Source organism: Giraffa tippelskirchi, chromosome 5 (genome assembly GCF_054371585.1).
Source record: "Giraffa tippelskirchi isolate mGirTip1 chromosome 5, T2T-mGirTip1v1.2.pri, whole genome shotgun sequence".
Classification (NCBI taxonomy): domain Eukaryota; kingdom Metazoa; phylum Chordata; class Mammalia; order Artiodactyla; family Giraffidae; genus Giraffa; species Giraffa tippelskirchi.
Window position 1 is genome coordinate 60,118,875 of NC_137279.1, and position 288,358 is coordinate 60,407,232.

The following is a 288,358-nucleotide window of genomic DNA, read 5'->3' on the forward strand; positions in this document are numbered from 1 at the left end:
CCTCTATGTATCTCTTATGCTCCTGGGACCCACAGGAAAGCGAGGCTAGGAGATACATGATGACAAGTTCAAATGCACAAAGATAGTTCAAGCTTCTGCTTGTGTTTCATCCACTAATTTTTCATCAGCCAGAGCAAGTCACGTAGCTACATCCGAACTCAAGAGGCAGGACCGCACAGTCTACCTCTAATGGAAGAAGTGGTACATAGTAAAGAGTATGGATACAAGGATTGATTACTGTGGCCCAGAGTTCAATCTGTCATAGAGATGCCAGCAGAGGAATCACGTGACTAACTTTTAACAGAGTCTAACCAGGTGACATTAGTGGTAAAGAACCTGCCTGCAAGAAGACCTAAGAGACGCAGGTTCGATCCTTGGGTCAGGAAGATCCCCTGGAGGAGGGCATGTCAACTCACTCCAGTATTCTTGCCTGGAAAATCTCCATGGACAGAGGAGACTGGTGGGCTACAGTCCATAGGGTCACAAAGAGTTGAACTTGACTGAAGTGACTTAGCACACACGCCTCAGCTATTAAATGTAGACTGAAGGGAAGAAAGAAGACTTGAAGGAAGATAATCCAAAAGTGATGATGGAGGATCAAATTGGGGTGATAGTGTGGATGGCAGGGAACGATTGCATTCAGGTTATAATTTGAAATTAAAGCATGTCATCTGTCAAAGAAAAATGGCACTGGACAAATTAAACAGGCAAAGGACACGTTATTCAAGACTATTGCAGTAGTGGAGAGAGATTGAACTCAGTTTTTCTGAAAAAGATGAAAGGGTACAAGAATTTTTAAGCACTGGAATAAGCTAGTGGAAAAGTCTCTGGGAAGGGAAGTTGATCAGTGTGATTAGGCCATTGTGTTTGGTTTTATGTTTGTTTTTTGTGTTTTTGGATGCACCATACAGCTTGTGGGATATTAGTTCCCCGACCAGGGATGGAGCCCGGGGGCCCCAGCATTGAGAGCACCCTGCCCTAACCACTGGACTGCCAGGGAATTTCCAGGCCATCTGTGTTTATTAATTGTCACTTCCTGAAGTTACACTTCTATCTCCCAGAGACTGCAAGATAAGGCACTCTCTTATTCCATGATTATATCTCGAAGGACAGCTCCCAGCTCCCTGAGAAAGGTAGACATGACTTGCAAAAGTTGGCAACAAATTCCCACTGACTATTTTGTATGTGGTAGTGTATATGTTTCAATAATACTCTCTCAACTGGGGTTCTGTAAAAACCTAAAGGGGTGGGATGGGATGGAAAGTGGGAGGAAGTTCACCGGGGAGTAGACGTATGTATACCTATGGCTAATTCGTGTTGATGTATGACAGAAACGAACGCGATATTGTAATTATCTTTCAGTTAAAAATAGATAAAGTATATATTTAAAAAAAAAACTAGCAAGAGGCTGAGAAAAAACTTATCTACATTTCAGAGGGACAGAGAAATACTTTCTAATTACAAGTTTTCTAAAGTTAATGCTGTGAAGGGTCGTAAAGTCTAGAAGAAATCTGTCTGAAGTTCAGTCAAGGTGAGTGATCGATTATGGCCATCTTGGTCACAGTCAACAGCATGGACTCTGACTCCTCTGCCTCCTAACTGGTGCCCTCAGAGCAGCTGAAGTGACGTGAAGTCGTGTTCGACTCTTTGCAGCCCCATGGACTGTAGCCTACCAGGCTCCTCCGTTCATGGGATTTTCCAGGCAAGAGTACTGGAGTGGGTTGCCATTGCCTTCTCCATGGCATCTTCCTGACCCAGGGATCGAACCCAGGTCTTCCGTATTGCAGGCAGATGCTTTACTGTCTGAGACACCAGGGAAGCCACTTAACATCATTGTGCCTTAGTTTTCTTATCTGTTAAGTGGGGATGATAAAGCAAAAGACCTTGGAAGATTATGCATGGATTAAAGTAGTGAATATATATATACAGAATTCACAACACTTTCTGGCATATAGTAGTGTTAACTACAATTATTATGGTCAAGGTAACAGATTCTCTTAAGGAGTCAGAGATCAGGTTTGAGACAAAGCAAGAATGCAAGGATAACATCAAAGGTTGGGGTCTGAAAGTGAAAGTGAAAGTTGCTCAGTTGTGTCCGACTCCTTCCAACCCCATAGACTATACAGTCCATGGAATTCTCCAGGCCAGAATACTGGAGTGGGTGGCCTTTCCCTTCTCCAGGGGATCTTCCCAACCCAGAGATGGAAACCAGGTCTCCCGCTTTGCAGGCAGATTCTTTACCAGCTGAGCCATGAGGAAAGCCCAAGAATACTGGCGTGGGCAGCCTATCCCTTCTCCAGCAGATCTTCCTGACCCAGGAATCCAACTGGGGTCTCCTGCATTGCAGGTGGATTCTTTGCCAAGTGAACTATCACGGAAACCCCAGTGGGTCTGAACTACTACAAAAATGGAGTTGTCATTCACTGAGACAGAAAAGGCAGTAGGTACAGATTTTGTAGTGTAAGAAGTGGTTGTGTGTGTGTGTTAGTCGCTCAGCTGTGTCCGAGTCTTTGCAACCCACAAACTGTAGCCTGCCAGGCTTCTCTGTCTGTGAAATTCTCCAGGCAAGAATACTGGGGTGGATTGCCATTCCCTTCTCCAGAGGATCTTTCTGACCCAGGGATTGAACCCTGGTCTCCTGCATCACAGGCAGAATTTTTACCACTTGAGCTACAGTAAGTCCAGTGAAATAGTTTAGGTTTATGAGTCATCAGAGGATGGGTTGAGTTAGGTAATGTAATTTCCCTTTCTTAATAATATATATATATATATATATATATATATATACACACACATAATGGACTGTATTTTAAAAGTTCTGAGTGTAATGTTAAGAGACTTGTTTCAATTTTTTTCCTCTATGCCCCAAATTAGACATTGGTAGTTGTAGGGAAAGATATATTAGACAAAGATATTAATTATTGTAAACCTTAATTTAAAAGGTAACAATTAGAAAAAATGAGGTTGTCAACCATAATATGTACTTATTTGTTCTGTTAAAGAATCTCCCTTAATTCAGAAAGCAAAGTATTTACTCAAGTAACTGTTCTACCTATAAAAACTATGCCTTGTTTTGCACAGTAGTCCCATTTCCCAGAACAATCCATGTCACACAGAGTGTGCTCAATAAATATTTATGGAATGAATGAAACTGCAGGCTGACACTTTGTGTTTAGAATGGTTGTATACACATGAATATTGCTTGGTAGTACTGTGAATTATTTGATTTGCAACATTTGCAGTTCTGGTAACCTGCAATTTACCAACTGATAGGTCAATATATTAAAATTCTCAACTTGAGGCTTGCATTAGCATTTTAAGAAAAGAATATGTCCAGCAGGGTAGTTTTTATCCAAACCTTTAATAGGATTATAATATAGTAATTGTACTTTTAATGAACATGTTGAAAACATTTACAAAGCAATAATTGAGATTTTACTTCATTTAGATCAAACAGTTTACATAATGTACCAGCTTGGTTTATCTTTTGGCTAAGGATTAAATACTACACATAATTTTGCTTAAGACTTTCTTTCTAGTACAGTCATTCCACAGTGCATGCATGCTAAGTCTCTTCAGTCATGTGTGACTCTTTGCAACCCATTGTAGAACAATGATATTTTGTTCTACAAACATCTGCACATTGTTTTCCAAGGACCTATCAAGAAAACGTCTTCAAGTATTGTATTCTGATTGAGTTCTGTGGACTTGATTACCAAGATCCATTTTAGGTCATGATGTCTGATAGAATTCTATTTATTAGCTTGTATTCAAGTGTAAATTTGAGTTGAAGTCTGAACCTAGGTGGCTAAGAAAAAAAAATTAGGATGTGTAGCCCGCCAGGCTCCTCTGTCCATGGGATTCTCCAGGCGAGAATACTGGAGTGGGCTGCTATTTCCTTCTCCAGGGGATCTTCCTGAGCCAGAGATCAAACCCACTTCTCTTTCATCTCCTGCATTAGAAAGCAAGTTCTTTACCACTAGTACCGCATGGGAAACCCCTGTTCCACAGTGTCTGTTGGGAATTGGTTCCAGGACCTGCCGTAGATACCAAAATCCACAGGTGCTCACATCCTGTGACTGTGGGCATTGGTATCCTGGGTTCCACAACATGGATTCAACCGACCGGGGGTCATAAACAGTATAGGATCTGAGTCTGGTTAAATCTGCTGATGCTAAGCCCACAGATATGGTGAGCTGACTGTACTAAAGCTGGTTGTCAGCCTTGTTTTTTATTAATATTTCTCCCATCCAACCTCCCTCCCTCCCCTCTTTTCCCCTCTCTCTATTCTCTTCTCCCTCCCTTCCTTCCTTCTTCCCTTCCCTCCTCAACAGAATCTTCCTTTTTCCAAGAGAAAATTTTTGATCTCTGAAACAAGAACCAAATGCACAGATTGGAAATAAAGTGTTTTTTTTTTTTTTTCCTACGTGTTCTAAAAGTTTTGCTGTGAATAATATTATTATCCTGATTCATAAATTCTTAGAATAAGCATAAATATTTTCTCAAAGAAAGAAAAGGATATTCATAGGAACCCATTGCAGATGTGTTAGTATCTGAAATATTGAGTAACTGGATTATGGTGGAATTTTTTTTAATCATTTGGAGCTTTGACTGACACTCATGGCATCCTCTATTTAAAAAAAGAAATGATTTAGAGGAGAGAAACAGGAACATATACAAACAAAACGGAAGCAGTAAAAACAATTACAATTCATTTAGCATTTGCTTCCCTCAGAGATTAAGTATTGCATTTAAAGTCCCTTAAAATACCTATATACTTTATATCATGATTGAGAAAAGAGAGTGATTATTAAAGAAACAAAAGTCAGATATAATATTTCCCTTATAATACCAGTATAACATACTTTTGTGCCCAGTATTTTCTTTCTGATATCAATATCAGGTCTGTTTTGTGCTCATTCCTGATTGTTATTCAGTGATAATATATATTCAGTGTTAAGTCCTATAGTCCTTCAGCCTCTTGTTAAGTGGTTAATGATTTGTGAACAAACATTTAAAAGCTAATTAAGGAAGCCTAAAATCCTTGTGAGAAGTTATTCCCTAGTTTGATCCAATATCTGTAAATTGACTTTGGGTAACATCTAGGATGGATGATATTTTGTTCTACAAACATCTGCACATTGTTTTCCAAGGGCCTATCAAGAAAACATCTTCAACTATTGTATTCTGACTGGGTTCTATGGGCTTGATTACCAAGATCCATTTTAGGTCATGATGTCTAGTAGAATTCTATTTATTAGTTTGTATTCAAGTATAAATTTGAGTTGAAGTCTGAACCTAGGTGGCTAAGAAAAAAAACTATGATGTGTTATATATTTTTGTCCTTTATGTGGTAATAAAATTATTACTAAACTTTATATATTTATATTTAAGAGGTTTGGTAATAAAATATGGGTGACAAGCAGAAAAATTCCTTTTGTAATTCCTTAAATTTGTGAAAGATATAGTAATATTAGAAAAAAAAAACTTGTTTATGTAGAATTTTTTGAGAAGCGAACACAAAATTATACCATATGTACATAGTAATTTTTATTCCCTCCCCTATTATGTTCCATTAATTACTTGTTTGTCTACCAAACTGTATGCTTTAGTAGAACATTGGGAAAGAATTAATGTTCCCCAATTTGCAGTTTCTTTATTTCAATTTTCTGCATAATCTCTGTGACATCTCATTGCAACCCAGGCATGGGTTAAAATATTTCAATGTTTTATTTCTATTATTTCATAGATACATTTCATCACTCCTTCCTTACCTATTATTTATTGCATATTCTCTGATATGAATGCAATTTCAGAATTTACATTAGACTTTATTTACTGTAGTCTTCAGTGAACTGTTGAATCTGGTGAGTTGGTTGAGAATTCTCATGAATTACCAAGTTGTTGCAATTATAACACACAGCGCATCAACACCTGTAAGTTGATAAACTTGTCATATGAAGCTCTCCATTTTCACCTGTCTTCTGATTTATTCCATGAGAATATTTGGTGGGAGTCAGGTGGTATAAGATTGATAACTCAATAATATTTAATTTAATTATCCTTTTTAAAGTTAAAGTTGCTTTAAAAAGTACAGATTTTCTAACCCTTTTATTGATAAAATAATATTTGAAAAATGAGAAATGATCTATCTCTATGTATAACTGTAGATGTTAACCAAACAAATGCATTAAGATACCTTTCTGAGTACAGACTTGCACTGCTAACACTGTAGATGTGTTTTAGAGAGCAAAGAAAGATGAATATGTCTTGCCATGCAAATTCAGTTGTTTGTGTCTAGTGTAGTGTGAGTTAAGACAGAAGTAACACTGAGTTCCATGGGTCTTAGGCAACAGGAAGACCTTGAGCAGATATTATGTTATCATTAAAACTGAGCTAGCTACAGAGAACAAGCATTTCCTTCAAGAGGAAGATAAAATGGAAGTTTAGTGCCCTGATTTGTTTTTAGCCCAGAAGGAGTATTGGTACACACATAATCAAAATCTTATATGTGTAATCTTATTTCACATATTTCAATAGCACTGATGCTAAAAAGCAAGGTGGATTATATTAAAATGTAGAAGTCTGTTATGTTTTTATCAGTTTTCTTTTTTTAATTCAACCTATTCTTTCTTTAATATATTGGCCGAGGGGGTGGGATTGCATTAATTAGCATACCTTTTATGTAACTTTTGATATTTGTTTATGATGTGTTTCTTAATAATATTTGATTAATATGTGAGAGATCTGAAAATAGATTCCTCTTAATACTGAAATTCCTAGAGGAGGGATACAAATCAACCAACTAACCAATAAACCAGAATATTTTTAAAACATTAAAGATACTTTTAAAAATTTCTGATTTTTGCTTGGTGTATGGGAACCAGTTAAGCTCAGTAAAGCTTGGTAAAGAATCCGCCTGCCAATGCAGGAGATGCAGGTTTGATCCTTGGGTCGAGAAGATCCCCTGGAGAAGGATATGGCTACCCGCTCCAGTATTCTTACCTGGAGAATTCCATGGACAGAGGAGCCTGGCAGGCTGCAGTCCATGGGATCACAAGAGTCGGATACGACTTGGTGAGTGCTGCTGCTGCTAAGTCGCTTCAGTCGTGTCCGACTCTGTGCGACCCCATGGACAGCAGCTCACCAGGCTCCGCCGTCCCTAGGATTCTCCAGGCAAGAATACTGGAGTGGGTTGCCATTTCCTTCTCCAGTGCATGAAAGGGAAAAGTGAAAGTGAAGCTGCTCAGTCGTGTCCGACTCGTAGCGACCCCATGGACTGTAGACTACCAGGCTCTTCCATCCATGGGATTTTCTAGGCATGAGTACTGGAGTGGGGTGCCATTGCCTTCTCCGGACTTAGTGAGTAAACAACAACAAAAATGTTTGTATAATACATGGTTTAAACTTCAAATAATTTATGCTCAAACAATTTATAGCACAAATCCTTTGGCCACTATCTTGGCTGACTCTTGGCTTTTTTCAGAATGTCCAGATATAGTGCTTTTCATAGAACTCTCAGTTTAACTGGGTTATGAACATAAGCATCACTGATTTGCATTGTATGCAGAATAGACCTTTCATGTTAATGGTAATTTAACACATGATGCTTGTTACCACCACCACGTTTATATTTCTTCATATTTAACTAAGATTTCAGAGGAGGAAAATATAAATAAAATAATATCAGGTGTGTAGGCAAGCATCTTAAAAATACATAGTAGAACAATTATTCTAAAACATTTGTTGTTTAGTCACTCAGCCATGTCTGAGTCTTTACGACCCCATGGACTGTAGCCCACCAGGCTCCTCTGTGCATGAGATTACCCAGGCAAGAATACTGGAGTGGGTTACCATTTCCTTCTCCAGAGGATCTTCCCAACCCAGGAATCGAATCTGCATCTCCTGCATTGGCAGGTGGATTCTTTACCACTGAGCCACCAGGGAAGCCCAATCGAACTACTTCTAGGTAAATAGAATGGATACTTTTATTCTCATTAGACACAAGAAATGAACAAAAGCAATTTTTTAAAAAAATTACATTTTAGAGGAAATTAAAGGTATTATTCTGAACAGAAATTTATTTCAAATTGTTTTGAAAATACTATAATGAAAAGAAAAGGATCATTTACAACATCCAGATGGGTAAAGTTTTTTTCTTTGAAGATGGACAATAGTAATAGTAATGTGACTTTGAGGAATTGGCTGTAAATCCTGGAGATTCAGTTTCTAGTGTTGGCAGCTTGAATGCAATGCGCTATGAAACTGTGAGTATTTTGTATATTAATATAAAGATAAAGGGAAGAGTAAGATGTAAACCATTCAAATGAGTAAACTAACTGAACAGAATCTTAGGCTCATTATATTTTTTTATTTCAAAAACAAAGTAAAAATATACAAAAATTGTTAACATCAGCAGCTGAAAGCTACCCCAAATTAGTAAATCAATACAAAAACTTCTAAATTGTGTTTTATATTCCAGTATTAATTTTAAAATTTTGGTAGTTAACTACTAAAAGTGTACATGCAAATATATATGCATACTATGTGTTCATGTTGGCTTTGCTTCAAAGCTAGATTTTATTAAAGAATCATTGTTATTTTTGGATCATTTATTTTCATACCTATTTTTCCTAAAGGATGCTATTTTTATTCAAATACTTTCCAGCTTATAAAGATATTCTTGCTAAATTGAGTTCATTTTAAGTTGTGTAAGTCTTGAATAAAGGCAGTTTATCCATTTATATATATACACATCCATATGTCTATATATATGTTTCATAAAATACATTTTGAAGTCAGATGTAGAGGAGATCATCTTGAAAACCAAACTGAAAAGGATACAGAGAGGAGTATAATAGCTTTACTTAAAGCTGTTTAATTTTCATTCTGATATGGAAGGTCTAGTTTTGGCAGATTAAGTCTTTGAAATACCTGTAAGTGTGATATAAATGAGTGCATATATAGATATGATTGTAATTACATGTCTTATTTTCTAACTTTCAGTTTAGTTTTCCATATTCAAGGTTAATTTGAACATGTAAAACAGTATACCATCTTTTATTCTTGGAATCAATATTTTCGAGTAAAATAGCGGCTGTTTAAAATTTAGGTCATTCCCTTGGTGTGGTGGTTTAGTTGATAACCATCAGGAAATTAATGCAGATTTCTATGGCAAAGAAATAAATTACTAGAAGTCCCATGACTCCATTCTTAAGAAATCTTACCCCAGATCTCCAAATCTTTCCTTACAGTGTAGATTCTTTGCTGTGGAATTATAGGATGAACAGAGCTGTAAGAATCCTGACTTACCTAACTTTAGGGGATAAAGTCAATGAAGTAATATAAAGTATCAACAATTCTATCTCAAAAGATACATTTCCTTAAGATTATTGGCCTCTGCTGGAGGCAGTATTGAAGATAAGACTTTCTACCTATAGCTCTTGAAATGCCAACTACTTTTCATCAACTGCTTCCAGAATGAGCATTCCTTTCACATCAGTGTGCCATCTGACCAAAGTTTAAAAGGCCAAGGTGACAACCACATTGTATTCCTACTGACAATGCTTCTATTGATTAGATGGTTTGGGAATAGCATTGAACAATAAGACGTTTCTTCATTGTCAAGCCCTAATTTGATTTACACAGTAACCATTTCGACGACTAGAATCGGTTTTAAATTTCTTCAGTTTCCAGAAGTCAAACTCTCCTTGCTTTAGCAACAAATATCCCAATCAGCTGAATTTTTCTCAAGCACAAGATTTTGCTTATGTTATTTATTAACTGTTATAATTTTAAATAATGATGTCAGTCTGGGTATTTTAAGTACAGAATTAACCCTGAATTTCCTAGCAACTAGGAATGTACTCGGAGAAGGCAATGGCAACCCACTCCAGTACTCTTGCCTGGAAAATCCCATGGACGGAGAAAACTGGTGGGCTGCAGTCCATGGGGTCGCGAAGAGTCAGAAGCGACTGAGAGACTTCACGTTACCTTTTCACTTTCATGCATTGGAGAAGGAAATGGCAACCCACTCCAGTGTTCTTGCCTGGAGAATCCCAGGGACGGCGGAGCCTGGTGGGCTGCCGTCTATGGGATCACACAGAGTCAGACACGACTGAAGCGACTTAGCAGCAGCAGCAGCAGCAGCAGCAGGAATGTACTAATTTGAAGGTCATTTCAGAGTAGGTTATTTGTGTGATACTAAATCAGATATTGGAGGGCCCAGCTGGACCATTAGTAAAAAGAGCTAAACTTTAGTTTCCTACTCAGAGCTTATATAAACATGCTGCTGATGCTAAGTCAGTTCAGTCATGTTCTCTTTGCAACCCTAGGGCCTGTGGCCTGCCAAGCTCCTCTGTCCATGGGATTCTCCAGGCAAGAATACTGGAATAGGTTGCCATTTCCTTCTCCAGAGGATCTTTCTGACCAGGGATCAAACTCACATCTCGGTTCTTTACCATTAGCATCACCTGGGAAGCCCAATGAAAGTGTTAGTTGCTCAGTCATATCCCACAGTTTGTGACCCTATGGACTGTAGCCCTCCAGACTAATCTGTCTGTGGAATTCTCCAGGCAAGAACACTGGAGTGGGTAGCCATTCCCCTCTCCAAGGGATCTCTCCATAGAACAAATATAAGAACAAGCCCCACCCAATGATCTGGTACTGTTTAAGAAAACACTCATTCTTATTCCTAGGTCTTGGGTGGGATGTTCCACTGAAATGGTTCCCTGTACCCCAAAGACATTGGATACGAACAACGGTGCTGGCAAGACTCTCCTCCCTTGATTCAGAGAAATTTCACCAGGAATCAACCATGTGTAAGCATCTTGTTGATTGAAAATATTGGGCTAGTTATATCAGGTTGTCTTTTTGTTATTTTTTTTCCATCAGTCAATTATATTAGTTTTATGCTTTGTGCTTTATATCATAAAAGAATTTCACACTAAAGCAGATAGAACAAATGGCAATTGTCATTGAATTTGATTCCCCATTTAGTAATTTCTCTAGAAAACCTGGCTTGTTATTTTATCAGAAATAAAATCCACTATTGATTTTATAAAACTAGTCATATTTAGAAATTCAAAGTTTATTATAATTTAGTGATTATTACTCTGGATATGAACTATATGATATTTTATTGTAATGTTTATAGTCGCGAGCATCTTTGTGGTAGGCAGTCACTGAGAAAGGTTTCTTTGATACTTGAAGAGAATTTAAATTCACCTGGAAAACCATACTAACTTCTTTGAAACTGAGTATTGTAGGCAGAATGTGCTGTGCTGCGCTCAGTCATGAAACACAGAGAGTCGTGCGTGACTCTTTGCAACCCTATGAACTGTAGCCCACCAGGCTCCTCTGTCCATGGGATTCTCCAGGCAAGAATACTGGAGTGGGTTGCCATTTCCTCCTCCAGGGATACTTGGCGACCCATAGATTGAACCTCCATCTCCTGTATTAGCAGGCAGGTTCTTGACCGCTGAGCCACCAGGGAATCCTGATAGGCAGAATAACAACCCCCTAAAAGTCCACACCTGTGAATGTATTTCCTTTATATGTCTAAAGCAAGTTTGCAGGTATGATTAAAGGTAAGGACCTTCAGATGAGAGAAGTAGCCCAGATCATCCATGTGGAGCCAATCTGATCACGTGACTCCTTAAAAGTAGAGCAACTTTCCCAGCTTTGGTTGGAGAGAAAGAGGTGAAAATGGAGAAGGTTCAAGGGGGTGCAGTGTTGCTGTTTTTGAAGTTGGAAGGAGGGACCAGAAACCCATGAGGGTGGGTGGCTTCGGAAGGATGCCAGAAGCAGGGAAACAGGTTTTCACTTAGAGCCTGCCTAGAAAGGTAACCTGCTCCCACGACACTTTGCTTTTAGCCCTGTGGTATTTTCCTTCTCCCTTCTTTTCTCCTTCTATCATTACCTCTACTAGTCCTTTAGGCAGAAACAGTTTAGAAATACAAAATCAATGCTGCCCATGTGCAGAACCCACCGCACAAAAGCAGCACAAGTAGTCACAGTGCAGACGTGTTTCAGTGCCTGAGCTGTGTTTAGACATGTTCTTAGCTGCCACTGTCAGTTCTGTTAGTGCCTGGATGGGAGGTGATGGCTGATGATTCACTTTGCCTCCAGGTGCAGAAAGACTGTTCTAAGTGTCTAGGAATTTTTTGCCAAATTTTCTTGCCAACTTAACACTAATTCACTTAAGTCACGTAAATTGTTTCATTTTATTTCAATGATAAGACAGGAAAAATCATTTGGCATTTGTTAAGTGAGCTGGCGTGGGTTGTGAAAGAACTCATGAAAGTATTAACAAGGGAAGAAAAGAATCTTTATCTCCTTTCCAACACAGGAAAGGGGCCGGACGCATAGAATGGCTTTGGCCCTGAAGGTTGGGGGCTTGAGTCTTTTGTTGAGTTTAAAGGTCAAGGTGCAGGTAAAGGGTGTGTGTTTATATCTATTCTGATTCACAGTTGTATCTGGTCTGGCTGTGCTTCTGTGAAAAGTGTTCATTGCTCGGTCATGTCTCACTCTTTGCAACCCCATGGACTAAGCCTGCCGGGCTCCTCTGTCCATGGGTTTCTCCAGGCAAGAATACTGGAGTGGGTTGCCGTTCCCCTGTCAAGGGGATCTTCCCAACCTTTTTCAGACATTCTGTAATTGTTTTGTCTTCAGTAATTTTCCAGTCCTTGGGTTTCTGAAACAGACTTGACTGTGGCCCTTAACAGGCACTACTCTGTTTTGAATAATGCTATGTGGCTTTACAACTTTCGTTTGCAATCAGTTTCACTGAATAGAAAAATACATCTATTTTTATATGACTGGTGTCATAGAATTCAAGCCTGTAACTAAGGACCTCTGTAGGGATACCCTATTTTAGAAATGAATGTTAGACTTCTGGTATATGATTCTGCTAGATGATTATGAAACTATGCTCTCTTTAGAAAATACCCTTTATCTTCTAGTTCTGAAATGACTATCTATGGAGATAAATTTAAAATATCACCATTTTAGATTTCAGCTACAGATCAAATGTTTGGTCTACTAGTAATTATGCAAATGATGAAAATAAATGCATGTCAAAAATTATGTCTGACTTCTTTTTAAGTCTGTTGTAAATGTCATTACCAAAGCAGTAAGAACTCTACTATGGAAAACAAAACTAACTTAAAAGTATCATGAGCTCTTAAATTTGTGAACATGCACACACACACACAGACACATACACACAAGGTTTGGAGGAAACTGTTTCAAATTTTTCTACAAACTAAACGTGTTGACAAGACTGTTCAGTGTGTTAAATGACTGTCAACTGTAATTAGTATATATTAAGCCATTAGATAGGTGTTACATCAGGTAGTGGATTGTGCTAAAGAAATTTATGACAGTTTCTATTGTGAGCAGAGATGAATATTGAGCACAGAAAGTTCAACCTTTGCTAAAACATTACCTTAATTTTTGCTTTCACTTTTCCCAGAATGTGTGTGTTTTATCTGGAAAGTGATGCCTGCTTTTCATTTTAGTGGCATGCTTCATTGATGGAATGCCTTGTGATTGAGCATTTATCAACTGTACTGATACTGCAGCACTTTAGGTAATGCATAGAAGGAGGCGACTTGCTTCCAAAATCCACTGCTTCCTTATTTAGATTCTTAACATGGTGCTTTTGTTTCCAAATGCAAAACATATTGTTTAGTGAATGGTTTTTTTTTTTCTTTGTTAATAATGTCATTCCGATGTAGCATTTAAGAATAGTAAGTTGTGCTTAATATTTTAACTAATGGCTAAATGCATAAAATTCAAAAAGTTGTCCTTTACATTACTCTAGCTTTTAAAATTTTTTTGTTGTTTTATTGTCATAGCTTTTTACTTAACCAGGAAAACATTTCTATGCTTTTATTCTTGGTTTTCGCATTTTAAGGCACTGTTTTTAAAAGTAATTATATTATTGCTACTATTTCTAATAATAGTAATCATAGTTCACACGTAACATGGTACTTTTTATGACCCCAAAGTTGTCCTAAGCACTTCCATATTTAACTCAGCTTTCATAAGAATTCTTTGAGATCATTACTATTCTTATCCCCATTTAATAAATTATATTAAGGTAAGAAAAAGAAAACTTGCCCTGCTACTGGGGGATAGAGCTTGGATTTGAACCCCAGGATTCTGGCTCCTGGGGCCATGCTTTTAACCCTTACAATGAACCCATTAACAAAATTCATTTGGACAAGATGGACAGAATGTTACTAATTGAAAAAGCCATCATAATATTTTTCTTTCATGTTATTTTGAAAAAAGAAGGCAATGGCACCCCGCTCCAGTACTCTTGCCTGGAAAATCCCATGGACGGAGGAGCCTGGTAGGCTACAGTCCATGGGGTCGCTAAGTCGGACACGACTGAGCGACTTCACTTTCACTTTTCCCTTTCATGCACTGGAGAAGGAAATGGCAACCCACTCCAGTATTCTTGCCTGGAGAATCCCAGGAATGGCAGAGCCTGGTGGGCTGCCGTCTATGGGGTCGCACAGAGTCGGACACGACTGAAGCGACTTAGCAGTAGCAGCAGCAGCATTTTGAAAAAAATCCTTAATAAATAGTTAATGCATTTTGCATAAAATTGTGTGAAAATATTTTTTAAAGTCTAAACAGAATCACCCAGTCTCCTTTTATTTCTTAGATATTTTTATAGTCTTCTAGTACTGTTTATTCTGTGGGTGCTGCTTCATCATGTAGACTCCATGTTGTTTTGTGAGGAAGGTTATATTTTCTGAAATGTTAAATGATCTTAAAGTATATTGACATTTATATCAAATTTCCAGTGAAGTGAAATTCACTTCTCCTATGAAATCCCAATGTGGGATAGGAGTCACATCAATTAATGCATTAGCACTCTGGGATCAACATCACCTAGGTGAGATAATTCATTCCTGCTGCTGCTGCTGCTAAGTTGCTTCAGTCCGACTCTGTGCAACCCCATAGACGGCAGCCCATCAGCCTCCCCGTCCCTGGGATTCTCCAGGCAAGAATACTGGAGTGGGTTGCCAGTTCCTTCTCCAGAGGGTTTATATTCACTGTGCATGCATGAGTGCTCATTCAGTCATGTCTGACTCCTTGCGGCCTCATGGACTGTAACCCATCAGGCTCCTCTGTCCGTGGGATTCTCCAGGCAAGAATACTGGAGTGGGTTGCCAGTTCCTTCTCCAGGGGATCTTCCGGACCCAGGGATCAAACCTGTGTCTCCTGCATTGGCAGGTAGATTCTTTACCACGGAGTCACCTAGGAAACCCCTATTTTCACTGTAAGGAAACTTTTAAATGGGTAGAAATGAATTGTGAAAACTGTCATAACGTGGAGAGGCTTAACTCCTTAACTCCGTTTTCAGCTTAAGAAATTCTGCGGTGGGTGCGTGTATACAAGTGTCTCTTGGAGCATGTTGGGGTATCAGTGGCTAAGACCTGGTGGCTCAGACAGTAAAGAATCTGCCTGCAACATAGGAGACCCAGGTTTGATAAGATATCAACTGAGAAGCAAGAAGAAAACTAGGACCACATCGTGACCTCAGCGGGGCATGAGGCAGCTACTGAGGCCAAAGAGCAGAACTGCACGAGCTCTTTCCTCCAAACATAGCCAGGCAGTTCTGATATTCATGAGCTTAAGTATGGTTCAGATTTTTAGCAAGGCTGAGAGGGACAACCTGGAGGGAGAAGCCCAGTGACATATGATCTGAGTAAAGATAACAAATACCTTCACATCTAACAGGTGATAATTTTAGACTTGTGTCTATAGTACAGACCTGTGACTTGGAAGGTGTTAAAAGGAACATACAAAAACCTGAGAATGATGTTAGTGATTCAGTTAAACTTCCTACTGTTCAGGATGAGAATATGGACTGAAATATCCTCAAGGATGATTAATAGAAATTAGCAGTGGGCTGAGCAGACAGGGACCCTGATGAAGATAAGGACAGGGAGGCATGTGTCCTGTTCACATATCTATTTATTCTGATGACCGAAATACCAAATCTTTACTCACAACATCATCATCCTACTAATAAGTTCCAGTCACCCCTAATATTGGACTAAGGAGAACAGAATTGTACACTCAAAGGAAGTGGTTCAGAAATCACATCTAAAGCAACAACATTTAGACTATTAATAAATGTCACAGGATTATGCATCTACTCAAGTCCTGGTTAAAAGATTAATTTAATACTTTGGTTAGGAAAAAAAGTATGGCTCAAATATTTGATGGTTAATTTAATTATAATTATTAATTTATTATAATGTTATATATCTAAAATATATATTAAAATATTTATTATAATTATTAATTTTAAAATAGATTAAACATTTGAATTAAGATTAGATATAAATTAAGAGAAATGCTATGACATTGTTTTGAATATAATATATTTTTCCCCTAAAATAGATTCCAGAGTATTGATTCATTTTTCGTGGGGCTCATCTTGCTGAAGACCACAGAGAAAAGGTCAGTTTTCTGCAAAATTACTTTCATTATGTTGTCCCTGAAGGTACAAGACAAGTTAATTTAAAATTGCAATTATATCTTCACACCAAATATATCTGAATTAAAAATAACAAGGAGGATTTTTTTTAGTTAACATTTTAAGCAAGTGAAATTAACATAAATTTCATTAAGACTGTCTTTTTATTTTAAGTAAATATCCAACAGGAATTTGGTTATATGAAGTGAAAATATAATACTTTAGACATAGCTGCAAATTTAAATAACTGATCTTAATGAAAAATTAAAAAGTCAGTGAGAATGCTTTCTAAGCTTTATTGTGTATAACTGACATATAATTTTTAAATTGCACATGTTTAAAGTATACTTTAAACATGTGCAATTTATAGTATTTATTTAAAGTATATGCCGCAGAATTGATGCTTTTGAACTGTGGTGTTGGAGAAGACTCTTGAGAGTCCCTTGGATTGCAAGGAGACCCAATCAATCCATCCTAAAGGAGATCAGTCCTGGGTGTTCATTGGAAGGACTGATGTTGAAGCTGAAACTCCAATACTTTGGCCACCTCATGCGAAGAGTTGACTCATTGGGAAAGACCCTAATGCTGGGTAGGATTGGGGGCAGGAGGAGAAGGGGACGACAGAGGATGAGATGGTTGGATGGCATCACTGACTCAATGGACATGGGTTTGGGTAAACTCCGGGAGTTGGTGATGGACAGGGAGGCCTGGCGTGCTGCAGTTCATGGGGTTGCAAAGAGTCGGACATGACTGAGCGACTGAACTGAACTGAAAGTATACTTTTTGATGAGTCTGGATATATATATACACACCTATGGTACCATCACCATGATCAAGGTGCCTACATATATTCATCGCTTTCAAAAATTTCCTTGTCCTTCTATGGTTTTTGTTGTTGTTTGGTTTTGTTTTTGTGACAAGAACACTTAACACCATCTCTACACTAATAACATATTTTAAAGTGCACAATAGTATGTTATTAGCTATAGATAATATGTTGTAAAGCAGATTTCTAGAACTTATTTCTTTTGCATAACTGAATCTTTGTACCCACTGAGCAACAGTTTCCCATTTATTGCAAATTAATTTCATAAAAATATAATATCTATTTTTAAATAGGCAGACAACTACACTTACAGTTGAAACAATGATCTTGTTGATTACATAGTAGAACTCTATCTCGTTTTAATTTATCATTTGCCGTTAAATAGTTCTTCTATAACATCATGTTCTAGGAAATTTTCTCCATAGTAGATTTAGACGAAAAAGAGGAAAAATGTTTGTTGGATTCTATTATGTGCTGAAAGTGAAAGCCTGTCTCTAAGTCATGTCCGACTCTTTTGTGACCCCATGGACTCTAGCTCTCTGGTCTCCTTTGTCCATGGGATTTCCTAGGCAAGAATAATGGAGAGTGTTGCCATTTTCTTTTCCAGGGATCTTCTCTACCCAGGGACTAAACCCACATATCCTGCTTGGCAGTCTGATTCTTTACCACTGAGTCACCAGGGAAGCTCCCTATTATGTGCTAATGTCTTACATATATTGTCTCACTTTCATAATGGAAAGGGAAGCTCAGAGATTGAACAGTTTACCCAAATCACAAATATAATAAAGGGCTTTCTAGAGAAGATTTTTATTTAAGTCTGTCACACTCCACATGTGTGCTCTGAGTCCCCATCTGAGACAATTTCTCCTGGGTCACTCCTACTGGCAGTGGTCACCACGGCCACCTATGTGCTCGTCTCCTGCTATCTGTCCAGGTTTCTGAGCCCATCATAGAGAAGCTCTAGCCAGGCTGCCTGCCAGGCAGCACAGCTACTGAAGCTTGAAAGTACACAGGAATCTCTCAAGTCAACAGCACAATTGTGCACCATTCCATGCAGCAGCTCACAATCTGAGATCATTGTGAAATCTTTTCTCTGTTTCATTTCCAAGCGCATCCAGAGAGTTACAAAGACATGCAAGATTATCAGATACTAACCTACACACCCCCTCACCAGCCAACCAGTTTAGGAAACAAAATGATCTCCAGTCCCTGGAGAAAATTCCTGATCACAATTACATTCCTAAATTGTAGTATTTACATTTTCCAATAACCATAGCAGAGATGCAGTAGTGGTTAAGGGAAGAAGGGAGGGAGAAACTAAGATCCTCTAGGGATCAACTTCATCAAATGTTAGTAAGGTCAGATATTGAGTAATCACTATAGGAAAATATGATTATCAATAAGCAGAAACCTCCTACAAACCAATTACATTTGATCCCCCTTATGGAAAATTAATCATACATGGGGGCCTAGTGGTGATAAACAAATAGCATATATTGTCACTTTATCAGAGAGTGGCATTGATATACTACTGTCTACTTAAAAAGCCTGGATGGATATTCAGTGGTAGTTGCCATTGTCACTAGATAACATTTCTTTACCACTCACTGTTCTAAACCTTGTAATTGCCCTTTTTTATAATCTCTCTTACTTAGCATAATGTTTTGAGGTTTATTGGTATTGTTGCATGTATCATTCGTTCATTCCTTTTTATTCTTGAGAATTCTGTCATATGGACATATCACATTTTGTTTGTCCATTTACAAGTTGGAGCACATTTGGATTGTTTCCAGTTTTGAACTATTTCAAGTTACATTGCTCTGAATATTTAAGTACAAATCTTTGTACAAGTGTGTTTTTCTAACCCATCAAGGGGTGAAATTCTTAGATCATCTTATAACTTTTTAAGAAACTGAAAGACGTCTTTTTCCAAATTAGCTGTACCTTTTTGCATTCTTACCAGCAGTGTAAAAAGATTTTCAGTTTCCTTACATCCTCATGAATATCTTAGGGCTGTAAGTCATTTTTTTTTTTTTTGCATTATAATAGTTATGTGAAAGTATCACACCGTGGTTTGAGCTGTCGATTCCATTATGAATAATAGTCTTGAGGTTCTCTTCACTACATATTTATCATTTGTATATCTTATTAGGTGAAGTGTCTGTTCAGATATTTTTGTCCATTTTTTTTATTAGATTGTGGTCCAATGGTGATGGTTGAGTTGTAGAGTTTATTATACATTCTGAACAGAAGTCTTTTATCAGAAATATGCTTTGCAAATACTTTGCTTTTCTGTGGACTTTTTGTTTTCTTAATGATGTCTTCGGAATAGCAAGATGTGTGTATATATATATATATATATATATATATATATATATATATATATATATATTTATGGTCTAATTTACCTTTTTTTTTCCTTTTAGTGCACTTAAATGTAGGTCTGTGATGCATTGCAAGCTTGTGTGTGTGTGTGTGTGTGTGTGTGTCTGTGTGTGTGTGTGTGTGTGTGTGTCTGTGTGTGTGTCTGTGTGTGTGTGTGGTGTAAGGTAAAGGAGTAAAGCTTGTTTCTTTTCCCCACCATGTGGATTTCCAATTGCTCTAGAGCCATTTTTTTGAAAGTATATTCTTTCTCCATTGAATTACTTTGGTGCTTTTGTTGAAAATCAATTTTATATATGTGGGTTTGTTACTAGATTCTTTATTCTGTTTCATTTATTGACTGTCTCCCCTTATATTAATACAATACTGTATACCTTTCAAGTAAATTGTGATATCAGCTAGTGTCTTCAGTGTCTTTCTTTTTAAAAATTGTTTGTATATTCTAGATTCTTTACATTTCCAGTTAGCATATATGTGTGTGTATGTGTGTGTGTGTTTAGTTGCTAAGTTGTGTCCAATTCTTTGCAACCTTTTGGACTATAGCCTGCCAGGCTCCTCTATCCATAGGATTTCCCAGGCAAGATTACTGGAGTGGGTTGCCATTTCCTTCTCCATGAGATCTTCTGACCCAGGGATCAAACTCACATCTCCTGCATTGCAGGCGAATTCTTTACCAACTGAGCCATCAGGGATATATATATATATTCTTTACCAACTGATGGCTCAGTTGGTAAAGAATTCGCCTGCAATATATATAATATTTATATAATTATATAATTATATATATAATTATATATTCACCTGCAATATATATATAATATATATAATTATATATATATAATTCACCTGCATATATATATATATATATATATATGTATGTATGTATGTAAAACACAAAAACCTTCATATGGATATTTATAGCAGCTTTATTCATAATTGCCAAAATTTGCAAGAAATCAAAATATTCTTTAGTAGATGAATAAGTAAACTGTGGAACATTCAGACAGTAAAATGTTATTCAGTACTAAAAAAGAAATGAGCTACCATGAAAAGACATGTAGAAAACTTAAATACATATCACTTTTGAGTTCTTATGGAGGTTTTATTACATAGGTATGTTTAAGTCACTTATTAACATAACAAAAGACAATTTTTGTCACTGATCATTTAGGAAATTCAAAGGATTTTAAAAGTTCTGTGTCAGAAACTGGGACAGAGATGAAATATGTACTTCTTAATATAAATCATAATATCACATTACTTTATGAAGGTCAAAGTCAAATTAAATCAGCTCTAAATGTAAGGTTTGTGTCTCTCCTGAAGCATCATGCTCAACTCAGATGATCTCAGACTTTACAGAGACTCAAAGTGTTTTCTGAGACTCATGATTGTAGCTCAAGGATGTACTAGATACATATTACAAAGACTGGTAGCCTTGGGAACATGTGATCTTCCATGAGACCTAGATATTCAAGAAGACTTATCTGTTAAACTCATAACCATAAAAATACAGTTACATGACAGAAATATAGATCTCTGCAAATTTCCTTATGACCTGAGTTAATATAGTCTCCAACACTTTAGGGCTTCGCTGATGGCTCAGTTGTAAAGAATGTGCCTGACAATGCAGCAGACCCAGGTTCAATCCCTGGGTTGCTCCTGGAGAAGGAAATGGCACAGAGTAGGACATGACCTTAGTGACTAAACAACAACAACAGAAAGCTCCAACACATTAAGCCTCTTGATCGAGACTCTGCCAGATACCTTAGACTCATTATCTTGCTCCCTAAATGTCCATCTTCTAATTTTCCATTTTCAGTGCACCAATTTTTTTTTATGTTTTAGTATTTAGTTTTATAACCATTAAAATTGAAGAATAGTTAATTTACAATGTTGTCTTAGTTTCAGATATACAGCAGAGTGACTGTTTTTTATATATATATATGTATATATATATATATATATATTCTTTTTCAGATTCTTTTTCATCATGGCTATTATAAGATATTGACTACAGTTTTCTGTGCTATACAGTAGAGCCTTGCTGCTTATCTGTGTTATATATAGCAGTGTGTATATGTTAATCTCAAACTCCTAATTTATCCCCCCTTTCCCCTTTGTTAGCCATAAATTTGTTTTTTGTGTGAGTTTTTTTTTTGTTTGTTTTGTAAATGAGTTTATTTATACAGGGTTTTAGATTCCACATATACATGATATCATATGATATTTGTCTTTGTCTGAGTTACTTAATGTGATAATTTCTAGGTCCATCCATATTGCTAGAGATGACATTATTTCATTCTTTTCTATGGCTGAGTAACATTTCATTGTGTGTGTGTGTGTATGTGAGATCTTTATCCATCCATCTGTTGATGGACATTTGGGTTTCTTCCATTTCTTGCTATTGTAAATAGTGCTACTTTGAACACTGGGGCACATGTATGTATTCAAATTAGAGTTTTCTCCACATATATGCCCAGGAATGGATTACAGGATTGTATGGGTAACTCTATTTTTAGTTTTTTAAGGAACCTCTATACTGTTCTCCATAGTGGCTGTACCAATTTACATTCCCACCAACAGTGTAGGACGGTTCCCTTTTCTCCACACCCTCTCCAGCGTTTATTATTTTAGATTTTTCAATGATGATCATTCTGCTGGTGTCAAGTGATGGCTCAATGTAGTTTGATTTGCATTTCTCTAATAATTAGTGATATTGAGTATCTTTTCATGTACCTTGATCATCTGTATGTCTTTTTTGGATAAATGTTTATTTAGATCTGCTCATTTTTTGATTGGGTTGTTTGTTTTTTTGATAATAAGTTGTATGAGCTGTTTATATATTTTGGAAATTAACTCACTTCCTCATTGCATTATCTACAGTACTTTCTCCCTGTCTGCACATTGTCTTTTCATTTTGTTTATGGTTTCCTTTGCTTTGTGAAAGCTTTTAAGTTTACTTAGGTCCCATTTGTTTATTATTTTTTTTATTTCCATTTCTCTAGAAGACAGATTAAAAAAACATTGCTGTGATTTATATCAAAGAGTGTTCTTCCTGTGCTTTCCTCTAGAAGTTTTTTAGTATCTAGTTTTACAATTAGATCTTTAATTCATTGTGGTATATAATGTTGAAGATTGTTCTAATTTCATTCTTTTACATGACTGTCCAGTATTTTCAGGGCCACTTATTGAAGAGACTGTTTTTTGTCCAGGGTGTATTCTTGCCTCCTTTATTGTTGATTAATTGACCATAAGTGTCTGTGTTAGCTTCTGGGCTTTCTATTGTGTTCTGTTGATCTATATTCTGTTTTTATGACAGTACCATACTGTTTTGATTACTGTGGTTTTGAAGTATAGTCTGAAGTCACAGTGCCTGATTCCTCCAGCTCCATTCTTTTTAAGATTTTTTTTGACTTTTGGTATATTTTGTGTTTCCATGCAATCTTTTTACATTTTTTGTTCTAGTTCTGTGAAAAATGCCATTAATTATTTGATAGGCATAAAATTGAATCTGTATATTATCTTGGATAATATGGTCATTTAATCAATATCAATTTTTCCAATCCAAGAACACAGTACATCTTTCCATCAGTTCATGTCATCGTCAGTTTCTTTCATTGGTGTCATAGTTTTCAGAGTACAGATCTTTTGCCTCCTTAGGTAAGTTTACTCTTGGGCATTTTATTCTTTTTGATGTTATGGTAAATAGGGTTGGTTCCTCAATTTCTCTTTCTGATACTTTGTAGTTAGTGTATAGAAATGCAACAGATTTCTGTATATTTATTCTGTATCCAACAACTTTACTGAATCATTGATGAGCTTTAGTAGTTTTCTGGTGGCATCTTTAGGATTTTCTGTGTATAGCATCATGTCATCTGTGAACAGTAACAGTTTCACTTATGTTCCAGCTTAAATTCTTTTATTTCTTTTTCTTCTCCAATTGTGGTGGCTGGGACTTCCAAAACTACATTGAATAGAAATGCTGAAAATGGACATCCCTGTCCTATTCCCAATCTTAGAGGAAATGCTTTCATCTTTTTACCATTGAGTAGGACATTAGATGTGTGTTTGTTATATGTGGCCTTTATTATGTTGAGGTAGGTCCCCTCTATGTCTACTTCCTGGAGAGTTTTTATCATAAATGAGTGTTAAAGTTTGTTAAAAGCTTTTTCTGCATCTATTGAGATGATTGTATAGTTTTTACTTTTCAATTTTTTAATATGGTGTATCACATTGATTACTTTGCAAATGTTGAAAAATCCTTGCACCTTCCTCCCCAGGATAAACCAACTGGATCATGATATATTATTCTTTTTCATGTATTGTTGCAATCGGTTTGCTTGTATTTTGGTGAAGATTTTTACCTCAGTGTTCATCAGTGATTTTGCAGTGTACCAAATCTTAACACTATTCTGAACTGACACTACTAAGCTTACAAACTTCAGAACATTTTATTCTACCCCCTCCACTTTTCCAGAAGGAAGTCATGCCTTAGTAAGTCTCATAGCATGGAAGAGCCAGGCAGAAATCAAGCACTCTGTAGAGGTAGATAGCCATGTCCCTCTCAAAATAGAAAAATGGTCTCTAAGAGAATTATACTAATTTATTCCTTTCTCTGTGGAGGAACAGTTGAGCAGAGGAAGGCTAAGAATGTTTTGCTAATGAAACTTTATGTAGAAGTAGTCATTAGGATTGGGAAAGCAGCAATCTTTTCTAACAGAATTCATGGTCACACAGATTCCCACAAATAATTGCATTCTCACTTCTCTTTGTGAAATATTGCCAATATTCAGTTCTGGGTAAATCCCACTGTCAACATTTTTGGTTCGCATCTTCAGCCTGGAAAAATTTGCTAGGAATAAAGATGTCATGAATACATTAATCCATTACCTATATCTGTTTGCTGTGATAATGCTGAAATATGTCAGAATTGTGATTGTTGTTAATTGTGGAGCATGCTCAAAGGAGTTCTTTCTTCTCTTGACTGATCTCTTCTATAGTGCTGGTACTCATCTTATCTTCCAGTGTTAGTTTACTCCATCAGTCATTGGAAGTGTGTTCTATGTCCTCAGGTATCCAGTCATTGACACGCTAACCTCAGATGGCTCTTTATTTCCTCTAAGGCTTTTCACTCGGACCCTTTTCTTCCTCTCTCCGAGAAAAATTTCCTCCTCTTTGCAAAGTCAATGCCTCCATATACATTTGCCTACAGAAAATAACCATTCTTATGTGCTAAATTTGTATCTCTCTATGCCATTGTATATTTTTGACATAAATGGTGATTTATTACATAACCTCATTTTTTCTTAATCTTTCCCTGTCAGTAGTGCTTGCTGTTGCTGCTGCTGTTTCTGTCTAAATATCCTAAAAAATCTTTAGAAGACAAAACACTGGGATGTGCCCTAGAGATTTTTCTTTTCCTTTTTTTAATGTGAACATCTTATATATTATGTTAACTTTAAATATGCTTAAAACCTTGTCATAAATGAAGAATAATGTATGAATTCTTAATTCACAAAAAGCTTTGGCTGTTAATCACTTGAGATGTAAAAGTACCCACAGGTTATATTTCTTTTTTTGCTTTCTGTGTCACTGCGGCCCTGTTGTTCCCAGCCTTGTTAAAAAAGCTCAGTGCTTTTGATAATCAGTTTCGACCATCTCTCCCTACTGCAGTGGTTCATTAAAAACATGCTTCTGGCAACCTGTAAGCCAAAGGACTATGCAAAGTTTTTATTGTTCTTCAACGAGAGAGATGGAAAGTGATTCCAGCACAGAGGAAAGCAGAGCTAAGTTGTAGGGAGAGGATGAGAGTGGGAGCTAGGGCATAGCTGGAGGGAACATGTCGGTTCCTGGCTAATGTCATCAGATGGGCCTGAAGTCAGATCCCTTTATCTTTCCAGGTATATGAATTAATAAATTCACTGTATTTGTCAAGACAAGTCTGAGTTGGTTTTCTGACACTTGGAAGTACAGTGCGCTGAAAAACAGAAAAATTGGTAGAGAGAGAAAATTGTGGTAACTGAAAAGCCCCCCAAATGTGGAATCAGTTCAGTCAAGGCAGAATTGATGTCAGGAGTAGTATCTTTCCCTCACATCAGAAAGTTAATGATCTCTCTTATAACGAGCAAAGCAACTGTTTATACTGATGCCTGTTGTATCTCTGGAACTAGATACTTGGTTGAATAACGTTAGAAATTAGGAAACTTGTTAGTGCTTGCTGCCTGTGGGGAAAGTATTGGAGGAAAAGAGATCCAACCTTTGGTCTTGATTTACCTGAGTAAAGGAAGAGTGTGGTTACAATTTTGATGGACAGCAGTCCATGATGACTGAAAACTGGATAATCACACATAATAATGTAACAGAGTGGGGCAGTCCACAGCCCTTAGCACGTGGCCCTTAAGGGGCCCCATTACCATACAACCTATTAATAGACTAATGGTTCATTGAGATAGTTTGTTATTTCCAAAAAACGGTAGAGGGGTATAACTTGTTCTGACTAGTTACTTCTTTTATAAGGTGCTGAAATACATATTGGAAGAGAGCGGTTCTCTTGTGTTTTGAGATTGTGATCACAATGAGTTGTAAAAGTCTGCAGACAGAGGAACTTCCTCTGCCACTGTTAATCAGTGAGTTAATACTACTATAGACAGAGGGGAACATAAGCAAAAAGTATCACAGCATAAATGTCTGTGGTACTTTTTGGGTAATCATCTCTACCCACAAATCCTTCTCAGAAATTCCTGCCTGGAGTCTCTTCTGAGTGGTCAGTCGACTCCTTTAGTCAACAAATGATTTAACCTATAATGGCTATATAGTAATATAGGACATAAATAACATGGCTTGAGAATTTGAGCTGAGCCCATTGACAGCTTCTGCTTTGTAGTCAGGTCCAAGAGATGTAGCAGAAATCCAGATAGTAGGAGATCCTTGATCTGAAGGATTTGGTGGTTGTTGACATGTGACAAGTGTAATAGAGGCAAAGGTAATCTTTCGTCAAGATTTATCTTTTACAAAATTGTCATAAGATGACTCATGCTGCCAGAACAAGATGCCTACCAAGGTGTTAATGAAGTAGTTAGCACCCTTTTAAATTCTGGTGCCCTTGTATAGTGCATGGTCTTTACAACTGAACATTCTGAAATTGGTTATGAAATGTGAAGCCACATGGACATGAAAATTGGAAATCAGCCTTGGCTGAAGCATAATGTGTTTGGGGAACACTAAGTAGTTCAGTGCAATTTTTATTGTTGTTCAGTTGTCAAGTCATGTCTGTCTCTTTGCAACCCTATGGACTGCAGCACACCAGGCTTCCCTATCCCTCACCATCTCCTGGAGTTTGTCCAAGTTCATGTGCATTGAACCAGTGATGCCATCCAACCATCTCATCCTTTGTCACCCTCCTCTCCTTCTGCCTTCAATCATTCCTAGCATCAGAGTCTTTTCTAATGAGTCAGCTGTTTACATCAGGTGGCCAAAGTACTGGAGCTTCAGCTTCAACATCAGTCTTTCCAGTGATTATTCAGGGTTGATTTCCTTTAAGATTGACTGGTTTGAGCTCCTTGTTGTCCAAGGGAGTCTCAAGAGTCTTCTCCAACACTACAGTTGAAAAGCATCAATGTCTTCAGTGTTCTACCTTCTCTGTGGTCCAGCTCTCACATCCATACATGGGTACTGGAAAGACAATAGCTTTGAATATATAGAACTTTATCAGCAAAGTGATATCTTTGCTTCTTAAAACACTGTCTAGGTTTGTCATAGAGTTAAACTATATGGAAAGGCTTATCACACCCTCTTTTCCAGATAACAGAGATCACAGTATTAAAGACCTTGTGGCTGTCATAAGAAGTTTAGACTTTACACTGTAAGCAATGGCTAACCAGTAAATATTTTAAAATGAGAAGTCAGGCTGTGATTCACAGACCTGGGTATTGAGGACAGTATTGAAACACCCACTGGTTTTGGTGGCATTGTTAATATCGCAAGTAGTATTTCCTAACATCTATCTTTTCCAGGGCTTTAATTCTTGGCTCTGAATCATAACAGTGTTTTTTAGAGGGCTTTTTGGATAAATATACGTTGGTTTCAGATCATGTAATCTAAAGTGCTTAAAATAAACTTTAAGTTTATTTTGAAAGATTATAAAATTTATAAAAAGACACATATGAACATAGTTACATATGCTTAGAAAAATAAGAGAAAATTATATATGAATGTTAGTGATATGAGCTATCGTAATAGACAACTTGGAAAGAAAAGGAAAAAAAACAGTTATATTGGAGTTGTCAAGCCTGAGATCTGATTCAATGTCAGACTTTACTAAATGATGTCAAAATTATAGGCATCCAAAGTGCATGTATGAAATAGAGGTCTACGAAGTCAAGGGTAGCTTACCAGGCAATATATTCTCACATTAGATGTGTCTTTTTGGCCCAGGGTAGTGGAAGTCATAGGTGCAGTTTGTGGCATTCTTCTAACTGTAGAGAGACTTTCAGCTCTACCAATTTGTAGCCCAGAGTTGTATAGCTTAGGTGACACTGAGAACATCCAGTTGACAAGGCAAATATGGCATCTGCTTTGACCCCTTCATTGTTCCCATCCTCCACAGGAAGAAAATGGATCTGACCCTATTGCTTAAACTCTTTTCTCCCAAAAATATCTTAGAAACATCTGAATTATTGATTAAATAAAGCAAGTCTTATGATCAGGAAATTTCTGGTCATAGAATTCACAGATAGACCAGCCTGATGTAAGCCTGGGAAATACGATGACGCCTTTGGGTAACTGTGAAGTGGGAAGTTTTTCCATCCTGAGAGAACTGATAGAAGGAATATAAGGAAGTCAGTTCTTCACTTACTCTTTAGCATATTGACTGCAGCTTGATTGACTGTGCTTTAGATATTAGACAATTTTAGAATCATTATATAAATCAGTATGTCTCTCATATTTAAAAATGTTTTCTTTTCAATTGATGATTGCTTGTCTTCTTTGTGAGAAAAAAATTAAATGTCTACATTCTGGGCAAACATACGGTATGATTTAAAACTGCTAGCAAATAACTTACATAATTGGACAACCCATTATCTTGATTATTATTATTACTTACCACAGATATAGCATTTGACTAAAATGGTATTCACTCAAAGTAACTGACAAGCATTAATTACTTAATGTGTTCATGTTCTTTATGGATAAGTTAAATATAGTTGAATATATATATGAGTCTACACAGACACACACACTTCCAGGATTAGTGGAAGTTCCAGGGACAAGAGAAAATATTTGTTGTTGGCTGAATGTGCATATAGTGATGTCTATAAAATGCCTCCAAGATAATATCAGTTTTCTTTCAGAAATAATACTCTCAGTAATAACACTTATAGTCATAGTTACACACATTTTAGCATAAAAATTATTTTAGTTTGCAATTAAACGTTCATGATCATTTCTTTCAGCTTTATTGAAGTATAATTCACAAAAATTGTATTATATGTAAGTTGTACAATGTGATTTTTTGAAAATAATTATTTAGAGAAGATTTAGGTTCACAGCAAAACTGAAGGAGAGGTTCAGAGGTTTCCCATATAACCCTCCCCTGACACATGCCTAGCCTTCTGCATAACCAACATTCCCTCACCAGAGTGGTACATTTACAATTGATAAACTACATTGATATGTCATTATCACACAAAATTCATAGCTGTTGTTACAGATCATTCTTGGTGCTGTACTTTCTATGGATTTGGGCAAGTGTGTCGTAACATGTATCCGTCATTATGCTATCACACAGGGTATTTTTACTGCCCTAAAGATCCTCTGTGCTTTGCTATCCAGCCCCCACCCATCTCCACCTCTAGGCAATCACTGATTTTTTTCCTCTCTTCATAGTTTGCCTTTTCCAGCATGTCATAGAGTAGAAATCATACAGTATGTAGCCTTTTCCAATTGGCTTCTTTCACTTTGTAATATGCATTTAAAGTACTGCCATGTCTTCTCATGGCTTGTAGCACATTTCTTTTTAGTAGTGAGTAATGTTGCATTGTCTGGATGTACCTGTGTAATAATCCATTAAGACCTTGATGCTGGGAAAGATTGAAGGCAGGAGGAGAAGGGGACATCAGAGGATTAAATGGTTGGATGGCATCACCTACTCAATGGGCACAAATATGAGCAAGCTCCAGGAGTTGGTGATTGACAGGGGAGCCTGGCGTGCTGGAGTCCATGGGTTTGCAAAGAGTTGGACACAACTGAGCAACTGAACCGAACTGAACTAGAAGGCATCTTCATTGCTTCCAAGTTTTGGCAGTCATGAATAAAGCTATTGTAAATACTTGTGTGCAGATTTTCGTGATGGACATACATTTTCAGTTTCTTTGGTTAAATACCAAGAAGTGGGATGGTTGGATCATATGGCAAGAGTATAGTTCATTTTGTAAGAAGCCGCAAAATTGTCTTCCAAACTGGATGTACCATTTTGCATTCTCACCAGAAATGAATGAGAGTTCCTGTTACTCTACACCCTCACTAGCATTTGGTATTATCAAGTGTTCTAAATTTTGGCCATTTAAATAAGTATGCAGGGTTGTTTTAGCTTGCACTTCCTTGATGAAATAAAAATGTGGAGCATTGATTCATATGCTTATATGCCGTCTGTATATCTTCCTTGCTGAGGTGTCTGTTAAGGTCATTCTCCATTTTTGAGTTGAGTTGTACATTTCTCATTGTTGAATTTAAGAGTTCTTTGTGTATTTTGGTTGCTAGTCCTTTATCAGTGTTTTTCAAATATTTTCTCTCAATCTATTACTTGTCTTCTCATTCTCTTGACTTTTGTAATAATTTTAATCAATTTCTTCTTGTAGAAAATAACACAGTATCCCTTATTTTGTCTTTCATGAAAGATACCCTAGGATATCCTAGTATAGGTATCCTTGGATTTAGTACAAATGAATTGAAAAATAGGAAAAAGACATATACCCTCTTCCCCTGTCTGAATGTACATTCGTAATAGACTAGAAGTTAGATGTTATCAATTAGTCTTCTTCCTTCAATGGACTGGAATATTCTCCAGAATTTTGTACCTAACAAAGGTACAAACTGAGTTATTACAGTCTATAGTCAAATAATATGTCAGGCATATTTACCTTTCACATGTCAGAGTTCGCAAATAGGCCTGAATTTTCTTAATAGTTGACTTTCCTTGTGTTTGTCATATTCTCTCTAACTCAGATGGAGTTTGATTTTCTAGGTCACTGAAGGATCCTCTAGGGTACGTAGAGTGAAAATTAAGATGGTTTGTGATTAATCATTCCTTAGAATGATTAGGTTTTGGTTACTCATTCATTCGAATCTTTAGAGAGAATTGAGATCAAAGACCCTCTTTAACTTCAAACAAATAACATTAACATCATACATCTTAGCCACTTTTGACTGAATATGCCACGTAGGGCATTCTGTGCCACATATATATTTATGATATTTGTGCTGAATTAATTTTATCTTTCAACTGATCAACATTATAGTTTATAAAAAATAATGGAAAATATGGAGCTTTTCCTCCTGAATCTCATCTGTTACACAAACCAAAGCTAGGTAGGCAGTAAACAGCATAGCCTACCAGAATGGTGGGAAGCAAGATTATGGAAGAGGAAGTAAATCAGGGTGGAATGGCCAGTCCTTGGAGAGAGGCTTCCATAATATGGAGAGGTAGGTTTAAGCAGGAATTAAGCTGTTCATAATCTATTCACCCTTGAATTTTTTGAGTCACTTTGCTTTAGAGTGTATCTCGTTTAATTATAATTTGAAAAACAGCAAAGTTTATGCTTTTCTCTGAAAATCTTGTGAGAGATATGGATACTATACCCAGAAAACCTACATATACACAGAATTTTAGGGGTGTACATATAATGTCCATCCAAAGACATTTTGAGTGGTCCATGAAACATGTAAAAATCCCTCATTTTATAAAATGTAAGGAAAAAAGTTTACTGTTTCATCTATTAGTGATAACTAGACTAAAAAATGTAGAGTGAAATCAGTTGTTCTTTTATGGCTTGGCTTATATTATACCTCTCAGTCTTACAGAGTTTTAAAGACCTAGTACTGTGATTCATGTGTATTGTTCTAAAGTTTTTAAGTTACATGCTACTATTTAAGTATCAGCTTATCCAAAATCCTATTAATTTTGAATTAGAAATCATCCTGACTGCTTAAAATCCTTTAACTATTTCTACCAACATAGCCATCTTCATATCTCATTTTTTAATTTTATCACATTCTGAAAGTATTATTAGAATTTTTTTTTTAATTTTTTTTTGAAATACATGATTGAGGGCTTTCAATATCTCAAACTGTAATCTACTGATGTGAGTCTACAAAGACAAAAATAGCAACCCTTTTCTGGCCATATATCTGTAGGTTTGTACTTTTTACTTTAATTTATAAAGTCTTGGGTTGGCCTTCTTTGTCTCTTACATGTTTGAATTTCTTGAATTCCTTATTTAAAAGAGCTACTTCATAAATGGCTGCTAGTTCTGTCTCTGAGCTATGTGATTACAAAAAGACATATCTACTGAAAAATCTGAATGAAAGTGTAAGATTTTTAAGATAACCAGTTAATGTGTGGAGGTATGAGAATGTTAAAAAGGAGCTGTTCCAGTTAGCCCTGCTCTACAATAAGCCACCCCAAAATAACTGTCTTAAAACGCCTATGCATTAGCTCTCATGGTTCGGTGGCTTGAGTGCTTTATTAGATGATTCTCACTTGGAGTCTCTCCAGGAGCAGCAGGCGGATGAAGGGTGGGATGAGGCTCATCTGAAGATACACTAGGGTGACCATTGAGGTCCCCTGTGGGCTAGTTGCCCAGCAGAGTTCCCCACTCAGCACCTTCTCATCCAGTGCCTTTTCCTATGGTGAGGGAGTTCTCACAATATGTGTAGTTGAAATCCTTACATTGACTCCCTGAGCTCAAAAGAGGAAGGTGGAAGCTTGCAGGAGTCTTAGAAAGGCTAGGTCCAGAACTATAATGGTGTCATTTTGCTGTAGATAATGCAAGTTAATAAGGCCAACATGGATTCCAAGGGAAGTGAATAAGACTCCATTCTTTGTGGGAGGAATAGCAAAAAAAAAAAAAAAAAATTTTCATCTTTCACAGTATCCATTGAGATAATTCCCAGAGATGAGCAGGGTTAACAGCTATGAGAACAGGGATGGCTAATGCTATATTTTAAATGGCTAACACTGTTGTAATATAATAACAGTGTTACCTGCATATCCCCCAATTTTCATTACTTTGACACACACACATATAAAGTTGTGGATAATTAGAGGTGAGAGTGTTACATGGGAGCATAGCTTGTTCCATATTCACCACTCTGTTAATAAAAAAAGAACATCATCCTATCTAAAGGATTATGTCTAGGACATTCAGATAAGGAGAAGCAAGTAAATGAACAGTGGTATGTGATTGAGTCAGAAATCCATCTAAATCTTTGAGAGGTCCTGAAGATGCCAGGTTGATCTTATTCATACCAATAGTTCCCAGATTTTCTGCCTCTCTTCTATGCTCCCTAACAGCAATTAATTTCTAACAGAATGATGTTTACTACACACATATTGGAAAATGCTTCATGCCGAAATATAACAGATTGTGTTGAGTTCATAGAAAGGAAAATATCTCTTTACATGTTTCAAGATAGATTTAATGAAGAAGCTAGGAATCTAGAATCATTAATGAAATTTGTTTCAGAATAGAGGGGAAGAAATTTTGTTAGAAGGTATATTAAAGGTCATCCAGGTCAAGAGGTTTTGCAATATTTTTGATGAACCCTGGGTTTTATGGGAAGTGTTTCAGAGAGGAACAGGAAGGATCAGTACCTCCTCTCTTGGAGGAGTTAAATATTAAATTTCACTTGAAATAGCAATGCTGACTAAATGATGAAGAAGAACAAGGAGAGGAAGAGAGAGTTCATTCTAAGAGAGGCAGAAGCAGAAAGAGAGCAGAGATTCTCTGACTTTTAGAGCAGGCTGTTTGCAATCTTCTACATCATTCCTGAGGAGGGGAAATTCTGAGACCGATAGAAGTTAGATTTGTTTTTCAGATTGTGAACAATCTTAAACTCAAGAAAGGACTGTGTCATTACTCTTTAGATTTTGAGAATTCCACAAGTATTTATTAGCAGAAAATAAGAGTGCATGTTTAGGAAGATGGGCAGAGTGCTAGGCAAAAGTGAGGAGAAAATACTGCAACAGTGAAGGAAAGCATTTGAAAAAAGTTGACTAGCTGTTTATTTAAATAATTCTGGCAAGAGGTGGTGAATTATAAGGGATCTGTTTATTCCATGCAAGTGGAAAAGTAAGCAGGAAAAGCAATACGTCATCTTATTGAATTTCTTAAGAAACCTTAATTTGGATGACTTTGAGTCTTAATTCTGTATCCACGGTCTAACAAATTAAATCAGATTGTAGCAGTTTGGTTCAGTTACTGGTAGAGATATAAGGCTTATACATATATAACTAAGATTAGAGAATTTACCTTTCTTTCATTAAAAACAATTGGTGTTAAGATAAATATCTGTATCTCCTTAAATAATTTTGAGATGAAACCAGCCAGTGTTAAAGGATAGTTTCCTGAAAGAGGAAATTAATGATGGCTTAGTATCTTCAGTTGTGTAGACAAAAAAACATCACTGCAAGACACTGTCTGAAACACACCACTTAAATCATCAGTGCCAGTTTTTGTAATTAAGCTAATTATTTAATCCTGACTAGGACAGACATATATCTTATTTGCTATCATTTTCCCAGTGTCTGTCACCAGTAGACACTGAATGAATATACTATCTGTCACCAGTAGATACTCAAAGTGATCTGTAGAATGAAAACATGCTCATTCAGGAAGCTACTTAATATCATGTGGTTAAACATTTTTCATAATACACTATTACATTTTGAAAGTTTATATAAAATTTGCTCATCACTAATAATTTCTGTGAATAAATATGATTGGATAACATAAAAATATAGCATTTTATCTAGAATTGAACATGTAAATGAAAATTCTTCAAAGAAAATATATATGTAATATCATAATATGCAAGGTCATCCCTCCTTTTCTGAATTCCTTTCAGGCTAAATTAGTCCTTCCAATCAGGCAACAGGTGAGGCAGTTTTTGCCACACTTGAATTTTCTTCACAACTCTAATGAGGGAATAACACATAATTAGGAAGCCTCGGAGAAAATTTGCAAAGCCACATCTATTTTTCTTTCATATTTTTCATTTATTCTTCCTCCTCTTAGCTGAAAAAATATTTTGATACTGAATTTATGAGTTGAGTGCTTAAAATAAAATAATAATTTATTGTAAAATAGGACTGTCAGTCTCCCCAAATAATTTCTCAAAATTGAGTGGAATTTGAATTTTTGGAATAAATACACATTTTCTAATATTAGACTATTACAATCAGTGCAGTTGTTTGTGGTAAGAAGAACGTGTATCAGGGACTAAGATAATTTCTTGTAATTTGGGCTGCGTAGGCTACCGATTGCAAAGAGTCTGTCAGAAATTCTGATTAGCAGTTGTAGATGTGTTTGATTAATAAGCGATAAAGTCATCATAAGTTGATAAATGCAGTTGGTTTCATAGAAAATTCTCTTCTAAAGCCATGACTCATGGTGAGGGCAGGAGTCTGTCTCTTATGGGGCAAAAATATTGGGGCCCCATGAACTCAATTTGGTTATATGAATTAACAGCTCTTTGATAGAGAGCTCTCTGCAGTAATTAATTTCCTTTTCCTTCAAGGTCTTAAAATATCCAGCTTGATCTTTGTTCACCTGATTAACCAGTTAATTAAATTTTTATGTTAAGTCTTCTGACCTAGTTAGCTTGCCAGGAACACCTATTAATGGGGAGTAACAGGTGAGATTCCTCCCGACCCCTCCTTCAAATTCCTGCTCGTCATCTAGTGCAAGGAGCCACGGCTTCCACTGCAACTCCACCATTGTGGAGACAAGGGAAAAAGCAAATACGAGGCTCAGAGATCTTTCGAGTCTATAAGGTTCTTCAGTAGAAATTGAGACATTGAAAGGAGAAGGAAAATGTTAATAAAATTGCAGAGACTTTCAAGGGCAGAAGCACTTAAATGTTTATTAAATAAACAAAATGAAGTAATAAAGATATAAATGGCTTGTAGGCTGTGCCAACTATTAATGCATAGGTATCTTCCTCTGTCCCCAAACTCTTGTCTTTACACTTGTCTTACAATTGCAATACTTTTTGTAAGTCACAGATTTTAAGATATTAACAGGCATTTGGTTTTTTACTTTATTTCTTTCATTGTTTTATTGGGGTATAATTGCTTTACAGTGTTGTGTTAGTTTCTGCTGTACAATGAAGTGAATCAGCTATATGTATACATATATCTCTCCCTCTTGAGTGAAATGTAATATTTAACATATATCCCTCCCTTTTGAGCCTCCCCATCCCCATCCCTCTTGTCTAGGGCACCACAGTCCTTATTTTTTAGAGCTGTGTGACCTGTGTGGTTTAGGAAGCTAAACCTGGTAGTGGCTGGAGGACAGTGTTATTGAGAGCACATGTGTCACTCGGTTGACTGAAAAAAAGGGGTCAAAGAAGAGGCAGGAAACAGAAATAAAGGGAGTTTTGAAATGTTTATTCGAGTGAGGCCAATTTTTAGGAATCAGCACTGAATTTCTCCTCCATCTTGCATTCTCTGTCTCTACTCTCTTTTTCTTCTCACCTCCCTCCTCTTTCTCCTTCCTAAACTTTGAGATTTTTATTTTCCAGACCCAAACTCAGGCAAGAATCATTTATTCTACCCTTAAAATATGCTCAAGTTAAATATAGTCCAAGGACTTCAGACCATGGGAAACAGTTGCTTAGTAACAAACTTTGTTATTTTATAAGACTCACAACAACACAATTCCCCGGTTGGGAGTCTGCTGGTATTTCACAGGTCAGTGGCCTACCTCTCTGCTTTCTGTTTCCTCCTCATTAAAATAAAAATCAAGATGTTCTAGTAAATTCCTTTCACTGATTACCCTGTTGTTGGTTGTATTCTCAAATACCTGGGAAGAAAATTAATTAACTTCTGCAGAGTTCTAAAACTGTGCATATCCTTGGAAACTAATGTTGTATTTAGCTTCAGGCATGATGGATTGATTCAGTGCTCTGTTATACTTGTGGTTTCGGAGAAATGATTTATAAGAAGAAAAACAGGCATCATTTTGTTTATGATTTATGAGCTTTGATCTTTAATCCTGAATTTTTATATCATTAGTCCTGAGAAAAGGATATTATAAGACAGGTGCAATGAAATTTCAAATATTTTCATACGTATAAATCAGGTTATTATCCATACCCCGGTCATAGGTTTTATGATAGAGCACATAATCATGATAGAGAACACAATCTTTAACCCCAGTATAATTTCTCAAATACACATATTTGCCAAATTGCATAACCATATGTATATTCTCATAGGTATAGATATATAGGTATGTGTGTGAGAAATCATTTTAAATATAGGTGAAGATTGCAACTGAGAAAAATAGCTTATTCAAAGGAATTTAATGATGAAATACAAATAACCCATGTAGAAAATAAACTCGTTTTTAATATGTGAGGTCACCTACATTTTATAAAATGGAAAGATTTTCAAGGATTTATTGACCTAAGTTCAGGAGAATTGCCTTTCTCCTTGCCAGGCCCCAGTAAATGAATAGGTTAGTTTTTATAAACGAGTGAGCAAGAGGCCCAGAACTCTATAGAGACATCAGTCAGAAACATTTTTCAAAGTTCCCTTTTTTCTGATTCAACATAATATTGAAAAATGATTATATATTACCCAGCCTATTTTTTCAGTATTCTCTGAGTGTTCTTTCTCCTTGAAGAGTTTCAGAGGTTCAAGCTAAGCTTGAAGCTCCATGTTGGGAGGCACAATGTGGCTTGTCTCCCTGGAAACCACCTGTTCACTGCCGCCTTTCCCAAGGTGCCTGGCCTTCCCCTCTACAGGCCGGATAGTGGAGAGTTGTCAGAGGTTCAGCAGAGAAGCAGTACCAGCATGAGATACAAATTAAAAGATTCATTGTGAGGAATTGCTTTGAGCATTTGTAGGGCTTGGCTAAGCAAATTCAAAATCCATAGACAAGGATAGAATTCTTGGGCATGAATGGAAACTATTATTCACAGGTGAAATTTGTTCTTTATCAGGGAAGTCTTGGCAGGGATTCTAGAGGCCTTTCACCTGGTTGAATCAGGTCCACCCAGATTATCTAAGATAATAGCTCTCTCGTGTTTGGCTTTTATACATCATAAACAGGTAAAAGGTGATAATTCTCCCTTACTTAGAGTCAATTGGTTATGAATTTTAATCACATCTTCAAATTACCTTCGTAGCAACACCTGGATTAGTATTTGATTTGATTAGTATTTGAAAACTGTATACTATAGCTTAGCCAAATCCACACAGCCAAAGATCATCATATCATAATGATGATATACTGTTATAGCTTTTCTTTTCTCATTTGGGGCTGCTGCTGCTAAGTTGCATCAGTCGTGTCCGACTCTGTGCGACCCCATAGATGGCAGCCCACCAGGCTCCACCGTCCCTGGGATTCTCCAGGCAAGAATACTGGAGTGGGTTGCCATTTCCTTTTCCATTGCATGAAAGGGAAAAGTGAAAGTGGATTCGCTCAGTCGTGTCCGACTCTTAGCGACCCCATGGACCGTAGCCTACCAGGCTCCTCTCTCCATGGGATTTTCCAGGCAAGAGTACTGGAGTGGGGTGCCATTGCCTTCTCCCTCATTTGGGGCACCCGAAGGCAAATGCTCTTATAAGTTGATGCAGGATCAAGATACTAAGGACATTCTCATGCTTTGTGGGATTTTTTTTCCCTGTTTATTGCTGTGCATTCCTAGTAACAGTTCTACCAATTTCATTTATTCACAAGTGGAAGAAGCATCACCAGAAATTTTTGGCACTGGCACAAAAGGGTTCCTATTGCAAGTTTTGCTTTTTAAGTTAGTTGGTAATTTTGTCATTATATTGTTTAAGATATAAAATATAGTTTCATGGTTTAGGATATTTTATATAATAATTACTAAAGAGGTGCAATATTCTGGGTAAATATAAGACATCTTTAAATCATTAAAGTCTGTACTTGTTTGGAGGTTATTTTTATTATAACACTTTTACATGGATATGATAGAGGCTAAATTAACTAATGTTTTTACCCAATATGCTATACAATTAAGCCATAATTTTTAGTTTTGAGTATAAGAATATATTCTACCTACAAATAAAATAAATATTGTTGTTGGGATAGTCAATTAAAGAAAGACAAACTTTTGGGAAAGAAATCGGTACAACAATCATATTGTAGGAGGAAACATTCATCACAGGCTTGAGTCTTTTCATGTCTTAAAATGGTTATATCATGTCATTTGAAACAAAAGTCTGTTTGAATTGTTTCTAGTCAAGATATGAAACTAAATTAGGAAGAACTCATCATTTCAGTCAGAGCAAAAGAAGAGGCAAAATAACAGATTTCTTCAAAAACTGAGGTTTTCTTAAGAATTGAAAAACGTATTTATTCTGTTTTTGCCCCTCTCTCCAATCCCTCTTATTCGTTGTATGGCAGCTGCGTTAATTAGCAATTTTGTTTGTGAATGTCTTGGAAGTACCTGAAGTAAACTCTAAAGCAGTTTGTTTGTTTGTTTTTCTAAGACCACAGTTTGTCCATACCCAAGCTAAATAATTAAAAATTTTTTATTAGTTTTCTCTCTGAAATTAATTGGGTCTTGTGTGTCTTTGCTTTCCTGTATTATTTTATAGCAGAGTGGGAGCATGAACATACCTAATAGCTGTTTTGTAAATATTTGTTGATTGATGACAGAGGCTGGTTAGAAGAGTTTTAATGAATCATTAGAACATTAAATTAATAAATCATGACAACAATATTAATGTTGGCTTAGCTATTTCTAGACTCTGCTTTCATACACACAAATAGTCTATTGGTGGCTTCAAATTCATTGCTTTACGTATTTAATTAAATATAATCTAAATTATAGACAAAACTTCCTCAATAAAAACTTAAAATTGATATCTTTGTATGTCTTCCTACTCATCAAAATATTACTTACATTCAGGAAAAAATAGAATGTTGCCTTAGTGCTCTCACTCATGATATGTGCACATTGAATCTAACTAATTTTTTACCTCATGAGCATAACCAAGGCAAACAATTCATCATAATACAGGGAGGTGTCTAAAGACTTGTTTTCCTTTGAAGGGAACTGATTATTTCCTAACTGACTAGCAATTTTGCTTCTCCAGCATTCCCCAGTCATATCTGAACTTACTTTCCCTGCTTATGATGTCTAAAAGACAAATATGAGACAAAGTTTTTCTTAGAAACCATTTTTTAGTACTTTTATTGCATTGAAACTTTCATTCCTTTTAAAGATATATTTGTTCCATCTTTGATGTAACCAAACATATGGCCAGTAATGGTTTGTTATTGCTAATCACAAATTGCTGAAGGTGGTGTTTGAAGATTCTGGAGTTGGACTTCAGGAGGTTTTTGGTGCTTTGCGAGAATGGAGATATATACACCGCTGAGGAATCACAGACCTGCCTTATTTTCCCTGTGAGTGCTTTCTCCTCTGAGCACAGGCAACTGCACACGAGGCACTTGGGCAGGTCTACAGAGTAAGAATCAAAACCATCACCTCCTGATTAATCATATTTCATGTGTTGCCTTACTGTGGAGTTAAGAAAGAAGTGGTCCTTTGGGAACGGCAGGCTTGTGAAACAGGCAGATGTTCAGCAAGTAATTGTAAAAAGATGGAACTAGAGAGCAACAAAGCAGCATTAGGCTTAGAAGAAAGGAAAATGAGAAGCTGAGCGCCTAGGACTGAAACATAAGAAGCTACAGTGTTTTGAGGAAGAGGAATCTGCAAAGGATACAGAGAAAAGAGCAATGAAAATTCAAGAGGAGATGGGAAAACTGTGAGTAATGGAAAGAAAACAAAAAAGAGGAAAGATTCTGTTTTGATGAGGACAATGTGGACAACTGAGCTAAATAGTACTGAAAGATGGAGGAAAATGAACACTGGGCCACCATATTTCCTAAACCATTGCTCCTCCATCCCTCTCAACACTGTGGGCTACTATGGGCTAAACTTGGAGACTTGGTGCTCTCAAATTCATGTCACTCCATTTGTGTCTGATGAGTCAGCAGTGGTCAGTGGTCAGAGGTGCACCAGTAGGGTGGTTTGACTTGAGCCCACATTGAAGCTGACTGAGAAGCCAATAGCAGAGTGTCCTCACAGGGGCATGCTATGGGTCATTCTGCTTTCTATCCTAAGTGCCTCCTTCCATGATGCCAGGGCCCCACCTGCTGCTAAGTGAACATTCAAGGCTCTGCAATCAGCGGAGTACCCCCCGACCCCAACCCCCTCCCCCTAACACCCACTGGGAGAGTCCCTGACCTCAGGGATACAGGAGCTGGTTGAATGTTCTAACACACCCTTCTTCAGACGCACAGTTCTGAAAGGTGTTCCCTTTATTTCTAAGATGTACCTCATGTTGCACATTTTCCCTTCTTGTTCTCTCACTGAGGCTTCCTGAAATCACTTTTCACATCAAATTTCTGTATTTGTTTCAGGCACAGCCTCCGAGTTCAGTTCAGTTCAGTCACTCAGTCGTGTCCGACTCTTTGTGACCCCATGAATTGCAGCACACCAGGCCTCTCTGTCCATCACCAATTCCCGGAGTCTACCCAAACCCATGTCCATCGAGTCGGTTATGCCATCCAACCATCTCATCCTCTGTCTTCCCCTTCTCCTCCCGCCCCCAATCCTACCCAGCATTAGGGTCTTTTCCAATGAGTCAACTCTTCGCATGAGGTGGCCAAAGTATTGGAGTTTCAGCTGCAACATCAGACTTTCCAATGAACATCCAGGATTGATCTCTTTTAGGATGGATTGATTGGATCTCCTTGCAATCCAAGGGACTCTCAAGAGTCTTCTCCAACACCACAGTTCAAAAGCATCAATTCTGCGGCACTCAGCTTTCTTCACAGTCCAACTCTCACATCCATACATGACCACTGGAAAAACCATAGCCTTGACTAGATGGACTTTTGTTGGCAAAGTAATGTCTCTGCTTTTAAATATGCTATCTAGGTTGGCCATAACCTTCCTTCCAAGGAGTAAGCGTCTTTTAATTTCATGGCTGCAATCACCATCAGCAGTGATTTTGGAGCCCAAAAAAATAAAGTCTGACACTGTTTCCACTGTTTCCCCATCTATTTGCCATGAAGTGATGGGACCAGATGCCATGATCTTAGTTTTCTGAATGTTGAGCTTTAAGCCAACTTTTTCACTCTCCTCTTTCACCTTCATCAAGAGGCTCTTTAGTTCTTCTTCACTTTCTGCCATAAGGGTGGTGTCATCTGCATATCTGAGGTTATTGATATTTCTCCCGGCAATCTTGATTCCAGCTTGTGTTTCTTCCAGCCCAGCGTTTCTCATGATGTACTCTGCATATAAGTTAAATAAGCAGGGTGACAATATACAGCCTTGACATACTCCTTTTCCTATTTGGAACCAGTCTGTTGTTCCATGTCCAGTTCTAACTGTTGTTTCCTGACCTGCATACAGGTTTCTCAAGAGGCAGGTCAGATGGTCTGGTATTCCCATCTCTTTCAGAATTTTCCACAGTTTATTGTGATCCACACAGTCAAAGGCTTTGGCATAGTCAATAAAGCAGAAATAGATGTTTTTCTGGAACTCTAGCTTTTTTGATGATTCAGCGGATATTGGCAATTTGATCTCTGGTTCCTCTGCCTTTTCTAAAACCAGCTTGAACATCTGGAAGTTCACAGTTCACGTATTGCTGAAGCCTGGCTTGGAGAATTTTGAGCATTACTTTACTAGCATGTGAGATGAGTGCAATTGTGCGGTAGTTTGAGCGTTCTTTGGCATAATGAACATTGACTAGCAGCTGAAAGGGGATTTAGAATTTCAGGGATGGGTTTTGTTCATTTATTTGATTAAGATGGGAGAACCATAAATAAAGAAACTTAACCAGAAAGATCCAGGAGTGAAAGAGGCAGTGAGTACAAATGAGAAAAAGTATAGTTGATGGAGTGAATTGCCACAGGAAGTTGAAAGTGATCGAATTTCCTGTACTGAGTGACCACTTTGACTGAGAAGAGGGACACACACACATATTCACACACAAAGAAAGAAATGAATGTGGTTAAATGTTGTGTAGATTTTATGATGGGGGATGTATGGAATTCTCCGGATGGCTTCTGTATTTTCCGTGAAGTCCGTTCATTCAAAAAGAAAAGATATATGCTTACAGAAGGCCCATTATAAGCAGAAACTCTGCAAAGCACTTGATCCAGAGAGCAAGAGAGTTACCACTCTGTAAGGAAAACACACAGTCCTCAGGGAAGATATTTTTTAATAGTAAATTTTAAAATGCATTTTGATTTACTTAAAAATTTTATTTACAATTTAAAGAAGAGAGAACCTTGACAGAAATTTGGTTACTGTCTCTTTGAATTCCATTTAGTAAATGTGCAAAACAAAGTGGAATTTAAATATTGTTTTGAGGAGTTAACATAATGGAAGCTATGTATCATTATTCAAGAATATTAGAAAAATACAGAAATGAAGAATTTAGGAAAATTCTACCTGTGATTTCATTGAGACAGTAATTATTTAAATTTCTACTCATGATCCACCAGTTTTCATACATACATTTAAAAATACAGTTATAATTGTATTACACACATACATATGTGGTTTATTTTATTCACTTCACATTGTAACATAACTATTTTTCTATGTCATTTCACAGTCTTTACAAAAAGTTTTACTTACTCGGAATATAAATACACTATATTACTTGACAAGCTGCAGTCCATGGGATCGCAAAGAGTCAGACACAACCTAACGACAGTAAAATGACATAGTTAACTGTTTTCCTCTTCATACAATGTAGAGTTTCACTGTGTATGTGGGTGTGCTCAGTCGCTTCAATCATGTCCGACTCTGCAACCCTATTGACTGTAGCCTTCCAGGTTCCTCTGTCCATCAGATTCTCAGGCAGGAATACTGGAGTGGGTTGCCATTTCCTTCTCCAGGGGATCTTTGTGATACAGGGATCGAACCCGGGTCTACTGCATCACAGGCAGACTATTTACTGCTGAGCCACTGGGGAAGCCCAGAGTTTTGCTGTACTGTTTTAATATTATTTGAATGTAGTTTTTGAGTAGGTACTATATTCACATGGCTCAAAATATTCCAAATAATCCAAAATATTCATAAGGGTAAACTTTAAAAACACTGTCTCCCTCAGATACCAGTAGAGACCTATATAGTATGTAGATTAGTCTCTGAATAGGTGAGTTGGCAACTTCTCTCCCTCTCATTCAGCATAACACAGGCTGGCATTCCTGCATCAGGGCTCTAGAAAGACTGTCTTCAGGAGCCATTAGGGTGAACGTGATCGACAAATGTATTGTGTCCTAAGTTCCTGTGTTCCTGCTACCATTCTTATTGCCCTAGGTAACACTATTAAGGGTAACCTTGAGGAAACCTTGGTTTCAAGCCTTAACTAGTCTCATGCCTCTTCCCATGGGCATTTCAATGGCTGTTGTTGCTGCCTAGCTAGGGCTGTATCTGGATGGATAGCTGGAATGGGGCTTCCCTGGCGGCTCAGTGTTTAAAAAAAAAATCCACTTGCCTGGATCAGAAAGAAATGGCAACCAACTCCAGTGTTCTTACCTGGGAAATCCCATGGACAGAGGAGCCTGTAGGGCCACAGTTCCTGGAGTCACAAAGAGTTGGACATGACTTAGTGACTAAACAACAACAGCACAGTTGGAATGGTCATCTAACACCACCTAATATGGCCCATCTTTGACCCAAAGTGGATGTTATTAGTAATTATAAAAGGACAACAGGTACATATTGCTTGAGCCAACTGGCACCTATGGTCATCTTATTATAGCAGGGGCTTTCTGGTAGTAGATTTATTTCCTTGATTGCTTTCAGCCTACTTTCTTAAAAACCTCAGAAAAAGCCCATCTGAATGAAAAGAACATACTAAGATAGTGTAGCATGCCAAGTCCACCCAAATCATTCTTTGATGCTGACAAAGATGCTTGTCAGCATCTTTGATGGATGCTTGGGTGGGCGCAAATTAATGTTTGCTCCCCTTTTGCCAGAGTCTTGATTATGATGCTATGGTGTTGTTGGCTGCCAATAGTTCTAAAACTCCTTTTCCCTTATTTATTTATTCATTTTTATTGGAATATAGTTTCTTTACAATGTTTTAGTTTCTACTGCACAGCAAAAAGGATTAGTTTACATATATACATATATCCCCTCTGTTTGGATTTCCTTCCCATTTAAGATACCACTGTGCATTGAGTAGAGTTCCCTGTGCTATACAGCATGTTCTCATCAGTTGTTTACTTTGCACCTATTATCAATAGTGTATACATGTCAATCTCAATCTCCCAATTCCTCCTACCCCACCTTTTGCCAATCCCAGTCTTCCAATTCCTCCTATCCCACCCCACCCCTTTTCCTCTCAGTATCCATAAATTTGTTCTCTATGTCTGTTTCTCTATTTCTTCTTTGTAAATAAGATAATCTATGCAATTTTTCTAGACTCCACATATATGTGTTAATATACAGTATTTGTTTTCCTCTTTCCGACTTACTTGTCTGTATGACACTCTCTAGGTTTATCTACATCTCTACAAATGACCCAGTTTTCCCTTTTATGGCTGGATAATATTCCATTGTATGCCATTGTATGTATATGCCACATCTTCTTTATTCATCCCTCTGTTGATGGCCATTTAGGTTGCTCTCATGTAAAGGGGCGGAGAAGGCAATGGCACCCCACTCCAGTACTCTTGCCTGGAAAATCCCATGGACGGAGGACTTTCCGTCCATGGGGTCGCTAAGAGTCGGACACAACTGAGTGACCTCACTTTAACTTTTCACTTTCATGCGGTGGAGAAGGAAATGGCAACCCACTCCAGTGTTCTTGCCTGGAGAATCCCAGGGACAGGGGAGCCTGGTGGGCTTCAGTCTATGGGGTCGCACAGAGTCGGACACGACTGAAGCGACTTAGCAGTAGCAGCATGTAAAGGGGAATCAAAAGAAAGCTGGAGTAGCAATACTCATATCAGACAAGATAAACTTTGAAGTAAAGACAATTGCAAGAGACAAGGAAGGACACTACTTAATGATCAAGGGATCAGTCCAAGAAGAAGATATAACAATTGTAAATATCTGTACACTCAACATAGGAGCACCTATTTCCTTCAATGCTAAGAAGTCCACCAAGATTGTACAAACTGAAGCTGAAGAGGAAAAGTAAAGTTCATGGTGGGCAGAAGTGGCTGCCAAGGGCCTAAAGTTACAACTTGTAGGTTTTCTATTACATGTCAAAAAAAGTTAACATTTAAGGAAAGGTGTGGTGACAGATTTTTGGCTGTATTTTCACTGTATATTTTGTTGTCTAGTATTATTTGCAGATCACAGATAAAGGAAACATTTTATAACATTTGGTTTATAACATTTTTATATTAAGCGTAACAAATAAATTATCAAAATGAATTTAAAACAACTGCAAACATACTGAGACTAGTATATTTGTTTTCACTTAAGTATTTTTATCATGATTGTATATATGTGCATAAGTCACAAAAGAGACTAGAAAAAATGTTTTTATATCTCTGCCTGACTTGATCTAGATGTTAAGCAAGAATTTGCTTGAAAGACATTGATGAACTAAATTCTGATGTTTTAAGTGTCTGAGAAATTAAATTAGAAACTGAAAGCCAGACTTGTCTTACGATTTACAAAGATGCATAAGCATTGTGCTTTTTACTGTGGAATTATTTCACATTGCTCTCTTGAGCTCTCAGCATTAGGCCATCTACCACAACTAAATGTTACAATCAATTCATAGATGAACTCCTAAAGAAAACGAATGTTCCCGAATTCCATAAAGATTGACGATGCCTGGGAAAGGATGGCATATATTTTGTGACAGAGTAAGATTTCTTATCTGTCCTGGGAACTATTGACTGCAGACACATTGCTATTCAAGCAGTGGTAGTTAATGATTTAATCTTTATTAATATGAAAAAAGATTCCATTCATTTAATATGCAGGTTATTTGTGATGCTAAATGCAATGTAATTGATGTAATTTAAAAGTTACAGGGATAATGTCATGATTAATTCATCTGTAAACAATCTGGCATCTTTCATTTTACTGAGGCAGGCAAAAATTTTTAACTAGCTGAAATGTGGGTAAGAACATTTATGACAATAATTATCATTTAAAAATATAATGCAGTATGAAAGATGAATGTCCTACAGGGCATTTTGCATTTGCTGTAAGGTCTTAAGAGCTGTAATTCGGCATGATTCATTGTCTCTGTATGAAAGAAACACGAGGACAGCATAACTAGCTTTGTGTCTTTGGGCTGAATGAGGTTTTAGAATTTCATGAGAGAAGTTACTGAGCATATTTCAAGGATCAGTTTTTTGAGAGTTTTGCTACCACTATGCAACTATTCATTCATTGTATCATTTATTCATCCATTCAATAAATATCATGAAGTGCCTTTTAAAGGACGAATGCTTGGAAGGGACTGAGGATATGTATACATAGATTGTTTCTGCCATCAAAGACATCTCAAGTAAGAAGATAAAATACAGTTAATATACCATAGCGTACATAAAATGTAAGCTATGGTGACCTAGGCTTGGGGGAACAGGCTGGAGGCACTGACATGTGTTTTACTTAAATTTAAATTTACCTAAAACTGCATCTTACTTAAAGGATGAAAGTTAATCCTAAGAAAGCTTTTGCAGGCAGAGAAGATGACATGCAAAAGCATAAGTTTTAAAAACAAAACCAAACAAATTGTGTTATTTACAAAATTAAGAAGAGTTATTAAAGCATCATAGGCAAGGCAAGGAATGTTGTGAAGCTGGATTGAGGGGTGCGGGTTGAAAGGTGCTAGAATGTGGAAGACAACATGGACTCTACTCCAGAAGCCAGACCTCTCTCTCTGGATTGTGGAGAGTCGTGGGAACACAATTATTTTGAGTAGATAAGCTTGGAGATTTGAAAGGAGTCAGACTAGAGGCACAGAGCAAATGGTTAGGATTCTGTTGATGGCATCTTGGGAAGAGATAGGCTGTGGTTGAAACTTGAGAGTGAATGGGACAATTCAGCATACATTTGCTGTGTCAGAAACATAGAGAACAAATTGCGAGTTAAGTTTTATTAGGGGTCAAAATGAGGACTGAAGCCCGGGAGTTAGCATTTCAGAAAGATCTGAAAAATTGTTCCAAAGAGATGGGGGGAAGGTCAATATATATGTGGTGAAGGGGGGGTACATGCAATCAAGCACCTGTTTTGTTTTGTTTTGTTTTGTTTTTGCAGAAGGTTTATGCTAGGCTTCCCTGGTGGCTCAGAGGGAAAAGCATCTACCTGCAATGCGGGAGTCCCGGGTTCAATCCCTGGGTCGGGAAGATCCCCTGGAGAAGGAAATGGCAACCCACTCCAGTATTCTTGTCTGGAGAATCCCATGGACAGAGGAGCCTGGTAGGCTAAAGTCCATGGAGTCGCAAAGAGTCAGACATGACTGAGCAACTTCACTTCACTTCACTATGCTAGTCATGAGGAGGAGATGTCACCATGAAGGACTTCTGTGTTTTTCTAGATATGCAGAGATACAAGAATTGGGCTCATAAAATCAGCTCCTGAAAATAACTATCTGAATACCTGTCCTTCCAGTTTTTCTTAGAGCACAGACTGCCTCATTTCTGCTTTCCACCCTGAACTCCTTTCAGAGAGTGTTGAAGGTCAACCACTGTAGCAACACATGATTTAATCCTTATAGAGGTAGATGGTGAGTGCCCATGGCACGTGCCAATTTGTACTTAACAGTGAGTAGAGGAGTGGATGGAGCTGGCAATTGAGGAAATGGAGGTAGCATGTTGATAGTTGTGTCTTGGAGAGAATGTAGCCTGAATACTGAGTGCCCTGAGTCCTCAGCTTGCCATTGACCATGACCAAAGTTGCAATTGGGTATGTATACAAAAGATAAAAAGTAGTTCAATGGTTGCTTATTATTATTGGATAAAGCTTTTAACCCAAACTCCAATATATTCTTCTAAAGAAATAGCTGAGTTCATAAGGCAAGATCTTCAAACATAGGTCTGCTTGTGAAACCAGTTGCATCGGTGAATGGGGGAGGGGGATTAACTTCAGGCCCTTCACTTGTGAAGAGAGAATAGAAGTGGAGTAGAGTATATATGTCAGTCCTAATCTCCCAGTTTGTCCCACCCTCTCCTTCCCCACCCCACCCCTCCACATGTCTGTTCTCTCTGTGTGTCTATCCCTGCCTTGCAAATAGGTTCATCTGTAGCATTTTTCTAGATTCCACATATAGTTAATAAACAATTTTTGTTTTCTCTTTCTGACTTACTTCACTCTGCATGAGAGACTCTAGGTCCATCCACATCTCTGCAAATGACCCAATTTTATTCCTTTTTATGGCTGAGTAATATACCTTTGTATATATGTAATACATCTTTATCCATTCCTCTGTTGATGAACATTTAGATTGCTTCCATGTTCTGACTATTGTAAAAAGTGCTGCAGTGAACGTTGGGGTACATGTATCTTTTTACATTATTGACAAATATAACTATTATGTGTAAAACAGGCAGCTAGCAGAAACCTGCTATATAGCATAGGGAGCTTAGCTCAGTGCTCTGTGATGACCTAGAGGAGTGGGATGGCAGGGTCCAAAAGGGAGGGGGTTTATGTATACATAGTCAATTCACTTCACTGTACAACAGAAACTAATACAACATCATAAATGAATTATACTCCAATTAAAGAAAATGAAGTAGAGTCATATATCCACAGAATAGGTTCAAGCAGGTGGACTTTTGCAAGGGTGGGGGAGTTAGAGGATGTTTGTTTTACATAACAAACATAATAGTTTATAAGGTCTTGACAAATGTTAACTGTTTAAATGCTTTTTCAAATTCCATGAGATAAAAATTTTTATAGATGAATGAAGAGAGTTACAGCAAGATTAAGTAAATTTCCCAGGGTCACACTGCTGTGAGTAGAAGAGCCAGGATTTGAACTTAGGCAGTCTGGCTGCAGAGACCTTGCTCTTCCATGCTCTTAATATGCTATATTATATAATTTGAGGGATTTACCATAAGACCATAGTGTAGTGGTTGAACATTATCATTTGGGACCTCTTGGATTCAAGCCTGCTTAATAATAACTAATGAGGTCCTTCCATTTAGAACTTTAGAAATACAACACTAGTTTAGTTTTGAAAAACTCACATCGTCTAATGAATTTTACACCACTTTATATATAATGTTAAAAATAATATACAGGTGCAATTATACTATTTCATTGGTATCCTTAGCCTTGAACTTCTAAAATGGATCACCTTCAAGAATGAGAAATCCAGGAGTAGAAGAGAATGCATATGTTTCAGTATGAGCCTAAGGAAAAATGGGATAATGAGATGGGGGTTCAACTGGAGAGTAGTAAAAAGCAAGTTAATCATCTGTGAAGCCTGTCAGAGTCTGAACAGCAACCACTGGCAGTGGACCAACTAATCTGGCCTTATGATTTGACTTTCACAAGCAACAGTCAGTAGAAAGGAAGCTCTGTGTGTGTATCTGTGTGTCTGTGTATCTGGGGTTGGAGAAATAAATGATCTTGTTTTTTCAGGGTTACTGAAGGGAATTTCAGTAAGGCAGATGGAAAAGTGAGCTGTTGGAATTTTAGGAATACATATTTACATAGTTTTGTACAGTTCAGTAATAATCCAGATAAATTGCCTGGGCCAGATGGTTGGTTTATCCAGCCATGCTGTGTGCCTTTTTGTATGCAAATGAAATGTCTACACGTCAATAGAGCTTTGGGAAGAGTCCAAAAGGAAGCAGCTAATTCAGCCTAAAAGGTGATAAATTTAGGACCCAGGGAGGAAATTATTGGAGGTTGACAACATTGTTTCCTAAAACATCCTAGTCATTTAATTTTAATAAATGAATGTGAACTTACTGATCATCTAACTGTTCTCTAATAGATGTATTATGGCATAGTCATTTGCATAAGTATGTGGCAGAAAAGGCCAATAAAACTATAGTCTTTCTTCAATTCTTGGTTTATTCAAAACATTTCAATTTTCCCAAAACTAATCATTGAGAAGAAATTAAGAAGCCCCTAAGTGGTTAAGAAATTGCTCTCTCACACTAGCTTCAAGAAAATGCCTGTTGGATCTAAGTTAGGGAGAAAAGTATAGCTGATCAGAATGGGAATGAAAGTGAAAGTCACTCAGTCATGTCCAACTCTTTGCAACCCAATGGACTATACACTCCATGGAATTCTCCAGGCCAGAATACTGGAGTGGATAGCCTTTCCCTTCTCCAGGGGATCTTCCCAACCCAGGGATCCAACCCAGGTCTCCCACATTGTGGGTGGATTCTTTACCAGCTGAGACACAAGGGAAGCCCAAGAACAGTGGAGTGGGTAGCCTATCCCTTCTCCAGGGGATCTTCCTGACCCAGGAATGGAACCTGGGTCTCCTGCGTTGCAGGTGGATTCTTTACCAACTGAGCTATGGGAATGAGGCCTGAAATCATGATGAAACTCATGCCATCTACTTCACCTAAAGGCCCTGCCACCCTCAATAACTGTGTCTTTATCAAGTTATTCTCTCTCATTGAAGAGGTGAGTGGGTGGGTGTGGGGGATGTGACTCTCATAGTTTGGCCAGCACATACCTTAAAAAGACCTGAAGATCAAACACTGCCATTGATAATTTAGGACCAAGGAAGTGTATTACTGAGTCATCTAGGATTAGGAATAAAGCAAAATGTGGAAGAGAAAAATGATAAAATAGCACAAATTATGAGTAATCGAAGAATTTCTCCTGGAAAAGTGAGGAGTCTAGAGCAGGAATTCCATGAATGAAAGACCAGTTTGAGATTTAGATTGACAGAAATTAGTTATTTTGCTGGAATGGTTTGAGTTATTTAATCATTTTGGCAAGCTTTTCTCTCCCCTGACCCTTCTCTTAATTGACTCTGAACGTCCACCACAGAAGTAAGCACATACATAACCTACTGCTGCTGCTGCTAAATCACTTCAGTCCTGTCCGACTCTGTGCGACCCCATGGACTGTAGCCTGCCAGAATCCTCTGTCCATGGGATTTTCCAGGCAAGAATACTGGAGTAGGTTGTTATTTCCTTCTCCAGGAGATCTTCCCAACCCAGGGACTGAACCCAGGTCTCCCACATCGTAGGCAAACACTTAACCATCTGAGCCACCAGGGAAGTCTCAATACATAACCTGCTGCTACTGCTGCTAATCGCTTTAGTCATGTCCGACTCTGTGCGACCCCATAGATGGCAGCCCACCAGGCTCCCCCGTCCCCAGGATTCTCCAGGCAAGAACACTGGAGTGGGTTTCCATTTCCTTCTCCAATGCATGAAAGTGAAAAGTGAAAGTGAATTCGCTCAGTCGTGTCCGAATCTTCACAACCCCATGCACTGTAGCCTACCGGCTCCTCCGTCCATGGGATTTTCCAGGCAAGAGTACTGGAGTGGGTTGCCATTGCCTTCTCCAATACATAACCTAAGTCTAGCCAATTACATCACTCCATCTGCCTGGCAACAGTGATTGGTCCAAGGAGTAGGCATGTGACCCAAGCGGGGCCAATGAGGTTTTTTTTTTTTGGTATTGTTACCTGGACATTGATACCTGGAAAGGCTTCCCAGGTGGCACTAGTGGTAAATCATCTGCCTGCCAACATAGGAGACATAAGGGGATGGGGTTCAATTCCTGGGTGGGGAAGATCCCCTGGAGGATGAAATGGCAGTCCACAGAGGAGCCTGCAAACAGTGAGACGTGACTGAAGCAACTTAGCATGCAGGAAGAAAGTATTTTTCCCCTGCAGGTTACTAAACCTAGCTGCTATTGGTAGGTAATCTTCATTGGTCACTATGGACTTAGCCTACTGGCACTAGGAGAGAAAGAGCTGTCTCTCAAATGGAAACAAACAAACAAAGACAAGCAGAAATGAGAAACAAATGGAGAAAGGATCTCTATTTCTATGTCTAGCCTGTCCTGACTTAGTTATTGACATCTTTCAGGTCCCACTTTTAAGTTCTATTCCCATTCTACACAAAATTAGCCACCTAGAAATAACCACTCCTCCTTTTCCCCCCTGAGTTATCCAAGAATGTGCTTTTTGAAAGAAAAGCATCAATAAGTAAGTGGTTTTAAAAAAATCAAATCATAGAAGGCTGTGGGCAAAAACAGAGATTTTAAAATTAAAAACTTGAAAACGTGTCAGTACTGAGAGATGGCAAGATCTAACATAAGAAATGACTGATAAAATCTTGAGTCAGATTCTACTCAGATAAAAGTGTTAGTCACTCAGTCGTGTCCAACTCATTGGGACCCCATGGGCTGCAGCCCGCCAGGCTCCTCCATCCATGGAATTTTTCAGGTAAGAATGTGGAGTGGGTAGCCCACTCCCTGTTCCAGGGAATCTTCCCAACCCAGGGATTGAACCTGGCTCTCCTGCATTGCACGCAGATTCTTTACTATCTGAGCAACCAGGGAACCTTAGACAGAGATAAAATGCTAGATGTTTATTTTCCAGGCCAGTGTGCTTGCTGCTGCTGCTGCTGCTAAGTTGCTTCAGTCGTGTCTGACTCTGTGCGACCCCACAGACGGCAGCCCACCAGGCCCCGCCATCCTCGGGATTCTCCAGGCAAGAACACTGGAGTGGGTTGCCATTTCCTTCTCCAATGTGCTTACTCAAGTGCAACAGTGGTATATGTCTGACACAGGGTCACTTGGTATTCAATTAGTAGCTTTACATGCACCACATGAAAGCAGGAGCCATTTGCTTTATTCCAGTTATATAAACCACAGATAAGAATGCATGTGAGCATGCTAAGTCTCTTCAGTCAAGTCTGACTCTTTGTGACCCTCTGGACTGTAGCCTGCCAGGCTCCTCTGTCCATGGGATTCTCCAGGCAAGAATACTGGAATGGGTTGCCATGCCCTCCTCTAGGGGATCTTCCCCACCCAGAGATCGAACCCGCATCTCTTATGTCTCCTACATTTGCAGGTGGGCTCTTTACCACTGGCGCCACCCGAGAAGCCCTACAGATTAGAATAGGCCTTGGCAAATAGCAGTTGCTATATGAATGTTTTTTAGTAACTGTATGGTCATAAAATATTCTATGAGATTACATATTCAGTCATAACTCCAAAGCTAAAATATCCTCTTTCACTGGGCTTTGGGAAAACTTTAGTGAATATTTATCAGAAAGAAAAAGATCAGGAAGAAAAGAAAGAGGTAACCAAATTAAAATCTTAGAGATACCAAAAATGAGTGATAATAGAGAATTCAGGTAGTGAGAAGCTCTGCTAATTGGTTTCCAAACAAGGTGAAAATATCATGGTAGAAATTTCCTATATCTCAAAAGGTAACACAGTAGCATTAAACTTCTCTACATTACAAATGCCATCTGCCTTTCGATGATACTATACTTGAAAGAATATGTTCTATATACTACGTTTGTTAGATAAGCCACATGTGCTCTGTTTCAAATCACAGAGTAATAAAAGTGATTTAGTTCTTTGATAGATTTGCATAATTCCCTAACTGGGCTACCATTGATTCCCCTTAAGAAATACATATACAGAACCTCTCTACAAAAAATAGAGTTTCTAAATTTCAACTTCCTGTGTGGCTTGTGTTATTACTTTAAAGGAAAATAATCTCTAGCTGTTTTGTTTTTTTTTGTTGTTCCCAGGAGTTTTTCCAATTCCTTTATATATCTACCCTAGAATGTTCAATTTCCTCAGGCTCCTTAAAAATCATTCACGCTTTTCTACTCATTTTCACTTGTTAATATTGACCCAGTTTTCTCTTTATCTCATATTTTACCTTTTTACCTTTATTTCTCTTCTTCCCTTCTCAATTGCCCCCTGCAAATGGTATTTTCAGGTTATCATGTATCTGTTTTTTCCACCCAATAGCTTTTCTTGAGAAGTTCAAGATGAAGATAATTAAGAAGTGGCGGTCATGATTTTTTCCATGGACACAAAATTTCTAACAAAGTTTGATTCTTCTTATATGAAATAATTGATCTGTCATACTTTTGCTAGCATTTCAGTTAGAGCAGAGGTTATCGTTGTAATCCCTGACATGTACCAATTTTCAGTTTAAATTCATGCATTCATTCATTTTCTCAGTATACCCCAGGGATTGTGCATCTTTTTTTTTAATATTATGCTGTCCCAAATTTTTTTCTAGTGAACTAGGACATCCATCTCTCTAGCAGTCTGCTCAGGAGATTAGGATTGTTATAAAAGAAATATAAAGAGAAAGAATTACTATCCTAAGTAGAATTTTGCAGTAAGTAAATTCTAAATATTTTACTAAAGGATTTCAAGAGTCAAAGCCAGAAATCTCAGATGAAGCTGTTTCTTCTTTAGAGATTTTATCCCTCCCATCAATAAGGGTTGGGCCTTGGAATAGATTTACTGTTTGAAGAAATAAGAAGGATGGATTAGAGGAAAAGAAAGTCTGAGACTCACTTTATAAAGCTTGGGAGTTTTGAAAAGTGTGATAAAGGAGATAGGAGAGGCAAAAGATCAGACAAATGGGTCCTGTGTCTTCTCTCTGAGTCAAATAAGTTAGAGAGGCAATTTAGACAAGGCAGAGATGAGGGCCCTTGACTGAAATGGTGTTCGGGATGCTGGGAGGAGGGGTGTGTCACAGCAGGCTGCCTTGGGACAGCTTGAAGGTGGCGTGAATGGGCAAGAACAGTAACCCAGTGTGGTTACAGAGGTGTCTGACATTTAGCATCCTCAGTCACTCTTCCTTTCTGTGTAGTCTTATGATCTAAGGAGGGACTTAGATGGTGACTGAGTGAAGAGTGGGCAGGTCTGGACTGCCCAGCCCAGAGGCTCCATGGAGGATGTTACAGAGATGCAGAGAGGTCTGTTGTGAAAGTGAGGTCACGATGAAGTCAACTTAGTCATTAGTCACCACTAGACCCTGACCGAAGAATTGATGCTTTTGAACTGTGGTGTTGGAGAGGACCCTTGAGAGTCCCTTGGACTACAGGGAGATCCAACCAGTCCATCCTAAAGGAGATCAGTCCTGGGTGTTCATTGGAAGGACTGATATTGAAGCTGAAACTCCAATACTTTGGCCACCTGATGTGAAGGGCTGACTGATTTGAAAAGACTCTGATGCTGGGGAAGATTGAGGACAGGAAGAGAAGGGGATGACAGAGGATGAGATGGTTGGATGGCATCACCGACTCAATGGAGATGAGTTTGAGCAAACTCAGGGAGTTGGTGATGGACAGGGAGGCCTGGGGTGCTGTAGTCCATGGGGTCACAAAGAGTCAGACACGACTGAGTGACCGAACTGAACTGAACTGAGACCCTGACCAAGTCAGAGGAGGCCACCCTGTGAATTCAGCTCTCATCCAAGTTAAGCCACCTCCTGACACAATGGGGGTGCTCAAGAGGACACGAGTGTTGAATGAAGACTGAAGAAGTGTAGGGATGCTGTGTGGATTTCTGAATTATTCCAATCTATGGGCATAAAGGCATGCTAACTCAAGGTACTATGTATATGAGAAAGAAGATCAAAGAAACCTGGAAGTCTAACCACTTAAGGAATATATAAAAGACCTAATTGTGTAAACTAAATTTTAAACCAATACAAGTCAATTTCACATTTTTTCCCCAATATAGAGTTTAATTTGGGAGAGTGGGTAGAAGATTCTGGAAGACAATTTGATCAGTCAGACAAAAAGAGCTCAGTTTTTTTTTTTTTTTTTAACCTATCTAAGTAGTTGTGTGAGAAACTCTGCTAAAAGTGTTATTTGTATTACAATGGACAAGTCATTATAAAATTGCTAGTATTGGGTTGGCCCAGAAGTTTGTTTGGGTTTTTCTGGCAGATGGAATGAAAAACTCAAATGACCTTTTTGACCAACTCAGTATTTTTTTTTTAATTATCAAATATTATAATTGTACAATACTGAGACTGGTGATAGAAGCAAAATCCAATGCTGTAAAGAACAATATTGCATAGGAACCTGAAATGTTAGGTCCATGAATCAAGGCAAATTGGAAGTGGTCAAACAGGAGATGGCAAGAGTGAACATCGACATTCTAGGAATCAGCGAACTAAGATGGACTGGAATTGGTGAATTTAACTCAGATGACCTTTATATCTACTACTGTGGGCAAGAATCCCTTAGAAGAAATGGAGTAGCCATCATAGTCAGCAAAAGAGTCAAAAATACAGCACTTGGATGCAATCTCAAAAACGACACAATGATCTCTGTTCGTTTCCAAGGCAGACCATTCAATGTCACAGTAATCCAAGTCTATGCCCTGACCAGGAATGCCGAAGAGGCTGAAGTTGAACAGTTCTATGAAGACCTACAAGACCTTTTAGAACTAACACCCAAAAAAGATGTCCTTTTCATTATAGGGGACTGGAATGCAAAAGTAGGAAGTCAGGAGACACCTGGCGTAACAGGCAAATTTGGCCTTGGAGTAAAGAATGAAGCAGGGAAAAGGCTAATAGAGTTCTGCCAAGAGAATGCACTGGTCATAGCAAACACCCTCTTCCAAAAACACAAGAGAAGACTCTACACGTGGACATCACCAGATGGTCAACACCGAAATCAGATTGATTATATTCTTTGCAGCCAAAGATGGAGAAGCTCTATACAGTCACCAAAAACAAAACCGGGAGCAGACTGTGGCTCAGATCATGAACACCTTATTGCCAAATTCAGACGTAAATTGAAGAAAGTAGGGAAAACCACTAGTCCATTCAGGTATGACCTAGATCAAATCCCTTATGAGTATACAGTAGAAGTGACAAATAGATTTAAGGGACTAGATCTGATAGACAGAGTGCCTGATGAACTATGGACAGAGGTTCGTGACATTGTACAGGAGACAGGGATCAAGAACATCCCCATGGAAAAGAAATGCAAAAAAGCAAAATGGCTGTCTGAGGAGGCCTTACAGATAGCTGGGAAGAGAAGAGAAGCGAAAAGCAAAGGAGAAAGGGAAAGATATTCCCATCTGAATGCAGAGTTCCAAAGAATAGCAAGGAGAGATAAGAAAGCCTTCCTCAGCGATCAATGCAAAGAAATAGAGGAAAACAACAGATTGGGAAAGACTAGCGATCTCTTCAAGAAAATTAGATATACCAAGGGAACATTTAATGCAAAGGTGGGCTCAGTAAAGGACAGAAATGATATAGACCTAACAGAAACAGAAGATATTAAGAAGAGGTGTCAAGAATACACAGAAAAACTGTACAAAAAAGATCTTCACGACCCAGATAATCACGATGGTGTGATCACTCACCTAGAGCCAGACATCCTGGAATGTGAAGTTAAGTAGGCCTTAGAAAGCATCACTACGAACAAAGCTAGTGGAGGTGATGGAATTCCAGTTGAGCTGTTTCAAATCCTAAAAGATGATGCTGTGAAAGTGCTGCACTCGATATGCCAGCAAATTTGGAAAACTCAGCAGTGGCCGCAGGACTGGAAAAGGTCAGTTTTCATTGCAATCCCAAAGAAAGGCAATGCCAAAGAATGCTCAAACTACTGCACAATTGCACTCATCTCACATGCTAATAAAGTAATGTTCAAGGTTCTCCAAGCCAGGCTTCAGCAACACGTGAACTGTGAACTTCCAGATGTTCAAGCTGGTGTTAGAAAAGGCAGAGGAACCAGAGATCAAATTGCCAATATCCACTGGTTCGTCGAAAAAGCAAGAGAGTTCCAGAAAAACATCTATTTCTGCTTTATTGACTATGCCAAAGCCTTTGACTGTGTAGATCAAAATAAACTGTGGAAAATTCTGAAAGAGATGGGAATACCAGACCATCTGACCTGTCTGTTGAGAAACCTGTGTGCAGGTCAGGAAGCAACAGTTGGAACTGTACATGGAACAACAGACTAGTTCCAAATAGGAAAATGAGTACGTCAAGGCTGTATATTGTCACCCTGGTTATTTAACTTATATGCAGAGTACATCATGAGAAACGCTGGGCTGGAAGAAACACAAGCTGGAATCAAGATTGCCAGGAGAAATATCAATAACCTCAGATATGCAGATGACACCACCCTTATTGCAGAAAGTGAAGAACTAAAGAGCCTCTGATGAAAGTGAAAGAGGAGAGTGAAAAAGGTGGCTTAAAGCTCAACATTCAGAAAACTAAGTTCATGGCATCTGGTCCCATCACTTCATGGGAAATAGATGGGGAAACAGTTGAAACAGTGTCAGACTTTATTTTTTTGGGCTCCAGCATCACTGCTGATGGTGATTGCAGCCATGAAATTAAAAGACGCTTACTCCTTGGAAGGAAGGTTATGGCCAACCTAGATAGCATATTTAAAAGCAGAGACATTACTTTGCCAACAAAAGTCCATCTAGTCAAGGCTATGGTTTTTCCAGTGGTCATATATGGATATGAGAGTTGGACTGTGAAGAAAGCTGAGTGCCGCAGAATTGATGCTTTTGAACTGTGGTGTTCGAGAAGACTCTTGAGAGTCTCTTGGACTGCAAGGAGATCCAATCAATCCATCCTAAAGGAGATCAGTATTGGGTTTCCATTGGAAGGACTGATGTTGAAGTTGAAACTCCAATACTTTGGCCACCTCATGCGAAGAGTTGACTCATTGGAAAAGACCCTCATGCTGAGAAGGATTGGGGGCAGTAGGAGAAGGGGACGACAGAGGATGAGATGGTTGGATGGCATCACTGACTCAATGGACATCATTTGGGTGGACTCAGGGAGTTGGTGATGGACAGGGAGGCCTGGTGTGCTGCAATTCATGGGTCACAAAGAGTCAGACACAACTGAGCGACTGAACTGAACTGAACTGAGAAGTATAGAACAAAATGCAATTATTTTAGGAAAATTGCTCTGCAATATTGTGGAGCAACTCAATTCATATTTTTATTTGGAAAAATAAATAAGTTAGACAATCCTTAATGTGTTTTCCAATTGTGAGAGTCTATATGTTGTAGACATCACTTTGCTAGCAGAGGTCCTTATAGTGAAGGCTATGGTCTTTCCAGTAGTCATGTGAATCTTGAGAATGCCTTGGACAGCAAGGAGATCAAACCTATCAACCTTAAAGGAAATCAACCCTGAATACTCATTGGAAGGACTGATGCTGAAGCTCCAGTACTTTGGACACCTGATGCAAACAGCTGACTCATTGGAAAAGACCCTGATCCTGGGAATGATTGAAGGCAGAAGGAGAAGAGGGCAACAGAGGGTGAGATGTTTGGATGGCATCACTGATACAGTGGAGGATGGCATTACTGATGCAATGGACATGAACTTAGGCAAACTCTGGAGGATGGCAAGGGACAGGGAAGCCTGCCATGCTTCAGTTCATGGGCTCACAAAGAGTCAGACACGACTTGGTGACTAAACAACAGCAGCAGTGTGTTATATGTAGTCTGTCCTTTTTATATAGAGGGCAGCAGTGTCCCATTGTTTGCTTTTTTTTTTTATGTGATAGAATTAAACTGATGTATTAAGCGTGCCTCTTTCAGCCACACTTGTGATCAGTCTCATCAATTTTGAAGACAGCTAACGAAATCAAGCAGTGTTAGGTTACAGCTGTAAAGTAGAACAGAGATATCTACCCTTTAGAGAGTGAAACTCACTTTGTGATGAGAAAGATGCTCCAGCCAATGTAAACAAATATTTTTCAGAGGCAGAGGGCCGATCTCCTCATTTCCTTATTATGCTAGCGATGCCCAGCACAGCTACAGCTGGGCCACAGAAAACTCTTTTCCTGAAATGTATCATTTCCCTATTGAAATTCATAACTTTCTAAGTGCTATTTCCACTTTTTTTAATTAAAAATTTTTCTTCCTGACCAAGCTCCCTTCTTGCCTAGCACTTGAAAAGTTGGTAAATTCTTAATTTTCTTTATGACTCTACCACAAAACCTGCATTCTTTGTGACACCTGCTGACTCTGTGGGCCCAGCTGTCTGCCCAGCTAAGACTTTGGTTTTCCTGACTTCTGGGATCTGGCTCTACTTCAGCATGCATGCATTCCACAGTGTTAAGGGTCCATCTACTGGGCTTCCCAGGTGGCACTAGGGGTAAAGAATCCACCTGCCAATGCAGGAGACATAAAAGTCACTGGTTGGATCCCTGAGTCAGGAAGATCCCCTGGAGAAGGGCATGGCAACCCACTCCAGTATTCTTGCCTGGAGAATACATGGACAGAGGAGCCTGGCAGGCTACAGTCCATTGGGTCACACAGACTCAGACATGACGGAAGTAACATCACCCAGCATGCACTCTTTGGGACAGTGGGGGACTTAAGCCATATTGCATACTAACATATTATCACTGGTTAATATCTGACCTCCAACTCTGACTACAGACACAGGTACTCTACATGAGCTCCTTGGAGATCAGAAATGGTACCTTAGGGAGCCTTATGCCTGCTATGGTTCCTGGCCTCTTAACTTGCAGAGTGAATGTTTCACAGATAAAATGGATAACTCTGATTCAACACCCACCTTCTCTTCCCATGTCTTGTTCTGTTTGATTCTCTACATCCATGGCCCTTTTGTGTTTTATTTACCCAAGCATCCCTTTAATACCAGTTGTTCACTTTCAAACCAGTCCTCTCCTTTGGTTAAAAACAGAGTTTTGGACAGTTTGCAGCTATGGCTGGTAATACAGCTTCCCCAGTAGCTCAGACAATAAAGCATCTGCCTGCAATGTGGGAGACCTGGGTTCGACCCCTGGGTTGGGAAGATCCCCTGGAGAAAAAAATGGCAACCCACTCCAGTACTCTTGCCTGGAAAATCCCATGGATGGAGGAGCCTGGTCAGTTACAGTCCATGTGGTCGCAAAGAGTCAGACACGACTGAGCGATTTCACTTGCACCTGTGTCATCAGTTTATATAAGTGCCAGATGACTTGTGTGGGTACTCAGTCACTTAAGTCGTGTTTGATTCTTTGTGACCTCATGGACTGTAGCCTGCCAGGCTCCTCTGTCCATGGGATTCTCCAGCTAAGACTACTCGACTGGGTAGCCATTCCCGGGAATCCTCCCCACCCAGGGACAGAACTCTCATCTTCTACCTCTCCTGCATTGCAGACAGATTATTTACTGCTGAGCCACTGGGTAAGCCCACCAGATAATGTGAGGAAGTTACATTTTAAATTACTTTTTGACCAGGCTTTATTTTTTTGGCCCTAAGATAGTTTTTCACAGGTGAATCTTACTTTCTTACTCAAAATAGAAAAGCTTAATTATTACATCATATTCACAATTATAATATGCTGTCATTTTAAATTTAATTAGAAAAAGAAGGCAAGATACACAAAACTTGAGTGTAGAGAGCTTTCCTTTCATAACTGAACAAGGGATAGAACATAAGTCAGTTTTATTCCTCACCTGGGAAAACTGATATAACTTCCCCTATATCCACTCTTGTTATATGCAGTAGAATAAATAATAAGAAAGTGACTCTATTTGTAAAGGAGAATGGTTCAGAAAACCTTGAGTAGAAATTTCAGATAACATGGTAGTTACAAACTGAGTGACTTATTTGTCATGGAATCAATAAAGCTATATGTGAGAGGTGATGGCAGAAAACTAGACCAAAAAAAAATGTATAATACAGCGATAAAAATACACCTGGAAATGTTATGAAACAAATTTGAAACCTATTTCATTGCTTGAATGGAGTCTGTGTTCAGAATGATAAGAGAAGGCATTCTGTATTTTCTATCTCAATGATCTTTTGTAATTTAAACCACAAGAATATCATGGGATGCTGCCCAGCGGGGCTTAGACTGTGCACTCTGTGTGTACTAAAACAAGCCCTGGGCTTGGAATTAGTGAAGTAATTGATAAATGTAAAGCTTCAGCATGACACATAATTTAATTTTCAAATGTTGAAACAGAAACTCGGCATCTCAGAGGTGCACTGCTATCTTAGCTGGCATTTCTTCTTGCATCACAGTGCAATTGAGATGTGATTCTTTTCTTTCAAATTAAATAACTTCCCAATGCTTTTTTCTGAAAGATGCTGTTTTCTGACAAAGTCACTTTGTGCATGGCCACTCTAGAAATGAGTATTGTGGTGGGACCTCAGATCCTCTAGACAGTTGATTTACTTCCCAATTTATTTAGGGCAATTGTTTTGTTTTTAACCCCTGGGGTGAAATTTAGATTTCTACATGTGGAGAAGATTCAGCAAGCTTGTAATGAATAAAGGCATTTGAAAATTATAACAAGTCAAAGAAGGACAAAGATTAATACTTCATGTTATAACTTTCCAAACTGACTCTTTAGTTTGTCAAATGTGAATAGGAAAACCTGTTTCTATATCTACATTGACTTTTTATGTTGTTTCAGGAATAAGAAATCTGACAGCATTCCCTACTCTCTATCAGGGAAGAAAATTAAAGGAAATTGCAAGCACTGTAATTAAAAATGCCTAGTCTCAATATACATATGTGTGTACTCGCACACAATTCTCAAGCTACCCTGATCTTCAGAGTGAAATGATTTTTGAGAGTTGGAAAAACAGTCATAGCAGTCAAAATTAGTAGTTTGGAGAGAAAAAAGAACAAACATTACATTAAAAGAGATTGTTTTATTCCTTCTGCAGCATATTAGAAATGTTTTGCTAATTCAGTATATAATAGCACATCTGAATATGTGTGTGTGTTTGTGTGTGTGAGTGTGTATTGTTGTTGCTGTTGCTCAGTGGCTAAGTCATGTCTGACTCTTTGCAACCCCATGTACTGAAGCATGCAAGGCTTCCCTGTCCTTCACCATCTCCAGGTGAAGTTTGCTCAAACTCATGTCCATTAGAGTCAGTGATGCCATCCAACTGTTTCATCTTCTGTCTCTCCTCCTTCTCCCTTCATCTTTCCCATCATCAGAGTCTTTTCCAATGAGTTGGCTCTTTGCATCAGTTGGCCAGAGTTTTGGAACTTCAGCATCAGTCCTTCCAATGAATATTCAGGGTGATTTCCTTTAGGATTGACTGGTTTGATCTCCTTGTTCTCCAAGGGACTCTCAAGAGTTTTCTCCAGCACCATATTTCAAAAGCATCAAATCTTTGGTGCTCAGCCTTCCTTATGGGCCAACTCACACATCCATATGTGACTACTGGAAAACCATAGCTTTGACTATTTGGACCTTTGTCAGCAAAGTAATGTTTCTGCTTTTTAATATGCTGTCTGGGTTTGTCATAGCTTTTCTTCCAAGAAGCAAGAATCTTTTATATAGACATGCATATATAACATACATATAAATGAGGTATGTATGTATCCTTGTAAATGTCTTCATTATGTATTTGATCATTTTCAATGTGGTAATGAAATGTGGTATTATAAGTAATTTTTTCCTATGAAATTATTGACAATTCAGCAGGAAAACAAATGTCTATACTATGAGAAGGGAACATTACATTACAGGTTATCACCATTAAAGATACTTAGCTGAAATAATGACTCTGACAATGAATATGTGAAAGATTAAAGTCAACTATGAGTATGTAGGGTTATTTCAGTAATACTAAGTATAACTCAGTATTAGTACCTATAAGGCAGGTGCAGAGAAAAAAAGAATGAGCCCAGCAGTCAGGCAAAGAAAAGGAAATTTATTAAAGGGAAACAAAAGTGTTACTGGACCCTGAGAAGAACGAACAACCCACCCTTCTGGTAGATCCCTCTTATACCCCATAGATGGGAAACCGGGTCCCCTGAAGGCAGGTGGTTAGCTTATCTTTGGCCTGCAACTGAAGTCTGGCAGTCATGTAGTCTTGAGAGAGTCCTCGAGCTGTCCCACAGTAGGGTGGTCCATAGTCTTGGAAAGGAAGTGCTAGCAGAGAAAACAGGATGTCCCTTGAGCAATGTGGTCAGGCTCATGGGTCACCATGACTTCATCTTTTGTTTGAGAGGTCAGCACTATGAGCCATTTTAACAATAAGCCCCCTTGCAGACCCTATCAATACCTTTATTAATGCAGTTAATCACATCTCTAAGACAAAGATGAAAATTCATAACATCCCTTCCAAATTGGAAAGGGATTTTGTAAATCTCAGTATCTTTTTTGGTTTTTGTTTGTTTGTTTGCTTGATAAATAGAAATAGTAAGACATTACTTGGACAAGCCAATAGTTGGCTCTTTTCCATGTGGGATCTCCTTCTTCCCTATATGCTATTAGTTGTACATCCTAGTGGGTTAGCTCCTGAAAACTTCTCAAACCTGCATACCCCTCCGGTTCCACTGCTAATGCTTAGCTTTGCCTTGTATTATGTGTCACTTAGATATTACAATCACCTTCTAATTCTTCTTTCTGCTATTTTTCTCATTCCTTTTCTATGTTGCTGTCAGAGTGATCTTGCCAAAATGCAAATCTTATTTTATTTCCCTATTAAAAAAATTAATGGTTACTCAGCACCTGCTGAAGAAATTCCTAATTTCTGAACACAAAATACTGGACATGCCACATTTGGGTATCTGGACAACCCCCTAACTTTTGCCTTCTGTCTTTGTCACATTATAGTGGAAGTTACAACTGTACTGAACTAAATTTGGGGGGCATTAGCTCTCAGAATTTGTGATATTTTTCAGATATCATCATTGTGGCTTAGGATGCTTTTCATAGTCTATTCACCCTCAAAGAGACAAGATTTAAGGCAAGCATCAGCTCCTTTGGTGGCTTAGATGGTAAAGAATCCACCTGCAATGTGGGAGACCTGGGTTTGATCCCTGGGTCGAGAAGATCTCCTGGAGAAGGGAATGGCAACCCACTCCAGTATTCTTGGCTGAAGAATTCCAAGGACAGAGAAACCTGGTGAGCTACAGTCCATAGTGTTGAAAAGAGTTGGACATGACTGAGAGACTAACACTTTCACTTTCAACTCCTTTGAGAAATCTGTTCAGACCCCTCAGAAGTGAGAGAATTCTCTGTGATTTCACAGTATGCTCTTTTGGTCAATAATACAGCATTTACATTATATGACGGATAGTGATTTACATCTCCTTGAAAGAGAGATTCTATTTCATTCAGTTTTGTATTCTTAGTACCAACACTGTATCTGGGAAATAATAGACACTGCTAAGTATATGTGGAAAAAATTGACTAATATTACTTCTAGAATCTTATTTATCATAAGGTTCCATGGAATGGGAGCATAGTTAGGAATACAATAATCCACCCTTGGTGTCTACAGGATCCTCATGTGGAACGGAGGTCCAGCTGAATTACCAGTGTGTAAGGGACTTGAACATCCACAGATTTCGGTATCTGCATGAGTCCTAGGACCAGTCCCCCTTGGATAACAAGGGACAATTGTGCTGTTCAGAGCTTCATACTTCATTTAAGTCTTCTTTTTTTTTTCCCCTTTCCTTCCCTTCCTTTCTTTTTCTCTTCTTCAAAATAAATCGATTTGTTGACATGAAACAATGGTAAAAACAGACCAGAAATGCTTCATCCATGCTTCCCATCCCCCAACACATGTTCGCATCCTTTCCCTTTGAGGACTCAGTCCCATGGGTGTGGTGCAGAGGAAACCCCATGGGATGCTGCACAAATAGTGGGTTTATTTCACATCTGAGGAGCAGATGACTTTATGCATCCAAAATCTTTTATAAGCAAGCAGAACTCTCAACTCTTTGCCCTGGTGAGAGACATTATATCTATCTTCCAAGAAAGTGGAAACGTAATCTTCTTGAAATATAGTCGTGAACAAAACAAGTAAGTGTATCTGAACTCAAAATATGCAAGAACACAAACCCATAAATAATGATCTCCCTGTACATAGATCACCCCTCCTATTTTCTATCCTTCATACATTATTAGCTGTGTAAACTTAAGTTACTTCTTTGTGCTACAGTTTTCTCATGTGTCAATAATAAGAATAAGAGTACCTAAACAATAGTGTTATTACAAAGAAGTTGCATTGAGTATTTATAATATATATATGTATTATATTTGTATTTATAATACATATAAAGTTCCTGTAGTCAAACTTTCAAACAGTGCTCTTTAAATAATTAGTATTATTATGGTTATCATTTTCATTGTCATTGGTTCTTAGCTTCTCCCCTTGGTCTACTGTAGTAAAACCTTACAATGATTCTGCCTTCAGGCTCTCACCTTTCCTGTTTACTCTTTTTTCTATTTCCAAAGCATATTTCCTCAGTTATATATCAGTATTACTCATTCCATTATTTTATAAATTTTTAGTTCCAGGCTATGTGCAGAATTTAAGCTTCATTATAGAATATGAGTCCTTTCTAGTATGACTTGATGCTAACTCTAGACTTTTTTCTTCAATCTCTAGTATTTTTTTATTTTGTAAACTGGTTATGCACATTTAGGCCTCCACACCTTTGCTCCCATTGTTCCCTCAGCTTGAAATCCTTTAACTTTTTCATTATCTGTGGAAATCCTTGTAATATTGCAAAGGTCCAAACCAGTCACTGCTGTCTGAAAACTCCCTTCCAGGCATGCACTGAGGCTTATTCATTTTCAGTGTTCCTTTCATTGTAAAATCATTTCTAACTACATGATCCTCATACTTATAATCTATTCCCTTCTTAATAGTCCTCCACTTTCAATTTCTACTCATCTAGTTTGTCTCTACTTGCCAACATATTCTAGTAATTCTCTTTAAGCATATGGATTGATGTAGCAGGCTCACTTTCTCACAGCCTTAGAATATAATTGGTAACTTTCTTTTGGACATTTGATTTGGACTCTTTCAGCAGGGCAAAGGCTAACAGAGTTCTGCCAAGAGAACACACTGTTCATAGGAAACACCCTCTTCCAGCAACACAAGAGACGACTCAACCCATGGACATCACAAGATAGTCAATACCGAAATCAGACTGACTATATTCTTTATAGCCAAAGATGGACAAGCTCTGTATAGTTAGCAAAAACAAGACTGAGAGCTGACTGTGGCTCAGATCATGAACTCCTTATTGTCAAATTCAGACTTAAATTGAAGCAAGTAGGGAAAACCATTAGGCCATTCAGGTATGACCTAAATAAAATCCCTTACAATTATACAGTGGAAGTGACAAATAGACTCAAAGACTTAGATCTGATAGAGTGCCTGAAGAACTATGAACGGAGGTTTGTAACATTGTGCAGGAGGCAGTGATTAAGACCATCCCCAAGAAAAAGAAATGAAAAAGGCAAAAAGGTTGTCTGAGGAGGCCTTACAAATAGCTGAGAAAAGAAGAGAAGTTAAAGGAAAAGTAGAAAAGGAAAGATATACCCATCTGGAAAAGCTGGCTTAAAATTCAGCATTCAAAAAACTGAGATCATGGCATCTAGTCCCATCACTTCATGAAAAATAGATGGGGAAGCAATGGAAAGAGTAAACGGACTTTATTTTCCTGGGTTCCAAAATCACTGCAGATGGTGACTGCAGCCATGAAATTGAAACACACTTGCTTCTTGGAAGAAAAGCTATGACAAACCTAGACAGCATATTAAAAAGCAGAGACATTACTTTGCCAACAAAGGTCCGTCTAGTCAAAGCTATGATTTGTCCAGTAGTCATATATGGATATGAGAGTTGGACCAAAAAGAAAGCTGAGAGCCAAAGAATTGATGCTTTTGAACTGTGGTGTTGGAGAAGATTCTTGAGAGTACCTTGGACTGCAAAGCAATCAAAGCAGTCAATCCTAAAGGAAATCAATCCTGAATATTCATTAGAAGGACTGATGCTGAAGCTGAAACTCCAATACTTTGGCTACCTGATGAGAAGAACTGGCTCCTTGGAAAGCACCCTGATGCTGAGAAAGATTGAAGACAGGAGAAGGGGATGACAGAAGATGAGATGGTTGGATGGCATCACCGACCTGATAGACATGAGCTTGAGCAAGCTCTGGGAGTTGGTGATGGACAGGGAAGCTTGCCGTGCTGCAGTTCATGGGGTCTCAAAGAGTCAAAAATGACTGACTGGCTAAACTGAACTGAACTGATACCCATCTGAATGAAGAGTTCTAAAGAAGAGCAAGGAAAGATAAGAAAGCTTTCCTAAGTGATCAGTGCAAAGAAATAGAGGAAAACAATAGAATGGGAAAGACTAGAGATTTCTTCAAGAAAATTAGAGATACCAAGGGAACATTTCATGCAAAGATGGGTAAAATAAAAGGACAGAAATGGTATGCACCTAACAGAAGCAGACTATTCTGTTAAGAAGAGGTGGAAAGAATACACAGAAGAGCTACACAAACAAGATCTTAATGACCCAGATGACCATGATGGTGTGATCACTCACCTAGAGCCAGACATCCTGGAATGTGAAGTTAAGTAGGCCTTAGAAAGCATCACTACGAACAAAGCTAGTGGAGGTGATGGAATTCCAGTTGAGCTATTTCAAATCCTAAAAGATGATGCTGTGAAAGTGATGCACTCAATATGCCAGCAAATTTGGAAAACTCAGCAGTGGTCACAGGACTGGAAAAGGTCAGTTTTCATTCCAATCCCAAACAAAGGCAATGTCAAAGAATGTCCAAACTACTGCACAATTTCACTCATCTCACACACTAACAAAGTAATGCTCAAAATCCTCCAAGGTGGCTTCAATAGTACATGAACTGAGAACTTCCAGAGGTTCAAGCTGTATTTAGAGAAAGATGAGGGAGATCAAATTTGCCAACATCCATTTATTCGCTGAAAAAGCAAGAGAATTCCAGAAAAACATTGACTTCTGCTTCATTGACTATGTTAAAGCCTTTGACTGTGTGGATCACAACAAACTGTGGAAAATTCTTAAAGGTGGGAATGCCAGACCATCTCACCTGCCTCCTGAGAAACCTGTATGCATGTCAAGAAGCAACAGTTAGAACCAGACATGAATCATTGGACTAGTTCCAAATTGGGAAATGAGTATATAGAGGCTGTATATTATCACCCTGCTTATTTAACTTCTGTGCAGAGTACATCATGAGAAATGGTGTGCTGAATGAAGCTCAAGCTGGAATCATAATTGTTGGGAGAAATACCAATAACTTCAGATATGCAGATGACACCACCCTTATGGCAGAAAGCTAAGACAAACTAAAGAGCCTCTTGATGAAGGTGAAATAGGAGAGTGAGAAAGTTGGCTTAAAACTCAACATTCAAAAAACAAAGATCATGGCATCGGGTCCCATCACTTCATGGCAAATAGATGGGAAAACAATGGAAACAGTGACAGATTTTATTTTCTTGGGCTCCAAAATCACTGCAGACTGTAGCCATGAAATTAAAAGATGCTTGCTCCTTGGAAGAAAAGCTATGACAAACCTAGACAGTGTATTAAAAAGCAGAGACATTACTTTGCCAACAAAGATCCATACAGTCAAAGCTATTTTTTTTCTCAGTAGTCACGTATGGATAGGAGAGTTGAACTGTAAAGAAAACTGAGCACCAAAGGATTGATGCTTGGAAGCTGTGGTGTTGGAGAAGACTCTTGAGAGTCCCTTGTACTTCAAGGAGATCAAACCAGTCAATTCTAAAGGGAAACAATCCTGAATATTCATTGGAAGGACTGAAGCTGAAGCTGAAGCTCCAATATTTGGCCACTAATGCAACAGCCGACTCATTAAAAAAGACCTTGATGCTGGGAAAGATGGGACAACAGAGGACAAGATGGTTGGATGGCATCACTGACTCAATGGATATGAGTTTGAGCAAACTCCAGGAGATGGTGAAGAACAGGGAAGCCTGGAGTGCTGCAGTCCATGGCATTGCAGAGTTGGACATGACTGAGCAAATGAACAACAACAACAAAGCAACAAACTTTGTGTACCTTCTTTTCCCTGAGCATTGCTGATTCTTGCATCTAGGATTATGACCCTACAAGTCTAGAAGGAAATCATCAGTGCATCACAACCCTACCTTCCACTTTTTAAAATCTAACACACATTTTTGAATAAGTAATTTGTCATCTTGATGATCAGATGATAGGATAAACATAAAAAAAATCACTTAGTCAAGGCTACAAATACTAAAACAATGCTTTGATGAGCATAACCTTCTTAATGTAGCTTGTGTCAATTAAGCATGTATAGGAGGAGATTTATTGAATTAAATCCTTTAATATACTATATTTAATTATACTTAATTAAGTAAAAATGTAATAGAATTCACGAGAAAAAAACCAAAGGAAAAATCTGGGTAAAATAAAAAAAAAAATGTATCCTATGTGCAGAACTGCACTTGTAATGGAAGTTAAATTACAGCTAAGATTTATTTTATTTCTGTTTTCAATCGCAGAACCCTATGGTTTTTATGGGATGTGTTTAATCTCAGAGTGCAAGATTTCTTGAAATCCAGTGTTTTATTTTCTTTCCATCTCTTATAAAAATCAAACCTTATCGAATGCATTCATTGAATAGCCTTTGCTATATTGAAACAAAATTTTTAAAAAATTCAAAATCTGTCAACTTAAAAATGCTGTTGTTCATTAATACACAAATCTAAATCCGTAAAGGCAGTGATTGAAAGATTATCCTGTAAATTATCCTGTATATTAAAAAGCAGTTGAAGCAAAATTCATGTAAATCAACAAAATGAAAATAACATAAATGGTAACTAACATTAAGTTAGGGGTTAATAAAAATCAGAGCTAAGATGCATAAGATCAAAGAGAAAATTTGCTCTAGAAAGAAAATAGGTAGAACATGAAAGAGTAAAAGTAGTAAACATGTGAGAATATTGAGAGTCACAGAGTATCTTTCTAAAATTTGCCTTATACATATTTAGTAAAATGAAGAGAAAATATAATACATGCCCTTTGAATACACCAGATGGCATACATACCTGTCCTGTCCTGGGCCTCTGTAGCCAGAGCAGTTGCCCTAGTTTCTTTGATGCTGTAATTGGGCTTCCCCTGGCTACCCTGCCCTTGGATTAGCTATGTTATTTTACTTCTCATGAAGCATGAGATGTCAAACGAGCTTCTAACGGCGCTAGAGGATCTCAGATTACCCTGCTGGTCAATAGCTTGTCTCAAATGCCAGTGAACTCAAGGAGGTTCATTTATTTGAATGAAACAATAGTTAACTATCCAGAGCCATCTCCTTTTCTAACCTCCTCTCTCTCAGATCCCATCAACTATCCCCATCCTTAAGCACAGTTTTTCACAAATGATCAAATGGGCCCACCCAAAGGAGCTGCTTGGAATAACTGGGATCACAGAGGAGATCTACTGAGGACCTGGCTCCCATTTTCTATTCAAGGCAGTATTCACTTTAACGAGTCTGCTCCTACTCCAGGCAAAGTTTTCTTTCTTTCCTCCCCAACGCCTTTCCTGTAATAATTAATTTCTTTTAAAATCCAAATAGCAGGCACTAGAGTTTTCTTAGCCCTGTGAAGCCCAGGCAGGAAATAGGCACAACTGTTCTAGAAAAATGGCATATTCAAATTTTGATGGGAAAGAAAACAGTGCTTCAATTTATAAACAAAATGTTAGACTTTTCCCCTGAGTATTATTACTTTATTGATGTCTATTTGTAATAGCCTTATGTAAAATGTTCAGTAAGATGAACACAGAGTAAGAAAATTTAATATTTCTGCCTTATTGCCATTGGATAGAGATAACTGACTGTATTTCTAAATCAAAATAATCAGATTTCAGAATATCTGTGTAACTTAGCCAGGAAATATTACTCACTTAATGCAGGTCTTTAATGAAAACCCATTATTCCTTTGTTTATTCTTATTTTTAGAACTTGATTATTGACATTTAATTGGGTATTTCTGATATTTTCCTGAGATTAATGCATGCCTATGAGAAACTTTTCCTCTACTTAAGCTCTATTTACTCATTATATTATCTTTTAGAATCATTTTCATACTTGATTTTGAAAACTATCAATTTACTCTTGTTGGAATATTGTTTCTATATGCTACATCAAACTGCTGGTATGATTGAATTACTGTCCATGTAATAAGACTTTTACTAAACTGATGAAAGTAAAATAAACTAATCTTAACTCTATTCATGAATCTTGACCCAAACCATTCTTTATATTCTTTACAATGAAATTTAGACAGATTACTCAATAACTCTGTAGATAGATAGCTAGACAAATAGCCCTTCATGTATTGCTCCAGCATAAACTATCCTATGCCACTAATTAAATACTCAACTTAGAAACAAAAGACATAATGAAGAGGAAGCATCATTCTTGTCATTATGGAAGAAATTTTGACAATATTCTGTGTTTTCATTACTGAAGTTTGATTTAGCAGTTTGGTAAAAATATTGAATTATTTAGAAAATATATCAATATTTCAGATTTCAATGCACCATCATTTTATTGCTTATCTGGATGGCTACATGGTCTCCCCAAGAAAGAAGTCCTCTTTTTAACAGTATGCTTTTCTTTATTGGAAGCCTTGATTTCAAATCATGGGTAGTGGTAAGGCAGAGTTCCTTAAAGTTATAGCCAATGCAGAGCTTTTCTAAACACAAGGTTCTGAGAGGAAATCAAACAAATAAACTTCAAAGTTCTCTTTGCCAGGGAATTATTTCAGGCAACTATTGTTAAGTGTCTACTATGTTAAGGGTTCCTTTGAAGAGAGAAGACATAGCCAATGATGGTATATTAAACATGCCATGTACGAGTTCTGTACTTGACTCTAGGGTACAGAAAGAAGTAAACCAGACAATTTCTACAATCTCATGAAGCCCACAGTGAAGAGGATGAGATGAGTCTTAAAGAATTAAAGTGTTATTTACTGGTTATTGTGGTAAGCATGACATATTGTAAGAAGGTAACATATGGACCCCACTCTAGGCAGCAGATATTTAAGTCTTTACTGATGAATGAACAATTAACCTGAGTTGGAACTGAAGGAAGTAGAACTGACCAGGCAAGGCAGTGACAAAATTAAGCAGTATTAAATTTAAATTGATTTTTATCATATCAATTTTGGGAATTGTAAATTGATACAACCACTATGGAAGACGGTATGGAGATTCCTTAAAAAACTAGGAATAAAACCACCATCTGACCCAGCAGTCCCACTCCTAGGCATATACCCTGAGGAAACCAAAATTGAAAGAGAAACATGTGTCACATTGTTCACTGCAGCACTATGTACAATAGCTAGAACATGGAAGCAACCTAGATGTCCATCAACATATGAATGGATAAAGAAGTTGTGGTATATATATATATGTATATATATATATACATATATATATATACACACATATATATACATATATACATATCAGTTCAGTCACTCAGTCGTGTCCGACTCTTTGTGACCGCATGAACCACAGCACACCAGGCCTCCCTATCCATCACCAACTCCCTGAGTCCACCCAAACCCATGTCCATTGAGTTGATGATGCCATCCAACCATCTCATACCATCTCATTCTCTGTCATCCTCTTCTCCTCCTGCCCACAATCTTTCCCAGCATCAGGGTCTTTTCCAATGAGTCAGCTCTTCGCATCAGGTGGCCAAAGTATTGGAGTTTCAGCTTCAACATCAGTCCTTCCAATGAACACCCAGGACTGATCTCCTTTAGGATGGACTGGTTGGATCTCCTTGCAGTCCAAGGGACTCTCAAGAGTCTTCTCCAACACCACAGTTCAAAAGCATCAATTCTTCGGTGCTCAGCTTTCTTTATAGTCCAACTCTTAACATCCACACATGACCACTGGAAAAACCATAGCCTTGACTAGACGGACTTTTGTTGGCAAAGTAATGTCTCTGCTTTTTAATATGCTGTCTAGGTTGGTCATAACTGTCCTTCCAAGGAGTAAGTGTCTTTTAATTTCATTGCTGCAATCACCATCTGCAGTGATCTCGGAGCCCAGAAAAATAAAGTCAGCCACTGTTTCCACTGTTTCCTCATCTATCTGGCATAAAGTGATGGGACAGGATGCCATGATCTTAGTTTTCTGAATGTTGAGCTTTAAACCAACTGTTTCACTCTCCTCTTTCACTTTCATCAAGAGGCTCCTTAGTTCTTCTTCACTTTCTGCCATAAGGGTGGTGTCATCTGCATATCTGAGGTTATTGATATTTCTCCTGGCAATCTTGAATCTAGCTTGTGCTTCCTCCAGCCCAGCTTTTCTCATGATGTACTCTGCACAAAAGTTAAATAAGCAGGGTGACAGTATATAGCCTTGATGTAGTCCTTTTTCTATTTGGAACCAGTCTGTTATTACATGTCCAGTTTTAACTGTTGCTTCCTGACCTCCATACAGGTTTCTCAAGAGGCAGGTGAGATGGTCTGGTATTCCCATCTCTTTCAGAATTTTCCACAGTTTATTGTGATCCATACAGTCAAAGGCTTTGGCATAGTCAATAAAAAAGAAATAGATGTTTTTCTGGAACTCTCTTGCTTTTTCGATGATCCAGTGGATATTGGCAATTTGATCTCTGGTTCCTCTGCCTTTTCTAAATCCAGCGTGAACATCTGGAAGTTCACTGTTCACGTATTGCGGAAGCCTGGCTTGAAGAATTTTAAGCATTACTTTACTAGTGTGTGAGATGAGTGCAATTGTACGGTAGTTTGAGCTTTCTTTGGCATTGCCTTTCTTTGGGATTGGAATGAAAACTGACCTTTTCCAGTCCTGTGACCACTGCTGAGTTTTCCATATTTGCTGGCGTATTGAGTGCAGCACTTTCACAGCGTCATCTTTCAGGATTTGAAATAGTTCAACTGGAATTCCATCACCATCACTAGCTTTGTTCATAGTGATGCTTCCTAAGGCCCACTTGACTTCCCATTCCAGGATGTCTGACTCTAGGTGAGTGATCACACCATCGTGATTATCTGGGTCGTGAAGATCTCTTTTGTGCAGTTCTTCTGTGTATTCTTGCCACCTCTTCTTAATATTTTCTGCTTCTGTTAGGGCCCTACTATTTCTGTCCTTTATTGTGCCCATATTTGCATGAAATGTTCCCTTGGTATCTCTAATTTTCTAGAAGAAATCTCTAGTCTTTCCCATTCAATTGTTTTCCTCTATTTCTTTGCATTGATTGCTGAGGAAGGCTTTCTTATCTCTTCTTGCTATTCTTTGGAACTCTGCATTCAAACGGGAATATCTTTCCTTTTCTCCTGTGCTTTTCGCTTCCCGTCTTTTCACAGCTATTTGTAAGGGCTCCTCAGACAGCCATTTTGCTTTTTCGCATTTCTTTTTCTTGGTGATGGTCTTGATTCCTGTCTCCTCTACAATGTCACAAACCTCCATCCATAGTTCATCAGGCATTCTGTCTATCAGATCTAGTCCTTTAAATCTATTTCTCACTTATACTGTATAGTCATAAGGGATTTGATTTAGGTGATACCTGAATGGTCTAGTGGTTTTCTCCACTTTCTTCAATTTCAGTCTGAATTTGGCAATAAGGAGTTCACGGCTCAGATCATGAACAGTCAGCTCCCGGTCTTGTTTTTTCTGACTGTGTAGATCTTCTCCATCTTTGGCTGCAAAAAATATAATCAATCTGATTTCAGTGATGACCATCTGGTGATGTCCATTTGTAGAGTCTTCTAATGAGGTGGATGAACCTAGAACCTGTTATACAGAGTGAAGTGAGTCAGAAAGAGGAAGTATAATATAGACTATGTGTATTTTTAAAGAAAGCTTTACTAAGTAGTTACCCCTAATCATTTGAAAATGTAGACTGACATGACTACATATGAACAAAGACAAGATGGCAAATCAATCAAGTGATGAACACTAGAATAATTGGGAAGGGAAGAACTTGAGCTAAAGGATCATTAGTTTTGAAGTAGGTGAAAGAAGAGGAACAGTTTTCTCATTCCACTTGCTCAGTATCCGCCCAGTGTTTGTGTAGGACCTAGTATGTTCCAGCAACTGTGTTGAATGCTGGGATACAAAATAGACTAAGAATCAATTCCCTGCCTTGAGGATCTCTTATTAAAGGAAGGTAAACCGATATATTTCAAAACATGTCAATACAATATGAGTAACCTTGACAGAGATGGGGTCACTGCCCTGAGAAGAGAGTAAATAACTGTGCAAAGAAATAGGAGAATGATTTACAGCGGAGATCATGATAATAGTAACTAATTATTACTCTAAGTGCTAACTCAAAATTAACTCATTTCAACTTCATGTCGACATTTTTGGTAGAAATTGCTAGTAGACTCCATTAGCAAGTGAGAAAACTGAAGCATGATGAAGTAAAGGAACTTTTTTAAGGTTGTATAGTCAGTAAATGGTGAAGACAGTATTCAATTATAGGAAGTCTGACTGCTAAGTCCACATTTTTAACCACTACTCCTGGATAGTTAAAATCATCCTTCTTGCACTGGGAATGAAACAGGAAACTACTGCATGTATAAAAGCAGCTGACATCCACTACACTCTAGTGTGCTGTGAGCATCCTTGGGATAAACAGTTTCCAAGATCTGTTTCTCAGCTTTGTAGACTTGGGAATTCAACATCACTTGTCCATACTAAGGTAATTTAATATAGGGGCTAACTAATGCTGATCAGTCATGCTTAAATAATTGGTCTGGAGCAGCCATTGAAGAACAGAGTTTGAAGACAGGCACAACAGAATTTGCATCTTGACTCCACCTTATACTCACTGCTTGTTCTTGACCAAAATGTTTTCAAGTCTCAAAATGATGCTAACCTACTGGATTCTTGTGATGTGTGTGTGTATATGGTTGAAAACATTTGCTACAGCACCTGACACAAGCATTCATCAGGATGTATTTCTTCTGGATAATGTAGATGGCACACTGCCACTGTTGTCGTCTGTTTTTCCAGTTTCTCTGGGGCAGATACTGTTGTTAGGCTCCATTTCCAGATGGGAAAACTGAAGAATACAGAAGTGAAAACACTTACAACTCTTTCTTGATCAGTGTAACTCCCTTCTGAGTGACTCACTATTTCTCAAAATATGTAAATACATATATCTGGTTGCAGTCTACCAGAATTGGGATCATTTAAGTGACTCTGCTTTGAGCCATCATAGGTTTGTTTGATAGTTCACTGTTCATGGTTACTGACTACATGTGGAGTGGAACAGAAAGAGAGGAGAATGTTACTAGGTTTTTATTTTTTGGAAGGTGGTTCTATGGTGATGTTGGAAAACTAGAAAACATAGTGTGGTGAGTGATTTGGTAAGTTAAATTTTAGATACACTGACTTGTTAATTATAGCTAACCTGATTGTTCCTAGTTTTAGGCATCTGAATATATAAAATACGTAACTGTCTTTTGCAAATATAACTGCAAAAAACATCTTAAAAAGTAATGCAGTTCATAAGAAGACAAAATGAAATGTGTTATACATTCTCTTTCTCTTTCTAAATCTAAAACCTCTAATTCTGTTCCTTCAGTTCGGTTCAGTCACTCAGTCGTGTCCGACTCTGTGACCCCATGGACTGCAGCACGCCAGGACTCCCTGTCCATTGCCAACTCCCAGAGTTTACACAAACTCATGTCCATTTAGTCGGTGATGCCATCCAACTGTCTCATCATCTGTCGTCCTTTTCTTCTCTCACCTTCAATCTTTCCCAGCATCAGGGTCTTTTCAAATGAGTCAGGTCCTCACATCAGGTGGCCAAAGTATTGGAGTTTCAGCTTCAATATCAGTCCTTCCAATGACTATTCAGGACTGATTTCCTTTAGGATGGACTGGTTGGATCTCCTTGCAGTCAAAGGGACTCTTAAGAGTCTTCTCCAATACCACAGTTCAAAAGCATCAATTCTTCAGTGCTCAGCTTTCTTTATAGTCCAACTCTTTTACCAGTATAATTTCTAATTGTAATACCTAACATCTCTGTAAAAATATCATTGTAGACACAAGTACTATTACATTAAGGTAGATTCTGGAGGTAAAATTCTGAGTTCAAATTGTATGCAAATGTTAATTTTTTTCCTCTAATTATGCTTCTATAAGAACATGCCTCATAAATTATATAAAACTGATATCAATATTAATAAACAATTATTAATTCATATCAAGCAGCAGAAAAGTGAAAGTGAAAGTCACATTGGACTCTTTGTGACCCCATGGGCTATACAGTTAGTGGAATTCTCGAGGTCAGAATACTGGAGTGGGTAGCCTTTTCCTTTTCCAGGGGATCTTCCCAAACCAGGCAATGAACCCAGGTTTCCCAGATTGCAGGCATATTCTTTACCAACTGAGCCACAAGTGAAGCCCAAGAATACTGCATGGGTAGCCTATACCTCCTCCAGCAGATCTTCCCGACCCAGGAATCGAACCAGGGTCTCCTGCATTGCAGGCCAATTTTTTTTTTACCAGCTAAGCTATCCAGGAAGCTCTCACGCAGCAGAAGGTGGACTAAATAAGTTACTCTAGTTTTAATTTGATTTCCGTGGGTAACTTGTGAGATGAAACATCTTTTGGGTGTTCATTGACCATTTCCACTGGGTTTGTTTTCTTTATCGCTATTGTTTTGTTTTAGCTGAATTATCCTCTCACATCCTTTGCAATTTATTCTAGTGGTTTCATGTTTGGTTTTATTTTTCATGGTGGTTTGTAGAAGGTTTTTATATTAACATGAAATATGTTCTTATATGTGAAAGTGAAAGTATTAGTCACTTAGTTGTGTCCTAATCTTTACGGCCCCAAGGACTATACCCCACCAGGCTACTCTGTCCATTGAATTCTCTAGGCAGGAATACTGGAGCCATACCCTTTTCTAGGGGACCTTCCCAAACCAAGGATTGAACCCAGGTCTCCTGTATTGCAGGGAAATTCTTTGCTGTCTGAGCCACCAATATTTGTCAATTATATTTTAGCCTTTAGTATCTTCATAATCCAAATTCTGCATTTGCTTATGCACATTTTCCTTTATTCTTTTGAATTTTGTTCCTTTCTTCAAAAGATTTTTCCTACTCACATTTTAGTAAAAGTAAAAGTGTTTTGTTAATTTAATGTGACTTTGCTGACAATCCATATCTAATGTTTTTACATATGGTGGAGATAGGGATTAACCTTGCTTCTCCCTCTCAAATTGATAAACAGTTGATAAACATTATTTAGTAATTATTTCATTACTTTCTCATTGACTTGAAATTTCATATTTCTACTAAGCTTGTTTGATAGCCTGCTCTGTCTTTCTGTATCTTCTCTCTCTTCTCGGTCTGACCCTCTCTTTTGGATTGACTTTTATTGTTATTGCCATGTCTATATCACCGTGTCTAATTCTTAGTAAAGAACTATTGTATATTTTTAAAACTAGCATGGAACAGTCTATTCTCCTTTTTGAAAAAAAAATATGGCCATTCTATTTCTCTTCCAATGTAAAACTTTAGATTAACTTTGTTATATTTTAAAAATTCAGCTAGACTTTGGTGTGGTTTCATTCAATTTATAGCTTAATTTGAGAAGAAACGGCATTGTCACTATATTGAGTATTTCAGTACATAAACACAAAGTACTTTTTTAGTTGCTGAAGATCGTAGGTTCTGGTGATTTTTCAATGGTTGTTCAGCAGTTTTGAATTTGGGGTGCATGAGAGGAGGTGAGCTCAAGTTCCTTTTACTCCGCCATCTTGGCCTTCTCTCCATAAATACAGGTCATTTCTAAAATTGAAAACTAATAGTAACATAAGACTTTCCATGTTTAAGATTGATCTTCAGCATTTCAAGTTTTCTTGTTATTTTTGCTAAGAACTTCTAATTCTTCTTTTGGATTGCAAGAGTCCATAATATCTGTATATTGGTCTTGAATTTGGTAATTTGCTAACTTCTCTTGTTTCCTCTAGGTTTTCAATGGACTCTTTCAATTTTATTCCTTCACACTTAAAATGTGTATTTTTTTTCTTTTTCTTTTGGAATGTTTAGAGTCTGTTAGGGATATTTAAAATTAACAATAATGATATGTACTCTTGTTTTCTTTCCTTTATGTTAATGGAAATATTCTATTACTCCATTAAGTTTGCTAAGTTTAAGGATTGAATTTTATATAGAAAAAGAAATTTCCTTGTATTTATACTTTGATAAGAGTTATCTTTCTTTTCTAAAAAATAAGTAATGATATGTTTCCTTTAAGGTGACTACAACAATCCAAGTGGTCATATTACATACCACTTGTAAATACATATTTATTAGTCAAGTGTGCTGAGCAGCAGACAAATCCATTAGTAAGCCTCATAAAATAAATCAATATTAAAGATGTGAAAGTGAATGTAAGCCTGAAGATAAACTAGATATCATGAAGGAAACAGAAATTCATTCTTCTTTGCTTCCATGACCATTGTGTGTACTACCTTTACAGTACTCACACTGTTTTATTGTAATTGCTTTGTCGTTAGGTTTTCACTTGTACTCTGAAACAGTTGGGATGATTCTTCACTCTATTTTTCCTTGGTATCTAGTACAATAATGGATAGAGTAGCTATTAATAAATGCTTTTTGAATGCATGGAAAGAGAAGAAATAGCCAAAGTTTTCCAGGATAGTCAGGAGAAAATTCTGACAGAATGGTGGTATTATAAAGAACAAGCTGAAAATGAAAAATTGTCTCTTGGATTTAAAAATCAAAATTTTCATGACTTCAGCAAGATCAGTTTCAGTGAAATGATAAATATGGGAGCTAGAAGTGGTGAGATGAGAAATGAATGGGAGGAAATGAAGTTAGATAGAAGAGAGTACTATTTGGAAAAATTTGAGAGATAAGCAAGAAAGAAAATAATAGAATATTTAGCTTTTGAGAGAGGTTGTTTTAATGCAACTCATCTCAACAGTAAGAGTAGACTTGGGGTTATAGAGAAGGATTCTTGAAGGAATTTAAACTTAATGACATCTATCTTCCATTTGAAGTAAAGATAATTGAGTTTCACATAATGTATATGTTCTGATTTTTTTAAAAAGTCTCTAGTTGCACCTGAAATGGATCCATTAGTTTACTTTTCTCAATTTTAGAGAAAAAAATTTTGCCACTTTATTTTAGAGTGGTCAGAGGAATATAGACATAGTATAATAATTAATAAATACCTATATAAACTTGATTTCTTGAGAAAAGAAACCTAGAAAATAATGAAAAATCATTTTCCATTTACTGATGATAGCAGATTTCAGGGCTGGGTCATCCAAAACAATTTGCTACATCTGGAAAAGAACATTCAGTCTCTTTCTGCATAATGTTTGAAGTAAGCTTTTGTACATGATGAAATGTGAGTCTGTACAAAAGTTTTTATTATTCAAAACTGCCTTCCTTGCAGAATGTGTCATCTGGATGTTTACATAAAGATTCAAAATTTGTATTTTATTTTCCTCATTTTGGGTTCAGCATAAACTGATGAAAGAACAACCAGGTCAGCAGTTTTGTCACCAAAGAGCTGCAAAAAAACTGTTTAAATTGTACTTAGCCCCCTCCTTGATTGTATTTGAGAGTTGTAAAGAAGATGCTTTTCACTTAAAAATCTGATGCAATTAGCCAGCTTTGAATTTGCTCGCATCAGCAAATCTTATATTTTTGTGATCTAAATGATTGCTGACACACACTCCCAGCTAAAAATGAAGAGCTTATCTTACTGGATAAAAGGTACATATGATTGCCATTTCAGTTGGAGAGACTAGCTTATAAGTTGCAGCAGCTCCTAGTTAATTATTAAGTTGGTTATATGTCTCTGAGAAAGAGCTAGAAGCTTAAGATAATCAAATCAGAGAGGGAGACTAATGGAACAGTTTCCTTCAATCTTCCAGAAATGTTTTAATTCCCTGAAAATGTGTATCATTGCCTTTGCTACACAGTGTGCCTGTGTAACACATAGTTTCACTCATTCAATTTTTAATCTAACAGGATAAATTTGCTCCCTTTGAGATAATTGTACTCCTACTTCTGGGTGTATCACAGTGGTTGTATAGCTTGTCTGTTCATGCAGAGGGCTGAGAGAAACAGAATCCACCCTGGGGTTGGGTGAATGTGGATATAAACACCCACTGCACATGTTCTTGATCTAGTTGCTTGTTTTTCTGAGCCTCAGTTTCCTCATCAGTACCATAGAAATACCCTGTGATATTGCTGAATTGAATCAAGCATGGAATTTAACTGCACCTGGTGATAAACAGTACTAACAATCCTAGGGTGTTTACTGCATTTCAAAGGGCTTTACTTTTCCAGTTCTTTGTGTGATGGGATCTCATGAGCAACTGAAGAGGTGAAACATGTAGAGGTCTCAGATGGCCTTATCCTCTCAGTGTTATACTTTACTTCTTCATGCTTTGACTGTGTCTCTGAATTATTCTTTAAATTTTTTTTCATGTATATAAATTACATGTTGTTGTTTTAGTCACTAAGTTGTACACCACTCTTTTGTGACCTCGTGGACTGTAGCCCACCATGCTCCTCTGTCCATGGGATTTCCCAGGCAAGAATGCTGGAGCAAGTCGCCATTCCCTTCTCCAAGGGACCTTCCCAACCCAGGGATCGAAGCTGCATCTTCTGCATTGGCAGGTGGATTCTGTACCTCTGAGCCACCAGGGAAGCCCAAATTACATGCTAGGGAAACTGCATAGGGTCTGAGAAGAAACACACTGTCCCTAATTTCATTCTAATGGATTAGTTTAATTATTGATGAATATAAACAGTGGATCATTTCTGATTTACACGCTGAATGCATTCATTCATAAAATATGCTTTATTGTATGCTTGATATGTTACAGTCACTTGGGGAAAAGCAACCAGGAAACAAGGCAGTCATGATCTCTGCTCTCATGTAACTTGCATTCTAATGGGAAGACACATAAGTGTTCTTAAGCAAACAATTACAGACAATTGCAATATATGAGTAGGAGACCAGAAGAAGGTGGAATAGGAAACATTAAAATGACTGTAAAGAAGCAGATAATCCAAAAACAATTAGATAAAACAAACTATTTTTCTCCATAGTGCTTTTAACAGTTAATTTACCTTCCCACCAACAGTGTAGGAGGGTTCCCTTTTCTTCACACCCTCCCCAGCGTTTATTGTTTATAGACTTTTCTGATGATGGGCATTCTGACCAGTATGAGATGATACCTCATTGTGCTTGTGATTTCCATTTCTCTAATATTAATAATTAGCTATATTGAGCTTTTTTTCATTTGCCTGTTGGCCATCTGTATGTCTTCTTTGGAAAGGTGTCTATTTAAGTTTTTGTCCATTTTTTGCTGAGGAGGAGGAAATGTCAACCCAGTCCAGTATCCTTGCCTGGAGAATCCCATGGAAAGAGGAGCCTAGTGGAGTGCAGTCCATGGGATCACAGAGAGTTGGACACAACTGAAGTGACTTAACATGCACACCCATTTTTTGTTGTGGTTTTTTATATATATATATATGTATATTGAATTGTATGGGCTGTTTGTGTAGCTTGGATATTAAACCCTTGTTGGTCTTATTTGCACATATTTTCTCCCATCCTGTAGGTTGTCTTTTAATTTTGTTTTTGGTTTTGTTTGCTGCACAAAAGCTTGCAAGTTTGATTAGACCCCTTTGTTTATTTTTGCTTGTATTTATTTTGCCTTGGGAGACTGATTTAAGAAAATATTGCTACAATAAATGTCAGTGAATGTCTTGCCTATGTTCTAGGAGTTTTATGGTGTTATGCCTTACATTTAGATTTTTTAACAGTTTTGAGTTTGTTTTTGTATATAGTGTGAGGCAATGTTGTAATTTTACTGATTTATATGTAGCTGTCCAATTTTTCCAGAAACTTTTGCTGAAGAGGTTCTGTTCCATTGTATGTTCTTTACTCCTTTGTCAGAGATTAATTGACCATAGTTGTGTGGGCTTATTTCTGGGCTCTGTATTCTGTTCCATTTATTTTGTGTCTGTTTTTGTGCCAGTGCCACTCTATTTTATTTACTGTAGCTTTGTAATATTGTCTGAAGTCTGGGAGGGTTTTGCCTCCTGCTTTGTAATTTTTTCTTAGAATTGCCTTGGCAATTCTAGGTCTTTTGTGGTGCCAGATAAATGTTAGCATTATTTGTTCTAGTTCTGTGAAAAATGTCGTGGGAATTTTGATATGGACAGCATTAAGTATACAGAATGCTTTGGGTAGTATGGTTATTTTAACAATGTTAATTTTTCCAATCCAAAAGTATGGATATCTTTTCATTTCTTTGAATCTTCTTCTTCAATTTCCTTTATTAGTATTTTATATTTTTAGCATATAGATCTTTCACTTTCTTGGTTAAGTTTATTCCTACAGTTTATTTGTTGACATAATTTTAAACAAGATATTTTTTACCTTTTCTTTTTGATATTTCAACGTTAGTGTAAAGGATTGTTAACAGATTTCTGCATATTAATCTTTTATCTTGCTACCTTGCTGAATTCCTTTACTAGTTCAAATATTTTTTGTGTAGAGTCTAGGGTTCCCTCTATATAAGTATAATGTGATTTGCAAACAGTAGCAGTTTTACTTCTTACCTTCTAATTTGCTAGTTTTTTTTTAATTTATTAAATGTAGGGTTTCAACTATATAAAAGATTTGACAGTGACTTCCATCAGTCACTCAAAAAATTCAGTTTAAAAATGTTTGCTGATCAACAAATGGTGCTGAAACAACTAGACAAACCCCCCCCCAAAATCTAGATCAGAAATTATACACTTCACAATATTAAGTCACAATAAGTAACATACCTAAATGTAAAATGCAAAAATATAAAACTCCTAGAACATAGCATAGGAGAAAATCAAGATGACTTTGGGTATGGCGATGACTTTTTATACAAGACACCAAAGACATAATCCATGAAAGAATTATTGATAGGCTAGACTTCATTAAACTTAAAACAGTTCTGTTCTCTGAAAGACAATGTCAAGAGAATGATGACAGGACGCAGACTGAGAAAAAATTTTTTCTAAAGACATAGCTGATAAAGGACTGTCATCTGAAACATACAAATAATGCTTAAAACTCAACAGTACAAAAACAATCTAATGAAAAAAATGGGCCGAAGACGCATTAATAGATGACTCACAAAAATGTACACAGATGGTAAACATGAGAAGATGCTCCACATCATATATTATTAGGGAAATACAAATTAGAACAGTAATTAGATACACATCTATTAGAATGGCCAAAACCCAGAATAGTGACAACGCCAAATGCTGGTGCGGAGCTGGAGCAACAGGAACTTTCATTCATTGCTGGTGATTTTGTAAAATGGTATAGACACTTTAGAAGACAGTATACTTGGGAAATGGAACATCCCCTTAACATATGATCCGGCAACCATACTCCTTGGTATTTCACCAAAAGAGGTGAAAACTTATGTTCACATAAAAACTTGAACACAGATGTTTATAACAGCTTTACTCAATAGTTGCCAGTGCTTGGATGCAACAAAAACGCCCTTTAGTAGGTGAATAGATTAATAAAGCTTGCTACATCCAGCCTAATTACTCTTTAGTGTGAAAAAGAAATGAACTATCAAACCATGAAAAGACATTGAGGAAACTTAAATGCATATTACAAAGTGAAGTTAATTTGAAAAGTTTGCATACCATATGATTCCAAATATATGACATTCTGGAAAATACAAAACTATGGAGCCAGTAAAAAGATCAAGTGTTGCCAGGGGGTTGGCGATGGGGAAGGTGATGAATAGGTGAAGCACATAAAATTTTTAGGGCAGTGAAACTTCTCTGTATGATACTATAATGGTGGATATATGTCATTAGATCTTTATTCCCAACACACAGAATGTTCAACACCAAGAGTAAGCTATAATGTAAACTATGAACCTTGGGCAATTATGATATGTCAATGGAGATTCATTGATTGTCACAAGTGTACCACTCTGGTGGGGGATATTGATAATGGGGGAGGCTAGACATGTGAGGGGTGAGGCAATATGTTAATCTTTATTCTTTCCTCTCAATTTTACTGTGAGCCTAAAACTGCTCTTAAAAATATTATTATTATTTTTTTGTTTGTTTGTTTGTTTGTTTGTTTTTTTCATTTTTTTAAAAAAAATCTTCCTTGAGAATAATTAATAGTATAAAAACCTCCCTCTTTATAGCCAGTTACACTGAAACACATCATTAGGCTTAGCATAACAAATACAGATTGTTGACTTTTTCTCATATGCCGTATGAGGTGCATATGGTCAAAGCTATGGCTTTTCTAGTAGTTATCTATTTCTACTTTATTGACTATGCCAAAGCCTTTGACTGTATGGATCACAATAAACTGTGGAAAATTCTGAAAGAGATGGGAATACCAGACCATCTGACCTGTCTCTTGAGAAACCTGTATGCAGGTCAGGAAGCAACAGTTAAAACTGGACATGGAACAACAGACTGGTTCCAAATAGGAAAAGGAGTACATCAAGGCTGTATATTGTCACCCTGCTTATTTAACTTATATGCAGAGTACATCATGAGAAACGCTGGGCTGGAAGAAACACAAGCTGGAATCAAGATTGCCAGGAGAAATATCAATAACCTCAGATATGCAGATGACATCACCCTTATGGCAGAAAGTGAAGAAGAACTAAAGAACCTCTTGATGAAAGTGAAAGAGGAGAGTGGAAAAGTTGGCTTAAAGCTCAATGTTCAGAAAACTAAGATCATGGCATCTGCTCCCATCACTTCATGGGAAATAGATGGGGAAACAGTGGAAACAGTGTCAGACTTTATTTTTTTGGGCTCCAACATCACTGCTGATGGTGACTGCAGCCATGAAATTAAAAGACACTTACTCCTTGGAAGGAAGGTTATGGCCAACCTAGATAGCATATTTAAAAGCAGAGACATTACTTTGCCAACAAAAGTCCGACTAGTCAAGGCTGTGGTTTTTCCACTGGTCATGTATGGATGTGAGATTTGGACGGTGAAGAAAGCTGAGCACCACAGAATTGATGCTTTTGAACTGTGGTGTTGGAGAAGACTCTTGAGAGTCCCTTGGACTGCAAAGAGATCCAACCAGTCCATCCTAAAGGAGATCAGTCCTGGGTGTTCATTGGAAGGACTGATGTTGAAGCTGAAACTCCAATACTTTGGCCACCTCATGCTCGAAGAGTTGACTCATTGGAAAAGACCCTAATGCTGGGTAGGATTGAGGGCAGGAGGAGAAGGGGACGACAGAGGATGAGATGGTTGGATGGCATCACTGACTCGATGGACATAGGTTTGGGTAGACTCCGGGAGTTGGTGATGGACAGAGAGGCCTGGTGTGCTGCAATTCATGGGGTCGCAAAGAGTCGGACAGGACTGAGCGACTGAACTGAACTGATGTATAGATGTGAGAGTTGGACTGTATAGTCAAAGGTATGTGATGTATGGATGTGAGAGTTGGACCATAAAGAAGGCTGAGCCCTGAAGAATTGATGCTTTTGGACTGTGGTGTTGGAAAAGACTCTTGAGAGTTCCTTGGACTGCAAAGAGATCAAACCAGTCAGTCCTAAAGAAAATTAATCCTGAATATTCATTGGAAGAAATGTTGCTAAAGCTGAAACTCCAATACTTTGGCCACCTGATATGAAGAGCCTAGTTGTTATAAAAGACCTTGATGCTGGGAAAGATTGAAGGCAGGAGGAAAAGGGACAACAGTGGATGAGATGTTTGGTGGCATCACCGACTCAGTGGACATGCATTTGAACAAACTCCGGGAGCTGGTAAAGGACAAGGAAGCCTGGCATGCTGCAGTCCATGGGGTTGCAGAGTCAGACACGACTGAGCAACTCAACAACAGCAACATATGAGGTGCTGGCCACTTCATAGGTTATCTCCTACTCTTTATAACAACCTTGTGAGTTCAGTATCAAGCTCTCCCTTTCACATATGAAGAAACTGAGACTCAGAAAAGTAACATGTGTAAGATGAAGCATCTTATAAATGGAGGAGTTGGGAACCAGTCTCAGACTTGTCTTGCTTTGAAGTCCATGCTCTGCTGACTACCCCACATTTGCCTTCCAGTTTAAGAGAAAGTAATGTTCTGAAGAGAAGAGAAGAGGGCTTGGTCAGAATAGGCAGTAGGTTTAGCTAGCATGGTTTGCCCTACACACTTGGGATTCAAATATACTCAGGTCTCTCTCTTTTTTATCCCTCCAAATAATCACTTAAGCATCCACTTTTTATATTGATAGAGGCCTCATAAGTCTGAGAGCGGCTCCTCTTACATGTGTTATTATGACAGGATTCTAGGACATGGATCTGACTTCCAGATTTCAGTAGAAAGACTACTGAACTCTGATGAATCTATGAAGCTCTGTTCCATACTGCTCCCAGAGCTGCTTTTGAAAAGTTGTCTTACGGAGGCCACAGATAGTATTGGTTCCTTGATATTCCATCTCTTGTTCTGGTCCCTTGGTTCTTTAAGGAAGGATAATTCTGCACTGTTAAGGATTGGAAGAAAGAAGAGACATAAGATGCCTGTATGTGGGGGGAAAAAGATTGTCTCTTTCTTTCAATCTTTCTGAAAGATAAAGAAATTCTTTCTCAGAAGCCTCCCAGTAGACACCTTTACATTTCAGTGGTCAGAACTGCATCCTATACCAAACCTAAATCAATCATTGGAAGTGGAGGTGAGATCTTCAATAATTGGCTGAGGTCAGCCAGAACACCAATGTTGGACCTATAATTGGGGCCAGTCTACCCTTTATGTAGGACTTCCCTGTAGCTCAGATGGTAAAGAATCTGCCTGCAATGCAGGAGACCCAGGTTTGATCCCTGTGTTGACAGGATCCTCTGGGGAAGGGAATGGTAACCCACTCTAGTATTCTTGCCTGGAGAAACCCATGGACAGAGGACCCTGGCAGGCTACAATCCGTGAGATCACAAAGAGTCGGACACAACTGAGCAACTAACACTGCTACTACTCCTACCCTGTATGTGGTCATGCAGAAAATGACAGAACCTGGATGAAATAGGGATTTTCTTAGTAAGAAGAAAGTTGGGGAAATAGTTTGGATAGTGAAATAAAAGTATCTGCTGTCAACATTAGTGGTGATCTGTTTAGGGTGAAGGAAGAAACAAGAGGGCAGCAGAGTGAACTGTATAGGTTTTCTGAAATGTCTTCCAAGTAGAAATTATTCTGCTTCTTATTTTCAATCTGTTTTAATATTTAATTAGCAGAGCGAAAGTCACTCAGTCGTGTCTGACTCTTTGCGACCCCATGGACTATACAGTCCATGGGATTCTCCAGGCCAGAATAATGGAGTGGTTAGCCTTTCCCTTCTCCAAGGGATCTTCCCAACCCAGGGATTGAATCCAGGTCTCCCGACTTGCAGGCAGATTCTTTACCAGCTGAGCCACCAGGGAAGCCCTAATTACCAGCAGCAGCAGCAGCAGCAGTTTGTTTTGGAGAAAGCATATGTCAAGTTTGGAAGTTCTACTCTGCCGCAATATAAGGCGTATTACTTCTATTATTTTTTATCTTTTTTTTATTAAGACATAATAGCTTTTATTATGAGAGTAACTACTTTTATATTATTATAACAAAACCTCTGGAGCAATTGAATATGGATGGCCTAAAGAAATTTCAAAACACAGACTGTCTTGGCTACAAAATTTGGTCTTATCTGTATTTGATATCCTTCTTCCAGTAAGATGCCTCAGAATAACAGAAAAGAAAAACCATTGACTAATCATTTAGTATTAAAAGTGTCACTTGAAAATGAGTAAAATATTTGTGAATAAGTCATTCGTTATTCTGATAAATGATTATAATTCAGTCTCACAGCCTAGAAATTATTTAACTCAGATTTCTTATTTGGACAATTACATTTATTGTTAATTAGTAAAAAAAAAAAAAAAAAAAACCTTAATTTTCTCACTAGTAAGATCAGAAAATCTAGGTTTAAGTATGCATTGCTTATTTTTAAATTTATTCCATCTTTCTACCCTTGTATAACAGACATATGTATCACTGTGTAAGTGCGTCATTAAGACTAACTAGACATTTTTAGGGTAAAGGCTCGTTTAAGTTAAGAATAATATAAATACAAAATATGAAGATTAGCCCCAAAGGCATACTTGAGAATCCTGATTTTATCAGCTCATTTAGTCTTCTTCTTTCTATCCTCCTTCATCACTGGAATTAAATGAACATTAAAATTTAACGTAATATAATGCTCACTTACCATATTTGTGATTTTTGATCTCATAAAATGTGCTTTAAAATATTTTGAATAAGCTAATGATGAAGATGTACGAATGTAAAAGTAAACATTTTTAAATAATGGAAAGATACACAGTAGGCTCCTGTGTGGCTCAGTTTTCAAACTTTTTATGGCCCTTTAGTTTAATTAATATCCAGATTATTGGATGGGACAGAGGAAGCCAGCCACATATATACCTGAAAATAAAGTTGCTGTTATACTTAGTTTATCATTGGCAGTCTCTCCCTCAGACCAGCAGGGTAGCTTTCTCTTGTTTCCTACCACTGTTCAGGTTAACAACTCACTGTGATTTTTCTCAAAGAATTTTATGGTAATTACATTATTCAAGGCCCTACTGTATTATCTAAGGCCTCATATTGATTGATTGATTTGTTTATTCATTGGAACCATTTTGGGCACTATAATTATTACCATTTTCTCGGCCTCAGTACTCTAGAAACAAATGCACAGCATACAAATAATAAGCAGAAATCCAAGTAGGATAGAAGAACATTTATTTTCTAAAAGTGTCTCTGTTTTTGTACTTTTACACGTGCAAGATATAGAAATAGCCCCAGGGCACTGAGGGTTGAAAAGATAAAAGTATATGGCATTACCTGTATAATGTAGTCCTCTGTTAATCATCTTAATTCTTATAAAACATTTTCTGTTGACTTTATTGATGAATTGTGGTAAATGATGTTTTTTTTTAAATCTTAATTTTCATGCCTTATCTTCCTTATATCTCTTTTTAAGTCTTCATTAGAGGATTATGGCCTTCAAATAATCCTACTGGTATGCGACCTTCCATGTGAATCAAAATGGTATATAGTAGAACATTAAACAATTAAAGTCCACTGCTCCTTTCCATCATTGATTTTCTTTGCTCATTATTCTAAAATGTATTAATTTAAAAAGACCACAATTATCTACACGTTCCTAGCCCACAGCTGTTAATATTAGCATTTAGATCCAGGAAACATTCATTGAGTACTTAATCTACACATGCTGCCCAAACTGTAATGAGCGGGTCTCCTGGGGGTTAGAGTGCAGATTCTGATTCAGTTCCTCTGGCATCGAGCTGTTCAGACTGCATTTCTAAACAGTTTCTATGTGATACTGATGTTACTGGCCTTCAGGGCTGCAATTGGAGTAGAAAGGTCTATATGATTCTATTCAAGGCCTTGTATTAGGTGCTTTCATGTTTATGTCATTTTATTAATTTAACAGAATATGTAATAGATGACTGTCATTAAGCACTGCTAACTACTGTTCTGTCTTGGGAATACAGCAGTGAGTGAAAAAGTTAATTTGTTCTCACAGAGCTTTCCTTTAGGAAGGTAAAGGGTAGACAATAAATAAATAAATGTATTATATTCGATGATGGGTAAGTTGTTGCTCAGTCGTATCCAACTCTTTGTGACCCCATGGACTGCAGCACACCAGGCTTCCCTGTCCTTCACTATCTCCCAGAGTTTGCTCAAACATGTCCATTGAGTCAATGATGCCATCCAACAATCTCATCCCCTGTCACCCCCTTCTCCTCCTGCCCTCAGTCTATAGAGATAAATATATCATGGCATGGGGATAAATCACCAAATTAGGAGCTGTGCAGGAGTAGGGTATTGCAATTTTAAGTAGGATGGCCAAAGAAGGCTTTGAAGAAGGCAACATTTAAGAAATTACCTGGTGGGAACACCAGCCATAAAGACAGGTGAAGGAGAATATAGGCAGAAAGACACAAAAGTTTGGCAGACATCTGTTCAGTTCAGTCACTCAGTTGTGTCTGACTCTTTGTGACCCCATGGACTGCAGCACGCCAGGCCTCCCTGTCCATCACCAACTCTCAGAGCTTGCTCAAACTCATGTCCATTGAGTCAGTGATGCCATCCAACTATCTCAGCCTCTGTTGTCCCCTTCTCCTCCTGCCCTCAATCTTTCCCAGCATCAGGGTCTTTTCCAATGAGTCAGTTCTTTGCATCAGGTGGCCAAAATATTGGAGTTTCAGCTTCAGCATCAGTCTTTCCAATGAATATTTAGGTCTGATCTCCTTTAGGATGGACTGATTGGATCTCCTTGCTGTCCAAGGGACTCTCAAGAGTCTTCTCCAACACCACAGTTCAAAAGCATCAATTCTTCAGTGCTCAGCTTTTTTTGTAGTCCAACTCTCACATCCATACATGAGCACTGGAAAAACCATAGCTTTGATTAGACAGACCTTTGTTGGCAAACTAATGTCTCTGCTTTTTAATATGCTGTCAAGGTTGGTCATAACTTTTCTTCCAAGGAGTAAGCATCTTTTAATTTCATGGCTGCAGTCACCATCTGCAGTGATTTTCGAGCCCCCTAAAATAAAGTCTGTCACTGTTTTCTTTGTTTCCCCATCTATTTGCCATGAAGTGATGGGACAGGATGCCATGATCTTAGTTTTGTGAATGTTGAGCTTTAAGCCAACTTTTTCACTCTCCTCTTTCACTTTCATCAAGAGGCTCTTTAGTTCTTCACTTTCTGCCATAAGGGTGGTGTCATCTGCATATCTGGTCATTGATATTTATCCCGGCAACCTTGATTCCAGCTTGTGCTTCCTCCAGCCCAGCGTTTCTCATGATGTACCCTGCATATAAGTTAAATAAACAGGGTGACAATATACAGCCTTGATGTACTCCTTTCCCTATTTGGAACCAGTCTGTTATTCCATGTCCAATTCTAAATATTGCTTCTTGACCTGCATAACCTGCATACAGATTTCTCAGGAGGCAGATCAGGTGGTCTGGCATTCCCATTTCTTTAAGAATTTTCCACAGTTTGTTGTGATCCACACAGTTGAAGGCTTTGGCATAATCAATAAAGCAGAAGTAGATGTTTTTCAGGAACTCTCTTGCTTTTTCTATGATCCAGCGGATGTCAGCAGTTTGATCTCTGGTTCCTCTGCCTTTTCTAAAACCAGTTACAACATCTGGAAGTTCACTGTTCATGTGCTGTTGAAGCCTGGCTTGGATAATTTTCAGCATTACTTTGCTAGCATGTGAGATGAGTGCAATTGTGTGGTAGTTTGAGCATTCTTTGCAACTGCAATTCTTTGGGACTTATTTCAAGCTAAAAAACATTCTTTATATATTCATTATCATATAGGCTATAGCTATATTATAAATTAAATATTTGTTATGTAAAACTCAGTTGCCCAGTAGAATTGTGTTACTTTTGTATTTGAAAAGAAGAAAAATAATTACCCATATATGTCAAAATCTGGTGCTGTTTGACAGAAATTGTCAAAGGTAGGTTTAAAAAACAAACAAACAAAAAATAAACCAGAGCGCATTTGTGGATGCTCAGTCATGTCTGACTCCTTGCAAACCCCTGAATTACAGCCTGCCTGGATCTTTTGTCCATGGGATTTCCCAGAAAACAATACTGAAGTGGGTTGCCATTTCCTTCTCCAGGGGATCTTCCTGAGCCAGGATCATCTCCTGTGTCTCTTTCATTGGCAGGTGGTTTCTTTACCACTGAGCCACCTGGGAAGCCCCGAAACAACGTACTGTGTTGTTATTAGTCCCAGCTTCCTCACATCAGAGTCCCAGGAAGTCTTTCCTACTGCCTGATCCTGGGATGAGTATTAACAACAACACAAGCATGAGACATGTCTTGGGTCTTTTGGCCATAGAATCCCAAGTATGCACATAAATAAAACATGTATAGGATAACTCATGTTTGCCTCCAGTAACATGGAGAATGTGCCCTCCTCATTGTGTTAGAGTCAAGTATGTACCAACTCATTCTTGAAAGTATCTGGACAGTCAAAACACACTGTCCATTCAAGACCTTGGCCTTCTGTTCCACTATCAGAGCCTAGACTTTGGATAACCAGTTTCCAACATGGCTGACTTCCTGATGCCATTTCTGATCTAAGGCACTAAGTTCTGATAAGAGTGGCAGATGACCAGGTTCTCTTCCCATTGATACACCCTCACAGTTGTCTCTACTGCTTTAGCCACCTCCAGGTCCATATTTAATTCTGACATCCCCATGTTCCCTCTCAGTCTATCCAGCCCTGATGGATTCAACTGTGAAGTGATTTGAATTTCTTAACTATCTATTAAAAAGAAAAAGACTCCAGGAGAAAAGGCACTTGCTCAAAGGAACACAGAGGATAAATTTGAATTGTGATCTATTGACTCAAAGTCCAGCATTCTATATACACCACTGCTTAAACCATGTCTAATTCCTAGTGACATTATAAAGTCTAAATCTTCCTTGCCCAGGTATAGACTTGCTAGTTCTGCAGACTTGTGTTCTAATCTCTTCTGCAGTTCCTTATACATGCAATGATATCACTCCGTTGTACTAAGCTCACTGCTTTGGAGGAAATAGACTGAAATAAGGAGGTTAATATAGAATCCACATTTAAAAGTGAAGCAGAAATAATTATAGTCTGAACAGTCGATGTTATTATATGGCAATCCAATAATGTAGTAGTGAAAGTATTAGTCACTCAATCGTGTCTGACTCTGTGCAGCCCCATGGACAGTATCCTGCCAGGCTCCTTTGTCCATGGGATTCTCCAGGCAAGAATACTGGAGTGGGTTGCCATTTCCTTCTCCAGGGGGTCTTCCTGACCTAGGAATCAGACCTGGGTCTCCTGAATTTTAGACTGATTCTTTACAATCTGGGCCACCAGGGAAACCCAATATTGTCCTACTATTATAAATTTTTAAAGATTTGGTTATCAAACATATTCAGCAATGTATTTCATATCCCAGGCACTTTTCTATAAAACTTATTTACCAACACCACTTGATAAATGACTTCAAAAGCATATTTATCAGGATAAATTAGCATATCAAAGACCTACAATCACTCTTAATAATGAAAAGTGTCTTTAAAAGAAAAAACTGAAAACATGTAAAACACTCTAGGAGAAAAATAGGTCAAGGAGCAGCATTCGTGGGGAAGAGAATTTGAGACTATACTAAAAGGGAGTGGTCAATATAAAAATATAATATTGAACATATCAAGGATCTTTGGAAAATTCACAAATTTGATACAGAAAGAATATTAACAGATTTTTACCTACCGGGAATTTTATAGTCTGTTAGAACAAGTCCTTATTTTGTTTTACGTTGAAATTTTTCTCTCTTTGTGTATTTAAGATGCATCTGAGGGGAGAGAAGCAATATTTAATACACTGGCGATCATGTGTAGGATATGGGATTAGTAAAACAAGGCCTCCTCTATTTAACGCTATGGCAGTTAAACACAGTGTCAATAGTCTAGGTAAATAGAAGACAGTCGATTGGCTGTCCTGCCTTTCTCATTACTGGTAAGATAGTGTGTCAACACCCTAATGGCCTTGAAGGATTTGTTTCTTTCTAGAGTTCAAATTACAATTCTAAATAGAGATGAAGCAATTCACTTCCCAGTGAGGAAGGAATTTGAATCAGACAATAAAATAACAGATAACAGAAGTGTGTTCTAAATATAAAGTTTTATTTTACCAGAGTAAATTGTTGACAACATTCAAAGGGCCTTAGGCAATCAGACTTGATTTGGAAAAGTAATGTAAATCATAGGAACAAAGAAATGAACAATAAAAAAAAAAACCCCAATGAAGTATTTCATTCATTTTAAGCAGGATTGGTAAGGGATATTATTTAATTTCAGTATGAGCACATGTATGCATTCTGACTTTTGACACTTTGATGGAGGAGAGTATTAAAAGATTATAGAAACTAAAATTCATTGTGAAAATTTTTTTTTCAACCTGGGTAATGAATATAAAAGCACATTTTTTCTTTCAATTCCCAGTGATAAATTTAAATGATGGATGATCACACAGTGATGTCATCCAAGCCCAATCTGTAAATATCATCTAGAATATGGAGGATTCCCAGTTTTATCTCTTCTTCCTAGGTCTCTTTCTTCCTCTCCTGAAATCCAGACTCAGATATTATGTTGCCTACTTTATTATTATTTTTATATTGCCTACTTTAAAATGTCCATTGAATACCTGATACAAATCTTAAATTTAAAACAGAATTTCTGGTCATCTCTCCCCAAAACCTGTCCCTCTCACAGTCTTCCCCATATCAGCAGATGGCAACTCCATTCCTCCACTGCTGAGTCCTAAGCCTTGGAGTCATCTTGATTTTTCTCTTTGTTTGTATCTACAGAACTTGACCACCTTTCAACATCTCCATTGCTACTACCATGTTCTGAACCCCATCACTTTTCAATTAGAACAGCTCCTAATAGATTCCTCTTGATCTCTTTCCATCTTGCCACTCATCTCCCAACACCTTCTCTTCTTAATACAGTATCCATGGTGACACTTTCATGACCTAACTCAGACCATAACAGTCATCTGCTCAAAACCTCCAATCTCTCTCTAAACATACACATGCAAACAGTAAAGGCAAAGGCTATTCAATGGCATATACAAGGCCCCAGGTGGTCTTCCTTCTTTGTTATTTTCCTGACCTCATCTCCTACTGTCTACTCTTTTGCTTACTCCTCTCAAGCTATCCTGGCTTCTTTACCTTTTTCTTAAAAAGTAAAGAAAGTTCCACCATAGGACATGTGCAATTGATGTTCCCATTTTCGGGGATGCTCTCTCACAGATAACCTCATGACTAGTTCTCCAACTTTCCTTCAACTTTGCTCAGGTATCATCTAATCAATAATATGTATAATGACCACTCTATTTAAAATTCATTTTATGTGCCTGGAGCATCATTAACAAATCAAAAAAGAACAAAAACAAAACAAAACACCAAGGAACAATGACATTTAAAGATTTAGTATATAGATGATGTAATAATAAATAAAATAAATATTGTTAAAATATGATATTATGGGAATAAAAAGAACATTCAGCATTCAGGACAAAGCTTAAAAATATTGTCCATAATAATAACCTGCATTGAACCATAGGTCCTCCAGTTCTGTTCTTGCCCCACCCAAGACTGCTGTTACCCAGCTTCCAGATTTATCATTCCCTTGATTTCTTTTATATAATTATTGTCACATTTATACATGTTATAGTTATTTTAGTTGCATTTAACTTTATACCAAGACAACATAGTACATGTAATTTTGGATGTATCTTATCACATAATGTTATATTGGTAAAATATTATCTGATACTATCGTTTACTTATACTACAGTTTAGTTGTTCAGTAACGTTTAATTTTGTTTATATTCTACAGTTAACATCTATTCTCCTGATGTCTATTCAAGGTAATGAATATTTGAGCTGTTTCACTCTTTTTTTAATTATGAATATTACCATTCTTGTTTCCTTTTATAGATTCTCTCTTATAAAGTTCTAACACTTTGTAATCTATTCTTAATCTGCAAGTTCTAAAATTAGTTTGAAATATGATGCATGGAGCAATGTTAAGGTTGTTCCCAAAGATCTCTCACCCTGTGTATTGGGCACCTGACTTTCAGAAGGCTGCCTGCCTCCAGAGGGCTCATTACAAAAGGGGTCTCCATGCAGCTGGCAGAGAATTTCTCATAATGGTAGCCCTACACCCTCAAACCTTCTTAGAGCCCCAACCTTCACTCCCAGACTCTGCCCCACCACTCACCACATCCTTCTTTGAAGTGTAACTTTCTGAGACTTTGCTTTGGGACTGAAGGTAGCAGAGATAGGAAAGAAATTTTTGCTCCCTCTGGACTGGGTGGGAAGAAGCAGGTTCATAGCAGTGAGGACAGATTCCAGACTTTTCTATCTGGAAATTGGAAGCCATGTATTTCTACTAAAGTTGTATATAGCATGTTCTAACTGTCTTTTAGTTACTAAATACTGTTAGCACTATAAATCAGCTATATTATTTCTTGGAAAAATGAATTCTGGATCCAAAATAACCTATTTACAAGTGCCCTTTTGGAACATAACCTGTTTACAAGTTAGGGACTCTCAGTAATGCATTCCAGAGTTAACTGCAAATAGTTTTTCATTAACTGTTGCTATGGATCATCTGCTTCATTGCTCTTCTTCATTAGCACAGATAATAGAGACCTAACTGAATTACCGCTTTCAAGCATATCCATTTCTTTTGTTCTGTATTACACAAGTTTCCTTGGGTCCTTAGCATCACTTCCAGCTGGATGTTTTAGTTCTGATTTTGAATATAAAACTCATTCTTAATGAGTTGCTGGAGGTCAATAACTAATGACCTCCATAAAATGCCAGTATACAGACAAGCTGAGTAAGTTATGCCTCCTTTATTAAACCAACATTTACTAAGAGTCAACTCAGAGTAAATGCAGTGTCAAGAACAGTAGGATACATAGAACAAGAGCATGTTTTCTGTAGTTTATCAAATATTTATTGAAAACCTGTCACGTATAGGACAACCTCTAAGTATTAGGAATATATACCTACGAAGCAACAGACTTAGTTCCTAATGAGCTTCCATTCAAGAAGGGGAGGATGACAAACATTTTTATTTATTTATTTATTTTTTATTTTTTTTATTTTTTTTAAACATTTTTAGAGTAATGTGTGCAGAGTAGTATATACAACTGACCAAGTGATAATGAGCTCATGTAATGCGGGGAAGGGATTCCTTTTGGCCTTATGATCAGAGATACCATTTTTGAGAAGTGATATTTGAAATGAGGTCTGAATCATGAGATGGAGTCAATCATGGGAAGAGAGGGATAAAAGGGCTCCCAACAGAGAAGATCAAGTGTGACATCCTTGAGTTTGAAACAGGTTTCGTGTGCTCCAGGGACAAAAGGTTCCACCAGGGCCAAAATTATAGGAATTTCATTTAAAAAAAAAAGAAACACTGTAACAGTTGATAAAGTCAATACTGTGCTATTAACAAAGAAATCTGAATGTGAAAATGATGATGTGATGGACAAGATGTAAGCCTTAGATAATAGCAAATGATGTGTGAGTGTAGAGGAACAGACTATGTTGATGGGGAAGTTCATCTCAGACTTAAAGATAGCACATATTTATCCTTAATAACACATAATATTTCTATTCCCAAGATAATAATAACTGACATTTGCTGATACTGCATGACAAGTGCTTTTCAAAGCACGTGAGATGTAGCTTACTTAATCTTTATGTTTCCCTATGAGAAGATCCTGAGAAAGTATATCTTAATATATGAGGGAAGTTTTGCACAGATAGACCATGGAATTTGTCCAAGGTCAGACAGAAAGTTCTGGATGGCTCTGGGGTCCAAATCCACACAGTCTGATTCACTACTGTTGTCAAGAATCTAGAACTTGAGTTGCGATCAGTTGCAAAACTGGCACTATTTTATGTTTGTTTGCATCTTCATGTAATCACTTTTTTGCAATGTGACTTGGACCTTACGTCCATGTAGAAGTGGAGTCTATTTCTCCACCCTAGGAATCTGACTTTGACCATGGGACTGACTTTGGTCAATGGGATGTTACCATACTTGAGCCAGGAAGAGGCTGAAATAGTGCTTACATACATTGGCAATTACCCTCACTTGCTGCACTTGAGCACCCTATGGCCACTGCATGTGAAGAAGGGGAGTTGTCTACTAGCTGATGAGTAGGAGATGCCCACTTAGTTGCATTATCCCCACTGATAGCCATGCCACCACCAGGCATACAAGTGAGACTTTTCTAGTTGACAACAGATGTCAGAGTGGGCCCAGCCAAAACCGTATGGAGCATACTTGCTCCATCTCAGTTGGGCTGAACCCAGATTGCTGAACCATGGAATTGTAAGCAAATAAATAGTTGTCATAGCAAAGCACTAAGACTTGGAATAGTTTGTTGCACAGAAAAAATTAGCTCTTGTACAGACCACAGTAAAATGATGGCTTCAGGGTGTTTGAAGACATTTAACAGACATTCGGTTCTCCTTTGTGTGTGAAGATGCTTTTATTCTGTCTTCAAATAAAAAAAAAAAATAGAGGGAGCTGATCAAAGTGTGCTGTGTTCATGACTATTTGCAAGGCCAATAACAGTCTTAACAAGCTGTTATGTCCCAAAGACCATGACATTTGATAAAGCATACAGTTAGTAGAGTTATACTTCTAGCCAACCTCATCTGCTATGATTTCTGGTATTTAGCTTCAAAGTATAATCAAGTACTTTGCCACCTGATGCGAACAGCCTACTCATTGAAAAAGACCCTGGTACTGGGAAAGATTGAAAGCAAAAGGAGAAGAGGGCGATAGAGGATGAGATGGTTATATAGCATCCCTGACTCAATGGACATGAATTTGAGCAAACTCCAGGAGAGAGTGGAGGACTGAGGAACTTGGTGGGCTACAGTCCATGGGGTGGCAAAGAGTCAGACATTACTTAGTGAGTAAACAACAACAACGATAATCAAATAGCACCACAAGAATACTGATGATAAATAGTACAATTGGTGTCAACATTAAACCTTGGATGATTTTATCAATGCTGTTTTAGAATACTTTGCATGTTAAAATTCATCATGGACATCTTTTGACCAAAGAAAATATGATACTGATGTCTAAGAAAAGATGGTAGCCCATAACAATATGTCAGCCACCTCTGAAAGAAAATAAGAAGTATCTAGGATGTTGTTAGAACATGAAGTAAGCAAGGTCTTTCCAGTAGGGCTAACAGACTCAAGCAGTACATTCCCCAGAAGATTAGCTTATCTGTTCAAACCTACCGACCTGTTTGGCCTGCCAGGTTTATACCAACATTCAACTCACAGATTTAAGAATACAGTGTTAATATTGATGAAAACTGGTATCAATCAATATTCATTAGAATGAAGTTCAAATTTATTACCATGGCACATTATCTGGTTCCAAAATACACCTATGACTGTTGCTATGTGGCTCATTGCTAGGATTCAAAGGAAGGTGAGAGTTACTGTGGTACTGCCTATACAGCAAGAGTCATGAATAGCAATGAGCACAAGTTAGGATAAGTGGGCTTCAAAAGAGACAATTTCATGAATGCGACAGCATGTTGAGGTCAACAAGAAGTCTCTAATGTCACAAAAATCACAAGATCAAAGAAAATGAGAATGACTCATGAAAATGAGTTGGAGTGGAACTGAAAAATAAAATGCTTTAATATTTTTAAGAGAATTCACTTAAGCAAAAGTTGAATACTTAGACTGTAGTCAATTCAGTCACAAAGGCATGACTTGATATTGTTTCAGATTGTGCTATGAATGTATGTACATCATGTCTCCTTCACTAAATATGTTTTTAAGCATGGCTCAATGGCCACAGTAAAATTTTTTCTTAATGGAACTTTTGCTCATCTTCAGAAATAAAAATTCAAAGACAGTATTATTGATAAGAGCCTCTACTTTTCTTGTTCATCTCATTATTAGAATAAGATGACTACATAAATTATTTAACAGATTTCCCATATTTTGTTTTCGAGGAGACAAAATAAGATTTCATACATATGGTTTTAGGCAGCATACCATTGAACTCTGAAACCATCTGCCCTGAAAAATTGCTTTTCATTGTTTTTGTCAGTCTCAAGGTACCCTGAGACCAACATATCCACAAGTAATTCATGGGGTAATGATAACCTCTATCTCTGTAGGCCAAATCTTATAAAACCTGTATCAGACATGGGAAATGATGATGGTCCAGCTAACATTTTCTTTCCATGCTACATTCTAAGGACTCTTTGGAGTCACAAGAGGAAAGGAATATTTTTGTTTGTTCACAACATTTTTTTGGAAAAATTATAGTTGGTTTACAATGATGTGTTGGTTTCGGGTGTACAACAAAAGTAATTCAGTTATATTGGGTTGGCCAAAAAGTTCACTCAAGTTTTTTTCTATAAGATTTTACAGCAAAACAAAATTTTTGTCCAACCCAATACATATTTAATTGTTCACAACATTTTAAATGCAATAATTTAAAAAACTAAAAATACCAAAACAGTTTTACAACAGATTTTCATCAAATTTTTTGACGTGCTTGTCTTTATAACCATCCCTTTTCCACGTTCTAACACTAATTTATTGATAAGGAGGCTGAGGTTACACAGAGAACACTATATTTTTGAATGATAGAGGACAATAACTTGTATTTCCAATCTCTCTAAAATAGATGTAATTTTCAACTCCCAGCTTCATGAAGAGAGAGATCAAGTGTGTAGAAGTTCTGGGCTTGCATCATTTAAAAAGCTTCATTTTTATATGTTTTATATATTAAGGTTTTGTATAACTATTTTCCACTAAAAAAAATAAAGATGACACCTTCATTCTAAGCTGCAATACTGGGTAAACTGACTGTATTACTATTTATTGTTTTTATGAATAATAATTGGGAACATGTTAATATAGATGAGGGCTTCTCAGGTGGCTGAGTGGTAAAGAATCCACCTGCCAATGCAGGAGACAAATGAGATATGGGTTTGATCCCTGGGTAGGGAAGATCCTCTGGAGAAGGAAATGGCAACCCACTCCAGTATTCTTGTCTGGGAAATCCCATGGACGTGGAGCCTGGTGGGCTCCATGTCCATGGGGTTGCAAAGAGTCAGGTACAACTGAGCAACTGAGCACAATATTGCAGGTGAAGTAGAAACATAAGAAAAAAGTGAATAATCAGCATGTTTAAAGTAAATCAGACTGAAATAAATCCCAGTATGGTAGAATTACTCTTAACAGTCCTTGTATTTTACCTGGTGTGTCAAATAAATAATGTATTTGCTTATAGAAGGTGTATATTGACTTCATTGCTTGCCTGGTATTTTAGGGAAAAATTGACACTGATTGCACAATTCAAAAGCCTCTTAAAAGAAACTGAAAATAGAGTAAAAAACCTAAATTTCAGTTTTGATTGCTATTCAAACATAAACATTTTCCATCAATAGCTAATTTTCTAAGTGAGTATATAGCATCTCTGCCTTATTTTGCTACTTTATTCTCACTACAGTAAAATAATTATATATACATGCAATAAAGATTTGAAATATGAGGATCTCATATTTGTGTTACTCTGCAAAATTTCAAGATAGTTAATGACCATTTCCTCTTCAGAGGCCCTCCATTTATTTTCCATTTCTAGCCCTGGTCTTGCCTGCCAAAATTCAATTGACTGGTTAGCATTACATCTCTCTTGACCTCCTACAGCCCAGAGGTCAGCCATCTAGGCACCATGGTCTGGCCACATAAGCAGAATCCCAGCTCTGTAGCTGCTAATGGTGTAATGCTATCAACATCCAGGCAATTCCTCTTTCTTCTCAGCCACCCCTTGTGTACATTATGTTGTGTCAATCAGATGCATATGTTTTCACAAGAGGCCAATCAGACAGAAACCATTTACCATATATGACGATGCCATATGTGACTCTATCCTTTTTGCCATTTCTTTCTTGGAAAATGAATACACCAGAGGCATTTTACCCACACATTTTGTTTCACATGCAAGAATAGCCATTTCTAGGCTATCCACCATCTTAACCATCACCAGAGCTGTGAGATTCTTGATGAGATGCTAACAGATTGTCAACAAAGTTCCAACTGGTCTTATTCTACCACTCAGGAGTCACACTGTTCTTAGCTTCATCTTAATGAGGTGTCAGGTTTCAGCAACCAATCTGCATCCACTTTCAATGTAAAATTCTAAGGAGACGATAAAATAAGGAAGTAAACCCCTCTGATTCTTAGTTTCTGAAATCTAACCCCTGATGATCATTTAGTGTTACTGAATCTTGAGTTGGGGATGTACTTAGCATATTGTCTTTTCTGAGACCTGTATAAATTAGTGCTTGAAGTAAGAAGAGGAAGAATGTTGGTACAATGTGTGTTTATGGCAAGCTGACTGAAGAATGCCTGAATCCTCTGGTGCTAATGCCCAACCTCTCCAAATTTATTAAGGGAGCTATAGCAAATAAGGAATAAGGGGTTGCTGTATTATTTATTAACTGTGATTTTGCTAAGAATCTTTCAATGTTCTGGTAAATACTGGTTGAAGAACATAATTTTGATTCCTTATCTAAGTGGTGATAATATATAATCTTAAATCCTGTTCTTAGAAGCTTGCCATTATTTAGCTGAATGAATAGGCAGGCATTTAAAGTGATAAGCACACCAGGACACACAGAGAGAGAGACTCTGTATAACATAACACACACACACTTTTAATGCACAGAGACCACTTACATAAGTGCCTTAGAATTTGAATATGTGTCCAATGTGTAAAGTACTCTACTGTCTTTTGAAGAAGCGAGAATAAAGGTTGCAGAATTTCAACTGTATTTTCTTAGCATTAAGAGTAGAATAACAGTGGCACATGATCCTATTCATTTTCTTTTTCTTCTAAACCATATAATTGCAAAGGATTTGAAATGACTTATTATCTGTTTACTTTGCTTATCTCTGATCAGTTTTGTTGTTGTTGTTTTCCTCCTGGCTGTGTTGGATCTTTGTTGCTGCATAAACTTTCTTTAGTTGTGGTGAGTGGGGGCTACTCTTAGTGACGGTGAGCAGGCTTCTCATTGCAGTGGCTTCTCTTGCTGCCGAGCATGGGCTCTAGGGCATGTGGGCTTCAATAGCTGCAGCACCTAGGCCCAGTAGTTGTGGTTTTCAGGCTCTAGTTGTGGTGCACTGACTTAGTTGCTCCAAAGCATGTGGGATCTTCCTGGATCAGGAATTAAACCCATTTCTCCTGCATTGGCAGGCAGACCGTTGTCTATTCTTATTTTACCAGCCATCTAGTATTTTTTCAGATTACATTATTACTGCTATTACTAGTTATATACAAGTTACCAAGTTCTGTATTGTGGACTTTAGAAAGTGCAGTTTTCAGTAGCTGCAGAGTAGGCGCCAAGATACGACCCCTATGGCCCTTTTCTGTATTCAAATCAAGTGCATTTCTCTTTCAATCTTCTCTATTGTAATCTTTCTTTGCAACTTCTCTAATATCTATTGAATATTACCAATGTTTTTCTATCATTCTAAATCTATATGGAGTTTAACTTTCTTGTTGGTAATTTTTATCTTGTAGCTCAAATATGAACAAGTAACAAACTCTGTTCTGATTTATGTAAGAAATATCAAGAAATTTTTCTGAGGAGATTGAAACATTGTGCTATATGGCATATTTCCATGTTTATTGACAGCTCAGAAATAAATAATATTTTTATTTTTAATAAAATAAAAGACATTGCTTTTTCTTAATAAGCTATAAAAATCCCTTTTGTCCTTGCCAATAAATAATTAAATCTTTCATCAAGCTTCCTCTCACTTCAGACTACACAGATGAAAACACTGCTCTATAAATCCGAGTTATTGAAGTATCTTAATAGCAAAATCAATGTCTTAGAAAAAAATACATCTATCCAGCATCTCTTTAATAACCACTGAATAGCAAAACCTACAGGGAAATATTTTCCCTATTCTCCACAGGATGTACTGAATCTGAGTATTTTCATTAAATCTAATATGAACTGACAGAAAGTAGAGAAAAGGAGAATGCCACTTGTTTATGTTACTTATTTTTGCCACATATCAGATATCGATAAAGCAATTTTAAGAGATGTATGCATGATATAATACAGTGAAATTGACTTTTCTTCTTCATAGCCACATGTGCATTTTTATATATGCAGCAATATTCTTTTTGAATAGCTACCTGCAGTTAATTTTAAGTTCCCATTGATCTTCGGTGGCCTAGACAAGTTAAAGTGATGATAAAGCAGACAGACTGAATTATCAGCATACCAAATAGGATGTGAAAACTTGGTCATGCACACTTTTTCAGAGATGTATTCATCTCTGATAATGTATAGTGGCAGACACCAAATTTAAAAATATATTGCATGTTTTTCAAGTCAGAACAGATCACAGTGTGAAAAAATATTGTTTGTTTTCCTTCTTCGGTGAGATGGAACTACATAAACATTTAATTAAAATAACAACAATCAAGGAAGCCATGAAAAACAGCTCCAATCATCCTCTATATTTAAGTGTAGCCAATAAGAATGATTAGATCTCAAATAAAATTGTCTAAACGTTAAACTTATGTATACACTACTAAAAACATTTTTCAAGGCTCACCACACTGAGTATACGTGTAGAAGGAAAATATTCTTATGTATAATTCAATGTGAATTCAAGGTAGTAAATTGTACAGAGAATTACTGAAAGAGATTTAGTCAAGGAAGCAGATGGATCAAACTGAGTCATGTTAGACAGGATAAATATTATGGTTCTTCTTCTGCCATAGAAAATAGGAAAATCATAGAGCTCCATTGCTAGTGCTTTTTGAAAATTGGCAGCTACTTTTAGGTAGAAAAGACTTGGAAGTATTTCACTTTTTTCTTTAAAGGTTTTGAAATGGGTTTTTGTCAAGAAATACCTTCTGTGATCATTCTAACTAAATACTAACTAGAATCAATCTTAGGCCTCAATCCCCTATCTTTCCTAGGTGTGGACTGGTTTATAGAGCTCTTATTGACAAACAGTAAAGTGCCAATTTATGACTCTCTACGGCTAAATGGAAATAAAAATAAGAAAAGCCACTGCATGAGGAAAAGCAATTTTAAAGTGAAAGGATAGTCCAAGTGAAAAGAAAGAAAAACACTGAATTGTGGTGAGTCAGCAACATGCTCAAAATGAGAAGAGAAAAAGTAATTTAAGCAAAGAATAGCGAGATTCTCATCACCTGTTTCACAGTTAGAAGGTCAAATAAAGAATTTAAGCATTTCCTTTTTGAAGATTAAAGTGTTTCCCACAATCCTTTTTTATTATTTATATCTTACTATTCCATGGGGTTTTGGCAGTGTTGTTTCTGGTCAGTATCTTCTCTTTCCTTAAGAACTGTCACTCTTCCAAGGATATACTAGAGCCAGATTCTGTAACAGCTCTCCTGTCTTGACTGCAGACATCACACTTAAACTTGGTATTCAGTGAATATCAAGTTGATAGTTTGAAATCAATCATACTGAAAACATTTATACCATTAAAACACTGCACATACTTCAAATGAAGTTTTCTCTTCTCCCAGAAAGCCGATTGTCAATCATTTGTCTAGATACCACTGCCCTATTGAAGGCTAGAGAGGCATAATGCTTAGAAGAAATTCAACTTTTAGATTTTTTTAATCTTTTAATTGAAGTATAGTTGATTTACAATTTTCAAGCTGATTTTAGAAAAGGCAGAGGAACCAGAGATCAAATTGCCAACATCCTCTGGATCATCGAAAAAGCAAGAGAGTTCCAGAAAAACATCTATTTCTGCTTTATTGACTATCCCAAAGCCTTAGACTATGTGGATCACAATAAACTGGAAAATTCTGAAAGAGATGGGAATACCAGACCATCTGACCTGTCTCTTGAGAAACCTGTATGCAGATCAGGAAGTAACAGTTAGAACTAGACATAGAACAACAGTCTGGTTCCAAATAGGAAAAGGAGTACATCAAGGCTGTATATTGTCACCCCGCTTATTAACTTATATGCAGAGTACATCATGAGAAATGCTGGGCTGGATGAAGCACAAGCTGGAATCAAGATTGCCGGGAGAAATATCAATAACCTCAGATATGCAGATGACACCACCCTTATGGCAGAAAGTGAAGAGGAACTAAAAAGCCTCTTGATGAAAGTGAAAGAGGAGAGTGAAAAAGTTGTCCTAAAGCTCAACATTCAGAAAACTAAGATCATGGCATCCGGTCCCATCACTTCATGGGAAATAGATGAGAAAACAGTGTCAGACTTTATTTTTTTGGGCTCCAAAGTCACTGCTGATGGTGACTGCAGCCATGAAATTAAAAGACGCTTACTCCTTGGAAGGAAGGTTATGACCAACCTAGATAGCATATTTAAAAGCAGAGACATTACTTTGCCAACAAAAGTCCATCTAGTAAAGGCTATGGTTTTTCCAGTGGTCATGTATGGATGTGAGAGTTGGACAGTGAAGAACGCTGAGTGCCGAATTGATGCTTTTGAACTGTGGTGTTGGAGAATACTCTTGAGAGTCCCTTGGACTGCAAGGAGATCCAACCAGTCCAGCCTAAAGGAGATCAGTCCTGGGTGTTCATTGGAAGGACTGATGTTGAAGCTGAAACTCCAATACTTTGGCCACCTCATGCAAAGAGTTGACTCATTGGAAAAGACCCTAATGCTGGGTAGGATTAGGGGCAGGAGAAGAAGGGGACAACAGAGGATGAGATGATTGGATGGCATCACCAACTCGATGGGCATGGGTTTGGGTAAACTCGGGGAGCTGGTGATGGACAGGGAGGCCTGGTGTGCTGCGATTCATGGGGCCGCAAAGAGTCGGACACGACTGAGCGACTGAACTGACTGACTGACTGATTTACAATGTTGTGTTTCATGTAACAGGAACGTGATTGTTATACATATCTATATAACTGAATATATATACATATATATATATATAACACTCAATATATATACATATTTATATACACACATATGTTCAGTGTCATTGTCTTTGTAGACCGGAACCTGGGGACTAGATCGATGAGAAGAAGGACACAGGGGACCCAAGTCTCGAGTGAAACAAGGGTACTTTATTTGCAGAAACGCATATTTATGTATCTTCAATAAAATGATTACTCAGCCATTAAAAAGAATGAAATTCCACCAGTTGCAACAAAATGGATAGTCCTTTAAGTAAAAGGTCACTGAAGGGAATCTAAGCAGGTGCTCTTTCCCATGATCTCAGTCCTGAGAACTGTGTGCAGCCCTGCTCCTTCCTGTTTTCCAGGTTCTGATAAGGAAGAGAGAGTCCTTGAGAAACAGCACACAAAGGAGGAAAACAACATATTGAATCCCTTAAAGTTGAACGTCCCCTGACAATTTCCCCTTTTTATTTTTTCACAATTGGGGGTGACTGTAGATACTTTTGTGAAAAGGCCCTGACCAATTGAGTTTGTTTAGTTTGAACAATTTTAGTTGAAAGGCATCAGTATACTACAAATATAATCACTAGGATAATTATCAACGTTATAGCTCCAGATCCAAATACTATGTGTAATGCTTTGAAACCATCCTCGAGGGTCTAGCCCAGATAATTGATCAACTAGCTGTTCAGCTAAGGATTCCAAAGTGTTGGAAGAGGGTAGACTCTTAGAGAAGGTTTCAAACATTTCCTTTTGCAACAATTGTACATTTAAGGAAGAGTTATTATGTATATCTTGCAAATGAAATTTGATTTGTTCCCAATTGTAGGCACTATGGTTGAACCGAACAGGAGTAATGCAAAATTGCGTAGAATTCCAATCGCATTTTAATAATACTTGTTTTTGTAAATCTATTAATTGATCTCTGACCATTGGATGGCTGTTTTTAATTCCTGTATTTTATCCTGAACTTCCTCATCTATCTGAGCCTGGATGGCCCACATAGTATGAGCATCTTTAATCCAATTTTGAATAAAGTTTTGTGTTTGAATTGAAGTTTGTAAAGTGATGTCTGTGACAGCGGCAGTGGTGCAAATGGCTATTAGTCCCAAAATGCCGAGAATTAGCCATCCAATGAATCGCTTGGATCATCGGAGTAATTTAGTGAGTAACTAGGAGGCAAGTCCTGCCATGGGACCCTCTTCCCAGGGTTGTTGGAGATCTACTGGCAACCACAGACTATGTTGAGATTGAAGAATCAAAAGGGATTCATTTTTTAGAGAAATAGAGGAATTAAGACAAGTATACAATTTGCAATCTATACAAGTCACAGAATGTAAAGTCTTATTAAATTGTAAGTTTCCTATGGCTATAACAAAAGGAAGGGGAATACAAGCTTGTATAAAATATGAATGATTATAACAGAAGGAATAGTTACTATGACTATGACTGGTCCCTGTGAAATATCCAGTCCAAGTGCCAAGTTTTTCAGTACTTGCAGCAAGTTTCCAGATGTCCCATTGTTCAGGTCCAATCCGTTTATTGAGGACGATTCGAGGGCGAGGAGGTACCATTCTGCCGTAAAGCCAGCAAAGGAGTCCTTTGCCATGGAAGTGTTCCATTGAACTGTTGGTTCTCTTCCATGTTACTTGAGTAACATAATCACATATAGTACTGTTAATATCATCTGAGCAGTCACATAGCCACGTACCATGGGGTCCCCAATCAACAATGTTGTAATTGGCCACAAACATTAATTTCCCTGATTTAGCTTGACATCTATCCCAATAAACAGGAGTATATTTAAAGTCCTTATAAGTAAACCCCTTACATTCCAATTTTTGTCCTTTTCCTAGAGTTTTGGTAGTATTGACATGGTTCTCATAAAAGAACAGGGCAGTAAACAGTCCAAGCAATGTGTGGAAGTTCTTTTTTGGAGGCAGGACGAAAGCCCATGTTTGTCGACTTAACATTAATACGTAATTCTGCTGAGTCCATGCATAAAAGAAGGATTTCATAGCCTAGAGAAATGTTAATTAGTCTTCCTTCTTCCTCAGGATGAGAGGGCCCCTCCAAGCTCCAAGGAGGAGGCATATGTACTGAGTCATTAGTGAATACGATTGGTCCTATATCTGTCCATTCTACAACCTGCAATAAAGGGGGGTTAGGTTTATAACCCCAATAAGTGTGATTAATCAAGTCAGCCTGAGCAGGGGAAGCAAAAGCAAGCAAAGCAAGTATAGCGACAAAAATATTATCAGGATTCCGAAGCATTACCTGTTGAGAAACTAGATTTTTGCTTGATTAGTAAGAATTTTTATCTGTCCCCAAGTAGGGAGATCATGAGGTCGATGACGCTGAGTGCAGTGTTTCTTGGAAATTTTTTAAGCCACCATGGCTTGTACTGGAACCTCCTCCTCCCAGGGATTTCCCCTTTTCCTCTCTATTTTGAATGCTAGTGGTTCCCTGGGGGTGGATCTTCCAAAGAGGGAGCCAACTGACTTCGTTGGATCCATCTGGAGAAATACAAGCATACTCCTTTCCCTATAATATTAATTTTCCAGATTCCCATTGTTTTGTCAGCCCGTCTTGATACCAAATGGGCAGAGGAAGAGAAATGTCCTTCAGTTCATTGAAATGTTTTTCTGCTTTTGTAAAAATATCTCCTTGCAGTAAGTTTCAAAAAATTAAAACAAATAAAGCTGTATTAACAATAGTTATAGGATTAAAGAATATATTGTATTGGAATCTAGTAAAGTCTGCTCTGGATAAGGAAGATAGAAGTGTTCCTGTGTATTCCCCCTTTTTTAATTTTTTTATTTGTAGTTTCAGTGTGTGATCTGCTCATTCAACTAGGTCCTGTGCTTGTGGATTGTAAGGAATGCCTGTAATATGCTTAATAGAGAATGAATGTAAAAATTGTTTGAATTGCCTAGAAATATAGGCAGGGCCATTGTCTGTTTTTATAGAACTCAGTTCAGTTCAGTCACTCAGTCGTGTCTCACTCTTTGTGACCCCATGAATCACAGCACGCCAGACCTCCCTGTCCATCACAAACTCCCGGAATTTAGCCAAATTCATGTCCATCGATTCGGTGATGCCATCCAGCCATCTCATCCTCTGTCGTCTCCTTCTCCTCCTGTCCTCAATCTTTCCCAGAATCAGGGTCTTTTCCAGTGAGTTAGCTCTAGGCATCAGGTGGCCAAAGTATTGGAGTTTCAGCCTCAACATCAGTCCTTCCAATGAACACCCAGGACTGAGCTCCTTTAGGCTGGACTGGTTGGATCTCCTTGCAGTCCAAGGGACTCTCAAGAGTCTTCTCCAACACCACAGTTCAAAATCATCAGTTCTTCGATGCTCAGCTTTCTTCATAGTCCAACTCTCACATCCATACATGACCACTGGAAAAACCATAGCCTTGACTAGACGGACCTTTGTTGACAAAGTAATGTCTCTGCTTTTTAATATGCTGTCTAGGTTGGTCATAACTTTCCTTCCAAGGAGTAAGTGTCTTTTAATTTCATTGCTGCAGTCACCATCTGCAGTGATTTTGGAGCCCAAAAAAATAAAGTCTCTCACTGTTTCCTCATCTATTTCCCATGAAGTGATGGGACCGGATGCCATGATCTTAGTTTTCTGAATGTTGAGCTTTAGGACAACTTTTTCACTCTCCTCTTTCACTTTCATCAAGAGGCTTTTTAGTTCCTCTTCACTTTCTGCCATAAGGGTGGTGTCATCTGCATATCCGAGGTTATTGATATTTCTCAATATCAATCTTGATATTGATTGATCTTGATCTTGATCAAGATCAAGATTTATTCCAGCTTGTGCTTCATCCAGCCCAGCGTTTCTCATGATGTACTCTGCATATAAGTTAAATAAACAAGATGACAATATACAGCCTTGATGTACTCCTTTTCCTATTTGGAACCATTCTGTTGTTCCATGTCCATTTCTAACTGTTGCTTCCTGACCTGCATACAGGTTTCTCAAGAGGCAGGTCAGATGGTCTGGTATTCCCATCTCTTTCAGAATTTTCTACAGTTTATTGTGATCCACATGTTCAAAGGCTTTGGCTTAGTCAATAAAGCAGAAATAGATGTTTTTCTGGTACTCTCTTGTTTTTTTGATGATACAGCGGATGTTGGCAATTTGATCTCTTGTTCTTCTGCCTTTCTAAAACCAGCTTGAACATCTGGAATTTCACAGTTCATGTATTGCTGAAGCCTGGCTTGGAGAATTTTGAGCATTACTTTACTAGTGTGTGAGATGAGTGCAATTGTGTGGTAGTTTGAGCATTCTTTGGCATTGCCTTTCTTTGGGGTTGGAATGAAAACTGACCTTTTCCAGTCCTGTAGCCACTGCTGAGTTTTCCATATTTGCTGGCATGTCGAGTGCAGCACTTTCACAAGCATCAGCTTTGAGGATTTGAAATAGCTCAACTGGAATTCCATCACCTCCACTAGCTTTGTTCATAGTGATGCTTTCTAAGGCCCACTTGACTTCACATTCCAGGATGTCTGGCTCTAGGTGAGTGATCACACCATCGTGATTATCTGGGTTGTGAAGATCTTTTTTGTACAGTTCTTCTTTATAGGTCTTTCCATTAGTGCAAAGCAAGCTAACAGGTGGATTATAACATGTCATGTGTCTTCACCTCGGAGAGGTGTGTCCTATATAAAAGAAGAGTTTGTATCGATTGAGACATGTGAGAAGGAAGAGGGCGAAAGTTCAGGGCAATGAGTTACATCCATTTGCCATAGTTCATTGGGTTGTAATCCTTGAGGATTAATACTTTGTGCAATAGGTCGAAGATGTAAGGGTCTACAAGTAGGGAATTACTAATGATTTCTTCAGCATGATGTTATGCAATTTTCCAAATTTGGTGTAATGAACCAACATTATTGTGTAATAGAGCATGTTGTTCTTCAGGAGTAGCAAAAGAGACAAGTTTATCAGCTTGTTTATTGCCATGAGCCATAGGGCCAGGAAGACAAGAATGTGCTTGAATATGGCTAATATAAATGGGGGAAGTGCAGTTTCTGACAATATATTGTAGTTCAAGAAAAAGTTATTGGATAATAGATTGATTAGAATTTATGGTAGAAGTTTCTATATTTATTAATACAAAAACTGAATATAAGGACTCAGAAACTATATTAATAGGATAAGAATTTAGGTGAATAACCTGAATGAGAGCATATAATTCATTTTGTTGAGCAGAGTGAAATTTAGTATAAAAGGCTTTATATTCTTTGAGAGACCAGAATGAGGCTTTGGTGTTTTTAGTCCCATCTATATAGAAAACATCAGCTTGAGGTATAGGTTGTGATGTGACAATGCGAGAGATAATAAATTCAGTATTTTTGAAGAAATTCCAAAGTTTGTTAGAAGGATAATGAAATGAAATTTCTCCAAAATATTCCAGAAAGGCTATTTTGAAATCGGTAGAAGTTTGTAATGCATTCTCGAATTGAGATTTATTAATAGGTACTACAATTTTATGAGGATCAGAGCCAATTAGAGTCCTAGCTTTGTTTCTCCCATTTGTAATGATTAGAGTGATCAAATCAAGATAGGGTGTAAGTGACCTTGTCCCTCTAAAATGGGTATAGATCCCTTCTATCGGGTGTTCTTGTTGAGCAAGAAGTCCTGTGGGAGAATGGAGAGAGGGGAGTATAAATAACTCTAGAGGTAAATCAAGTCTACTACGAGTAACAAATTGCTTTTGTAATTTATTTTGCACCAAACAGAGTTCCTCTCATGCCTCTTGTGAAAGTGAACGAGGGCTATTTAAACTGGGATCTCTTTTTAAAGTGTTAAATAAATTAGTCAGTTGATAATTTGCAATGCCCAAAGAAGGTCTAATCCAGTTTATATCACCGAAAAGTTTTTTAAAATCATTCAAGGTTGATAATTTATCAACATGAATCTGTGTCAATTGGGGAGTGATACGTTGTCTATTAACAATAAATCCCAAGTAATTGTAAGATGTAAAGGTTTGAATCTTTTCAGGGGCAATGATTAATCCAGAATCTTTTAAGCATTGTTGAGCTACGTCAAACATCTGCTGAGTTTCTAAAATAGAAGGAGCTGAAAACAACATATCATCCATATAATGAATAACAAGAAAGTTAGGAAATTGTTTTCTCACAAGTTCAAGAGCTTTGGCTACATAATATTGACACATGGTGGGAAAATTCATCATTTCTTGAGGCAATACAGTCCATTGAGACTGTTTGAGAGGCCTTATATGATTAGGATAAGGGAGAGAGAAAGCAATTCTCTCTCAGTCTAGAGTGTGTAAAGGTATAGGAAAAAAGCAGTCCTGCAAATCTATAACAGTAATATGCCAGTTTTGAGGAACAGTGGTGGTGATGTAATTCCTGGTTGCAATGCACCCACAGGTTTCATGGATGCATTAACCTTTCGAAGGTCTGTTAAAAGACACCATTTGGTAGATTTCTTCTTTATCACAAAAATGGGAAAATTCCAAGGGGAACAAGATTTTTTAATATGTTTTAATTTTAATTGTATATTTAGAAGTTTTTTTAGTAGCCTCTAATTTCTCTTTTGTAAGGGGCCACTGCTGTATTTAAATAGGTTTGTCATTTTTTTAAGTTATTTTAATAATTATATTGTTTATTAAATGAGCAGTGGCCCCTAGGAAAAATGTGGGATATATATTTGAGTTTGTCATTGTATAAGTAAATCTCTTCCTATTAAATTAAGTGGTGCATCTATCACATAAGGTTGTAATGTTGCAGGCTGGCCTTCTGGTCACTCACAAGGATATATTTGGACACTTTGATAAACCTCCTGTACTTTGGTTTGAGAAACTCCTGCAATTTGGCAAGAAATTCTCTGTATAGGCCAAGAAGATTTGGGCCATAAATGTTTGGAAATAATGGTAATATCGGATCCAGTATCAAGAAGACCAGAAAATCTTTTGTCATTAATTTTGATATTTATATTTGATCATGCATATTTAGATACTAGTGATGTCCATAAGGATTGCTTTTGATCTGTATTACCAAATCCACCTGTCTGTATATCATTAGAGGAGTTAATAGAAATGTGAGGTAAAAGAAGTAATTGGGCAATTTTGTTCCCCTTTTTAAATTGTCACAGTATCTGAAATGACATCATAATTTGAATTTTTTCCTTATAATTTGAATCAATTATTTCAGGGTGAACAGTAATTTTTTTAGAAGTCAGACTAGATCGACCAAGTATAAAGCCAAAGGTTTGTGGGGGTAGGGGTCCATAAAGTCTGGTAGGTATTCTAGAAGGGACTGCATGAGGAAAAAGAAGAAAATCATTTAGGGCTGGTATATCGATGGTAGCACTGTTGGATGTTGAGGGTTTGAGGGAAAAGATGGAGTTTGTCCCTGGTTTTTGTTGATGGGGATCCGGGGAGTCCCCATCTTTGAGTTTTCCAAAATAGGATTTTCTTCAATATCATATTTAGAGTGACATTTTTTAGCCCAGCGTACCCCCTTACGACAATGAGGGCAGACTCCTGGAGGTTTTTTAATAGTTTTATTTGTGTATGTGTGTGTGTTTTAGGGCAATCCTTTTTTAAATGGCCCTTATCCCTACAAACAAAACATCTTTCATTTCCCTTTTTAAAGGTAGCAGCCATTGCTTCAGCTAACCTTTGCATTTTCTGAGTTTTTGACCCTAAGTTGCGACAAGCCTTTAAATAATCAATAACATTTCCGGGCTCACGAATTGGAGCAATGGCTCTCTGACATTCCTGATTCGCATTTTCATATGTAAGCAGTTCTTCTAATTGCACTCTGGCCTCCTCTCTGACAACACTACGGGAGATAGCAACTCCCAGTCTAGCTAAAAATCAACACAGGCTTCATTAGGTCCTTGTAATATCTTTGTGTAGCTATCTTTAGATTCTCCTTGAGGAGTAATTCGATCCCAAGCATCAAGGGCAACTTCTTTCAATTGCTCACGCAACAAAGGAGGGCATTGTATCTGAGCTTCCACCGAATCAAATTGCCCCATACCGGTTAACATTTTAAAAGTAATTTGGTTTTGGGGAGTGCCAGCTCGAGCATTAGAATTGGCATGATCTCGAGCCACATCATTAAACCACATTATTGAAGCTATTTTCCTGGTTTAAGAAGAGCTTTTATCAAAATTTGCCAATCATAAGGAATAAAATTTACAATAGAAGATGTCATAGTGTTTAGAAGTTTTTTAGTAAAAGGCGAATGAGGGCCATACATATTTACAGCCTTTTTCATTTGTTGCATTTGAGAAAAAGCAATGTCTTTGTATTGAGGTATTAGTTGTCCTTGAGCATTAACATTTTTTAACACAGGAAAGGAAAAAAGATCATCGGCCTCAGAGACTCGAGATTGTAAAGCCAGTAAATCAGAAAGCCTTTGTCATGAAGGAGAATGAGTGGATCGTCTGTTTTCATCAATATGAGTGTATGTTAGGGGCTTATCATTGTCATCAAAAAAAGCATTGTTGGCTTTAGTGTCAAAGACAGCATCAGAAGAATCATCATCAGATTCATCTTGTCCTCGAATTGAGGGGACCTTCAGTTTCGTGCCCGTTACAAGAGAAGGAGGAGTGCTTGGGACAGCCGGAGCAGGCATGGTGGGAAAGTTTTGAAACATTTTATGTTGTTCTAACTGGATGTTTTGTAAAGTCTTATCATTTAATTTATATTTGTATAATGAGCGTTCCGCTTGTTGAAAAATATTAGGGGGGCTAGAATTGCCTTGAAATGGCAAGATCATGGCTTTAATGAGAGCCCACAAGGGCCAGAAATCTATTGGAATATTTTCTCCCTGTCTTGTGGCTTCAACTTTTTTTTTTTTTTCAAACTCGGTTCCAAATTTTTAAATCGGAACTGTCTTCATCAGGGATCCAGGGATTATATTAAACCACTGTTTGGAGACAAGCCTCTATCCATTGATGTGAAACCGAATGTTCTTGAACCTTAAATAAATGATGAAGTAAAGTAAAAAAGTGATGGGGCTTTCCAGCCGTTTGTCCCATAACCCCGCACTTACCACCCTCCGTAGGTCCTAACAGTCACTCCGTCCACTTGCCAAGGGCGTTCACCAGGTCCTTGTTCCGGCGCCAATTGTCACGGTCGTTTTAGACCAGGACCTGGGGACTGGAGTTGACGAGAAGGACACAGGGGACCCAAGTCACCAGTGAAACAAGGGTACTTTATTTGCAGAAATGCGTATTTATATATCTTCAATAAAATGATTACTCAGTCATTAAAAAGAATGAAATTCCACCAGTTGGAATAAAATGGATAGTTCTTTAAGTAAAAGGTCACTGAAAGGAGTCACTGAAGGGAATCGAAGCAGGTGCTCTTTCCCATGATCTCAGTCCTGAGAACTGTGTGCAGCCCTGCTCATTCCTGTTTTCCAGGAACTGATAAGGAACAGAGTCCTTGAGAAACAGCACACAAAGGAAGAAAACAACATATTGGATCCCTTAAAGTTGAACGTCCCCTGACAGTTCAGATTCTTTTCCCTTATAGGTTATTAGAAAATATTGAGTTTAATTCTCTTTGCTATACAATAGGCCTATGATGGTTATCTATTTTATATATATATATATAGTGTGTGTGTGTGTGTACATATATATATACACACACACATATATGTTAATCCCAATCTCCTAATTTATCCCTCCTCCTCTTCTCCTTGGATTACCATAAATTGGTTGCCTATGTCTGGGAGCCTATTTCTATTTTATATATAAATTCATTTGTATCATTTTTTTTAGATTCCACATATGAACCACATCATATATTTGTCTTTCTATCTGACTTACTTCACTTAGTATGTTCATCTCTAGGTCCGTCTATATAGTGCCTTTCTATAGTTGCTTAGATGCTCAGTTGAGTCTGACTCTATGTTACCCCACGGACTGTAGCCTGCCAGGCTCCTCTGTCCATGGTATTCTTCTGGCAAAAATACTGGAGTGGGATGCCATTTCCTCCTCCAGGGTATCTTCCCAACCCAGGGATCAAACCCATATCTCTTACGTCTCCTGTATTGGCAGGCAGATTCTTTACCACTAGCACCATCTGGGAAGTGGGTCCATCTATTTGCTTCAAATGGCATTATGTCATCTTTTTTGTTATGGCTGAGTAATATTTCATTGTATCTATGTACTGCATCTTCTTTATCTATTTATCTGTCCATGGACATTTATGTTGCTTCCATGTCTTGGTTATTATAAATAGTGCTGAAATGAACTTTGGGTTGCATATATCATTTCAAATTATGGTTTTGTCCAGATATATGCCCAGGAGTAGAATTGCAGGATCATATGATAACATTGGGCTTCCCCAGTGGCTCAGCAGTAAAGAATATGCCTGCAATGCAGGAGATGCATGGTCGATCCTTGGATCGGGAAGATCCCCTGCAAGAGGGCATGGCAAACCATTCCATTATTTTTGCCAGCAAAATCTCATGGACAGAGGAGCCTGAAGGGCTAAAGTCCACAAAATCACAAAGAGCTGGACATGACTGAAGCAACTGAGTCTGCACACATAGTAGATCTAACTTTAGTTTTTTAAGGAACCTCCATACGGTTCTCTCTAGTGGTTGTAACAAATTACATTCTCACCAAGAGTATGGGAGCTTTTTTTTTTCCTGCACACCCTCCCCAGAATTTATTATTAGCAGACTTTTTGATGATGGGCATTCTGACTGGTGTGATGTGGTATCTCATTGTAGTTTCCATTTGCAGTTCTCTAATAATTAGTGAGGTTGAGCATCTTTTCATGTGCCTTTGGCCATCTGTATATCTTTTTTGGAGAAATGTCTATTTAGATCTTCTCCTCGTTTTTTGATTGGATTGATTGGGTTGCTTTTTGATATTGAACTGTATATGCTGTTTGTGTATTTTGGAGATTATAATCCTTTGTTCGTTGTGTTTGCAAATAATTTCTCCCATTCTGTAGGTGGCTGTTTATGGTTTTCTTTCTTGCTGTTGTTCAGTTGCTAAGTCATGTCTGACTCTTTGTGACTCCATGGACTACAGTCCTTCAGATTTCCCAGTCCTTCGCTATATCCCAGGGTTTGCTCATACTCATATCCATTGAGTCAGTGATGCCATCCAACCATCTCATCCTCTGTCACCCCCTTCTCCTCCTGTCCTTAATTTTTCCCAACATCAAAGTCTTTTCCAATGGGTTGGCTCTTCACATCAGGTGGCCAAAGTATTGGCACTTCAGCTTCAGCGTCAGTTCTTCCAATGAATATTCCCGGGTTAATTTCCTTTAGAAATGACTGTCTTCATCTCCTTGCTGTCCAAGGAATCTTCTCCAGCACCACAATTTGAAAGCATCAATTCTAAAAGCTTTTAAATTGAATTAGGTCCCATTTGTTTATTTATTTATTTTTTCTAAGTGACAGATCCAAAAAGAAATGCTGTGATTTATATCAAAGGATGTTCTGCCAATGTTTTTATTTAGGATTTTCACAGTATCCAGTTTTACATTTAGGTCTTTAATCCATTTTCAGTTTATTTTTGTGTATGGTGTTGGATTATGTTCTTTTACAGTTAACTGTCTAGTTTTTCCAGCAGCATCATTTATCAGAGAGACTTTCTTTTCTTCATTGTATATTCTTGCCTACTTTGTCATAGATTAAGCAACTAGAGAAAAGATATCAAACAAAACCAAGGTTAGAAGGAAAGAAATCACAAAGATCAAAGCGGAAATAAATGAAGAGATGAATAAAATCATAGAAAAGATCAATTGAACATAAAGCTGTTTCTTTGAATACATAAACAAAACTGATAAACCTTTAGCCAGACTCATCAAGGAGAAAAGGGAAAGGGTCCAAATCAATAAAATAAGAAATGAAAAATAAGTTATTTCTGATACCACATAAATACAAATTATCATAAGAGACTACTACAACCAGCTATATTCCAATAACCTGGACAACATAGAAAAAAATGGACAAATTCCTAGAAAGGTACAATCTCCCAAGACTGAGCCAGGAAGAAATTAAAAATGTGAACAGACCAATTTTAAGATCTGAAATTGAATCTGTGATTTAAAAACTCCCAACAAAAAAAGTCATGGATCAGATGGCTTCACAGGTGAATTCTGTCAAACATTTAGAGAAGACTTAACACCTATCATTCGTGAACTATTCCTAAAAAATTGCAGAGAAAGGAACACTTCCAAACTCAATCTATGAGGTTGCCATCACCATGATACCAAAACCAAAGAAAGATCACCATACACACACACAAAAAATTATAGGTCAATATCACTGATGAACATAGGTGCAAAAATCCTCAACAAGATATTAGCAAACAGAATCCAGCCATATTTTAAAAGGGTCATACACCATGATCAAGTGGGACTTATGCCAAGGATGCAAAGATTTTTCAATATCTGCAAATTAGTATGATAAACCACATCAACAAATTGAATGAAAACCATGTGATCATTTCAATAGACACAGGAAAAGCTTTTCATAAAATTCGATATCCATTTATGATTAAAAATAATCCCCAGAAAATGGGCATAGAGGAGACCATAAAGGCCATCTATGACAAACCCACAGCAAATATACCCAGTGGTAAAATGCTGAAAGCATTTTCTCTAAGATCAGGAACAAGACAAGAATATCCACTCTTGCCACTTTTTTAAAATTTTATTTTTGACTGCACTGGGTCTTGTTGCTATGTGCAAGCTTTCTCTAGGTGCAGTAAGCAGGGCTATTCTTTGTTGCAATTTGTGGACTTGTGGTGGCTTCTTTCCTGCAGAGCACAGCTTCTAGGTATGCAGCTTCAGTAGTTGCAGCACATGTGCTCAGTAGTTGTGGCTTGCGGCCTCTAGAGCTTGGGGTCAGTAGTTTCGGTGCACAGCCCTACTTACTCTAGGGCACGGGGGATCAAACTTATGTACCTTGCATTTTGTACTAAGTTGCTTCAGTCATGTCTGACTCTTTGCGATCCTGTGGACCATAGCCTGCCAGGCTCCTATGTTCATGGGATTTTCCAGGCAAAAATACTGGAGAGGGTTGCTGTTTCCTCCCAAGGATCTTCCCTACCCAGAGATCAAACCTGCCTCTCTTACCTCTCCTGCATTGGCAGCTGGGTTCTTTACCACTAGCACCACCTGGGGAGCCCTGTATCCTGCATTGGCAGGCAGATTTTTAACCACTAAACTATTAGGGAAGCCCATTGCCACTATAATTCAACATAATTTTGGAAGTCTTGGCCTCAACCATCAGAGAAGAAAAAAGAAGAGAAGTAATATAAATTGGAAAAGAAGTAAAACTGTTATTGCAGAGGACATGATATACATAAAAAATCCTTAAGACACGAGCTCATTGATGAATTCAGTAAAGTTGCAAGATTTCTACACAGTAGAAGTTTTCTACACTGTAACAATGAAGGATCAGAAAGAGAAATTAAAGAAGTAACTCATTTCCTTTGCATTAAAAAAATAGAATACCTACAGGGGAAAAAAAAAACTACCTAAGGAAGCAAAAGATTTGTACTCCAAAATTGTTAGATGGTGATGGAAGAAATTGAAGACAGCACAAACAGATGGAAAGATATATTGTGTTCATGGATTAGAAGAATCAATATTGTAAAAATGAATATACTACCCAAGACAATCTACAGATTTAATGCAATTCCTGTGAAAGTGCCAATGCCGTTTTTCAAAGAACCAAAACAAAAAATTTAAAAATTTGTGCATGCATGCTGTGTGCTCAGTTTCTCAGTCATGCCTTATTCTTTGCAACCCCATAGACTATAGCTTGCCAGGCTCCTCTGTCCATGTGATTTTCCAGGCCAGGCAAGAGTACTGGAGTGGGTTGCCATTTCCTTCTCCAGGGGATCTTTTCAACCCAGGGATCAAACTCGCATCTCTTGCATCTCCTGCATTGACAGGTGGAATTTTCTACCACTATGCTTCCTGCATGGAAACATAAACCCAAAATCAAATCAGTCTTGAGGGAAAAAAAAACAGAGGTACATGAATCAGGCTCCCAGACTTCAGACTACACTACAAAGCTACAGTAATCAAAACACTTTGGTGCTGGCACAGAAACAGAAATATAAATCAATGAAAAGGATTGAAAGTCAATATCTTTGAACAAATAAATGATTACTATTTTTGACTACATAAACTTTTACTTATAGTTAAATTAGATGATATTATTTAGACTTTTAATAACTATACATACTGATAATCCTTAAAAAATTATTGACAATAGATGAGATTTTATATGGTGGAAATTATGTGTTTGGAGATAGTGACCTGACCATGCCACCAAGTAACAACTTACTTGTAGAGTATTTTCCCCCTCATTTCTAGAGACACTCAGAAAAAATTTAAATAAAATAGTGTAACTTGGAGTTCAGAATATAATATAATATATGAATATAGAGCATATAATAATGTCATTTTTAGAAAGCTGTCTGAAAATGGAAAGTGGAAATGATAAAATATGCTGATATAGTAGAACTTGAATTATTCATATTCTAATTGCTACAGAAGCAGCAATACAAACAATAGCTTAAAAAGACTAAAACATAAACATAATGTGAAAGATTTTTGCTAGAAAGTTTTTGATATATTGGGTGAGTTGACAGAGGGGCAGAGGATAAATTTCTGTGTCATATATTAATAAGTAATATAAGTAAAAGAACATCAATTTCTAAACTACTGAAATTTTGCACTTACATTCATTGGTTTAGATAACATATTTTAACCCAAAGAACCAAAATCTAGTGATGGGCATTTAAATTCTCTTGGCACTAATGAGGGGGAAGACTACAGTGTTATTTACCTAAATAATGGAGACAGCAAAGATGACAAAATTCTCTTTTCCTTTGCAGTTGCACAGATTCTGAGAACATTTTTGTACTCTGGTCACCTAATGTGTGGGTGGTTTTCCCACAATAAGCAATTTTCTGATTCCCTAGACACCAGCTGACTGTCCTACAATTTAATTCAATTCTGACACTATCTACTGGGAGACTGCATCAGATCCCACAGTTTAAGAGCCCATTCCCGTAAGACTACGGGATCTACTCACATACACACTTCCTAAGCCAATCTCAAGTCCGGGTGCTTCTGAGGATCAGCTATAAACTGGAAATTCCCATAACTCCTTGCTTGAGTTTTATTAATTTGCTTGAACAAATTAAAAACTGAAAACAATTTACTGTATTACGATGTTATTATAAAACGATGTAACTCAGAAACAGCCAGATCCGAGAGGTACATAGAGCAAGGTATGGGGGAGAGGCACAGAGCTTCCATGACTTTGTAGGTGTACTAAAACCCATGCCCAGCACCTCCACATGTTCACCAATCCAAAAGATCCACAAACCTCATTGTCTTAGGTTTTTACGGAAGTTTCATTACCTGTGTGTATGTGTGCGTGTGTATGAGCTTAGTCTCTCAGTCGTGTTTGACTCTCTTGCTACCCCTTTGACTGTAGCCCATCAGGCTCCTCTGTTCATGGGATTTTGTAGGTAAGTATACTAGAGTGGGTTGTCATTTCCTTCTCCAGGGGATCATCCCAACCCAGGTATTGAACCCGCATCTCTTACGTCTCCTGCATGGGCATGTGGCTTCTTTACCAGTGCCTCACCTGAGAAGCCCCTTCATTATATAATCATGATTGATTAAATCATCATCCATGGGTGGGGATTAAACTCAAGCTTCAGCCCCTCTACCTTCCTGGAGTTCTGAGGAGTGGAGCTAAAAGTTCCAACCAACTAATCACCAAGTTGGTGTCCTTGACAACTATTCCCCAATCTTTGGGGCTTTCCAAAAGTCTTCTAATATAAACTCAGGTGTGATTAAAAGGAGCTTATTATGAATAACAAAAGACACCTATTTCACATTTTTTTGGGGGGGGCTCTGGAGCTATTTCAAGAACTGAAAATAAAACTAAATACTCCTGTTGTTCTTTTACAGGAAATTATCAAGGTTTTAGGAGCTATGTGCCAGGAATCATGGAGACCAAATATTTAGTTCTTATTGTAAAGCACCTTATCACAGATAGTATTAAAAACAAAGAAATCCTACTTTAAAAACTTGATTTTAGTGGAGGGAAAGTAATAGATATTATATATTAATAAAATGTTTGTCCAAAGCAAAAACATTTTTTAATCTTTCTCATATGTTTTTAAATTGTCTATGAAAAAAATACAGTGAATGTCATTTATTAAAGGGATTTGTGTAAGATCACAAGCCCTTGATAGGGTATTGGAAGGGTATCTGATATTCTAGATATTACTCTTGATAAATTAATTTAAAAAGGAGGTTTTGAGATTGAGGTGATTCTAATGCTACTAGTGAGCAAATCACAACTTACAAAGCCTATAAACAACTCAAGGTTCAAAAATTAAATCCTAGAAATAATCAATCACAAACAACCAACTGGGCTTTCCCAAATGGGGTAACTTCTTACACTATAACCAATCAAATAATCTTCTTGCTCTGCTTCTGTGTCTCCTCTGTAAAAGCTTTCCCCCTTACTTCCTGTCAGTGGAGAGCTCCTAAGCATTTCTGGTCTGCTGCTGCCTAACGTAAATCAATTTTTGCTCAAACTCTTAAAATTCTTAATATGCCTCAGTTTATCCCTTTAACACTCCAAGGATGAACGTAGGCAAAACGTTCCTTCATGATCTTTTTGGCTGAGAATTATGAACTTTAAGGCAGCAGTATTTCCCACCCCAGTTTTATCAAGATTTCATTGACATACAGTATACATAATTTTCGTGTGCACAGCCTAATGATTTGACTTACATATATTGTGAAATGAGTACCACAATAAGCTAGTTGACATCTATCATCTCACATGGATGCAAATACATATTATCTCTGTGATGACAACTCCTAGTGCTTACTCTGTTAACAACAGGTAGCTGTCTTTATGCTTTATGTTGCATCCAACTCAGTGTATAATAACTGTATCTGGGCCTTCCATGTAGAAAACTCCCAATAAATGTCTGTTGAATAAATGTTGATTTGTGTATTTAAAAATTAAAATTATTAATTTATTGAAAAAATTACATACTTTGTGTGCCTAGTCCTTTTATTAATTATTCTTCAAGCATGGTATATTGCCTTTGACCCCTTGGTAATAAACTATTCTTTCTTCAACAGACTTCAAGTCATTCTGTAATTTTTAGCACTTTGTTTATTATCCTCAAAAAATTTTTTTATGTTCCTGAAGAAAACCAAAATGTCACCAAAAATATTCCTTTTTGAGATAAAAATTATTTTAAGCTGAAAGCAATTAAGGTGCTGAAAACCCTGAAAATAACTCACTCTTTTCCCCTTAAAGATATAAATTCTCTTTTTACTGAAGACACATTCTTACCAGCTCAGAGATGGCATCAGAGAAAAATACAAACAAAACTTCCTTTATTTGTTTTCTTTCTTATATTTACCTTTCCATGGTTTGACACTTTTTGAAGCCCAAACCTATTTTTCTGTCTCATTAATTTTCTACACATTTACTGTTCTTTACTGAAGATGCTACATAAGTTTTAATTGTAACCTGCTATTTTGAGTTACTCTTGGTTTAGATTTCTCCTATGTGAGGTGTACTCCTTAAGTTAATAAACTGATGCTCTCTTGATAATTTGATTTTTTGTTAGAGTCCTAGCCAAAAATCTAAGACAAGCAGATTTTTGTGTAAGGTAGGGGAGGTAGTTTCCCTTCCCTACCTTACCACATTAGTATTATTGCATTATGAGGTTGTTGTTGTTCAGTTGCCCAGTTGTGTCCAACTCTTTTCAACCCCATGAACTGCAGCATGCCAGATCCCTCTATCCCTCACCCTCTCCCAGTGTTTGCCAGTGTTCATGTCATTTCTTCAATGATGCCATCCAGCTATCTCATCTTCTGTCGCCCTCTTCTCCTTCTACCTTCAATCTTTCCTAGCATCAGGGTCTTTTCCAATGAGGTAGATTTTCAATGTAAAGCAGTTGTTCCAAAATCATACTTTTCCCCCAGTCATGTTTGAAGATACATTATTTTTTACATCTTTGCTGTTTCCTGGCTGGTTCCCTCTTCTTCAGTTTTTTTTGCAGTAGCTTGAGAAGGATAGGTATTAGGTCTTTATATTTAGTAGAATTTTCTTGTGACGTCTTTGGCCCTGGGCTTTGATTTTGAGAGGGTTTTTAAAGTTGCAAATTCAATTTCACTACTAGTGATTGATCTGTTTAAGTTGTCTATTTTTTCCTGGCTCAGTTTTGGAAGGTTTTGTGTTTCTAGAAATTTATCCATTTGTTCTAGGTTGCCCATTTTGTTGGCATATAATTGTTTGTAATATTTTCTTATGAATTTTGTATTTCTGTTATGTCAGTTATTTCTCCCCTTTCATTTCATATTTTGTTTATTTGGTTCCTCTCTCTTTTTTTCTTGATGAGACTGGCTAACAGCTTATTATACCACCCCCCCCCAAAAACCAACTATTGATTACATTACTCTTTTTTTTTTTAATTTCTTTTACCTATTTCCTACTATTTTCCATTATTTTCTTCCTTATACTGAATTTGGGCTTTGTTTTTTCTCCTTTTTCTTATTCCTTTAGGTGATAGTTGGGCTTCTCTACTGGTTCTGATTGTAAAGAATCTGCCTGCAATGCAGGAAACCCAAGTTTGATCCCTGAGTCAAGAAGATACCCTGAAGAAGCAATGACTACCCACTCCAGTATTTTTCTCTGGAGAATTCCATGGACAGAGGAGCCTGGTGGGCTACAGTTCATTGGTCACAAAGAGTTCGACAAGACTGAGTGACAAACACTTGCATATTTTTCACTTTTTCACTTTAGGTTGTTTATTTGGGATTTTTCTTATTTTTTGAGATAGGCTTATATCAGTATAAACTGCTCTTTAAGAACCACTTTTGCAACATTCTGTCAATTTTGGAAAGTTGTGTTTTTTAATTTGCCCTGAGGCATTTTCTGTTTTCCTCTTGGATTTCTTCATTTACCTGTTGATTTGTTTTTTTGGTAGCACGTTGCTTAGTCTCCAAATGTTTGTTTTTTTCCATTTCCTTTTTGTTTTCTGCCATCTTCTTTTCTAATTTCATAATTTTGTGGTTGAAAAAAAACCTTGATAGCATTTCTGTCTTAAATGGTTTGAGACTTGTTTTGTAGCCTAACATGTGTGTGTCCTGAAAGAAATTCCTTGTGTACTTGAAAAGAATGGGTATTCTGCTGTGTTTTGATGAAATATTTTCTAGATATTTAGTAAGTCCATCTAGTCTAACATGTCATTTAAAACTGCTGTTTCTTTATTGCTTTTTTATCTGGTTATTCATCCACTGCTGTAAGTGGAATATTAGTGTTCCCTACTATTGTATTATTGTCAAATTCTTTCTTTGTGCCTGTTAACATTTGCTTTATATATTTTGGTGCTTCTATATGAGGTGGATATATAATAATGATATAATATGTCCTCTTCTTGTATTGATGCCTTTATCGTTATAGAATGCCTTTTTTAAATCTTTCATTATAAGCTTTGTTTAAAAGTCTATATTTCCTCTGATATAAGTATTGCTACCTTAGTATTCTTATTTCCATTTAGATTAAACATCGTTTTCCATCCTCACTTTCAATCTGTGTGTGCATGTTTTACCCTAAAGTGAGTATTTTTTAAGCATATAGATGGATCTTGTATTTAATCCAATCAGTCACCTTTTGACTTTGACTGGAATTTAGTCCATTGACATTTAAAGTGATTATTATAAGTATATATTTGTTGCCACTTTGTTACTTGTTTTGGGGGGGGGGGGTTGGTTATTTCTATAGTTCTTCTCTGTTATTTTCTTCCTCTTTCAGTTTCTTAACTTTTGATGATTTTTTTTCATAGCCTGCTTATGTTCCTTTCTCTTGTTTTGTATACATGTTTTAAGTTTTTGATTTTTGATTATTGTGGGGTTTGTATATGTTGACTGATAACTATATTTACTTATTTTAAACTGGTAGTCATTTAAGTTTAAACACATTATAAAAGGTCTGCATTTTTTATTCCCTCTCCCATGTTTTGTGTTTTTGATGTCCTATTTTATATCTTCATGTTACCCCTTTAACTATTTATTGTAGTTACTATTGATTTTGCAATTGTTTTGTCTCTTAATCTTCATACTAGCTTATTTAAATGGTAAATTTAAATATAGCCTTCACCATATATTGCCTGTACTAGTGGTATTTTCACTTTCCTGTTGATTCTTACCTCTTGTTGCTCCCTTTTCTTTTCCACTAGAGAAGGCCCTTTAACATTTCTTTTAGGATAGGTTTGATTTTGATGATATCTTTTAGTTTTTGTTTGTATGAGGACAAGGTAGATTCTTGATTTTTTGTTAATGGTCTGCTAGCTGAGTAAGTAGGATACTTTCCACCTGCCTTCCATAAAAAAGAATGTAGATAATGTATATTCCTACTATTATATGCTTGAATGGAATTTTTTACAAGAGAAAAAAAATAGACTAGATTTTTCATTGGCCTAATAAATGCAACTTCAAAGAGAGTGCTAGATATGAATACCTTAAGAAAGAGTTTGCCATGCTTTCTCTTATGTTTATGGATTACCTTTCCTTTAAACTATGTCTAGGGAACAAACTGAAACATTTATTACGTTCATTTTCTATTTTATAGCCTTTAAGATGGAAAATAAGCTGTCTCTGAAGCGGGCCAAGTCTCATGCTTACAGGCATTTCTTGTAACTTGTAATATTGCCCTGCAGGAAATGATAGTGATACATTCTTTACTTAACTTTACAAACTTTCAGGTTTTATTTTTAAAGAATACAAAAGAACTGAATAACACAGACTTGAAATGGAATAATGTTGCCCTGGATAATGTGAAAGCAATCATTTTGTAATGTGTAATTCATTTCTTTCTTGTTTCTTGTCTGGATTGTTCCAAATTTTCACTCCAGCTGGAATCATCATTGTTCTCATGCAGAAGGTGTGGCCAGTCACATGTGGAAGAACAAAAGGCAATTCGATTAATCTAGTGATTATTTTACATCCATGATTTCCTCATTGACTTTTATTTCCTTTCTTCGAAAACTTTGTGTTAATTTGTCTTTTGGGTGATAAAAGTTATCAAATGTCCTATGAAGAGAGCAATTTGTAGAATAAGAATGGGGCACAAAGCCGGATTTGTACAAAGACTTGAAAGAAGTGAAGAATTTGCCTGATAGGGTGTGGTAAGTTTATCACAGGAAAGGAAATAGCAAGTTTGAAGGTAGTAAGTGTGCCCACTGAGGTGGAGGTGGAGTAACCTGGAGAAAATTATGTAAAGGGGAAGGATATTAGAAGGTGAGATCAAAGGGCTGTTGTAAGGCTTTCACTCAAAGTGAAATAGAGGTATGTGCAGGGCTTTGAACAGAGGAATGATGTGAATTTACATTTTTTAAATGATTATTCTTGGGTATTGACTGAGAATAGGTTCTAGGGAGGCAAGGTGGAAAGAGAAAGCTAACTATGCTAAGGAAGGGATGATGGTGATGATAAAGGGTTGCATCTAGGTGTATTTTGAAAGACAAGCTAACAGGATTCCTGAAAATTTGGTTGGGGCTATGATGGAAATAGAGTCAAAGGGGACTCTGAGGTTGACTTGAACAAACAGAAGGATAGAGTCATCATTATGTGACTTGGGGTTCATTATCTTCTGGATGATCCTGACTCACCTTTCAGATTCCACACTCCAATTTTCTGTTTTGAACACTTCTTGTGACTTTTTAAATTCCTTATTCTCCCTATGTCTCTTACAATGTGAAGTACTTTGTTTCCTGACCTCTTTTATTCTTTTTTATACTTAGATTTACTATTACTTATATCCTTATTTCCTGCCCTTTCCTGTTGTATCAACTATTTTAACATCAGTGTGCTTAACTCCACACCCATGACCTTCCACTCAGTCATCTTGAATATAAAACTGTATAGGTGGTCCAATTTTTCATCCTGAGAATCTTTTACATGAATGGCTACAGATTGCCAAATACAAGGCAAAATTGCACAGGCTGATAGGACCACATTCACATTTTCCTACTTTATTGGGACCCTTGGCAAATTATTTTTTCCTGCCATTTGAGGAAACTCATATTCCCCTCAACTTGTTTTTAAATTAATTTATTTATTTTAATTGGAGGCTAATTACTTTACAATATTGTAGTGGTTTTTGCCATACATTGACATGAATCAGCCATGGGTGTACATGTGTCCCCCATCATGAACCCCCTCACCCCTCCCTCCCCAACCCATCCCTCAGGGTCATCCCAGTGCACTGGCCCTGAGTGCCCTGTCTCATGCCTCGAACCTGAACTGGAGATCTATTTCACATATGGTAATATGCATGTTTCAGTGCTATTCTCTCAAGTCATCCCACCCTCGCCTTCTCCCACAGAGTCCAAAATTATGTTCTCTACATCTGTGTCTCTTTTCCCCTCAACTTTTAAGTTGTCAGCATATGCCTTTCACCCACTGCCTGAAGATGATAGATGCCATCAGAAATTAATGATCTCATCTACATTCACATCCACATCTGCACAAGTACATATGTACCCAAGAAACCAGTTGTTTCACCTAATCATGGCTAATGTTTGCACCTGGACTTCAGATCCTATTCCTTCAGAACTTTGCTCCATTGATTACCTACAGTTTTTCCATCTTTCAGATCTCCCCTTCCATTTTAGTCTATAAAAGAGGTCCAAGTATTCCTCTGAAAAAATAAAATGATAACTATCCCCTTTATGTATTATCCCAGTACTCTCTTTACTTTCAAAACCAACTTGATTTATAAGACAGTTTATATTTGCTTTCCTTCCTTTCTAAACTTCAACTACCATCTAAATGATTGCCACTTGAATTTGGTCACACCACTGGACAGAACATACTTACTGATGCCATCTGTAGCCTCTTAGGGTCTTTCTAGAATGCTAGAATCTGGCACTACTGAACCTTTCTTACTGACACCCCTGGTTTAAATGGTTACCTTGATATATGACTGTTTTAACTATGTCTTTTGATCTGTGCACTCTGATGAATTGATATCTGTACCTTGTTGACACAGGAGAGACTATCCTTCCTAGGATAACTAATTTCTAAAGAAGCATCTCATTCAAATGTCAACCAGTCCATCTAGAGCCCACATCCCCAACCACCTCCTCTATCTATCTCTCATAATCCTGGCCACTGCTCATCTACCCTAATCACTCCTGGACCAGGGACCAGACAACTAGGAACAGCCCCTCTGCCCCAAAGCCTGATGAAATGATTCGAACTATACAATCCTAGACCCACTTACCCTGCCTCATCTGTTCCTTCCCACTTAAACCACAGTGAAAACCCTTCCCCACATTTCCTCTCTACCCCTGTCTCCTGATGGACCATAGTGCTTCCTGAAATGCCCATCCACCATAGCATGGAACATCCCCATTAGGATCTGTGATTGTAATAAGCTGTCTTTTCAATGGCAGTTCTCTCCTGACCTGTTGGCCTTGTCAAACCTAGAAAGTAACAAAACACTGACTTTTTTGGTTCTCCTCCCTTACAACCATTTTCCTCAATTTTCTTTGAACTCCTCTTCTGAGGTGCACTTAAAATTGAGAAAGGATTAATTTCCAAAATATACAAGCAGCTCATACAACTCAATGCCAGAAAAACAAACAACCCAAGCAAAAAGTGGGAAAAAGACCTAAACAGACATTTCTTCAAAGAAGGCATACAGATGGCTAACAAACACATGAAAAGATGCTCAACATCGCTCATTATTAGAGAAATGCACATCAAAACTACAATGAGATATTACCTCACCAGTAAGAATGCCTATCATCAAAAAGTCTACAAACAATAAATGCTAGAGAGGGTGTGGAGAAAAGGGAATGCTCTTGCACTGTTGGTGGGAATGTAAATTGATACTATGAAAGATTTTATGGAGATTCCTTAACAAACTAGGAATAAAACCACCATATGGCCCAGCAATCCCACTCCTAAGCATATGCTCTGAGGAAACCAAAATTGAAAAAGACACATATATCCCATTGTTCATTGCAGAACTATATACAATAGCTAGAACATGGAAGCAACCTAGATGTCCAATGACAGATGAATGGCTAAAGAAATTGTGGTACATTTACACAATGGAATATTACACGACCATAAAAAGGAATGCCTTTGAGTCAGTTCTAATGAAGTGGATGAACCTAGAACCTATTATACAGAGTGAAGTAAGTCAGAAAGAGAAAGATAAATATTGTATTCTACTGCACATATACAGAATCTAGAAAAATGGTACTGAAGAATTTACTTACAGGGCAGCAATAGAGAAACAGACATAGAGAATAGACTTGTGGACATGGGGAGCAGGGAGCAGAGAGTAAGATGTATGGAAGAGTAATGTAGAATCTTACATTACCATATGTAAAGTGGATAGCCAATGGGAATTTGTTGTATGGCTAAGAAACTCAAACAGGGGCTCTGTATCAACCTAGAGGGGTGGGATTGGGAGGGAGATGGGAGGGAAGTTCAAAAGGGAGGGGGTATATGTGTATCTATGGCTGAAAGAAAACAATTGAGTATAAATAGTTTATAGGTGAGTGATTCCAAAATCTACATCCGCAGGGTACCCCTGTTTTTCATTGTTTTGTGACAGATGATATGCAGAATTCTAGTCCACTATGCCTGCTATGGTGTAGCTGATCCCTATGTCCTGGCATCTAGTCATCACTCAATATGCTTTAGTCATACTCATAGTCTAGTTATGCTCAGTATGGTTCCTTGCTTGTATTTAATATTCTCTCTCCTTAGAATTCTCTGTATGCATATTCTAAAACAGAATTTGTAGTTTTATACTAAAATTTTATCTGCTTCGTAGAATTCATGGTAGTCATTATATAAATGATTATTAAAATTTTAATCCCCCACATTAGTTAGATGCATCATTATACAATGAATCACCCATATATAAAGCTAATGATCATGACTAACTTCTCCTCTTTCATCCTACACATCATATCTTATTCATTATAAACTTCTGCTTGGCTCTTTCATTACTTTTCAACTGGTCCCTTCTCCACTCCTTCATCCCTAAATCTATTCTCTAAACTACCACACCAAGGGGATTTTCTAAAAGTAACTCTGCTTATGAGACATTAACACACATTAAAGACTTCTTACAATACGTAAACTGTGAACTTCCAGATGTTCAAGCTGGTTTTAGAAAAGGCAGAGGAACCAGAGATCAAATTACCAACATACACTGTGTCATCATGAAAGCAAGAGAGCTCCAGAAAAAACATCTATTTCTGCTTTATTGATTATGCCAAAGCCTTTGACTGTGTGGATCACGACAAACTGTGGAAAATTCTTCAAGATATGGGAATACCAGACTACCTGACCTGTCTCTTGAGAAATCTGTATGCAGGTCAGGAAGCAACAGTTAGAACTGGACATGGAACAACAGACTGGTTCCATATAGGAAAAGGAGTATGTCAAGGCTGTATATTGTCACCCTGCTTATTTAACTTCTATGCAGAGTACATCATGAGGAAGGCTGGGCTGGAGGAAGCACAAGCTGGAATCAAGAATGCCAGGAGAAATATCAGTAACCTCAGATATGCAGATGATACCATCCTTATGGCAGAAAGTGAGGAAGAACTGAAGAACCTCAAGATGAAAGTGAAAGAGGAGAGTGAAAAAGTTGGCTTAAAGCTCAACATTCAGAAAACTAAGATCATGGCATCCGGTCCCATCACTTCATGGTAAATAGATGCAGAAACAGTGAAAACAGTGGCAAACTATTTCTGGGGGCTCCAAAATCACTGCAGATGGGGACTGCAGCCATGAAATTAAAAGATGCTTATTCCTTAGAAGAAAAGTTATCACCCACCTAGACAGCATATTAAAAACCCCAGTGTTCATCGCAGCACTGTTTATAATAGCCAGGACATGGAAGCAACCTAGATGTCCATCATCAGAAGAATGGATAAGGAAGCTGTGGTACATATACACAATGGAATATTACTCAGCCATTAAAAAGAATACATTTGAATCAGTTATATTGAGATGGATGAAACTGGAGCCCGTGATACAGAGTGAAGTAAGCCAGAAAGAAAAACACCAATACAGTATACTAATGCATATATATGGAATTTGAAAGATGGTGACGATAACCCTATATGCAAGACAGAATAAGAGATACAGATGCATAGAACAGTCTTATGGAATCTGAGGGAGAAAGTGAGGGTGGGAAGTTCTGAGAGAATAGCATTGAAACATGTATGTTATCATATGTGAAAGAGAACACCATTCCAGGTTCAATGCATGAGACAAATGCTCAGAGCTGGGGCAATGGGATGACCCAGAGGGATGGGATGGGGAGGGAGGTGGGTGGGGGGTTCCGGATGGGGAACACATGTAAACTCATGGCTGATTCATGTCAATGTATGGCAAAAACCACTACAATATTGTGAAGTAATTAGCCCCCAACTAAAATAAATAAATTTATTTAAAAAAAAAAAAGCAGAGGCATTACTTTGCCACAGAGATCCATCTAGTCAAGGCTATGGTTTTTCCAGTGGTCATGTATGGATGTGAGAGTTGAGCTATAAAGAAACCTGAGCGCCGAAGAATTGATGCTTTTGAACTGTGGTGTTGGAGAAGACTCTTGAGAGTCCCTTGGACTGCAAGGAGATCCAACCAGTCCATCCTAAAGTAAATCAACCCTGAATATTCATTAGAAGGACTGATGTTGAAGCTGAAACTCCAACACTTTGGCCAGCTGATGCGAAGAGCTGACTCAGTTGAAAAGACCCTGACACTGGGAAAGATTGAAGGCAGGAGGAGAAGGGGATGACAGAGGATGAGATGGTTGGATGGCATCACTGACTCAATGGACATGAGTTTTGGTAAACTCCAGGAGTTGTTGATGGACAGGGAGGCCCCTGGCGTGCTTCAGTCCATGGGGTCACAAAGAGTCGGACACGACTGAGTGACTGAACTAAACTGAACTGAACTTTCAAGATAAGGTCTGGACTCCTAGACATTATATGATCTAGCAAACAATTTTCAAATTGGTCTAAACTACAGAATCATCTATGCAGTCCAAAGAAGAGGGCTGTGAAACTGTATTTTTAAAACAATTTCTAATACAATTCGAATGATCATTCAGGTTTGAAAATGATAAAAGCCCTCCATTCTTTTCAACGTATTTTTTTCAATATTCTGCGCCATCTTGCATGCATGCTCAGTAGTGTCTAACTCTTTGCGACCCCATGGACTGAAGCCAACCAGGCTCCTCTGTCCATGAAATTTTCTAGGCAAGAATGCTGGAGTGGGTTGCCACTTGATATACTTGAAATTCTCTGAGAGATTCTCATGTCTCCAAAGACTGCAAACACCATCTTTTCACTCTGTTTCTCAGATCCTTTTCTCTCAATGCCTTGAGATACTATACCATTACATCGTCTATAAAAAGAGCTGACTGCCCTTCCATATTAACCTACTAGACAGAGTTCAGCATTACTTTCTTCTGTGAACTCAGAGCTATTTACACTTAATTCCATTTAAATTCTAAACATACTAATTTAAAAAATTTCCTTTTTCAATTTAGTAAAGGGAAAATTTTTTTCACATAAATTTTAATGTTTTAACCATTTTTAAGTGTTACATATATTCACATTATTGTGCAACCAATCCCCAGAATTCTTTTTATCTTGCAAGGCTAAACTATGTACCCATTAAATAATAACTCTCCATTCCTCCCCACATACCACCACCCCAAGCCCCTGGCCCTTATCATTTTACTCTTTAATCTCTACTACTACTGAATACTTCATGAAAGTAGAATCATATACTATTGGCCCTTTTATAGCTGATTTATTTCACTTGGCATAATATCTCAAGGTTCATCCATGTGTAGCATGTGTCAGAATTCCCTTCCTTTTAAGTCTGGATAATATTCCACTGTACGTGTATATACGATATTTTTGTTTATCGATTTCACTTACTGAAGGACATTAGCTTCTGGCTTTTGGCTATAGTGATAATGCCACTATGAACATGGGAGTGCAAATACCTGTTCAGGTTACTGCCTTTATTTCTTTTGTGTCTGTGCCCAGAAATGGAAATGCTGAATCCTGTGGTAATTCTATATTTAACTTTTGAGTAATTGCCATACTGTTTTCCATAGTGGCTGTACCATTTTTCATTTCCCCCAGCAGTGCACAAAGGTTTTAATTTTTCCACACTATTAGGCTATTAGGGTTCTCCTGGGAAACAGAACTGATAAAATAAATGCACCATATATATGTGTGTATGTGTACGTGTATAAATGTATGTTTTTCCCTTTCATTTTTCATTTTCGCCTCATGTGGTTGTGGAGGTTGGCAAGTCCAAAATTTGTAAAGTAGGCCAGTAGACTGCAGACCTAGAGAAGAATTGGCACCACAGTTTGAGTCCTAAGGCAGTCTGTTGGTAGAATTCACTCTCTTTGAGAAAAAGTGTGTCATTTTCCTATTCAGGTCTTCAACAGATTGGATGATGTCCATCCAGTTTAGGAAGGGTAATCTGCTTTACTCAAAGTCTACTGATTCATGTTAATTTCATCTATAATGATGTTTTACCAAATATCTGGGTACTATGTCCTAGCCAGGTTGACATATAAAATGAACCACCATCATAGCATTTGTTATTTTCTGATTGAGATTGTTTTCATCTGCGTTTGTGTTGTTAAAAATAACCATCGTTAAGGGTGTGAGGGGATATCATTGTGGTTACACTGCTCCCTTCTAGTAGAATTTACAACCAACTGACAAGACTAAATCAAAAGTAAGTTTATGACTCTTTTACCATCATTTTCACCCAAATATTTATGTTTGCAACATTGATTACTATTATTTTAATTCCAGAAATTTAGCTTTGCTCATTTTTAAACTGAATTTTATTGCTGCTGCTGCTGTTGTTGTTGCATTGTAGGAGCTCTTTATATATTTTGAAAGTTAATCTTTTATCAGATATGTGATTTGCAAATATGCACTCCCATTCTGTGGGTTGCCTTTTTACTTTGTGAAAAGTATCCTTTGATACAGAAAAATTTTTTTTTAATTAGAGGATAATTACTTTGCAATATAGTGATGGTTTTTGCCATGTATCAACCTGAATCAGCCTAAGGTATATATATATATGTTCCCTCCCTCTTGAACCCCTGAGTTTGATGTATGCACAGAAGTTTTAAATGTTGTTATGGTTCAATTTATTGTTGTTGGTATTGCCTGTGCTTTTGGAGTTATATCCTAGAAATCATTGCCAAATCCAAAGTCATGAAGATTTCTCTCTTTTCTTCTAAGAGATGTATAGTTTTAACTCTTCCATTTAGATCTGTGATCCAAGAACATCTATTATTTATTTATAAATCTGTTTAGACACCACACTCTTAGAGATAACATCAAAGTGGGAGGCTCTTTATTTTTATATCCCCAAGCTTGAAATGATATGCCTGATAATAAACTCTTAATAAATGTTTGAGAATTTCAAAATAAATGATTAATAATAAGAAATGAAAATAATAACTTCTTCCTGTATTGGGTGTAGTTCTCAGAATTTTAATGTATTCAACTTACTTGATCCTCATCAAACACCTATAACTGAAGAAACTGAAACATTGAGATGTTAACTTACTTGGCCAAGATCACATCAATACTGGGTGACAAACCTTGAGATTCACGAGCATATATATTAAATGTTGAAACAATTTAGAACAGTATCATCTGCTAGATGGCAGACAGAGTGCAGGCTAGGTTCACAAATTTGGCTTATCGTCATAATTATTTAGAAGAGCTTTAAAAAGTAGATACTCGAACTATATCTCAGACCTACTGAGATACTGAGAACTGGTATTTTAAAAATCATCTTGTGGGGTTTTCATGCAGTCAGCCTGACATCTGCCTAAGGAAAATGTTCTGTGAATCACTGAACTGAGCTATCTCATTTGGGCTGATACGTGAAATGAACAGCAAGCCCTTGGAAATAGATCCTTGTTGCTTCTAAGCTACTCAAAGTGTCTACTTCTGTGAGAAATGATGTTATTTGACTAAATAAGGAGTGCTTTGGGGATCTGTAGAGTTCATTTTGGTGGACTGGGGAGCATTATTGCCACTGAGAGATAATAGAAGGGTATGAAAGTAATATAAGGCCTAAGCCTGTATAGTAGAAGTACATGAGTATGTAAATTTAGCTGTGCAAATCATATAGAAAGGAAGTGTAAAGAAGAGAGTCTGCAGACACTCTAAACAACCTTCAATAGCAGGCAGATTTTTTTTTTTTTTTTAATCAGCAAAGGAAAAAAACTTGTGTGAATCAGTTAAAGACTAAGTAAAGGATGAATGAATCAACCCTACATCCTTAGATATTACAGATATAATGTCTCAACAAGCAGTGTGGTGACTCCAAATTAAGCTCTCAAGTATCTTTTCTTACCAAGGATTATCCTGCCTATAAAGCCCAGAAAACTTTTCAGAAGGTTGGTGAATGCAGAGCTTTATTTTCAGTTAGTGCAGACAAGCCATGTATGTAACTACAACAGAAAAAAAAAAAACCTCTCTTTCCAGAACCTGAACATGAACTGGACCCCTAAGAACTGGACATTGTATTATTATAAATAATTGCACATTTAGCCAAAGTAGTAGCCACCTGTGTCCCGGCACCATTCCTCATTCTTATTTCTTTGTTGTTGTTGTTCAGTTACTCAGTTGTGTCCAACTCTTTGCCACCCCATGGACTGTAGCACTCCAGGCTCCTCTGTCCTTCACTATTTCCTGGAGTTTGCTTAGATTCATGTCCATTGAGTTGGTGATGCCATACAACCATCTTATCCTCTGTCACTCCCTTCTACTCTTGCCCTCAATCTTTCCCAGCATCAGAATATTTTCCAGCGAGTCAACTCTTCCCATTAGGTGGCCAAAGTATTGGAGCTTCAGCTTCAGCATCAGTCCTTCCAGTGAATATTCAGAGTTGATTTCCTTTAGGATTGACTGGTTTGGTATTCTTGCTGTCCAAGCAACTCTCAAGAGCCTTCTCCAACAACACAATTCGAAAGCATCAATTCTTCAACTTCAGCCTTCCTTATGGTCCAGTTCTCACATCTCTACATCTTATTTCTCCCATCCATACATTCTTAGTTCTGGTAGAATCTAAAGTGCCTCATTTGAAAACCAGGAATAAGAGAGTCAAACCAGCAGTATTTACAGAATAATAATATATCTATTGTTTTGATTCTTTGAGATATGAGATAGTCAGAAAATCATTTCCTTACTTCCTTATGTGGGTTTGGATTGCATTGCTTCTGAAAATTAATGTTTTTCACTGAACAAATATATATAAGACAGAGAGACAAACAGCTCAATAATTCCAATCTGGGTAGCTAGTGTGTGTGTGTCTATGCATTAGTAGAGAGACTCAAAGATGAAAATTCCATTCAGGAAAACTGGGAGAATGTGAAGATGAAGCTAATTGAAATCACGGAAGAAGAGGGCTGAAGGAGAGTATATGGCAGGACTTGGAGTGTCATGAGGGATGGTTTATGGTCCTGCTATCACATGCTCAATTCTTGGCATCTGGTCCCACCACTTCATGGCAAATAGGTGGGGAAACAATGGAAACAGTGACAGACTTTATTTTGGGGGGGGGCTCCAAAATCAATGCAGCCATGAAATTAAAAGACGCGTGCTCCTTGGAAGAAAAGTTATGACCAGCCTAGATAGCATATTAAAAAGCAGAGACATTACTTTGCCAACAAATGTCTGTCTAGTCAAAGCTATGGTTTTTTTCAGTAGTTATGTATGGATATGAGAGTTGGACTGTAAAGAAAGCTCAGCGCCAAAGAATTGATGCTTTTGAACTGTGATGTTGGAGAAGACTCTTGAGAGTCCCTTGGACTGCAAGGAGATCCAACTTGTCCGTCCTAAAGGAAATCAGTCCTGAATATTCATTGGAAGGACTGATGTTGAAACTCCCGTACTTGCCACCTGATGTGAAAAACTGACTCATTTGAAAACACCCTGATGCTGGGAAAGATTGAAGGCGGGAGGAGAAGGGGACAACAGAGAATGAGATGGTTGGATGGCATCACTGACTTAATGGACATGAGTTTGGGTAAACTCTGGGAGTTGATGATGGACAGGAAAGCCTGGCGTGCTGCAGTCCATGGGACCGCAAAGAGTTGGACATGACTGAGCGACTGAACTGAACTGAATCACATACTCTCCTTTCCCAGCTGTTAGATTGAAGGAATATATTCTAGGAGGAAAACACAGGGTATGGGTGTGAGATGGGAGACTTTAAAAAACTAAAATAAAAGGTGAGTGAAGCGTTGAATATTGGAAGAAAAACACACATTGGAGAGTAAATAAGATCTGAGGATAAAAAGTCACATTCAAACAGAGGTGACCTCACAAATGACCCACCTGTGAAAACTTGAACACTTTTTGTACTTTTCTCCTTGGTTATGGGAAACATATTATTGTGCATCTTTAAGTTTCCTGCCTCCGGTGTTGTGATCTGTTTTATTTTATCTGTATGTCTTGTGTAAAGACAGTATATAATTCAATGAAAATTTTGGCTGGGTCATCCAAGCAACTTTAGTTTATAAACAAGATAAAATTTTTTAACATTTTTAAGTTCTGAGCTCAAACCCCATAAAGCAAATCTCTGAAATTGTTTATATTTAAATGTCCCAATAATTCCAATATGCTACATATTGGAATTGCTGTGTTTATCAGAAAAATATAGTATATTTTTCTAGTAATGAAAAGATGTGCAAAGATGGTATTGATGTATTACACAGGGAACTGATTCTTATTTATTTTTATAATAGCAAGATATTTTATCATCCTCAAATATTGATGCAAGATTATAAGTATGCATAGGGTCTCCTTATCCATGGAACAATTACACAATTGCATTACATTTGACTTATAAAAATTAAGCTGTACACTTATAAGAGTCTGTAATCTATTCACTTGCCTATTTTTCTTATAGTCTACCTTTAAATTTTATTATTTTATGCTTTCTAAAATGATACGGATGTAATCACTGCATTAAAAACAGACATTGAAGAGGGAATAATCCACCCAAACTAATTTGCTTTGGCCTATTTCTTCTGTCTGGGAACCTCATATGCATCTGTGTTCATTTCCATGAAAATACTCTTGATTACTAATCAACCATTTTTATTAATAATAAGTTAATATTTCTCCTAATGATTTTACATTTTGATGAAAATGTAAATGCTAGATGTAATTCTACACATGAATTTGTGTGCCTACTTTAAGTACTAAGTGTTCTTAAGTGAACTATTGAGAATGGTAAGACTTCAAACACAATATTATTATTTTCTTGTTCTCTTAAGGAAAATAATCCAGTTGACCCCTGAATGACACTAGCTTGAACTGAACGGACCCACTTATATGTGACTTTTTTTCAGTAAATAAATTGGAAGATTATGGATATTTGAAAAAAAAAACCTTCCAGATGAACCACAAAGCCTAGAAACACTGAAAAACTAAGATGAAGTCAGTCATGTCATGAATGTATAGACTATATGTATATATGCAAATGTATTAATTGACTGTTTATGTTATCAATAAGGCTTCTGATCAATAGTATGGTATTAGTATTTAAGCTTTTTTGACTGTGGGGTTCAGGACCTCTAACCTCCTGTGATTGTTTGAGTCAACAGCGATCCTATACATCTGTTTAATTCTGCATTTTCAGTCCCAAGTGGCATGTTACATTTAACTAGTGATAAACTTTCCCCACAAGTAAGGTGGACTGTTTCCTTAGAGTAAGGTCAGAAGTCAAAGAACATGTTTCAGTACACATTACACTGTGAACACTCTATGCTGTGAACACTCTTTGACACTATTAGCCAGAATTTTCTGTCTGAAACACTTACTTCACTTGGACTCTTCTAGTTTTTACTTCTAACTCTCTGGCCACCCTTCATTTACCATATGAACTCATCCTTCTTCACCATAAATTAGCCATTAAAGCTAGGTTTCTGTGAGATTCAGTTCTAGGCTCTCTTCCTATGTTCTCCTTCTCTATAGGTCATTCAGTTCAAACCCTCAACATATCAAAACTCTGTTGTTGTTGTTGTTTTTTTGAGCCCAGACATATCAACATTTCCAACCTGAAATTTTGGATTTCAACTTGTTCAAAACTAATCTCTTAAAATCCATTCCTTCCTCTCTTACTCCAAACCTGGTCATTGTCCAATATATAAAGAATGGAATCATCAAACTCCTAGCCACACAGCCAGAGACCTTACGGTTTTCCATTACCTTAAATCTTATATAGACACTCAATGCCAAATGTTTTCCTTTTTATTATCTTAAAAATACTTTGAATTCCAACAATAATCTATCATCATATTTCATGTCCAAGTTACCATCTTAGGAATAGCCACCTAATCAGTTTGCTTCTACCCAATACACTCTTTTTTCCAGGGTCAAACTCTATACTATATCCACAGTAATCTTCAAAATAAAAATTTTACCATGTCATTCAATGCTCACCTGGCCAAGTACCTGTCCAAACTTACCAATTTAAAGCATTCTTATTCTACTGCTTTTCAATTGGTAAACATTTTAATTTTTAGAGCAATTTTAGATATTCAGCAAAATTGAAAGGAAGACAGAGTTTCCATATGTTCCTTGTTTCCACATATGAATCTTTCCCACATTATCAACTCTCAACCAGAGTGGTACATTTCTTACAATTAATAGACCTAATTTGACATGTAATGATCATTCAAAGGTCATAGTTTACATTAGAGTTCACTTTTGATGTTGTGCATTCTATGGATTTGGGCAGCTGTATAAGGAGAAAGTGTTAGTTACTCAGTAGTCTTCAACTCTTTGTGATTCCATGGACAGTAGCCCGCCAGGCTCCTCTGTCCATGGGATTCTCCAGTCAAGAATACTGGAATGGGTAGCCATTCCCTTCTCCAGAGGATCTTCCCGACTCAGGGATCAAACCCAGGTCTTCTGCATTGCAGGAGAATCCTTAACTGTCAGAAGCCCTATATAATGACTTATATTCATCATTGTGCTATCATATAGAGTAATTTCACTGCCCTTAAAATCCTGTGTGCTCTACCTTCATCTCCACCTTCCTCATCCCCTGTCGATCACCAATCTTTATACTGTCTCAGTAGATTTGCTTTTCCAGAATGTCAGAGATGGAATCATACGGTATGTAATCTTTTGGGGTTGGCTTCTTTCACTTCATAATAAGCATTTAAGATTCCTCCATATCTTTTGATGGCTTAATAGCTGATTTCTTCTTAGCACTGAATAATATTACATTATCTGGATATACCAGTTTATTTACCCATTTACCTGTTGAAGCACACCTTGGTGCCCCCAAGACTTGAGAATTATGAATAAAGCTGCCATAAGCATAAGTGTGCAGGTTTTTATGTGAACATAAGTTTTGGGTTCATTTGGGTAAAAACTAAGGGTTGCTGTTGCTAGATTTCATGGTAAGAGCATGTTTAGTTTTGTAAGAAACTGATAAGCTCTTTTCCAATGTGGCTGAACCATTTTGCATTCCCACAAGGAATGAATGTGAATTCCTGTTCTTCTACATCCTTGCTACAATTTGGTGTTGTCATTGTTCTGAATTTTGGCCATTCTGATTAATAGGTGCATGTGTCCTATGTACACAGGTAATATCTTATTGTTTTGTATTTTCCTGATGACATAATATGAAGTATCTTTTTAAATACTCATTTGCCATCTTTTCTGGCAAGGTATTTCAGTGTCTTTGGTCCATTTGTCAAAATGGGTGGTTATTTCTTATTTTCTACTTTAACAATTCTTTGCATATTTTGTATAGTAACACTTTTTTGGCAATCAAATGATGCCTCTGAATGTTTCTTCCAAATAATATTTTTATTTTATTTTTTAAAATTGATTTTTATGGGAATATAGTTGCTTTACAATGTTGTATTAGTTTCTGCCATACAGCAAAGTGAATCTGTTATACATGTATGTACATATATACCCATATTTTTTAAGATTTCCTTCCCAATTAGGTCACAGATTACTGAGTAGATTTCCTTGTACAGTAGGTTCTCATCATTGTTGTTTAGTCTCTAAGTCATGTCTGACTCTGCAACCCCATGGAATGTAGCCCGCAAGGCTCCTCTGTCTATGGAATTTCCCAGGCAAGAATACTGGATAGGTTTCCATTTCCTTCTCCAGGGGATCTTCCCACCCCAGGGATCAAATCCATGTCTCATGCTTGGCAGGTGGCAGATTCTTTACCACTGAGCCACCTGGGAAGTCCAGGTTCTCATTAGGTTATCTATTTTATACATGGTGGTTGTGGTTTAGTCACTAAGTCATGCCCAACTCTTGCGACCCCATGGACTCTGGCCTGCCAGACTCCTCTGTCCATTGAATTTTTCAGGTAAGAATACTGGATTGGGTTGCCATTTCCTTCTCTAGGGCATCTTCCCAATCCAGGGATCTAACCTGTGTCTGTTGCATCTCCTGAGTTGACTGGCAGATTCTTTACCACTGTGCCACTTGGGAAGCCATTCTTTCGTCAGTATCTTACCTCTTTAACTTCTGTAGGTTTATAGTAAATTTTGAAATCTGGTAGTGTCAGTTCTCCAACTTTGTTATCTTCAATATTGTGTTGGCCAATCTTGGTCTTTTTCATGTTGGTATCAACTTTAGACTCTGTTTGTTAATATCCATGAAATAACTTGCTGGTATTTTGATTGGGATAGCTGAATCTATAGATCAAGTTGGGAAGGACTGGCATCCTGACAATATTTCTATTTATCAACATGACATACCTCTTCATTTATATAGCTCTTTTCTGATTTCATTTATAAGAGGTTTGTAATTTTCTTGGTATAGACCTTGTACATGTTCTGTTAGAGTTTTACCTAGGAATTTAACTTTTAGGGATGCTAATATAAATGTCATTATGTTTTTAATTTCAAATTCCACTTGTTCTTTGCTGTGTAGGAAAGCAAGAGACTTTTGTATATTAACCTTTTACCTTGAAACCTTGCTATAACTACTTATTAGTTCCAGTAGTCTTTTTTAACAAATTTATTATTCTATGTTGGAGTATAGCCATTTAGCAATGTTGTGATAGTTTCAGGTGAATAGCAAAGGGACTCAGCCATACATATACATGTATCTATCCTGCCCTAAACTCCCCTTCCATCTAGACTGCCACATAACTTCAAGCAGGGTTCCCTGTGATATACAGCAGGTTCTTGTTGATTATCCATTTTAAATATAGCAGTATGCCCAGGAGTATTAGCTGTTTTTTTTTTTAATAGATTTTCTACATATATGAACATGTCATCTGCAAAGACAAAATTATTTATTTCTTTCCAGTCTGTATTCTTTTATTTTCTTGTTTTGCTGCACTAGCCAATGCTAGCAATACAATGTTGAAAAGTAGTGAGAGGGGACATCATTGCCTGATTTGGATCTTAATGGGAACCTTTTTTTTTTTAATCAAATTGAAAAGATTTCCCTATTTTCCTCATTGACAGAGTATTTTATCATGAAAGAGTGTTGGATCTTGTCAAAAGCTTTTTCTCCATCTATTGAAATTATAAAGTAATTTTTCTTTTTTTTTTAATTCTTTGAATAAACTTTTTTTTTTTCACTTTACAATATTGTATTGGTTTTGCCATACACTGACATGAATCTACCATGGGTGTATATGTGTTCCCCACCATCCAGAACCTCCCCCCCAGATCCCTCCCCATCCCATCCCTCTGGGTCATCCCAATGCACCAGCCCCGAGCACCCTGTGTTATGCATCGAACCTGGACTGGTGGTTCATTTCACATATGATAATTTACAAGTTTCAATGCCATTCTCCCATATCATCCCGCTCTCGCCCTCTCCCATAGAGTCCAAAAGATGTTCTATATACATCTGTGTCTCTTTTGCTGTCTCGCATAATAATATTTCTTTCTAGCCTGTTAATATGATGTATTACACTGATAGATTTTTGAATGTTGATCCTGCCTTGCATATCTGGGATACATCCCACTTAGTTGTGGTATATAATTCTTTTTAAGCTTTTAAAAATCCAATTTTCTAATACTTTGTAGGGGATTTCTACATCTATGTTCATGGAAGATTTTCGTCTGAAATTTTCTTTTCTTATAATGTCTTTGTCCAGTTTTGGGCAATGCTGGCCTCATAAAACGAGTTAGTATTTGCTTTGCTTCTGTCCTCTGAAATAAACTGTAGAACATTGATATAAATTCTTTCTTAAATGTTTGGTAGAGTTCATCAATGAACTCATTTGCAACTGATCCTTTCTCTTTGGGAAGTTTATTAATTATTGATTGAATTTATTTTATTTATAAACAGAGGCCTATTCAGGTTGTCTGTTTCTTCTTATATGAGTTTTGGCAGCTGTAATTTCAAGGAATTGGCCCATGTCATGTAGATTATCTAATCTATGATCATAGAGTTGTTCATAGTATCGTTAATTATTCTTTTAATGTGTATGGGAAAGTGTTTATTTCTTCTTCACTTTTGAAGGGTAGCTTTGCAGAGTACAGAATTCTTAGTTGGTACTTTCTTTTCTCTCTAAACTTTATTTCATGAAATTCTCTTCTTGCTTGCATATTTGTTTCAGATACAGAAAGAATTATAGATGACTTGAACACAGGTTACCAGTGAAGAGCAGGAGGAAATATATTTAAAAAGGTTACCCAGGGTCACATCATACAGGGAACACTAAAAACTTTTAAATTTCATTTTTATTATTATGAGAAATTATCAGAAAATAATGACCAGGATGATAACGCACTTTGTGGATATACGTTTTGAAGAGATGGCATGAGCTCTTGTATAAACTGAGAGAGAAAGCTAACAAGGCTAGGAAGTTTTGCAGTTGTCTTTAGGGAAACCAGTTTGGCTTGGATTATTGAGAAGCGGCTTCCCTGGTAGCTCAGCTGGTAAAGAATCTGCCTGCAATGCAGGAGACCCTGGTTCGATTTCTGGGTTCAGGAAGTTCCCCTGGAGAAGGGATAGGCTATCCACTCTAGTATTCTTGGGCTCCCCTGGTGGCTCAGATGGTAAAGAGTCTGCCTGCAATGTGGGAGACCTGGGTTTGATCCCTGGGTTGGGAAGATCCCCTGGAGGAGGGCATGGCAACCCACTCCAGTATTCTTGCTTGGAGAATCCCCATGGTCAGAGGAGTCTGGTGGACTATAGTGCATGGGGTTGCAAAGAGTTGGACACGACTGAGCAACTTAGAACAGCCCAGCACATGGAGGAGAGTATACTAAGGGCTGCCTCCTATCACTTCAACACCAGACCTCCTGAGATAGGCACCCAGACATCCTCTGGTCTGTGAGCTGAAGTTAGTGATTGTCATCATCGATAATGTTGCCTTTCCACAGACTGCCTTTCCTCAGCATTAGTGTCAGTGGATCTGAAAAATCTTGTGAAGGGAAAATGGGAGAAAAACGGGCTGATCAATGTGAGTTCTAGACTGTACCTGATATAATATTCATATGTCATAGCCTCATTCGTTAGGAATCTGCAATGGGCTTTGGAAACAAAATTTTACAAATAACACATCCTGTCTTCATTTATCTGCTATGGTTGTTTGTGCATCCATGAACCCCAAGGAATTATTTATGGGGTGGTGGTTGATGAATGGCAGATACTTGGGTGCCATATGTGCTGTGGTCAAAGAACATCTTAATGCCATTCCTTTAACATAAGTATTCTTCTTAATCTCTCTTTATTTCTTTAAATTTAGTTTTAAAAGATAATTGGTTTACGAAGTTGTGTTTATTTCTGCCATACATCAACATGAATCAACCATAGGTATGCACACGTCCCCTCCCTCTTGAACCTCCCTCCCACTTTGCACCTCATCCCACCCCTCTAGGTTGTCACAGAGCACCAGTCTGAGCTCATTGCTATACAGCAACTTCCCATTAACTATCTAACATACAAACTCTTTTGCATATTTCTGGCCACTAAATTTAAACCTATAAACTCCGGATATGAATATTGCTAATGCCTGAAAGAAGAAACTCCCAAAGTGATTGAATGATCAATCATTTGATGAGTAACTCATTTGGTGAGTAATACTCTCTCCGTATAAGAACCATAAAAGGACCTGGAGCAGGAAATGGAACCCACTCCAGTATTCTTGCCTGGAAAATTCCATGGACAGCCTAGAAGGGTACAGTCCATGGGGTCGCAACGAGTAGGACATGACTGAGTGACTGAGCACACACACATAAAAAGACATCTCAATGCAGGAAGAAGAAACAGAAAAAGTAAGTCAGTAAAGAAGTTCAGGTATCATTTTTAAAGGATAAGATTTACAAAGAGACCAGTTTAACGTACTGCAATCATATGTAATGACTGAGTTGGTTACTGCATGTCTGGCTAATGTAGTAAGTGAAAGATGAGATACATAAACCTATGGTTCCTAATTTTTGCAGATTTATTCAACAATTTCTGTTAGTTTGTAAATGCCAGGCATTATTTAGGAGCTGAGGTTAATGGCAGTTAAAATTTGGTCACAAAAATACCTGGAAACTTGGGAGAAAAGATAGATATTTCTGTGTCTTAAGCCTGAATATTCTACAACTGGCTGTAGCCAAATAATGCATATTTTCAATGTTCCTAATATACAGCATTAGTAACTACCAGTATGAAATATAATTCTTAATATGTGATTGGCAGCTAATTATCAAAATCATTTTCAAACTCTGAGAACAGCTATCAAGTTTATATTAATAAATATCATAGAAGTCATAAGACATACGCTATATTTCTTCCCTTCCTTTGGTCTTCATTGCTCATGGCATTAATATTGTAAACTACTCTTATTCTCCAAAGAATTATCTCTTTCAAGACATTCATCACTACCTCTGCTATATTACTTATGCATATTTTATTACTCAACAAAAAAAGAAATTAAATATCTAAAATGAAATTTGTATCATTTTAAGGTTTCAAATCTTTAAAACAAGGACATTCAGATCAAGGTCTGAGTTTATGGTCACTGTTTTCTTGTCTATCTAGACATTGTCCTGAATTTCAATCATGAAATATACAATAGTCTAGCTAATATGCTTTAGTTTTTGATACGAAGTTACATAATTAATTATATGTAGAAAGCCATAGAGATAACTGTAGGGAGATTTTTAAAATTAATCTAATTAGTATAATATTAAATATAATAATATTAAATTCTAACTGATAAAAGTTTCAAGTATTATAAATGATATGTTTAGGAATTAAACTTATTTGAAGAAAGATGCTGTCATCATGAATATTTAAAAAATTATGTTGCCTGATTATGTTTTCCTAATCTTTACAGGAAAATAATCTTGACAATAAAGAAACTTGCAACGGCAATGTATAGTCTTAGTAAATTTGTGGTCATGTGCTGCAGTATCAGGGAAGTATTCTGATATAAAAATTAATTATTACGTTATAATAATACCTGAACTGTGAACTTCCAGATATTCAAGCTGGTTTTAGAAAAGGCAGAGGAACAAGAGATCAAATTACCAACATCCACTGGATCATCAAAAAAGCAGGAGAGTTCCAAAAAAACATCTATTTCTGCTTTATTGACTATGCCAAAGCCTTTGACTGTGTGGATCACAGTAAACTGTGGAAAATTCTGAAAGAGATGGGAATACCAGACCACCTGACCTGCCTCTTGAGAAACCTGTATGCAGGTCAGGAAGCAACAGTTAGAACTGAACATGGAACAACAGACTGGTTCCAAATAGGAAAAGGAATATGTCAAGGTTGTATATTGTCACCCTGCTTATTTAACTTCTATGCAGAGTACATCATGAGAAACACTGGGCTGGATGAAGCCCAAGCTGGAATCAAGATTGCCAGGAGAAATATCAATCATCTCAGATATGCAGATGACACCACCCTTATGGCAGAAAATGAAGAACTAAAGAGCCTCTTGATGAAAGTGAAAGCTGCTGCTGCTGCTGCTGCTAACTCGCTTCAGTCGTGTCTGACTGTGCAACCCCATAGATGGCAGCCCGCCAGGCGCCCATGTCCCTGGGATTCTCCAGGCAAGAACACTGGATGCCATTTGCTTCTCCAATGCATGAAAGTGAAAAGTGAAAGTGAAGCCACTCAGTCGTGTCCGACTCTTAGCGACTCCATGGACTGCAGCGTACCAGGCTCTTCTGTCCATGGGATTTTCCAGACAAGAGTACTGGAGTGGGTTGCCATTGCCTTCTCCAGAAAGTGAAAGAAGAGAATGAAAAAGTTGGCTGAAAGCTCAAAATTCAGATAACTAAGATCGTGGCATCCAATCCCATCACTTCATGGCAAATAGATGGGGAAACAGTGGAAACAATGGCTGACTTTATTTTTGGGGGCTCCAAAATCACTGCAGATGGTGATTGCAGCCATGAAATTAAAAGACACTCCTTCAAAGGAAAGTTATGACCAATCTAGACAACATACTAAAAAGCAGAGACATTACTTTGCCAACAAAGATACGTCTACTTAAAGCTAGAGTTTTTCCCATAGTCATGTATGGATGTGAGAGTTGGACTATAAAGAAAGCTGAGTGCCAAAGAATTGATGCTTTTGAACTGTGGTGTTGGAGAAGACTCTTGAAGAGTCCCTTGGAATGCAAGGAGATCCAACCAGTCCATCCTAAAGGAGATCAGTCCTAGGTGTTCATTTGAAGGACTTATGTTGAAGCTGAAACTCCAATACTTTGGCCACCTGATGCGAAGAGCTGACTCATTTGAAAAGACCCTGATGCTGGTAAAGATTGAAGGCAGGAGGATAAGGGGACGACAGAGGATGGAATGGTTGGATGGCATCACCGACTCAATGGACATGAGTTTGGGTAGGCTCCGGGAGTTGGTTATAGACAAGGAGGCCTGGCATGCTTCAGTTCATGGGGTCACAAAGAGTCGGACACGACTGAGCGACTGAACTGACTTAAGACACATTATCCTAAAACTGCCAACATTCAAAGCAAAAAAGAAAATCTTAAAAGCACCAAGAGAATAAAAGTTTGTAACTTACAAGGAACTTCTCTAAGACTGCTAATAGACTGCTTAGCAGAAACATTACAGGCCAAGAGAGAATAGGACAATATATTCCAAGTGTCGAAGGAAAGAACTGCCAATCAAAAAAAAAAAAACAAAACTTGACCAAACAAAGCATCCTTCAGAAATGAAGGAGAGAGCCACTTTCTCAAACAGAAGCTTAGAGAATTCATCACCACTCCATCTGCCTTATAAGAAATTGTGAAACGAGGTCTTTAAGCTGAAATGGAAGAATGCTATTGGGTTGGTCAAAAATTTCATTCAAACTTCTTGGCCAACCCAATAATTAGTAACAGGAAAACATACAATGCACTGGTAAAGGTACATGTGTAGTCATGTTCAGAATCCTCTAATGCTGTAATATGGTGGAGAGTTAGCCACTTAACTCTAGTGTAAAGAATATAGGACAATAACATTAAAAATAATTACAGCTGCAGTAAGGGTTTAATGTCCTTGGAAAGTGGTATCTGATAGAAGGAATAGTAATATCCCAGGCTATATGGGATACATGGAGATAGATAATGGAAAACTTTGGATATTAGTTTTAGGAGATTGATGATTGAATACTGACCACCAAAGACCATTATATAGTCATAGCTGTGTGTTAAAGACCCATCCTGGAGGACATGTGTATACTATATCTGATGGACTAGTTTGGGATGATTTTTTCATCATAAGCCAAGGTTTTGACAGTTAACTCAATCTCAGATAAAGAGTCAGCTACTTCACTCTGGTGTTTAATATCAGAAAGTGCTTGCTGCCCTTATTCCTGCTTGGGTGATGGCCAAGAAACTTTGTCACCCCAGTAGCTGACAGTGAGTATCTTATGTTTAAATTTCATGAAGAGCATCTCCTGAAGATGTTCTGTACCAATAAAAAAATGGGGAAAAATCATCATCTGAATAAACACAATCTTCTTTTATGGAATGCTTTTTATATTCCCTCCTATTCCCTTTGTGCCTAGTATCCCCTGAGATTTTCAGTTCTCAAACAGTTGTCAAACAAGAGATAAGCTTGGAGAAAGAGAAATGATAGGCAAAAAAGAGGCACTTTGTTATCTCAAAGATAGCACTTAAGCAAGTGTATGCCTTTTAATTTTCAGGCTTGTGCAAACCCTGTGTGAACAAGGAGGTAGACTTTCTCAGAGGGTAAGAGGGTCTTCTAAGCTTTTTCATGAAGACAGTTTTATTCTAATTCTGAATGCATATCATGTATTATTCACTGAGTTTGATTTTTTGTTTAGTTCAATTAATCTTATGCTCAAATGAAAATTCTCTGCAGATTCAGGCTGTGTTTTTCCCCCTACATTAACATGTATTTCAATTGAAAATTGTGCAAGATTAAATCAAGGACTGTAAAGCAAACCACATTTACATAGAATATCTTAGTTTTATTTGATAAAAGATGCTGATCAACTGTATGATTGACAAATATTTAACTCTGAAGAAATAATCAGGAAAATAATTTTCACTATGATTTTATTTATTCTTCCTTATGTAAATATTCAGAAATGATAGAAGGTTTTCAACCTATTTTCCTGAGAGGCCATGCATTTTAGAGATACATAATAGAGAATGTATTGATAGGTATGGAGCTAATTAAAAAAAAGGCAAACTTCTCCTCCCTGCTTTTATGCTCTTGCACTGCTACTTGCTTTATCAAATACGATACAGACAGACACTTGAAAAGCACTTGCATACTGGGGCTTGCTGCTCCTGAAGCCCTTTATTTACCATGTAAATGACTCAAGCCAGCCTTTTGGAAGATGATGCCATGTGGAGAAGAAGTGATATGCCCAGCTGACAGTCAGTGGTGAAATATGTGAGATGCATGTGAGGCCAGTCTAAATCAGTCACCTTCCAGCTGATCTACTGGTCCACCTGAGAGTTGACTACACACTTTTTAAAGAGCCCAGCATAGGTAGACTGTGCTGGCCAAGAATAGAAGAATTCGATGTACTGAGAAGAACAGAGGAGAAGGAAATGTCAACCCACTCCAGTATTCTTGCCTGGAAAAATCCCATGGATAGAGGAGCCTGTTGGACTTCAGTTCACGGGGTCACAAACAGTCAAACACAACTAAGCACAATACAACAACATGGCAGAGAGCAACAGATGTACTTGCTCATAACTAATATGACATTTCTGTATATAAATTAATATTTAATTGAATATATACATATAAATGAGTTATAATTCTGCCATGGCTTTGTTACTTATGGAAGTTCTCTATAAATTGATGTCTAAAATATCAACTTGAAACAACTCTGTTGTTGTTCTATCACCCAGTTGTGTCCGACTCTGCACGACCCCATGGACTGAAGCCTTCCCGGCCTCCCTGCCCCTCATCATCTCCCAGAGTTTGCCCAAGTTCATGTCCACTGAATCATTCAGCTATCTTATTCTCTGATGCCCTCTTCTCCTTCTGCCTTTAATTTCTCCCAGCATCAGGGTCTTTTCCAGTGAGTCAGCTATTTGCATCAGGTGACCAAAGTATTGGAGCTTCAGCTTCAGTATCAGTCCTTCCAAGTATTTAGGATTGACTTCCTTTAAGATTGACTAGTTTGATCTCCTTGATGTTCCAGGGACTCTCAGTTGTCTTCTCTAGACCCCCGTTCGAAAGTATCAATTCTTTGGTGCTCTGCCTTCTTTATGGTCCAGCTCTCACAGCCGTCATGACTACTGAAAAGATCATAGCCTTAACTATGTGGACATTTGTTGCAAAGTGATGTCTTTGCTTTTTAACACACTGTCTAGGTTTGTCTTAGCTTTCTTGCCAAGAAGCAATCATCTTCTAATTTCATGGCTGCAGTCACCATCTTCAGTGATTTCAGGAGCCTAAGAAGAGGAAATCTGTCACTGCTTCTACTTTTTCCACTTCTATTTGCCATGAAGTAATGGGGCTGGATGCTATGATCTTAATTTTTTTTTTAATATTTAGGTTTATGCTGGCTTTTCCACTCTCCTCCTTCACCTTCAACAGGAGGTTCTTTAGTTCCCCTTCACCTTCTGCCATCACAGTGGTATCATCCACATATCTGAGGCTGTTGATGTTTCTCCTGGCAATGTTGATTCCAGCTTGTAACTCACCCAGTGTGGCATTTCTCATGATGTTCTCAGCATAAAAGTTAAATAAACAAGGTGAAAATAAACAGTCTGTCATACTCCTTTCTCAATCCTGAACCAGTCAGTTGTTCCATACGGGGTTCTAACTGTTGCTTCTTGACCTACGTACAGGTTTCTCAGGAGACAGGTAAGATGGTCTGGTATTCTCATCTCTTTAAGAGATGGTCATAGTGGAGAGTTCTGACAAAATGTAATCCACTGAAAGAGGGAATGGCAAACCACCTCAGTAAACTTGCCGTGAGAATCTCATAAACTGTATAAAAAGACAAAAAGAGATAACACCAAAAGATGAGTCCCCCAGATCAGAAGGTGTCCAATATGCTACTGACGAAGAGCAGAGAACAACTACTAATAGCTCTAGAAAGAATGAAGCGGCTAAGCCAAACTGGAAACAGCACTCTGTTGTGGATGTATCTGGTGATGAAAGTAAAATCCGATGCAGAAAAAAACAGTATTGCATAGGAATCTGGAATGTTAGGTCCATGCATCAAGGTAAATTGGATGTGGCCAAGCAGGAGATGGCAAGAGTAAACATCAGCATCTTATGAATCAATGAACTAAGATGGATAGGAATGAGTGAATTTAATTCAGATGACCATTATATCTACTACTGTGAGCAAGAATCCTATAGAATTGGAGTAGCCCACATAATCAATAAAAGAGTCTGAAATACAGTACTTGGGTTCAACCTCAAAAACAAAAGCATAATCTCAGTTCATTTTGAAAGTGAACCAACTCTATTATGACCCATATTTATATTACTTTAAAAATTCAGCTATTTCAGTAAAACATCAGATACTGTATGAGGATGCAATCATTAATTTCAAAGCAACTTTAAATCTTTGCTATATGATGTGAAATTCTATCAATATCAATACTTAGTAACTCCGTGCCAAAGATATTGATTGCAGTGTCTGCTAAGTGAAACCTCAAATTTGGAAAACATGCTTAAACATGATTGTCAAAATAGTGTGTTGCCACTTTGTAAATTATGATTAGCTTGTGTCATTTATTGGAAGGATTATACTCAATAAAGAATTCTGTCAGTCTACTGAATTTAGCAAGTGGGAATGATCATATTAGTGTTCGCATCAGATAACTGATATTGAATTCCCTTGCTATCTTATAGATTTGATCATGTAGCTGTTCTCCTTCATCACTTTTAAAAATTTCCCAAACTATGAAAGAAATGCACTGCATTTAAAATCATTCAGGCCCTATACCATGCTATTGATAATTTAATCAACTTTCTAAAATCAATTACATTCTCTGATATATATCTTTAAACTCACACCACCACTGGAGATGCAAAAAAATGAAGTTTGATTGCTCTCTCAAGTTATCTGTTATGAATACCTAATGGAAATTTGCCAGGTAAGCTTCACAACCAGACTATCTATACCTGAAACCAAATGGACTCAGCAAAGTTTTATGATACTTAATCTTCAGTGATCACAGTTATCGTTCTGGGTCCCACAGTATGAGTTTATCCTATTGAAGAAAATGAATCATTATCAAATATTGAATGTCTCATATTTCTGGGTAACCCTCAGAGAAACTTAGTTCTTATCCATCATTTCTGCATCTTAAAATTTTGTACATTATCTATAAATTGATATCTGAGTTTCTGGAAAGCAGAATCTTAATCCTCTAGGTATTTAATGTGAATGTCAAAGTCTGTGATTTCCCCTATAATAAATTTCAGTTGACTGGTGTCACTTACTGGAAAGGTTACACGTGATTGAATTTATGGCCATTTGCGACTATACTCAGCTTATAAATTGCTAATGATTCTGGCAGATGATTCAGTTTCTTATGCCAGTGAAATATTTGAGGTTAATTAAATAGCCTCCATCACCTCTTTTCACCAAAATGCCAATGAACTGCTGAGAAGTTAAATAAATGTACTACTTGGTACCCAGTGATGCCAAAAAAGTACCCTAAGTATGTACTTTACTGAGCCTATTATAATGATCTTCTAAAACAGACATGAAGGGTTGGATCCTTAAACATTGCAAAATGGAGAAATTATTTAAAATGTAAATTTTTTTTCCAGCACCATTAGACAGAATCCCATCATATCAAACTAAGAGTAAAATAAATTTAATAATATAGTTATTAGAAAAATGAGTTTTAAATATACAATGATGAACAAACTTAAAGTCATAAAATTATTTGCAGACATAAAACATAATTTTCAGTTCAGAGAGATACTTTAAAATAACTTAAGATTATTAAACAAGGAACTAATCCATTGCTTAAAGTCACATCTAACTTCAAAATTATGCTAAATTACATTAATGCAGGTAATAAAATTTAAAAAATAGAATGAATTTCCTTTAAGCAGTAGTTTATTTCAGCTCTTATTATCTCAGGAAATATTCCTATTTTGCCACAGGTATATTATTTTACACACACACACACACACACACTATATATCTTATATATATTGCAACTAAAATGATATCTTTCAAAGTCATCAGGACTTATGTGCATGAGATTATTTCCCTATCCCGTATCTAAGGGCTTCTCTAGTGGCACCTAGTGGCTCAGCAGTAAAGGATCAGTCTGTAATGCAGAAGACACACAGGAGACATGGGTTTGATCTCTGGGTTTGATCCCTTGGAAAAGGAAGTGATAACCCACACCAGTGTTCTTGCCTGGGAAATCCTATGGACAGAGGAGACTGCCGGGCTACAGTCTGTGGGGTCACAAAAAAGTTGGACACAACTTAGTGACTAAACAACAACATCTATACATCTATTTTTCCCTTATCAGAAAGCTAGAGTTGATTTTTTTTTTTTCAAGATGGCAAAATTCCTAGCTGGAGGATTACATTTTCCAGCATTCCTTATAGTCAAGAGTCATCATTGAAATGTAAGAAGTTACTGGGTAGAGTTTCAAGTAAAACTGCTTAAAACTTTATCTAGGAGGTACATCAACTCTGCCTTCTATTCTTTTCCTTTTAGAAATTTTCAAGTTCTTGCATTCCACCTGAATTGTAGATGACCTTAAATATAGTGGAGCAGAGAGTGTCTGGTAACTTTGAAGCTGCCTCCAGACTTATGTAAGAAAGAAAATAGGAAGAATCTAGGGAAAGAAGAGGGAAGCAGCATGTGAAAAGTCTGTAAAGAGAAATAAAGAAATCTTTACCAAAAGAATGATATATAAAAGACAGTGAGTTGGACATCCTTGAAGTTCTTAAAGTAAGTAAATGAAGAAACGGGACTTATTCCATTGAAAAGATCACTCATGCTGCTCTATTGAGGAAAGATACTAAATTAGTTGAAAGGTCTGTAAGTTTATGAAACTAAGCCAATAGAAAGGTCATAAACATGAATATTTAAATGAAAGCCAGTGTAATCGATTGGAAAAAAAGGTTAAAATATATAACCTAGAAATTTTCATTGTTTTATTACAGAAGACTGCTTATTCATGATGGCAAGATGCCCTTAAGAATGATGATGCATGTGGCAGTATTGATAAGCACATTACTCTGAGTATTCCTCTGTTGTGTTTTACTTTTACTGTGTAAAATAAAGTGGTAATATTGAACTATGATTAAGGTATGGGAGAATCATGATCTGCTATCTAAATATTACTTTAAAATTTTAATTATCAATGTGACCTCGGTGCATGAATATGTATGTATGTTTGACACAGAAAGGAGAGTTAAACTTGATTATGAAAGTCGAAGAATGAACTGTAATTATTAGATAAAAGTTCATGTGTAAATATTGATGGGAAATGTGTGCTGACGGACTTCTGTAGTTCAGTAGATCATTATGAAATAATAGGGCTAAGAAAAGAAACACCAGGCTTCCCCAGTGGCTCATATGGTAAAGAATCTGCCTAGAATGCAGGAGACCCAGGTTCAATCCCTAGGTTGGGAAGATACCCTGGAGAAGGGAATGGCAACCCTCTCCAGTATTCTTGCCTGGAGAATCCCATGGACAGAGGAGCCTGGGGGGCTGCAATCCATAGGGTGACAAAGAGTTGGACATGAAGCAATTTAGTACAGCATGCAGTTAATCAATATGAGAGATGTTTAACCCACCTCTTTCAGTAACTGATAGGACCAACAGAGAAAGACAAAAATATATCAAGTCTGAGCTATATGATTAACACACCTGACTGAACTGACATAAATATAACACCAAATCCAACAATGACAGAATATACGTTGTTTTCAAGTGTCCCTGGAACATATACAAAAACTGAACATTTACTGGAGAGTAAAGCAAGACTTAAGAAAGAAAGAAAAGAAAGAAAGTGAAGTCGCTCCTTGGAAGGAAAGTTATGACCAACCTAGACAGAATGTTAAAAAGCAGAGACATTACTTTGTCAACAAAGGTCCATCTAGTTAAGGCTATGGGTTTTCCAGTGGTCATGTATGGATGTGAGAGTTGGACTATAAAGAAAGCTGAGCACCAAAGAATTGATGATTTTGAACTGTAGTGTTGGAGAAGACTCTTGAGAGTCCCTTGGACTGCAAGGAGATCCAACCAGTCCATCCTAAAGGAGATCAGTCCTGGATGTTCATTGATAGGGCTGATGTTGAAGCTGAAACTCCAATATTTGGCCATCTGATGCGAAGAGCTGGCTCATTTGAAAAGACCCTGATGAAGGGGACGACAGAGGATGAGATGGTTGGATGGCATCACCGACTTAATGGACATGGGTTTGGGTGGACTCAGAGAGTTGGTGATGGACAGGGAGGCCTGGCGTGCTGCGATTCATGGGCTCACAAAGAGTTGGACACGACTGAGCGACTGAACTGAACTGAAGTCACTCAGTCGTGTCTGACTCTTTGAGACCCCGTGGACTGTAGCCTACCAGGCTCCTCAGTCCATGGAAATTTTCCAGGCAAGAGTACTGGAGTGGGTTGCTATTTCCTTCTCCAGGAGATCTTCCAGACCTTCTCTCCAGGTCTCCCGCATTGCAGGCAGACACTTCACCGTCTGAGCCACCAGGGAAGCCCTGCTTAAGTAAGGCTTAAGAAATTTCAAATGATTTAAATCATTCAATATATTCTCTGACTACAGAAGAATTACATTAGAAATTGATTATGGAAAGATAACCAGAAAATATGGAAACAACCACAACTAGATGAGGTACTTGCTCGTGGCAAAGGGAACACAGAATGGGTAGTGGAAGAAGGTTGTTGTACATATCAGCTGTGACAAGATCAGTTATAAAAACAGGGACTATAATTGCCAAGAGTATTTCTTTCCTATTTTATTGTACGTGTGTTTGTGTCTCTGTGCACTAAGCAAATGTCTTTGTTTTGTTTCCACTCTTATCCTCTTACTATGTAACATAAGATGTATTAACTTGTATAATTCTATTTAAGCATTGTTAACTTTACATCACAGTATTTAAGTTATCCATGACAAAAGAAATTGGTAACCCATTCCAGTACTCTTGCCTGGAAAACTCCATGGACAAAGGAGCCTGGCCAGCTACAGTCCATGGACTTGCAAAGCATCAGACACAACTGAGCGCACACACACACACACACACACACACATTCACTTTTAAGTTATAGAATATCAAGAAGAGTTGTACATTACTCAGGGCCATGGCATTCACATTTGGTGGCAGGGGGATTTAGTATGTTTCAGTCATATGCAGGATAGTTGTATCATATGAGGCAGAAGCATGACTTTCTGTAAAAAAAATATATATATATATATAATTTATTTCTTTTTGGCTGCGTTGGATGTTAGTTGCCACATGTGGGCTCTTTGTGGTGGCACATGGCCTTCTCTTCAATGGTGGTGCACCGGCTTCAGAGCATGGACTCAGTAGTTGCAGTGCATTGGCTTAGTGGCTTCCTAGCATGTGGAATCTTATTCCTCCCACCAGGGATTGAACCCATGTCCCTGTATTGCAAGATGGGTTCTTAACCACAGGACCATCATGGAAGTCCTATGTATGACCTTTATTGTCCTCATTTGAAGATTAAGTAGAGTTTAAGTAGATGTGTGGGGCTTCCCAGTGGCTTGGTACTAAAGAATCCACCTGCCAAGCAGGAGACTTGGGTTCAGTCCCTGGGTTGGGAAGATTCCCCGGAGAAGGAAATGCCAACCCACTCCAGTATTCTTGCCTGGGAAATCCCACAGACAGAGGAAGCTGGCGGGCTACTGTCAATGACGTCTCAAAGAGCTATACATGACTTAGTGACTTAACGACACTAACAAAGGAGATGTGTAATGGATAGGATATGCAACAGCACTACTAATTTATAGTGAGGATAGCAGTCCTGCTTAGCTTGCCCAACTTGAATGGGAAGGCTTGAGGAGAACATAGATACTAAATGCTCAGATAATGGTTTGGGATAAATTTCTTCATCATGTTAAGGAAGTAGTCTTCTATTTATAATAGAGAAAGTTGTCCAATATGAATGTTGTATTTTAACCATTATCAGATTTTTTACTTTGGTCTATTAACATATTAACAATTTTTCAAATGTTAGATAATTGCAACATTTCCAGAACTAACACACATTATCTTGGATTATATTTTAATGTATTACTGAACTGTTCTTATTTACGTTTGATATAAGATTTATGCAAAAGTGAGACTAATTCATCACAAACTTTGGCATATTAAAAATATCAGTGCTTATGATTTACTCTACACAAAGAAAAGCAAATAGTTTGTATAATCCTTTTCTGAATTGCTCATATAAATGCATGACTCTGGAGTTGTTAGTAACCTTTGACATTGTTGACATTTCATTAATGTGATTCAGATTAATGCATAGATAATCATAATGTAAACAGACATATTCAATTTTGAAAACTGGCAATATCACTTTTGTAACTTTGGAACCTACATTTCCACTCTTAGGTGTGTTACCAGTAGACACTCTAACTTACAGACATCAGAAATGATACAGAAGAAGATTTAAAGTACCACTACTTATAAGAGACAAAAGATGGACACACTCCTCATGTCCATCAGGTGTATAATGTATAAGTAATTTGTGGTATATTTATACAGTATAATATTCAGCAGTAATGGAAGTTAAGATATTAAAGCTATATAAAACATGGATAAATGTCACAAACATAATACTAAGAGAAAGTAGCTAAAGGCAGAAGAGGTCATTCTGTATGATTCCATTTATATAAATCTCAGAATCAGGTAAAACTAATTAATGGTGATATATAAGTAAAGTTAATGTTTATTTGGATGGGGACTGGAAATATAGATGATAAAGCTACCTATCTGATGGTAATATGCTATTTTTCAAAATTTCTTGCTTTGTAAATTTCACATTATGAAAACTCATAGTGTTTAACACTTCAGATTGGGTTACTCTTTATCTTTATGCTATCCATCAGTAAAACTTCACTTGGTTACTAATATTTTATTCTTTTTTAGAAAGAATAGAGAAATTTTTAGTGAATATGACAATAATATGTTGTATTTTATTTGCACTGCTTCTGTGAGATATGATTATTACAGATAAGACAAAAGAAATCTGATGAAATATTTTAATTTCTTCTGAACAGAGAAAAGGCATTTTTGATGTGCCTAACAGAATAGAACTAATTAAGATAAAAGCTAGTCACACAGAAAGAGAAACACTTATGATTGTATTTTATATTAGTGAAACATCAATTTTCTCTTTTATTCTGTTAAGCAACAAGACGTTAATGTGGAAATTTATTTCATTGCTAGAACTCATTTTATCTTGTGCTTGATATTTTATAAAACATGTGATAATATATGTTAGAAATGATGGGTTTTTTTACCTAGCAGAAATTTGCATAGGTATAAATAATTATGTGTTGCATATAACTTTTTACCATTGTACTTATAATTTTTAAGTTATTTACAAACAGAATTATACTCACAGACTAAAGGTTACATTAAAAAATATACTTAATTCCTTATTTCCAAACAAAGACTTTCATCTACTTCTCCAGTTTGTTTTAGATTTTGGTTTGCTTATACTGAACAAACTATGTAAAACAGATAAATAAGTAAATATACAAATACTGTACTATAAATTGTGATAAGTAAAATGTAAACAACAAACCTGGTTCCCATGATACAAAAACCAGGGAATGAATACACATTTGAGAGGGATAAATGGGTGACCACTTTGAGAAGGCAGCCTGTAAGCTGCTACCTCACCTCACTGGTGGAGGTGATGGAATTCCATCTGAGCTATTTCAAATCCTAAAAGATGATGCTGTGAAAATGCTGCACTCAGTATGCAAGCAAATATGGAAAACTCAGCAGTGGCCATAGGACTGTAAAAGGTCAGTTTTTACTCCAATTACAAAGAAAAGGAAATCCCAAATAATGTTCAAACTACCACACAAGTTGCACTCATCTCACATGCTAGCAAAGTAATGCTCAAAATTCTCTAAGTTAGTCTTCAGCAGTGCGTGACTTCCAGATGTTCAAGCTGGATTTAGAAAAGGCAGAGGAACTAGAGATCAAATTGCTAATATCTACTGGATCATACAAAAATCAAGATAATTCCAGAAAAACATTTCTTTCTGCTTCATTGACTATGCTAAATAACTAACTGTGGATCACAAAAAACTGTGGAAAATTATTCAAGAGATGGGAATACCAGGCAACCTTAGTTGCCTTCTGAGAAACCTAAAACCTATATGCAGGTCAAGAAGCAACAGACAGCAACAGTCATGGAACAACAGACTTGTTTCAAATTGGGAAAGGACTATGTCAAGGCTATATATTATCACTCTGCTTATTGAACTTATATGCAGAGTACATCATGAGAAATGCCAGGCTGGATGAAGCACAAGTTGGAATCAAGATTGCCAGGAGAAATATCAATAACCTCATACTCAGATGATACCACCCTAATGGCAAAAGGAGAAGAGGAACTAAGAGTCTCTTGATAAAGGTGAAAAAGGAAAGTGAAAAAGCTGGCTTAAAACTGAACATTCAGAAAGCTAAGTTCATAGCATTTGGTCCCATCACTTCGTCGCAAATTGATGGGGAAACAATGGAAACAGTGAGAGGCTTTATTTTCTTGGGCTCCAAAGTCACTGCAGCTGGTGACTGCAGCCGTGATATTAAAAGACGCTTTCTCCTTGGAAGAAAAGCCATGAGAAACCTAGACAGCATATTAAAAAGCAGAAACATTACTCTGCCAACAAAGGTCCATCTAGTGAATGCTATATTTTTTCTAGGTGTCATGTATGGATGTGGGATTTGGACCGTAAATAAGGCTGAGCTCTGAAGAATTGATGCTTTTGAACTGTAGTGTTGGAGAAGACTCTTGAGAGTCTCTTGGACTTCAAGGAGATCAAACTAGTCAATCCTAAAGGAAATCAATCCTGAATATTCACTGGAATGGCTGATGCTGAAGCTGAAGCTCCAATACTTTGGCCACCTGATATTAAAAGCCTACTCTTTAGAAAAGACCCTGATGCTGGGAAAGATTGAAGGCAGGAGAAGAAGGGGACAACGGAGGACAGTTTGTTGTATGGCATCACCGAATCAGGGGACATGAGTTTGAGCAAGCTCTGGAAGATGGTGAAGGACAGGGAAGCCTGGCTTGCTAATCTGTGGGGTCACAAAGAGTTGGACATGACTGAGTGACTGAGCAACAATAGAAAGCTTCTACCTGAAGGATGGAAAAGAGCAGCAGGGAGAGAGTTCAGAGGGATGGCTGGGGTCTCATCCCTGGGAGGAAGGGCTGGGCTTCTTCACATTGCAAAAGGCAATGCCTCTGTGAGTGGAGCTCAGTCACTGGGGAAGTCAGTGTAAGAAGTAAAATGAAGGTGGAAAAATAGAGCTCATATCTTGCAAAACATGTAGGCTTTTAAGGAAGTTTGGAATTCATTCAGAGTGTTAGAGTGAAAACAGATTTTTAAGCAGGTGAGTAACATTGCAAAAGACCTTGATGCTGGGAAGGATTAAAGGCAGGAGGAGAAGAGGATGACAGAGGATGAGATGGTTGGATTGCATCACTGACTCAATGGACATGAATTTGAGCAAACTCCAGGAGATAGTGAAGGACAGGGAAGCCTGGCGTGCTGCAGTCCATGGGGTCATAAAGAGTCAGAGATGACTGAGCAACTGAACAGCAAAACATGTTGCAATCTTGTTTTGTTATTTCATAGATGTTTTACAAAGATTTCTCTGAAATTATTTGTGAAACAGATATAAGTGGTCAGAGAAAAGTCTCGGAGGCCAATATGGTGATATTGCACTGAGTGAGTGACTGAGTGAGAGAATGACTGAGTGAGTGAAAGTAGCTCAGTCATGTTTGACTCTTTGCAAACCCGTGGACTATAGCACGCCAGGCTCCTCTGTCCAAGGCATTCTCCAGGCAAGAATAGTGGAATGGGTTGCCATTTCCTTCTCCAGGGGACCTTCCCAACCCAGGGATCGAATCTGGATCTCCTACATTGCAGGGAGATTCTTTACTGATATTGCACTAGTCCAAGTAAAAGCTGATAGCAACTTGGATGAGTGTGGAGATGGAGAAATGTGAGCATATTAGAGAAACATTTAGAGGTATAATTGAAGTGACTTCATTTTGTAGTAAATATGAAAAGAAGTGCAGAAGATAAGGGAATAAAATTTAGTGTTATTTATTGGAAGAATCATACATTTAGAGTAATTAATCATATTAAATTTGCATTTTGGACTTTTACGTTTGATATGAGACATTCAACTGGCGATTTTTAAAAAAATGGTATAATGGGCTCCAGTTTCATCCACCTCATTAGAACTGATTCAAATGTATTCTTTTTAATGGCTGAATAATATTCCATTGTGTATATGTACCACAGCTTTTTTATCCATTCGTCTGTTGATGGACATCTAGGTTGCTTCCATGTCCTGCCTATTATAAACAGAGCTGTGATGAACATTGGGGTACACATGTCTCTTTCAATTCTGGTTTCCTCGGTGTGTATGCCCAGCAGTGGGATCGCTGGGTCATATGGCAGTTCTATTTCCAGTTTTTTAAGGAATCTCCACACTGTTCTCCATAGTGGCTGTACTAGTTTGCATTCCCACCAACAGTGTAAAAGGGTTCCCTTTATTTGAATCAGTTCTAATGAGGTGGATGAAACTGGAGCCCATTATACAGGGTGAAGTAAGCCAGAAAGAAAAACACCAATACAGTATACTAATGCATATATATGGAATTTAGAAAGATGGTAACGATAACCCTATATGCGAGACAGAAAAAGAGACACAGATGCATAGAACAGCCATTTGGACTCTGTGGGAGAGGGCAAGGGTGGGATGATCTGAGAGAATAGCACTGAAACATGTATATTATCATATGTGAAACAGAACGCCAGTCCAGGTTCGCTGCATGAGACAAGTGCTCAAGGCTGGTGCAATGGGATGACTCAGAGGGATGGGATGGGGAGGGAGGTGGGAGGGGGTTCAGGATGGGGAACTCATGTAAACTCATGGCTGATTCACATCAATGTATGGCAAAAACCATTACAATATTGTAAAGTAATTAGCCTCCAACTAAAATAAATAAATAAAAATAAAAAATAAAAAAACGGTAGATGGGTATATAGTATGGGTAAAGGGCAGGGGAAAAGGTGAGATTGTGAGATAAAAAATTGGGAGTCAAAGGCAAACTGACGTTTCATCCATGGGACTGAATAGAAAAAAACTTTGATAAGAGGAGACCACTCAAATCTGAGACCTCTTCATTAGCCCCATGTGAGCGTTAGAAATAAATTAATGAAGGAGAGTAATTTAAATGTATTTTAAATCAATATGCTCTAAATATCAACTTCAACAGAATAAAACTCCTTTTTTTTTTTAATTTGAAATTTTGTGTCTACTTATTATATCTGAGTTCTTTACATAGAAGAATCTGAAGGTATATGCAAATAGCTACTGTAAAATGAGTTTTATTAAATAAAGTCTCCATGTCAAATGATCAGGGTCTAATATTTCAGGTGGCCTAGGCTTAATAGAGTGTATTCTACCCTCTTGAGGGTACTGACCTAATCAAATTCCTATGTTGATATTCACACTCAGTCTGAAAACAAAGGCATAGAATTTCACTTTTTTGTTAAAGATTATGATTTTGTCTTATAATACATTGCTAAACATTATGTTCTTAGCCTAAAGCTACTTTATATAATCTCTTTTCTCTATAAAGAAAACCTCTGCACATTCTGTACTTCAAACTTTTGCTGAAAACTGAGAATTAGAAATGAGAAACTTTCAAAATAGCCCATTTTGATTGAGGTGACATTAAAGTTATAATCTGAAATCTCTGTCTCTGTCTTATTAGCTCTATTTGCTCTTTACCAGGGCTATTTGACATGGGTTTATTTACTCAATCTACAGTTTATACTTCTTCCACTGTAATGTACTCCTAAAATATTTTTTGGATTCTTTTTATTTTTTAAATTATGGAAGTATGATAACACATTTATAGGAGACTTGAAAAATATGGAACAAAGTTATATATGGTTCCACTGTGTGTTACAATTACAAAATACTTTTTGCTTTTGTTCTCTTAAACTCTACAGGAAGTTGAAAACATTCAAATGACTCAAAATATTAAAATGCTCCTCTATATTTAATTGCTTTTAAAAGTGACATATTTTGAACATAATATCAGTAGCATTAATCTGCATCACATTAATGAAATGTCAAGGAAAATAAAACTATGTCAGAGGGTACTAGCAACTCCAGAGTCATGCATTCAGATGAAGATAACAATGGATGAGTTCATCTCATTTGTTTAGGAGATCAGGCATTGCAGAAAATGATTGTGCCATTTATTTGCTTTACTTTGTAGTGTAAATCACTGACACTGGTATTTTTAATATGCCAAAGCTTGTAATGAACTAGTCAATCTCACTTTTACGTAAACCCTAAATCAAATTTAAGTAAGAACAGTTCAGCAGTACATTTAAAAACATAATCCAAGGTAATGTGTGTTTTTTCTGGAAATGTCACGATTATTTAATATTTGGAAACCTGCTAATATACCAAAGTAAAAATATACAATAATGGTTAAAATACAATGTTCACCCTGGGTAACTCTATTATAAATAAAAGACTGCATCCTTTAAATAATAGATTTATCTCAAGCCAAATTTAACAGCTGTGTGCTCCTAAAGCTTTCTCATTCAAAGTGGGCAAGCTAAGCAGGACTGCTATCCTCAATGGCACTTAGTGATAGGGTTGCATGTTCTAACCATTACAGTAACAGGAGAAATAGAAATAAAAGGAGAACAATAGCAAATAAAATGATCATTTACTATGATCATATCAGAAACTAGAAAACCCAAGTAAATACTACAGTAAGTCTATAATATTATAGACTAATATGATAAACTATTAATAGTAACAGAAATGGTTCATCTTCATATACTAAGAAGAAGCCTTTTTGTTTTCCACACTGGAATGGGTCATAGGTAGTTTTCACAGTTATTATAAAGAACACATTTCTACTATAAAATACAGAAGACATTAAAATATGTGTCAGAAAGAAAACATTATCAGATATCTCAGCAAATTTGTGCTGTACCTGTAACATACCTGTAAGTTTATGTAAGAATGTGAATGATTTAGCAGAAGTGGGTTACTGTCACATATTTTCCGCTGAGAGTGCTTTTTGTTTTCTCTGATTCTCTTTTACCCACCGACCTTCCATCACTCCAGTTTCTTTTCTCCCGGAATTCATCTGTGAGGTGATAGTAGTTAGCAGCCTTATGTGTATTTCTTTTTTCTACATTCATCAGTTCAGTTCAGTTCAGTTGCTCAGTCGTGTCCGACTCTTTGCAACCCCATGAATTGCAGCACGCTAGGCCTCCCTGTCCATCACCAACTCCCGGAGTCAAACTAAACCCATGTCCATCGAGTCAGTGATGCCATCAAACCATCTCATCCTCTGTCATCCCCTTCTCCTCCTGCCCTCAATCCTACCCAGCATTAGGGTCTTTTCCAATGAGTCAACTTTTTGCATGAGGTGGCCAAAGTATTGGAGTTTCAGCTTCAACATCAGTCCTTCCAATGAACACCCAGAATTGATCTCCTCTAGGATGCATTGATTGGATCTCCTTGCAGTCCAAGGGACTCTCAAGAGTCTTCTCCAACACCACAGTTCAAAAGCATCAATTCTGTGGCGCTCAGCTTTCTTCACCGTCCAACTCTCACATCCATACATGACCACTGGAAAAACCATAGCCTTGACTAGACGGACCTTTGTTGTCAAAGTAATGTCTCTGCTGTTAAATATGCTATCTAGGTTGGCCATAACCTTCCTTCCAAGGAGTAAGCGTCTTTTAATTTCATGGCTGCAATCACCATCAGCAGTGATTTTGGAGCCCAAAAAAATAAAGTCTGACACTGTCTCCACTGTTTCCCCATCTGTTTCCCATGAAGTGATGGGACCAGATGCCATGATCTTAGTTTTCTGAACGTTGAGCTTTAAGCCAACTTTTTCACTCTCCTCTTTCACTTTCATCAAGAGGCTCTTTAGTTCTTCTTCACTTTCTGCCATAAGCGTGGTGTCATCTGCATATCTGAGGTTCTTGACATTTCTCCCGGCAATCTTGATTCCAGCTTGTGTTTCTTCTAGCCCAGCGTTTCTCATGATGTACTCTGCCTATAAGTTAAATAAGCAGGGTGACAATATACAGCCTTGACGTACTCCTTTTCCTATTTGGAACCAGTCTGTTGTTCCACGTACAGTTCTAACTGTTGCTTCCTGACCTGCATACAGGTTTCTCAAGAGACAGGTCAGATGGTCTGGTATTCCCATCTCTTTCAGAATTTTCCACAGTTTATTGTGGAAAATAATAATAGCAGAAGATATTAGAAGAGGTGGCAAGAATACACAGAAGAACTGTACAAAAAAGATCTTCACGACCCAGATAATCACAATGGTGTGATCACTCACCTAGAGCCAGACATCCTGGAATGTGAAGTCAAGTGGGCCTTAGAAAGCATCACTACGAACAAAGCTAGTGGAGGTGATGGAATTCCAGTTGAGCTATTTCAAATCCTGAAAGATGTTGCTGTGAAAGTGCTGCACTCGATATGCCAGCAAATTTGGAAAACTCAGCAGTGGCTACAGGACTGGAAAAGGTCAGTTTTCGTTCCAATCCCAAAGAAAGGCAATGCCAAAGAATGCTCAAACTACTGCACAATTGCACTCATGTCACATGCTAGTAAAATAATGCTCAAAATTCTCTAAGCCAGGCTTCAGCAATATGTGAACCATGAACTTCCAGATGTTCAAGCTGGTTTTAGAAAAGGCAGAGGAACCAGAGATCAAATTGCCAATATCCACTGAATCATCGAAAAAGCAAGAGAGTTCCAGAAAAACATCTATTTCTGCTTTATTGACTATGCCAAAGCCTTTGGCTGTGTGGATCTACATTCATATACACACATAAACACACACACACACACTTATATAGTATAGTGGATGCACACAGATGCCTGTGCATACATTGTTTTTTTTTTTTTTGCCAGTATTTGCTTGCTTAAAATTGAAAGTCACATAAAATAAGCTGTACAACTTCTTACTTAAAATTGAAGGTCACATGAAATATGCTGTACAACTTTCTCTTCCCACTCAGCTGTACATCACCAAAGATCTAAAAACAACTATTATAGCTCTACCTCATTCATTAGTTTTATATTTCTTGACATAATGTTCTGTAGTTTATTATAGACATTAGCTGTAATCTCAGTATTTCGGTTGCCATATCAATGTTGAATGAGCTTCCCAAGTGGCACTAGTGATAAAGAATCCACCTGTCAATGCAGGAGACTTAAGAGGTATGGGTTCCATCTCTGGGTGGGGAGGATCCCCTGGAGAAGGAAGTGACAACCCACTCCAGTATTCTTGCCTGGAGAATTCCATGGTCGGAGGACCCTGGCGGGCTATAGTCCATTTGGTCGGAAAGAGTCAGACATGACTGAGCAACTGAGCACACATCAATATTTTAATGGAAATCCATCTGTTAAAACAATATTAAAAGATTTTAAGGAACTCTGAAAATTGGCTATTATTTAACCTATTAAGAGAAAGCAATGGCACCCCACTCCAGTACTCTTGCCTGGAAAATCCCATGGATGGAGGAGCCTGGTAGGCTACAGTCCATGGGGTCGCTAAGAGTCAGACACGACTGAGCGACTTCACTTTCACTTTTCACTTTCATGCATTGGAGAAGGAAATGGCAACCCATTCCAGTGTTCTTGCCTGGAAAATCCCAGGGACGGAGGAGGCTGGTGGGCTCCGTCTATGGGGTCACACAGAGTCGGACACGACTGAAGTGACTTAGCAGTAGCAGCAGCAGTAACCTATTAAGAAGTCAGACTTGTTCTTCCATTAACAAATCAAAGCTTTAAAAATGGAAAAGGAAAAAAATGAAAGAAATAGGAACTAAGGTTAAAGTAATAAATTAATGCCAAAGATACTTGTGAATACTGGTTAATTTCCTGACATTATAAGTACCCTATTATTTATTATAATTCTCAAGATTTACTTAGCTGTTTCTAAAAGATGAATTATGTCCCATGACTTATTTCTCTTATTACCTAGCAATTTTCTCTCTCTAGGTCACTTTGGAAAAAAAGAATATCATATATATATTTACATACTCATGATTACATATCAAACATTTTAATGGTTGATTTAGTTATTGAGCTTTGATCATCTTAAAAATATATTTTTAAGCTGTAACTCCATAGTGAAACCATAGCTCAATTTCTTTTCTCAATAAATAAATTGCCCTGGGAAGTTCACGGGGCAGAAAAAGGACATTTAACACTTGAAATCATGTCCTTCTTTAAATCACAGATTCAGAGACACTCGGGGGTGGAAAGAACTTCAAATATCTTTTTTGCCCAATCACTAAAACTACTTTTTTCTACATAAAGAATTACCTAAATTGTTCTAAATTATTGTCAGATACTATTGAATATATTTGGTGATCAAAGTTCCATGAGGGTATTTTTTTTTCCCCAAGTACTATGTACTCAAAACCGGGAAAAGTGTTTACACACAGTGCAGATTCAGTAAATATATCTTGAACGAATGAATGGATGAATAACTAATTACCTTATGACACAAACTCAACTTTTGCTGGTTTTTAAAATTTCCTAGTGATTTTGTAAAAAGAAAAAGATAAAAAAGAAGGTATAATGCCTACACTAGAAGAAACATATGAATAAAAAAATAGTACAAAAACAGCAAGTCATACTTTTCTTATTGATAAATATAGATCAGTTGCATCTTGTTTAATAGATACAAGGGATTCTTTTAATGTACATATCATAATTTATTTGCCCACTTCTCTTTTGATGAATATTTGCATTGTATCACATTTTTGTTATTGTTAATAACATTGGGATAAATATCCTGTCCTTACATTGTTTCTTGTCTATGTGATTAAAAAAAGGACTTCATAGATTTGTTAAATTACCCTCTTTTAGAGGTTCATATCAATTTATATTCCTGCTGGAAGTGCTTTAGGATGTCAGCTCTGGGCATTATCTGTGTGTTTTAATGTTTATAATAGCTGATAGGTGAAAAATAACATTTCATTGTTTGTATTTATACATGTGGCGTAACACAAGTGGTCAACAGCATGGCTTTGGAGTCAGGCAGCTTCAGCTGGAATTCCCACTTCACCACTGAATACATAGGGAAAAAGTGTAAGTGTTAGTCACTCAGTCATGTCCGACTCTTTGTGAACCCATGGACTGTATAGCCACCAGGCTCCTCTGTCCATGGAATTCTCCAGGCAAGAATACTGGAGTGGTTTGCCATTCCCTTCTCCAGGTAATAGATAGGGAATCTTAGTTAACTCTTCTGAGTCTCATAAAGTAGGGGTGAAAATAATACATGCTCTCTAGGGATCTTGTGAGAGTCAAGGTGCAAACTCCTTTTGTTTATAGCTTGGAAAAGTGCCTAAAACATAGGTGCTTTTTTTCAAGTTGTTTGGTTGTATTTATTATTACCATCATTAAATATAGTTTCTTCTCTTAGGGATAATACCCTTAACTAATGTTGTCTATTTCAGTTTTTATTATTTACATTTATTATATATATTATATTTATATATATATGTTATGTGTGTGTATATATATATATAGTCTCTATCCATCTATCTATTTACCTACCTACATACCTACTTACTTACCTATCTACTGATCTATCTACCTAAAATATTAGGAATATGTGGGCTTTCCTGGTGACTCAGTTGGTAAAAAAATCCACCTGCAATGCTGGAGACCTGAGTTCAATCCCTGGGTCGGGAAGATCCCTTGGAGAAGGGAATGGCAAACCACTACAGTATTCTTGCTTGGAGAATTCCATGGACGTAGGAGCCTGGTCAGCTAGAGTCCACAGTGTTGCAAGAGTCAGACACAACTTGGTGACTAAACGACCACAATGTATGTACATATACTTTTTCTATCCATCTATCATTTATCTATCTACCCACCTACCTACCTACTTACCTACCTACCTATCTACTTATCTATCTACATAAAATGTTAGGAGCATGTATGCTTTTTTATACCATACTAATATTTTTGCCTTTGGTATTTAACTAGTTTCCTAAGGCTGCCATAACAAAGTACCAGAGACTGGGTGACTTAAACAACAGAAATTTTATTTTCTCATGGTTATGGAAGTTAAAAATCCAAGGTGAAGATGTTGGCAGAGACATTACTTTCTGCTAAGTCGCTTCAGTCTTATCCGACTCTGTGCAACCCCATAGACGGCAGCCCACCAGGCTCGCTCGTCCCTGGGATTCTCCAGGCAAGAACACTGGAGTGTTCTTTCTAGTCAAAGCTATGGTTTTTCCAGGAGTCATGTATGGATGTTAGAGTTGGACTATGAAGAAAGCTGAGTGCTGAAGAATTGATGCTTTTGAATTGTGGTGCTGGAGAAGACTCTTGAGAGTCCCTTGGACTGCAAGGAGATCCAACTAGTCCATCCTAAAGGAGATCAGTCCTGACTATTCATTGGAAGGACTAATGCTGAAGCTGAAACTACAATGCTTTGGCCACCTGATGCGAAGAGCTGACTCATTGGAAAGGACACTGATGTTGGGAAAGATTGAAGGCGGGAGGAGAAGGGGACAGCAGAGGATGAGATGGCTGGATGGCATCACCAACTCAATGGACATGAGTTTGAGTAAACAACGGGAGTTGGTGATGGACAGGGACGCCTGGCGTGCTGCAGTCCATGGGGTCGTAAAGAGTTGGACACAACTGAGTGACTGAACTGAATTGAACTGAACTGAACGGAGGCCTCCTTCCATGGCTCCCACAACTTGTCCCTGTGTCTTCATGTGACGGTTCCTCTGTGCACACACATCCCTGATGTCTCTGCCTTTTTTTTTAACGACAACAGTCAGATTGGATTAGGAACCACCACCCTTGTATCTCATTTGATCTTAATTACCTCTTTAAAGCCCCAGTCTTCAAATGGAGTCCCAGGCTTAGAGCTTCACCTTCGGAGCTGGGGGAAGATTCAGTACGTAACAGTAATTTTTACTAGCCATATTATTCCCTGTGATATTTTTGCCTTATGGAATTTTCTCTTAAATCATATAATTGAAGTTGAATATGCATAGGTAAGAGTCCACGAATCATAAATGTGCAGTTCAGTGAATTATCAGAAACTGAATACATCTGAGTAATCATTACTCAGGTCAAGGAATAGGCTACAAGCAGCACCACAGAAGCTCTCCACCCCCTTATCCCTCTTCCTAAACACAGTGCCTCCCCTTGCTCTTGTTTTGAACTTTACATAAGTTAATCATATAATATGGACCTATTTGTGTCTGGTATTTTTTGGTCAGTAATCATATTTATGAAATCTGTTCATGCTATTGCATGTAGTTATCTTCCATTCATTTTCATTGCTATGTACCATTTGAAAATAATAAATCATTTATACATATTTATACATAAACGTTAATGAGCTTTTATGTTTCCAGTTTGGAGCTGTTAAAAATAATGCAGCTATAACTCTTATGCATACCTTTTTGGTACACCCTTGAACACCTCACTGTTGGGTATATACTTCAGAGGAAATTGTTGGATCAAAGTATGTGTGTTTGATCAAATATATAGGACCCTATCAAAGAGTTTTTCTAAAGTAACTGCACAAATCTACACTCTCACTGGCAATGTCTGAGAACTCTATTGGGTGTCCATTTGAACAGTTGTCATCAGACATTTTTACTTGGGCCATTCTGGTGGGGGTGCAGTGGTATTTCATTTTGGCTTTAATTTCTTCTCTGATTGATAATGTTTGAATGATTTTTAAAGTATATTTGGCTTTTTGAAAAATAACTAAACTTTAAGTGCTTATGTAGTTAAATGCATTCATGAGTTCTAATGTTTAAAACGTAATAGAAAATACTTCCAATCTAAAGATTTCTTCTTTAAATTCACCTGTACTGTCCTCTAGTGTTTTTCTATATACTTTGTATTTAAAGATTTGATCTCTTTGGAATCAGTTCTTTATAAGTTTGCAGGTAGAAATCAGATTTTTGCCAGTCCATACATTTTATTGGTTGTGCTCTTCTTGATTGGGTTCATCTATATCTTCTCATCTACTTACTGAAATTTGTAGTTGTCATTGATGCTGATCCTTCTTTCTGTGAATAAATTATGAGGCAAAGTCACCATGTCCATGGGATATATTCAAATAATTTTCCTTTTACTCCTGGAAGTATTTTCTTGTTAAATATAGCCCACAACTTCTGCATTGTAAGGTTATAAGTTTTTTCAAGCTAATTCAACCTTCCAGTTTGTTTGATCCTTCATTATTTCAGAGAGAATCACAGGACACACAGGATGTTCTGTAAATGAACACCTCTAATACCTCTGTGTCATATATTAGACATCCAGCTGACCCGGTAGCTCTTAAAAATCAGCTGTATTTCTTTATGGTAACACATTTTTATTTTTCTCATTTCTAGGATTGACCTATTTTCTGTCTAGCCTAAGTCTCTTGTATTAAAAGTAAGAAACCCAGGGCACTCAATTTCAAATGTGCTCATGTACAATAGTCTATAATTAGCTTTATGAATTTATTGAATATTCTAGTTTCCATAATCTTAATGAGAGAATAGAATATTTATTCAAGTCTCACCTCGGAAAAATAGATATCCTTAATTATTTAGTCCTCAAAATTTATAGTCAGTTTTCTTATATTCTGAGGCAATAATGGCTAAAACATAGTAGGACACAATAAATATTTAGGAATGAATGAATGAACTCAGCTCGTACTGGGAAATTGTTCATGATCCTTATCAAGAAAGCCATTAATCTAGATCATAAATATCCATCTGTTTGGTGTATTGCAAGAATTTGGACCATGGAGATAAAAAGAAAAGGAACAGTGCCAAAAACACATAGCAAAAGCCAAAACTGCAATTAGGTTCTTTGGAATGGAATCAACATTCTAAATATACTCTTAGAATAGATAGTTAGCAATGTATGGACCAAAGAAAAAGTCAGTGTTATGTAAAAATTCTTGCAGATACTTCAACACAGCCCTTTTTGACACTCATTCCTGTGATCTCTCTCTTGAAGGATAAGGTATTAGTCTCAGCTCTGATAAGATTTCCTTTTATATCTTTCTAATTCCCTTCCCCTCTGAAGCTGAGTCAGATGAACTTTCCTTCCCAAAAACATGTTGTGCTTGTCTGCAGTTAAAATTACCGAAACATTTTCAATACCAAGTATATGTTTTTGTGTCTTCTCTCCACAGAAATCTATGAGGGCAAGGACCACAATATTTATCTTTGTGTTCTCAACTCTCTGCATAATACTCGACACATTGTAAATCCACTGTATGTTATTGTTTAACAGAACCAACTGTGGAATTGAAAGGCAGAGCAAAGTAACTCTGTTGTAAGTACACTTAAATAAAAGAATTTCCCCTTCATTCACATATGACTCATCTATGCCCTGGTGTCCTAAGAATAACTGATAATAGCTAATATTTATTTATTATTTATTATGTCCAGGCCACATGCGAAATGGGGGGATTAGTTTCCTTGGGCTCTGGTAGCAAATTACACAAATGCAGTGATTTTAAACAGCATGTTGATCCCATCACAGTCCTGGAAGCCAGAAGTCCAAAAACAAGCTGTAGGCAGATATTTTGGCCACACCCTATGCTCACTGATGGCTCAGTGGATAAAGAATCCACTTGCTACAGCCACTATGGAGAACAGTGTGGAGATTCCTTAAAAAACTGGGAATAGAACTGCCATATGACCCAGCAATCCCACTGCTGGGCATATACACCAAGGAAACCAGAATTGAAAGAGACGCGTGTACCCCAATGTTCATCGCAGCACTGTTTACAATAGCCAGGACATGGAAGCAACCTAGATGTCCATCAGCAGACGAATGGATAAGGAAGCTGTGGTACATATACACAATGGAATATTACTCAGCCATTAAAAAAAATACATTTGAATCGGTTCTACTGAGATGGATGAAACTGGAGCCCATTATACAGAGTGAAGTAAGCCAGAAAGAAAAACAACAATACAGTATACTAATGCATATATATGGAATTTGAAAGATGGTAACGATAACCCTATATGCGAGACAGAATAAGAGACACAGATGCATGGAACAATTATATGGACTCTGAGGGAGAAGGTGAGGGTGGGACGTTCTGGGAGAATGGCATTGAGACATGTGTATTGTCATATGTGAAACAGAGCACCATTCCATGTTCGATGCATGTGACAAGGGCTCAGGGCCGGGGCAATGGGATGATCCAGAAGGATGGGATGGGGAGGGAGGTGGGTGGGGGGTCCGGGAAGGGGAACACATGTAAACCTATGGCTGATTCATGTCAATGTATGGCAAAAACTATTACAATATTGTAAAGTAATTAGCCCCCAACTAAAATAAATAAATTTATAAAAAAAAAAAAAAAAAAAAAAGAATCCACTTGCAATGCAGGAGACACAGGGAACATGGGTTCGATCGATCCCTGGGTCGGGAAGATCCCCTGGAAGAGGCAATGGCAACACACTCCAGTATTCTTGCCTGGAAAATCCCATGGACAGAGGAGCCTGGCGGGCTACAGTCCCTGGGGTTGCAAAGAGTCAGACAGGATTAAATGAAACACTGTGTTTGTGTTAAAGCTTGGAAATGAAAAATTTTTAAAGTTCCCCAGATGATTCTCAATCACAGAGAAGATGGATGATTGCTATATGGTCGAACCCTTTTCCATTAAAGAAAGAGATTGGCCCTTGGATTTTAGAGGCCAGATTCTAAGACGGTTAACCTGCGAACTCTCACATAACATTATTTCAACTCTGTCTCAGCTTCTTCAAGTTTAAGATCAAGACTTTCACCTTAATTGTTTACCATGAGGAGTAAATGTGGAAACACAAAACATAAATAATGATAAAACCTATGATTTACTGAATTCTTACCATGTGCTTGAATCTTTTCATTCATTCTTTTGTAGCCCTCTGGCATTACAGGATTTTGATAATTGGTTCTTCTTTTCTGTGCAGTCTATATTCCAAACTATTGTGCAATGTAACTTGAAAAATTCAAGGTGCTTTTCTCCCTAACGTCTTTATGGAAGCATTGTCAGTAACTCAGACTGCTTTCTGAAAGGGGGAAATAGAAGGTCAGAGTGTTAAGACTACAATAAAATTTAGATACCATAGTTATTCAAAGCAGCTGAAGGCAAGGGGAAAGTGGGAATAGGCACCTCCTTGCAAAGCCTGACTTTGTCACGAATGTGTGATTATTTAACTGAAGTCAAGAATTTTCTCTGCCATATGAGAGACACTCCTCTGGGAATAATGATGCTTGCCTAGCATTCTTTTAAAAAGTGTGAAATATATAAAAGCCCTTTAAGAAATCCAAAGTGCTATAAGAAAACTATTAGGAACAACAACAAAGCACCGTTCAGTGATTTACAAAAGGAGCTAGGCTAGGGAAAGAGAAGCTATTTTGGCCAGGGTAGGGGAACAGGCATGGTGTTTTAGCATAAGTGAGCAAAGTCAAAGCAGATTTGCACTACCATGTATGCTTTCATTTGGATAGTAGTTGTTCATGATATTGCTGTTTATCTTGTTTCTAAATTCTTCCCAGTTCAGTCTTTTAAATTTTCCATATTCAGGGTGGAAGGATATTTTAAAATTTCCTTTAGAGTGTCTTTGTGCATTTGTGTGGATGAAGACATAGCATCTTCTAACAAATACTTTTAATATGTTGTTAAAAATAGTGTTACCTGTCTAACAATATTCTTACACACAGAGAAACTTATAGCATCATTATCTTAAAGATAATGATGCTGCTAATAACTTTGTATACATGGGGGTTTGTCATTTAGCGATCAGCATATATTACATCCAGTAATAGTATTTCAAACAAATATATATCAAATATCAACTATGATGTTTTCAAAAAACTTGGCAAAGAACATATTTTAAGATTTTATATTACACTTAAATTTCATTTAAGCATTTTATTGAAATTATTAACTTTAATTTAGGCAACTTTCTGCATTTCTTGCTATTTTGTTTATTTTTAATCAAGTGGCCCAGTAAGAGAGAAATACATATGCCAAAGTCAAGTTCAACCTCTTCTTTAAATTTTGCCTTGAGTCAAACCTTTTAGAAGTTCAAAAATATTAGAGCAAAATTCCATTTTCACTTCACTTTTTTATTGTTGATCCCTCAGTGCTTTCAGATAAGCGAAATGGAGCAAGAAATGTTGAAATATTGTCAACCAGGTTTTCTCATTGAATTTTCAATCTAAACAAAAATCTCATAAGGAAACTATTTTTACAGTATCTCAAAGAAGTGTAGGGAGTTTAAGTAGAAGTCTAGATTTTGGATTATTGTTTAAAACAATTCCCAAGTCACCTGAGCTTATCTGTAATGTCATTTAGTCTCTTTTTATGAAGCAAAAGGGACTGAATATAAACCATTTCCATAATAGTATATAGTTAGTAAAACACTAATTTTGAAAATCATATTGGCAGGACTAGTAGAAATATTAATAAAACTTAAATTTGAATTTAGTGAAAAATGTCACAGTTGTTGAAATACAAACCTTAGTTCTATATTAAGTTTGAAAGTTTTTATTTTTTAAGAGCTCATTAGGCATTGTAGTTTCTTAGTCTAGTATCTAAACTTTTTGCATGAGAACATATATTTTTGCCCTATAAATGTTGCATACAAGATAAAGAGGTTTTGAATTACCGTAGCATATCTTGTTCTTGGAAGCTGACCTTGAAAAATGGATTATTAAAGACTGAGAAATCCTGCAGTCATGCAGCCCCCTAAATTTATTCAATACATTTTACAATATTTTTTAGCATAATCTCTTTTTTTTACAGAAGAGTTTCTCTCCCCAAATATTAATATCATTATTCATTAGAAAGGAATAGTTCAAAATGGAATGTTCCTTTTTCTCCCTTCTAATACCTTGTTGAAATGTCACTGAAAAGTGCAGAAGGGTTTCAAGGCACAAGAGCAAAGAAAAGGAGGTGTGGTGTCAGTTTGTCAGAACTGTAACTGGATTTGTGGAAAATGGGAAGTGGGTGGAAGGGTGTTGACATATAATTAGAGTTGAGGAGGAAATGGCCCAGAAGATGGTCCTAGGAGAGACATAATTGACGTGGCTTTGTTTCCTTTTCAGAGCCCTGGAGAGCAAGCACAGTCAGAATCCTTGGATAAGGATCGCCCAAGAACAGGGCTGACCCAGGAAAGGATGATTAATCAGAGAATCCTCCTCACAAGGCCTTGCTGGCCCCCAGTGCTTCCTGCCTGCCAGGTGCTGAGTAGCTCACACAGCAGCCATGTCCCAGGCAACTGTTAGAACCCTGAATACATTCTATTACATTTAGGGCAGAATTGAGCTTCTGATATGATCAATGTCCCTGACTTACCCAGCATATCCTAGCTTCTAAAATACTTGTGTGGGCTTGTCTGCTCTCTAGCCATGAGCCTCAGAGCAAAGATCATCAGCTGAAGCACTTGTCTGTATAAGCAGAGCTCCTAGCCAACTCTTTCATAGTGAAGGGTGAGGGTCCAAGAGAAGAACGCTCACATATGTGGTAAAGGAAAAATACCAACCCAACGGCTAATAGGAGGCAGTTTAGTTTTCATTTTCAAGTAAGAATAGACTTCCAAAGTTACATCAAATATTTGAGAACACCAAAACAAAAATGTGTGTTAGTCACTCAGTCACATCTGACTCTTTGTGACCCCATAGACTATTGCCCACGAGGCCACTCAGTTCATGGGATTCTCCAGGCAAGAATGCTGGAGTGGGTTGCCATTTTCTGCTTCAGAGGATCTTCCCAACCTAGGGACTGAACCCTGGTCTCCTGCATTGCAGGCAGCCTCTTTACCATTTGAGTAACCAAGGAAGCTCTAGAATAAAAATGGATCTAAATAGGTAAAAAACATGACTATGTTGAGAAGAAACAGTAATCCAGAGTAGCAGAATTAAAAAAAGAGTGGCTTAGTATTCATTTGAAGGTGTAAATATATAATACAATGAAAACCTAGAAGTCTGTAATTAAAAACAAAAACAGAGATAAAGAGCTATTTAAATCTAAACTGTGATTTAGTAAAAAAAAAAAAAAAGGTCCACTGAAAAGATAAAGATAAAAATGAAGGTGTTTTCCCAAATATTCAGCATAAAAGTAATGAGTTAGAAAATATTAAAAAGGAATTATAAAAGATGGAAAATATATGATAAAGAACAAGAAGTAAAATAGTAATAATAACAATAATAATAATTAAAAGCACATTTTCAAGAGTTAAATCTTCAAATGATGAGGTATTAATTGCTAAATACAAAATATGAAAAATGACTCACAGACTTCATAAGACTTACACTTACACAGACTTACACTTCAGAAGTGTAAATATTTTTAAAAGCAATTTTTTAAAAGGCTCACTATGTAATTTGTAATCCAATCCTGGACAATTTTATAGTTAAGAGGTTGCTACTAAAATTGTACTAGGACAGTAAGGATAACCCAAGATTGTCCCAGACACAGTGTGACTTCTGGTAACTATATCTGTAAAGCAATGAAATTGAGTTGACATCCAAATTCCCATCAGCAATGCTAGATATTAGAAGACAAGATAAACATATTTTCAGCATACTTAGGGAAAATTATTGTAAGCATAAAATTTTATAGGAAGTCAGCATAATGTCAAATACAAGGACAATATGAATTTTCACGTATCTATATCGTCTCAGAAAATGTACCTTTTATAAACTCTTCCTGAAAAAAAGGTTTATATAATGATTAGATAAAAATAGTAATCAGACAAGATGAACAGTTAAGATCAAACAAACAATAGAAACAAGGAAAAGAAGTCCTAGTTTAACAGCTAAGTATGCAGTGATCCCCTAGAGCAAATGGTTTATGCTTTTAGCAGAAAGGAGTAGGCCTCATGCAAGGAAAGTCTTTAGAAGAGCATGGACTGCATGTAATAAATAGTTTAGTTAGAAGAAATGCCCATATATAAATGGAAAGGAAATAGAAAAAATAGAGGGGTATATGTATATGTGCAGCCGATTCACTTTGCTGTACAGCAGAAACTAACGCAGCATAGTAAGGCAATTATACTCCAATAAAAATTAATTTAAAAAAAGAAATGCTTGTATTAAAGATGTAATAAAAGTAGGTGCCTAGGGAAAAAGCAAGGTAATGATAACTCTTAAGAAAATGTAAAATGTCTCCAAGAAAACTGTGGTCACAATAGGAAGCACTTAAAAATGTAGCATAACTTTGATCCAGTTACTCTTACAATGTTCTCTTTTAAATAGCACAAACTTAGTGTTATAGAGTGATTGGGTAGTATTTCCTTCTATGTATATCTGTCCCTATCCAATTACTTAGTTGTAAATTAAATTTTATTCATATCATCATAATGTATTAGATGCTATTTATTTTCAAATTTTAAAATCAACTTATAGTCATGTAAACCTAATTACAATTTTAGAATAAAATGTAAGTACTTTAAAACTTGTCAATTTAAAAACAATGCAGAATTGGCAGAAATTGGGATGTAAATAGGGGAAAGGGAAGAAAGGTATCTAAGTTGGTAAATTTTGTTTTATATATTGGGGAATTTGAGAATACCATCTAACACTGACTGATCAAGAATCAGAAGCTTAAGTCCATAATGAAAAATTTTCAGATATTTGATATGAGATGAAACAATTATATAACCTTTATTGATTTAGAGGAAGAAAGAATGTGATTTTAAGGAAAATGTAAATAAACTAATTCTTTATTTCTAAAGCAGAGATTCAATAATTACTGTCTAAACTTAACTAACTGAGAAACAGAGATATAAACATACTAGTTAGAGTTTATAAATAATGACTCTAGGTAAATGCTTGGCTTTTGGAAGAAAATTTAGAGTTAGGTGGTGTGGCTGAGAACTTTTATGTTATATTCCTCTGAATTGTTTGCCTTTTTTTTTCTTTTAACCATATGTTAAGCTCATGTTTTGTAACTATAAATTTTTTAACCCAGAAATATAATTGTCCAAACTATACATAGTTGCATGTTGGGATTAATAGAATCACACCACATATAATGTTTTACAGTTTGTTTTTAATTGAATAACGTGTTTTAGTTAGTTTTCCATGTCTACAAAAGTAATTCTAACCTCCATTTTTAAAACAGAATGATTTGACTGTATCATATTTCATCAAACATTTTCCTTTCTCCTGACAACATAGATAGTTCCCATGTATTTAATATTATAAATTATGTGCAGTAATGCATCTCCACATATATTATTGCACAATTTGCAAATGTCAATTTAAAGTAAATTTAAGGAAAGAAAAGAATTATCAGGTAAACTGGTATGAATATATATACTATATATATATATATATATATACACACATATATATATGTAACTACACACACTTCCAAAATACTTAAACCAATAAAAACACCCCAAAAGGCACATGGTAGTGCCTGTACCATATCCATACCAACACTAAAATTTAACATGCATCAGAACAAATTGGATAACTTATTAAAATAGAGGCATCTGGTCCCTCGGCAGGTGGAGGTAAACACTGGGAATCTGCATTTTGGCAAGTTCCCGGGTGATGCTGATGTTGCAGGTCAAGGAACTTCACTTTTTTACCACTGTACTATGAATTAGAAAATGCATTCTTTTTTTTTTATCAAATATTACACTTATTTAGCACTGTGCATATTGCTGTGAGCTTTACATATTGTAATGAGTGATGGATTATATTTAATTGTTAGTACAGAAACATAATTACAATTGTTTATATAAACTACAGATTTTTTTTCTTAAAAAAGAAAGTCTAGAGGTGCCCCAAGGACATAGACAAATTCATCAGAGACTTCCTCCTTTCTGCTCCACCATCCTTGGCATATTGCTTCCTTCTTTAAGGTTGTCTCACAGTCCAAGATGGCTGCTGCAGCCATCACTATGTTGTTTGTGTTTCAGGTAGAAGAAAGGAAGTAATGAGAGTGAAAGTCACTCAGTCATGTCCAACTCTTTGTTACCCCATGGACTATACAGTCCATGGAATTCTCCAGGCCAGAATACAGGAGTGGGTAGCCTTTCCCTTCTCCAGGGGATCTTCCCAACCCAGGGATTGAACCCAGGTCCCCTGCGTTGCAGGCAGATTCGTCACCAGCTGAGCCACAAGCGAAGCCCAAGAAAGTAGTACCAAGAACCAAAAATTCATTTTTAACTAAGAACATTCTATTTTGAATTATCATTAAGCTACTTCATTTATAAAGAACTGTGCAATAGCATATAACTCCATTGTCCCTCCCATTCTTTGTGCTCTTGTCATTTATTTTCTCTATGTAGTAAAACTTACAATATATTGTTATTTTTGTTTCTGATTGTCAGTAACCTTATGAAGAAAGTTAGAGGGAAGGAGAATCTTTGTATTTACCCACCGTTCATACTGGCCAGTGCATTTCATCCTCTTGTGAATCAGCCAGCTCTCTGGAATTATTTCTCATTAGCCTGAAGAATCTTCCTTAGCATTCCTTGTAATGAGAGTCTCCCACGGAGAAATTCTCTTAGTTTTTGTGTATTTGAAAACATCTTCATTGCATCTTAATTCTTGAATATTTTCACTGGGTATAGAAGTCTAAGCTGACAGTTTTGACACATTTTAAATTTTCATTTTTTATAACTGAAAAACTTAAAGTTTCCATATCTGGAAGCTAGGGATTATCTGTGTTGGCTTCATTCTAACTACCACAATAGCACCCTCTCCTCCCCATCCCACACATTTGACTGTAATCACAGTGATTTGTTTTCTTGTTTTCCATATATAGCCAGTGATTTCTAAACTCATTCAATTGTTCATTTTGTTTAATAATAGTCCTTTACCTCTTCCAGCCAATATCTGTGATTAATAACCAAATACTCTTCTTTCTTTAAAAATCCATTCCAAATACCCTTTATGTGTGAAGCATTTTATTTACAATGATCTCTAAACTCTCTGAACTCCCAACACACTTTGTCTGACCCTACCTGATGGTGTTCATCATTACAGAATACTTATGTCACTGTCCTGTCGGCTCTAAAGTGTATGAGTTGGAGGTAAACTCTGTTACAGAGTTATACTATCTTGTTCATTTTTCTATTCTCTTAATTTCTAACATCCTTGTTCTATAAATAACATGAATGATTTTATATTCAAAAATATTCCTTGGAAAATGTGATTAGCATAACAGGTATATTGTTGATTACAATAACTTGGCTTATGCTACTTTGTGAATTTTAAATGACTAACATAATTCCCTCTTAAACTTTTCCGTTTGAATTTAAATAGAGACAATTGACATAATTGACTGATGGCCTAGGGCATGCCTCTCTGCACTAGGCACTGTGCTGCCTGGTCCTCCTTCAAGCATGAAGGACTTGTTCTCCAGTTTCTGGGGGAGAAAATGTCAGGCAGCCCTCAACTGTCACTCCTTTACAGGTTCTCTGCAGAGAATCTTACAAGACTGGACTCCTGGGCAATTTTTAGCCATAACAACTGATCAACAGGATAGAAAGTTCAGCTCCTTCACCCCAACAAGAGAGAGAACCCCATGGAAGGTTGAAAGTGAAAGTGTTAGTCACTCAATCATGTCCAACTCTTTGTGACCCCATGGACTATATTCCACCAGGCTCCTGTGTCCATGGCAGGGTTTCTAGGTAAGAACACTGGAGTGGATTACCAACCCCTTCTCCAGGGGATCTTCCCAACCCAGGGATCAAACGGAGTTCTCCTGCACTACAGGCAGATACATTACCCATCTGAGCCACCTGGGAAGCCCCTGTTAAACATGGAAGGTTAAGGGAGCTTTATTTACACTGTATCACAGCGTGGCTTCTCCCCCTGCCTGGGTCTATTCTTCCCTCTACATGTTGATTTCTGGAGCCCTTCATAGCACACGTCCTCCTCTACCTCTCAAATACATTGCAGAGACTGTTTTCAGGAGAACCCAAATTATTATCCAAATCAGATGCTAAATATTAAATGGTCTTTCACTTTTTTCCATACAAAAGTATTTATTATTGGAATATAGATGGTTTGCCATGTTGTTAGACTAAGTATAGTGAAAGTATTAGTCCGTTGTGTCCAACTTTTTGCCACCCCATGGACTGTAGCCTGCCAGGCTTCTCTGTCCATGGGATTCTCCAGGCAAGAATACTGAGGTGGGTAACCATTCACTACTCCAGGGGAATCTTACTGACTAGGGATCAAACCCAGTCTCCTGAATTGCAGGCAGATTCTTTGCCATCTGAGCACCAATCTCAGGGGTACAGCAAAGTGATACAGTTATACATATATCTATCCTTTTTCAAGTTCTATTCATGTGTTGTTACAGAATATTGAGTAGAGTTCCCTGTGCTATACATTCATTTGTTGTTCAGTTGCTCAGTTGTGTCCAACTCTTTGTGACCTCATGAATGGGCAGCACGCCAACCTTCCTTGTCCTTCATCATCTCCCAAAGCTTGCTGAAACTCATGTCCACTGCTGATGCCATCCAACCGTCTCATCTCCTGTCATCCCCTTTTGTTCCTGCCTTCAATCTTTCCCAACATCAGGGTCTTTTCTAATGAGCCACCTCTTCACATCAGGTGGCCAAAGTATTGGCGCTTCAGCATCAGTCTTTCCAATGAATATTCAGGATTGATTTCCTTTAAGATTGACTGGCTTGATCTCCTTGCAGTCTAAGGGACTCTCAAGAATCTTCACCAATAACGCAGTTCAAAACTATCAATTCTTCAATGCTCAGCCTTGTTTATGGTCCACCTCTAAAATCCATACATGAGTAATGACAAAACGATAGCTTTGACTATATGAACCTTTGTTGGCAAAGTAATTTCTCTGCTTTTTAATATACTGTCTAGGTTTATCACAGATTTTCTTCCAAGGAGCAGGCGTCTTTTAATTTCATGGCTGCAGTCACCATCTGCAGTGATTTTGGAGCCCAAGAAAATAAAACCTCTCACTGTTTCCATTGTTTCCCCATCTATTTGCCATGAAGTGACGGGATTGGGTGCCATGATCTTTGTTTTTGAGTGTTCAGTTTTAAGCCAGCTTTTTCACTCTGCTCTTTCCCCTTCATCAAGAGGCTTTTTAGTCTCTCTTTGCTTTTTGCCATAAGGGTGATATCATCTGTGTATCTGACGTTATTGATATTTCTCCTGACAATTCCAGCTTGTGCTTCATCCAGCCCAGCATTTCGCATGATGTACTCTGCATATAAGTTAAATAAGCAGGGTGATAATATAGAGCCTTGATGTACTGTACTCCTTTCCCAATTTGAAATCAGTCCTTTGTTCCATGTCCAGTTCTAACTGTTGCTTCTTGACTTGCATACAGGTTTCTCAGGAGGTAGGTGAGATGGTCTGGTATTCCCATCTCTTTAAGAATTTTCCAGTTTGTTGTGATCCACAACAAAGTAGAAGGCTTTGTTCCACAACATAGTCAGAGGCTTTAGTGTAGTCAGTGAAGCAGAAATAGATGTTTTTCGGGAATTCTCTTGCTTTTTCTATGATCCAGCGGATTTTAGCAATTTGATCTCTGGTCCCTTTGCCTTTTCTAAATCCAGCTTGAATATCTGGGAGTTCTGGTTCATGTACTGTTGAAGCCTACCTTGGAGAATTTTGAGCATTACTTTGCTAGCGTGTAAGATGAGTGCTATTGTATGATAGTTCTAACATTCTTTGACATTGCTTTTCTTTGGGATTAGAATGAAAAGTGACCTTTTCCAGACCTATGGCCACTGCTGAGTTTTCCAAATTTGCTGGCATATTGAGTGCAGCACTTTCACAGCATCATCTTATAGGATTTGCAATAGCTCAACTGAAATTACATCACATCCACTACTAGCTTTGTTTGTAGTGATGCTTCCTAAGGCCCTTTTGACTCTGCCCTCCAGGATGTCTATTTCTAGGTGATGATCATACCATCATGGTTATCTGGGTCATGAAGATCTTTTCCTTATACTTCTTCTGTGTATTCTTGCCACCTCTTCTTAATATCTTCTGTTCTGTTAGGTCCATACCATTTCTGTCCTTTATTTTATCCATCTTTGCATGAAATATTCCCTTGGTATCTCTAATTTTCTTGAAGAGAACTCTAGTCTTTCCCATTCTGTTGTTTTCCTCTACTATCTCCTTGCTATTCTTTGGAACTCTGAATTCAGTTGGATATCTTTCCTTTTCTCCTTTGCCTTTCATTTCCTTTCTTTTCTCATCTATTTGTAAGGACACCTCAGACAACAATTTCCCTTTTTGCATTTCTTTTTTTGGGGGATGGTGTTGGTAGCACCTCCTGTACAATATTACAGACCTCTGTCCATAGTTCTTCAGGCACTCTGCCTATCAGGTCTAATCCCTGGAATCTATTTGTCACTTCCAGTGTACAATCGTAAGGGATTTGATTTAGGTCATACATGAATGGCCTACTGGTTTTCTCTACTTTCTTCAATTTAAGTCTGAATTTTGCGATAAAGTGTTCATGATCTGAGCCACAGTCAGCTCCGGTCTTGTTTTTGCTGACTGTGTAGAATCTTCAGCTGTATAGACCATCTTTGGCTGCAAAGAATATAATCAATCTGATTTCAGTATTGACCATCTGGTGATGTCCATGTGTAGTGTCATCTATTGTGTTATTGGAAGAGGACGTTTGCTATGACCAGTGTGTTCTCTTGGAAAAACTCTGTTAGCTTTTGTCCTGCTTCATTTTGTACTCTAAGGCCAAACTTGTCTGTTACTCCAGGTGTATCTTGACTTCCTACTTTTGCAATCCAATAGGTACTTGTTGACTATTTTATATATAGTACTGTGTATCTGTTAATCCCAACCTCTTAATTAATCCCTCCCTAAACTTTCCCTTTTGGTAATCATAAATTTGTTTTCTGTGTCTGTGAATTTATTTCTGCCTTGTAAATAAGTTCATTTGTATCATTTTTGTTTTTAAGATTCCACAGATGAGTGATATCATATGATGTTTCTCTTTGTCTGAAATACTTCACTTAGTATGATAATCTCTAGGTCAATCTGTGTTGCTGCAAATAGCATTATCTTTCTCCTGCCAGATAATGTAATTTAACATTCTTGCCTTCCTCCCTATACCCCTGATCAATTAGTATGTACAGTAAAGATGTAAACAAAAGACTCTATTAGTCTAATAATAACTTTAAAAGTTCACATTCTAGAAGTTACAATGAATTCTAAAGTCATATTTCCTTCATATTATCCATATTCCAGTTACTTTTTATTTGCTCATATAGTCCAGTGCATAGTGAAGAAAATATGTGTAACTCAGTTCATTTGTGAACATCAGGGTAATGAGGCCCCACAGTTAATGTGGGTACATGTGCATATTCCAGAATTTGGCCTGAGTTGGCATTTGCCAGGCAGTTTGACACTGCACAGTTTCAAGGAAGATAAACTATAGGTATTTATAGAACTGGTCATAAAGCCATTTTGTAAAAACTGTTCCCTTTTTCACCTGCTGACTGAGGCAATATTTGACTATTGTGGTACAGAGCAGAGATCGATCATACCTTTTTACTAGGATAAAAATAAAAACAAATTCAAGAGAGATGGGGAAAAGCTTTTTTGTTCCCTTTAATACTTACTCAGACTGCTTAGATCTGGGTTTTAAATTGAACTTGAGCCTTTTCAGATTCCTGTTCCTTTCACAGGCAGGGAAGAAACCTTTCTCAGTTTCAATAAAGAAAACAAAAAGTAGATACACCAGCTTAGTGAACACTGCCTTTTTAGTATATTGAAAAAAATAGGTTTCTCATGAGACTCATATAAATTTTATTTTCTGCTGTGCAAGACTCAGTTTTACCATAAATGAGAGCTATCAAAAAAGAAAAAGTATATAAGAAAATTCAGAGAATAGAGACAAGATGGGGACATATAGATATCCCAAGGAATCAAAGTGTACTTAAACTAGGGTTGGATTAATGAGAACAAAAATCAATGTTTTCACTATGAACTCCTAGATATGGGAACATAGAAATAGCCAGAAAGAGCCACAGTAAAAGCATTCCCGAATGTAAATGAATTTTGATTCAAAAGAGTGTGGAGTTGGGTGGTCCCTGTTACCAGGAAATAAAAGGGTAATGCAAGATATAACACCCAAGTGTTACATCCAGTAGTAAAAGAGCCCCCGGGCAATGGAATTCCCACAGTGGCGCAGAGTCTCCATATCATATTTGTGGAACTCCAGTGAAGACAATAAGATACCACTTGAATTTTTGTATGTGTATATAAAGTGTTTTCATATATAAGTAAATACCACTCGTAAAAAGTTCTTTTCAGTTTTAAATTTCCATTCTTCAAACCTTGATCTATTCCTCTATTTTGAAGAAATTATTTCTTGGATCATTTAATTTTGCTAAAGGGATATTCTGACTAATTAAGTAAAAATGACAGATATTTTCTCAAAAGTTCTACTTGGATGATGAAACTAGAGTGATTCTGGTCATATCAATGAGTATTTAGTATTTATGAGATAAAGGCAAAGTTTTAGATACAAAAGATCATTCTGAAAAACCGAGCTTATAGGCAGCATCTTTCTTGGTGAATTTAATGAAATTGAAAAAAGTAAGAGAAAAGAGAGAGGACAGGGGACCAAGATTTATTCATTGGATTTTTTTTTTTTGAGAGGGAGTAATATTTTATAATGCTTATTGTTTCCATGTTTGTTTTTGTTCGTGCATGCGTGCTCAGCCATTTCCAACTATTTGTGAGCTCATGCACTGTGGCCCACAAGGCTCCTCTATCCATGGGACCTTCCAGGCAAGAATACTGTAGTGGGTTACCATTTCCTCCTCCAGAGGATCTTCCCAACCAAGATATCAAACCTGCATCTCCTGCATTGGGAGGGAAATTGTCTTTGTTCAGACAGCTATAAAAAAAAAGCAAAAATACCTTGGCAACTTATAAGCAGCAGAAACTTATTTCCTAGGTTCTAGAGGTTAGAAGTCTGGAATCAGGGTATCAACATGGTGAAGACTCTCTTCCAGGTAGGAACTGCCATCTGCAGGCTGTGTATCAAGTGGCAGAAGGGGCAAGTGAGTTCTCAGGACTTCTTTTTGTTTTTGTTCAGTTGCTAAGTCGTGTCTGACTCTTTGCAACCCCATGGACTGCAGTACGCCATGCTTCCCTGTCCATCACCAACTCCTGGAGCTTGCTCAAACTCATGTCCCTCAAGTTGGTGATGTCATCCAACCATCTCATCTTCTGTTGCCACTTTCTTCTCCTTCCCTCAATCTTTCCCAGCATCAGGGTCTTGTATTGGAGCTTCAGCTTCAGCATCCGTCCTTCCAATGAATATTCAGGATTGATTTCCTTTAAGATTGGCTGGTTTGATCTCCTCAGTATCCAAGGAACTCTCAAGAGTCTTTTCCAACATCACAGTTCAAAAGCATCAATTCTTAGGCACTCAGCCTTCTTTATGGTACAGCTGTCATATCTGTACAGGATTACTGGAAACATCATAACTCTAACTATACAGACCTTTTCAGCAATGTGATGTTCTACTTTTTAATATGCTATCTAGCTTTGTCATAGCTTTTCTTCCAAGAAGCAAGCATCTTTTAATTTCATGGCTGCAGTCACCATCTGCAGTGATTTTGGAGCCCAAGAAAATAAAGTCTGTCACTGTTTCCATTGTTTCTCCATCTGTTTGCCATGAAGTGACAGAACCAAATGCCATGATCTTAGTTTTTTGAATGCTGAGTTTTTAGACAGCTTTTTCACTTTCCTCTCTCATCTTCATCAAGAGGCTCTTTAGTTGCTCTGTGTTTTTAGGTATTAGGGTGGTGTCATCTGCATATCTGAGGTTGTTGATATTTCTCTCGGCATCGGCATTCTTGATACCAGCTTGTGCTTCATCCAGCCTAGCACTTCACATGATGCATTCTGCACAGAAGTTAAATAAGCAGGGTGACAATATACAGCCTTGACGTACTCCTTTTCCAATTTTGAACCAGTCCATTTTTCTCTGTTCTGTTCTAACTGTTGCTTGTTGACCTGCATACAGGTTTCTCAGGAGACGGATAAGGTGGCCTGATATTCCCATCTCTTGAAGAATTTTCCACAGTTTGTTGTGGTCTACACAGTCAAAGGCTGTAGTGTAGTCAATGAAGCAGAAGTATATGTTTTTTTGATTTTCTCTGAGGAGGCCTTACAAAAACATTCAGAACTGCATATTGCTTATGAAAAAAAAAAGGCGCTATAGATACAAAGGGAACATTTTGTGCAAAATCGGCATAATAAAAGACAGAAATGGTATGGACCTAACAGAAGCAGAAGATATTAAGAACAGGTGACAAGAATACACAGAACTATGCATAAAAGGTCTTAATATCCTGGATAACCATGATGGTGTGGTCACTCACCTGGAGCAGACATCATGGAGTGTGAAGTCAAGTGGGCCTGAGAAACTATCACTGTGAACAGAGCTAGTGGAGATGATGGAATTCCAGCTGAGCTATTTAAAATCTGAACTGATTATGCTGTTAAAGTGCTGCACTCAATATGCCAACAAATGTGGAAAACTCAACAGTGGCCACATGACTAGAAAAGGTCCGTTTCCATTCCAATCCCAAAGAAGGGTAGTGGCAAAAAGTGTCCATACTACTGTACAATTGTGCTCATTTCCCATGCTACCAAGGGATCTCCTTTATAAGGGCACTAATCCCATTCTTGAGGGCTCTATCTTCATTACCTAATCACCTCCCAAAGGCCCCACCTTCAAATATCATCGCAGTGGGGAATAGGTTCCAATATGTGACTTTTGGGAAGCACAGAGATGTTCAATTTCTATCAGTGCTCAAAGATTTTAGAATTAGAAAACATTTACAGAAACTAACCATGAAGATTCTTTGGGTGCTCTGCAGACCAAGTTTAAAAAACAATTATCCAGATTGAACAATTATACCCCAGTCCTCCCAGGGCATCAGGGAAAGCTTCAGAGAAAAGATAAGAGTGGAGTTAAGAGCTTGTCTGGGGCAGAGTCTGAGTCGACACTGAGGGACCATTTAGCCTCTGCCTCATATTTTAAACAGACACTAGATGTAAATTTGTCTTTATCTTCAAATAAGGCAAATATATTAGAAAACTGTCAGTAAGTTTGTATGTGTATGTTTGCCAAGTGTGTTATTTTGTTACATGTAACCATTATAAATATATAACATTTTAAACCCTGTCAATAGTTTTTTGACCTTTTGAATAGTAGCAGTATAGTTATTCAGAAAATGGAAGAGATTCAGACTTTCACAGCTCCTTAAAGGACCTAGTTAGGATTTATTCATCTTACAGAATTAGGTGGAAACATAAAGTCAACATCATTCTTCCCTATCTCATACAGGAGAGGTTGTAATAGTTCACTGTAGAGCAGGCATTGTTCCTATGTATATTCATTTGTCTTAAATGTACCATTACCATCCTTTTCTACCCACACTATATCACCATCCCACTCCTGAACCTCAACTCCCATGACCTTCTTGGTCTTAAAAAGTATATTCCATAAGAAATTGTTCAGCCTAAGAAAGAATGTATTATCTATTTATGAGTTGAATTTTATATTAAAAACCTCTGGTATTCATTCAATATTTGAGTGATACTACAGGTCAGGCAGTATTCTAGGTCCTGTGATAAATAGTGAGCAAGATAGAAAAAAAGTCAGCATCCTAACGGAGCTTATAATCTAAAGTATAATATTTTGCCTGTTATTCACATAATTTTATATGCATATGGAACTTGGTCATTAGATGGTTCTCTGGTAATACATTTCATAAAGAAAAAAAAAAAGAAGCAATGACCTTCCTGCCAGCCTTCAAAGAGGCAAAGTTTAGAATAAGCATATGGAAATGGTTTGTGTGACAAGGTTGTTAAGAACCTCAGAAACAAACAAAAAAATGGTTAGGAGAGATTTGTTCTCTCAAGTCAGACATCAAATTTCCTTGCAAAATTATTCCCTCCAGGAGGAAAATCTCTGTCAGTAACAATGAAAAGTAACATAGATTTTAATGCAATGTTTCCACAGTTGTCATTTTTTGGAAGTTCACTTGCAAAATATGTAACTTTTCTCCGAAGGTGGAGTCCTGCTTTTCCCAAAGACATACTTAGACAGACTGTCAGTTGGGTATGGGAGCAGTAAATAGACAGGCTGGCTCTGAATTCTCACATTGCCCACCAACACATGCGTTTTCTCAGAGTCTATTTAGCCCAGCAGGAGACGTTATGATGCCACTGAGAGCCAAGCTGCTACCCACCAAGGCAGGGTGTTTGCCACTCCTTCCTTAATTACCTCAGTTGTGCATATGGATGAGCATTTACTGTATATGAAGAACCTATAATGTGTGGATCATTCTGTGGCAGAACCTACATTTTAGTCATTTTTTTATGAGCAAAGAAACTAGGTGAAAATGTGGTAGCTGAGAAAAAGAAGTAAATTCACTTGAAAAAAAAGCCTACACTCATTTAAAGGTAAAAATGGATGTGTGTACATCTATGTATAAAGATATATAGACATATATATATATAGTTGCTTTACAATGTTGTGTTATGATATTTTCTGCTGTATAGTGAAGTGAATCAACAATACATATACACATATCTCCTCTGTTTTGGATTTCCTTTCCATTTAGGTCACTGCAGAGCAGTAAGTAGAGTTCCCTGTGTTATACAGTAGGTTCTCAGTAGTTAATTATTTTATACATAGTATCAGTAGTGTATATACGTCAATCCCAGTCTCCCAATTCATCCTATCTCTCCTTCCCCGCTTGGTGCAGATGTGTTTATTCTCCGTGTCTCTATTTTTCTGCTTTGTAAAAAAGTTCATCAGTACTGTTTTTCTAGATTTCATATTTATGTGTTAATATATGACACTTCTTTTTCTTCTGACTTACTTCACTCTGTATGACAGTCTCTAGGTCTCTCTACATCTCTTAAAATGGCACAATTTTGTTCTTTTTTGTGGTTGAGTAACCTTCCATTGTATATATGCACCACATCTTCTCTATCCATTCATCTGTCTGTGGACATTTAGGTTTCTTCCATATGCTGGATATTATAAATATTGCTGCAATGAACATTGGTGTGCATGTGTTAGCAATGCCTCCTAGCAGCATGCAACAAAGTACTGTCTCCCAGTGGAAGCCCGCCATCATCCCCCCTTCCCATTCCCCCTGCTAGTTCTAGAAGAGTACATGAAACCTGGCAGAGAGTATATTTCTCAACTTTCCTTATACGTAAAACTGGCTATATAACTAAGTTCTGGCCAGTGGATATAAATGAAGTGATGTGTGCAACTTGTAGGTTTCATCCTTGTAAAGGAAGCTGCTACTGCTACTGCTGCTAAGTCGCTTCAGTCGTGTCCGACTCTGTGCGACCCCATAGACGGCAGCCCACCAGGCTCTGCCATCCCTGGGATTCTCCAGGCAAGAATACTGGAGTGGGTTGCCATTTCCTTCTCCAGTGCATGAATGGGAAAAGTGAAAGTGAAGTCGCTCAGTCGTGTCCGACTCTTAGCGACCCCATGGACTGAAGCCTAAAGTTCCTTCCAGGCTCCTCAGTCCATGGGATTTTCCAGGCTAGAGTACTGGAGTGGGGTGCCATTGCCTTCTCCAGTAAAGGAAGCTGCTTGTCCTCATTTTCTCTTTCTCATTCCCATGATCTAGAACATGGTGGGAGTAGGGGTAAGATAGCTTTTTCCATGTGGAACAATGAAGGACAGTATCTCAGGCATGGTAGAACAAAAAGATTTTTAATTATTATATCTAGTTTATCTATGTAGATGTATGTGACAGGATAGCAATAATTTAATGCTATGAAAATCATTGCATTGATTATGTCCCCTACAAAAGCAAAATATATATTTTGTTAAAAGACTAAATTATCTTATGATCATATAGCAGAGGTTTCTGTTTATAAGTATTCTATTAACTTCTTGATTCATAATATGAGAAAAATTTACTATTCATCATTATTTGGTAATGCAGTACATTTTCAAACTATTGACTGTAGTAATTTACTAATGCCTTATGTTTACATCTTGTCTCCTTAGGCAAATTCTGAATTTGTCTTTTCCCAAAATTGTGTAGATCACAACAAACTTTGGGAAATTCTTAAAGAGATGGGAATACCAGACCACCTGATCTGTCTCCTGAGAAATCTGTATACAGGTCAAAAACCAACAGTGAGAACTGTACATGGAACAACAGACTGGTTCCAAATCGAGAAAGGAGTGCATCAAGGCTGTATGTGTCACGCTGCTTATTTAACTTTTGTGCAGAGTACATCATGTGAAATGCTGGCTGGATGAAGCACAAGCTTGAATAAAGATTGCCAGGAGAAATATCAATAACCTCAGACATGCAGATGACACCTCCCTTATGGCAGAAAGTGAAGATGACCTAAAGAGCCTCTTGATGAAAGTGAAAGAGGAGAGTGAAAAAGTTAGGTTAAAACTCAACATTCAGAAAACTAAGATCATGGCATCTGGTCCCATCACTTCGTGACAAATAAATGGGGAAACAGTGGAAACAGTGTCAGACTTTACTTTCTTGGGCTCCAAAATCACTGCAGATGGTGACTGAAGCCATGAAATTAAAAGATGCTTGCTCCTTGGAAGAAAATCTATGACCAACCTAGACAGCACATTAAAAAGCAGAGATATTCTTTGCCAACAAAGGTTCATCTAGTCAAAGCTATGGTTTTTCTAGTAGTCATGTGTGGATGTGAGAGTTTGACTACAGAGAAAGCTGAGTGCTGAAGAACTGATGCTTTTGAACTGTGGTGTTGGAAAAGACTCTTGCGAGTCCCTTGGACTACAAAAAGATCCAACCAGTCCATCCTAAAGGAAATCAGTCCTGAATATTCTTTGGAAGGACTGATGCTGAAGCTGAAACTCCAATACTTTGGCCACCTGATGCGAAGAACTGACTCATTGAAAAGACCCTGATGCTAGGAAAGATTGAAGCCAGGAAGAGAACGGGATGACAGAGGACAGGATGGATGGATGGCATCACCGACTCGATGGACATGAGTTTGAGTAAGCTCCAGGAGTTGGTGATGGACAGGGAAGCCTGGCATGCTGCAGTCCATGGGGTCGCAAAGAATTGGGCACAACTGAGTGAATGAACTGAACTGAAAATTGTCAAGGTCTCCTTTATATGCCTAACCTATTTTTGGCTTTCTAGGACGGTTATCACTAAAACAAAGATTTTATTTTATTTTTATTATTTTTTAAAGAGTAAGTGGGTGAAGGGAGAGAAAAGAAAAGTATTCAGATGTTTTTAGTATTCTGTAAGTTTTAATGGGAAAGATTGAAGGCAGGAGGAAAGGGGATGACAGAGGATGAGATGATTGGATGGCATCACCAATTCAATGGACATGAGTTTGAGTAAACTCTGGGAGTGGGTGATAGACAGGGAGGCCTGACGTGCTGCAGTCCATGGGGTCACAAAGAGTCGGACACAACTGAGTGACTGAACTGAAGTTTTAATGGTTTAGAAACTATTGAGAGAATTCTTTTTCAACAGTATCTGTAGGTTAATATATATGCTTTTCAACTTGAAAAAAACTTTCTCAATGTTTAATAATAGCTATTGGTACAGTCCAGTAGCCTAGCGGACTACAGTCCATTGGGTTGAAAAGAGTCGGACACAACTGAGTGACTAATATACACACACACTGGTACAACAGAGAAGGGAGAAGGCATATGCTCAATCGTGTCTGACTCTGGTCCTGCCGGGCTTCTCAGTCCATGGGATTTTCCAGGCAAGGATATTAGAGTGGGTTGCATTTCCTTCTCCTGGGGATCTTCCCCACCCAGGGATTAAACCCTTGTCTCCTGCATTGCAGGCAGATTCTCTACCACTAGCACAATGTTGCTACAAAGTATTTGTTTCCAGATATCCCAGTTTAAACACTGTTGTCAATTAGAGATGATCACAATATACTTCACAGGATGAACCCAAGGCTCTGGAGATGTGTTAATACCCTCATGATTCCTTTCCCCTTCATATATCACTGTCCAGCACTATAGCAACCTGAAACTAGAAATCTCCTTACCCTGCCTGAGAAAAGGAAATTCCTCCATTTTTTAATCTCTTGAAAATGTATGTGCACCTTATATAGCAGTTTAAGAGACTCCATGACATAATCCTTATTTAATTCTGTTAATTAATAGGTCATTTTAAAAGCTAAAACTGGCCATTGTCCAGCAGGCAATATTATCACAGATTCCAATTCATTTTTGGATTATTAGTTCCCAGGAGCTAAATCCATTCAGATGGCTGAGTTAATTGACTTTGATTGGACTGCCAGGTAGCAAAACCAAACGACCAATTATTTATACAAGCTTTACATATGCTCTAGAATGCTTTGGTAACTTCTTGCTTATTTTCAGTTTGGATAGTGGATTTTCTTTGCTGGTTAACTACATTTTACTAGGAAATTTATTTGAAAATTTTATAAGGCATTTTACTGAAAAAAGTATTATTATACTGAATCTTCAGGAAAAAGTAGAAATGCAGATGGAATTCTAAAATCAAAATTGGCAAAGCTCTCAGAATTCTAGAATGGCATTCTCCAGTATGATAGCCACTAATCACATGTGGATATTTCAATTTGAATAAATGAAACCATTGTAAAATAAAGATCCAGTTCTCCAATTTCTCTAGCCACATTTCAAGTGCTCGATAGCTATGGCTGTCTAATAGCTACCATATTAGTTTGCATAGGTAAAGCTCATATTCATTTTTATAACAAGTTCTATTGGAGAGCACTACTCTAGAATGTCTATGATTTTCAACGGAAACCTTGATGATTTCCCCTTATAAGTTTTGAAAAAGACTACCTGTGCCCCATTGGAATTTTATATTTGATTAGAGACAATATCCTACAGAAAACCAACAGGAATACAAACAATTCTTATACCAACAAAATCTTATCATTAAGTCATAAGAAGCAGCCTTTCCAAGATCATCACATAAACAGCTCCTGGAAGACCTGAGAGAGAAAAAGAGAGATCTCCAGTCTTCAACCTCTATGGAAAGGAGTTTATCATATTATTAACTATTATCACCAAAAAAGATCAATCCTTGATCTTTGGATTTCTGTTTTCTGATTAAAAAGATGCAGTCCTCATCTCTTGTTCATTGGTTGTTGTTGTTGTTCAGTCACTAAGTCATGTCCAACTCTTTGTGACCCCATGGACTGCAGTATTCCAGGCTTCCCTGTTCTTCATTTTCTCCTGGACTTTGCTCAAACTCATGTCCACTGAGTCAGGGATGCCATCCAGCCATCTCATCCTCTGTCACTCCCTTCTCCTCCTTGCCTCAATCTTTCCCAGCATCAGGGTCTTTTCCAGTGAGTTGGCTTTTTGCAACCTGTGGCCAAAGTGTTGGAGCTTTAGCATCAGTCCTTCCAATGAATATTCAGGGTTGATTTCCTTTACGATGGACTAGTTTGATCTCCTTGCCATCCAAGGGACTCTCAAGAGTCTTCTCTAGCACCAGAGTTCGAAAGCATCAATACTTTGCTTCTCAGCCTTCTTTATGGTCCAACTCTCATATCTGTATATGACTACTGGAAAAACCGTAGCTTTGACTGAGCTTCCATGATATTGGGGAACCTTGAGCTGAGCAGCCTTCAGAATCCTATAGATGTAGATAATCTTGGAAGACAGTTGGCATCCCCCTCAGCTTGACTACATTTTAGATGGGTTTCTTCCTTACTCTAGGCCTCTTAATTTTCTGAGAGCATTTGCTTTAGAAAAAATTATCGTAATTATATGCCCTTTCTGCCCCTTTGAGATGTAAATCTTTTTAAAAGCTTCTTTCAAGTTTTACAACCAAGAAATGTCTTTCTCCAGGCTCTGGGAGCCATCCCTTTCAAAAATAGCCACTGAAGGAGATACAGTCCTTATCTTGCAGTCTCTGTGTTAGGGTAGGAGCCTAACTTTGATAATCCTATTGCTCCAATTTTAACACTACCTCCTATTATGAAGATACAGAAGTTTGCTTTTCCTTGGGGTAAAGCCGGTTAGTAAACACACAAGCCCTAAGATCCCTCTAATCCTGCTCTTAAAAACTTTTTAAGCCTTTGTCTGAGTATGCAACTTTGCCTGTGCTTTTTCCTATTACTGGAAATCATTGTGGTGGTGGTGGTGTAGTCACTAAGTCTTGTCTGATTCTTTGTGACCCCATGGACTGTAGCCTGCCAGGCTCCTCTATCCATGGTATTTCCCAGGAAAGAATACTGGAGTGGGTTGTCATTCCCTTCTCCAGGAGATCTTCCTGATCCAGGGATCGAACCTTCATTTCCTGCATTGCAAGCGGATTCTTTACTGATAAGCCTCCAGGGAAGCCCTCTGGAAACAGTATCAGGATGAAATCAATGACTCTTGGCTTCTCTTGTCTGGTGTATTTTTTCTCTGACAGTAGATCGCTTACTCCAAGACTCTTGGTTTAAATGATAAAATATACATATATTTTAGTAAAAAGCACAACCACCAACAAAAACCCAAAGTGTACAATTTTCAACCAAAAAGCTGAAACAATACTACTTTTTCAATGTTTCTATAGTTTTTCCAGTACTACTAATCTTATCTGTTATCACAATCCCATGCTGTCTGTGATCCATTAAATGGTACTCAACATGGTCCTCTCTAACTCTATCTTTCTACCTCCACACCCTAGTTTGTTAACTGTTACTTAAGGAAGGAGAAAACTCCCTTGTGGGATTTGTTTTTGGACCATAATTACTGATCTGTATCTAACCATTGCTGAATATGTCAGCCTTCAACCTTGATCCTGCTGATAAAATTTCAACCATTGTTCTTTAAATTCCTCAGAAGTTTAATTTGTTTCCCTCACATTTTACTTTTGCAACTACTTACATTTTCATTTTATTATTAATCCCTACTTCCATCCCGTTGAAAGTAGACTTTGACCCCATGTCCACAAGATGCTTCTACAGTAATCAGTGTATCCCCTCATTAAAACATAACTTGAGAAAAGTGAAACAAATTGCTGGACAATCCTTTTATTTCATACTCTGTTGCTTTATGAAGCATGTTTAACTTCACCCAGAAAATCTGCTGTCCTGCAGGTGTCAAATATTGTCACTCCCATTGCCACACATGATTCTTACATTTCTGATACATTTTGTGGTCCCACAGTGCTTTTCCTGCTATGGACATCAGTTTTTCTCTGAAAGTCTAACAAACAAGTGTACAATGATTAACCAACACTGTTATGGACATGAGCCCTTGATTTTCTTTTGGCTTGCTAAGAAAAGAAGTTTGCTAAGTAAACACTTCTTGGTGTTTTTATATGGAATGGTCCATGGTCAGGCCAAGTTAAAAAGAAAAAAAAAAAGAAAAAGACACTTACTTTCTGATAAAGACTATGGGATATGTGTTTTGTAGTCACAGTTTGGTCATCTAGGCTTCTGGCTTCTGTCTGTTATAAGGACTAATAAATACTCTTTTTTATTTTTTTCTGGTAATTGCCTATATTGAACTTGACTGATGAATTCTTTCTTGATTTGTAAAAGTTACTGGGTAGTCTTTATCAAATTGGGTAATAACTTGTTCTACAACAGAAAAGACTATCTAGTTAATTAGAGAAATGTTGCCTGCATAGCTTTCTCATCAGTAGAGTCAACAATGTCCTGCAACTTGCCTTTATCAGCCCTTGGCCAAAATAAGTACTGAGAAAGAAAAGACCCCACCCCCCAAAAAAGAAAAGAAAAACAGAAGCAGCCCTAAGAGCTTTCAGCTGTTGGCTGACCCAGTTGCTACCAACTAACATGATCACTTTCATACAGTATCAGCATCCAGCCAGGATGCTCCATGACCATTCCAGTCTCATGCCTGAAACAAGATAAAAAAAGACTACAGACACCAGACTGCTACCGTTTTTTGATTGCAGAACAGATTCATGCTTCCTTTGACCTCCTCCCAAATTAAAATAATAAGCCTCTTCTGAGATAATGGTAAGCCCAGAATTCAAACACAAGGAGTCTGGCCCCAGACTTCATGCTGTCAGATTCATGTTAGGCTCAAGTGATGTGACGTGAGCAGAAGCTTTCCCAGCCTAGGTCTATTCAAGCTGCCACTACTGAAAACAGAAAGCAAAATAACAGTTTGACAAATTCAACTCAAAAAAAAAAAAAAACTCTACCAAATATACAAAATAGATAATCCTGTAGCTCCTGTGTACCTTAGTTCAAAAGAATTGCACTTCCTTTAAACATTTATTATTATATATCTTATTTATGAAATTGCAACTCATTCTACTGCCTGGGGTTTAAATAAAAATTGTAAATGTAAAGGGAATCAGTTATACAAAAATATGAATATGCTCTATCTTAGTGATCTTTACCTTGTTTAGCATCATAGAAATATGTTTCTTACAGAAGAATTTATATTCTAATTGTTATTAATAAGTCATTCTAGCTGATTATTCTAATTTATATTCTAACTTAAGAGAGCAGAAAAGGTGGAAAAAGAAAAGATTGGCCAAAATGAATCGGAGTGATGTCAAGTCAGTTATATTTGGGTCCACTGAATTATTGTGAGCTCAGGAGAAATTGGCAAACCAACTGACAAGCATTTAATCTTGGTTTTTATTATGAATTTCTTACTCTGTTTCATTGCCTTTATATTTTATGAATTTTATTTCCTATAAATTCTTACTAGATGAAATGATTATATCCTGGAACAAATAGCTTTCATCCATAGAAAACACAAAATGTAGTGCAATCCTTAGGGTCAAGCGTCTGATTAAAATAGAAGGTAATTGTGGATATGATAAAAATTGTGCATTTGCTTTTAAGCATTTTCTCTTTGAGTAAATTACAGCTCTTTTGCTATAGTTTCTGGGCCCTCTGACAGGGCAATTAGTAATCCGAACTATCAGATTTGTTTGGAGATAATGGAGCTTATCGGTTCTTGTGTTATAACTGCTTTTCTGAGGTCCCTCCCCCTGCCTACATTTTCCCCCATCACTTCCCCAATATACTTAATCCTGTTTAAATAGCAACATGTCAAACATGTCTGCTAATCAACTGACTGCATCCCCATGGAGATTTCTGCAGTTTTAAGCACTGTGTTTCACAGTGTAAGGATTTTTCCCAAATATTGACTTCTGGTTTTCAAGGTTACCGATGATGTGCTCTGGCACATTAATCATTCTAACCACCTTAACAAAGAAGCTCATTAAAAAGACAAATACATTTATCAAGCAAATCATCAAGCAGATTATATACTTTCTACCCATAACGGATTATAGCTGAATAAATGACTTGAGTATTTTATAATTAAATATGCAGAACACTTAATATTTTAATCCTCTGATCCTTCATTGAGGAATGAGGATGGACTGGGTTTTATAGCACATAATTAATATAGCACAATTTAGTTGCAATTATGTGAGTTAAAATTAGAAATAGTAGTTTGAATATCTAGATTAAATAATACTTTGATATCAGGATGAAGCATCGAAGACATTTGAAGTTCAAATGATTGGGCATTTAGTTTCTGTGGAACAACACTTTATATTTCTAGTATCTAACAAATGGATCATTCCTGAATTAGAAATAAGGCTTTAGGTTGGGAAGACACAGGTGTCTAGTCCTTTGCCCTTAGGCTTGCAATGTGACTGGAGTGATTATTTCTCTTGTCAGCCAAATAATGCTTTAAAAGCTTGGAAAAGACTGAAAGGGTCAGTTTTCTCCTAGGGTGCAATTGTATCTCCTGCTAAATCTCCCACCAACCTATCTCACACAAATCGCAGTTTCGTTTGGAGAAGTTCACTTTTCTATCTCTGGGTCTCCAAATTAATGGACCATAGATAACTTTGAAATGCAGCCTTCAGGCAGAAAGGATCTCTCTTAGCAAATCCATATTTCCCCATTTCTCTGTTTTTAGTTTCAAAGTAAGTATATTGCTTTCTAGTAGAACCTTACTAAAATATGTACAAAAAAGCTAACACATTCAATAATCCTAAAAACATTGCTATCAAATCTCCCACTGCTGCTCACTGAATCTCAAAGAATAATAGGCTACAGTTTCATTAAAATGTATGTGACCATTTAACAAGTCTTTGCCGACTCCAGTGATTGGTGCCAAAGCCAAAACTGCACCAAAGTTAAGCAGATAAAAAAGGTATTATTCAGTGCCCTTGCAGTAGTGGAGAGACCAGAAGTAAGTCTGAGCTCAACATGCCGCCCTACCCCACCCCCGCCCCTACCAAATATAAAGGCGGGGGTGAAAGAATTTTTTAAAACCTGGTAATCAGGGAGAGTATCATGAGCCCATCTGTGTTTACTAATTGGCTTTACTCAGAGGAAAAACCAGGGCTTCACTGGTGGCTCAGTGGTAAAGAACCCCCCTGCAATGCAGAAGACACGAGTTCGATCCCTGGGTCAGGAAGATCCCCTGGAGAGGGAAATGGCAACCCACTCCAGTATTCTTGCCTGGAAAATGCCACGGACAGAGGAGCCTGGCGGGCTACAGTCCATGGGGTAGCAAAGAATCAAATGCGACTTAGCGACTAAACAACAGCAAAAAGGAAAAGTAAGCTTTCTTGTATCTTCATAAGAGGTAATGCTCTAACTTGGAGCAAGGGGCCCATCGAAGTCAGACTTCAACTGTAAAACAGAGTTTGGAAGAATGGGGTCTCTAACTCCTTCAATGGCTACATTTGAAAGAGATGACTCCTAGGTTCTTGAGAAAAACATTCCTGGGTTGTAAAACCAGAAAGAGGCTTTCGAAAAGATTTACATCTCAGAAGGGCAGAGAAAGAACTTATAATTACAAGTATCCTAAAGTAAACATTCGTGGGGGTTTAGAGTCAGGAAGAATCCTGTCTAGAGCAGAGTAGAATATTAGGGCCCTTTTGGTGCCTGGGTAATTTGGTGTTTATTGCTTCTACTTCCCAACCCACATTTTAGGATCTGCTTCTTATAAGAATACATTTATTGCATCAAATTCTGTCTCAGAATTCCTTATGGTGATTAAGAAAACTCAACCTAAATTGGATTAAACAATATATTTATTGGGGAACTTAAAGATTCAACCAACTGAATTTCCAAAGCTAGGCAGCTTCAGACTTCCAAATCTGCCCTCTTCTATGTGTTGGTTGCATTCTCTGGCTGACATCCCATGAGAAAAAGTGTTTTAATCGCAACAGGGCTATGAGTTCAGATTCAGGGAGAGAAACAGCGAGGGCCTTTTCACAACTGTCAAATAAAAATCTTGAGCTTTACACTGACTAGACTCCCTTGAATCAAAGCTTGTGGCTAGAGTACCCAATGTACTATTGTTTCCCTGCCCAGATACTGTGGTAATGAAGACAGAGTTTCCATGACAAAGTAGAAGACACTCTACTTTGGGTTAATCCCTCCAAACCTCTTATTTGGTACACAATTGAGAGAGAAGTGAATCCTTGAATAGCAGGGCTGAGGAAGAATTTATCAAGTCTAATGTACTCTGTAACTCCCAGTATCTTTCTTCAACCTTGAACAGTCTTACAACCTACCAACAAATAAGACTTTTTTTCTGCATGATACTATGTTTCCACCCTAAGTAGGACTCGCCTCGATTGAATTCATTCTTCCCCTACCCATTCCCCTTGCTAAGCGCCCCACTTTGCTTTAGGGTTACTCTAAGGTATAGTTCAAATCTAAGCGCGATCAATGACTGCTTGTGTGATTGACAGTAATTTACTAAACTCTATTGTTCTATTATAAAATAAGAATTAAAATTTCTTCCTGATTGGTTGCTATGAGAATTAAAAGAATGATCATTTTTAATGTGTCTTACTCTTTACCTGGCTCCTGGGAGAAATTCATTTAAAGTCAATTCTTATCCCCACTTCCCATTGTTTCATTGTCTACCACACAGGTCAAGCCTTTCTGTCTGGATTTTCAGATACTTCATCATCAGCATTAACCTATTCACTTATCACTTTATTTAGTGGAATCAAAATAATTTTTTGCCTGTGCTTAGTGTCATATTCTTTCTTAAGCCTTTTCTCACTCTTCCTTTACCACTTGGGAAGCCCTCTCTCTATCTCCATCCACTTATATAGATTTGATATGCCTTATCACTGATGACAATCCCTAGCTAAAACTTCTCTCTCTCATCTTAGAAGACGACGTGCTCCTAAAGACCAAACTAGTGTCTCTGCTTCCAGTTCAGTTCCAGTGAGAAAGAAAATGCAGCTATCGGTGTATGGCCTACAGTCAGAAGGCCTGAACCAGGCTTGAACTGATTCTTTCACTTATAATTTGTATGATTAATGCAACTCCATTTTTTTACAATTTGTTTTAAGCTGCTGAAAAGAAATAAATGAGTACCTATGTCATGGCTTGTCAAAATGAAAGATACATTCTAAGGCTTTAGTTCAGTTCAGTTCAGTTGCTCAGTCGTGTCCGACTCTTTGCAACCCCATGAATTGCAGCACGCCAGGCCTCCCTGTCCATCACCAACTCCCAGAGTTTACCCAAACCCATGTCCATAGAGTCAGTGATGCCATCCAACCATCTCATCCTCTGTCATCCCCTTCTCCTCCTGCCCCCAGTCCTACCCAGCATTAGGGTCTTTTCCAATGAGTCAACTCTTTGCATGAGGTGGCAAAAGTATTGGAGTTTCAGCTTCAACATCAGTCCTTCCAATGAACACCCAGGATTAATCTCTTTTAGGATGGATTGATTGGATCTCCTTGCAGTCCAAGGGACTCTCAAGAGTCTTCTCCCAACACAACAGTTCAAAAGCATCAATTCTGCGGCACTCAGCTTTCTTCACCGTCCAACTCTCACATCCATACATGACCACTGGAAAAACCATAGCCTTGACTAGATGGATTTTTGTTGGCAAAGTAATGTCTCTGCTTTTAAATATGCCATCTAGGTTGGCCATAACCTTCCTTCCAAAGAGTAAGCGTCTTTTAATTTCATGGCTGCAATCACCATCAGCAGTGATTTTGGAGTCCCCAAAAATAAAGTCTGCCACTGTTTCCACTGTTTCCCCATCTATTTGCCATGAAGTGATGGAACCAGATGTCATGATCTTAGTTTTCTGAATGTTGAGCTTTAAGCCAACTTTTTGACTCTCCTCTTTCACTTTCATCAAGAGGCTCTTTAGTTCTTCTTCACTTTCTGCCATAAGGGTGGTGTCATCTGCATATCTGAGGTTATTGATATTTCTCCCGGCAATCTTGATTCCAGCTTGTGCTTCTTCAAGCCCAGCATTCCTCATGATGTACTCTGCATAGAAGTTAAATAAGCAGGGTGACAATATACATCCTTGACGTACTCCTTTTCGTATTTGGAACCAGTCTGTTATTCTATGTCCGGTTATAACTGTTGCTTCCTGACCTTCATACAGGTTTCTCAAGAGGCAGGTCAGGTGGTCTGGTATTCCCGTCTCTTTCAGAATTCTCCACAGTTTATTGTGATCCACACAGTCAAAGGCTTTGGCATAGGGAATAAAGCAGAAATCGATGTTTTTCTGGAACTCTCTTGCTTTTTCGATGATCCAGAGGATGTTGGCAATTTGATCTCTGGTTCCTCTGCCTTTTCTAAAACCAGCTTGAACATCTGGAAGTTCACGGTTCACGTATTGCTGAGGCCTGGGTTGGAGAATTTTGACCATTACTTTACTAGAATGTGAGATGAGTGCAGTTGTGCAGTAGTTTGAGCATTCTTTGGCGTTGCCTTTCTTTGGGATTGGAACGAAAACTGACCTTTTCCAGTCCTGCGGCCACTGCTGAGTTTTCCAAATTTGCTGGCATATTGAGTGCAGCACTTTCACAGCATCATGTTTCAGGATTTGAAATAGCTCAACTGGAATTCCATCACCTCCACTAGCTTTGTTCGTAGTGATGCTTTCTAAGGCCCACTTGACTTCACATTCCAGGATGTCTGGCTCTAGGTGAGTGATCACACCATCGTGAATATCTGGGTCATGAAGATCTTTTTTGTACAGTTCTTCTGTGTATTCTTGCCACCTCTTCTTAATATCTTCTGCTTCTGTTAGGTCCGTACCATTTCTGTCCTTTACCGAGCCTATCTTTGCATGAAATATTCCTTTGGTATCTCTAATTCTCTTCAAAAGATCTCTAGTCTTTCCCAATCTGTTGTTTTCCTCTATTTCTTTGCATTGATCGCTGAGGAAGGCTTTCTTATCTCTCCTTGCTATTCTTTGGAACTCTGCATTCAGATGGGAATATCTTTCCTTTTCTCCTTTGCTTTTCACTTCTCTTCTCTTCCCAGCTATCTGTAAGGTCTCCTCAGACGGCCATTTTGCTTTTTTGCATTTCTTTTCCATGAGGATGGTCTTGATCCCTGTCTCCTGTACAATGTCATGAACTTCTGTCCATAGTTCATCAGGCACTCTGTCTATCAGATCTAGTCCCTTAAATCTATTTGTCACTTCTACTGTATACTCATAAGGGATTTGACCTAGGTCATACCTGAATGGACTAGTGGTTTTCCCTACTTTCTTCAATTTAGGACTACTACTAATACCCACACTGTGCTGTAATCATTTCTGTTCCAGCCATTGTATACCCAGGGTCCTGGGAGCAAATCCTCCAACTGCATTTATATGGACAATCAACTGAAATTGTTTTAAATACTCTTACTTTTTAAAATCACTTAATTATTAACTTATTTGAAAATTCCTTGAGAATATTTTAACATTATAAAGAAAAACTGTAAAGCTTTATGAATTCTTCTCATATATTGTCCTAAGTTAGTTTGGAGTAGAGAAGAAATCTCTCTTCCATCACCTTTCAGTTAGGACCAAATAAGTTAATACATTGAGAAGAAGAACAAATTCAAGAAATCATTTCAACTGGCTTCTGAGAATCAAGGAACTCCATAAAATCACTAATTCTGGTTAGGGATTCATTCTTGCTGTCCAAAAAGTTGAGAGTCACAGAAGACCACCTCTCAGAAACATGATCCTCTTCTTGTCCTGTTTCTGAACAATTTGAGAAACAAAAGAGCAACAGATGAGAAACCACTGCATTATTTTTATTACTCCAATTTGGAGGACATGATTTGAAATAATTTCAGTTAAATGATCAAGCTTATGGTAGACCTTCAATTTAGATAGACTTAATCTATTTCCTCCTGAGATAAATCCAGCAATACTGAAGGAGAGAAGGCTTCTCCATGAGAGTGAAAACCAGCCCCCTGAGTAGCAAAATCATATCCTTATTCCTCTGATGCTACTGACCCTTCTGAAGAAGAGTAGGCATTGCTCCTAACAGGACAGAGGTCCCTGAGGCCATACCTGCCGCCAAGAGGAAAGAGAGAGAAGCAGCACATGCCCAGTTCTTTGTGAGAAGCTCTCAGCTGGGAAATATTCATCACCTTCCTTATAGTGCAAGAAGAGGTAAGCTAGAGAGACGCCAGGGTGTATTTATGGAAAACCTTCCTTTGTGTAAACCAGAGGAGTGGGACAGTTATGTGCCTCTTTTCTACCACTATATTGATCAAAAGTATGAAAGTGTTAGTCACTCAGTCATGTCCAACTTTTTGTGACCCCATGGACTAGAGCACACCTGGCTCCTCTGTCCATGGGATTCTCCAGGCAAGAATACTGGAGTGGGTTGCCATTCCCTCCTCCAGGGGATCTTCCCAACAGAGGGATCAAACCTGAGTCTCCTGCATTGAAGGCAGTTTCTTTCCCGTCTGAACCACCAGGGAAGCCCATTGTATCCAAGGAGATAGCCAAATATTTTATCCTTTCCAAAGGAATGTACAAGTGGGATCCAATTCTCAGATCTGTCTAACACACATGCAAAGAGTTTTATTGTTGATAAAGTACTTCTTACCATACTACATATGTTAATTGCTCAGTTGTGTCCGACTCTTTGGGATGTCATGGGCTGGGGCCCACCAGGCTCCTCTGTCCATAGGATTTCCTAGGCAGGAATACTTGAGTGGGTTGCCATTTCCTTCTCCAGGGGATCATCCCAACCCAGGGATCGAACCTGGGTCTCCCACATTGCAGGCAGATTCTTAACCATCTGAGCCACCAGGCAAGCCCAAAGTACCTCTTACTGGCCTTAAATGAAGGAACATCAAGGTAGATTAGCTTAATTTGTATTTTCTTATTTAAAATTTATGATTCATGCTTGCTTTTTAGTTGAATACTTTTGTTTCCATTTTATTTATTTTGACAGTTTGTATTGAAGAGAATTTTTCCCTTGTTTCCATTTTTGTTTTAGTGTTAGAAAAATTTCCTTTCATTAAATAAAAGCATGATTTAATTTATTGACCTTTTAAAGAATTGTGGCACAGACTGTATAGGCATACAGTAAAATGGAGAAGTCAGGACGTGGAAAACTAAAATTTCAGAAATATTGGTTTCAAGGACAAGAGTGGTCTATATGCAGTGTAATAAGTTTAACAATATTCCCTCATAGATTTGGACTAGTAGAGTCAAAACCAGGTCCATGATAGCTGAAAGTATGATCACTGACGTTCTTCTCTGAAAGCACTGTTTACTAATGGGCATACAAATGACAGACAAAGGCACCAATTTTGAAGACCTTGCATTTATAGCCTCAGCTGTCTCTGTTATCAGATTCTGCATTTTGTCCTGCCTTTTGCTTTGAAAGTGCTTTAAAATTGATGAACATTCTTGGGAAAGATCCACTGTCAGCTTGTGGCAGATGTTTCGGCAGCTGCTCCCACATTGTAAAGTGCCTTCAACAGGACACAGCCCAACACGTAGAGAGCAGCTTTCTGAGCGGACAGGGCAGCAGCTGTGGTCACCGCAGACCTTCCAGTGATGGAGCAGTCGGTGTGGTTCCAAAGGACCATGAAGCTGGACTGATGAAAATCCAATCCTCCTCTGCTCTCTGCTGTCAGGCCAGCTGTGATGAGGGAGAAGGAGCCGGGCCAGCTGCTACTCTTGGGGTTAGGAAGCCTTTCATTCTGCAATGAATACCCTTGAGTGTTTTCTTTCTCCAAAATCTCATCAGCTTGTTGCATCTGATCCTCCACAGATGAAGTTCCAAGATCAATATTTATTCACTTAACTAATATTTATTGAGCTTCTGAGGTGGCAGGCACTGTGGAGACCCTAGGAATTCAATAAGAAATAGGAGAACATTTTTCCTCTCAAAGAGCTTAAGACTAATGGGAAAATAATGTATCAGTAAAAAATCTAGGGCTTCCCTTGTCGCTCAGTCAGTAAAGAGTCTGCCTGCAATGCAGAAGACTCGAGTTCAATCCCTGGGTCAGGAAGATCCCCTGGAGAAGGAAATGGCAACCCACTCCAGTACTCTTGCCTGGAGAATCCCGTGAACAGAGGAGCCTGGAAGGCTACAGTCCACGGGGTCGCAAAGAGTCGGACACGACTGAGCTTTCACTTTCACTTTAAAAATTCTGTATGCCATAAGGTCTCTGTTATTGTCAAATGGTGTCACTGTGATTGTCATTCAGAAAAAGGATTCCTAACTAAGGTATCATATAGGAGGAAAAGGGCAAAGCCAAGGAAAACATCTAAAAAGTGCAAGCGGATTCTAAGGACAATGAGAAACAACAAAAGATTTGAAATAGGAGAAGATCATCACTGTCTTTAAAAAAAAAAAGTCATTGGCAGGAGACACCTCTATTAACTTTTTCCTGAGACAACTTATCCCACTGTGTTCAGTATTTACCTGCACTTTATTTAAAATATACAAGGGAGCCAAACCTGATCCCATGGAGGCTTAAGCATCCCTGGAGCCAGGAACAGGCCCCCTGACAAAGTTAGTGGTGAGGAAATGATAATTACTGGTACCCACTGACCACCAGGAGCGCCACGGCTCCCAGGGGCTGCTCTGGTCATTCTGAAGCAACTAGCCTTTTTTTCCCAATTATCCCCCGAGGCCTGCCTTGTGTTCCCATCCCGTAATGTCTGGCCTGTCTGTGACTGAGAAGATCAGGGCTGATTGCTATTTTTGTCATTGGTTAGTTGTGAAGTCATGTCTGACTTTTGCAACCCTATGGACTGTAGCCTGCCAGACTCCTCTGTCCATGTGATTTCCCAGGCAAGAATACTGGAGTGGGTACTCATTTCCTTCTCCAGGGAATCTTCCTAACCCAAGGATCAAACCTGCATCTTCTGCTTGGCAGGTGGATTCTTTACCACTGAGCCACCTGGGAAGCCCCTATTCTTATTTTTAGGGGATAGGATAGAATGGTGACATCATTTTAGTCTCAAGATCCAGCTCAAATCTAGACAAGATGGAATTTCCAAGACAAATTTCTGCCACCCTTTCTCCTTCTCCCTCACCTCCCAGCTCTTCATCTCAGATCCTCCCACAACTGTCACCTACAGCTGGAGTCTGCTCATGGACATAAGAACAGGACCAGTGCTCAGAAATATCTCACGCTTGGGTTTGAAGTGGCCTTGAAATTCTTGATAACTTAATCTGTGAATTTGTGTTTATTAAGCAGAGTCAGATGGGACCCATGAGCATGCAGCTATGGACTCGGGGGTCTCACTTTAGGTGCTGTCTCCCCTCCCGTTGCCACCCTCGGGATGAGCTGTCAGCTACCCACCTTCCTGGCCTTACCCACCAACTGTCTCTTCCTTGATCAGGGCCCGAGGCACAGAGAGGGTCAGGTTCAGACACATACCAAACAGCAAGTTGCTGTGCAGAGCCTGCAGCAACCGAGATTCAGCTCAAAGCATGCCAATGTCCCTTTGTCTCAAGGAATACAGCACTAAATAGCAATTGAAAGCATCAAAAAATATCAGCCAGGAGAGAAACCATAGAAAAATAAAGAAAATGCTACTTTTCTGCTTTTTTAATAGGCTAGGGCTAAGTTGCTTCAGTCATGTCTGACTCTTTGTGACCCTATAGACTATCGCCCACCAGGCTCCTCTGTCCATGGGGATTCTCCAAGCAAGAATACTGGAGTGGGTTGCTGTACCCTCCTCCAGGGGATCTTCCCAATCCAGGGATTGAACTCATGTCTCTTGCATTGGCAGGGGTTTCTTTACCACTGTACCAATCCCTGAGCCTTTAGTAAATGCTTCAGGATTCTTGTACTCTATATATTATATAGACTAAAACATTAAAGGGGAGGCAGTGCCTCTTAAGACCATTATAGCAGTGGACGTGGCCCATGAGGCTGTGATGGCAAAGGTCGTTTCTCCTCAATTCTATAACCTAGTATGTAGCCCAGAGCCTGACATATAGCTAATACTTGTTAACTAGTATATCCCTAGTGCCTAAAATGATGCTGGTTACTCTCAGATGCTGAGTAAGAAACTACATTTTTATTTTGCTCTGGTACCGAGAGCTTATGTAGATGTAGATGATCCTATTTAGAGCCAAGTAGCAGGTATTGTCCTGGGATGTGTCAGGAGAGCTCAGGTTTTATAGGCTCCGACCTGATAGCTCAGTTGGTAAAGAATCCGCCTGCAGTGCAGGAGACCCTGGTTTGATTCCTGGGTTGGGAAGATCCTCTGGAGAAGGGACAGGCTACCCACTCCAGTATTCTTGGGCTTCGCTTGTGGCTCAGCTGGTAAAGAATCTGCCTGCAATATGGGAGACCTGGATTTGATCCCTGGGTTGGGAAGATCCCCTGGAGAAGGGAAAGGCTACCCACTCCAGTATTCTGGCCTGGAGAATTCCATGGACTATATATAAATAGTCCATGGGGTCGCAAAAAATTGGACATGACTGAGAGACTTTCACTTTCAATTTCCTCTCCCCATCATCTCCTAAACCGGGAGATGGGTGTTGGCTGGATTGCTTTTATTCCTTTTGGTCCACCTCACTTGTTGATAGTTTACTGTTTCATTTTAGAAACTTTAATGTGTGGTGTGTGCTTGCCAAGCATGCTTTCTAGAATAGCTATAGTTTGAGATAAATAACAAATACCAATTGGAAGGCAGAGCTTTGTGGGGAAATCCAGCAGAGAAAACATGGGGTAAGGTTCTGAGTCTTGAACGAGAAAGCTGCCCGATAGATCATTACTCTTCTAAAATGAACGTTTGAAATTAAGGTGTACATTGTGATTAAGATCTTCCTTTAATCATCTCATTCCTCTCAGACTTACAGCAGCGGCATTATTTTGCCCAGTATAGATAAATAACACTACGCTTTTACATTGCAATTAGAACACTTGAATTCAAAGAAACTATTTTGAAATACAATTTGCACATTCTGATTAATTTTTAAAGGACTAGTGGTTTCTCAAGTCACAGTTTGTGTCTAGAATATGTTTGTGTAACTATTTGAGAGAGGAAATTAAAGGGATTTCTTACAAGAGGGAGACACAATTGGGAGCAAAGTTATAACTAAAAATTAACTACCATTTTTACAAGAGGCCCAGTTGCCAGAGTGACAAAGAATTCTTCAGTGTTTTGTCCACTGGTTGATTTTGTGTGAAGAAAATTACTACTGAGGAGATGTAATGAAGTGTCTTTAGATGCAAAACTCAGAAATTGGGATGGGTTCTAACCTGTATATTGAATCAATGGAATCATTAAAAAAGATTATAGTGATGGGGTATACATATATTGATAAGAGAAAAATCTGAGTTTAATTTGAAAGCAGTGCCTTATATAAATGAGGGCTGCTCAACTCTTAACAGGGTGATTTAACTTAGTTCAGTGTTTCATGAGAGAAAAAATAGATCTTATGTTTTAACTAAGCAAATGCAAACACCTTTATAGTGAATCAAAATTCAACCAGTTTCTTCTGCTTTCCAAAAAATTACATTTTAAGGTCAATTTGCTTGGAATATGTATAGATGATTGTTTCTGACCTTTTTACAAAAATGTCATATTTACATTTTATAAATAATGAACTTGAGTAAGTTCAATCTGTGACCATAAAAATCAGAAACTCAGAGTTTCTTCACTTTAGGGCCAGTCCCTTAAGGAAAGAGTGCTGAGTACAGCTCTTTCTGGATCCCAGAAGGGTTCAAGGATGTCCTGAGTGCTGGGTAAGGCTTTAACAAAGTCACAGAATTGCTTGGTGTCTTCATTGCAGGCGTGCTCTGCTCCTGGGACCAGCACAGATGGAGAACAGCAGAAAAAGCACTGTGTATACTTCCAGATTTAAATTCCCAGCAAGCACATCACCAAGGCGAGTTTGGGGTTCAATTCTGTGATCCATCTCAGAAGGATATATATTCATCCTTCTGCATTATATTGTCTTGTAATTCAATGATACAAATTGCCTAAACTATTATATGAACAAGGTAATTTTGTAACTTAGAACTGTTGTGATTTTAAGAACCACTGTTAAGTGCCTATGAGACAGCAGGCACTGCAAGGTACTTGGCCTACAAGGTAGACCCTGATATTGACCTCTGGATGGGAACAAGGGGGTTGTACACATTCAGTGAGAGACTCCAAGCATTAGTGAAAAAGCAAGGATGCTCGCCTGATACCGAGAAACCAGAAAACAGCAGGAGAGGATCACTCTGTAGAATAAAGCAGAAGTTTTAATAGAAAACTATTTTAAAAGAAAAAAAAGGCAGTATGAATAATAATATAAAAGCCCAAATTTGCTGAAAGATTCTTTAACAAAGCACTTTGCCTTTGCCTATAAGAGAAATGAGTATTCAGTTCAGTTCAGTTCAGTTGCTCAGTCGTGTCCGACTCATTGCGACCCCATGAATCGCAGCACGCCAGGCCTCCCTGTCCATCACCAACTCCCAGAGTTTACCCAAACCCATGTCCATCGAGTCAGTGATGCCATCCAACCATCTCATCCTCTGTAATCCCCTTCTCCTCTTGCCCCTAGTCCTTCCCAGCATCAGGGTCTTTTCCAATGAGTCAACTCTTCGCATGAGGTGGCAAAAGTATTGGAGTTTCAGCCTCAACATAAGTCCTTTCAATGAACACTCAGGACTGATCTCCTTTAGGATGGACAGGTTGGATTTTCTTGCAGTCCAAGGGACTCTCAAGAGTCTTCTCCAACACCACAGTTCAAAAGCATCAATTCTTTGGCACTCAGCTTTCTTCACCATCCAACTCTCACATCCATACATGACCACTGGAAAAACCATAGCCTTGACTAGATGGACCTTTGTTGGCAGAGTAATGTCACTGCTTTTAAATATGCTATCTAGGTTGATCATAACCTTCCTTCCAAGGAGTAAGCATCTTTTACTTTCATAGCTGCAGTCACCATCAGCAGTGATTTTGGAGCCCCCAAAAATAAAGTCTGCCACTGTTTCCACTGTTTCCCCATCTACTTCCCATGAAGTGATGGGACCAGATGCCATGATCTTAGTTTTCTGAATGTTGAGCTTTAAGCCAACTTTTTCACTCTCCTCTTTCACTTTCATCAAGACGCTCTTTAGTTCTTCTTCACTTTCTGCCATAAAGGTGGTGTCATCTGCATATCTGAGGTTATTGATATTTCTCCCTGCAATCTTGATTCCAGCTTGTGTTTCTTCTAGCCCAGAGTTTCTCATGATGTACTTTGCATGTGAAATGAGTATTAGATTATAGTAAAACTGTAGAAATGTATAAGCCAGGTATATATACAAGATATATACATAAATAAGATAGGTAAAATGTCACATTGTTTTAGTAAATATAATGCAGAATTCAAACTTTTATTCAATCTTTTCTTTTCCCATCCACAAGCTCATGCACGTGTGTTGACTGCCTATCACATTTCATGCACTGTGACTGACAGCCAAGAGAATAAAAAGGAAAGCCTATACTATAACGATAAGATGTCCTGAAATACTGGGGGTTAAGACAAAGGAGAGATTACTTTGATCTCCGAGTATTTGGGGATTTTCTTCCTAATCTTGCTCATTTAAACTAAAATAATTTATAAAAAATAACATACCACATTTGTTGGTTTTGTAAAAGATTGATTAATTACAAATACCCTTTCCTTCTCTAATAGTGCTGTGGACATGGCTAAGTAACAATTTGGTGGATGAAGTGATTAATTTTACAGAGGTGGACACTTATTTTACTTAAAAAGAAATCTCAAATTAAATCACATCATTATTTCCCCTCCTCAGCATTAACTAACTGCCCCAAATGACCATGTAACTGGCTGATATTAACAACTGGCATGATTATAAACAAAAGTTAATTCTGATTTTCATTTTATTTTATAACTAAATCTTATTAAAATTTCCTCAGGCTTTTCTTACTTGTAAAGAATAAAGTACAAATCATATTTTCCATTTGGAATCATTCTTATCCCCTAGGAAAAAAATCAATGTATCAAAATTAAATTTCGAAACTGCATTAACAACATCTTTGAGGTCAGGTATTCCTATAGTCTCTGAGTGGAAAGCAAATTACTAAGGTATTATATGTGGACAATATAATTATTTTTACCACCTTTTACTTTATAGAAAACAACAAAAAAAGAATTCAAACTCATGTAGAATTCAGTTAAAAAATGGAATTGTGTTCATCTATATCATCTTAATATCAATAAATTTAATGATTTCCACTTGAGGATTAGTTTTAACTTGTAGAATTTGAATTAAAGTGTAAATATTTAAAAGCTTTAGAAAAATAGTAAAATTAAAGAAAATATAAAGTATTAGATTTAAGCAATTGCCCTCTATAACAGTATACTAACTCCTTAAAGACATTGAAGTATTACTTAATAGAATAGGAGAGCTGGAAGAAATTTTCAAAATCATGAATTCAATCACATTCCTTTTAAAGAAAACGAGAGCCATAACAGTGAAATCATAGATATGATCCTCAATTTCATCTCATAAGAAGTATTCTCATATAACCTCCTTTTTTTCCATCTTTTTTCCCTCAAATATTGCTCTCAGTATTTGGAGCCTAAATTCTTGGGAAATTTTGTTACTTGAGATGCCTAGTTATGATCAGCATATCTCCTACTCTGTGAGGGCAGGAGTTTGTGTCTGTTCTTTTCTGATATGTCCCTTGGCACATCCTTCTTTGTGTAGCTAAGGCAGTCTCAGAGCAGGTGAATGGGCTTGGAGAAGTGGGAGCACATAGTGGATTCATTGTCGGGACCCCAGAACAGTCTGGCATCATAGCATAAAAAAGCCATCATGATTTCAACCAGATATTTGAAGATTGCACTATTTTTTATTTTTTTGAAGATTATATTGTTTTTCCTTAGTATGATGTGGCATAGACTGCTTATTGAATTTTTCATGTCCATATTCCCTCCTTAAATCGATCACAACACCTCTACATTTGCCACAACACATGGCTGCTTAGTTAGAGATTGCATTTTCCCCTCTGTACTTAGTTGCTCAGTTGTGTCCAATTCTTTGTGACCCCATGGACTGCAGCCTGCTAGGCTCCTCTGTCCATGTGGATTCTCCAGACAAGAATACTGGATTGGGTTGCCTTGTTACCTGAAGATAGATATGCCCATGGAATGAAGCCATCAGGATTGGGTGTGGAGGAGTTTTTGCAGTCTGTTCCCAAAGCTTAAAAGGAAGCAAGTTATGTGCCACCTTCTCTTTCCCTCTGCTAAATGGATGAAATGTGGACCCAGTGAAAGTGAATTGGCCCTAATTGTGAAGAGAAAGACCATACTGAGTATGGGGGAATAAATAAAAAAAAGTGAAATTAAACTTCCTTGATAGCCTCATGGAGTACGATTTTCCTGTCCTCTGACCTACCTACTTTGTGTTAGTTATTCAGTCATGTCTGACTCTTTGTGACCCCAAGGACTATAGCCTACCAGGCTACTCTGTCCATGGGATTCTCCAGGTAAGAATGCCGGAGCGGGTTGCCATTTCCTACTCGAGGGGATCTTCCCAACTAAAGGATCAAACCTGGGTCCTGTACATTGCAAGCAGACCCTTTAATGTCTGATCCACCAGGGAAGCCTACTAACTTTAACCAAAAGCCAAATAAGCTTTCAATCTGGTTTAAACCACTAGTGTTTTCTGATAAAGCCCTCCAAACTTCATGACCTGTAACCTACAAAATAAGAAAAAAAATATATACATATATATATATAAATTCTTGGGAAAGAGAAGTTGTATGTGTGTGAGTGTGCACATTTTCAGAATATTAACTACAAAAGAAGTAAGTGTAATACGAGTCTGTGTGTAGAAAGCCTGTATAACCACAGAGGAAATCTTTAACTCATCCTGGCAGGAATTGAAGAAAAGCTTCACAAAATAGATTTAAAGTTTGTCTTTTGCTTGCCTGTCTGGATTTTCTAGGTTTTCTAGATTCTTCAAAGCATGCCATCTTTCAACTAGATATTGAGTTCCAATACCTAAAACATTTACACATTATTAAAGACCTTAGTTTGGTATATCATTTAAATTAACTCAGTTCAGGTTTATGACATACCTATTGGAGGATCTTAGCTCTGAGATGTCTCTGATTTTTCTGGTCATCGTCTCTCTGCTACTCTCTACTAAGATCCCATGCCTGTGGCTCTTGCAGGCACTTAGTAGCAATTTTTATTACAGAAGTATTTATATTAAACACACACACACGCATGTGTAATTTATGTATTATAGTTGAACAGTGGAGTTACAATAGTGATACAGGTTTTTGTTATAGGTAAAATAAATGCCTGTTGATTGGCTTGCTCTCTTCAATATGTAGAAGGAAACAAATTTAGATTTCTTAAGAGGAAATCTCATTTAAGAAATTTGTAGGTTGAGTTGGGACTTTTATTTCCAATTATGATAGTTGCATGGTAAAGTAGTCCCCAAGTCAGAGAATATAGATGATCGCTTCTGAGAACATTATTCCTTTTCTTTAAAATACTATGAACCTGACCATGAAATTGAACCTGATATATGAGCTTGAACAATTCATAGTTGCCTCACATAGTTAGGGGGGACAGTTAAGTTACATAATAACAGGAAAACTTCTTAAGACATCATTTGTTATAACAAACACACTTTTGTTTTCTTTCTTTTTTTTAGTATCAGTTTTCATCACCAACTAATGAAAGTAAAACTTTTAAAACTTACTCCTCTAAATGTAGTATAAGCCAGTAAATTAGGTCTATGTGGGGATGAGCTACACTATTCACACTAGTAAAATAGATATCTATATTGGTGGTGGTATTTAGTCACTAAGTCATGTTCCACTCTTTGTGACCCCATGGACTGTAGCCTGCCAGGCTCCTCTGTCCATGGGGCTTTCCAGGCAAGAATACTGGAGTGAGTTCCCATTTCCTTCTCCAGAGGATCTTCCCAACCCAAGGATTGACTCTGCTTCTCCTGCATTGGCAGGCAGATTTTTTACAAATAAGCCACCTGGAAAGCCCAATGATCTATATTACTAATGGGGATAATAATAGATGACATGTAATGGAAACTTTTTAGGTGGATTATTTGCCATCTGAGCCACCAGGGCAGTCCCATAGGCATCATCACAAAATAATATTATTGCAGAGCTCCAATTAAGTCAGTTTAGTTCAGTCGCTCAGTCCTGTCAGACTCTTTTTGACCCCACGGACTGAAGCATGCCTGGTTTCCCTGTCCATGACCAACTGCAGGAGCTTGCTCAAACTCATGTCCATCGAGTCGGTGATGCCATCCAACTATCTCATCTTCTGTTGTCCCCTTCTCCTCCTGCCTTAAATCTTTCCCAGCATCAGGGTCTTTTCCAATGAGTCAGATCTTCACATCAGGTGGCCAAAGTATTGGAGCTTCAGCATCAGTCCTTCCAATGAATATTCAGGATTGATATCCTTTAGGATAGACTGGTTTGATCTCCTTGCAGTCCAAGGGACTCTCAAGAGTCTTCTCCAGCACCACAGTTCAAAAGCATCAATTCTTCGGCGCTCAGCTTTCTTTATGGTCCAACTCTCACATCCATACATGACTACTGGAAAAACCATAGCTTTGACTAGACAGATCTTTGTTGTTAAATTAATGTCTCTGCTTTTTAATTGCTGTCTAGATTGGTCATAGCTTTTCTTCCAAGGAGCAAGTGTCCTTTAATTTCATGGCTACAGTCACTGTCTGCAGTGATTTTGGAGCCCAACAAAATAAAGTCTGTCACTATTTCCATTGTTTCCCTATCTACTTCCCATGAAGTGATGGGACCAGATGCCATGATCTTAGTTTTCTGAATGTTGAGCTTTAAGCCAACTTTTTCACTCTCCTCTTTCACTTTCATCAAGAGGCTCTTTAGTTCTTCTTCACTTTCTGCCATAAGGGTGGTGTCATTTGCATATCTGAGGTTATTGACATTTCTTCCAGCTTGATTCCAGCTTGTGCTTCATTGAGCCCATACTTTCACATGATGTACTCTGCATAGAAGTTAAACAAGCAGGGTGACAATATACAGCCTTGACATACTCCTTTCCCGATTTGGAACCAGTCTGTTATTCCAGGTCCAGTTCTAACTGTTGCTTCTTGAACTGCAATTATTATAGATCCCAAGGAGTGTGCCCAAGATCACGTAGCTAATAAAGTCTTCTGTCTATATGAATCTAGAGCCCATATCATTAACCACTGCAGTATATTTTTCTATAGTGCTTATCTGCTTGGTAATTTTAAAAATCTGTATTTTCCTGAAATGTTTGAATTGAAGATGAGGAAAGTCTCAAGATACTGGACAATGGCAGAGTTTTCACTTATTTTGCTGGGAGGCAATAGCAAGTATTTGCTGTTCTTTCCTTCCAACTCTGAACACAAGCAAGTTAGATTTTTAGAAAAGACCATGACAAATAACTGAATATGGTCTAGATCAATAAAGCAGCTGCTGTAAAACAGCCTTGGGCCACAGATTTCTGCTAAACTATCAACATCTAATGTCAGAGTGTTCTCTGAAGGATGAAAGTCAGACTGATGTTTTGAAAGTAATTTTCTTTTTGAATGTTGGTGATTGAATTTGGGTCAGTTTTCCAAATTGTTTAATAAGACAACACAAAATGTGATTACTCATATCTCTTGCAGAGCAGTGATAATTCACAGAATTCTGAGAAACGCCTTAAGGGGGGAAAAGCATCTTGGTCAAATGATGACATATTTATATACACTGTAAATTACATGTAAACAAAGTGAGATAAAACAGTTTTAGGATTTATATCTAATCATTTAGTCTTCTTTTTTTGGCTATATATGTGTATAGGTGTGTTTGTGTGTAGTGTAGTGTGTTAGTCTCTCAGTCGTGTCCAATTCTTTGCCACCCCATGGACTGTAGCCCACACCTTCCTCTGTCCATGGGATTCTCCTCTGGAGTGGATTGCCATTCCCTTCTTCAGGGAATCTTCCTGACCCAGGGATTAAACCCACATCTCCTACTTTGCAGGTGGATTCTTTACCACTGAGCCATCAGGGAAGCCCATACATACATACACACATATATATTTACATTTCATATATATTTATATTTTATGTATATATAACCTTTTGAAAAATTCCATTAAAATATGGAGAGGACATTATGGTTGCTAAAAATACCTGAAAAAATTATTAAGATCATTTTTCTTATGGTAATATAAAGATTTTTATTTTATTAATATTTCTCTTATGAGAAATATAAAGAATGGAAAGAACATAATGATTATTTCCATAATAGAGAGGAACACACAGTAGTTGAAAGCCAGGAGCCAAATTCTCCACTTGGCTGGATCTCTGCACTAGGAGATTATGACACATCATTCGGCCATTAGTTGCTCTTACATAAAAAGATTCCCTAGATATTTCTTAAGATCTTCTCAAGTTCTAAAGTCTCTGAGACCTCTTTTGGTAACATTTTTACTTGGTCCACTTGGAATAACAAATGGAGTGCTTTCTAAGTTGCTCTTCACGTCAATTAATTACAGAAACTATTTGTTTCCCTTTGTAAAGAAAGCAGATTCTGGACGAGTCACACGTGTTCATCCCACAATAACTGCTGATGCCCAGGGGAAGGATAAGAACAGGAGGTCACTTCTGCTATGTTCCAGAGTGTACAGACAGTGTACCACTTCACAGTTTTTTGCTTTTCTGACCTCTTTTCATGCCTTTTCATATGAGTGTGAAAGTGAAAGTCACTCAGTCGTGTCCAACTCTTTGCGACCCCATGGACTATACAGTCCATGGAATTCTCTAGGCCAGAATATTGGTGTTGGGTAGCCTTTCCCTACTCCAGGAGATCTTCCCAACCCAGGGTTTGAACCCAGGTCTCCTGCATTACAGGCAGATTCTTTATCAACTGAGCTATCGGGAAGCCCTTCATATGGGTGACACTACTGTAAATCTGCAGACCAATGAATGAATATATTAGCCGAGTTTTTACTCTTAGGTGGTGTGACCTTAATAATGCACTTCTACATTATATTCTGGACTTAAACAGTGTAATTCTACTGTTGATGCAAGTGATGAGAATGAAAAATACTCAGAAATATCACTAGATTATGAAAAAGAGTTCTGAATTAAGAATAATAAAATAAAAGGCACAAACTGTTCTTATTTCTGTAGCACCCTTAATGAGTACATTGGAATAGTCCACAGAATATCAGTGTGCCTCAGAGCAGACATGGTGGGCAAATCCACAATTCATTCCTGATTCATAATTCGTTGTGGCTTCTAAGTACTGACTTCTACACTCACAGCCACCAAAGGGAATAACAGCTTCTTAGACACATGGTTGATCCCAGACCTGGGGTAAGAAATTTGAAGATAAGCCTAGGAAAGCTTATGTCTAAAAGCAAAAATTGATACATTTTCTTAAAGGGAGCAAAGGGTTAGCACTTGACAATTATGTGATCATTTGAACATAAAAATAATAATAAATACAGATAACTAAATGATACTGAATATATAAGTTCCCTAAGTTCATGATACTTATCAAAGACACAAGAGAAAAACAAAATGATACACAAGCAAACAAATCATCAAAATTACTGAAAGTAACTAAAGCATCTACAACTTACTCTGTCCTCATTAATTCAAACTGTATTTCTGGGTACCCAAATAATTTCAGCTGAGAACAGAAATTATTTTCTTTACAGATAAATTTAGGCTAAATTGTTATAGGAATGGTAAAATTAGAAAATAACCAATTTACTATACCTAATTAAATACTTGATTAAAGTGGTAATCATCAGTCAGTGAAAGCATTTGGTGAAAAGTTGATGGGAAACTTGTAATAGACGGATCAGATACTTACCGAAACCTAAAACCACAAATCACCAGCTAAATGTAGAACCACAGACATTACCTGCCTCCTGATATGATACCCATAGTACTTCTCATGATCTAACACCCAGAGTAATACTTAGGAAGTATTCTTTCCCCAAACGTGGAACCTGCATCTAGATCTAATCTAGAGTTGTAGGAAATGGGGATAAGGATTTTACAGATCAAGTTAAGTGAAAAAAATGGAAAAGTCAGAAGGTGAAGCTTTCCATAGGACAACTGACTCAGTTTCTACAACAAAGAGAAAAAAATAAATTAAGGGCAGGGAGAGGGCTGGAATGTTCACTCTAGATCAAAGGACTTAAGAAACATAGCCATCAGATACGATGTCTGGGCCTTATTTCAGATCCTTACTTGAGCCTACAATAAATTGTAAGACCATGAAAATTTGACTATGGACTGATCCGATGATAGCGAAATTATTTTACTTCAGTTAGATACAATAACAACATTATAATTACATTTTTAAAAAACATGATTTTAGAGATAATGTGAAATACCTAAAGGTGAAGTGAAATGACACTTGGGATTTACTTTAAACTGCTTCATTAAACATAGATAGATAGATAGATCGTTATAAATAAAGAAAATGTGGCAAGTTTGGATAATTGGATGATGTCACTATTGGAGGTCATTTAACTAACATTTTAACTGTTCTCTACTTTTGTGGTATCTTATTGTAATAAAAGTAAGCAGTGATGTATTTCTTTGAGTTAGGAATCATATGAAAGTAAAAAGTTTAATTGCTTTATAATAATCAACTCTCAACTCAGACATCCACATCCTTTATCTGTATCTCTTGAAAAAAATAGGATTGAGTTCAAAATGTAACATTCTATGTCAAAAGTAGTTGATACAATGAACCATATACAACCAGAGGGCTAAAGATATTGAATATCACTGAATTTCATGCCTGTCTTAGACGATTAAAGCATAAAGCTCCAAACTCAGAGTGTCTGCAGCACATCGTTTCCCGTATAGTGTGGTATTTTTCAAAGCACTAATGACTCTTAGGATTATGAGTTCTTTCAACTATAATATAACTTTTTCCACAATTCTCTATGGATTAATTTTCTAGTTTTAGTTTTTTGCCATAACAGTAGCAGAGGCTAGGAGGCTTGAACAATAGAAACTTATTTCTTCACAGTTCTGGAGTCTAGAAGTCCACGGTCAAAGGTTTGCTTTCTTCCAAGGGCCTCTCCCTTTGGCTTGTAGGTGGTGGGCTCCTTCCTGTATCTTCATATGGTCTTCCCTCTGTTTCTGTCTGTGTCCTGATCTCTTCTCATAAGGACACTGATCCTTGGATAGGGCCCACCCTAGTGACCTCAGTTCACTTCAGTCGCTCAGTCGTGTCCGACTCTGTGACCCCATGGGCTGCAGCTTGCCACATTTCCCTGTCCATCACCAACTCCCAGAGCCTACTCAAACTCATTTCCATCGTGTCGGAGATGCCATCCAACCGTCTCATCCTCTGTCACCCCCTTCTCCTCCCACCTTCAATCTTTCACAGCATCAGGGTCTTTTCCAATGAGTTGGTTCTTCGGCCTTAGGGAGCATAACTACGAACAAAGCTAGTGGAGGTGATGGATTTCCAGTTGGGCTAGTTCAAATCCTAAAAGATGATGCTGTGAAAGTGCTGCACTCAAATTGCCAGCAAATCTGGAAAACTCGGCAGTGGCCACAGGACTGGAAAAGGTCAGTTTTCATTCCCATCCCAAAGAAAGACAATGCCAAAGAATGCTCAAACTACTGCACAATTGCTCTCATCTCACATGCTAGCAAAGTAATGCTCAAAATTCTTCAAGCCAGGCTTCAACAGTACATGAACCATGAACTTCCAGATGTTCAAGCTGGATTTAGAAAAGGCAGAAGAACCAGAGATCAAATTGCCAACATCCATTGGATCATCAAAAAAGCAAGAAAGTTCCAGAAAAAATCTACTTCTGGTTTGTTGACTATGCCAAAGCCTTTGACTGTATGGATCACAACAAACTGAGGAAGTTTCATAAAGAGACAGGAATACCAGACCACTGACCTGTCTCCTGAAGAATCTGTATACGGGTCAGGAAGCAACAGGTAGAATGGGACATGGAACAACAGACTGTCCAAATTGGGAAAGGAGTACGTCAAGGCTGTATACTGTCACCCTGCTTATTTAACTTCTATGCAGAGTACATCATGTGAAATGCCGGGCTGGATGAAGCACAAGCTGGTATCAAGATTGCCGGGAGAAATGTCAATAACCTCAGATATACAAATGACACCACCCTTATGGCAGAGAGCGAAGACGAACTAAAGAGCCTTGTGATGAAAGTGAAAGAGGAGAGTGAAAAAGTTGGCTTAAAACTCAACATTCAGAAAACTAAGATCATGGGATCCAGTCCCGTCACTTCATAGCAAATAGATGGGGAAACAATGGAAACAGTGGCATACTTTATTTTTTGGGGGGCTCCAAAATCACTGCAGACGGTGACTGAAGCCATGAAGTTAAAAGATGCTCACTCCTTAAAAGAAAAGCTATGACCAACCTAGACAGCATATTTAAAAGCAGAGACATTACTTTACCAACAAAGTTCCATCTCGTCAAAGCTAGTGGCCTCACTTTAGGTGAATTAGCTCTTTTAAGGCTGTCCCTCCAAATAGAGACACATCCTTCTTCTTGTGGCTATGCCACATGTGGGCAGATGGGCTCTTAGTTTCCTGACCTGGGGTCAAACACGAGCCCCTTGCAGTGGAAGCATATACTCTTAACCACTGGACCTTCCAGGGCATCCTTAGCATCACCTTCTGAGATACGGTGTTGAGCTGTAACTCAACACATAGCACCTCATTATGGCCAGAAATGAAAATTAAGAAAGACTTAAGAGAACTAAGATTTCCAGAATGATACCTGAAGTTGGGAGAATGAAAAACAGGACTTAGCAAAGAAAATTACTACCTAAGAATAGAGGTGGCCTTTGAACCCAGCCTTGGATCTTAGTGTTCTGTATCTGTAGAAAGAAGTGAAAACCAGCAGGCTGGATATGTAATATCAATTTCATATGAGAAAGATCATTTAAAACTTGGAAGGCAATTATGATTTTATATTTAACTCCCAGGTGATCAGCTCATGAAATAAATTAACTCTTGCTCTTTTATAATTCATCCATATCTTACTGTACCTTATCAATACTTTCTCATAGTATTGTAGGCTTTTACCTGTTCTTGTGCTTTCATTGAAAGGTTTATGTTGTCATGTCTCAGGAGGTTGGTCTATTATTCCTCTAGCCCGTCACTGCTAGCTGAGATACTTTCTTCAGCTATTGTTTTACTGGGAGATTAAAGGGAATGTTCCAGTAGTGGATATGTTATTTACTGTGAACAAATCAAATTATTTTTTTGGAAGTGGGTAAAGTATAAATGATAAGTCTATCAGTCAACTATAGAACTTACTGGATTAAATGAAATTGACATAAACCATGATTCTGATTCAGGAACAAATTTGGTTAAGCATCACTTTATTCTAGAATTGCCAGTGCTTGCATTTGATGAGACAAATGTTTGATGGAGTTGCTAATTTGATGCTGAAGATTAATCAGATACTCTGTGAAAGACTAATAAATATGTAAAAAGACAATAAGAAATTAACTCTGAAAGCAAGGATTCCACCATTTTAGCAGGAATAAATCTGTCTTCATCAGTAGTAATCACTGAGATTAATATTATAATCAGTATACAAAAGACAGATTACTTCTGTTCTTTTTAGCCGCTTCTCTTATTCAAATAATATCTTGGGTCTGAAAAGAAACAGTACTTCTTGTGAGGAAACTGCTCATCCATCTTAGGTAAATTGACTCTTCCAGGACACTAAGGTAGAGTTTAGGAAGTGGTGTTTTTCTGTGCATAAAATATTACCCTCAGGTTCTTCAGTTGCTTACTCATCTCCTTACTACTAAGTATGTGCGGTTAGGTCTCATTCACTTTTTCCCTTAAATGAATCTCAGTTTTTAAAAGTAGTCCTGAAATAATTAATTTACTTAATAATTAAAATTTTTTTTTCTAAAATATCCATATTATATTTTTTAGCATTCAGAAATTAACAGTTAAATATTTGCAAGTATTGTGTTAGTTTCAGGTGTACAGCAAAGTGAATCAGTTATACATATACATATGTCCACTCTTGTTTAGATTCTTTTCCCAAATAGGTAATTATAGACTTTTGAGCAGAGTTCCCTGTGTTATACAGTAGGTTCTTATTAGTTATCAATTTTATAGTGGTGGTTTAGTCGCTAAGTCATGTCCGACTTGCGACCCCAGGGACTGTAGTCTGCCAGGCTCCTCTGTCCATGGGATTCTCCAGACAAGAATACTGGAGTGGGTTGCCATTTCCTTCTCCAGGGGAGTCTTCCAGACCCAGGAATCGAACCCGAGTCTCCTGCTTTGCAGGTGGATTCTTTACCTACTGAGCTATGAGGGAAGTCCATGTAGTTGTGTGTTTATGTCAATCCCAGTCATCCAGTTTATCCCTTCTCCCTCTCTTACCCACTGGTCACCATGTTTGTTTTCTATATCTGTAACTTTATTTTGTAGACAAATTCATCTGTACCTTTTTTTTTGTTTTTAGATTCCACATAGAAGCAAACTTCCACATGGAAAACAATACTTTCTCTGACTTACTTCACAGAGTATGAGAGATCATTATTTCTTGAAACAATCCCTTCTGTTAACAACCTTGATTGTTCTGTGCTAAGTCACTTTAGTCGGTCCAACTCTTTGCAACCCTGTGGACCATACCCTACCATGCTTCTCTGTCCATGGGACTCTCCAGGGGATCTTCCTGGCCCAGGGATCAAACCTGCATCTCTTATGTCTCCTGCATTGGCAGGTGGGTTCTTTGCCACTAGCGCCACCTGGAAAGCCCTGACTGTCCTATAGTCTTTCTCAATAATAGGCAACCATCTAACTCCCCATAGCTTCCACTTTTTTATCTTCGCTCTGCCATCAGAGGCTACTTAGAATTCTAATCCATTCCCTGAATTAAAGTTGGTCATGTATTAATATCAAAGTCACTCATCATTCTCCTTCTCCCCTTCTCCTCAAATCCTTTCTTCTTAAGAGAAGGCACTTTTGGGCTTCTAAAAAAGTCCTTATATAACACAGCTTCTGACTTTTCATCCTTTTAGTTCTTCTCTGAAGATCCTCTAATTTTTCATTGTCTTGTTCATATTAAATAAAATATTTCTTCTCATCTGAACAATAATTTCTTTTGACTCTTTTATTTCAATACCTTCCAACAGTTGCTTTATATTAATGGCTTATGCTGAGATTGAGGAAGACTGAAATCTTTAGGCCATCTTCATTTAAACATCTGGATAAGATCCATTGATTTCTCCCTATTTTCTTAGTCTTCATTGAAGTCACTTCTATGGTTATCAAGACCTCATGCTGGTGTGACAAAAAAAAAATTCTACATTTGGAATGTAAGAAGCTACATTTTGTAGTGTCCAAGGCATTGGCAAATAGCAGAGAGACCTGGACGGTATTGTTAGATAGTTAGACTAGGAAAAAGGAGTCCCGACTGGCAGTGGCTAAGAGACAAAAAGGGAAAAGTCCATGAAAATAGAACAAAGGAAGATCCCAGGACCGAATGAGGACCTCAGGTAAAACAAACAGCCCTCCTGGTTAGCCCAGTTTACACAGGGCAGGCTCAGGGGAGGAGAAAAAAACATAAAAAGAGGAGCCAAAATCGGGCCAGGGGGTTCTCTTCTCTTCGTGTCTTTTGAGTTGGCCCACCCTCATGCCTCGAGGATGTATTTTTTCTTTGCTTTCTAAATAAAACTGAGCTGTAACGCGGAGCTGTAACACTGGCCTGTCTGAGGGCTGTAACACTGGTCTGTTTGTTGCTTCAAATTTTTATTGCGACGAGACAAAACGGAGGAAATTACAAACTCCCCCAACAGTATCATTCTGACCTTAGGATAGAAAAAAAGATCACAAACCAATAGGGTGATGTTGACAACTAGAGTGAGAAGTAGGTCTGCTTAAGACAAATGTGGTTCCTGACCTCTTAGTCTAGCAAATATTTCTTATACACCAGGAGATCTTTTTTCAAAACAGCGTGTCATCTATTTAAGCTACAAGCCCTCTGCTTCCACTTTCAGATTCTAGAAATTCATGTTATTTCTTACAGAAAGAATGTGGAAAACACAGTGTTCTGACGTTATTTTACAGCTATTCTTGTGCATTTTAATTTTTGCTAAGTGCATTTTAAAATTAAATCTTCAGGACTCCAGTAGAGTTTTCACAGTGATTCTACTGTCCATTATATTTTAAGCCTCAGACTTTCTTCTTTGAACACTGAGAATATGGGATACAATAAATTATAGGTATTAGATTTCTGGCAAAATTCAGTTTAGGACACTGCACATTTTAGCTCAAAGTGCAAAAAAAAAAAAAAATCAATCTTTTTTGCTGTCATAAAGCTTATTGAAAACTGCTATTGTACCATTAAAATTAATGTAATCACTTTTCTCTTTCTCCCTAAGTCACATTCCCCTTTTACCCCACCCTTCAGGTCATCTCCCCTCAAAGACAATGAGCCCTTTCTGGTTATTCCACTTGAATTAAATACTGAAAGGAATGCTGTGAAGTGTTGCTTTTCTAATTGATTTTTTCACATAATAAGATTTAATTTTTACTTAAAATTACCAAATTTCCATTTGGATATTTCTCATATTCCGCACCATTTAAAATTCACTACTACAGAAATGTAGAGGGAAATGGGGTCCCTTTTTGAAATATGCTTGAAAAAGACATCAAACTTGAAATAATTTATGACAACTTTTTGATTTAAGACAAACCCCTTGGGGTTTTATTATGTTTTAGTGTAAGGCTTTGGAGTTATCTGCAGTATATTAATATTTAAATATGAAGAATATGTGAAAGCGAAAGTCACTCAGTCATGTCCAACTCTGCGACCCCATGAACTATACAGTCCATGGAATTCTCCAGGCCAGAATACTGGAGTAGGTAGCCTTTCCCTTCTGCAGGGGATCTTTCCAACCCAGGGATCGAACCCAGGTCTTTCACAATGTACTCAGTATTCATTTAAGCATTTGCTTAAGAAAATGTAGCCTTCCTTCAATGTCCTAAAATTTATACCAAGTGTTCCTTTATTGATACATAAGTAACCAGCTTGTGGTTAACCTTGGTTAACTTCACTGACCCTTTTTTTTTTTTTTCTGGCCACATCCAAAGTCATGTGGGATCTTAGTTCCCTGACCAGAGATTGAACCCATACTCCTTGCAGTAGAAGTGTGGAGTCTTGACCACTGTACTGCCAAGGAGGTCCTCCCCACTGAACTTTTAACACTGAGAAGAAACTTGGGGGTCACTCAGTTCTTCAGAGAGGTTTGGGTGGATGGCAGTGTGAAATGAAAATATCTCCTCCCATATTAATAAACCTATCAATAAACAAGAAATGTCACAGCCATTGGGCGATTTCTGGCCTCCAAATGTGAATGAGGGCTCCCAAAACTGTGATCCAGCAGATGCTGCCCTCCCTCATGGTGACTGCTGAGGAGCTGGAAGTGGAGGTGATGACAGAAGCAGCAGTCTACCTTGTCTACCACTCCTTGAGGCAAACAAGGAAACAGGATTTGACCGGAGAGCTGAGGTGCATATGAAAGGAATGAATTCAGTGAGCCTAGAGGCTTGCATCTTCCCATACATAGAATGCTAAATTCCTTAACTTGATACCTGATTCTTCTTACCTCACAATAATCTTGGATGCTCCCTGCTCCCTTTTTTTGCAGACTTGTGGCAACCCACTCCAGTATTCATGCCTGGAGAATCCCAGGGATGGCGGAGCCTGGTGGGCTGCCGTCTATGGGGTCGCACAGAGTTGGACACAACTGAAGCGACTTAGCAGCAGCAGCAACAGATACCCTAATTACCCCTCCTTTCTCCTTGGAGCAGTTTTCACAGAGCTGCTGAGATGCTGTCTCTTGGGCTGAGTCCTTAACATTCCCACCAAATAAAATAGCTCTTTACTTTCAGGTTGTGACTGTATTTTTTAGTTGACAGTTTTGGCAAGCACGAAGGTTGAGACTGTATTTTTTAGTTGACAGTAATCACTGAATAAGGCTCTTTGAACAGTGAGACAGGTGTATACGTAAGCTCCAGGTTTTTGAACTCGCTTCAGAGGGCACCTGGGTTCTTTTCCTCATAGCTCTCTCCTACAACCCACATTCTGATAAAATACTTTTCAGCTACTCTGAAATTACTAAGCCCTTACAAGGAAGTGAATTTGTCCCAGGTCCCTGCTCAATCTGAGCAACATCTCTTGACAAACTGGTTACTCCTTGACTCTTAAATAGTCAGGATTTTTTATCCTAAAATTGTTTTTTATGGACATACATGCTAGGGTTAAAATTATAATTTAGTCTGACGTGACACTTCACAACTTACACAATTCACTAAGTACTTTAAATCCCCCTCTTCCCTTGTCAGGTATGCATATACACTCTTGTTGCAGAAACCAGTAATCGAGAAACCAAGCACCGCATTCAGGTTTATTACGCCAGCAGACCCAGAGGAGTTAACACACCAAGCTCTGAGCCCCGAACAGAGGGGTTACAGAGTTTTTATAGACAGACTATAGTGGGCAACACTAGCTGCTAATAGGCTGGTTTAAACTAAGGGCTTTCGTGTGCACAGGAACAGCAGTCAAGATGGGGAGGGGGGTGCCTGACCTTTACACGGACAGGCATGATTAAGCAGGTTTGCAGGGGCTGGACAAGGGCGAGTGAGACAAGCTCCAGTTCCTAGTATTCCAAGTCCCCACTTTCTGAGACTATGGGACCTACATGATCCAGACTTTGCAAGGAGCAAGCTGAGTTACAGAGCCAGAATGAGCAGGAGGTTATGTAAAAGTTTAACTTTTCCTCTTCACTCGCACAATCTATTTGGCAAAGAAAACCTATCATCTGTTTCCGAACTTGATTGTGTGGTATGCCCCCATTAATTTTCTTGCTACTCTCAAACAGAAACTGTTTTTATTCTTGTGTAGAGAGAATATTCTTGGTACTTGCCAAATGGAACAAGTGGGGAAATAAAGAAAAGGTTTGCTGTTTGTAAGGTGAGTACAGAGAAAAAGAGAGTGAGCCGGCAGTCAGGCAAGAAAAGGGAAATTTATTAGAGGGAGACGAGAGGGTGACTGACCCTCAAGGAGAACCAGCGTCCTCCCCTTCTGATGGGGTCTTTCTTATACCCCACCAATGAAAAATTCTCTGAAGGGATGGTTAATTTTTAGCCTGTAGTTGAGTCCTGTGGTCACATAGCCAGAGGTCTGCAATTTGGTGGTCTCGTAGCTTTGAGAAGGTAGGCGCCAGTGAGAAAACAGAATGTCGTTTGGGGAGCTTGGGTTATCTCAAGGGTCACTGTGATTTTATTCTTTGTTTACAAGGTCAACATAATGAGCCATCTTAACAATGAGCCCCCATGTAGGCCCTATCACTTCCCCTGGGACTCAGTGAGGAGACAGTAACTGCAACCCCTTTTCTAATGCGCTGGCATAGCCTTTCGTCTCTTTCGTTATATACCTGTTTCGTTCTCTCTCCTGTCAAATGACAAACCTAAGATGAGTTAGTGAGGAGTTTAATGTCCTTTATTCAAAGGAAATCAGTCCAGGGACTGAGGGAGGACAGTACCTCCCATGCAGTGGGGCTCTATTCTCGAGTGAATATTATAGAAAGTTGGAAGATGCAACACAGAAACGGCATGATTGGCTAGGAGGTCAGGGATTTCCTTAAAAGTGAAGCCAGTTTAGTTTCTAGGGTAAGATAAGCTGCTGAAGCTGAGTTGGCAGATTGTGATTGGTGTATGCTAAGTCTTCTGGACTGCAAGGTGGCTTGCATAAGGGTAGGCTAACTTACATTTAGATTCGTGACATAGGCTGAGCCACAGAAAGTGAAAGTCACTCAGTCCTGTCTGATTCTTTGTGACCGCATGGACTATACAGTCCATGGAATTCTCTAGGCCAGAATACTGGAGTGAGTAGCCTATCCCTTCTCCAGGGGATCTTCCAGACCCAGGAATCGAACTAGGGTCTCCTGCATTGCAGGAGGATTGTTTACCTACTGAGCCATCAGGGAAGCCCACGGAGACAGCCTCTATTCTGTGGGTCCCAGTATATGAATTACCTTCCTTACCTACTGCTTGGAGCTAAGCTTGCATTGTTCCATCATATGCTGAGAGTTCAGGCTGTTGAGTAGGAAGCCTAAGAAACTAGTGACACTGCCCAGTGTTCTCCACCCCTGCCCCTCCCCAACAAACTGGAGCCTTCACACATGGAACTGGGGTGCAGGCAACACAAAATACAAACACGCCTTTTAGGCTTTCCTATATCATCCCTTTTGCTTTTCCTGATTCATAAAATTGTACATGTAGCCTAAGTAAATGACTGCCTACCTTGAGGTCTCATTTGATATGAGTGGTATTTTAAAATAATAGCATAAATGGCTAGCGGAAGAAAGAACTATTAAGAGATTTGAATTCCAATTAACTGCCAGTGATTGCTTTGTAGCTCTGGGTCAATTGAATTGAGAATTTCAGAGATCAGAGTTTTCTGAGAGAGGCAAAGGACAGGGTCCTAGAGGCTTGCAAAGCTCCTCAATAGCCGTTGAGACCATCAGTTAAGCTTTGGTTATCTGGGAAATTTACTTAAGAAGCACACCTCATTTCCTAAAGTCAGAAAAGCAAGGGAGATTTTCTCTTCCTTTCTATGTTCATATTGAACTATTTTCTTCAGTTTTCTCAGCTTATTTTGCCCTTTTCCTCTGTCTTCCTAATCATTTGATTAATAACAACCCTCAAAACAAAATAGCTGAGACTGTTTAATCAAAAAATTTGAACAGATCAAAGGAATGTGGAGAAAGGAAAATGTTATATATCAATCATGGAAAAACCATTAAATATATATTAAAGTAGCTGATGCTTAATAATGTGCCATTCAGTAAGGGCATTATTTATATTAATTTAAACTTTATAAAAATCTTGTATAACATTGTCCTCATATTGTTGTCGTTGTTAAGTCACTAAAGTGAAAGTCGCTCAGTCATGTCCGACTCTTTGTGACCCCATGGACTATACAGTCCATGGAATTCTCCAGGCCAGAATACTGGAGTGGGTAACCTTTCCCTTCTCCAGGGGATCTTCCCAACCCAGGGATCGAGCCCAGGTCTCCCGCATTACAGATGGATTCTTTACCAGCTGAGCCACAAGGGAAGCCCAAGAATACTGGAATGGGTAGCCTGTCCCTTCTCCAGAGGATCTTCCCAACCCAGGAATAGAACCAGGGTCTCCTGCATTGCAGGCGGATTCTTTGACAACTGAGCTACTAGGGAAGCCTTAGTCACTAAGTCATGTCCAACTCTTTTGTGACCCTGTGGACTGTAGCCCACCAAGCCCCTCTCTCCATGAGATTTCCCAGACAAGAAGACAAGAATGAGTTGTCATTTCCTTCTCCAGGGGATCTTCCTGATCCAGAGATCAAACCTGCAGTTCCTGCATTGGCAGGCAGATTCTTTACCACTGAGTCACCTGGGAAGCCCGTATTATCCTCATATTACACATAAAGAAACTAGAATTTGAAATTTTGCTAGTTTAGCTCCAGATCCTATAATATTCACCAAAATACTATGTAAATAGTTGGTATGGAAGTTACACGAATATATGAATATGGCTTTTCCTTTAGAAAATGCAGTCTTGGCAATAAACCTGGTGCTAGGAAAAAGAAAATGCAGGAAGTGTGTTTCTCCTGTTTTGTGTTCAGTAGCCTAACGCAGAAGCTTTCCTTCTGTCTCTTCATTTACTTCTCCCAGTCTTAAGTGAGTGAGCCTTGAGAAAAGGGGTGCTTGGCTCAGCCACCCTTCTTCCTCTGAGACCTGGCCACCTCAGTGTGATCATATGCCCTGGTCTGTTCTAAGCCTTGTCACTGGGCTTTTCCAGCCTTCCTGGATGTGTGAGCCTGTATTATGCTAGAGTGCAAAACCAGGGGACCACTTTCTCCAATAGCTCTGTCGGTAACAAAGCTGACATTTTGATTTCCATATGGCTGTTTCCTCTGTCTTCACTCAGTAGATGTCAAACTTTGAAAGTAGGAGAACAAGGATTTATTAGTCTTGTCAAATATCAACCTAGCACCAAAGGATAAATGATGTTTCAGAGTGATGAAACAAAATGTCAAAATGTTATGGGACCCACTAAAAGGAGTCACTGATTCTGCTGTGAATTTAGAAGTGAACTTTGTAGAGTAGGTAGATTTTAGCTAAGTTTAGATGTCAGCATAGGGATTTTCCAGGAAAGCTGGGAAAGTGGAGATTTTATGCAGATGAAACATCAATTCAGGCATATCATGCTATTGCACCTGGCACTTCAGGGATGTTGCGTGTTTTTTTCAAGTTAAGGTTTGAGTCAAGCCAGCATCCAGCAAGTCTATTAGTACCACTTTTTCAACAGCATTTTCTTACTTTCTGTGTGGGTCACATTTTGGTAATTCTTGCAATATTTCAAACTTATCCATTATTATTATTATTGTTATGGTCACCTGTAGTCAATGATCTTTGATGTTACTATTGTAATTATTTTGGTGCACCCTGAACCATGCCCAAACAAGACGGCAAACTTAATAGTCAAATGTGTGTGTTCTGACAACCAGCAGGTTCCCCGTCTCTCTCCCTCTCCTTGAGCCTCCCTATTCCCTGAGACACAGATGCTTTTTTAAAATTAGGCCAGTTAATAACCATACAGTGGCCTCTATTTATTCAAGTAAGAAGTATGCTTTAAATCAAAACCTAGAAATGATTAAGCTTAGTGAGGAAGGCCAGAGAAAGATAAGACAGGCTGAAAGCTAGGCCTCTTATGCTAAACATTCAGCTAGGTTGTGACTGCAAAGGAAAAATTCTTGAAGGAAATCAAAATTGCTACTCTGCAGAACACACAAATAATCAGAAAATAAAACAATCTTGTTGTGGATATGGAGCAAGGTTTACTAGTCTGGATAGAACATCAAACCAGCCACAACATTCTGTTAAGCCAGAGATTAACCCAGAGCAAGGCCCTCACTCTCTTCAATTCTATGGAGGCTGCGAGAGGTGAGGAAACTGCAGATGAGAAGTTTGAAGCTAGCAGAAGTTGGGTCACATTGCTTAAGAAGAAGCAGTCTCCTTAACACAAAAGTGCAAAGTCAAGTGGCAAATGCTGATGGAGAAGCTGCAGCAAGTTATCCAGAAAGATCCAACTAAGATCATTAATAAAGGTGAAAACAGATTTTCAATGTAGATGAAGCAGTCTGTGGAAGAAAATGTCATCTAGGATTTTCATAGTTAGAGAAGAGAAGCCAAAGCCTGGATTCAAAGGAGAGGTTGACTCTTATTAGGGACTAACATAGCTGATGACTTTAACTCAAAGCCAGTGCTCATTTACCATTTTGGAAATCCTAGGGCCCTTGAGAATTATGCTGAAACTACTCTGCCTATTCTGTATAAATAGGACAGCAAAGCTTGGATGGCAACACATGTTTACAACATGGTTTACTGAATATTTTAAGTCCACCATTGAGACCTACTACTCAGAAAGAAAAAAAAAAAAGATTTCCTTGAAAATATTTGTGCTCAAGCCCATGGATCAAGGAGTAATTTTGACTTTCAAGTCTTATTACTCAAGAAATACATTTTGTAAGACTGTAGCTGCCCTAAATCGTGATTCTTCTGATGGATCTGGGAAAAGTAAATTGTAATAGTTTTGGGAAAAATTCACCATTCTGGATGCCAGTAAGAACCTTTGTGACTCATGAGAAGAGGTCAATATATCAACATTAACAGGAATTTGGAAGAAGCTGATTCCAGCGTTAATGGCTAATGTGGAGGGGTTTAAGATTTAATTGGAGGAAGTAACTGCAAATGTGGTAGAAATGGTAAGAGTCAGAAGTGGAACCTGAAGATGAGACTGAATTGCTGAAATCTCATAATAAAACTTAAACAGATGGACAGTTATTTATTACGTATTACCAGAGAAAGTGGTTTCTTGAGATGTAATCTATTTCTGGTGAAGATGCTGTGAAGATTGGGAGTTCCCTGGGGCCTAGTACTAGGTTAGTACTCAACAGCACTTTTACTCTCGAGGCACGAGTTCGATTCCTAGTTAGGCAACTAAGATCCTACAAACCACACAGTGTAGGAAAAAAAGAAGAAGAAGATGATGCTGTGAAGATTGTTGAAATGACAACAACAAAGGATTTAGGATATGACATAAACTTAGTTGGTAAAGCAGTTGTAGTGTTTGAGAGGATTGACTCTGATTTTGAAAGAAGTTTTGCTATGGATAAAGATGCTATCCAACAGCATTACATGCTACAGATAAATCGTTCTAGAAAGGAAGAGTCAGTCAATCATTGTGGCAAACTGCATTGTTTTCTTATTTCAAGAAATTGCCACAACCACCCCACCACTGTGATCAATCAGCAGCTATCAAGATGTAGGCAAGAACCCCCCACCAGCAAATAGATGATGATTTACTAAAGGATCAGATGATGTTTATTTTTTTAGTAATAAAGTATTTTTTAATTAAGATACGTACAATTTTTAGAAGTTTCACATGTGGCTCAGTGGTAAAGTATCCACCTGCCAATGTAAGAGATGTGGGTGATGGCTGGATGATGCAGCAAAGGCATTTGTATTTGTGTAACCAACTCCACAAAGGTTTATGATACAGGTAACTGACGTACCTAGAGGAAGCTAAGTCTGGCAACCATGTGAAAGTGGCCCCTGGCTGGGGAACATGATAAAGTGGCCTCTTGAAGAGAGAGATGACAAAGGAGTAAAGGATTTACGGAAAGAATGAAGAGACACAATCAGGTTTAAGATGCATATCACATATATTCTCTAAGTTTCAGTGTCAGCTTAGGGAAATTTTCAGAGCATTTGGCAAATAAGACGTTTATACAGTTTCAGTTGTGTCTTCTAATCATATAGTTAGGGACTAAAACATTTGCCTTTAGTAAAGTACCATGGGCTTTAGGGGGAAAAGAAATTAATACAAACTTCAATAAACATATATCATTTTGCATTTTATAAAATGCAAAAATAAGCCTAAAATATGATCCCAAACTTCATTTATAATTATTGTAAACTGAATATCTTATAAACCTGTTCTGTATAAAATGCTAAATAAATAATATAATTAATCATAGTATAAATAAATAATGTAACACCAAAATTACTAAAGTATATTTTTAAATACATGTAAATTCTCAGATAAGGGAATAAATTACCAAGGGGGAGGGGTGGAGGAAAAAGAAAGAAAAAAAAAAAACAAATAATGAAGGAGGAGGGGAAGAAGGAGAAACAAAAGAAAAAAGACAGCAGGCTTAATTAGAGCAGATGACAAATGCTAAAGTCAGTGACTGGTTCTTTTTGACCTTCCTAGAGGTCTGAGGATTTGAGTTTTTTAAGGTCCTCTTCCTGATAAGAAAGATAAAGTTTAAGAAAGATGAAAGAAAGATTGTGTTGTAAGACACTACCATACATAAGCTCAGATCTAAAAAGTTACAAAAACAAGAAATTCACAAAGTGGGGGTTATTAGGAAAATAGGAAAATTAGATTCCCAACGACTTCGAAAAGACGTTAAAAATCTGTCAATATATCAATATAAAGCTCTGATAAGATTTGGCATGAAAGAAACTTTTCTAAGCCGTTGCTGCTGCTGCTGCTAAGTCGCTTCAGTCGTGTCCGACTCTGTGCGACCCCATAGATGGCAGCCCACCAGGCTCCGCCGTCCCTGGGATTCTCCAGGCAAGAACACTGGAGTGGGTTGCCATTTCCTTCTCCAAGCTGTAGGCTGGTGGTAAAACAGTAGGACCATAAATTTGAAAGTACACATCCTTTACATGAGGCTTTCTCAATTGTGGCAATATTGACATTTTGAGCTGGGCCATTCTTTGTTGTGGGGGCTGGACATGTATTGAAAAATGTTTAGCAGCATCCCTGGCTTCTGTCTACTAAATACCAGTAGCTTTCCTTCTTCCTTTTGGTTTCAACATCCAAAATGTCTCCAAAAGTTACCAAATGTTTCCTGGTAGGAAAATTCACCCGTGGTTGAAAACTGCTATTCTACTTTCAGCAATTCTACTCCTAGATGATTATGGTAAAAAACACATACATTTGTGTTAGGAAGTATATGAATCAGAGTAGCATTGTTATAAAACAGACAAATAGTTATAGTTCTAGAAAATATGTGAGTATAACATGATACATTAGCACAATGAAATATTATATAATTTCTATATTGCATAACAGTAAAAAAAGAAAAGAACAAACTACTGTTAAGTGCAATAACTAAGCCACTCACACACAATGTTGAAAAACTAAGAACAGCACATAAGATTACTTGAATTTGACTCTATGTAAAATCTGAAAAGATGCCAAACTCAAAAAATATATATATTTCTGGGGCTACCTACTTCCTAAAACTATACTGAAAAGAAAGAGAATAAAAAAGAAAATATTTATAATAGTGACTACTTTTTGAGGTAAGGATTAGGCAAAAAGGGACTAAAACAAAAGTCACACGATAAACTTCAATAATATCAGTAACATTTGATTTCTTTAGCTTGGTAGTTAGGACATTGGTGTCCATTGTAATATTACCTTTCACTTTATTTTTCATTCTTTTACATATTATTTTCATTCTTTTACATTTTATTCAAATACAAAAATTTAATCATTACCCATATACAGATGATTTGATTTGCTGGCATTGTTCTTTTGTCTGCTGAAGATTTCTTTCTCTTTCTAGAAATATGCTCCCCCCAACTCCTATTTATTTGTAGAACTGGTTATTCTTTTTTTTTTTTAATTATTTATTCTCATCACCACTACAGCTATGCCTCTCTGGTGGGAACTAGTAGTTACAGCATTTTGTTCCCATTTCTATAAGGAGAGTCAGGGATCATAGCCAATTGTGGAACTTGTATGAGTTTGCTCTTGCAAGGGAGGAGATGTGGGTTCAATCCCTGGGTTGGGAAGATCCCCTGGAGCAAGAAATGTTAACCCACTCCAATATTTTTGCTTGGGAAATCTCATGGACAGAGGATACTGTCAAGCTACAGTCCATGGGTCACAAAAGTGAAAGTGAAAGTTGCTCAGTTGTGTCCAACATTTTTGGGACCCTGTGGGCTATACAATCCATGGAATTCTCCAGGCCAGAATACTGGAGTGGGTAGCCTTTCCCTTCTCCAAGGGATCTTCCCAACCCAGGGATCAAACCCAGGTCTCTCCAGCTGAACCAAAAGGAAGCCAGTCAGACATGATTAAGTGTCACGTGCACGCACACACAAACACACACATACACACACACGAGTTTGCTAGGAGTCCCATAACAAAAACCACATACTATGTGACTTAAACAAAAGAAATTTATTTTCACATTGATCTGGAGGCTGACAGTCCAAGATCAAGATGTCAAAAATTTGGTTTCACCTGAGACCTCTCTCTGAGACCCCATGGATTGCAGCATGCCAGACTTCACTGTCCTCCACCATCTCCTGGAGTTTGCTCAAACTCATATCCATTGAGTCAGTGATGTCATCCAACCATCTTGTCCTCTGTTGTCCCCTTCTCCTGCCTTCAGTCTTTCCCAGCATTAGAGTCTTTTCTAATGAGTCAGCTTTTGCATCAGGTGGCCAAAGTATTGGAGCTTCAGTTTCAGCATCAGTCCTTCCAGTGAATATTCAGGGTTGATTTCCATTAGGATGGACTGGTTTGATCTCCTAGCAGTCCAAGGGACTCTCAAGAGTCTTCTCCAACACCACAGTTCAAAAGCATCAATTCTTCAGCACTCAGCTTTCTTTATGGTCCAACTCTCACATCTGTACATGACTACTGGAAAAACCATAGCTTTGACTATATGGACCTTTCTAAGGATACCAGTCATATAACAGAAGGGCCCAACCTAATGGCCTCATTTTAACTTACTCACTTCTGTAAAGGTCCTGTCTACAAACGCCCTCCCATTCTGCGGGATTAAGAGTTAGGGCTTCAACATATGAATTGGGAGAAGGATACGATTCAGATGTGACAGTACTCATGACTTCTAAATCCAGTGAAAGTTCATTCCCAGGACTTTTGAGCTCAAGCTGGAGTTCAAGGCTTTAAGCCTCATTATTCCAAGGCTGGGAGGATGTTATTTTGTAAATGACTTAAACTACAGCTTCCTCCACATAGACAAAACTGGTCTATTTGTTGAAGGAAATAAAGAAGGCCTACAGAGGGAAGCAGAGAGAGAGAATAGTTTTGTAACTTTCAAATCTATTTTCAGTCATCTATGAGCTTCTTAAAATCTGGCTACATGAGCTGAACCAAGACCCTTTATTACATAAATCGATCAACTTGTAATTATCTCATTTGCAGTCAAAGAATCAGACATGACTCAAGGGGTCGGACATGACTGAGCAACTGAACAGAACTGAACTGGATCAAAGAATACTGAATAATGCTTTTTTTTTTTTTGGTAAAGTTTCAGCATCAAAATTATACATTAAGTTTGAAAACTTTACTTGAAAAATAAGGAGTACATTTGGAAATAAAATTACCTCTTTCTCTTATGTTTAAGAACAGGAAAATATTAATAGTTTCATATGATTTTATTCTACCTTTTGTTATTATTCAGTTGCTAAATCATATCTTACTCTTTGCCACCCTATGGACTGCAGCACGTCAGCCTTCCCTGTCCTTCACTATCTCCTGGAGTTTGCTCAAACTTATGTCCATTGAATTGGTGATGCCATCCAACCATATCATCCTCTGTCACCCCCGTCTCCTCTTGTACTTAATCTTTCCAATTTGATTACTAATACAAATTGATGGATTTTTTTTTTTTTTGCTAATGATCTAATTTAACCCATCCTAGGCATACTTTTTGATGATTATTCTGCCTAAAACATGAAATAACAACTCAGATGCTATCGGTATTAGGAGTAGAGGTAGCTGCAGCATTAAGTCTTCTTTTCTGAATTCTGTGACTATATCCGTTAGAGTTCACAATATGTCCATAAAAATAAAACTGTAAGTTACTCATTACCATCATATATGGTTAACAGTAGCTGCATTAAAATTGACAAGATCTGACAATCTCAATTTATTAATATATGCTTTCTTAATACTTAATAGCAGAGCTGGATTGGCAGTGGGAATTAACAAATCTTATGGAAAACAAAAAACATAATTTTTTTAAATAATTTATTTTTAAATAATTTAGAAATTATTTTTTTTAATGTGTCAGTTAACACCTTAAACTAGAATTGATTTCACTCTAATTGTATAGAATAAACTCTTTCTGCTATCTTCGTCACTGTTGGATTACAGATTTTTCTCTTTGACTGACAACAGATGAAAAGTGATCTGCGTATGCTGTTGTGTGCAGCAAGGACCAAAAGGATCTAGTTGTTTAGGTTATATCATATTGTGGGCTCTTCATGTTGGTTACTTTGAGGGAAATTTCTTGGAATAATTCTATAAAATGTTTCACTATTTCAGTAGCATCCTTACTCCATTCTCCTTATCCTGTGTTTAGTTAATTTTGACATTTCTAGGGGACTTCTTTGGAGCATATTCATCTATTTTTGTGCAATAAATGTAATGTTAACACAATAAGAAATCTTAAAAAGTAAATAGTACCAGATCATATTTACTGAATTAATGTCCAAATTCATACAGAAAAAGAATATGCACTTCTTTTTAAAAATAATAGACTGAACACATAGATTTATTTCTATTACCTCTTGAAATTCTCATAAAATGGCAGTAAGCTAATTGAGAAAGTATAATGCCCCCAAGTTAATGAAAATAGTATAAGAACCACAACATGCCAACAGAATTTGGGTAGCTGGAAAGTACATTATATGACGGTAGCAGATTTATCAGCTTAGAGAAAACATTTTTTAAGCCAAAGTGACTCATGTTACAGAACCTAAATAAGTTTTAGGATCTAGAGACACAAGAATCCCTCAAGGGTGGTTAAGAGTGGGACTGGTTGGAAGTCTGTATAAGGAATGTTACTGTGCTGAGATACCTCTTGGTTGTGCTGTGCTGTGCTTAGTTGCTCGGTCATGTCCAATTTTTTGCGAAACCATGGACTGCAGCCCGCCAGGCCCCTCTGTCCATGGGGATTCTCCAGGCAAGAATACTGGAGTGGGTAGCCCAGCCCTCCTCCAGGATCTCTTGGTTAGCAGATTATATAATTAATCCTCTGCCAACTCAGCAGAAAATAAGAGATCAGTCCATAATAACATGAATGAAAAATGATCTGAATGAGTGGAAACCAGGACTAACTGATGCTGGGAAAGGTGTCATAATTAAAAACAGAATGAGGAAACTGAGGTTTGCACACTGAAATGTGAATTTCTCTCACCCTTCACCCTTGGCTCCCAAAACAATGGTGGGCAGGCTTATGGGTTCTTGGAAGAAACCTGAAAAAAATCCCTCTGCAGAGGAACTGAGTAGTTCTACAAATATAGTTTATGTGACTAGTATACTAATAAACAACAATAGAAAGTTAAAGAGTAATGGAGAGAACAAACTTAGGTTTCATGGTAAATCAACAGCTTTATTGATGAGACGATACAAAAGAAAGTCAGTCCTTCGGGATGCATGGCAGAGAGCTGCAGTCATCTTCTCAATGCCTCATGGAATGGTGCATAGATTCCAATAATAGTGCCTGCGTGAGTGAGGTTCATCTCAGAACTCCAAGAAGTACATTCATCTCTCTCACAAACTCCATCATTGCAGCCTGTGCACAGAGATCGTCTCCTCTGAATGAATATACCTCTTAACTCTGCAAAACAAGTGCTGCATAATATGGTTGTAAGGTACTGTATAATCTGAACAAAGCTATTTTCCCCCATTAACATCTGACTTTCCCCCAACTGTAGTTTTTTCTGTACAGTAAAACCAAAGTTTGCTCAGAAATACTGAAAATCATACTAACTAGAAGCATTAGGATTGTAATGGTCGTCCTTCATGAGATTCATTCTGCAAGACTTAAAAAAAAAAAGAGAAACAAATTCCTTCCAGGTAAACTCATGAGCAATATGCCACGGAGTGCACGGTATTTCTTATTGCCATTTTAGTTCCTTAGTAGCAAATGTGAATGGTGAACCAAGGTCCTCAGAGATTTGAGGAAAGGCTGAAATATTAAAAAAGAAAAAAAAAAAAAATCAGCAAACAGAAAAAGTGGAAATCAGAAGTCTCTGTGCTAAGAGGAAAGAAGAAACTCTGAAATAAACCATAACATCTTAAAGAGGAAAGATTTGACTGCCACAAAAAAAAATAACATAATGCTTGTTTCAGAGGAGTTTTAAAGAACAAGAAATATTTTTCCTAAATTAAAAATAAAAAAGTAGATCATATATATATATATACGTATAGCTGATCCACTTTGCTGTAGAGCAGAAACTAATACAACATTGTAAAGCAAATGTGTGTGTGTGTTTGTGTGTGTATGCGCTCAGTTGCTTAGTTGTGTCCAATTCTTTGTGATGCCATAGACTGTAGCCTGCCAGCTCCTCTGTCCATGGAACTTTCCAGGCAGGAATACTGGAGTGGGTTCCATTTCTTTGTTGGTGGTTCAGTGGTAAAGAAACCGCCTGCCAATTCAGGAGACAGGAGATGCGGGTTCGATCCCTGGGTCAGAAAGATCTCCTGGAGAAGAAAATGGCAACCCATGGGCTATAGTCTATGGGGTTACAAAGAGTTGGACACGACTGAGTGACTAAAGATCCTGGAGGAGATCTTCCCGACCGAGGGACCAAACTTGTGTCTCTTATGTCTCATGCATTGGCAGGCAAATTCTTTACCACTGTGCCACTACTCCAACAAAAATTAATTTAAAGAAAGAAATCACAAATAAATTAGTTAATTAAAAAATAGAATTTAAAAAATCCAATAGGAGATTTGGAAGATGACATTAAAGAAGCTCACAAAAATATAAATCACAACAAAACATGAACAAACGAAAAAAAATATATGAGCGTTCCATCAGCTTCCCTGGTGGCTCAGCAGTAAAGAATCTGTCTGCAATGCAGGAGACCCAGGTTCGATCCCTGGGTGGGGAAGATCCTCTGGAAAAGGAAATGGCAACCCACTCCAGTATTCTTGCCTGGAGAATCCCATGGACAGAGGAGCCTGGAGGGCTACAGTCCCTGAGATCACAAAGAATCCGACACGACTGAACAACTAGCACACGTGCCTCACCAAGTGGTTGCAGGTGAGAATAGTATCACCAGCAGCAGGGAGACCAGGGAAGACAGGGCTGGGGAACTCATTCCCACACCCTAACCAGCTCCTGCAAGGGCTGCTTAGCTTCTAGGGGTGGCCCAGGTACAGGCACAGTAGGGGCTCCATCCCTGACCCCGGCTCTGCGTTCAGGGAGTCCAGGCTTTGTAGCTCTCCTCTAGGCTTACTCCTTGTAAGGAAAGTTATGACCAACCCAGACAGCATATTAAAAAGCAAAGACATTACTTTGCCAACAAAGGTCCATCTAGTCAAGGCTATGGTTTTTCCAGTAGTCATGTACGGATGTGAGAGTTGGACTATAAAGAAAGCTGAGTGCCGAAGAATGCTTTTGAACTGTGGTACTGGAGAAGACTCTTGAGAGTCCCTTGGACTGCAAGGAGATCCAACCAGTCTATGCTAAAGGAAATCAGTCCTGAATATTCACTGGAAGGACTTATACTGAAGCTGAAACTCCAATACTTTGGCCACCTGATGTGAAGAACTGACTCATTTGAAAAGGCCCTGATGCTGGGAAAGATTGAAGGTGGGAGGAGAAGGGGATGACAGAGGATGAGATGGTTGGATGGCATCACCGACTCAATGGACATGAGTTTGGGTAAACTCCGGGAGTTGGTGATGGACAGGGAGGCCTGGCATGCTATGGTCCATGGAGTTGCAAAGAGTCGAACACGACTGAGCGACTGAACTGAACTGAGCTGCCCATATAGGCAAATCTATTCTTTGGAGGGAGGGCTGTTGAAACTGTGCAGCTGAGATCAGACCTGGGAAATACTATTCTGTGATCCCAGTGACTCGCACAGCCCACCCAGATGCACTTGGTGGCTCAGGGAAGGGCCTCCGTCACACAGGGAAACCAAAGGAGGTTTGCCATCACACAGAAGGCAAAGAACTGCTCAGCCCTCTGTGGGGCTGACCACCTAACCACTCCAGGCCCTGGGCCCTGGAAAAGTACACTTCACCGGGCCAGAGACATCAGCAGAAATCCAGCTGGGAGTCCAGCGAGACCAGAACTGCATTGAAAAGGCTCTGAAAATAAAACTGTGGGTAGACTTACCCCTTGTTTACAGATGAGAGAATTAACATCAGAGAGGCTTAGAGTTTTGCCTGGGACAGTTATGCAATATCATTTCCAGGTTTCAGTCCACTTTTGGCTACTGCTAGTAACTCTTCTTTCCATTAAAGCTTAATATTTTTAATAAAAAACTTGAAGAGACACTCAATGAAGCTTCTGATAAATAGGCAAGGAAATGTTGTTAGATAACAAATCAAATGTCTACAACGATTTTCAATTATTTAACCAAGGACAAAATAGAGAAACTAATCTGTTTAGAAGGTCTGGGAAAAATTTAAGGGGCAAATAATACATAAAGATAAATGGAGTTGCCATGAAGAGACAGATGCAACTAGAGTATTTACAGCATTACTGAATCTACTAAAATATGAAGCAGCACAGCTTACATATTTTCTCTTACTTTTGTCACAGTTTAAGACTGTGCGGAAAATTATAAATAGCTACCTTTCCAATCACTAGTGAATATAATAATTAGAAATTAAAATTTATTCATAGATTGTTGTTGTTTGGTCTCTAAGTCGTGCCTGACTCTTTTGCAACTCCATGGACTGTAGCCCGCCAGGCTTCCCTGTCCATAGGATTTTCCAGGCAAGAATACTAGAGTGGGTTGCATTTCTTTTTCCAGGGGATCTTCCTGAACCAGGGATCAAACCTGAATCTACTGCATTGGCAGGTGGGTTCTTTACCACTGAGCCACCAGGGAAACCCATTTATAGGTTATTTATATCTTAATTAGAAAATTTGTATTTTTTCTTATGTATAGATTAATTTTTTTTTCACTGTGTCTATTTCTGTAAGCTGAAAGACCCATCCAAGTCAATCTCACTAATGTTATGCTTCATGCCGATAGAGTTTCTGTGCGGGAATTAATAGTCAAGAGTATTCTGTTTCTAAGAAGTATCTCCATCCTTCATTTACATAAACTTTTTAGCATATTTTACAGCATTCATTCTTGAACTGATTAAACCCTTTGGTCCTTTATAAGTGCAAATTTAACATTTCCTTTTGAAAGGAACTATGAAATTCTAATAACTTTGTCTTCTCCTGTGTAAAAGAAATTTACAAAAATGCATATGCATAAATCAGACAAATAAAGGTATATCAACAATCCTCATAGGTAATTAACATGAAAGGTAGCTTTTGCTGGGTGAAATAATCTGCCCATTTTCCCATAAAATATTTACAGTTGTTTATATGTTAGCACCAGTACTTACTGAATGAATTCTCCAGATTGTTTGCCATCTATAAATTAAGACATTGTCTTATTGCTATTCCTCCTTGTGGTAATATAACAGCATTAGAAACATTTCCCACTCCCTATATTATTTCTTAATTAAAGATGATTAATGTCACAAACTCCAGTATCCCATTTTCAAAAGTTATACATCTTTAGAAGTACATTAATTACAATGTTAGCTTCAATAATTAAATATCAAATATCAATCTTTATTTCTAACTCAAAAACATCCATATTAGCATCACCTGGAGAGAGTTTTAGATCCTGATCTCCAGGTCACACACTAGTCAAAATAAATAGGGATCTTTAGTGATATAACAAAGATATTAGAACTTTTTAGTCTCCAGAAAGTTAAAGTGTGCATGTGTGCTCAGTTTTATCTGACTCTCTGTGACCCCAGGGACTGTAGCCCGCCAGGCTCCTTTGTCCATGGAATTTCCCAGGCAAGAATACTGGAGTGTTGCCATTTGCTTCTCTAGGACGATCTTCCTGAACGAGGGATGGAACTCACATCTCCTTCATCTCCTTCATTGGCAGGCAGATTCTTTACCACTGAGCCACCTGGGAAGCCCAAGTTAAAACGATGTGCAGCCAGTTCTGAGAACCAGTAAGGGCGTATGTATGTGAACAGTTTCGGTAAATATCAATGTACCTGAATTCTTCTCAAGCCCTGTCATCACAGTTCTTCTGTAGTTTGGCAGCTGAGGAAAGGCTAACACTTAGCATGGCTGAATCAAAACAAAACTATAAATCAACACCAAAAGGAAGAAGTCAAAGCTGTGAAAAAATAGCACGTTAACCTGAAGATGGAGGTGAAGGACATTTTTGTGATACAGAAGAAGCTATACCGCTTGGAACATATTGAAAGCTATTGTGAATTTGCTCATGAGACAGATCCAATTCTGAACTGAATGGAAGCCAAATGATGAAGCAGGCTCACGTGCATGAAGACACAAGCATCATGTCCCAGCAACAGGCAGACAGTGGGTATCTGATGTTTCCCTTGAAGTTTGGGGGTCCATTGATTTTCAGAATTCTCCAATTGGAGAATCCTAATTTGGTTTCTCCACTTTCTGACTTCTACAGTATGATTTTCTCTTTTATGTTTACACTCCGAAGTCCTCTGTTGTACATAAAGTAACTGGCAAATGTGCATGAGTTATTAGCCAATGCAATTTTTATTTTGTTGTTGTTGTTGTTCAGTCACTAAGTCATGTTTGACTCTTTGCAGCTCCACAGACTGCAGCATGACAGGCTTCCCTGTCCTTCACTGTCTGCTGGAGTTTGCTGAAACTCATCTCCGTTTAGTCCGTGATGCCATCCAACCATCTCATCTTCCATCACCCTCTTCCCCTCCTGCCCTCAGTCTTTCCCAGCATCAGGATTTTTTCCAATGAGTCAGCTCTTCACAACAGGAGGTCAAAGTATTGGAGCTTCAGCTTCAGCATCAATCCTTCCAATGAATATTAAGGGTTGATTTCCTTTAGGATGGACCAGTTGGATCTCCTTGCTGTCTAAGGGACTCTTAAGAGTCTTCTCCAGTACCACAGTTCAACAGCTTCAATTCTTAAGCACTTTGCCTTCTTTATGGTCCAACTCTCACATCCGTACATGACTACAAGAAACACCAAAACTTTGACTAGATGGACGTTCTAAAGGAAATCAGTCCTGAATATTCATTGGAAGGACTGATGCTGAAGCTGCAACTCCAATACTTTGGGCCCCTGATGTGAAGAACTGACTCATTTGAAAAGACCTTGACACTGGGAAAGATTGAAGGCGGGAAAAGAAGTGGATGACAGAGGATGAGATGGCTGGATGGCATCACTGACTCAATGGACATGAGTTTGAGCAAGCTCCGAGAGTTGGTGATAGACAGGGAAGCCTGGTGTGTTGCAGTCCATGGGGTCGCAAAGAGTCAGACACGACTGAATGACTGGACTGAACTGATACGAACCTTGGTCGGCAAAGTGATGCAATTTTTAATTGACAGTGAATAGAACAGAGTAGGGGAAAGGAATGTATAAAATTACTTGTCCAGTTAACCATGCTCATATGTCCTATATTTTTAAATTCAAGTAAATTACACATATTGAAAAATAAAAACCTTCTATGATTTAACATATTCTCAGCAACAAATAGTTACCCCAAACTTGTAACATAGTAACTTTGAAAAATATTGCCTCCATAACTATCTTTTACAGATCCATAGTTTTGTTAATGTTTATATCCTGTGGATATCTTTGATTCCTTTTAAAGTTAGGCCTTTCTCCACAGTGTCTATTGAGTGCATTTTTCCCCTTTTACTCAGCATTTATCTTTATCCTGTTTGTTGTATTCATGAGTGAATAAAAGGAGGAAAGGAAAAGACAGCAGCTAGGCAAAATTATGAGAGCGAGTTTAATAAGAGAAAGTTTACTTAGCACAAAAGTTGCTCAAGTAACACAGTAATGAGGAGGACCTACTTATAATTTAAATAAGGGACTTCCCTTGTGGCTCAGCTGGTAAAGAATCTGCCCGCAATGCAGGAGACCTGGGTTCAATCCCTGGGTTGGGAAGATCTCCTGGAGAAGGGAAAAGCTACCCACTCCAGTCAGACACAACTGAACAACTTTCACTTTCACTTAAAATTTAAATGCCACTTCATTTTATAAATAAGTTAAAAAAAAGATTTTAAGATGGGTGCTTAAAAAGAATGTTGCTATTTTTTTTCACATAATACCTTTATTATACTTTTTTTTCCTCTAGAATTGTTGATATTTTTAAGCCAAAGTAGGGTTTTTGAATGGACCATATAACACTATTTATTTATTTACTACTTCAACAGCTGTTTCTTAGCATTTGTTTTTCTTGTTCAGTCGCTGGGTCGTGTCCAACTCTTTGCAACCCCGTGGGCTGGCAGTATGCCAGACTTCCCTGTCGTTTGCCATCTCCCAGCGTTTGATCAAACTCACATCCATTGAGTCAGTGATGCCATGAACATTAAGTACATGCCAAATATTGTGGGGGCATTGAGAAGTCCAAGGCAAAACAAGCTAAAAAATGAGTGTCAAAATATGTTGATACCCTCAAAGAGTTTATAATCCAGTGTGAAAAAGAGAGAGGGATCAAATAAAGTTGACATGAAATAATATCTAAAAATAAATAATATAAAATTGTCCTAGTAGGAGTATCATACTACTGGGACACAACTTGGTGGATTGAAAAGCTGCCTCTTAGGAAAGGGAAACTGAAGGAAGGTCTAAAGTTTCTCCCACGTAGTGCAGTGGTAAAGAATCCACCTGCCAACGGAGGAGATGTGGGTTCGATACCTGGGTCGGAAAGATTCCCTGGAGAAGGAAATGGCAACCCACTCCAGTATTCTTGCTTATAAAATCCCATAGATAGAGGACCCTGGTGGGCTACAGTCCATGGGATCACAAAAGAATTGGTTACAACTTAGCAACTAAACAACAACTGAAAAGTTGAATCATTTTGAAGAAAGGAAGTGGGAGGGATAGACATGTAGAAAACTGAGGAACTTAGGAAACATTTTAGTGAGAAAATAACACAGAACTTTGGCTGGCATGAGAGAGCAGGAAAATGAAGGTGTGGAAATAAGCCTGCTGAGACTGTGTGAAGAGTGCCTGACATATCCTGGAACATATAAGAAGTCAGTGACAAGGGACTGATGTAATCACACTAGTGTTTCCAAAAATTCACTTTGCTCATATTCATATCCTCATATTACAGCATATTCAATATTGTGACAAACTAGGTGTAATGGAGCAAGACTGAAGACACGAGACAAGTTAATGAGACCCATGCAGTAATGCAAGTGGCATAAGTTAGTGGTAGTTTCATGTTAATATTTTATTAACTAATTTACATCACTGAGAGCATAGTTTGGAAGTATAAACTTTTTTAGCTATGGAATGATGCTATCTTATTCTCTGTTAAATAAAATGGATTCTTTATTAAACTTGTATTAAAATGGGAATCTTTATGCCAGCATTCGTTAAAATAGCACAAGAGAAAAAACAATTTGCAAGATTACAGGGATAAAAATAGAAATAGAGACTATGAGAACAAATGTTGATTGACTCCAGTATTACTCAGTGTGACATGAATTTTTGCTTAAATTATTCATTTTACTTCCTAAACCAAACCTTGACTTCTACAGGAGGTAGTATAATGATCATTCTAATGCCAGTATTTTAATGTTTCTAATCAATTTTAATTTCTCTTATATGATAAATTTTAACCTGAAAATGGGAAATCCGGGTGGTACTCACTCTAATATGCATTACACTAAAATATAGGAACTGTAGTCCTTAAGGAAAAAAAAGAAGGGGATGTTGGATGATGTGGTAGGCACTTTCTCCAGAGAAACAGAACAAAATGACTAACTGATTGACTGATTGACTGATTTGTAATATGAAATTAATTCACACTATTGTGGAGGCTTGCAAGTCCAAGATCTTCAGAGCCAGTGCCTCACATTGCATCCAAAGGCTGGAAGCTGCTGTAGAACCTGAAAAAACCCATATCTCAATTCAAAGGTCACCAGGCAAAGGGAAATATTTTAGGTAGTGAAGAGTCAGCTTTTTGTTCTATTTAGGCCTAAACTGATTGGATAAGGTCCAGTTACTTCATGCAGTGCCATCAGCTTTGCTTAGTTTACTTCATCTGAAAGCATTCTCATGGAAACATCCAGAAGAATGGATTTCCAAATATCTAGCACCTAATGGACCACTCAAGTGGACACATAAACTTGATCATCATAGATGAGCTTATTAAGGATGCAGCTTAAAGAAGGAAAATTATGCATAAATTAAAAAAAATAAAATCTAGTATCTTATTTTTATTTGTCACTTAATTGTCAATTTCTTTTTATCACAAGATGACAGTTCTTTGTGTGGGAGAGAAAAAATTGAAGTCAACCTTAAATTTATTTATATTGGATGAAATGCCATATCCATCCAATTTTTTTAAAAGAAACTTAGATATAAGGGGATTTGTTTTGGCTTACTGATTACAAAGCATCTAACTTTAGATATTAATGCTAACAATTAAGTGAGATCAATATAAGAGAAGAAAATAATGGCATATTCCTACAAAAATTCAAGTTTTCTTTTACTTTTGTACTAATCAGATAAGATAGTCTTTCTGAATGAGAATACCTTCTTTTTCCTGAGTAATATGTGGAAGTCAGAATACTGGAATATTTCATATACATTTAAAATTTCAGTGTACTACTGTGTAAATTGGTTGCCATAAACTGTTTTCCAACTGAATGTATACTTTTAATTTTTAGAAGTAATACAGATAAAAAAAATTTCAATGAATTTTAAATAACAGATATTGAAATTTAAAGTTATCAGGGCAAGACTAGTATGACTTTTCAAGCAAAGGAATAAAAAAGGTAACAAGTCAGTTTCTTTGGACTGAATTGTCTCCCTTCAAAATTCATAAGTTGAAGGCCTAAATATCTATAAGCTACTGAGCCTGTAAAGAAATGATTCAATACTTGTTCACCTAGAGAAAGAGCATTCTGTAAAGTGTTGGAAGCAATTGCAAATGACCTTAGATGGGAACGTGCCTGATATTTTTGCATTATAGTGGCCAGCCAGTGTGGCTACAGCAGAGTGAATGGGCACATGTAGGAATGGGGTAGTTAGAACTAAGGAATAAGGCCAGAGAGGTAGTAGGAAGTCAAAACAATGAAGACATTGTATGCAATAGTGAAGTCTCTCACTTTCACTCTGAGCTAAAGGGGGAGCCATGGGAGAATTTTGCACAGAGTGTCATAATCTGTGTTGGTAATAACAGGATTAGTATGGCTTCTGTATCACCATGAGACTAAACAAGGCTAAGGGCAGGAACAAGCAGCTGGGTAGGAGGTTATATTGACCCAAGCAAGAGATGATAGTTGCTTGAGAGATGTGATGGCCTTTTTGTGGTGTCTGTCAGTTAGACTCAGTTACAGTCCTCAGTTATCTAACTGATCATTATTCTAGGTGATCCTGTGAAGGGACTTTAGATATAATCAAAGGCCCTAATCAGTTGACTTTAAGTAAGGGAAGTTCTCCTGGATAAATCTGGGTGGGCCTGACTTTATCACTTGGAAAGCATTAAAAGTAGGGCTGAATTTTCCATGTAGATGTAGAAAAAGCTCTGTTCCTGAACAGCAGCTTTGGTCATGCCCATGAACTCCAGCCTGCTTGTCATCTTCCTTTCTAGCTATCTTGAACTGCAGATTTCAGATTTGCTTAGCCAGTCCCCAGTCATGGAAGACACGTCTTTGAAATCTCTCTCAATATACATGCACATACACACATTCACTTTATACGAAAACAAATATATATATATGTGTATATACACATATATGTAGTAATAACTGGTACGGGAGGTAAAATGTGGTAAAACTGTGACTATAAGTCTCTAACTGGAGATCTGTATCTATACCACATAGCTATACATCTACATATCAAATAAATGCATAATATTTTATCTAAAAATTCTATGATATGTCATAAGAATTGATTAATAAATCAGTATAGATCTGTACAATTATTTTGATGAGTTTCATTTTACTATAGGAAAATTATTATTATTCAATTAAACTTGGCTTATTTCTTATTTCAGAATTACAAATAATTTTGATTTGAACTCTTGTGTATATGGATATGTGGGTGTTTGTCACATTTAAAGATAATTTTCTAACTAATTTTGCAGTGATATCCCATTATGCAGCACTCAAAAAATAAAGTATTTCAGAGATTAAAATTTTATTCTTAAATGAAATATAAGGTGATAATCTCCTAATACGTTAGTTTGGTAAAATTGTGTCTTTAAAAGCCCTGGGTTCTTAAAGTATATGTTGTTGATTATGTTAAATTTAATTATATTTTAAGTACTTAAATCCATACTTAGATGCATGCAGGTTATAAAATTGCACTATAGGTGCTTTGTAAAATCATAAATAGAAAGACACTGAACATTATATGCCAAATAATGAATTTTGCTCCCCAAAGAACATTCTAAGATTAATCCAGACTCCATTCTGTTTTAAAGAAAATTAAATGACCCTATTTTTCACTTGTTCATTTATTATTTATGCAATAATCCCTATATGATTTAATGGCTTATTTCCAAGTGGACGTTATAAAGTGTTCTGCAAATGAAAATATTACAAATTGAAAACAGGCTAGCTGGTGGGCTTTTGAAAATACAAACAAACTTGTACCAGCACCATGAACTCCACGTCTCATTCTTAACTTACTGCTCTTTCTGTGTGCAAGGCGATTTTATGAATTCAGGATATTTATGGTAAGATAGAGCCATTCTCTACATATTTAAGATTTCTGCAAGTTGACATTTCAAAAAAGGACAGATAATAAAGGAGGACTGTGGGGGGGAGGGGGTGTTGTTCCTTGTTCTCACAGCTGTGAGGACTGTTATTAGTGAAAGACACTCTAAGAATATATTTCATTTATGACAAGCAATCTCTGCCAAATGATGGCATGTCAGCATTTGGTGATATTTTAAAAAGAATGTCAGGTGCAGTAGAGGAAAGAATCACTAGTTTAGTGGCTGGTTAAAACAATGCATTCCAATTTGATTTCTGAATATATTTGATTTCATCAAAACTAAAAGCTTCATTTCTTCTCATTCTCAAAATATGTTTTCTCTATTTTGGGGTTGGGAAGAAGAAAAAAAAAATAGTTTGGTGTCAATCTATACTTGCTTCTTCCCTGCATCTATTTGCAATTACAAGTACAGCAGAAATATTTTAAACTCACAGTTGCTGTTTTACTGATCTGAAGCCCTCATGTAGGACTCCCTTCAGTCTGACATATGTAGGATGGCAGTCTTTTAGCTGTTTCGTGTATGTAAAATCCTATATTTTTAAAACTCCCCTAATATGAACTGTGTATTCTTTTGTGCTGAGGAAAGCAGCAGTACTTTTATCCTCATGTAAAACAAACCGCTCAATTATACTCCAATTAAAAAATAAATGAATAATACAAATGTACAATGAGAAGAGGAATTCTCACCTTGCCATCTACAAACTACACACTAGTATCCCCTGATCTGTGGTTTTGCATTCCACTGTTTCAGTTACCTGTGTTCAACCATGGTTTGAATATATTCAAAGGAAATTTTTACAAATAAACAGTTCATAATTTTTAAGTTTTCCTGAGTACTAAGGTAATGAAATCTCACACCCTCGCACTCTGACCTATCTGAGATGCCCAGTCTTGGGGACACTCGGTTCCTGCCATCCAGCTATCCGTATGGTCATGGCTGATGACCCAGGATCTTCTGAAGCAAATAATCCTTCTTCTCATGTCTTGTCAGAAGGTCAGCAGTGGCCTAACCTTACATCACAATATGTAGTCATTCACCTGACTCCATCTCATTCCCTGGGCATTTTACCATCTCACATAATCACAGGAATAAAGAGGGGTACTGTACAATATGATATCTTGAAAGAAAGAGGGAGAGAGACCATATACACATAACTTTATTACAGTATATTGTTATAATTGTTCTATTTTATTCATGGTTACTGTTAATCTCTTACTTTGCATCTTTGATAAATTAAACTCTATCATAGGTATGTATATATAGGAAAAAACAGTATATTTAGGGTTTGGTACTCTCTGTGGTTTCAGGCATCTATTAGGGGTCTTGGAAGTCTGTGGATAAGGTAGGAGGGCTGCTCTGTAAATTAGATAACTTGGACATGTTACTGTGTGTGTGTGTGTTGTATATGTGTGCATGTTTACACATACCTGTTTTTCGTTCTTTAATGGAGATACTATAGGACCTACCTCATTGATGTGGATTCAGTGAGTCAGTGTGAAGCCCTTACAATATTGCCTGGTAGTAAGTGTAGAGTAAATGTAGGCTTCTCTTATGCATTATGTGCCAGTTGGAGTACTAGGCGGTATTTAAAGGTGGTACTGCAGGCTCTCATTATTGAAACTGATTTGATAAATTAATAGTAGCCAATAGTACAAAATGAATCCCTTAAGCATAGAGCCTGAAATTTAAAAATGCACTTGGTCTAAAAAGTAATTGTTTTATAAGAAAACTCATTTCAAGAGGAGATTCCAGTGCCTACTCTATTTCTAAATGGATACATGACCTCGGGCAAGTCACTTATATTTATAACATCCCAAGCATTTGAACCTGTATTTGAAGCTAGTAAATTTGAACTAATTATAATTAGAGAAATTGAAGTCAGAAATCACACAGCTAATTGGTGATGAAATTTGAACTCTCTGTGCAGTGTTATTCAATTTTACTGCATTAATGCAGTCAGCAAATATTTATTAGCAACCATGCTAAGCCAGTCAATCAATGTCAACATCTATAAACTGAGATTGGGTAGACACCTTATGTGATGGACTTTCAGACTCTCAAATCTTCTTTCTCTGTGAAACAAAATTAAGAATTATTCTAACCACTTAATTGATTCATTAAGTGTTTCAGAAGTGTGAATTAAACTTTGAGACAATTTTTTTAAGGGGTGGAGAATTCAGAAGCCCTGGCATCTACTGACTTGGGGAAAAGAAGGCAGTTTCTGTGAGTTCCAGAGTTTTCGGCTGAAGAGTTGGGATAATACATAAGTAGGCTATGATATATAAAAGAGCCAGTGTGACTTGGCTCTACAAATTATAGCTTCTCACCGTTTCTACCCCTGGAAGCTGGTGGGTGTATAGAAAGATTAACACCAAGTTTGTGAGGTTGGGTTTGTAAGGTAGTGGCTCTTTAGATGTCAAAAGTTTCTCTCTCTAAACTACTTTAACATTTTTACTACTTTTCCTTCTTTACAATAGCAAAATGGAGTGCTGTATGAGATCCAGCCCTCAAATTTTGCTAGAGGAAATGGAGAGGGGGAAGTCTATATAGCTGGCTGTTTGCAGCACAGGAAGTATATCCCAGTTCTTCTGAACTGTATTTCCTGAGTTAGTGTGAGTGATACGGCATACCTACTTTCTCATACATTGCTAGGTGCTTTAACACGGATCATCTTGAAACAAATATCACTATATTGTTTTATATTTTTGAGGTTATGTGATATCTTTGGATTTAATATTTTTATATCTTACTTGAGAATTGATACGTTTATCACTCTGAAATGTCCACATTAATCCCTAGTAACAACTCGACTTAAATTGGCTCTACTTGATATTAATATAACTACAGAAGTTGGGATTTACATGGTATAAGTTCACCCTTTCACTTTTAATCTTTCCATTTCCTAATGTTTTAGGGGATTCTTCTAAATAATATATATGGTGAGGTTGTAAAAAGATCTTTCATTACAATTCTATACTTTTAACTTTCAAAATTAGTCTAATTATATCTAATGTGATTATCAATAAATTGGATCCATAACTACCACACAATTTGCTTTCTCTTAGACCCTCATGTTTTAAGTTCTTTTGTCTCTTCTTTCTTACATACTTTTGGGGTATGTAACATTTCTAACATATTTTTCTCTTTATTAATTTGCTTTATATACTTTACAGATACTGTTATGCACGATTGAATGTATTAGTTTATCCTAAATATTACTTCCTGGCTGATGGGCTTATTCTAGTCTAAATTATGACTTTTACAAAATTCTTGACTTTGTTAGGACCTGTTGTTGTCCAATCAGTAAGTTGTTTCTGACTCTTTGTGACCCCATGGATTGCAGCACGCCAGGCTCCTCTGTCCTCCACTATTTCCCAGAGTTTGCTCAAATTTCATGTCCATTGAGTCAGTGATGCTATCTAACCATCTCATCCTCTGTCATCATCTTCTTTTACCTTCAAGTTTTCCCAGGGTCTTTTCCAGTAAGTCAGCTCTTCACATCAGGTGGCCAAAGTATTGGCGCTTTGGAGCTCCAGCTTCAGCACCAGTGCTTCCAATGAATATTCAGGGTTGATTTCCTTTCAGGATTGCCTGGTTTGATCTTGCAGTCCAAGAGACTCTGAAGAGTCTTCTCCAGTGCCACAATTAAAAAAAAAATAAATTCTTTGGTGCTCAGCCTTCTTTACGGTCCAACTCTCATATCTGTACATGACTACTGGGAAAACCAGAGCTTTGACTATATAGACCTTTATCAGCAAAGTGATATCTCTGCTTTATAATACACTGTCTAAGTTTGTCATAGCTTTACTTCCAAGGAATAAGCATCTTTTAATTTCATGGCTGCAATCACCATCCACTGTGATTTTGGAACCCAGGAAAATAAAATTTTTCATTGCTTCCACTTTTCCCCCTGCTACTTGCCATGAGGTGATGAGATCAGATGCAAGGATCTTAGTTTTTTGAATGTTGTGTTTTAAGCTAGCTTTTTCACTCTCAACTTTCACACTCATCGAGAGTTTATAGTTCCTCTTCACTTTCTGCCATTAGGTGTATATCTGAGGTTGTTGATATTTCTCCCTGCAGTTTTGATTTTAGCTTGTGATTCATCCAGCCTGGCATTTTGCATAATGTACTCTGCATGCAAGTTAAATAAGGAGGGTAACAGTATACAACCCTATTGTACTCCTTTCCCTGAGAAAACTTTAACTATTTTAGCTATTTAAACTATTCCTACCCTTTGTGTTTTTATTGTTATGAATTTTAGTTCTTGTTTTTGTGATATGCCACATGACAGTTTTATTACTGTTTTATTACTCTTTTGACAGACAGTTCTCTGGTCTGGTAGGGATTAGTTGCCCTTTTTCCCATAAAAATATCCTATAGTCCTGGGACTTCCCTGGTGGTCCAGTTAAGACTTTGCCTTTTAGTGCAGGAGGTGTGGGTTTGATCCCTGGTTCGGAACTAGGATCCCACATGCCTCAGCCAAAAAACCAGAACATAAAACATAAACAATTGTAACAAATTCAATAAAGACTTTAAAAAGGGTCCACATAAAAAAAGTAGTCTATAGTCCTGGCACTATCATTTGATATGTTCTTCTTTTTCAAACTTACACTAAAAGCTTAGATTATTGATTTTATATATATGTCTTCCTTCCTAATCTTTAAAGTTTAGCCGCAACTCCTAAATACTTTTATTTGGGAGTTTTAAATTATAAATTTTAATTATCATTCTTTTAGCATATTTATACTTTGCCTTTTGATTTTTCTTAGACTAATAGGTTCTTCGGAGGTGTCTTTAGTTATTTTTTTCCGCTAGATAGCTTAATGTCATTATTTCTACTATCATTTTATCAGTGAGCATGTTACATATGATTTCAGTCCTCTGAAGTATATTGAGACATGTGTTACAGACTGGTATATAATCTGTCTTAGGGAAACATCTCTGTGCAGTAGGAAAAAAGTATATTTTTTGATGGTTGGATATAGTTTTTATAAATGTCAATCATGTCAAGTTAATTGACTGTGGTTTTCAAAATTTCCTATATATTTGTTATTGTTTTTTTCCTTGACTTGTTCCATCAGTCACTGAGAGGAGTATTAAAATCTTCAACCTCACTTATTGCTTTGTCTATTCTTAAATTCTGTCAGGTTTTACTTAATGCACTTAAAGCTCTGTTCTGCGAAGAAATAAGTATTTTGAAGTTTATCTTGATAAACTGATGCTTTTGTCATTGCAAACTGTCCTTCTTTATTTCTTTACTTTGAAGCCTACCTTAATTATAGTCAAGTCATTTTCTTATTCTTGGTGTTTATATCCTTTATCTCATTTTCAAATAAAAATATTCTTATTTAAATTTAAAATTATATCTATATAGAATTTAGATATAATTCTAACATGTCACACAACTGCTGATGTTTCTCTATGATTCTTTCATCTTTTGAAACCCTTTATTTGAGCTAGGTAGTATCTTTAAAGTATTTACCATAAACAATGTATCATTGAATTTTCCTTTTTTAAATATCCACTTTGATAATCCCTTTTTTCATTGTAGTGTTTAGTCCATTTATGGAAAACTTTCTTGCCTCTAAATTTCCTGTAATCATTTCAAAATCCAACTATCTACTGTAGACTAGAGACATGTATTTACTTAGGGAGAAAAAGGTCTCCTGAAGACAGGTGAGCAGATATGGCAGGGCCAATAGAGAGGCAGGTAGGCCAGCTTCCCTTTTATAGGCAGAGGGGTAGCCGTCTTGCAAGATGTGCATATGTTGACAAATAATATCTCCCTCGGTAGAAACCCACACCAGCTGCTGCTGAGGAGGGCTAGTTGTCTAAATGTCTCCTGCACAACTGTGGAGAATGATTCTTAAAGCTCCTACCACGAAACTTGAGCAAGGCTTAGTGATTGAAAGGTACGTAATTGTCTTAGTGCTAAAAAGATAATATCTTAGTGATAAAAAGGTAGGTAACCCAGGACTTGGTTATACCTCTGTTACAAGTTAAAACACATTAAACAGAATATGGCTCCACAATGGGGCTTTCAACTTCCCAGTTCCCCACAGCTGGTGTCAAGATTCAAGTAGAATACAATCACTGCTATACTTTTTGAAATTCTGTATAAACTATAATATTCTGTCAATGTTAATGGAACTTGAAGTGCCCCGTCAAAACAATTGCAGCAATGTTATGTGTAAAACATATTAAATAAACTATGCAAACTTATATTTTTCATTACATTTATTTTCATTTTTTCTTATTTCTGTCTAGGGATGAACTTAAAAATAAGTTTGTTTCTTAATTAAGATGCTATGCATGAAGCTCTTGAATAATTTAAGGCAATTGTTCTTTTAAACGTTGTTAATTACACCCTCCTGGCACAGTTATTGTATTATTACTACACTTAGGAAAAATATGCTATGCTATTTGGTCTCGAAAATATTTCTGACATTTTAATGAACACACCACTTAGTTATATTTTATGGAGCTTTCCAGCGAACCACAAAGGATTAAAAAATGTCATTCAAGGGTTGCAGATAATTAAACTGACTGCATATAAGATGCTTCATATGGAAATGAAAATTAGGTATGAATTTTGTTAAGCTGGAAATGTGTTTTACTAAATGGCTTTAGATTTGTTAATTTTAAGTACAAGGTGAAGAGAATCAAGGGGATACCTTGTTCTCACCTCAATTTGTTCCATTTGCATAAGCTATTTTATCTTTCAGTACCCATTTTGATTTTTCATTCTGGCCCTTGAATAAATTAAGCACCATTTTAAATAAATAAATGCTGACTTTGAGGTACTATTAAATATATTCATTATAATACACCTGATGGGAAATTGGTGCAAATCAGTCTCATAAGAACTCATAGACCAGGGTTCCAGTCAGATGTTCATAGAAATAAATTTTAGATAGATGAGGTGTTCAGAAGAGAAAAAGTAAGAATGCTTGTCAGTTCCAAAATAATGATTTTACTTGCTGTTCTGCACAGTTGACCTTTCTCTACAGTTTCATGGTCCTCTAAGTACCTCTGCTACAATTATAACTTCTTACATCTACAAATTTGATTATTGTTCTATTTCCATGGATCATTAAAATTTTCTATTCCAGCAGATATCCCTGTAGTGAAGTTCCTGAGGGATCTCTGCTTATCCATGTGCATTTTACATTTACTATTAAAGATTTGAATAATGACACATTCTCCAAGTGGCTGTTAAAGTTTGATTGTAATAAAACTCTCTGGAGAATTCTGGGGGCTTTCACATCTGGTTGAAAACTCCAATGAGAATATCTCTAATGAGGAATCCCTGGAACAAGAAATTACAGATTATCTGTTTTTCAGAAGACATGATAAGCTAGTGAATGCCCACATTTTTTTTGTTTGTTTGTTTCCTTTTTTCAGATAAACAATTAACTTCTCAATTCAGTATGTCCAGATGAAATGTTGCTTTATCTATACTAATTGATCAAGTATTTCCATTACATTAGCTATTTCTGTCTCTAAAATATCATGACATAAAAATTGTTTCAAAATGTACAGTACTAATATGATCATGTATGCCTTCACTTAAAGCATGAAATTTTTCTTTCTAGCAGATATCCCTTTAGTCAAGTTCATATTGACTACAAGTTCATTATTTCATAATTCAAATATCTTTAACACATTTTATCAAACTTATACCGCTTTTCTCTATTTAGAGAAAATTCTTAATATTTACTAAATTTTATCAAAGTAGTTAATTAAAATGAAAAATTTTTATAATACAGTTCCATAAAAGCAATGTTTTCTAGCTATTGCTTTTGATGAGATTAGCAGTCTAAATCTGTAGAAAGGAAGGAAAAGACAATGACAAATATGTGTTTTGCAGTCATGCCTAAAATGTATTTACAAAGAATTATACACACAAATTATGCACCCACTCCAGTATCTTGTCTGTAACATTCCATGGACAGCAGGGCCTGGCAGGGTACAGTCCATGGGGTCGCAAAAAATCGGACATGACTGAGCACACACACACAGTCTTGAAAAAATGATTATTTTTCATCTCATAGTTTCCTAAATTTCAAGTTGGACTAACAGAGTATTTTATTCTAAATCTGAATTTTTTTCCAGGGGAAGTTACTAAAAAATCATCATTAAGTTCAAATTCTTTACCAGTTGATTTGAACACTGTTCTTAGAAACTTAAGAGTAGGAAAGAAACACTTTGCATTTGCCCTTAACAGGCTAGGAAATGCGTCAATAAACACCACGAAATGTCAGTGACTTTACAGAAGACACATTTATTCTCTCTCACCATAAAAGTCTTGCCTGGGTCAGCAGGATCTACAGGCAGGCTGATCCAGAATCTACATGGCAACTAAACTATGTGCTATAGTCTCCTTTCTCACCACTGTAGAAAGGGAGGCCTCATGGGAAATAAAGCTTGGAAATTTTACCTCTTCTGGCAAGAACTGGTATGGGACACTTTTGTTCATATTTGATTGGCCAGAACTAGTGACATGGGCCTGCTTAACTGAAAGGGTGCCAGGAAATATGTGTGTGAGTTTGCGGAGGATAAGATATTTCGCAAACATCACTGATCCTGCCATCATTGACACCCTGGCTGTCACAATATATGAACACAAATGCAAGTCCCCCAGGCAAAAGTCATACATTATAAAATACAAACTGAAAACTTGAGAACACATGATTTTTCTTCTATAGAACACCCAATACTTATTTCACATAAATAATCTGAAATTTTAATGAAATAGGAAAAAATCATTTTATATATGGAAATGACATGTCAATTTGTGGTTTTCATCTGGAATGTGAGTTGCAACTGCCTGATAAAATATGCTCTTCATTTTTCTTACCTCCTTCCTTTCTTCCTTTCTTTTGGAGAATTACATGGACAGAGGAGTCTGGTGGTCTACAGTCATGAGGTCACAAAGAGTCGGGCACAACTGAGGAACTAAAAACACTTTTACTTTCTCTTTCTTTCTTTTTCCATGATGTGGATTTAACAGAGCCTTTTAGATTTGAAATAGACTGAAATTAAACTAAAATTTGCACATAATAAATATGTGTGGAAGGTTGAAAAGCCAATGATATACAAACAACATGCAAAGGGAAAAGGAAAGTACAAGAAAGGCAGATTTTGACTCATGTGAATTAGTTTTCTTTCTTTCTTTCTTTTTTTTTTTTTCTTTTGTGAATACTGTAACACAATACCACATTCCTGGTAGCTTAAAACAACAGAAACTTATTCTCTCACAGTTCTGGAGACTGGGCGTTTCCTTTACAGGCACTAAGAGAGAGTCCTGCTCTGTCTATTCCAGCCCCTGGTGAAAAAGGGAAGTGAAAGTGAAAGTCGCTCAGTTGTGTCCCCATGTGAAAGTCACTCAATTGTGTCACTCTTTGTGACCCCATGGACTGTATAGTCCATGGAATTCTCCAGGCCAGAATACTGGAGTTACCTTTCCCTTCTCCAGGGGATCTTCCCAACCCAGGGATCCAATCCAGGTTTCCCACATTGCAGGCGGATTCATTACCAGCTGAGCCACAAGGGAAGCCCAAGAATACTGGAGTGGGTAGCCTATCCCTTCTCCAGTGGATCCTCCCGACCCAGGAATTGAACCAGGGTCTCCTGCATTGCTGGTGGATTCTTTACCAGCTGCCTGCCAGCATTTCTTGGTTTGTGGACCTGTCACTCAGCCTTCAAGTCCAGCACCTTCAGGTCTTTGCATGCCCTGTCTTTATCTCACCTTCTCATCTGTGTATGTGTCAAATCTCCCTCCACCTTGCTCTTTTAAGTACACTTGCTATGGCACTTAGAGTCCACCCAGATCACCCAAGATAATCTTCCCATCTCAAGATTCAAAACTTAATCACATCTGAAATGATGCTTTTCATAAATTATTGATCGATTTGGCTGCACTGACTCTTAGACACAGTATGTGAGATCTAGTTTCCTGACTAGGGATCAAACCTAGGACCCCTGCTTACCCACTGGGCCACTGGGGAAGTCCCTGAAATGATATTTTTTAATGTAAGGTAGTGTTCACAAGTTCCACGGATGAGGACTTGATAGCTTTGGCAGTCATTATTTAGCTTACTCGGAGAAGGCAATGGCACCCCACTCCAGTACTCTTGCCTGGAAAATCCCATGGACGGAGGAGCCTGGTAGGCTGCAGTCCAGGGGGTCGCTAAGAGTCGGACACGACTGAGCGACTTCACTTTCACTTTTCCCTTTCATGCACTGGAGAAGGAAATGGCAACCCACTCCAGTATTCTTGCCTGGAGAATCCCAGGGACGGCGGAACCTGGTGGGCTGCCATCTATGGGGTCGCACAGAGTCGGACAGGACTGAAGCGACTGAGCAGCAGCAGTTAGCTTACTGCATCAAGGGAAAAGTTTCTTCAATTTGTGCTGTAAACCTAAAGAAATCTGGATAGACAGAAGATGATTCAAAACGAGGATGTCTTTAAATTAAATAATCTAGGAAGAATGAAAGCCCAGCTGGCCTTATGGCTCGGGACCCTACAGCTTACTTTGCAGTATCAGTTCAGGGGTATTGAGAAATCTGATTGAAGGTAAATATTAATGCCTTCCTAAGCTTGTTACTTTCCCAGATTCGCTCTAGGTGGAAAGGGAGCACAAGGAGAATACCAGTAAGTGGAAAATACTGTAAGTAACCGATGAAAATGGTGAAGATGGTATTACTTGATTCTTTATCTCCTCCGTGATGAGTGGTTTCATCTGGCTTCCAGACAAAAAGGAAAGAGAGAGAGATGGAAGTCCTGGCATTACTGAAGCATCATGGATTTTCTGTAAAAAACTTTCAAAGAGGCACACTTACTATTATTAATCTACCAGCCCTACAAAAGAATGTTTTATGTTCATGTTGAGAGAAGGAACCAGCAATGCCTGGCCTCATAACCCAACAACTTTACGCTCTGTATACTCTCCCATTGGAAGGACTGATGCTGAAGCTGAAACTCCAATACTTTAGCCACCTGATGCGAAGAACCAACTCATTGGAAAAGACCTTGATGCTGGGAAAGATTGAAGGCGGGAGGAGAAGGGGACGACAGAGGATGAGATGGTTGGATGGCATAACCGATGCAATAGAGATGAGTTTGAGCAAGCTCCAGAAGTTGGTGATGGACAGGGAAGCCTGGCATTCTGCAGTCCATGGGGTCGCAAAGAGTCAGACAGGACTGAGTGACTGAATTGAACTGATACTATTCTGTGCAATCTCTTGTGGTCCTATTGTTTTAATGCCCATCAACGTGCTGCTGAAGTTTGATTACGTGCCTCCAGCTACACCAGTGGTGAAGATCTAGACACCATATCACTATCTAATTGTCAACTGGTCATAGCAACCAGCATGTGTTCCACAGGTACCTCAAACATCAAGGCTCTTTGTCTCTTTCATTCCACCTCAGTCTCACCACTTTAACATCAGTGCTTCCTCTTTGACCTTTAAGTTCAGACTTCACTGAGTGGTCAATCTTCATCCCTATCACTCTCCACCTTACTTTATTGGGTGAGTAAGTTTAGGACTTTAGGTAAAAGTATCTTAACATGTTCAGTTGAACTTTAGAAAAGCCACACCCATCTGTGGCTCTGTTAGTTCTAATTTCAATAGCAGCATCTGCCTCCTTCTCTAACTACTCCCCAAACTGAGGACACTCAGTCTTTTAACTCAAGCAAAGAGAGTGAAAGCTCCATCCAAGTAAATTTGATTCAAATTATGACTTAGATGAAAATAAAACAGAGATAGGGAAGGTGAGTGGAGAGTAAGAAAAAGATGTGGTGACTGGTGGTATATGTGTTACATGTGTATGAGACCATGCTGCTCTTTGACCTCAATTTGCAGGAGACGAGACTGTGCCTGATTCATTGATGACACTCCTCCAGCCACCGTTGGATGGATTTGCCAGCAAAGAATGTATGGCTATTAACAGCAAATTCTGCAACTCTGTGAGTCAAGATTCCATGCTATCTCTTCATTTGTATAAGAATGAGCTTTTCTAAATCTTGTTGTCTCTTTTCTGTCTTAATTATATCTTTTGGCCAAACAGAAGGCGTACTTTCACATTATCTCTGCTCCTTGCCACTTTGGAATCTTGGCCCAGCCTAGTGTAATAAACCTACAGCATGTACTATTCAGTGAATTAATTTGTCGATTGACTCTTTTGTTTCAAGTGGTAGAAATCCCACTACCATAAATACTTAGGTAAATTGGAAAATTCAAAGGCTAAAACTAGAGTATCATACATACCCACTGTTACTCTTGGGTATGTGCTTCTAGGGAGAGACATTCCCAGGATTCACTTTACTTCTCACCTCTGCTTCTCTCTCTCCTGTGTGTGTGCCTGTCTCTCTGTTCAGTCATGTCTGACTCTTTGCAACCCTATGGACTGTAGCCCATCAGGCTCCTCTGTCCATGGGATTCTCCAAGCAAGAATGCTGGAGTGGGTTGCCATTTGCTACTCCAGGGGATCCTTCTGACCCAGGGCTCAAACCCATGTCTTGTGTCTCCTGCATTGGCAGGCTGATTCTTTACCACTGAGCCACATGGGAAGCCCCTACTTCTCTCTTACTCCAGATCTTCTTCTTTTCTTTGAGAAGGAACATAAAGCTGTTATGTGTCATGGACTTAGAACCACCAGGAAGGAAAGGATTTGTGCACATTGGCTTGAGAAATCCCACAAAAGACATCAGTGTATCAGTTTGGGTGAGGTGCTGCTTCAGCTGGAGCTAGTGGTATAGAACCCATCTGCTAATGTAGAAGATGGAAGAGATGCAGGTTCGATCCCTGGATTGGGAAGATCCCCTGGAAGAGGGCATGGCAACCCACTCTAGTGTGCTTGCCTGGAGAATCCCATGGACAGAGGAGCCTTGTGGGCTACAGTTCTTGGAGTCACAAACAGTTGGTACGAGTAAAGTGACATAGCATGCAAGCTGCCCAGGGAACTCCCAACTGGCTACAGGACAGAGTCATCACATGGGAAAACCACCCTGTACAAAGGGTGACCCCACAGGAAGGGTCACCCCCTTCCTAGAAGATGCAGGAATCTTGTTAGAAAGGTAACCCTCCATTTTATATATACGTCCATTTTTATTACCAACCACTATAAAAATGCCTCCTCAATAGCTAATCATTCAGACGCATCCCTGCCATTCCCATATTACATAATATCAACTCTTCCTTATTTCCATTTCCTCCAATCAGGCCTTACTCTGCATTTGAATTTGTGTTTTCTTTGTCTGGAATGATCATTCTCCTTCAAGCTCACCTAACACAGAAAAGTTTGACTTAAACCTCAGGTCTTGACTTCACTGTCCTTTCCCCCAGAAATCATCCCTCTGGCCACTCCAAACCACGCACTGTGCTTCCTAAGTTGTCCCCCGGCACCTCTGCTCCCCCATCACATTCTTTTTAACTGTCTCCCCAACTCAAGTGTATGTGGTTTCAGGGCAACGGCTGTGTTTTGTTGCCAGGTAATACAGTACCAGCATCATCCAGATGCTTAACAAAATATTAACTCACTTCCTAAAAAATGCTTCCTTGTTATGTAACCTCCTTGTACCCTCCTCTTCACATTTCCAAAACAGATATGCATCAAACCTACTAATAGGGTCATTATGTGAGCAAAGCAAGAAAACGCACACAAAACACAGAGCAGTACCTGACCCAATAACCATGGGTAAAAGGACGATCTTGGTCACACTTTGAGAATATTTCATGGCCTATATGGATTTAATTGCTCAGTCGTGTCCAACTCTTTGCAAAAAACCCTTTGGACTGTAGCCTGCCAGACTCCTCTGTCCATGTGGTTTTTCAGGCAAGAATAGTAAAGTGGGTTGCATTTCCTTCTCCAGGGGATCTTCCCAACCCAGGGATCAAACCCACATCTCCCGTGTCTCCTGCGTTACAGGCAGATCTTTTCCTGCTGAGCCATTGGGAAAACCCTTAAAATATGGAAAATGTGTACTAGTACTATTACTGTGCATTGATGAGAGAAGTAAATAATGGCCCAGGTTACTCTGAATTTTATAACTTACATAAGTTGTTTTATTCATCGTCAGATTATGTGTATATGTTTGAAATATAATGTTATATTTATTTGGTATTTAAATAATGCTCAGTGTACTTTTGGGTTTTAGGACCATATGAATACCTTCTTGAATATGAATGCATTCAGGGGATTACAATTACAGTGTATTTATTATACCACATCATTAATCTTGGACTAGTCTTTTCTACCTTCCCCAATACTTCATTCATCTAGTCATTTATTTATGGAGAAAATATTTATTGAATACATCTTATGCAGGGCACCCAGCTAGGTGATAGTCTCATTTATATTAACTCTGGATCCCAATTCTAGTTACAATTATGTTGCACCCAGATCACTTCCATAGCATAGGGTATTTCAGGAAGGTTAATTCACTCTTCCACAAACCTATAGCTAAATCCTCTTATTTGCTATATTACTGAAATGTTCGCATCATTCAGTTCAGACCACATTGCAAGATTATGAATCTGATACCACAGTGGAGGAAATTCAACAACAAGCTTAAATAATACTGCTGAAGGAGGAAAAAAAAATCTCTTTTACAAGCTAGGTAAAAGAACATTGTATATCTGATATACAGACTTTTCAGATAGCTTGATTCTGGTATGTCTAGTGCAACAAGACAGAAGATTGATATGGTTTTCCTCTGTAAAATGATAGTCCACAAGAAATAAATTTTCATGGATCATATTCATACTTGAGCAAAATTTTCCTCATCTCCTCAAACTGCTGTTCATTGAACTCCAGGCTATAAAGGGATTTTCATCTGCTTTATCTTCTTGGCTTTTCCTGCTGTTTTTAATTAAAGTTTAAAGAATTAAATGAACCAGGGATGCTGGGGTTACACCACAATGAGAAAAGATCAGCCACCAAATCCACTGAGGTGTAATGGGTCACAGGCTGATTCTGAAATTATCATTCATGATTTTTTTTTTTTCTTTTTTCCCCCAGTCTAATGACTAAGCATTAATGTCCTTAAAAACTAGACAGATTATGGAGATCAGAGTTACAGGTCAGTTTCACAGAGTAATACTATCTGGGAAAAGACATGCTTTTAAAATACTTTAAAAAGGTATTTTGAGGCTAATTTATGCATCATCCCTCTCAATTTTGGCTCTCAATGAGTACTATAATTTTCAGTTTCTCACATAGTGTAAGAATATAAAATGGCAGTTTCAGTTCAGTTCAGTTCAGTCGCTCAGTCGTGTCCGACTCTTTGCAACCCCATGAATTGCAGCACGCCAGGCCTCCCTGTCCATCACCAATTCCCGGAGTCCACTCAAACCCACGTCCATCGAGTCGGTGATGCCATCCAGCCATCTCATCCTCTGTCGTCCCCTTCTCCTCCTGTCCTCAATCTTTCCCAGCATCAGGGTCTTTTCAAATGAGTCAGCTCTTCGCATCAGGTGGCCAAAGTAGTGGAGTTTCAACTTCAACATCAGTCCTTCCAATGAACACCCAGGATCTCCTTTAGCATGGACTGGTTGGATCTCCTTGCAGTCCAAGGGACTCTCAAGAGTCTTCTCCAATACCACAGTTCAAAAGCATCAATTCTTTGGCGCTCAGCTTTCTTTATAGTCCAGCTCTCACATCCATACATGACCACTGGAAAACCATAGCCCTGACTAGACGGACCTTTGTTGGCAAAGTAATGTCTCTGCTTTTTAATATGCTGTCTAGGTTGGTCATAACTTTCCTTCCAAGAAGTAAGTGTCTTTTAATTTCATGGCTGCAATCACCATCTACAGTGATTTTGGAGCCCAGAAAAATAAAGTCTGACACTGTTTCCACTGTTTCCACTGTTTCCCCATCTATTTGCCATGAAGTGATGGGACCTGATGCCATGATCTTAGTTTTCTGAATGTTGAGCTTTAAGCCAACTTTTTCACTTTCCTATTTCACTTTCATCAAGAGCCTCTTTAGTTCTTCTTCACTTTCTGCCATAAGGGTGGTGTAATCTGCATATCTGAGGTTATTGATATTTCTCCCGGCAATCTTGATTCCAGCTTGTGCTTCCTCCAGCCCAGCATTCCTCATGATGTACTCTGCATATAAGTTAAATAAGCCTTGACGTACTCCTTTTCCTATTTGGAACCAGTCTGTTGTTCCATGTCCAGTTCTAACTGTTGCTTCCTGACCTGCATACAGGTTTCTCAAGAGGCAGGTCAGGTGGTCTGGTATTCCCATCTCTTTCAGAATTTTCCACAGTTTACTGTGATCCACACAGTCAAAGGCTTTGGCATAGTCAATAAAGCATAAAGAGATGTTTTTATGGAACTCTCTTGCTTTTTTGATGATCCAGTGGATATTGGCAGTTTGATCTCTGATTCCTCTGGCTTTTCTGAATACAGCTTGAACATCTGGAAGTTCATGGTTGACGTATGGCTGAAGCCTGGCTTGGAGAATTTTAAGCACTACTTTTTGGGAAATTTAAATGGATGTTCATATTTATAAGACTAAAATCTACAAAAACAATGCAGTGCTGAATATGGTTTTTGGCATTTTTGAACATTTAGGAAATGGCAACCCACTCCAGTATTCTTGCCTAGAGAATCCCGTGGACAGAGGAGCCTGGTGGGCTCCATGGGGTCGCACAGAGTCGGACACGAGTGAAGCGACTTAGCAGCAGCAGCAGAAGTTCAGTAAAAGTACAATACAAATAGCTGGTGAACAGTGCTTACTGCAGGTAGAAGTGGTCAGATGGGAACATAGCAGGAATATCTGTGGACAGCAGGGGGAGCCACAGGGCCTTGACCGCCTAGACCCTCATGCCTGGGACTTGCAGACCATGGCTTCTGCTTTTTAAACCTGGCTCCCTTTTTAAAATGAAGCATAGTTGCTGTATAATATCATGTAAGTTACAAGTATATAACATATGATTCAGAATTTTAAAAGTCAGACTCCATTTATGGTTATTATAAAATATTGGCTGTATTCCCCGTGTTGAACAATATGTTATTGTAGTTTATTTTATACCTAATATTCTGCACCTCTTAATCCCCTCCCCCTATACTGGTAACCACTAGCTTGTCCTCTGTATCTGTGAGACTACTTCTTTTTTGTTATATTCATTGATTTGTTGTATTTTGATTCTACATATAAGTGATATGATGCAGTATTTATCTTTCTCCATCTGACTTATTTCACTTAGCATAACACCCTCCAAGTCCATGCACGCTGCTGCAAATGGTGCTTTGTCCCCTTATGGACTTGCACCCACAGACTGGCTCTGTATGTGCCCAGGCTGAGATGGGGCAGTGGGGAAATGTCCGTGGAGAGGGGCTCCAGGCTGCTGCAGAAACACAAGTGTAAGGGCATAAGTCTGCCCCCGCTAGCCACAGGCTGTGCATCACACCCACCATCCTTCCTGTGCCTGGATGGTGACCCCACTGTGTAAGGCCGGAGCAGGAGTAGGGTCTGCCTGATGCAGCAGGTGTTAGGAGGGCCCTGGGGGAGTCAGGGGGGATGGGAGAAGGAGAGGAGGTGGCAGGGACTGGTCAAAATAAACACTGCCACTGATTTTTATCCCTCCGTCCTCAAAGCTAATCCTTGGCTGTTCTCAGACCCAGCAGTACTGATGTGACCACTTGCTTGTCCTCAGAGAGTAAGGACAGGCTTTCCATTGCTTGTCCGCCCCCTTCCCTCCATCCCAACTTCAAAAGACAAGTCCCTCCCTAGATGCAGAGGAAGTGACCGGGTGTCTCAACCCTGGCATCGGGTTCAGCCGTGGCTGTGACCTTTTCCTCTGCCTGTTCTCTTTGGCTGCTTGGTGACATCCTGTTCCAACCATTTTTATTTCCGTATTTCCTACAAATAAGTTACCTGGAGTTTCCAGATCTCTTTGGAAACCTGATGCTCCAAGCTTCCCTGAGCTTTTCAGCTTCAGTCTTCACTATGCTATGCACCCCTCAACACCCTAGCCTGACTTCTTATAGCTGCTGTAGTTTTGCAGCATGAAGAATGGAGTCTAGCAAACCTCCATGTCTTGAAGACAATATTCTTTGCTTGGGAAGTCACCCCTCTGCCCTTACCTGGAGACCCATGGCACCTTGTTTGGTCCCTTGCATCTCACTTCGGCTTACACTGGATGCAGATCACTGACATCCAAGTCTTCTGACTTCTCTGCCAGAAGGGTCTTTCCATCAGGGCAGACCTGGGTCTCCTCCTCTCTGTGCCCTGGATCAAAGCAAGATGGGATGAGAAATAGCCACTCCTGTAGCCCTGGTTCTGCTCTGAACAATTTCTCCAATGATGATTCCTATAAATCTGGAGAGGCCATGTCTTGCTCAGCACCCCAAACTGAGGAGGATCTGAGCAAGAATTCAGAATCCCTCAAGCCACTGAGAGCTTCCAGACTTGAAGAAATGATGTTAAAAAGAAATAATTAGTAAAGTCGGAAGTCATTAGAGAAAGAATCACTTTCCTCCATTCATTCCCATTATGTGTTTATAAATGTGTTACTAAATGTGTAACTATGTAGCAACTATGCATAAATATATATGTAAAGATATATATGTGTCAGGGATGTATTACTATAGGACTGTCTCAGTCTGTTGAAGCTGCTATAACAAAATACCATACACTCAGTTCAGTTCAGTTGCTCAGTTGTGTCCGACTCTTTGCAACCCCATGAATCGCAGCACGCCAGGCCTCCCTGTCCATCACCAACTCCCGGAGTTTACCCAAACCCATGCCTATCGAGTCGGTGATGCCATCCAACCATCTCATCCTCTGTCGTCCCCTTCTCCTCCTGCCCCCAATCCTTCCCAGCATTAGGGTCTTTTCCAATGAGTCAACTCTTCGCATTGGAGTTTCAGCCTCAACATCAGTCCTTCCAATGAACACCCAGGACTGATCTCCTTTAGGATGGACTGGTTGGATCTTCTTGCAGTCCAAGGGACTCGCAAGAGTCTTCTCCAACACCACAGTTCAAAAGCATCAATTCTTCAGCGCTCAGCTTTCTTCACCATCCAACTCTCACATCCATACATGACTACTGTAAAAACCATAGCTTTGCCTAGATGGACTTTTGTTGACAAAGTACTGTCTCTGCTTTTTAATACGCTGTCTAGGTTGGTCATAACTTTCCTTCCAAGAAGAAAGCATCTTTTAATTTCATGGCTACAATCACCATCTACAGTGATTTTGGAGCCCCAAAAAGTAAAGTCTGACACTGTTTCCACTGTTTCCCCATTTATTTGCCATGAAGTGATGGGACTGGATGCCATGACCTTAGTTTTCTGAATGTTGAGCTTTAAGCCAACTTTTTCACTCTCCTCTTTCACTCTTACCAAGAGGCTTTTTGTTCTTCACTTTCTGTCATAAGGGTGGTGTCATCTGCATATCTGAGGTTATTGATATTTCTCCCAGCAATCTTGATTCCAGCTTGTACTTCATCCAGCCCAGCATTTCTCATGATGTACTCTGAATATAGGTTAAATAAGCAGGGTGACAATATACAGCCTTGACATACTCCTTTTCCTATTTGGAACCAGTCTGTTGTTCCACGTCCAGTTCTAACTGTTGCTTCATGACCTGCATACAAGTTTCTCAAGAGGCAGGTTAGGTGGTCTGGTATTCCAATCTCTTTCAGAATTTTCCACAGTTTATTGTGATCCACAGAATCAAAGGCTTTGGCATAGTCAATAAAGCAGAACTGTTTTTCTGGAGCTCTCTTGCTTTCATGATGACACAGTGGATGTTGGCAATTTGATCTCTTGTTCCTCTGCCTTTTCTAAAACCAGCTTGAACATCTGGAAGTTCATGGTTCACATATTGCTGAAGCCTGGCTTAGAGAATTTTGAGCATTAGTTTACTAGCGTGTGAGATGAGTGTAATTGTGTGGTAATTTGAGCATATTTTGGCATTCCCTTTCTTTGGAATTGGAGTTAAGCATATGAATTTAGGGGAACACAATCAATTATAAGGGCTGCCCTGGTGGCTCAGATGGTAAGTCGTCCACCTGCAATGTGGGAGACCCAGGTTCAATCCCTGGTTGGGAAGATCCCCTGGAGAAGGAAATGGCAACCCACTCCAGTACTCTTGCCTGGAAAATTCAAGAAACATGAAGATAAAATTCTTATATTAGTATGTATAGGGATTTTATTTCCTAGTTCTGTTTGTTGTTGTTCAGTTGTTAAGTCATGTCTGACTCTTTGCAGTCACATGGACCACAGTATGCCAGGCTCCCTTGTCCTTCACTGTCTCTTGGAATTTGCTCATATTCATGTCTATTGAGTCGGTGATGCTATCTAACTAAGGATGCCATCTCATCCTCTCTCAACCCCTGCTCCTTCTGCTCTCAATCTTTCCCAGCGTCAGTCTTTTCCAATGAGTCAACTTCTCATCAGGTGGCCAAAGTATTAGAGTTTCAGCATCAGTCCTTCCAATGAATATTCAGGGTTGAATTCTTATAGGATTGACTTGTTTGATCCCCTTACAGTCCAGGAGACTCTCGAGAGTCTTCAGCACCACAGTTCAAAAGCATCAGTTCTTCAGTGCTCAGCCTTCTTTATGGTTCAACTCTCACAGTTTATCTCCTAGTAAAAAATATCTTCTGGATCTTTGATTTTTCTCTATCTCCTGCATTCCCCTGTATTTTAAAAACATAAAAAGATATAATAAAATATGTAAAGTTTTGAAAAGTTACAAGCTGATTGTGACACTTTCATTTTAGGCACATTGTTCACTGTACTCCTGGGTGCCTTTCATGCTGCAACAGTAATGCACAGAATATTATTTTGTTCTGAAGTTCAGTAAATTTTTTGAAACAAGAAGAAAAAAAATAGTCAATTTTAATAGCTGTCTAATCCATCACTTGGTGATTTCATGAACAGTTTATGAAATGTTAAAATCTATTCTTATTTAGTGAATACTCTTTAGTTGAGCAGGCATTTTATTTAGCAGGCAATGATTTAATCACAAAATTTACATTCAATTTAATTAACATATATAAATCTGGTATGTTTTCTTAGGCTTCAGGACTTCTTGCTTGCTTTTTGGGCATGATAGTTTCAATTTTTTTTTTTTTTTTAGGAATCAGAATAATGTCCTGTTTGTGTGGTGACTTATAAATATAGACCATGTCTGCTTATGTTTCATCAATTAAAAGAAAAATGCTCTGAGTTAGGAAGGACATTTATTATTGTTCCAATTCTCAACATCAGGAAACAGAATCAGTTAACCATGCCGGTTGTTGGCTTGCACCCATTTGCCCTCATCTCTGGCCACCAACTATTCCAGAACAGCAGGAAAAGTTCTGCTTGCATTTTTCTATGCTATTCAATTACAATGGCATAGAAAATATGCAGACCCTTATAGACCAAGCTGTCATCAGTGGTTGTATCTGGGAAGTTATTTTGGAGATAAGATGGAAAGACAAGTGTTATTTCTATTTTTATTTGATCCATACTCTGTTGTCTGCATCTTTTCAACAGACATATGCTCCTTATAGAGAAGAAAAATGCGTTCCTCTACAGTGTCCCTACATGGCAGAGACCACTATGCTATCAGTCATAAAAGTCGCTTTTCCATATATTCTTGGTCATTGATGATGCTCTTAAAACTATACCACTATGTTCTACATAGCGCATTTTTACTAGTATGCCAATGATTCAGCTAGTAAACAGTCATTTACTGCACATCAGCAAAATACACCATAATGCACTAAGTACCACTGAAAGCCATAGCAAGCCCATATATTTTTAATGGCACTCAAAACTTCCCGTAGAAAAATATGAAGACTGGAACACTTCTTTGTAACATGATTGACCAAATAAAGGTGCACTGACATCTCCACTTTATCCCATTGATGTCCTGAGCACAGCTGCATTAGGAACCAAATCCCTACCAGGTTCAAACATTATCTTAATGCAGCTATTTTACCTTGGGGAAAGAAAAATGAAAATAAAATCATTAACATTTACGGACAGTATTTTTTTTTTCCCCAATGATTTTATTTTGATTGGAGGATAACTACTTTGCAATATTGTGATGGGCTTTGCCATATATCAACATGAATTGGCCACAGGGATACGTGTGTCCCCTCATCCTGAATCCCTTTCCCACCTTCCTCCCCACCCTATCCCTCTGGGTTGTCCCAGAGCCCCAGCTTTGGGTGCCCTGCTTCATGCATCAAACTTGCTATGGTCATCTGTTTTACATATGGTAATCTACATGTTTCAGTGCTAGTCTCTCAAATCATCCCACCCTCGCCTTCTCCTACTAAGTCCAAAAGTCTGTTCCCTACATTTGTGTCTCCTTTGCTGCCCTGCACGTAGAATCATCAGTACCATCTTTCTAAATTCCATATATATGGATTAATATACTGTATTGGTGTTTTTCTTTTTGCCTTACTTCACTCTGTATAATAGGCTCCAGTTTCATCTACCTCATTAGAACTGATTCAAATACATTCTTTTTAATAGCTGAATAATATTCCATTGTGTATATGTACTACAGCTTTCTTATCCATTTGTCTGCCAGTGGACACCTAGGTTGCTTCCATGTCCTGGCTATTGTAAACAGTGCTGTGATGAACATTAGGGTGCATGTGTCTCTTTCAATTCTGGTTTCCTCGGTATGTATGCCCAGCAGTGGGATTGCTGGGTCATGCTGCTGCTGCTAAGTCGCTTCAGTCGTGTCCGACTCTGTGTGACCCCATAGACGGCAGCCCACCAGGCTCCGTCGTCCCTGGGATTCTCCAGGCAAGAATACTGGAGTGGGTTGCCATTTCCTTCTCCAGTGCATGAAAGGGAAAAGTGAAAGTGAAGCCGCTCAGTCGTGTCCGACTTTTAGCGACCCCATGGACTGTAGCCTACCAGGCTTCTCCGTCCATGGGATTTTCCAGGCAAGAGTACTGGAGTGGGGTGCCATTGGTCATATGGCAGTTCTATTTCCAGTTTTTTAAGGAATCTCCACATTGTTCTCCATAGTGGCTGTGCTAGTTTTCTTTCCCACCAACAGTGTAAGAGTGTTCCCTTTTCACCACACCTTCTCCAGCATTTATTGTTTGTAGACTTTTTGATAGCAGCCATTCTGACCAGCCTGAGATGGTACCTTATGGTGGTTTTGATTTGCATTTCTCTGATAATGAGTGATGTTGAACATCTTTTCCTGTGTTTGTTAGCCATCTGTATGTCTTCTTTGGAGAAACATCTGTTTAAGTTCTTTGGCCCATTTTTGTATAGGGTTGTTTATTTTTCTGGTATTGAGCTGCAAGAGCTGCTTATATATTTTTGAGATTAATTCCTTGTCAGTTGCTTCATTTGCTATTATTTTCTCCCACTCTGAAGGCTGTCTTTTGCACCTTGCTTATAGTTTCCTTCCTTGTGCAAAAGCTTTTAAGTTTAATTAGGTCCCATTTGTTTATTTTTGCTTTTATTTCCATTGCTCTGGGAGGTGGGTCATAGAGGATCCTGCTGTGATTCATGTCAGAGAGTGTTTTGCCTGTGTTATCCTCTAGGAGTTTTATAGTTTCTGGTCTTACATTTAGAAGCGAAGTGTTAGACATCAAAGCTAGAAAGAAATTGGGCATGACTGTTTTTGTCCAGCTATGTACTCACAGATGTCATCTTATTATACTTTGCTTTATTGAGCTTCAAAATATTGTGATTTTTACAAATTCAAAGTTTGTAGCAACCATGTGTTTTCAGATGATAGCACTTAAAAAAATTATTGGAGGATATTTGATCTACAATGTTGTGTTAGTTTCAAGTGTACAGCAAAGTGAATCAGTTATACATATTCATGTATCAACTCTTTTTAGATTCTTTTCCCATATAGATCATTACAGAGTATTGAGTATAGCTCCCTGTGCTATAAAGTAGGTTCTTATTAGTTATCTATTGTATATATCATGTGTGTGTGCTCCATCAAATCTGACTCTTTGTGACTCTATGGACTACAGCCTGCCAGGCTTCTCTATCCATAGGACTTCCTGGGCAAGAATATTGAAGGGGTTGACATTTCCTACTCCAGAGAATCTTCCCAACCCAGGGATCGAATCTGCATCTCCTCTGTCTCCTGCATTGGCAGGCAGATTCTTTACCACTGAGCTACCTGATGTGTATATCTCAATTCCAATCTCCCAATTTATCCCTCCCTCCCTTCTCTCCAGTAGATGGTTAGCATTTTTTGACAATAATTTATTTTTTAATTCAAGTATGTACATCATTTTAAACAAATTGCTCTAGCACACTTTATAGACCATAGTATAGTTTAAATGTGCTTCCCTGGTGGCTCAGATGGTAAAGAATCTGCCTGCAATGTGGGAGACTTGGGTTTGATCCCTGGGTTGGGAAGATCCCCTGGAGGAGGGCATGGCAACTCACTCCAGTATTCTTGCCTGGAGAATTCCCATGGACAGAGGAGCCTGGAGGGCTACGGTCCACAGGGTTGCAAAGAATCAGACACGACTGAGTGACTAAGCACAGCACATAGTATAAACATAACTTTTATATATACTGAGAAACCAAAAATTTTGTGTGACTCAGTTTGTTGGGATATTTTATTCCTTGCAGTGGCCTGGAACTACACCCACAAAATCTCTGAGGTATGCCACAGCTTGGTGGTAAACACATATATATGATAATTTAATATGCTTGTTTAAAATTGTGAGAGAGGTATATTTAGATTGCAATGAGAGCACCCAACTCCATCTGATGTATTCTTTGATGATTGTCAGCTTACAACCTGTTAAAAGAAATAATGTCATACATATGTTGGGCTCTTGATGGATGAGATCAGTGATGTAGAAAAGAAAGGAAAAAAGAAATTGTGTCAGCGCAGACCACATAGTTTGATGTTTGTGGAGAGCTGCATGGAATCCTGTATCTGTAGAGTGTGAAGTTTAATTCTGAAAGTGGTAGTGGGGGTAATACAGTTAAAGAACAAGGCAGTAAAGAGGACATGAAGAACCATAGAGCCTGGACCTTATTTTTCAAGCTGTGGCAGCACCAGAAGTATGTTGAGCCAGTAAAGATGGTCAGTGTTTCATTTTCCATCCTGTAGTCAGAAGTTTGGAGAATGGGTTTAAGGATAGCAGACTGGGAATCAATGAAGATTTTGCCTCATTCCAAGAAATAGGCAGTAGGCAAGTGGATTGCACTTGTTATACTGAGAACAGAGAGGGGGAAGGATTGATAGATATTTGAAATCAACAGGATTTGCTGTTTAGTAAACTAGAGAGTGACAAGGCTAACTGTCAGATTTCTTCTTCTTTTTAAAAATTATCTTATAGTTGATTTAGAATGTTGTGTTAGTTTCAAGAGTACAGCCAAGTTTGGTTGTACACACACACACACACACACACACACACACACACACACACACAGCTCTAAGCCTGCAGTCATTTGAGCCAACTTCACAAACCTGTCCCTGGTAATCCTTCCCTCCTAAATAAATGCCTTTACTGATTACAGTTAGATCATGATCACACATGTGCTGTAATATTCTCTCATTTGACACAGATAGTTCTCTAATTACTTTAAATTGTTATATTTTTAATTGTCCACTAGCCTTAATATGTATTGTATATCTATGAAAATGCCAAGTTCTTAAATCCCTAGATTGAAATGATAGGATCTGATAAAGGAAACCTATTTCTGTCACCAACACTAAAATAAACCTAGGGTTGAATTTTCTGGTCAGCCTTACATCCATGTCCTGAGTTGTGATTAGTGAATCAGAATGGTGATGATGAGGATTGTTAATGTTAACTTTTCAAACACAGAATATATTTTTAAGTTGTATAACATTTAATGACATTAACTGGGTTGAATGGTTGAAAGTTTACCTAGTTAGATTCATATGTCCCAAACACATAGTAAATCAGCAAAAAGTAGATTTTTTTCCATACTATACTTGGAGTATTTCTATCTCTGCTTTTGAAATATAAATGCATTATTTTCCTATAAAAATACCATGTACACCAGATTTTTTTGTTCATGATGTATTTCAATGTCAGAGTCAAAATAACTTGAATTTAATTATTACTCTCAAATTGCACTAAATCATTAATTTGGCATATGCTATTAGTTGATACATTATTCAGTATTTTTTCATTAGGAAGACATTTCATTACTATAAATTATTACTAATTATAAAATAATTAATTAAGAAAAAGCCATATCAACCAAAAGAATTAACAGTTCCTTAGTAGCCACTGAGATATCATCTATTAAACATATAAAACATTAATTTATACTAGTTAAGAATGAGATTTCAATTTCAAACAATTATACTTTGCTTTTGGTGTGGGTTTAAACCTGATCAAAGTAATAAGACAATTTATTCTCACTATAAAGTTGGACGCTAGCTGATGATTCTTTATCTGTCTACTTAATATAAAAATAAATTGACTCAGATCATGTACTGGTGGATGGAAGAAGCAGGCTATGGCATAAGTTAAAAGTCAGAATAACAAGTCCAAGAAACGAATCATCCCACAGATTTTACACACCCTGAGAAATGGAAAAACCATAAAAATATGTCTCAGCCAGATGTAATGGCTTATGGTGGTCAGTGTTGGGTTCATGGCCTCCGAAGGAGATTTCACTCTGAGACCAAAGACACAGTCTCAGTCACTGAGAGCTTTGTGTAGGAGAGATTTTATTAAATTGAAAGGATAGGGAAGGCTTCTGACATAGACATTAGCAGGGGGTAGAAAGAGTATCCACCCTAACTAGTTGGAGCAGGGTATTACTTTTCAGCTGGCTGCTGAAAGTATATTAAAAGCAGCTGCTCAAGGTTGTAAAAGTTCCACCAGACCCTTTCCCAAGGCATACATCTTGAGATAACTTTAGTATAAGATTAGCCAGAAGGAACCAGTTCTGGTCAGTGTGTCTCTGGGTGAGATATATTGTTGCTGAGAAAACAGGTTCTCAGGCAAAATTTGTTACAATTATAATTATTAACATAGAACCTAAGAAAAGCATACCCATGAGTAGGAGAGCCAATCAATCCATCCTAAAAGAGATCAGTCCTGGGTGTTCACTGGAAGGACTGATGTTGAAGCTGAAACTCCAATACTTTGGCCACCTCATGCGAAGAGTTGACTCATTGGAAAAGACCCTAATGATGGGTAGAATTGGGGGCAGGAGGAGAAGGGGACGACAGAGGATGAGATGGTTGGATGGCATCACCGACTCGATGGACATGGGTTTGGGTAGCCTCTGGGAGTTGGTGATGGACAGAGAGGCCTGGCGTGCTGCAATTCATGGGATCGCAAAGAGTCAGACACGACTGAGCGACCGGACTGAGCGACTGAACTGAACTGAACTGAACTGAGTAGGATATATTATTGTGCTGTGTAATCATTAGCTCCAAACCTGAAGAAAGGCCCGGTCTCAAGCAAGATACATTGTTGCAGTATCAGTACAGGGTGTAAAAGAAACATATCCTAAGGCAAAAGAATGTATAAAAGAATGTTTGCCTCCTCCTCCTTTAAGGGCCTTGGACTGCCTATCAACTTGCAAAAGCTTTAACTCTCTCAGATGGAACAGAAGAATTATTATCAAGAGATTTGCAAAACAGCTTCATAACTAAAGGATTTCCCCCAGTATGAAAGAATGAATGTGAGAAAAACAGAAGAGTTGAAGAAAAAGCTTCCAGTCCAAGCAAATTTCCACCAATACTTTCTTCAAATATCCAAAAATGACCGAGACTACTGTGGATGGGTCCCCCCTGAAGGCCAAAGTGCTGGTGGCAGGATCCATCTTCTGGACAATATGGTGGTTTTGTTGATTCAGACTTTGTGGACCAAGTGGCAAGGGGTATTGGAATACTATCTACCAAGATGGATGGCCAGAAAAGGAGTTCAGACAATCATTTGTAAAATGTGGCAGCTCATCTTTTCATCCATGTTTTTACCTTCTAAATTTGTCTACCTATTTTATAGTCTCTTGAACTTGATATTTATGTTTAAAAGTGTTAAAAGACTATATACATATATGAAAGTGAAGTGAAAGTGTTAGTTGGTCAGTCATGTCCAACTCTTTGCAGTCCCATGGACTGTAGCCTGGCAGGCTCCTATGTCCATGGGATACTCCAGGCAAGAATATTGGAGTGGGTTATCATTTATTCTTCCAGAGATTCTTCCTGACCCAGGGATCAAACCCGGGGATACTGTATTACAAACAGATTACCATCTGAGCAACTAGGGAAGCCTGTGTGTGTGTGTAATGTATTTTGAAAATTACTAAATTGATAGTATTGACTGTGAAGGAGGAGGCAAAAAATTTACATTGTCATGAGAAGGAAAAAATAGTTTGATGCACTGTGTTTACAGTTTTGTTCCTCAAATTTATTATTTCTTCTAAGCTTTAACAGTTAATAGTAAGATGAAATTTGATGTAGGATATTTCCTTTCCATATTTCAAGTACTTTGTCCTTTAGAAACTAGCAGATTTAGAAACTGCATTTTAAAAAAGTTCCTACTGTGAATTGTTTTCTGTGTTATCAGATATCCTGAGTATTTGCTTGAAAAGGCTATCTCTAATAAAAATCCCTAATTACGATGCTTATAAAAGATTAGTTTGAGAATTTGGGCTGTGAAGGATATCTCAGATATATATTTTGAATGCATATTGTTTTCATTTAAGGAAAAAGAAAGTTATCTGTTTTAAGGGTTACCAGTGGGCGAGAAAAACAAGATATTCACTGAGGAGAAAAACTTCTGGAGGTTGGGAAGTTTGGGTATATAAAGTTGCATTGAACGTATCTTAACACTTATTTTCATGATTACCTTGCTTTCAAAGTAGTTAAAAAATTCTAATGTTTCATTCTGACACAGTAGCATTTTGACAGGGCATTATCAATTTGTTACCCAATGACAAGATTTTGAAAACTACTAAAGGAGAAATGAGGAACAAAGCCAAGCAGATGAAGATGACCAGGTAACAGAGCTATACTCACCTGAATCAAATCAGGGTGCACTGGAAATTTAATGAACACCAGTAAATTCAGTTTAAGTAATTTGATTCCAAAATATTAATTCTTGATCATATTTAATGGGAAAATAAATTAGTATTATACATGAAGAATTCAACATGGTGTTACCAACTGATTGTGCCCAGGCTGATTTCTACCTGCATATGTATTTTCTTTGGCTACAGCATTGTTTTATTTAAGTGTAAATGTTTTTAAATAAAGCATATGTTACCTACTTCAATGTGTTTCAAAATTTGAAAGCTACTCAGACTTCCAGGGACAGCGGAGCCTGGTGGGCTGCCGTCTATGGGGTCGCACAGAGTCGGACACGACTGAAGCGACTTAGCAGCAGCAGCAGCAGCAGACTTCCCTGGCAGTCCAGTGTTTAAGACTCTGTGCTTCCAATGCAGGGAACAGGGGAACAGATCCCATGTGTCATATGGTGCTGCCAAAAATTTAAAAAAAAAAAATTAAAAATAAAAGAATTGACAGCTACTCACAATATAAATGTATTTTATATTGTTGCATAGATTCCCCCCATACACACACACATGTACAGACATGCACACACACAAATACAAAATGGTACTTATCCTCATTTCATCTGTGGAATAGATTCTGATAGTTTTAGTCTAGTCTACCTTGTCCTACCCTACTCAATTCTATTCTTTCATTTAAAAGAGCTGGCTCGGGCCCGCTGAATTCAAACTGAAGTCTGAAAAATATGACCTATTCTCTTATCCTTGGCAAATGTCAACATTTTCATTACCTTTCTTGCCCTCAAAAATATCTGCAGTTTTGAATCCCTAAATAAAGGAAGAAAAATTTGCTCTAAAATCTGGAGAGAATAGTTTTCAAAACTGGACAGCTGACCAGAGTGAGAGTAATAATGTTGCGGGGAGGAGCAGAATCTTAGATTCAGGAAGAGAAGATCAATATTTTAAATATTACTATTTACAATTAAGCACCAAGATTGCCAGTGAAGCTTTTACTCTTGCTTTTCACCGCAAGAGTAGAAAACCCCAACACAAAGTACATTAAACAGTAAGGGTATAAACTAAAAGCATACTGGATTAAGCAATAAAGACATTTATTGTCTCCTATGTCTAGTAGTCCAGAGGTTGGGTGACTTTCTACATGATGGTTTGATGATGTTAACAAGCAACCATCTTTTTTTCCCATCTTAGCATTTTACTATTTTGCATATTTGATTAATCCCAAGGCTTGTTCTCCCTGCCAGATAACTGCCAGTGATAATGGCATGCTTTGTTGGTCACAGAACAAAAGAAAAAATCTATCCTCTAGGCATGGAGTACATGCTTCAGGGATATATTGACTGGGTTGATTTAGATCATTTGCTCACCATTGGACTAATAACAACCTTCAGGAGATGGCCATCAATTGATTGGCTTCAGCTAATTCAGATATCCTCCTTGAAACTAGAATGAGTTCATCTTCCCCTAGTCACAGACTTCCCTCATAGCTCAGTTGGTAAAGAATCCACCTGCAATGCAGGAGACTCCCAGTTCAATTCCTGGGTTGGGGAGATCCGCTGAAGAAGGGTATAGGTTACCCACTCCAGTGTTATTGCGCTTCCCTTGTGGCTCAGCCAATAAAGAATCCGCTTGCAATGTGGGAGACCTGAGTTTGATCCCTGGGTTGGGAAGATCCTCTGGAGAAGGGAAAAGCCACCCACTCCAGTATTCTGGCCTGGAGAATTCCATGGACTATATAGTCCATGGGGTTGCAAAGACTTTCACTTTTACACAGCTGAGGAGTAGACTTTGCATCAAATCCAGGATTCTGTTAGAACGAGAAACAGTGGAGGTGGGGGCTAGACAGTAAGTGCTGGAAAAGCAGATCCATGTTTTTGTTTTGGTTTTTAGCACTTGTCACTTTGGGACCATTTTGTTTCATGGCTTCCACATTCTTCCTGTGCCTATAGCTGAAGAGTTCAACTCTCTTGGTGAAGTTCACCTTTGACCTAGGATCTGGGATCCATACCATCCTTAATCATGTACCTGAGGAGAGGCAAGTCAGCTCTGTTTTATACCAAGTTTGCTTAACATTGTTAAATATCTTCATTTGTATAATTTTTCTAACTATTTACTACACTTCAA